At 41.1% G+C, this 288,358-nt stretch overlaps 1 protein-coding gene across 4 annotated transcripts; it reads left to right on the top strand.

The window, feature by feature from the left end:
- Window positions 1-98,181: 98,181 nt before the first annotated feature.
- Window positions 98,182-215,173, top strand: LOC311588048 (neuronal acetylcholine receptor subunit alpha-7). Of its 4 annotated transcripts, XM_084765486.1 has the most exons (10): window positions 98,182-98,292; window positions 98,448-98,587; window positions 152,185-152,229; window positions 162,264-162,373; window positions 203,801-203,880; window positions 206,594-206,761; window positions 207,963-208,157; window positions 209,051-209,137; window positions 210,222-210,331; window positions 214,239-215,173. In XM_084765486.1, exons 1-10 carry the CDS (start codon window positions 98,238-98,240, stop codon window positions 214,755-214,757), a joined length of 1,509 nt encoding a protein of 502 aa, XP_084621612.1. In that variant the 5' UTR covers window positions 98,182-98,237; the 3' UTR covers window positions 214,758-215,173. The 4 variants fall into 4 exon arrangements, with proteins under 4 accessions (XP_084621612.1, XP_084621613.1, XP_084621614.1 ...); XM_084765488.1 differs by lacking the exons at window positions 98,182-98,292; window positions 98,448-98,587; window positions 152,185-152,229; window positions 162,264-162,373 and adding exons at window positions 193,661-193,728; window positions 202,781-203,017; XM_084765489.1 differs by lacking the exons at window positions 98,182-98,292; window positions 98,448-98,587; window positions 152,185-152,229; window positions 162,264-162,373 and adding exons at window positions 202,574-202,679; window positions 202,781-203,017.
- The last annotated feature ends 73,185 nt before the right edge of the window (window positions 215,174-288,358 follow it).

The following is a 288,358-nucleotide window of genomic DNA, read 5'->3' as shown; positions in this document are numbered from 1 at the left end:
TTGACTTAGAACAAAGCCACATGCCTTGACTATGTGGCCAACACAGGCCGTGTCTTCAGAGCCTTTGAGGCTGGCCCTGGGCCTTGGCAGAGCAGGTCTTCCTCCCTCCTGTCATGCTTTCCTCTGAGGAGACTAACTTTTTTCTCACAGCCTACACATTGCCCTATGACGTGGTCCTTCTTCCAGCTGGAGGGCGCTGAGGAAGTCCTGTCAGAACCTGGAGGATACATTCTACTTCCCCTCAACCCTCTGTCACATCTTGTCTCCACCCTTCTCCTTTTTTGACTGGGTCTCCCTTGTACAAGGACTCACAAAAGTCCTGGGAACCAAGGGGCATTTTTCTTTCTGGCAAAAAGTCTGACATCTATATAAAATGAATCTAGAAGTAATTATGTGAAGTGAAAATTTACACCACACACACACACACACACACACACACACACACACACACACACACACACCACATTTAAATACCTCATGTTCTGTCTCATAAGAGGAAGATTTAAGAAAAGGTTTATCTCAACCTTTTCCCTGGTGGGGTGGTGTTTAGGGTTTGGTGCTCTCAAAATACAAGAGAGTGGAATAGTCTAGAAGGGATGAAGGGCAGTAGAGGGCAGTTGGAGGATGCAGGCAGCATAAGCTCCTCTGCTCTTCAGTTAGGTGGTGGTGACTGTTCACAAGAACCCAGTTTATGCTCTCTATGAAGAACAAAGACTTTGAAGGAGGAAATGATAAGAAGAAAATGCTAACCCAACATAATTCCGAGCTTATTCAGTGAAATATCACAGTGTGTTGGACATATGCACAATTATATGGTAATAGGAAAGGGGAAATTAGAAAAATAAAAGATATAACTTCAATTCCCCATTCTGTATATCAAGCTGGGGGTCAGAGTGCTGACATAGAAGCCAGGGTTGTTCTGATCCCATGAAGCTGAGAATATGCTGGAGATATCCTCTCCTACCTTCAAAACAGCCTCTGGGTTCAACTTTCTGGCTCTGATTTTTGCAGTACCAGATCGAACCACCAGGTGGCAGAGCTGCCCTCTGTTTTGGGACACTGGCCCTTAATAACTTTCTGGAAGGAAGAGTACCTGGCATGGGAACAGATCCCTTCAGTAAGGACGGGAGGTATAACCAAGGAGTGTTATGAAAAGCAGAGTTTAAAAGCACAAACCAGTGATTCAAACAGTCACTCTAAAAACTCCGGTTTCCTCGACATTGAGGCCATTAGAGAACAAAATATTTAAATTGGGTGACTGAATGTTTTAATCTGCAATGCCCCTCATTAGCTCTGTTTCCCCTATGACCTCCTCTTACCCCCTGACCTGTACTCTGCCCCTGGTTACTTGGGCAAGGATGTGGAGGTGCAGGGCCAGCTGTGACCTCTGGAGTTCTCTGTGTGGAAGGAGGAAACAGCCCCCACACTTCCAATGGGTCTTGATGATATTTCTGTCCAGGAGGCACACTGAACACTTGCATTCTCTGCTTATTCCTGCTGTCTAGGCTGTTGTGTGGTCTTGGGTCCCCTTTGCATTGTGAAGGTTTGCTTGTTTGTTTGTTTGCTTAATCACTGTAACACTGCACTGTTCTTCTATTGAAGTTATGGATGTGTTTTCTTCTCCTTTATACTGACTTAAAAATCACAGGTTGGGGACCTTGGTTTCCTCGACTCCTGCAAGCATGCCATACCATCTTTAGAATCCTCTTCCTGCAAGGAGGTATTCCTGTCTTCTAAGCAGATCTGAAATCCATGTAAAAGGCATCAGCAGCCACACTGGTAGCCCTTGACTTTGAGGTGACTATGCAATTCCTTTTCCAAAAGCTGTTAGGAGCAGATCATGTCCCTAGGTGGTACCAGCCTGGGCAAGCTTATAAAATCCAAGGAGGTATTGCTTTGAGGGTCAACATTTTCACTTTCACATTTTCTAATTTTGCTGAAAACAATGAAATTCATAGAAGTCACAGATATTGGATGGGCATGGAGCTGTATTCTCTAGTTTCATGGGGAATGAATTCTTGTACCCTCGGATGGACTAGAGAGTTTAATGTGCCACTGTATGTTGGCATTTAGAAGGCAGAGTGACAGGAGACCACACAGGGTGGTATTTATGCGTGCAGATTCCAGAAGAGGATAATAGTAAGGTATGAAGCGGAGAATAAAGACATTCAGGACAGAGACAAGAGCACAGCATCAAGAATTCGGTCCCTGCCTCTGTGAGCTCTTGGGTCTCTTTCACTGTTTCCTTGGGCTGAGTCTGTGCATGTGTAACCTGGGCCCTTTCACACCTGTTCTGCACATATTGTGAAGGTACCCTCTATGTGATCTGTACGGAAGGTGTCCTTGTGAGGATAGGGCAGAGTGGGTATGCAGTTTGTTTGTTTGATTGATTGTTTGTTTGTTTTGAGATTGCCCTGGCATGGGGAAAGTGTAAGCTCTTAGATAGATCTTTCTTTATCTATTTGTACACAAGAATGTTTAGTTGCCGTTCCCACCCAAGCTGAGGGCCGCCTTTCAATCTCATTTGCTTTTCCTGTAAACTGGTTCATAGTTTAGTGAAATTTCAGTGACGGAGTGTCTCAGGCACAGCTTTATTGCTGTGAGAAGACAGCATGACTAAGGCAGCTCCTATATAGAAAGCATTTAAACACGGGGGCCTTGCTTTTAGTTTTAGAGGTTATCATCACGGTGGGGAGCATGGCGGCAGGCAAGTGTGGTCCCAGAGAAGTAGCCAGAGTTACACCTATATCCACAGGTGGAGAGACAGACTCTGGGCATGGCATGGGCTTTTGAAACCTCAAATCTTACTCCCAGTGACACACTTTCTCCTACAAGGCCACACCTCCTAATCCTTTTAATCCGTTCAAATCGTGCCACTTCCTGGTGACTAAGCACCCAAATATCCAAGCCTATGGGGCCATTTTTATATAAACCACCACATGAATCTGTGGTAAGTGACCAGTCCAGCTGGTCAGTTATTGGGGGGCCGAGGAGGGTCGCAACCTGTGGATAAAAAATGGGCGAGAGAGAGGCAGGGCTCAGGGAAACTGTAGCTTGTCAAAAGCCGTTTATTGAAGGTGAGGGCAGGCTTTTTAAAACCTGCTTTAGGGAGGGCGGGGGTAAGCGAGGAGGGTAATGGAAAAGTACAGAATCTTCTGGGGTTGAACACCGAGAACATCTGCAGGGAGAGGGGTTTTCCTAGTTGGGGCAAAGCAGGATGTCTCTGTGGTTATCTCAGGATCGGATTGCTCTCTTCTCAGGGCTAAGCCGGATGCCTTGCGTGCCTAGTGAGTGGCCAAGCAGGATATTTGCTGCAGGTGATGAATGGGTGGGGGTCGGCCACGGGCTGTTTGGTTCCTGGCAGGTAAGGAGAACTTTTTGTCTTGGTCTTTTGTCCTTGGTACATACTGATTGTTCTGTTAGTAATGTTTTTGGTTCCTTTGTGCTGTTGCTTTGCAAACTACATCCAACCCCCCCCCCCATGATGGATGGTAGCCTATTCTAGGGTGTGTCAGGTCATTTCACAGTTGAAGGAGGAAAGTGAGTAGGAAAAAACAGTATGGTGTCTTTCCTGGGTGTTCTGGACCTCAGAGACAGGGATGATTGTACTGTCTTGGCAACAACAGACAGATATACTGTAGGCCTGCAAGCAGCTGTGGATTTCAGGGACTGACTTGAATTTTCATGATTATTAGTTTAGGGACTGGATATGGTTAGGTGTTGAGAAGAGTAGTTAGAGTCAGGTCTTAAAGGGCTGGTGGAATTCAGATCATAGACGAATCACAGCACTTTGGGGAATATAGCTAAAATTTAAATCTTACGGATTCTATGGATTCTTTCGAAGAAAGTAGGTAGGGGTAACTGCTAAAGAAACGGAGAGCCAGAGCACTGACAGACCCACAGCACAATGAAACAGTTCTGTTCATCTCATTGGTCCTGGCTGGAGGTGGGATGGGGATGGGCAGGAGTGAAGCAGGGGTATAGAACGGAAATTAGGTACTTCCTTCTTGATATGAGAGAGAGACAGACAGACAGACAGACAGAGAAAGAGAGAGAGAGACAGAGACAGAGACAGAGAGACAAAGAGAGAGAGAGACAGAGACAGAGAGGGAGAGCATGCCAGGATTTCCAACAGGCAGAGGCAAGGTGGAGGCTCAGTAGGGCAGGGTAGAGCTCAGGGGTCCAGCTGCCTCTTGGATCTATTGTTGAACTTGGAGTTCTATGTTTGGTCCCAGGCCTTCTTGCCTGAGAAATCTTTTGCCCATAGGGGAAGGGCAAGAGTACCTTTCCACAACTGAATAACAGTAATGGCAGTAATAACTTTTAATAGCTTCTCCCAGTCTGTCCTTAAGATGCAGTGTGCCAGCCTGAGGCTCGTAATCTCATTAACTTGGAGAGAGTAGGTGTGGGCAGAGAGCTCCATGTAGCCAGTTACACAGCTTTATGATATGACGTTAATAGATTCATTTGACATACATTTACTTAGCATCCTGGCCAGGTCAGATCACCCAGGGCTGGTGGGTCCAGAAAGCACAGCCTGATGCAGAGACATATTGGATGCTGACCTCATTGTTTACTAATTTCTTCCAGAAGGAAACAGATTCAGAAGTAAGCCTCCCCCTCCCCCAGGAAGAGGTGGAGCACAGACTTTCTCTAGGCTGGTTCCTTAGAGTCCTTCTCAAACTCTCTTCTTGACAGTAGAATGCTTATCTCAGAGAAACACTGGACACCCAGAGGAACCTTGACAGTATTTCATAACCAGACAAGAAATGCTGACAACATCCTGACTGGAAATTCACACTGGCAATCTTGGCCAGCCGTTCCTTTCAGTGACCCACAGAGCAGTGCAGACAGAGTCATTAGGAAATTACAGGCTGAGGATTAGCTGAGAAAAGGCAGGAAATTGAACCAAGTCCGTGTAAGGGCAGCAGGAGGCATTTTTCAAGTTGTCTTCCCAGATAGACCATTGTAGTGTAGCCAATGAGTGTATATTAGATAAAAGAAACCTTGTGTATATCACAGGCAAACAACTGAGGAAGAGGGCACTTTCTAGATGTGGCCCCTTCCCAGCTTCATCTCTACTGACTCTTTATGATGGGCTCGGAGTCCAGGAACATGGATCTAACCACTTTGCAGTACACAAAAAAATTATCCACTAGATTATTTAGATAATTGCAGGCCCCAGTATACCCCTAGCATGTATCACTTGTCACTTGCCACAGGGCACATGCCTGGTCTTGCCTGGCCTCTCCTGTCCAGGAAATTGGAGTCACTCTTTTCACCTCTGACAGAGACAAATATGTTCCTTGGGAACCAAGGAGTATACGAAGATGAGATTAAACAGCTCTGAGCACTTGCTTCCTAGGCCATGTCCAGGGCCTTCCTTAATATCTCTGTCCAACAGAAGAGATTCCTGCCCCAGGGGTCTGAGCATCCTTGATCTCAGTTTGCTATTCTTTATGGTCAATGCTCTGTCCTCTGTGTCCATGCACTGGTCTCTTCTATTTACCACAGTCACTTCTCTCTTAAGATGTGTCAAACCTCCAGCCCCATAGTGTCTACATGAGTCAAATGGGTGCCCCTTCAGTTTCCATGGGTGTGTAAAGCCCCAGACAGTTTTGAAGCCCTGTGTCGGGGAAGGTACACCAGGAACTACTATCCCATTTTAGCTTCCTTCTTGAAGGAGGTTTGAAAATGTTCAGCCTGTCAATCACTCTAGCAAGCAATTCTCTGGGGCGGGGGAGAAGGCATCTTTATAGAGGAGTAATTTCATCCTTGTGAAATTTCGGTGGGTCGTATGTGTCTATAATATTTTCCATTTCTTCTAGTTTCCCCAGTTTTTAGATTATAAAATTTCCAACTATTCCATACCGATCTTTTAGATTCCACTGGCATATTTTGTTGGTGTCCTCCTCATCACCTGTGCATTTTTATCTAGGATCTTTTTTCTTTCTTGGGGGTTTAACATGGGCAAGGGGAGTGAGTGAGAGAAGCCTAAAGGGTTCATTTGTATTTCCCTTATACTGTACCACCCATGACATTTTTAAAGGATACCCTTTAAAAATTGCCATCGCAGCAATGAGGTCCCAGAGGTAGGGAGATCAGGAGTTCAAGCAGTTTAAATTGGTTAATTGGGCTAGGGGTGTATCAATTTTGTTTACTTTTTCAAAGAGCCAATTCTCTGTTTCATTGGTTATTTTCATTATGCTTTTCTTGCCTCTGTTTCCTTCATTTGTGCCCTGATCTTTATGGTTTACTTCTGTCTCCTGCTTTCAGGTTTGGGTTGCTCTCATTTTTTTTTATAAGACTCTGAGGTGAGTTACTATTATTTGAGATCTCCCTGATCCTTTTAAAGACATGGTCTGGTGTATTTGAAAATGCCCCTGAATTTACTATGCAGACAGATTTAAGCCACTTGAACTCCTGATCTTTCTGCCTCTGTGTCCTCGTTGCTGGGATGGCGGGAGTCTCAACATACTCTTTAAAAATGTCATGGGTGGTACAACGTAAAGGAAATAAAAATGAACCCTGTAGGCTTCTCTCACTCCCCTTGCCCTTAGCTCACCTCCAAGCATGGCCTTTACACATTTGTTGGTACAGTTCCCAGACCCTATCTCTGGGCAGGCATATTTGGAATTGGGTTCTCCTGTGCCCTCTAATGACTAGAGAATAAAGTCTCTTGTATAAAAAGGAGAAGCAATAGAAGACACTTTGGGCTAAACTTGATAGCTAAGAAACTGTGTCATGCTGCTTAGAAAGAGGCTTTGTGATCACACATATGTGCACGTGTGTGTGAGCAAGTGTGAATGTGTGCATGTTCGTGTATGTGCGTATAAGGGTGTGTGCATGCACATGTGTGAAAGAATGTGTTATCTGTCTGCTTCAATCAGGCTGAAAGGAAAAAAAGAAGACTGAGACAAAGGGTACTTGGATTTTCTGATTACTTACTAAGAGTGAGTTAGAAGACAGAACCTCTAGAACATACATGCACAAGATATTTATTGTAGGGATTTGGACAATGAGCCAGGAAGACCAGAAAGCCCCTCCTGATTTCTATAAGCTATCTATGAGCTGCAGAACCAAGAAAGTCAGTGATATAGTTCATAGTCCAAAGCGTGGGCCCTGGGAGAAGCCATGCAACCAGGCAGAAGATAGTGTCAGCTCATCTTGAATGGAAAAACAGGCACTTCTCTTCAAATTTTGGTCCATTCTGGTCCTCAGTGGACTGAGTGATGTCCACACATACTGGGGAAAGCATCTTGTTTATTTGATTGATCATTAAGATTCCCCTCTCTTCTGGACACACACACACACACACACACACACACACACACACACACACACACACACACACACACACCTAGAAATAATAGGTTGTCAGTTATCTGGGCATTCCACAGCTCTGTCAGCATCCACCATATAGGATGACATTAGAATCAGGAGATTAGGGAAGGTCAGAGGAAGGGTCCTCAAGCTCATGATACTGACTTTATCCAGGAAGCCAGAGGGGGTCTGGAAGTCTATCAGAGCATAGATGTGATGACATAAGCGTGATTTGGACTGGAGTCTGCCTCCTGAGCCCTGAAGTTCTGAGTTGCTGCTGAGTTGCAGGCATACAGCAGCCACAGCAGCCTCCCTCACTCTGCTGAGGTTGCGATTCCTTTGCTGCTCTCTGCCTAGATGAATTCTGCATGGGCTGCTGAGCGGTGTGATAGGGGTTGCACTGATATGCACATTCCTTCCAGCCTGCCAATGTGAGCTGAACAGATTCCAATTCTGTTAAGGAAACTGGAGATAATTTGGAGTTCTATGGAATTGAGTCCTTTTCAGAAGTGAGGAACATTTAAGTAGATTACGATTTGATATTCTTGGCCATTTGCTGTCGGATGGTGGTGGAAGGGCTGGAGGTACTGAGTAGCTGAGTCGATTCATAGCATGGAAAATGGCTTGTTTCCGGCTCATCTGAGGTTCCCTTTTGTAAGATGATTAAGCGAGGCATCAATGAGCCACTGGCACATGTTCAGGGCAACAGCACCACTGTGTGAATGTATTACACCTCAGGAAGTGGGCTGTGCTCTCAGGATATAAAGCAGCAGGAGGCAAGAACAGCAGGATGCTCCTCATCTTCTCCATCATTACGTTGAGCAAGACACCTGGTACTGTGGCAACACTGAACAGAGGCAATCAGTACTTGGAGAAGGTGCTTGGTTTTAAGAAATGCTGTCTAAAGGTCATGAGTTCAATTCCTAGCAACCACATGATAGCTCACAAACATCTATAAGGAGATCTGACGCTCTTCTGGTATGCAAGCAGAATCTTGTATACATAATAAATAAATAAATATTTTCTTTTTTTAAAAAAGAAAGAAATGCTGTAGGAGAGGTTGTCTTTGACCAAAACTTGAGGCAAACCAGGTAGGGCATGCGACAGAGGAGCTAGTGCTGGACATGAAAGAGGGCAGATAGGGAGCCTCTAGGAGAGCACTCTAATTCACAGGGGCGGGAGATGGAACGAGGTAGGATGTGTTTCGTGTTTTAGAATGACACTGATAATAGCTGGAGGTGGGAGGGCATAGGTTGCTCTCGTTGCATGAGGCTCAGCAATTTTGCAGGCAGTGCCAGACTAAGCCTGCTATGCAGGTAAAGGAAAGATGCAATGGAATGTTCTGAGATAACCTGGTGGGGGAAAAGTGAGGGAAGAAGGCGTGGTACCAGAGACTCAGCATCTCTCACAGAAATGGGAGAGAGAGAGAGAGAGAGAGAGAGAGAGAGAGAGAGAGAGAGAGAGAGAGAGAGAGAGATGAGGGTCTGGGGAGAAAACTAACGCATTTGTTTCAAAGAGAACTTTACATTTTAGGGTAGTTAGATTTCCAGGAAACATTGCAAAACAGAACTGAAAGCCAGAAACTTGACCTGACTTATGGAACTGGTTGTTAACATCTAACAAAGCTAAGGAAAGAGCATTTTACATTGTATAAACTCAGATTTTATTCCAGTCACCCCACCAAGGTCTCAGCGCTGAGACTTCTGGGTTGACGGGTTAACAGTAGCAGCTGTTGCTCAGGCTCGCAGCATCCAGAAGAACACCTCTGTTGATCTTCTCACCAGTGCTCTGCACTTTGCCTTGTCTGTCTTTTCTTTTTAAAAAATATTTTATTAATTTATTCATATGACATCTCAATTGTTAGTCTATCCCTTTATCCTCACATTCCTCCCTTCCTCCCCTATGTCTGTGACTGAGGGGGACCTCCTACCCCTGTATATGCTCATAGAGTATCAAGTCTCTTCTTGGTAACCTGCTATCCTTCCTCTGAGTGCCACCAGGCCTCCCCATCCAGGGGACGTGGTCAAATAGGGGGACCAGAGTACATGTGAAAGTCAGACCCCATTCTCCACTCAACGGTGGAGAATGTCCTGTCCATTGGCTAGATCTGGGTAGAGGTTGGAAGTTTACTGCATGTATTGTCCTTGGCTGGTGCCATAGTTTAAGCAGGACCCCTGGGCCCAGATCTGTGCATCATAATGTTCTTCTTGTAGTTTTCTAGGGCCTTCTTTTCTTGGTGGATATTCTTTCCCATCTCCTTCAATGCTACTTTGTTTAAGTTATTTTCTCTGTACATTTTCTGCCGCTAATAATGTAATAATACAGATTGGGATTTGGTGACTTATAAAGAGAAAGGGGCTGAAAGCCCATATCTTGTGATGGCAGGATCCCAGAACCACATAAAGACTCTGCCAGAGATCCCTATCAGGCTTCTAAAGCAGATCTATTCTTTAGATGACTCATTAACCTCTTAACTGCATGGATGAAGCTGGATGCCCATCTACTCATGAGGGAAAGCTCTAACTATCATTTAAAGGTCCTGTCTCTTAATACCACACAGTGAGGGTGAAATTACAGCATGAGTTTCTGAGAGGAGAGACTATATTCAAACTGTAGCAGGAATCATGCACACTGCTTGAAGTCAGCATACGTAATCCTAACTCAACCCTGCCTGGGCCTCTGTCTTTCTTTTTCTATATTAAACATAAGCCCTTAGTCTTGCTCCTAATGGCTGTTGCCATCTTGGGTTGTGCTCTGCTTTGGTCCCCCTGACTGTTTCCGGTGTTTTCCTTATATATTATATATATATTCCTTATATATATTATATATATTAATATCTTAAGCTTTTTTCCCCTCTTGTGGCTTAAGACCGAAGTTCTCTCTATTTTTTTTTCCAGAACAAAGGCTGCTTTTATTATGTATTACATTGTAAATACATTGACAGTATTTACACACACTTAGTTTATGGAAAAAATATCAGTAGCTGCTGACCATATTTGTTTTGTGATCATTCCAAACTGACATAGCCTATTGTAATATAGTGACATGCAATACTAACAACATAAGGTCACATTATGAAATACATGGTGAGATCTTCATCTCCCCAGGGGGAGACATAAAACAAGCAGTGCTGTGTTACTCTTTTGCTAAAATTCAGCACCATGTGTGAATGTGGTTTTTTTTTTTTCCTCTCAAGGGTCTCTGGGTTGTAGATCGTATTCAGTCATTTGACTCTGCGGAATGTCATGGAGGCAGAATGATTCAAATAGAAAAGTGACTACCGGGAAACAACCTGCCCCAGACAGGCTTTCTTGGTGAAGAATGAGCTCGCTCAGTGGCGGAACGGAGGGAATAACAGAAATGCAGAGCTACCTAGAACATTGGTGGGAGCAGATAGCGGCATCAAATAGCCTGTACTCATAGTAGACGCCTTTGAGCCAATGAAGCCACCTGCTGGTTCCCACCCACTGAGTCTCATTCCCATAGGCTCAGCCTCATGGCAGCTTTGAGGATTGTGAACCAATCACATCTCTCTTCCCCCAGCTTATACTTTGCGCAAGATCACAGTCATACTTGTCCCCCTCGAGAGCTCCTGGTTCTATTCCACTCTCCATGAGTTTGTGTTTTGCTTTCAGCCCGAAGAATAAGCCCACCCCGCCCCTTGTGGTGACCCATTTGACTTCTGTGGTTATAATTTCCATTCCCAACCTGGGGTTGAAACAACAATTTCCCTTCTGTGGGAGAACATGCCACTGGGGACCTCTGAACAGACTGAGAGTGCAGCCTTGTCCTTCCTCGGTGCTCCCACCCATACCCCATGCTACTTTTTCTTCGTTATAACCCCAAACCAAGCATCAACAAGTTTTGACATTTCTAACCAAACACGATTTACTTCTCCCTGCTTTACCTGTACCCACTGACAGTCCTTTCTAATTGCAAAAGCCTCCACGATCTCCTCCACCTGCCACGCACCCTGCCCTTAGAGGCTGTGTAGTCAGGCTTTTTGCCACTGTAAGTTAAATGATGTCATTTCTTTGCTTAAGGCAATAGGCACTTCATCCATTGCTGGTGGGAGTGCAAAAGGGTACACAACATGATTCAGGGCAAGTGGGAACATCTATCAAAATGAAAAATGCACCTGCCCCTTGACTCAGCAGTGCCTTCCAGGAATTTGTCTTCTGCATGCATTTGCACACACTCAAAATGATATATGTGCAAACTTAGTCTCAGTGGCATTGAAACAACCCAAAACCCCACCAAGAGAAAGCTAGATAAATATGCTGTGGTATAATAACAAAATAGAATACTGTGAGCTAATAAACAAAACAAAACAAAAAATAAAATCAAGCAAGAAGCTCTTTATATGTTACTGGAAAAAATATATGTAGAATATATATGGCCATGAGAAAAGAAAGTGGAAAATAGCATTTTGTACTCTGATATAGTTTATAGGAAAGAAAATAAGTGCACTTGCTTGAGGGTGTGGGTGGCCTCAGCAGACAAAAGCAGGGAAATGAGACTCGGTACTGTATAACAGAGTTCATCTTTAACACACTGACATGGAAACTAGGTGAACAGATTAGGTGAGTAAATGCCTTGTTTTTCTTCTGTTCCACTGGGGCCATGTTATAGAATCTTAATTACTGTAGGTGTTCAGAAACCTAAATATTCAGTTGAATGTTGCCTCCCACTTGATTTTAAGAGGTTTTAGGCTGGGAGGTGGTGGCGTATGCCTTTAATTCCAGCACTCTGGGAGGCAGAGGCAGGAAGATCTCTGTGAGTTTGAGGCCAGCCTGGTCTACACAGTGAGTTCCAGGACAGCCAAGGCTACGCAGAGAAATCCAATCTCAAAAAAAAAAAAAAAAAAAAAAAAAACAAGCAAAAAAGGTTTTAAAAATAAAATTTAAATTTTGTAGTTTCATGTACAAATTTTTGGATAAACTTGTCTATGTTTACCAAAAAAAGAGAGAATACATGAAGTTGAGGTGGTGGTGGGATTAAGGAGGAATGTGGGGGGAAGAGGTATCAGATGACCTATAGCCAAACACATTTATGCATGTGTGAATATTGAGAAAAATATTCAACAGGTTCTTTTCAGGGATTTTTTTTTTTTTTTGGTTTTTTGAGACAGGGTCTCTCTCTGTGTCCTAGACTCAATTTGTAGACCAGGCTGGCCTCGAACTCATAGCAATCCACCAGCCTCTGCCTCCTGAGTGCTGGGATTAAAGGCGTGCACCACCATGCCCGGCCCTCTTTTCAGGGATTTAAAAAGAATTTCTTTGAACCTATAAATCGATTTTGATAAAACTGTCATTTTACTCTTTCAGTTTTCTACTCAATTTGCATGATAATTTTTTTTTCTGTTTACTTGTATATTCTTTGAGGCTATCACTAGCATTTTGTAACTTTTAAGTACATGTATCTCACGTAGTTTTCACTTTCTTGTTTCCTTTTTTTTTTCTTTCTACACTGGGTTTAAATTCATCTCTAAGATTTCATTGGGAAAGGGTATGCTTGCAAGTTCTATTGTAGAGCCAGGCTGTGGGCCCAGACTTGTCATCCTAGCATTAGGAAGCTAATACGGGAGGACCACAGTTCAAGGCCAGCCTGGGAAACATGCTAAGAACCTAGATCACAACAAAACCCTTTTAAGCTCCTGCATATCCATTGTTAATCTGCAGAAACGTGGTCCCTTCTTTGCACTGACCTTGTGTGTTAGTCAGAGGAACAGAAATGCTAGAACAAATGCATACTGCCAAAAAGAGACTTATCAGATGGCCTTATGTGGTATGGGCTGAGGGGTTCAACAATGGTTATTGGTTATCTCTATGCTGGAGAAGGTAAGAAACTGGCAGCCGCTCAATTCACTGAACTGCATGCCTCAGTTCACTTAATCCTTACAGTAACTACTCTCACCGACTCACCCAGGGCCATATCTTAAGTGATCCAACATATAAATCTAGTTTTCAACCAAGCCAACCCTTGTCAACATGGCACCTAATCATATGTCCTTGTGTTGTACTTAATTTCCCAATGAAGACAACAACAAGGTTATAACTCTACACAAACATGGTATACATGTTGTACAGCCACAGATGCATGATTCTTTCCTCAAAATATGTGGTAAAGTCCTTTGAGGAATGCTCGGTCTTTTGTTACCCCACAATTTATATATGACAATGCAGCTTTGTGACACTTTACTACTAGTATTAACTCAATTGACACTACAACATAAGACAAAAAAATGGAGGAAAGAAAAGATGGATATTTGGCCAATGTATGTGTTTTACGTGCGTAAACATGTTATTAACAAAGTAGGACAGAAAAACTTCTGGCTGTTACAATTTTCATTATACAACTTGTCACATGACAAGTTAACTGGTATTTTAGCTATTACTTTTTTTCTACTACTGATTTCATGTTTCTTCCACCCTCAACAAACACCTCAGTAGGTCCAGGATCTTCATCTGGAGGGCTGACACACACACACCTTCATTCCTGAAAGGGTCTAGGCCATTTTTCATCCTGTCTGCATTGTGTTGTTGTAGTTTCCCATTGACTTTAATCACACATCCCTCCCACACTCCAGACATACTCCTTGCTTCCACTATAGAATTTTTTTTTCAAATTTCCAGAGGATTCACCAGATATATTCTTTTATTTATTTGGTTCTTCTTTGAAACCATCATCAATAGTTAGTCATTTTCAGCATGTAAATCTTCAGTGAGCTTTATTTTCTTGTTTCTTTTCTGTTCTATGCTTTAAAAAATATAAATTCATCTCTAAAATTTCACCGAGGAGGAAGTACTTGTAAGAAGCAGTTTGCTTCTCCCTGTATTCTAGAACAACCAAGCCTGCTATGTCTTTCTTAGCATGGTTGATTAAAAGACATTGGGAGCCCAAAGTAGCCAGGAGGATATCTTAGCTCCTAGCTTAAGGGAATATTTGTTGTACCTCTTGGAAGAAGCACTTTCCCATCTAGAGCAAAGACTTCTAGGCTAGCAGAGCATGACTCTACAAGATTATAAAGCAAAGAATTGCTCGTGGGTCACTAGAAATCATGGTGGATAGGAGGTACCATTTCCATTTCCACCCTATTATCCTGGACCTACAAATTTTGGCTCTATATGTAATAGTACCATAAATCTGCCACTGGTTAAAAACATACACAGCTTTCCTTAGAACCATGCCCCAGCACTCCAAACTCCTAGTTGGGGCTTAACTGTGTTTAAAAGGCCACTCTATTCAGCTGTTCCATGAAACCAGCTGGCTCAGGAGCATGGAGAATATCATAAGACCAATCGATTGCATAAGGCCACTGCTGCTGTGAAGGGTGTTTCTTGGTCAGAAGCAATGCTATGAAAACTACCATAAGGCACTCTCTAAGTCCACAGTTTTAAAGGGTTCACTAGATGCAGAAAAAGCAAGTACATAACTGGAATAAGTAGCTGTTCAAGTGAGGACAAAATGTTGCCATTTCCACAAAAGAAGTGGTCCAAGGTACTCAACCAGTCACCAGGTCATTGGTGGACATCCCAAGAATTGGTATCTTATTGGGGGTTCAATGTTGGTCTCTAGTGAGGACAGATTTGGCATTCAGTAGTAGCCAGAGCCAGCTCACTCTCAGTGATTAGAAGTCCCTTTTGTTGAATCCATGCATTACCTCCACCCCATCTATCAAGGTAACCTTTTAAATCAATCTATATGGTAATGGCAGAAATGGCCAGCAAAAGAGGCTGATCATCCCCCAGACTGGCCATCCCATCTGCTGGAATGTTAAACTTTTCCTCTGCTGAAGTCATCATTTGAGGAACAGTTACACAGGACACAAGCATCTTTAAGTCCTTTGCCCATTTGAAGAGATCTAGCTCATATTCTTTTCATGAATATCTTTCTTATCATTTTTCCAATCATGATCCTTTCAAGTCCACAACCATCTAGTGAAACCATTGGTTGCAGTCCATGAATCAGTATGTAATCGTACAGCTGGCAATTTATCCTTCTAAGCAAAATGTACAAATATGCACTGCTCAAACTTTTGTCCACTCTGAAGATTTCTCTTCACCACTCAATTTCAGGGTTGTTCTAGAAAAGGTTTGTAATGCCTCGGCCTGTTGTGGGCGATGCCTGTACGGTATGTAGTGGTATTTGCAAAGTAAACTGTAGTCTTCCTTCCTAAGTCTCAACCAACGATAGCATATACCTATGAGACCATAGATGCATGTTCAGGAACAGAAGGCATAGTAGCAGGAGTAGGTCTTAGAGATAATTTGGGAATTTTATGTAACTTATCCATGCCTTTTGGAACTTCTGAGGCTTGATAATATATGGACATGTTCTGTTGATAATAGATCGTTGGTGTGCATGTCTATCTTTATGGCCTGGTCAGCCAGACAACATCCATCTCATGGTGCTTCCACCAAGGGCTCACTAGAGGTCAAAGAGTTATCTTCCAAAAGAAGAATAGCCGTATGAAGATGATTGCAGAGTCTAACTTCAAAAGCCCAGGGTCCTGCATTATGACTGTCCCAAACAGCATCTATATCTGTCACTCAAACTCCAAGTACCACAGGTTCTGCTGGATAATACGGTCCAAACAGCAGAGCATCCTAGTATCCTGGAACTACTGAAGTGTCTGTGTCTGTTTTGTGCCCCATTCAAAGGTAACAGTTTTCTGGGTATTTAGTATACAGGCTAGAATAACAACTAATAATAGTAATCCAAATAGCCTGGCTAAGCATTGTGATTCCTTCCTGGCGGTGGGAAAGGTCAAGTACAATAGCTTATCATTCATCTTAGAAGGTTATTTCTGCCTGTCTTCCCCCACAGGCCACCTGGAAATTTTTACTGAGGTATAAAGTACTTGAAATTTTGTTGGATTAGTTCCCACTGTCTAGTATTCATAGCCTGGTGAATTAATCCCGGTCTTGGCAACGGAAAGGAAATTGCTTCTAGTGATCCTTTCTGACACAGACAGAGAAGAAACATTTTTACGATTAATAGCTGCGTACTAGGTATGAGAAGAGATGTTAATCTACTGAAGTAAGGAAACCACAACAGCAGGGTAGCTGCGATTAGAGTAACTACTTGATTACATTTGAGATAATCAACTGTCACTCGCCATGACCTGTCCATTTCTATAAAGCCAAATAGGACATTTAAACATAAATGTGGTGTGAGCCACCATCCTTGCATCTTTCAAGTCCTTGAAGGTGCCACTTTTCTCCATAATGCCTCAGGGATGGGTTACTGGGATTGTTGTCTATTTTCCCTGGTAGAAGCAGCTTTAATGGTGTCCATTTGGCCTTTACAATTATACTAGCTTTCACTACACAGGTCAGTGAACCCAGTATGGGGAGATTTTGCCAAGTTCTTCATGTATGTGTCCCAGTTATTCATTCTGAGTTGGTGGAAATAACCACAGGATGGGTTCGGTGACCCAACGGCCCCATTGGAATTGGAGTTTAGCTAAAATTCCATTGAGCATTTGTCTCTTATAATCTTCTAGTTGTCTAGGTTAACTAGAGGGTCACAATGTTGTTCTCCTGGAATCAATAGCAATTCAAAGCCAGTTTCTTGTAGTTCTTGAAAGATCTAATGATTTCCTTTTGTCCAGTGTACAATTATCTTGCAAAAGGTTCTTTCAGAGAAGTATGAAAGAATAATAGTAAACCTTTCTGATATTGTGCCAAAATTCCCTTCTGAAGGACATAGCCATCCTATCATTTGAGAGGTTCTGGATCTATAAAATTACTCAAGTCTTGAAATTTCTTGAAAGGACATGTTTCTCTACTTCTATGATTCAAGGTAGCCTTTCAGTGATTTGTCTTGGAATTTCATTGTTATATAGAACTGTGTTTCTCTACCTGTAGGTTGTGACTTCTTTGTGGGTCAACCAACCCTTTTACAGGGGTCGCCTAAGATCATCAGAAAACACAGAATGACTCTCTAGCTCAGTCACAGCCAACCATCTTTTTACCTACACTTGAACCAACCAAACTGTTGGCACCTTTTTGACTATGGGAATTACAGCATCAAATCTCAAATCTCTTTTCAATGGGTGCATATCCATAAACTCAGCTTGGTATAGTTTTATGTTCCTTTATTACTTTAAAAATGCTAGAAGCAACCAACCAATGACTTATATTCCTTACTTTTTGACAAATGTTCAAAGTTTTAAATAGAGAGTCACTAAATTCATTGTTCTTTACAAGTGGTGAATCAGTTTTAAATGCATTTATTTTGTGTGGTTCTTTTTTTTTCTCCTTTATTAATTTATTCTTGTTACATCTCAATGGTTATCCCATCCCTTGTATCCTCCCATTCTTCCCTCCCTCCCATTTTCCCCTTATTCCCCTCCCCTATGACTGTTCCTGAGGGGGATTACCTCCCCCTGTATATGTTCATAGGGTATCAAGGTCCTTCCTCTGAATGCCACCAGGTCTCCCCCTCCAGGGGACATGGTCAAAGGTGAGGCACCAGAGTATGTGAGAAAGTAATATCCCACTCTCCACTCTACTGTGGAGAGTGTTCTGTCCATTGTCCAAAGCCTTCACTTACCAGGAAACTGAGACAGAGGGGAGGACATTCTAGTGGGACTCTAGATGAGAGAATCATGGGAGAATGGCAAAGTAGAAGGATCCAGAGGGTCCTAGAAGCCTACAAGTAGAACATTATGATAGGCAGATTTGGGCACAGGGGTCCCGCTCAAACTAAGGCACCAGCCAAGGACAATACAGGCGGTAAACCTTAAACCCCTACCCAGATCTAGACAATATTTTGTGTGGTTCTTTATGTAGTTCACACCATCAGTGTTCTCCATGCACTACATGGGGAATCCTTAGCAATTCCAGCTTGGATAGAGATGGAAAGTCAGCTTCAGATACTACTAAACCTACTATAGAACCCACTATGTAGAACCATTCCTGATTACCACAATCTATATTAGGCAGAGTTCTTTAGAGGGGCAGAACTAATAAAATAAGTACATACTGGAATGAGATTTTATTAGACTTGATCACAAAATATAGGCCAGATGGTCCAAGGATGGCTGTGTGTATGCCAGATAGACTAAGAGCCTAGTAAGATGCCTGGTCCACACAGCCTGATGACACATCATTCTCTGAAGGGTAGGAGATTCCTAGTGAATTGATGGTCTTTAGTCTATATCAGAAGGCCAAGAAATACGGGTTGGAATGTCAGTGAAGGATGCAACAGCAGAAGCAGCAATGAGGTAGATACATGTATCAGCAATGATAAAAGGTGGACATGTGAAACTCTGCATGGATTTCTCCTCAGACTTCTTTATATCTGGGCATCTGACAGAAAACGATGTACGCTGAATGGGAAGGTTATCTCCCAGGAAGTTCTTGCTTGACAATTCTTGTCTTTCAGAGCTCCAGAAGCCAGGACATCTTTCTGGCCTTTGTGATTTGGTTTCTGATGAGAATTTGTTGGCATTCAATCTATGTTTCCCTACAGTTAACGTATTATTTATCTTTAGCTACTTTCAAGATTCTCCTTGGTAGCTTTAAAAACCTTGCAAACCTCCACCCCTGGGAACAGGCCTTTTAATTGACGCTAGATTCAACCAAGTTGATAACAAAGATTAACAACTATCATGCTTTGTAGCCCAGTATCGTGCTTGACTTGCCTGTACAAGTGACTTTGAAACTGTGAATGTGTGTGTTTTGTACTAAGGTGGGTCCTGCCTTGATGGAATCTCCAAGTCCTCTCTGTTCTACGCCACGTTCTGCTCGTGTCAGTTGTCTTATCTGTCAATTGTGCTGCTCAGACTACCTGTGTCTTACTTGGTGTTTGTTCAGTAGCCATCTCAGTCATGCAGCAGTGGTGCTGAGCTCCTCAGCAGCCACTATGAGACATTTAGGTGCATTGCATGTGCCTGGGGTGCAGATTTTTATTCTTATGTTAAGTCCCTTTCTTTGTGCATTTTATTTCGATTTAACTGACTCAATTAGATGCCATAACATCACTTTTAATTTCTCAGTTTTTTACTAAGAAGATTGATATGTAATACACACACACACACACACACACACACACACACACACACACACACACACACATATTCTTATTTTCTTACATCCATAGTACTTGTCTTCTGATTTTGAACTGTGTTTCTCTCATGGTATTTATAGTTGGGCTTTGGTTTAAAATCCACTCTGTGAACCTTGAGCCTTTGATCAATGTGTGTGGCTTTCTTCCTCAGAAAGTAATTACTGACAGTTGAGAGCATGCTGACTCATTTTCCATCCTTAGTCTCTTTCCTCTGTTTTCTGCTCTTCTTTCCTTTTTCTTGGCTCCATGTGTCTTATGGGATGTTTTAAACATTATCTCACAGCTTGTTGTAGAGCGGTTGAGCACACCCTTTGGTGTGCATTGCTTGGGCCTTTATGGTAGGTATCTGCATGAGATGCGGTACTGTTTCATTCTATCACCACTTCCTGCTCTGTGTTAAGCTTGGGAACAAGTGTTTTAAAGCCTCATTGTCATCTTCACTTTCTCACATGTCATTGTTTGGAGTTTTAAAATTTCTATTGTAATCATTAATTTGTAAAATTCTTGAAGACTGGAAGGGCTAATATACTTGCTTATATTTTGCCTTTCCCAATGTTCCATTTTCTTTTCTATTACCCAAAACTTCCTCTAATAGCTGTCACTTATGTTCTGTTTGACTACTTTCCATAGACAGTCATTAGAATAGGCTAAGTCAGACCAAAATTCTCAGAGTCTCCATTTTCTAAATGTTTCTATTTCTCTTCCCACCTGAAGAACAAATTCACCAGATCTAGGTTTCTTCCTTGAAAATTCTTTCTTTTTGTAGGGCTTCAAAATGTCTACTATGTCTTTCTGGCCTTCATTATATATCTCCGTGTGTGTGTGTGTGTGTGTGTGTGTGTGTGTGAACACAATATATTTTGATATGCAACCTCTTTCTTTTAAAAATAGTGTTGACTTAGAGGCTGTCATCTTCAGTCTCCATGGACCCTTCTGCTAGGAGTCTCAGCTAGAGTCCCTCTCATATCTTCCCAGAGTCCTATTCTGACTTAGGTCTCTAGATTGTGACAGAGATAACCCCACTCACAGTATCTCTTGTCTCCTAGTGGAGGAATGAGAACACTAGCCCACCCACAAAAACTTTAATCCCAAACTTACCCTGCCTACAATATCTGCAGGGACAAAAATAAAACAGACAGAGCAGAAATTGAGGGAATGTTTAACTAACGCCTGGCCTAACCCAAGACACGCCCCATGGGAGAGAGCCAAACACTCACGCTATTAACAATACTCTGCTATGCTTATAGGCAGGAGCCTAGAGGAGTTGTCCTCTGAGAGGCTTTACCCAGCAGTGGTTCAAAACAGATGCTGAGACTTACAGCCAAACATTGGGGAAAACATAATGAGTCTAGTAGGAAAGTGGGGGAAGGATAAAAAGGACCTTGAGGTGACAAGAGCTTCACAAGAAGACCAAGAGAGCCAACTAACCAGGGTCCAGAGAGGCTGGTGGAGTCTAAAGCACCAACCAAGGACCATTCATGGACTGGACCTAGGTCCTCTACATAGATGTAGCTGATGGGCAGCTCAGGCTACATGTAGGTCCACTAGTAAGGGGAATGAGGGCTGTTTCTGATATGGACTCTGTGGCCTGCTTTTCAATCACTTACCTCTGTCAGGACTGCCCTGCCAGGCCTCAGGGAAGAGGATGAACTCAGTCCTGATGTGACTTGATGAGCAGGGATGGGTGGGGGTCCCTTCTCCAAGATTAGGGGAGGGAGAGGGAGGAGAAAAGGTGGAACTTGGAAGAAAGGAGGGAGAGGGCTACAACCAGTATGTAAAGTGAATAAATCAATTAAAAAAAAGTCCCTAAAAAAATAAAATAACCCATTGACTCCAATTTGTGCTGCCCATAAAATCATGAGTATGAGTGTGGGGCCACCCATTGGAACATGACACATTCTAGGGGGCTAAATCCTTAAAGAAAACAGATTCTTCTCCCTAGAAGCTATCAATGGGCAGTAACTTCTCAGACACTTTCCTCTCCGTGCTGGACTTTTGACGGTCGGTCTTGATCTTATGTAGACTACCATAACTATTTTGAGTTCATGAGATCCTGTTATAACCAGATGGTGTTATTTGATCAGTAATCACCAGTCTCTGGCTCTGGATCTATCTTTTTGCCCCTTACTCCATGATTGTCTCTGAGCCTTGGTGGGAGGAGTATGAAGCAGACATCCTATCTGTGCCTCAGTACTCTATGGATGCTTATTCTTTGCACTTTGGCCCCCTGTAAGTTTCTGCATTTTTCCACTGCACAAAGGAAGTTCTCCAATAAGGTCTGAGAGCTTTACTAATCTATGGGTGCAGAGACATAAATTTAGAGTAAAAATTGATGCTATGTCAATTTAGCTAGTGGCTTCACCCAGGGGGCCTATAAGCCATCCAACTATGTGTTCTTAGCCAAACTTAAACTATCAGGATTATGTTTTTTTATGTGGAGCTTGCCCTAAATCCAATCAGAAGGTAATCAGCTATCACCATAACATTCATGCTACTATGTACCCATGGATATATCTTGCTATTCTGGTCATTATTGTAGTATTCAAGGTTTAGAACTGAGTAACACTGTTGGTAACTAAATACCCTTCATTCAGTCCAGCAGCCTCCATAGCAGCTTCCTGTACTATGAAAAGTAGCCAGTAAGGAGGAAACATTTTGTTTAGAATAAGTTCCATTTGTCTATGTTCTATAGCCAGAATATGGTCTCTTCAATAATAGGGTCTTACTACCAGGTTCTGGTAGACAACCAAGAGCAATGGCAATGCCTGTATTGTTTTAGAGGTCTCTGGGACAACTTGAGAAAGGTATCCCAACCCCTGGCACTGAGATTTATTTTGTAAACATGTTTATTAAATATTCATAAATATTTAATTTATTATTTGCTACCAATTATGGTTTAATACATGTGCATACATTCACTGGTACATTCTTTTATTTTGGAAATATATTTTTTTCATACAATATATTTTGATTATGGTTCTTCTCCTCTGACTCCTCCCAAATCCTCTCCTCCTCCCTACCCACATAATCCACACCCTTTCTTTATTTCTCTCTTAATAGAAAACAGACAGGCATCTAAAAATTATAATAAAGTACAATTAGATAGAACAAAACCAAACAAGGTAGAATAGGACATAACAAACAAACAGAAGAAAAAGAGCCAAAGAAGAAGCTCAAGAAACACAAATGGATGCAGTTATAGATATTTGCACACACAGAAATCCCGTAAAACACAAAACAAGAGAATGTGGTTAAGATTTTATTTAAAAAAGGCCCTGACAAAACATTATGAGACAAAGAACCTTTAAATAATGCCATTGAGTTCATTTAGTGTTGGTCATCTAGTGCTGGGCGTGGGGACTGACTTTAACAGTGGTTTGTGTATCAAGTGAGACTCTACTGGATAAAACTAATTTTTCATTTGTGAATGGTTATGAGTCAGAAATAATTTCTAGGTTAGAGGTGGGGTCTTGTGTCCACTTTCACTCTCAATGCTGGGACACCATCTGGCCCAGATTGGTGTAGGCTCGTGCATGTTCATATATGCATTAATCCTACTGTGTTTAGATGGCCTTCAATCACCACTGACTCTGTTCTGCCTTCTCTTCCATAGAGGTTGATGGAAATACTGAGTTCTCAATGGTCTATCATCCTCTGCACATTTTCAGCTATGGGTCTCTGTTCCCATTTGCTGCAAGGGGATGCTTCTCTGATGATGGCTGAGGAAGGCACAGATCTGTGAGTATAGCAGAGTGCTATGTAACTTTAGCAGAATAGTTGTATTTGGTTTTCCCCTAGGTCCATAACTTATCTGGTCTCAGGTTCTTGTTTATCTGAGAAGTGTCAGATAGAGGTTATGGCTCATGGAGTGGGTATTTTTTATTTTCTTAGCAAATATATTTTATTACGAACTTATTAACCGAGAGCACCTCACTTATAACCCGACTAACCTAAACAGTAGGAAAAGAAGATTAAAGAATGCAAGAATGAAACTGTAAAGATATTAGTTCCAAGGAAGGATTTTGCTGGTGTAATCAGCAGAGTTTCTTCTGCTGGAACCTGGAGCAAACAGAACCTGGAACCTCAGCCTGAGCCTGGAGCCCCAAAGCCTTCCCCTGAGCAGTTCACTCTAGGAGCATCTTGAAGTGGAGCAATGAATAGCCAAAACTATCCCCAGTCCCAATCAAATATTGGTTAGTTACTTCCACAAGCTTTGCGCCATTATTTCACCTTGTAGGCAGGTTAATGAATGATTATAGTTGAGTTGATGTTTACCTTTCTCCTTTGGTAGTGTTTACAGGCAGGAGACAGAGACAGACAGACAGACAGACAGATAGATAGATACAAAGAGAGACAGAGGGAGATAAAGACTTTATACCTAGTGACATACCTCAACAAGGCCATACCTCCAAATCCTTCCTGAACAGTCTATCAGTAGGGACCAAACATTTAAATATTGAGCCTATGGGGACCATTTTTGTTTAATGCACTACAATCAGTGACCCATATTTTCATTCCTAAAGGGTCTGGCACCTAGTCATCCAGACTGGCCTGGGTGGTTGTAGTGCTCTATTGACTTTAATCACAGGACACAATAGCACCAAAAACAACCTAAAGAAAGGATCTTCTGTGCTCCGGACATAATGCTCCTTATCTTCACTGTGGACAATAATTCCAACCCCCTACCCTAACCCTTATAGTCTGGATCAATTCCTATTCCTAACACTGTAATTCCCTTTCTTAATCTGTTGTCTTGAGGCTGTCAGAAGTCCAAAGTGGCAAGGAGGAAGTGTGAACTTCCAACTCAATGAATTTTTTATGTGTGCCCTAGCAGGAGTCAAAACTTGTGGGCCAGCAAAACTTAGTGCTGTAGGAAAGGGAAGTACAATGGGTCCATAACTATGATTCTCTATTGATACTATCCAATGCAGCATTTTTTCATTTGTTCAAGAATTTTTCTGCTCATAAAGAAGGAACAAAACATAGTGGGGTTATCTATTCCATTCCTGGAAACGATGTAGTTGATTCCGCGGTACCAAATGCCCATATCTGTCATGCCACCACAAAGATCACATTTCCTGTACTTCCATTCTCTATGATCCATTTTCATGGGCCAAACAGGAGAATTAAATGAGGATTTGGAAGGAGGGAGCCACCAATTCTGCATCTTTCGAGTCCTTGATGATGGCACTAATTTCTGTAAATCCTTGGAGGACCAGGAATTTAATCTTGTTTTCGGTTCTGTGTTTTCCCTGATAGAGAGAACTCCAACAGCTTTTATTTGGCCCCTTCAACCATGATAGCCTTCAACCCATAGGTCACAGAGCCATTGTGGAAATCCTTCCTACTTTTATTATGAACATCTATTTAGACTATGTGCTCTGGAACTGCAGAAACAATCATAGGATGAGTTGCGGGATCCAGTAGATCCACTGTAAGTCAGACTTTAGCCAAAATGCCATTGATCATGTGATTTTCATAGGCTTTTACTTTAACTGGAGATCCACAGTGCTTTGTGGGTCTCCAGAGTCAGAATTAGTTCAGACCTACTTTCCTATTGACTGTAGGGCCTCTGATTCTTTTCTTTCCACCAGTGTAGCTTCCCTTGTAAAAAGCCATAGTTCTCTCTGGGAAAGGATGGAAGAAAGGCTAACAGTAAGACAGGTATTTGGTAAGGTCCTTCCTCAGGGGAACTTGGCCTTCCTTTCATTCAAGAGGTTCTGGGTCCATAAACTGGCTGAAGTCTGGAAATTGGCATATGGAACAAGATTTCCTATTACTATGTTTCAATGTAGAATTTCTTTTAGTAGTTCAAGATTTTTTTTCCTGCTTATAGAGATGAAGCCAACGTGTAGTAGGCTTCTTATCTATCTCATTTCTGGAAACAACAAGATTGATTGGCCAATGCCAAAGGTCTGTACAAGTCATGTCACCATAAAGATCACCTTGCCTGTATTGCTTATTACAGGTCAGGCCATTATGGAAATTGCTTTGCCTGTGCTCCCCATTGTGATAACTATGCTTACCCTGCCCTTGATGATTCAATACTGACACCTGGCTCCCGATTCTCTGGGTACTAATTAAATCCACTGCATTTAATTTATTCAATTGAACAGCACTGACTCCAACCCTAGGGTCTGTCACAAGGAGGTCAACCACAAAGCTCTTCAAATGTTCTGGTGTCCTTGCTACCGTTTTATATCTTACAGCATTAGTGGGTGTGCATCCTGGGCCTTCTCACGGTGTAGGGTTAGGATTCACATAGTGCTCCCATTCTTGTATTACACTTTCCTGAAGCCTTAAAATCCCTTCATCAACACTAAGCCAAAGGATATGAGGCATCTCCAATTCCTTTTCCATAGTCCATCTTTTGGGAGATGCTTCAGCCAACTTATTAAACTTTTGACACTCTATCACACTGTGTGAGTTTCTACATAAAACTTAGGATCTACACTCAGTAGGCCCATATAGATAAACTTAGCCTGATCTAGTTTTATTATCCTTCTACCATTGTCTCATATAATTAAAATCCATCCCCATCTCAGACTTCAGTTTTAATGGATTAGCAAACTCATTAGTCTCTTCAGTGATGTAGTGCACCTCCTCATGGAATACCCTTTCTTTCTATCTTCCCTCTGGGAGTCGGCTTAGCCTTGAGTTTGGTTATAGGTCTAGAGGCAATTATTTGTAGACACTGGAGGAAAACAGTATTGTCTTGCCTGTCATCTCCTTCAAGGAAAGTCAGTGCAAGTTTGGCAGACAGTTAAGGATTAATTTCTTCAGCCAAAGACAGAGAGAGGGATGCTGTAGGATGTCGGTGAGATTGCAGGACCTTCTGCTAAGGTTGGAGAGACTTCTTTATCAAGTGAGATAAAACCATGAGTATGTGAGGGTTCAAACTTCTCAGTTTCATTAGTGCCCTCCCACACATCTCCATCTCACATTACAGGATTCTGTCCTTACATATAGTGTTGTTACTTTAGCCACGGACACTCTCTAAGGCTAGCACTTAAATTTTGCTGTATATTTGTCATTCTACAGTATAATGAGGGCTTGGGTTTGAGTTTTTGCAACTTGAGCTCTATGGCTACTAAAGAGAAGATTCTCCGTAGAAAACTAGATTTTTATATGAATTTGGAGACAGTTATTTTTATTTTCATTGAGTTCATGCTTTTCCATTGTGAGTTTGCTTAGAGTTCACAGGAGAACCTGCCAACATTGTGTTTCTCCTTTTTTATTCACATACTGTCAGAAATTTTATATACAGAGTTAGTAAATTGATTGTTACCTAGAGTAGGCCCCTCACATATTTCTAACCATAGGCTTTTGGTGTTCTCTATGCTAAAAGGGCACTTTTCAGTAGCTGTAGGTGTAAGAAAATTGTAAAACATGTTCCAAATACTTTTTAAAGATTATACTTACAATTCTCTTTCCCAAGAACCACTTCTAGCACTACAATCTGTATTAGTTATGGCTCTCCAAAGAAATAGAATAGATAAAATGTATGTATCTGTATTAGTCATGGCTCTCTAAAGTAATAGAATTGATAAAATGTATGTGTTATAAATATTATATATCACATATTATATATATTAAAAAGAGATTGAGATTTATTATTTGTCTGAATAGTCTCACTGTGACTGTCTCCCAACTGAAAATCCAAGGGTTTGGTAGTTGTTCAATCCACAAGGCTGGATGTCTCATCAGTCCTAATGTGATGCTGGAGTCCTAGGGAAGTGCTAGAGAGCATCTGGTCTTTAGTCTATGTTGGAATCCGGAAGAATTAGTCTCTAGTATCAATGACTGAATACCTCAACAATAGGTTAGATGAACTTGCGATCAAGAGTAAGAACAAGTAGGTTCCCCTCCCCCATCCCTTTGTTTCCTTTTATGTGGGCGTCTCCCACAAAGTGTTGTTAATATTTAGAATGGGTCTTCTGACCTCACATTATATATGTGCCTAGCTCTTGGATCTTAGTTGACTCTGGGTGTTGTCACTCTTATGGTGTCAGAGCAGAATTCTGCCAGAATCACAAATAATTAATGTAAATACTACCAAAATTATTTTGTAATGTACAAAAGAAGGAACACTTTAAACTGTTTTTATGAAGTCAACGTTACCCTGATGCCAAAATCCATGTAAAGACACAACAACTGAAAGAAAATTATAGGCATTCCCTAGTGAGTCTACATCAGGAGAATTAACATAGTAAAAATGGCCATCTTACCAAAAGCAATTTACATATTCAATTCAATCCATATCAAAATACCTACACATTGAAAGATCAATTATCAACTTCATATGGAAAAACAAAAAAAATCAGAGTAGCTGAAACAATCCTGTACAATAAAAGATCCCTGGAGGAATCTCCATGTCTGGTCTAAAGCTGTGCTGACATAGAAACAGGCTGGTTGATCAGTGGAATCCAATTGAAGACCCAGCAATAAATCCACACACCTATAGAAGCCAGATGTATACAATGGAAAAAAGATAGCATCTTCAGCAAATGAAGCTGGCCTAATTACATGGCAACATGAAATTGCAAATGGATCCATATTTATGGCCATTCACAAAACTCAAGTCCAAGTAGATTAAAGACCCCAACATAAAACCAGAGACACTAAATCAGTTAAAAGAAAAAGTGAGGAAGAGCCTGGAACACATTGGCACAGGAGACAACTTCCTGAACAGAATACCAACAGCCCAGGCCTTAAAGTCAACAATTAATAAATGGGACCTCATAAGGCTGAGAAGCTTCTGTTAGGCAGAGGACATTATCAACAGAACAAAGTGACAGCCTAAAGACTGGGAAAATATCTTTACCAACCCTATATCAGACAAAGGGCTAATATCCAAAATATGTAAAGAACTCAAGAAATTAAACACCACCAAACAAATTACCCAATTACAAAATGAGGTTCAGTTAGGTGAGAGAAACATGGGAGAATGGGGGAAATAGAAGGATCCAGAGGATCCTAGAAACCTATAAGAACATTATTACAGGTGGATCTGGGCCCAGGGGTCCTGCTCAAACTATGGCACCAGCCAAGGACAATATGGGCAGTAAAGTTCGAACCCCTACCCAGATCTAGCCAATGGACAGGACATTCTCTACAGTTGAGTGGAGAGTAGGGACTGACTTTCACATGAACTCATATTTGACCATGTCCCATGGAAGGAGAGGCCTGGTGGCACTCAGAGGAAGGATAGCAGGTTACCAAGAAGAGACTTGATACCTTATGAGCATACACCGGGGGAGGAGGTCCCCCTCAGTCACAGTCATAGAGGAGGGAAGTAGGGGGAAAATAGGAGGGAGGGAGGAATGGGAGGATACAAGGGGAATGGGACAACAATTTAGATGTAATATGAATAAATTAATAAAATATTTTAAAAAACAAAATGGGGTTCAGGGCTAAACAGAGAATTCTCAAGAGAGGAATATTGAATGGCTGAGAAACACTTTAAAAAATGTTCAATGTCCTTAGTCATCAGAGAAATGCAAATTAAAATGAGTCTGAAATTTCATCTTACACCCATCAGAATGGTTATGATCAAAAACTCAAGTGACAGCATATGCTGATGAGGATGTGGAGAAAGGGGAACACTTCTCCACTGCTGGTGGGAGTGCAAACTTGTATAACCACTTTGGAAATCATTCTGGCCCTTTCTCAGACAATTGAGAATAGAGGCACCTCAAGACCCAACTATACCACTCCTTGGCATATACCCGAATGATACTATGCCCCACAACAAGAACATTTGCTCAACTCTGGTTACCTTATTAATAATAGCCAGAATCTGGAAACAAACTAGATGTCCCTCAACCAAAGAATGGATAAGAAACCTGTGGTACATTTACACTATGGAATACTATTCAGCTATGAAAAACAAGGAAATACCGAAATTTGCAGGCAAATGGATGGAACTAGAAATGATCATTCTGAGTGAGGTAACCCAGACTCAGAAAGACACACATGGTATATATTCACTTTTATAAGGTAATATTATCTCAACATGGATGTTCTTCTGGGAGGTTATTCAGGGGACTCCAGCTCAGACTTCTAGTAACAGGGTACATATAGACTGAAGAGGACACCCTCTAAATAGACAAGGCTCCTATTGGGGGGAAGGAAACACCAGCCCACCCATAAAAACTTTGAACCCCAAATTATCCTGCCTATAAGAGGTACAGGAACAAAGATAGAGCAGATAGAGCAGACACTCTCAGCCCAGTGTCCAGCATTAAGTTCCAACATCTGTCCTGATCCACTGCTGGGTAGTGGACATCTCTGTTGGGCTAATATCCACTTATAAGTGAGTATATACCATGCAAGTCTTTCTGGGTCTGGGTTACCTCGCTCTTTGCTCAGGATGATTGAACAGAAAGGCTAAGATAAAAAATTCATGTGTCAGCACATGCTGGCAAAGATGTGGAGAAAGTGGAACACTCCTTCATTGCTGGTAGGAGTGCAAACTTTTACAACCACTTTGGAAACCAATCTGGTGCTTTCTCAGAAAATTGAGAAGAGTGCTACCTCAAGACCCGGCTATACCATTCCTGAGGGTACACCTGAAAAGTGATCCACCATACAACAAGGACATTTCCTCAACTATTTCATAGCAGCTTTAATCATAATAGCCAGAATCTTGAAACAACCTAGATGTCCCTCAATCAAAAAATGGATAAAGAAACTGTGGTACATTTACACTATGGAATACTACTAAGCTATTAAAAACAAGGAAATAAATAGGCTGTGGTGTTAGTGTGACTTGCCTCTGACATCAACTCTGGTGTCCCTAATTTGATCACTTGCATTGGTGGGGAGACCCTGTGGGCACACAGAGGAAGGGGAAGCAGGCAATCAGGATGAGACCTGATAGGCTGTGGTCATTTGGTGGAGGAGGAGTCCCCTTCTGCCAGAGGTCTAGGGGAGGAGAATAGGGTGAAAGAGGGAGGGAAGGTGGGAACTGGAAGATACAAGTAAGGAGATAACAATTGGGTTGTTATTATAATTGAATAAGTTATAATAAGTCAAAATAAATAAATGTTTCAGCAAATGGGGTATAGAGCTAAACAGAATTCTCAAAAAACAAACAAACAAACAAAAAAAACCCAACAACAACATTGAGTGGCTAAGAAACACCTAAAGACATGCTCAATGTCCTTAGTTATCAAGGTAATACAAATAAAAAGGACTCCAAGATTCCATTTTGTCTGCATTTTAATCACTTCCACCTGGAGGGACTGCCTTGCCAGACCTCAGGTGAAAAGGACATGCTCAGTCCTTATGGAACTTGATGAGCAGCTGTGAGTGGGTGTGTTGCTTGAGCTTAGGCCTGTGGATCCTTGGGGGTTGGGCATGAGCTAGCACAGGGTCAATGACACAGACTCCAGGAGTCAGGCAGGTGGTAAAAGTAGACAGGTTTATTTCAGGAATGGGATGCTCCTTTATACCCCTACCCACTGTCCCATCGGCTCCCAGACCACAAGCTGCTGCTTTGGTTCTTCCTCTTTGACTTGTGTCTCATCACCAGTTACATGGGTGTGGGCTCCCCTTTTCTGAGGAACAGGGGAGGGGGTTGGGGAAAAGGAAGGGACTAAGGGAGAGGAGGGAGGGGCTAAGACCAGGATGTAAATAAATAAATAAATATTTTAAAAAGTGTTGCTGTGTCCATAGTATCTCTTCACAGCAATAGAAACTAACTAAGACAGGGTTATATAGAAAATATATAGAAAATATAGTTATATAGAAAAATAAATCTTACTTCTTATTTCTCCCTTGCATACAAATTCTAAATGGATGAAGGATATCACTGTTACATCTGAAACTCTAAAACTTCTAGAAGAAAGGATACAAAGTTGCCTCTCTACTATGGAGCTTTTGAATAGTACTCAGGTCACCCAGGAAATGCATTCAATAGTCAACAAGGTAGACTCTGTGAAATTAAGAACTTCTGTAGTAAAGATGAAACTTACTTGTGCTGTATAAAAGAAAGAGAAAATTTTGCCAGCTATTTATCTGACACAGGGTTAGTGCCTAGAATATTTTAGGAACTCAAAAAACTAAACTCAAACAAAACAAACAACTCGATTAGAGTGTGCTATGTAACTTAACAGAGAGTTCTAAGAAGAAACACAAATTGCTAAGAAATATTTTTAAAATCTTAACCATCCTTAGCTACTAGGGAAATGTGAATTAAAAGCATTTTGAGATTTATCTAATCATGACCAAAATGTCTAGAATTAAAACAAATACTAGCTAGGATGTAGAGTATAGAGAGTTTTTATGTGCTGTTGTCAAGTATAAAAATCGGTGTAGAATTTATGGAAATCAGAGTGGAAGTTCCTCAGAACATTAGAAATAGATCTACTCTATAACCCAACTATACTGTTCTTAAGCATATTTCCAAAGGACCCCATGTCATGCCACAAAAGCATGCGCTCATCCAAGTTTATTGAACTAAGATGAAGTAAATTATTTAAGCAGACACATAACTTTCAGTGAGATAGAAGTAGCAATAAAAGATCTTCCTAACTCAAAAAATATTTCAGGCTCAGGAGATTTCAGTAGAGAATTCGACTACTAGGCCTTCCAAGAACAACTAACACCAGTATTCTTTAAATATGTGGAACAGGAAAAAAAATTATGTTTTTTTATGAGGCAAGTATTGTCCTGATTGTAAAACCAAAGACTCAAGAACAATAAATCATAAACATAAATACAATAATTCTCAACAAAATACTTAGAAACAAATTCAAGAACTCATTATAAGTATTATTCCCCATGATCAAGTTAGCTTCATCCTATAGATACAGGCATATTTCAACATACATAAATCAACAAATGCAACCCACTGTATAAATAGACTCAGGAATAGAAATCACATGATCAACTCATTAGTTGCAGAAAGTCTTTTGACAAAAGTAACAAAACTCAAACAAAAACAAAAACAATAAAACTCCAAAAGAGTATCATCAACAACAATAACAACAATAACAACAACAACAACTACTACTACTACAAAAAAATCATTTATTCATGATAAAAATCTTGAAGAGACTAGGGATACAAAGAATATATTTCAATATAAGAAAAGCAATTTACAGCAAGACTACAGACAACATCACTGCAAACTGAGAAAAACTCAAAGCATTTTCACTAAAATTGGGACTAGGATAAGGGTGTCTGCCCTCTCCATTCCTATTTAGTGTAGTATTTGAAGTCTTAGCTAGATCAAAAGTCAAGCATAAGAGATTAAAAGGATACTAATAAGAAAGAAAAAAGTCAGCAGACACAGTGATGCATGCCTGTAATCCAGCACTCAGGGAGGCAGAGGTTCAAGGCCAGTCTGGTTTACAAAGAGAATTCAGTACAGCTAAGGCTAACACAGAGAAACCCTGTCTTGAAAAGAGAAGAAAGGAAGGAAGGAAGGAAGGAAGGAAGGAAGGAAGGAAGGAAGGAATCAAGGATTCAATGTATCCACATTTACAGATAATATAATTGTATACATAAAAAACCCAAGAAACCCCACTGGGAAACTTCTACATGTGATAAATATATTTATCAAGGTAGAATACAAATTTGACACAAAAATCATTATTTCTATATACAAACAATAAGCATACTGAGAATGCAGTAAGAGAATATTTCAAAAATTATCTTTAAAATTAAAAACTGAAGTAAATAAGTAAAAGGCATGTATAATAAAAACTTACAGATGTTGAAGAAAGAAAGTGACAAAGATACTGGAGATTGAAGATCTCTTATATCCATGGAATAGTAGGATTAAAATTGTGAAAATAACCATTCTATCAAAAGAAATCTATAAATTCAACAAAGTCACCACCAAAAAAAAAAAAGTCCTCACAGAAATTGAAAATAATCTTTTTATGGAAACACATGTGCACACACCAAAACAAAAATGAATAGTCATAACAATCCTGAATAATAATAAAACTGGAGATATCGTGATTTCAGATTGAAAATAGTTCTACAGACTATAGTAATAAAAACAGTTTTGATGTTAAAAAAAACAAAATAAAAACCAGATTGTTTGATAGAATACAATTTAACAAATAAATCCATGTTTCTATAATCTGATTTTTGACCAAAAAGGCAAAACTACACATAGGATAAAATAATACAGCATCTTCAAGCAGAGGTGTGCTCTCCCTGAGCTCCATCTTCAGGGCCATGGCTTTGCTTGCCTTCGCAAGGGGGCCTGCTGGACTCTAGAAACATCCAGGTTAGACATTTTCCCACCAGTCCCCTGCCTGCCTGTTCCTCCTGGAGCAAAGACATCATTGTGAGCTGTGTTCTTTCTTCTGAACTCCACTGTCAGGCATAGGGTCTGCCTGCCTTCCTGAGGAGGACTGCATGGCCCCAGGAACATTCAAGTCAACCTGCAGCATGGGCAGCAGAGGGGAACAGCATGCTTTTCCATGAGCTCCATTGTCAGATCCACAACCTGCTTGCCTCTATGAGGAGTCTTGCGGACATTAGAAACATCAAGTCAACACCAGGGACAAGCAGATTGCTAAAGGCCAGCATAGGAACACAATCAAGAAGAGACAGCGTCATATGCCCCATGAGAGCCAGATATCTTACTACAAAAAGCTCTGGATATTCTAACACAACTGAAGGACAAGAACATGAACTTAAATCTAATCTTATAAAGATGATGGAGGCATTTAAAAAAGAAATAAATAAACCCCTTAAAGAAATACAGGAAAATATAGCCAAACAGGGGAAGGAAATACATAAAATAGTTCAAGACCTGAACATGGAAATAGAAGCAATAAAGGAAACATAAAGTGAGGGAGTCCTAGAAATGGAAAATCATAGGGAAGAGAAAGGAAACTACAGATGCAAGCATCACCAACAGAATACAGGAGCTGGAAGAGAGAACCTCAGACAGAGACAATGTGATTGAAGAAATTGATACATTGGTCAAAGAAAATGTTAAATATAAAAATTTCCTGATACAAAGCATCCAAGAAATCTGAGGCAGCATGAAAAGACCAAACACAAGAATGATAGGAATAGAAGAAGGAGAAGACTCTCAACTCCCACGCCCAGAAAATATTTTCAGCAAAATCATAGAAAAAAATCCCAACCTAAAAAACAAAGAGATGCCTCTAAATGTACAAGAAGGTTACAGAACACCAAATAGATTGGACCAAAAAAGAAGATCTTTTCACCACACTAAATATACAGAACAAAGAAATAATAATAAAAGCTACAAAGGAAAAATGCCATGTAACATATAAAGGCAAATCTATGGGAATTATACATGACTTCTTAACAGAGACTCTAAACGCTAGAAAGGGACTGGACAGATGTCTTACAGATTCTAAGAGACCATAGAGTTCAGCCATGACTATACTCAGCAAAACTTTCAATAATCAAAGATGGAAAAAACAATATTTCATGACAAAACAAAATTTACAAAATATCTACCAACAAATCCAGCCCTACAGAAGATATTAGAAGGAAAACTCCAACCCAAAGAGGTAAACTGAACCCAAGAAAACACAGGAAATAACTCAACTGCAGCAAAACCAAAAGAAGAGAAGCACACACACACATGCACACGCGCACGCGCACGCGCGCGCACACACACACACACACACACACACACACACACACATCATAATCATCATCATCATCACCACCACCATCAACACCAAATAACTGGAATTAATAATCATGGTCATTACTAGTTCTCAACATCAATAGATGCAATTCCCCAACATAAAGACACAGGTTAACAAAGGATTTGCAACAAGATTCATTAGTCTGTTGCATACAAGAAATACTCCTCAACAACAAAGATAGACATTGCTTCAGAATAAAGAACTGGAAAAAGATTTCCAACAAAATCAACCCCCAAAACAAGCCAGAATAGCCATTTTAATATCTAATAAAATAGATTTTCAACCAAAATTTGTCAAAAGAAATAGGGAAGACATCTTATACTCATCAAAGAAAAAATCGACTGAGATGATATCTCAATTTTGAACATCCATGCCCCAAATGAAAGGGCACAAACATTAGTAAAAGATACATTGCTAAAGCTTAAACCTCACATTGAACCCCACACATTAATACTGCGAGGCATCAACACCCTGCTCTCACCAATGGATAAGTCTTCAAGATGGAAACTTAACAGAGAGATAATGAAACTAACAGATGGTATGAATCAAATGGACTTAATATAGCTACAGAAAATTTCATCCAAACACAAAAGAATATACCCTCTTCTCAGGATGCCAGGAATTGTTCTCCAAAATTGACCCTGTAGTCATGAGAAAATTGAAATAACACCTTGTATCTTATCAGACCACTATGGATTAAAATTGGATTTCAAAAACAACAGAAAGCCTGGAAACTCACAGAAACCAAAAAACTCTCTACTCAATGACCACTGAGTCAGGGAAGAAATAAAGAAAGAAGTTAAAGATTTTCTAGAATTAAATGAAAATGAAAGCACAGTATACCCAGTCTTATGGGACACAATGAAAGCAGTGCTAAGAGGAAAGTTCATAGCATTAAGTGCCTTCATAAAGAACTTGGAGAGATATCATAATAGCAATTTAAAAGTATATCTAAAAGCTCTAGAGAGAAAAAGAAACAAGCACACTCAAGAGGCATAGACAGCAGGAAGTAATCAAACTCAAGGCTGAAATCAGTAAATTAGAAACAAAAAGAGCACTACAAAGAATCAACAAAACCAAGAGAAAATTAACAATATAGTCAAACCCTTAACCAAACTAACTAAAAGACAGAGAGACAATATCAAAATTAACAAAATCAGAAATGAAAAGTGGGACATATCAACAGACACTGAGGAAATCCAAAGAATCATTAAATCTTACTTTAAAAGCTTGTACTCCACAAACTTGGAAAAATCTAAACTAAATGTATGATTTTCTTGATAGATACTACTTATGAATGTTGAATTAAGATCAGGTAAACAATTTAAATAGTCCTATAACTCTTAAGGAAGTAGAAGCAGTAATTAAAAATCTACAAACCAAATCCTCCCAGGTACAGATGGTTTTAGTGTAGAATTCTACCAGACTTTCAAAGAAAAGCTAGCACCAATATTCCTGAAACTCTTCCATAAAATAGGAACAGAAAAATATTGCCAAAATCATTCTATGAGGCCACAGTCACTCACCCTGATCTCCAAGCCACAGAAGACTCAACAAACAAAGAGAATTTCAGACCAATTTTTCTTATGAACATTGATGCAAAAATACTCAACCAGATGCAGTAACACATCAAAAATATCCTCCATCATGATTCTGTAGGATTCATTCCAGGGATGCTGGAATAGTTCAATATAATCCATCATATAATATAATCTACCATATAAACAAAGGATAGAAAAAACCACATGTTCTCATTAAATGCTGGAAAAACCTTTGACAAAATCCAATACCCCTTCATTTTAAAAGCCTTGGAGAGATCAGGCTACATGACCCATACATAAATATAATACAAGCAATATACAGCAATTCAATAGCCAACATCAAATTAAATGGAGAGAAATGTAAAATGATTGCATTAAAATCAGGGACAAGGCAAGGCTGCCCACGATCTCCATTATCTAGTCAATATAGTACTTGAAGTTCTAGCTAGAGCAATAAGACAACTAAAGGAGATCAAGGGGATAAAAATTAGAAAGTAAGAAATCTCTCTATCAAAGTATCTCTATTAAGAGATGATATGATAGTATACATAAATAGTGTCAAAATTCTACCAAAAAACTCCTACAGCTGATTAATACCTTCAGCAAAATCACTGGATACAAAATTACCTCAAAAATTAGTAGGCCTTCTTTATATAAAGAATAAAGATGCTCAGAAATAAATTAGGGAGACAATACTCTTCACAATAGCCACAAGTAATATAAAATATATTGGTGTAACTTGAACCAAGCAAGTCAAAGACCTGTATGACAAGAACATCAAGTCTCTAAAGATAGAAACTGAAGGAGATGTCAGAAGATGCAAAGCTCTCCCATGCTTGTGAATTGGTAGCATTAACATAATAAAAATGGCCACCTTGGCAGTGTGAGTTGGTACCTCTTGAGGGTCTCCTCTTCTATGAGAAGAAGGAGGTGGGAGAATGGACATTGTGGCATGAGGATGAGACTGGACTGAGAAGGAGGTGTGTCCGGAGCCAACCCAGGGTCGTTCAAGGCCAAAACAGTCTATTGGCAAAATACTGATGCCCTGTTCCAAAGCTAAACTTCCTCATTTCAGCCTCTGCATAACCTCCTCCTTTCAACCTCTGGGGATGTTATTTAGCAGGTTAGCCAACTTCCTCCTTTCACCCCCTGCAGATGTTGTTTAGCAGGTTAGCTCAGGACTTTCCAAGAGATAGTTAGCTAAGATAAGATAGGAATTGTTCCGAGATGAACCACAGGCTGTTCCCCTGCTGAGATCACCTGGAGGCATTCTCAGACCCCTCCCCTACTGCTTGGCTCTTGCCTCCACCCTATATAAGCTTTTGCTTTCGATTCAATAAACAGACCTTGATAGGAGTTCTACTTGGTCTCAGCTCTCTCTTTTCAGTCCCATCTCACAGGTATGGCTCCCCTTGCGACCCCGTGATTACTGGTCCTGCTGGACGGGACAGAGGAGAGAGCTGGGATCTAGGTGTAAAGTGATTAAACAAACAAACAAACAAACAAACAAACGGCCACCTTGCCAAAAGCAGTCTACAGATTCAATGCAATTCCCACTAACATTTCAACACCATTCTCTACAGATCTGGAAATAGCAATTCTCAACTTCATATGGAAAAATTTAAAAAATCAAGGATAACTAAAACAGTTCTGTACAATAACAAGAATTTCTAGAATCATCACCATCCCTGATTTCAAGCTCTACTATAGAGTAATAGTAATAAAAACCTCATGGTTTTTATTGATTGGGTAAGATGATTGATTGACAGATTGATCAATAGAAACAAATCAAAGGACCAGAAATAGACCCACAAGCCCATGGACACTTGATTTTTTATGAAGAAACCAAAACCATACAACGGGGGATGGGGTGGGGGGGGGAGCATCTTCAACAAGAGATGCTGGGCTAACTGGATGCAGAAAAATATCTTTCACCTCAAACAAACTTTAAGTCCTAATGAATGGAAGACCTTAACATAAAACTTGATATCCTAATTATGATAGGGGAGAATGTGCTTGAAATTACAGGTACAGGGAAGGACTTCCTGAACTCCAATACCACTTCATGAGATGCAAATAGATTCATATTCATCACCTTGCACAAAACTCAAATCCAAGTGGATCAAAGACTTGAACTTAAAACTAAATACACTAAATTAATAGAAGATAAAGCAGGGAATATCCTTGAACGTTTTGGAATAGGAGACAACTTTCTAAGCAGAACACCAACAGATCAGGCACTAAGATCAGCAATTAATAAATGGGACTTCAAGAAACTGAAAATCTTCTGTAAGGCAAAGGACACTGTCAGTAGGACAAAACAGCAGCCTACAGAATGGTAAAACATCTTCACCCACCCTACATTTGACAAAGGGCTAATATTCAAAATATATGAAGAACTCAAGAAAGCAGACATCAGCAAACCAAATAACTCAATTAAAAATGAGGTACAAAGCTAAACAGGGAATTATTGACAGAAGAATCTCCAAAGGCCAAGAAGCACAGTGGGGAAGGAGGTCCCACTCAGTCACAGACCTAGGAGAGAGGAATAGGGTGAAAGTGGGAAGGAGGGAGGAATGGGAAGATACAAGTAAGGGGATAGCAATTGAAATGTTATTTGAATACATTAAATAAAAAAAGAAAAGATAAAAGAGAAATACTCAAAGTCCATAGTCATCAGGAAAATGCAAGTCAAAATGACTCTGGGATTCCATCGTACACTTGTCAGAATGGCTAAGATAAAAAACTCAAGTGATAGCAAATGCTGGTGAGGATAAGGAGCAAGGAGAACACTCCTCCGTTGCTGGTGAGAATGAAAATTTGTACAGCCACATTTGACAAAAAGAGGAAAAAAATACAATACCTTCGGCAAATGATGCTGTCAAACTGTATAACTACCGGCAGGAAAGAATGAAACTAGATCCATACCTTTTACCCAAAACAAACCTCACATCTTAATGAATGGAGGATCTTAACGTAAAGCTTGATACCCTAAGTATGATAGGGGAAAAAGTAGAAAATGTGCTGGAAGTTATAGGCACAGGGAAGAGCTTTCTGAACTCCAATACCACAAGCAGTAAGGTCAGATTTTGACAAATGGATTCACATGCAACTAAAAAGTTTCTATGCAGCAACACAGATGATTATTTAAGTAAACAAGCAGAATGCAGAATGGGGAAATGTTTGCCAGCTATTCAGGAGGGTTATTAACTAGAGCATATAAATAACTTTAAAAATCTAAGCATCAAGAAAACTAATAACCCAATTAATAAATGTGCACAAAAATAGAGAGTTCTCAGAAGACAAAACATGCGTGGTTGAAGAAATTTTTTTTTAAAGTTTTCAGAATTCCTATGTCTCAGGGAAATTCAAACTAAAACTACTTGGACATTTCATCTTACCCAAGTCAGAATAGCTAAAATCAAAATAAAAAAAACCAAACAATGCAAACAAAACAAACAAATGCACAGCAGACGGCAACAATGCAACTAGAAATGGGAATGTTTATTTATTTCTGGTGGACATAAAAACTGCAACAGCAACTATGGAAGTCAGTGTGGAGGTTCCTCAGAAAGCTGGAAATAGATCTACTGCAAGATCCTGTTACACTACCCTTTGGCATGTATTCAAGGAACTCTATACTTCTTAGCACAGAAATTATCTGCTTATCCATATTCAGTGTCACTATAATCACAATGGTGAGAAACGGAAACAGCCTGGATGCCCACCAGTTGATGAATAGATAATGAAAATGTGGTGCATATATACAATGAAATATAATTCATCGGTTAAGAAAAATAAAATTTGCAGTTAAGTAAATGTAACTGGAAACAATCATTCTGAGTGAGGTATCCCGATATGATAAACATCTCATGTCAGATATTAGATTTTAAACTTTAGATAGATATATACATTTCATCTGCAATATCCAAAAGGGTTACATAGCTAGTAAGGGACGGTGCTATATGAACGGATCTTCCAAGGATCAAGAGGTAAAATACAGAGTTCTAAAAGCTGAAATGGGGAAAATGGAATAAGAAGTGTTACATGAGGTGGAGGATGGGAAGGTGGGATAGAGGAGGGAACTTTAAAGTCCTTTGTAAAAGCGAGGTGGAAACCTATCCTGTAACAGCTTCCTAAAATATATACACATATAACGAAGAGCTAAGTTGAGTTACCATATTTAGCAGGATAATACCCCAACCTGACACCATTAATGAAATAATAAGTCAGGACCAGGGATTGGTTACCTCTTTTGGAATTGTTGCCAAATGGAGTTGCAAGCACTACAGCTTCTTTACAATGCTGTTGGTTACTACCCAGAACTTTACAATAAGGATCTATTGCTGAAGACACTACATACTTGAGTCACAGATCTGTTACAAGAATATAACATCAAAACAGCTCCTAATTACTATTATTATGCTCATAGAGCAGTGAATGACTCAGTACTCTTCAGAGTAGCTTCTTCTTTCAGTAGCTGCTGATTAACACAGACCCAACTCATTGGCATACAGAGGATAAGAGACTTTGGAATGCTCACCTCCAAATGGGATGTCTATATCCCATTGCTCCCCTCAAGCTTAGGGATATATCAGAAAAAAGAGTGTGAAACGATTATAAAATCCAGAGGTGGTAAATGACTTAAAGGAAATGATGTTTTCTAAATACAGCATGGCAGATGACCATATGATCTCATAAAGATTGTGATAACAATGCCCAAGACATGTGTAAGCTCAAGACATACAAAATTACAGAAAGTGGGTATAAAGTCCCACTCTTAACTGAGAAGCTGTTGTCATCTAACTTATGTTGGGAGTGGTGTAATACATGGTATAAACATCATATTCCAGGCAGGCAAAATGCCTACAAGAAGGTGGCCAATACAAATGGACTTGATGCTCCACTTCAAGGAGAGGACGAGAAGGAGGAGGATAGGGAAGGAGAGCAAGAGAATGAGGGAGGGAGAGAAAATAATGTTGGGTGGGTAGGGAGTTAGGGTGGATCTTGGAGGAGTTAGGGAAGGGGATGGATATTTTCATAATACGTTGTCTAAAATTCTCCAAGAATTTATATATGCATTATTAAAACATTTTTAAAAATAAACAAGATGGATTAGCAATATTACATTCAGACAATGCCAACCTTAGAACAAGGATAATAATCAGCTGTAAAAAGAATGATGTATCATACAAAGGGTCTAATTTACCAAGAGAGCATCCCAATTTTTAACTACATGGTGCTTGCAACACTGCCAAAACATGAAATGAAAGTTGACTGAATCCCAAGGAGAAAAGGATGAGTCTACTATTCCAGCGGGAGACTATAATATTGTGTTAGTAATGGGCTGATCCAGCAGAGACAAGATCAGCAAGGACAGAAATGAATTAAATGCCACCATCAATCAACTGTATCTAATTGACATTTATAGAATACTTCATTCAAGACCAGCGGAATACACAATTTTCCAACTTTACATACTTACATTCACCAAAATAGATCATATTCTGGAGCCATAAAACATATTTAACACATTTAAGATAATAAAACAAAATTGTAACATGTCTATATTGGCTTTTTGCAATGTTCAATTGAGTAATGTTGAGTATCATTAGTGAATTTAGAAAAAGAGAAAGACAATAATCTTTACAATCTCTACAATCTCTACAATCATTATGAAAGGCTAAACCACAATTTGCAGTGCTGTCAGATGGATTTAATCCTAGGCCGACAGAGCCTCTACATCCGGTTGTTCTTTTGCAGAGTGTAGACAAGACAAGAAATTGTATTGAGCTCCACAATGCATTTGTAACCTACACAGGAGAAAATTCTACAGGCAGAGAAGTTGAGATTCTGTAATAGATCAATTATGAGAAAGAGGAGAAGCAGCTACCCTAGACTAAAAGTTAACTAAATAACAGCAATTTGGCAGAATAAGTATAGTACGGTCTGAGGGTGTGTACTTGGATGGCAAAGCCAGGAAGAAATGCAAAGAAGCCCTGGTTACAAAAATCAGCATAGTTGGTTATTCATTTAGAGGAAAGGACTAGCTGTTCTTTGGAAGGACTTTTAATGGGTTGCTTCAGAGTATTATTTCCCAGATGGCTGCTGTGGCAACTGAATTTGCAGTCATAGTAAACTTATCTGAACATTTGCTATGGTCTGGTTTTCTGTTTCATTTAGAAAAAAAATCAATTAATGCATGCAGAAATCTAAGAAGTATATAGTCAGGATTATGTCCAGAAGCTTGAATGGAAGAAAGTGCGTTAAGTGTGGAAATCGGAGTTCCCTTATGTTCTCTCTTGGCCATAAGCAAGTGTAGCACCAAGGTTTGCCACAACTGTCACATCTGGGAAGATAAAAGAAGGAATCTGAGACAGGCTAGTGAGCCAATGAAGTGTTCCTTCCCAGGCTAGGTGCGCAGAAGGAAGCCAAACAGGGACTGGAGGAAGGCTGGGTTCACCTCCTCCCACTCTTGTGTGTTCCTGGGAGAAGATGGTGGGCACTACATTCATCTCTAGAGTGCTCTCCTTTTTTGTCGAGTATTTTTTAGTTTATTGCCTTGCAGGGTAGCCTGGCATTCTCTTCATATTGTTCAGTGAATTTCTGAGGTTCTGTGTATTATTGCTTATGCATTAAAATTTGCCGAGTTATGTGATATCAAAACAGTCTTTTCATTAAATTCAAAGGTCCCTGAGTTAATCAGAAAACACTGTCTTTATCCATTATTACTGTCCAAAGTTTAACTATAGAAGTTATTACCTAACAGGATCCAGTCTGTTTAAAAAGGTTAAATAATGCCAGCTGTCCTGGTGGTGGCTATTTCTTCAGTGAGATGACATTTCTGAAGTAAAGCCTTGGAAAGTGCCTTTTGTACTGTCTTGCATGACAGATACAGCCTTGACTGCTCATGGTCAAACACATCAACACTGCTTCTAGGTATAGATTTGACAGTGAATATCCATTGTTTATATAGTGGGCATAGGTATTAAAGGGTCATAGCATTAGAAATATTGATGCTTTCTGTGTACCAGTCATCACAGTAGAATGGAGAGTGGGATATTACTTTCTCACATACTCTGGTGTCCCATATTTGACCATGTCCCCTGGAGGGGGAGACCTGGCGGCACTCAGAGGAAGGATAGCAGGTTACCAAGAAGAGACTTGATACCCTATGAACATATACAGGGGGAGGTAATCCCCCTCAGGAACAGTCATAGGGGAGGGGAATAAGGGGAAAATGGGAGGGAGGGAAGAATGGGAGGATACAAGGGGTGGGATAACCATTGAGATGTAACAAGAATAAATTAATAAAGGAAAAAAATAAAAAAATAAAACCAAAATGCAACATTATTATCATACTACCCAGAACTTCCAAGCTATGGGATTTAAATATCTGTTAGGCCTGGAAAGTGGACTCTGCAGAGTCATGATAGCTAAACATTGTGTTTGCACACAAATCTGGCTTTGCATCTACAGAATATTTAAACCACATCTATTCTCTTTGGAAATACTGGCTTTGAGCCAAACTTTCTGTGAGGACAAACTCTTAAGTTCTAAGATTTAAGAGACACAGCCATAATATCTTAAATATGTAGCTGGTGATGTTGGTGCACTCTGCTCCTGCAAGCTGAGGCTGAGAAGACCAAGGGCATGTATGGATATGGTTGGAATATCCTCTTATTTCAGGAAGTCCTTTTAGGACCAATACATTCAAAGGGCTGAGATGGAAGAAGCTATTAACAACACCTTTGTTATTAGCCACATATAATTTGTTTTTTATATGTTATCAACCATATGTGTTACCACTCTCATCTTACTCATTAGGACAGCACACCTGAGAGTAATTTTCTATCAAAAATCAACTGATAGATTTCACAGCCAGACTAACTGCACATCTGTGTGTCCATATAAATATATATATGACTCATAGTAATTGTACATTTTATAGGGTAGAGTGTGATATTTCAATACCTGTATACAGTGTGTAATGAGCAGATTTGGGTAATTAGCATATATGTAACTTTATATTTCTTTGCTTGGAACATTCAAAAAGTTGTTAGCCCTTTTGAGGTATTTATGTAAGTGCTGATAATCATAGCTATCTTGCAGTAATAAAGTTAAAAAGTTATTTCTTCTATCCAACAGTACCCTGTACCTGCCTGTTACCCATCCTTTTTCCCTTATTCATCTGTACCCTTCTAAAGGTCTGGTCACCATTGTTCTATCCTCTACATTTATACCAGTTTATGAGATGCCTTGAAGATAACAGTAGGGACAGCAGCAAGGTTAAGGAGGATCCAGAGGCCTGTTTTTGCGTGGGTCCCATCTCAGTGACTTACAAAGTCTTATCACTAGAACTTCTGCAGTCTAGACAGCATAATACAATCGGGCTTCATGTAAAAAATTTTTTTGAAACAGTATTCTGCTGACTTATCTAGCATGTAAGCACCCATTTAATATCACACTTACCCTTCCAAGTCCCAGGGGCACTCTGGGAGAATGTCTCTACATATTAGAATCACCTGCTATTCATGAACTACTTAGACCAATGGTTCTCAACATATTGGTCATGCTCCTTGTGTGGGTTCACATATCTAATAATCTGAATATCAAATATTTACCTTATAATGTATAACAGTAGCAAAATTACAGTTATGAAATAGGGATGAAATGATTTTATGTTTGGAGGTTATCACAACATGAGGAGCTGCATTAAAGAGTTGCAGCATTAGAAATGGTGAGAACCACTGATTTAGACCATAGAAACACCAGCATGTCCATTTTTTGAGTGCTTATCACTGTCCTGTAAAGGAAGATAGGGGAGTTATGAGTTTATTTTCTTTCTTCATGGGAAGCAATGGCTTTGCATAGCACTTAATTAAAGAAGGTAGAAAGCTACCTAACTCAAATATAGAGCAGTGATATGATTATGTCTGGGAAAAGGCTGCCTTGACTGTTTCCCCAAACCTTATCACACTGAGAAAGAGAAGAGAAGGCCTTGGAACTTCAAGGCAGGAAATCCCTGAGCTGCACATCACTTTTTGGATCTTGTGGATTGGGCCTTAAGTCTTTTCTCATGATAGTTTGATCTTGTGAGCCAACAAGGTTTCTTGTTTCTTTTACAAGTTCTACGATTGGCCAAACACCCAGCTTGTCTGAGATTCTCCCACATTTAGCTATGAGAGGCATATATATCAGGGAAGATTATGGGGAGACTAAGATGGCTGATCACTGTAAATACAGTAGAAGAATTTGGGCTATTTGTTTCCTCTTTGAAATTCCTGGTATGTCTTTTCATCTTTTCAGATGGGTCTTTTAAATGAAATACATGGTGATGTGCCAAACCACATGAGATTCTGAGGACATTCCCCACATGTGCTCTGGAACTCCACCTTGGCCTCCACTAGACACCATTCTCACAACATTTCTCTCTGTTTCACTTGTCTTCTTTGACTAATGCAACTCAGCATCCTACCTCTGTCACCTCATGTGACAATGACACCACCAGCTTTTTCATCACAAGTAAGGTTAAGAGCACATGGCTTCTTAAATACTGCATGGATCCTTGCTATAGATATCAGGAGTGTTAATCAACTCTCTATTTTCTTGTTTTTACTTTTGAGTTGGTCTTCTTACCAGAAGCTAAAGATTCTTTGGGTCTTTCCTTTCCCCTTCCTTCCTTCCTTTCTTCTTTTCTTCCTTTCTTCCTTTACTCCCTCCTCCTCCCCTCCTCATCCCTCCCTCCCTCCCTCCTTTCTTCCTCTTTCTTTCTTTCTTTCTTTCTTTCTTTTTCTTTCTTTCTGTTTTGGTTTTTAGAGACAATGTTTCTATGTGTAGCCTTGGCTGTCCTGGACTCATTTTGTATACCAGGCTGGCTTTGAACTCATAGAGATCTAATCTGTCTGCCTCTGCCTCCTAGAGTACTGGGATTACAGACTTGCACTAGTGCCCTCAGCTTGGGCTTTTTTTTTTCCAAGACAGGGTTTCTCTGTGTAATAGCTCAAGTTGTCCTGGAACTCTCTCTCTGTAGACCAGGCTGACCTCGAACTCACAAAGATTCTCCTGCCTCTGCCTCCCAAGTGTCACCACTGCCTGGCTGGGCTCTTTTTTTTATATACATATATAACAGATTTCCTCATGGTACCTCAGATAAGAATCTTCTGCACAGGAATCTTAGCCCCACCTAACTTATTCTGGATGTGAATGTTAAGTATGGGGCTTCCTATGAACCTCTTATCCAAGTTCTGCTGCAATCACTTAACTAGATATGACTTGGCAAACAGAATTTTTTCTGCTAGGCTGCAATTTGCCTTTGCTAACCAAGGAACTCTTGTTTTTGTTTGTTTTTCCAGAGAGAGAGAGAGAGAGAGAGAGAGAGAGAGAGAGAGAGAGAGAGAGAGACTACCTCACTTACTTAACATTCATAATACCTGCTGAAGATAATCTTCTATTCTAGAGCAAACATTAGGCCCCTAGGTGTTGAAATGGTTACCTAGAGGTCATTGGTAAGCTTTAGTTTGTCATCTGCAGTCTAGGAGGGATCATGACATAGATACTTGTGCTGCCTCCTGAGAAAATGTAGCAGGCACAGAAGTTTATCTCAGAGGTGATGGGAAAAAACCGCAACATTGAAATATCTAATAAAATGATAAAAATCTCAGAATTGTATGGATTCATGTAGATAGTAAGATGCATTTCTATCAGTTTATAAATGCATGTAATATATTATATATTGAAAATATATCAGAAGTTGGGTTTGGAGTTGAGATTGTTTTTACCAGTTAACCTTGTGAAATGTGCACCATGTTTCTTGTCTGTAAAATGTAGTATAAGAAAACTTGACTTTTGAGATTGTCATGAAGAATAATCTCTTTAGTCATCACAAACACCTGGGAAACAATAGGGTCTTCATAACTACTGGTTTCTACCATGGACTTAGGCACCTTGTTCTTCTGCCTCCTTGTCCTCAGCTGTCACAAGCCCATGATACAGCATGAGATGGGCTTTTCAATCAATTATCAGTTCTGCTTTGGATGGCATACAAGCTGCTTGGATTTGGGTCCCCAGCAGCCTTTCATCAATCTCAAGCCTCTTATGTAACACAAACACATGATCAGAAATCTTTATACCTTAAACCTGAATCATCAATCTCACCACTAATGGGATATAGAAAAAACGCTTTCCCCTGGAAGATCACTAAAAGGTCACAGTCTTGTTTTTCCCGGATAGATTTCCTGTCATATTAAATACTAATGTTCTGCTGGGAGGAGAGATTACTGTCCTTCTGAGAATAATAGGCATCTCTGTAGCTGTGCTACCCAGCTCTTCAGCTGGACTGTCAGATCCAAAGGTTTGATGGCTCCTGTCCTTCAGAGCCACAGAAGAACAAAAGTACAGAGCCCCCAGTTTGTGGCAAAGTCACTCTCTCATTTTGTATTATTTTGTCTATCCATCCATCCTTAATGTTATTTATCAATTTTGTCTTTTATCCGTCATCTTGTTTTCCATGCTACTAGCCACTCCAACATTTAAAACGTGCACAAGTTACATCCAAAGAAAGCCTTTCAAAGTATTTTTCTACATTCGTTAATATATGCATGAGGAGAGACTTTTGTATGTATATTTGATATATACAATAGTGTTTTATTTAATTCTGTACTTTGGGTGCTGAGATCCCTACTGTAGAACATTCACATATCGTTGTTTGTTTCAGTCAGAAAGGTTGCCCGGGTTAACTCCAGATCTCTGATATCTTAAGTCTGTCTGTAGCTCACTGTGACTTTGTTCATGAGATATGTCTTTGAGACATCCCAGAGCAGAAGGAACACACACACACACACACACACACACACACACACACACACACACGTGTGCTGGTGCGCACACACACGTGGAGATTCCATATATATATATGCGTGTATATTCCTAAATATAGGCTGTTTGGTCCATATATGTATTGTATTATGTTTTCAGGGCACTCCCAGCTGTCTTCAGTCCCCTATAGTTGCTGTGTAGGGTTAAGCCTCCTTAGCATTTCTCTGCCCAGTTAAGTATTTCCATTGGCGTCATCCTTGCTCAGCTCACAATTGAACGGTCATATTGGTGAGACATTGTGGATATAGCTTCTGATGTTGCAGCAAACTTTGTGATCCTCTGGCTCTTTCAGTCCTTTCCACCCTCTGTTTTTCAATGTTTCCTGAGCCTTTGGATGTTTTGGGATGAGCAGGGATGTTTTGTAGATTTATCCACTGAAACTTGGCTTCAAAACTCAGCCTTTGATTGGTTGTGGTTTTCTACAGTGGTCTCACTGTTGCAAAGATAAGGAACGAACACTACACTTCGCTGTGGGTCTAATGACAAGTGTTTATAGATTGTAACTAGGGACTCTGATGGCTTAGTAAATTAGAGGTTGTGGCTTCTCCTCCAGTAACCATGACTGGTGATTAGCTAGGTTTGCAGCACCAGGAATGATTTCACTCCCATTGATAAATTTGATCTTACACCAAATTAGAAAGCTATCTGTTGCCACCCTAAGGGTTATCATATTGTTCTGGTTCATACGTATCAGAAGTGGATAGGGCTGTTGGTTGCTTCCCTCTGAAAGTTGGTATCTAATCCTCACTGAGAAGCATTTAAGTTAGTTTTAGCTCAGGGGTCTCTGAACCCTATTTTTTTTTAAAGTGAATGGTGTCTTTAGCCATAGGGACTTACCTACCGCTGTTTTGGGAGTAACCAAGGGCAACAGCAGTAGGCTGTATGATTTGGGAGTCTGATGGATAGAGCTGACCAACAACTCAAAAGGTGGCTACTCATTTATGGCATTGGAGTTTTTTTGTTAGGTGGTCTTTGGCTCTTGGAGGGAACAACATTATTCCATATGAGAAAAGTCCACTAAAACTATATATGCATATTTTACATGGAATTATGCACATTGTAGTTGTAACCTAGGTAAACAGTGAAAGTGTGTGTGATTCCTGGAGAGATTTTCAGATATCCCAGGTGTTATTTTACATGTCTCCCTCCTTTCTCCTCCTTATATTAAGAGTCCCCCTTTTGCCATTTCCTCTCTGTGATCGCTTGTGTTCTAGTATTCTCCATTATCTTCCTCACACCTTCTATATTTACTAATCCGCCTCCCTAAAGAGCCCCCTCTTTCCCATTTCCCTGATCAGATCACTTGTACCTTGCTATTCACATTTAAATTGTTACCCAACTCTCCAGCCCTGATATGTACCCATGTTACTTTGTTGGTTTCTGTAGTTACTGTGTACTAACCTCTGAAGATTTCAAGATAGGTGCCTCCAATAAAAGAGAATAGCTGATGTTTGACTTTCTGGGTTTAGATCACTCAGTAGAATCTTTCTCTAGTTCCATCTATTTACCTGTAAAGTTCATTATTTTTTTCTTTACAGCTGAATAGTATTCCATAGTGTATATGTACTACATTTTCACTCTCAACTCATTGGTTGTAGGACATTTAGGTTGCTTCCTTTCCTAACTATTATGAATAGAGCAGCAATGAACATGACTGAGCAATTATCTCAGTCATAAGATTTAAGTCCTTTGGGCATATTACAGGAAGTAGTATAGCAGGGTCATATAGTACATATAGTTTTTAGCTTTTTGAGAATTTTCATACTGATTACCATATTTACTGTACCACTTTGCAATTCCAAAAAACAGCTAATGACTTCCCAACATTCCCTCAAGTTTTTTTTTATAGGTTGTTCCATTAATATTTGCCATTCAGACAATGGAAAGATGAAATCTTAAAGTTGTTTTGATTTGCATTTCTCTACTTACTAGTAATGATGTATATTTTTTCTCCATTTGAGAACTCTTTATTCAGGTCCCAGACCCATTTTTTAAAATGGGTTATTTACTTTTTGACTCTGGTTTTTAGTTCTTTGTATATTCAACACGTTAATCCTGTATTAGATGTACAGCTGGCAAAACTCCTCTCCCATTCTGTGGGCTTCCTCTTCACCCAGTTGATTGCTTCTTTAGGTGTGCAGAAGCCTTTTAGTTTTCTGAAGTCCCACTTGTTAACTGTTGGCATTAGTTCTTGGGCAAATGGAGTCTTATTCAGAAAGTCATTTCTTACCACTGTGTTATACAAGGCACTGCCTATGGTTTCTTTTGGCAGTTGTAGAGTTTCAGGCTTAGGTCTCTAACCCATTTGTAGTTAGTTCTTGTGTAAAGTGATAGATATGGATCTAATTTAATTCATCTATATGTGAACATCCAGTTTCCCAGCACCATTTTTTGAAGATGTTTTCTTTTCTCCAACTTCTGTATTTTGGCATCTGTCAAATATTAAGTGGCTCAGGTTATTCATGTTTGTGTCTTCTCTGTTTAATAGTAAGTGGCTGAAGTACTCATGTTTGTGTCTTCAATTTTCTTCTATTGGTCTACATGTCTGTTTTATGCTGGTGCCATATTACATTTATTACTACGGCTTTATGAAATATCTTAATATATGAAATAGTAACTAATCCAATATGGTACTGTCCCCCTTCTCAGGATTTATTATTTATTTATTTATTTATTGCTCTCTGGTGTATTTGTGATCTCACTAGGCAATTTTCTTTCTATTATTTTGTGAAGAATGGGTTGGAGATTTTGATTGGGGTTGTATTTAATCATAAATAGCTTTTTGGTGAAATGGTAATTTTTACATTGTTAATTCTATCATTCCATTATCATGCAATGTCTTTCTCATATCTTTTTCTAGAATTTTCCTCTATCTTTTATCAGAGGTTTAAAATTTTCATTGTAGAGGTCCTGCACTTAATTGGTTAAGTTCGTTCCTAGTTATTACACTTACTTTAAGACTATTGTGAATGGAAGTGTAATCATAATATTCTCCTCTGTATGTTTGTTGGGTGTGTAGATATTGAATTATGCAAGCTGATTCTGGATGCTGTCACTTGGCTGAAATTTATTGTTTCTAGAAGTTTTCTGGCAGAAGTCTTGGGATCTCTAATGTATAGTATTGTATCATCTACAAATAGGGATAGAAACTTCTTTCTCTATTTGTATGCCTTTGATTTCCTTTTCTTGCCACAAATTACTAAGAGCACAATATTAAAAGGGTGGCTATCCCAGTCTCATTCCTGACTTCAAGGGGATTGCTTCAAACTTTTCTTCATTTAGCATGATGCTGACCATAGGTTTCTTGTATGTAGCTTTTATTCCTTTGAATATGCCTGCATTGTCTATTACTTTTATCATAAAGGCATGTTGAATTTTTTCAAAGGCTTTTTCTGAAATTTTTAAGATGATATATAATTTTTGTCTTTAAGTCCTTTTCTGTGGTTTATTAAATTGAATATGTTGAGCTATTCTGTATTTCAGGAATAACGCCAACTTAGAATGGATAATCATTTTGATGTATGTACATATTCTGTTTGCATTTTTGAATATTTTTAGTCTGTGTTCATTAGGGATGTTGACCTGTAGTTTTCTTTCTTTCTTTCTTTCTTTTTTTTTTTGTTGTTGTTGCTGTGTCTTTATCTTCTTTAGGTATTAAAGTGACACTGACTTCATAGATGAAATTTAGGAGTGTTCCTTGTGTTTCTCTCTCTCTCCTCTCTCCTTTTAAATTAATTTAAAAAGGACCTTCTTTGAATATCTGATAGAATTCTGTGAATCTATCTGGTCTTGAACATTTTTACCTGGAAAGCTTTTTTCTTTCTTTCTTTCATTCATTCATTCATTCATTCATTCATTCATTTTACATCCCGATCACAGACCTCTCCTTCCTTTCCACCTGATCCCACTCCCACCTGCTTCCTCCTTGCCCCTGCCCCTTCTTCTCAGAAAAAGAGAGGCCCCCCAATACAAACCCACCCTTGCATGTCAAGTCGAAGCAGTATTAAGCACATCCTCTTCCACTGAAGCCAGACAAGGCAGCCAGTTAGGGGAAAGGAATCCAAAAGTAAGCAACAGAGTCCAAGTTGAGATAACTACCTGCTGCAATTGCTAGGGAACCCACATGAAGACCAAGCTGTCAGTCAGTGTGTAGGGTGCCTAGATCCAGTTCATGAATGCTTTTTGGCTGGTGCTTCAGTTTCTATAAGCCCCCATAGGCCTAGGTTAGTTGACTCTGTTGGTCTTCTTGGTCTTTGTATTTCCAACTTTACTCCTGGACCTTCTATCCTTTCCCTACTCTTCCACAAGACTCCCTCAAATTCCACCTAGTGTTTGTCTGTGGGTCTCAGAATCTGTTTCAATATGCTGCTGGGTAGAGTCTCTCAGAATACAGTTATGCTAGGCTCCTGTCTGCAAGCATAGCAAAGTATCATTAATAGTTTCAATGGTTGGCTCTTTCCAATGTGGCAGGTCTCAGCTTGGGCCAATCATTGATTGGCCATTCCTTCAATCTCTGCTCCATCTTTATCCCTGCACATCTTGTAGGCAGGTAAAGTTTGGGGCAAAGGCTTTGTGGGTGGGTTTGTGTTCCTCTTCCTCCACTGGAAGTGCTGTCTGCCTAGGAGATGCCCTCTTCAGTCTCCATGTGCATAGTTAGATGTCTCAGCTAGAGTCACAGCTGTATCCTCTTAGGAGCCTACCCAGTCATGGATCTCCAATTTGTCTCAAGTTTCCCTCCTTCCACTATTTCTCTCCTCTCTCCCAGATCTCTGGTCTTTCACCATCTATCTGCCTACATCTAATGCCCACGGTCATTCCCTTCCCTATAACCTCTCCCTACTGTTCTCTCTATTCATCCACTTCTGATGTCCATTCTCTTTCCCTTTCTGAGTAGGATTTAATCATCTTCCCTTGGGCTCTCCTTGTTACTTAGGTTCTTTGGATCTGTGGATTGTAGTATGGTTATCCTGTACTGTATGGCTTATATCCTTATATTCTAGGTCTGGGTTACCTCACTCAGGATCATCTTTTCTAGTTCCATGCTATTGCTTGCAAATTGCATGATGCTTGTTTTTAATAGCTGAGAAGTACTCCGTTGTGTAAATGTACCCCATTTTCTTTATCCATTCTTCTGTTGAGGGAAACCTGGGTTGTTTCTCATTTATGGCTATTACAAATAGAGCTCCTATGAACATAGTTGAGCAACTGTCCTCGTGGTATGGTAACGCATCTCCTGGGTATAGGCACATAAGTGGTATATCTGGGTCTTGAGGTAAATCTATTTGCAATTTTCTGACAAAGTGCCTGGTTGGTTTCCACAGTGGTTGTATAAGTTTGCACTCTCATCTGCAATAGAGGAGTGTTTCCCTTGCTTCATGACCTTGTTAGCATGTGCTGTCACTTGAGTTTTTGATCTTTGCTATTCTAATGGGTGTAAGATGGAATCTCAGAGTTCTTTTGATTTGCATTTCCCTGATGACCAAGGACATTGAGCATTTCTTTAAGTGCTTCTTAGCCATTAGATATTCTTCTGTTGAGGATTCTCAGTTTAGCTCCATACCTAACTTTTTAATTGGATTATTTGCTTTGCTGGTGTTTAATTTCTTGAGTTCTTTATATATTTTGGATATTAGCACTCTTCAGGATGTCCCAATCTGTAGGTTGCTGCTGTGTTCTATTGACAGTATCGTTTGTCTTACAGAAGCTTTTCAGTTTCATGAGATCCCATCTATTAACTGTTGCTCTTAGAGCCTGAGCTGTTGGTGTTCTGTTTAGGAAGTTGTCTCTTGTACCAATGAGTTCAAAGCTGTTACCCCATTTATCTTCTATTAGATTTAGCGTATCAGACAAGTACAGTGGCACATGCCTGTAATCCCAGCACTCAGGAAGCAGAGATAGGCAGATCTTTGTGAGTTCAAGGCCAGTCTGGTCTACAAAGTGAGTCTAGGACAACTAAGGCAACACAGAGAAACCCTGTTTCAAAACCCCCCTCTCCGACAAAAAGATTTAGTGTATATGGTTTTATGTTGAGATCTTTATCTACTTTGTCTTGAGTTTTCTGCAGGGTAATAAATATATATGCATTTGCATTCTTCTACATGCAGACATCCAGTTAGATCAGCACCATTTGTTGAAGATGTTTTCTTTTTTCCATCGTATGGTTTTGGCTTCTTTGTCAAAAATCAAGTGTCCTTAGGTGTGTGGGTTTATTTCTGGGTCTTTGATTTGATTCCATTGATCAGCCAGTCTGTTTCTATGCCAATACCATGCGGTTTTTATTCCTATTGCTCTATAGTACAGCTGAAAATAGGGATAGTGATACCTCCAGAAGTTCTTTTATTGTACATGATTGTTTTAGGTGTTCTGAGGGGTTTTTTTTGTTTTTGTTTTTTTTATATGAAGTTGAGAATTGTTCTTTGAAATTTTGTAAAGAATTGTATTGATATTTTGATGGGAATGTCACTGAATCTATAGATTTCTTTTAGTCAAATGGTCATTTTTACTATGTAAATCCTGCTGATCCATGAGCATGGGAGATCTTTGCATCTTCTGATATCTTCTTCAATTTCTTTCTTCAGAGGCTTGAAGTTCTTGTCATACAGGTTTTTGACTTGCTTGGTTAGATTTACACCAAGATAATTTATATTGTTTCTGGCTATTGTGAAGGGTGCAGTTTATCTAACTTTTTTCTCAGTCCCTTTATCTTTTGTAAACAGAAAGCCTACTGATTTTTTTCTAGTCAATTTTGAATACAGCCACTTTGCTATTGTGTTTTTTAGTTGTAGGAGTTCTCTGGCATATTTTTGGGGGTCATTGATGTATACTATCATATCATCTGAAAATAATGATATCTTGATTTCTTTGTTTCCAATTTGCATCCCCTCGACCTGCTTTAGTCATCTCATTATTCTAGCTAGGACTTCAAGTACAATATTGAAAAGATTATGGAGAGAATGGGAAGCTGTGTCTTGTACCTGATTTCTCTAGGATTGCTTTAAGTTTCTCTCCATTTAATTTGATGTTGGCTATAGGCTTCTTGAATCATGCCTTTATTGGGTTGAGGTATATGCCTTGTATCCTAATATCTCCAAGACTTTGAGCATGAAAGGGTGTTGGATTTTGTCAAATGAATTTTCAGCATACAATGTGATTATCATGTGATTTTTTTTCCTTCAGTTTGTTTATATGATGGATTACAGTGATTGATTTTTATATATTCAACCATCCCTGGGGTAAAGACCACTCGACCATGGTGGATGATGTTTTTGATGTGTTCTTGGATTTGGTTTGCAAGCATTTTATTGATCAGTATTTTTGCATCAATATTCATAAGGGAAATTAGTCTGAAATTTTCTTTGTTGGGTCTTCCTGTGGCTTAGGTATCAGGGTGACTTTGGCTTCATGGAATAAGTTTGACAATCTCCCTTCCATCTCTGTTTTGGGGGATAATTTGAGGAATATTGGTATTACCTCTTCTTTGAAGATGCAGTAGGATTCTGTACTGAACCTGTCTGGCTCTGGGGTTTTTTTGAGGGATGGGTGGGGTGGGAGATTTTTAATGACTGTTTATATTTTCTTAGGGGTTAGAGGTCTATTTAAATAGTTTAATGGATCTTGAGTTAATGTTCTAAGTGGTATGTATCAAGAAAATCATCCATTTAGTTTAGATTTTCCCAACTTTGTGAAGTACAGGTTTTTGAAGTAAGACCTAATGATTCTTTGTATTTCCCCAGTGTCTATTGTTATGTCCCCTATCTCACTTCTGATCTTAATTTGGATCCTGTCTTTCTGCCTTTTGGTTAGTTTGGCTATGGGTTTTTCTATCTTGTTGATTTTCCTAAAGAAGCAGCTTTAGGTTTTTTTTTTTTAATTCTTTGTATTGTTCTCTTTGTTTCTAATTTATTAATTTCGGCCCTGAGTTTGATTATTTCCTGCTACCTTCTTCTCTTAGATGTGTTTGCTTCTTTTTGATCTAGAGTTTTCAGGGGTGCTGTTAAGTTGCTAGGATGAGATCTCTCTAATTTATTTATCAAGGCAGCTAGTGCCATGAACTTTGCTCTTAGCATTTCTTACATTGTGTTCCATAAATTTGGTTATGTTGTACCTTTATTTTCATTGAATTTTAGGAAGTCTTTAATTTCTTTCTTATTTCTTCTCTGACCCAGTGGTCATTGAGTAGAGTGTTGTTCAGTTTCCATGAGTGTGTAGTCTTTCTGTTGCTGTTGAAGTCCAGCTTAAATTCATGGTTATCATCTCTACTTATCTATTTCTTTCCTACTTTCTCTGTCTCTCCTCTCTTTTTCTGGGATACCTCTTACCCCTTTCCTTCTCCCTCACACTCATCTAATAAACTCTGTATAACATAATAAAATTCATGGCTATCTGATAAAACAGAAGAGGTTATTTCAATTTTCTTGTATCTCTTGAGGATTGCTTTGTGACTGACTATATAGTCAATTTTGGAGAACATTCTGTGAGTTGCTGGGAAGAAGGTATACTTCTTTGTGTTTGGGTGAAATGTTCTGTAGATATCTGTTAGGTCAATTTGATTCATGACACCTGTTTCATTATTTCTCTATTTAGTTTCTGTATCAATGACCTGCCCATTGGTGAAAGTGGTGTTGATGTCTCTCACTATTAATTTCTGGGATTGATGTTTGATTTAAGCCTTAGTAATGTTCGTTTTACAAATGTGAGTGCCCTTATATTTAGAACATAGATGTTGAGAATTCAGATATAATATTCATGGATTTTCCTTTGATGAGTATGAAGTGTTCTTCTCCATCTCTTGATTAATTTTTGTTGAAAGTCTGTTTTGTTTGATATTGGAATGGCTACTCCAGCTTGCTTTTGGTGTCTCTTTGCTTGCAAAACCTTTTTCTAGTCCTTTACTGCAGGTAATGTCTATTTTTATTGCTGAGGTGTGTTTCTTGTATTCAGCAAAAAGATGGATTCTGTTTTTGCAATCCATTCTGATAGCCTATGTCTTTTCATTGGGTGTTTGAACCATTGATGTTGATAGATATTTATGACCAATGATTGTTTGTTCCAGTTATTTTGATGTTGGTGGAGGTAGTGTGTGTGTGTGTGTTTCTCTTATTTTGGTTTTGCAGAAGTTGAGTTATGTATTTCCTATATTTTCTTGGGTGTAGTTAGCCTCTTTGTGTTAGAGTTTTCCTTCTCTGTAGGTCTGGATTTGTGCATAGATATTGTTTAAATTTGGTTTTTATCATGGAATACCTTGTTTTCTCCATCTATGGTGACTGAAAATTTTGTTGAGGATAGTAGTCTGGGCTAACATCTGTGTTCTCTTAGGTCCTGTAAGATATCTGCCCAGGCTCTTCTGGCTTTTAGAGTCTCTGATGAGAAGTCAAGCATAATTCTTATAGGTCTGCCTTCATATGTTACTTGGCCTTTTCCCCTTGCAGCCTTTAATAGTGTTTATTTTTCATTATATTTAGTGTTTTGATTATTATGTGGCAGTAATATTTTCTTTTATGGTCTGATCTATTTGCTGTTTGGTAAACCTCTTATATGTTCATAGGCATCTTTTTCTTTGGGTTGGGGGGAATTTTTCTTTGATTTTCTTGAAAATATTTTCTGGTCCTTGGAGCTGGGAATCTCTGCCTCCTTCTATTCCTATTATTTTAAGATTTTTCTGAATGGTTTATTTCAGGAATATTTTAGACTTAACATTTTCTTTGACAGATGTATTTATTTCTTCAGTTGAATCTCCTACACCTGAGATTCTTTCCTCCACCTCTTGTATTCTGTTGGTTATGTTTACCTTTGCATTCCATCTTCTCTTCCCTAAGTTTTCCATCCCCAGGATTCCCTCAGTTTGTGTTTCCTTTATTGTTTCTATTTTCAGTTTTAGTTTGCGGACTGTTTTATTCATTTCATAACTAGCTTTTAGATTGCCTAGGTTTTTTTTGTTGTTGTTGTTGTTTTGTTTTGTTTTTGTATGACTTTCTATGTTTTTATTTTCTGCTCTAAGAGAGCTTGGCTTGTTCTTGTTTTCCAAGGTTTTTGAGTTATATCATTAAGCCATTTATTTGTGTTCTTTCTCTTTTTCTTTTTGGTTTGGTTCAGTTTTGGTTTTTAAAGGCAGGGATTCCCTGTGTAGCCTTGGCTGTCCTAGACTTGCTTTGCAGAGAAGCCTGGCCTTGAACTCACAGAGATCTGCCTGGCTCTGCCTCCCAGAGTGTTGGGATTACAGCGAGCAACACTGTGTCCGGTTCTTTCTGATTTTTAATGTATGAATTTAGAGCTATAAATTATCCTCAAAAGACTGCTTTCAACATGGCCTATGTGTTTTGCTTTATTTTATTTTCATTTATTTCCAAGAGGTTTTAAATTTTTTTTATTTATTCTTTGACCCATTCATCATGCTGTAATGAGTTACTTTACTTCCATGAGTTTGCATATTTACTAGAAGTCTTATTTTTTAACATCAATTTTAAGTTGATTGTATTCTGGTAAGGTAAAGGACTTATTTCAATCATTCTGAGATTGTAAAGAATTGCGTTGTGTCTCAGGATCTGGTCTCCTTTTGCATCTGAGTAGAATGTGCATTCTTTAGTGTGTGGATAAAATATTCTGTGATATCTGTTAAGATACATCCATTTGATATATGATGTCAATTAATTCTAATATTACTCTGGTTATTACTATTTTTCTATATGACCTGTTTATTGGAGAAAGTAGAGTTTAGAAATCACCTGTTTTTAATAGACTAATTTTCACGTGTGTCTGTCTGTAAATCCAGCAGTAGATTTTTAAAAAATGAAATCATGAAATGTATTTTTTGTTTACCTGTTTCTTTGATTAGAATGAAGTGTGCTTCTTTATCTCTTCTGATTAGTTTTACTTTGAAATTTATTTTTGTCAGATATTAGGACAGTAACATCTTCTTTTTTCTGGGTACCATTTGTTTGGAGTTTTGCCCATCCATTTACTCTAATGGAGTATCTATCTTTAAAGCTAAAATGTGTTTCTTATAGGCTACAGATAGATTTTTTATCTTGAACCATTTATTGAGTTTGTACCTTTGACTGGAGAGTTGAGGCCATTAGTATTTCAAATTATTATTGAAATGTGCTTATTAATTGTAGCCATTATACTGTTGACTTTTAGTTGCTTGTGTTCTCAGTGGTATTTTGTCTTTAATATGTATGGCATAATATTTCTCTGCACAATCTTTCTGCTGTGAGTATTCCTCACTTCAGCCTGAAGTATCTTTTCATGCATTTTCTTTAGGTTTGGTGTGTTGGGTATAATTTATTTGAGGCTGGTTTTGTCATGAAAAGTTTTTCTTTTTCTTTTAAACACGGCAGATAGTTTTGCTTGGTATATTATTTCAGGCTGGCTATCATAGTCTTTTTGTACTTAGAATGCATTGCTCCAGGCTCTTCTGGCTTTCAAAGTTTCCACCGAGAAATCAGTTATTCTGCTGGTTTGCCTTTGTATGTGACTTTCCCCACCTCTCTTGCATGTTTCAATACACATTCTTTTCCATCTATACTTTGCATTTTAACTGCTAACTGCCAGGAGTATTTTCTTTTCCAGTTGTGTCTACTTAGTATTTCTTGTATGGATAATGTCTTAGTTTGGGAAACTTTTTTTTTAACTATAGTCACATTGAATATTGGGTCTACCATATTGATTTCAGATTTATCTCTTCCTATAATTCAAAGGTTTGTTTATTTTCATGGTATTCCACCATTCCTGAATGCTCCTATCCTGCTTTTTCCATGTTCTTTGCTTATTTGATATAGACCTTTTATTTTATCTTGAGCTGACATTCTATCTTCTCTTTTAGTGATTCTACTTAAAAGGCTTTCATTTTAGTTTAGTTTAGTTGGGCTGTTAAGTATTTCCTTTCCATCTTTTCCAGCTTGAATCCTCCTCCATGCTTCTATCTCCTGATCAAATTTTGTTTTCACTTCTTGCATTGTGTTCATCATTCTCACTATCTTTATGTTTATTTTTTTCTTGAGCAGCTCTCAGGTATGTGTTCTTCAGTTCTCACTCATTGTTTTTATTGATCTCTTTCTCTGTGTCTTCTTTAAACTCCCTGAATTCTTTGATGAAGTTTATTATTGTTCTTTTAAATTCTGTGTCCTGCCATTCATCTAGGTAGCTCTTATTGGCATGCATTTCTATAGGACTGGTAGGGTTTGGAGAGAAGATACTGGCTTGCTCTTTCTTACTGTTGTCATTGTGACAAGTCCTGTGCATGTGGACTATCTTTGTTAGTTCTAAGTTTGTATTGGATAGAGGAGGATGGGCAGGAAGAGAAGATGTGGGCGCAGTTTGGGTCTAGAGGTTGGAAATGGCTTGGGTGCAATGAAGTCAGGTGGGTTACAAAGGACTTGGCTAGTATACAAGATATGCTTCCTTGTTCCATGCTGGGATTATGGGGGTAGATAGTTCTGAGTTGTAAGGTTGGATATGATGTGGGAAAGTCCTGTGATTTAGGTGGTAGATATAGAGCATTCTGGCACAAGTCTAGACCTCCTTTGCAGTGAAAGATGGGGGAAGGCCAGACTAGGTTGGGGCACTGGCTTTGAGGCTCAGTCTAGATTTAGCAGGTTGTAAAAAAACAAACAAACAAATAAATAAATAGGGCTGGGGTAGTCAGGAATATTTATGACCACACTAGACATTGGAAACGGACATGGGAAGTCTGGGTATGTGCTGGGATGGTGTATATAGTTCAAAGGGACATGTGGGTAAATGCAGCCATAGTTTCAGAGTAGGCCAGGACATTGCCTATGGGGCCCAGGATAGGTGTGACAGGTTGTAGAAAAATAGGGATGGGTTGTTGAGATATATTCACCAGCGAAGACCCTGGAAGAATATGTGGGAAGTCTGGATATGTAGTACGGTGGTGGCAGCCACCTTGATTTGTCTTTGAAAACCAGAAATCACCAGTTCTGAATGAGTCAAACTATGCACTCTTCCTCTTAGTGTATATGTTTTGGTTCTTAATTAAGAAAGATTTCTATGCTTGACTTTATAAGAACATTCTGCCTCTTTTCCTATTAAGTAAGGTTTATTTTCCTTATGAAACTTTATTTTTTTTCTCCTTTATTAATTTATTTTTGTTACATCTCAATGGTTATCTCATCCCTTGTATCCGCCCATTCTTCTCTCCCTCCCATTTCCCCTTATTCCCCTCCCCTATGACTGTTCCTGAGGGGAATTACCTCCCCCTGTATATGCTCATAGGGTATCAAGCCTGCTGTCCTTCCTCTGAGTGCCACCAGGTCTCCCCCTCCAGGGGACATAGTCAAAGGTGAGGCACCAGAGTATGTGAGAAAGTAATATCCCACTCTCCACTCTAATGTGGAGAGTGTTCTGTCCATTGGCTAGATCTGGGTAGGGGTTTAAGGTTTACCACCTGTATTGTGCTTGGCTCGTGCCTTAGTTTGAGCGGGACCCCTGTGCCCAAATCTGCCTATCATAATGTTCTACTTGTAGACTTCTAGGACCCTCTGGATCCTTCTACTTTGCCATTCTCCCATGCGTCTCTCATCTAGAGTCCCACTAGAATGTCCTCCTCTCTGTCTCAGTTTCCTGGTAAGTGAAGGTTTTCGTGGGACATGCCCATTGGGCTAATATGCAGGTATAAGTGAGTATATACCATTTGAGTCTTTCTGCTTCTGGGTTAACTCACTCATTATGATCATTTCTAGCTCAATCCATTTATCCACAAATTTTGGGAATTCCTTGTTTTTAATAGCTGAATAGTATTCCATAGTGTATATGTACCACAGTTTCTTTATCCATTCTTCTATTGAGGGACACTTAGGCTGTTTCCATGTTCTGGCTATTATGAATAAGGCTACTATGAACATGGTTGAGCATATTTTCTTGTTGTGTGCTGGAGCATCTTCTGGGTATATTCCAAGGAGTGGAATAGCTGGGTCTTGAGGAAGCCCTATTCCCATTTTTCTGAGATAGCACCAGATAGATTTCCAAAGTGGTTGTACTAGTTTGCATTCCCACCAGCAATGAAGTCTATCTGATACCTTAGTTTTTGCACTTTTAAGGAAGAAACCAGCTTCATTTGTCTTTATGTTTATACAGTATGTTTGCCTAATACTGTTTACCAAGTATATCCTCTACAGTATAATATAACCACTGTTACAACCTACGTCCTGAGCATATGTGTGGGTCTTTGGGGGTGCTCCGAACTATGTCATAGATCTTATTTTCGTTCAAATAGTTATGGACATTTTTTGAAACAGGAGATCACTATATATTCCAGGCTGTCCTGGAACCTTACCATACAGCTCAGGTTGGCCTTAAACTCATCACTCCTCTACTTCAGCTCTGAGTACTGACATTACCATTTACCATTTACTTCAGTCCTGAGTGCTGGCCTTGCACTACCATTTCTGGACGTGTATGTGTTACCTTAAAGTAATCTAACTACTCCATCTCCATCCTAAATTGGGTTGACACCAAGAGTTTTTTTGCACAAGCTGATGACTTATGCCAAACAAGTTTATAAAGAGCTATAGCATCGTATACGCTATTTGCATGGGGAAAATGGCCAAAGTTAGCAGAGAGCTAAGCCAGATAATGTTAGCAAAGAGAATAAGAGATACCTCAGACACAGGCGCCTAAGACCTGATAATCATAGCCAAGGCGGTGGGTGGGTGGGGGGGGGAGTGGGGTCTCCAGAAGTGGCAACATTGACTCCAACAAAGGCATTAGCTTAAATGTTAGACAGGCCTTGCCAAGTCCATTGCTGGAGAAGGACACAGAACTAAAGTTCCTTTTTTTTTTTTTTTCATGAGAAAGTCTTAGGTATGTCTGGCTTCCCATGGCATACAATGTAATTTGATCAAATTCTGTCCCCACTACGCCCCCTAAATTTCTCCAGATCCTCCTCCTACCTCTTTCCAACTTTATATCATTTTTAATAGCCCAATCATTCCTATTTACACTAATGATATACTTATGTAGATGGGTCTATATATTGCAGTGTGGTTGATCTTCCATTAGGTATGTCTTTAAAGACAATTGGCTCTCCTTCCTTAAATAGCCAGGTCTCCAGATAGGCTTTGAACTTCAGATTTTAGATGGCTTTTATCCTCTAGAACCCCAGATGAATAAAAGGTAACATATACCACATTTCGTGGCACAGTCACTTTCAGTCAATACTAATTTGTGTGTACCAATAACTTCTCAACTAGGGGCAGCAGCTCATGAGAAACATCTGCCTCCATAGTGGAACATAGGCTAGCTTGATCTTGTACAGGCAGCCATAGCTGCTTTGAGTTTTTGAGTGTAGCAGCCCTAAAGGTCCAGAAGATTTTTTTTTTTTGGTCTGGTCTTTCCTAACCTCTGGCTTTTCTGATTATTCAGCCTCACATTCTAAATGTTCCCTTGTTTAGAAAATTATGACTCCTGTTTATTAGCAAGAAACTGAATATATAGACTAATAGGCAGCAAAACAATCCCAAAACTTAAAAAGAAACACAAATATGTTAAAATGTCCTTTAAACAAATTAAGTTGAATGTATAAGTTCAATTCCTCTGAAATCAGAAAAAAATGAGATAAACTAATTGTCTATTCAAAAAAAAATGAAGCAAGATTGCTGATGCCCGCTAAGATATATTCAAACATTCAAAAAGTGTGAGAATACAGGATGCAATAGTTCATAGTCCTCAGAATGCTAAGCAGACATGGGCAATGATATTAAAGAATAAAAATGAAAGCTATTGCAGCTGCAGAATAAACAAAGGATGCTTTTTAAACTCATTGAAAAACAGACATTCTTAGAAATAAAAATGTGGTGAAAAATAAATGTTTGATAATAGTGGCAGAAGGTAAAGAGTTAATATTCTGATAAAAAGGTGTCAAAAGGGCAAACAAATGAATTATAGAGAGAAAATGATCAATTTGCAATTTGAGAGGGCCAATATCTAAATAACCAGAGTTATTTCTGGTTCTAAAATATGAGAACAGAATAAAAAGGAGTAATAATAATAATTAATGTATTAGAAATATAGTTGTTATAGAACACTTGCTTACCAAAGCCTTGGGTTCAATGTTGAAACACAAGCACCTGCGTGCGCGCGCGCACACACACACACACACAGAGTACCTACAACCAGACATTAAATAAGACAATAAAGATTGTTAGCTATTTTTATCATGAGTCTTAAGATTAAAAGTTCCTTATTTCACACCTGACACAATATAAGAAAGGGAATTAACTAAAATTATCCACTGTGGTATTTTAGAACACTGCAGGAAAAGGCCATAATATGTTCAAAAAATGATGATTCAAAAGGTGAGTCATTAAAAATGTCCCCAGACAAAAGACAATTTCTAAAGAAAAAATATTTCTAATTTAGATGTCTAAATAACTCATTCAATCAAACTAAAATATATTTAGATATTGAAGCTCTGAAAATTATGTTTGCTCCTTGCAGTGTGGTACATTCTTTCTAAGAATTATTTTTCTACTAATATGTGAGAATAATATGAGAATAATAATAATAATTATAGCAAGAGTTACACAGAAATTTGTATGAGACCTAACATTAATACAAGAAGCAAGAAGAATTTCTAGGTCAATGATAAGAGTAAACTGCAGAGTGGTGGTTAGAAATCAAGACCAGAGCTGGTTATAGGCACCAGGGGAAGAGTCCTGAGGAAAGTGCTAATGGCTTAGAAACATTCAGAGCTTACCTTTCTCTGTAACAGAGTTTAGACCCTGAATCTGGGGTGTTTCCCAAAGGCCACTTGTTGAAGGCTTGATTTCCAGCTTGTGGTTATTTTGTTTTTCAAGTAGTGGCATAAAGAGATTTAAAAAAAAAAAAAGATTCATTTTTATTCTTTTTACTTGTGTGTATGCATCTTTTCTCTCACTTTGCTTCACAGCTCCTTTTAAAAAATTAATTTATTATAATTCATACAGATTACATCTCAGTTGTTATCCTCCCCCTTGTATCTTCCCGGTTCCCACCCTCCCTCCCTCTTCTATCCTATTCCCCTCCCCTAGACCTCTGACAGAAGGGGACCTCCTCCCTTGCCATGTGACCACAGCCTGTCAGGTCTCATCCAGATAGTCTGCTTCCCTTGCTTCTGTGTGCCTGCAGGGTCTCCCCACCCAGAGGAAGTGCCCAGTGGGGGATCAGGACCTATGCTGGACTAGGGGTGGAGCACTGAAAGTGGAAAGGTAGAAGGAGGGGACGGAAGAATTCAGAGGGTTCAGGAGCTCCACAGGGAGACCTTCAAGGCCAGCGGATCTGGACCAGGGGGCCCTGTACAAACTGTTGCACCAACCAAGGACAACACTTTGCAGTACACCTAGACCCCGTGCTCAGATATAGTCAATGGACTGCTCACTCTCCACAGCTGAGGGGAGAGAAGGACTGCCTCTGACATGATCTCTGGCGCCCCCCACCCCCGATTTGTGAGAAGGTCTCTTTCACCATGTGAACCCCACTGCACTGTGCTGCCAAGGACCCAAAGCAAGGGGGCAAAGTGACCACAACAAAACCCTCTGGCACTCAGCCACAAAGCAAGTCTCTCTTCCTTTTTCTGGTGATTTTGTCATTGGGATTTGTTTTTTTTTTTTTTTTTTTTGTTATTTTGTCTTTCTTTTCTCTTCTTTTCTTTTCTTTTCTTTCCTTCTTTTGTCATAACAATAGAAAGCTAAGACAAAAATATTTATTTGCTAAACTTACAAAGAAGTTTGTTTAATATTCATTGATAATTGAAACTCACAATCAACCACAGTAAACTTCAGTCTAAAATACTAGATAATATGGGGAGTTGTATGAGAAAACTTAGACTATCAAATTTCATACAAGAAAGAAAAAAGACCAACAATACAAGTAATTAAAAACAATGGTCAAATTCTCCTTTCATCCAATATGCTTCAGACCCAGACAGTGCCACGTTAGAAAATCCTATTGCATTCACAAGGAATTTGTAGCTATGAGTTGGCACAATATGTTACAGAAAAATGGAACTTGAAAATAAGCTCCCAAACTCATTTTATGAGTTAATAACCCTGGTGCCAAAACAGAAGAAATAAATTACAAGCAAAGAAAATGACAAACTGATTTCATGGGTGAACATCCACTTAGAAACCAGAGATGTGATGTTAGCTAATTAAGACCAGTAGTGTAATTTAAAATTAATGAAACAGAATGATTATATAGGGTTTATCCCAGGAAACAAGAATAGCATCAGGGAAGACTCTCCATCATCTTCTTTCCATATCAGAAAACATCCCAGTACAATCTACAACCGAATACACAGAAGAAATGGACTTACTTTTTTCAGTATGTTCATAAAAATTCCATTAAAAGGTCAGTATTTATATGAACTTACAGCTCATGAAAAAATAATCTATGGAACAAATTAGATAATCTAGCAAAATTACCAAATAGTCAAAGAAGTCGTAAGAATAAATTGCATTCCTCTAAGCCAGTAAGAGCTATTAAGAAAATATAATTGCAGATTCGGTTTATAGTAGAAATTAAATTTGTAAATATTTAGTATAATTAACCAAAAATCATTCACATGATCTGCATATAGAAAAAAGTCTCTGTAGTAGAGTTTTAAATTAATTTATTTGAAGAACTTGTGGATTAACATGAAACTGTAAAAATAAACATTTCTGCACATTCTTTGACATTTCTGCACATTCTTTGACAGTCCCCATAACCATATTTCCATGTGTTCAGAAGAGAGACATTTAGGGAGAGCCCACTCACTTGATTTGATTTCACTGTTTCATGTCTACATACATGTACCCCTTTGTGTGCTTGTGTGAATCTGTGTGTGCTCTTCTACAGCCTGGACATATGTGCCAGCTTATGTCTCCACTTCAGCAACAAAGGCACAGCGCACACCCACAAAGGCGTCAAGTTTTCCTTTTGTAGCCTTCCCACCTCCTGTCTATGGCTCCTGCATCCCTAACCACTGGCAACCACTGGTTTGTCTACTTTCTTACGATTATGTCATTTAAAGGATAAGATACAAGGGAGGGTACTGAAGATTTCATCTGTAGAGGCCGGGCTTTTGTGTACTCAACATAATCCCTTTGGGATCTGTCCAAATCGTTGTGTATTGATCAAAAGACTTTTTAAAAAATGTTTATGACCTGAATCTGTAGGACAGATGTGTCACATTTCATTTTACAATGTCCCTACTGAAGGATATTTGGTTTGTTTCCAGTATAGTGTTTTAAAAATAGTTCATGTTCGGGTATTATGGGAGCATGATATTTCATTTATTAGAAATAAATGTGTGCTAGTTGGTTTTTGTCAACCTGACCCAGAGATAGACTCATTGGAGAAGAGAGAACCTCAGTTGAGAAAACGCCTCTGCAAGATTGGCTCATAGGTAAGCAAGCCTGTTAGACAGTTTTTTTGGTGGTTTTTTTTTTTTTTTTTTTTGGATTGATGGTTGGTATGGAAGGGAGCAGTGCCACTGCTGGGCAGGTGGTCCTGGATGATACACAAAAGCAGGCTAAGCAACCTACAAACAAACAAACAAACACACAATAATAAAGAACATGCCTCCATGGTTTTTGCTTAAGTACATGCACTGACTTCCCTACATGATGGAGTGTGACCTGAGAATTATAAGATGAAATAAACCCTTTGTTCTCCAAGTTGCTTTTGGTCATGGTGTTTTATCACAGCAGCAGCAACTCTAATTTAAAAAAATGTCTTTGAGAGCAATTGCTGGTAATTACATATATCTCCTTGTGATGCTAGAGATGAAAGCCAGGGCAGAGGTGCATGCTGGACAAGCACTTTACTAGTAAGTGATGTCCCAGCTGCCATTTGCTTTTCTCTGCAGGAAAGAAACTGCAGAATAGTCCCGGGGTAATAGCAACTTTTCATATTCTCATCAACAATAAAGACGACTTAAAAATGTAGACACAATTAAGGGTATGTTAACAAAACTACAAGCTCAGCCAGGTGTAGTGGTATATAGCTTTAATCACATCACTCCAGAGGCAGATCAGGCATATCTCTGTGAGTTCAAGGCACACAGTAAAACCCTGTCTCAAAAACAAACAAATGGAAACTAACAAATCAATGGGAAAGGTACAAATGTAATCCTGGTAAACGGCGATTAAACATAGAATTTAATGTGTAGTCACAACGGCTTTCATAGACTCTGGGAAGACTGTGAAAACTTCAATAACATCCTTGAGGCTCGACTCCCCGTAGATACACAAAGCTGTGATTCCACAAGGTCAACTGTAAGATCTGACAATGTGGAATTCCTGAGGTCTCAGAACATGAGGAATCACTGGCTCCCCTCCCCCACCAAAGCATGTGTCGCTTCCATACAGGAAATTGGTGTCTAGAGGTCTGAGGAGATTGTGAGTAGTCTTGGAGTACAGGATGGTCCTCTAGGGGTATCACCAAGTTTCTTTTGTAGGACTAAGAAGGAATTCCACATCCGGGAAAGACCCGAGATCGAGATGCAAAAGAAAGTAAAGGCTACTCCTTGGTGTATACACAAAAGATGCTCCACCACACAACAAGGACACATGCTCAAACATGTTCATAGCAGCCTTATTCATCATAGCCAGAATCTGAAAACAACCTAGATGTCCCTCAGTCGAAGAATGGATAAGGAAACCATGGTACATTTCCACTATGGAATACTACTCAGCTATTAAAAACAAGGAAATCTTGAAATTTGCAGGCAAATGGATGCAACTAGAAATGATTATCCTGAGTGAGGTAACCCAGACCCAGAAATATGCAAATGGTATATACTCAATTATAATTGGACAATAGCCCTGCAGGGTTGTCCCCTGAAAGTCTTCACTTAGCAGGAGATTGAAAGAGATGCTGGGACTCCAGGTGAGGCAGACATGGGAGAATGGGGGAAATAAAAGGATCCAGAGGGTCCTAGAAACCTACAAGAAGACCATCAAGGCTGGCAGATCTGGACCCAGGGGGCTCAGCTCAAACTACTGTACCAACGAAGGACAATACATGCAGTAAACTTAGAACCCCTATTCAGATCTAGCCAATGGAAAACACATTCTCCACAGTTGTGTTGACAGCAGAGACTGACTCTGATATGAAGTCTGGTACCCTCTATTTGACCACTTCCCCTTGGTGGGGAGGCCTGGGAGCACTCAGAGGAAGGGTAAGCAGGCTACCAGGATGAGACCTGGATAGGCTGTGATTGTATGGTGGGGGAGGAGATCCCCTTCTGTCATAGACCTAGGGGAGGGGTTTAGGGTGAAAGGAGGAGGGAGGGTGGAACAGGAAGATACAAGTGAGGGGTGGCAATTGAGATGTAATCTGAATAAATTGCTTAAATAAAAATAAAATAAAATAGAAAGTAAAAGCAACATATTTGGGAGACAGTGAAAGACAGAAGCAGAAGAATAGCAATTGACAGACACAAAGGAGGCAAAAATGGACAAACTCTATGACAGCAAGAAAACAACTCCTACCGGGATGGGAAGGGGCCTGTATCTGGGAGTTTACAGGGTGGGCTTAGGGCTGGAAGTTTATTAGTACCCAGAGGTCCTTTTCTTTCCTGACTCCTCCTCTTTCCTGCTTGTCTCATCCGGGTATCCTCCCTTGTCAGGCTCTCCCTTCCTACTGGTGGGCTTTTTCTTTTTGCTGTATACAACTGCAAAGTCTTCTAGAAACAAGAAGTGGTTACCAGTAGCTCCTGCCCCCTGTAGGTCTTGCACTGTTCTTGGGCAGTAGTCCACATGGATACTAATGCTGTGGCTTCTTTTGTGGGGTCAGCATCTGCTGTCTAGTTGGTGTGGGGAGCCAAGACCATAAATGGCAAGCCTCTCAGACCTTGGCATAATACATTGAGTGGACCTGGGGCAGACTGCCTTATGACCTCTTTCCCTCCTTGCCTCAGGGTACATTCCAGAAGGCTCCCTTGTGACCTCTTTCCCTCCCTCAAGGTACTCTCCAGCTGTTCTCAGTATTCCCGGAATTACAGAGGCCTTCAGAGGAGGAAGGAAACAAAGTCTATAGATAACACCTGTGGTTCCAGATGTGTAACAATTCCACCCAGCCCCAGAACCACAGGGGCCCTCGCCCTGCCAAACTTCCTGACTTCCTGATATCTTGTAAAAACACCCCACCTGGGTCACCCCACTCAGCCTCCTGCTTCAATGGTGTATAATTGCCTGTGAAAAAATAAAAATTTGTCAGCTTGATCAGACCCCTTGACTTGCTGTCTGTTCTTCGCGTCTCTTGTCCCCCATTCTCTCCCTAGGGGTCCAAGGGTCCCAGTTGATTGTCCGGCGGGTCCGGACAAGTTGGGGGCCATGCTGCCCGCCAGCAAGCATCCAGCTGCTCACTTACCTGACACTGGGACTTGAGGTCACTGGGGACTGGGGATGCAGTCTCATGCCTCTTCTATCTCTACTCAAAGTTGTCCCCAGCTTTTATTTCTGAGGCTTTGCCCGAACCACCAAATACACAGGCTTATATGCCGTGGGCTGCTAAGGCCATGAACCCACCGGTTAAATACTCAACTGGGGTTCTCCATTGTCACCTTGGGTTTACAGTATATGTATGCCAGGCCTTGCTTAGTCCCTCCTCTCAGAGATGGACACTAGATGCCTTTGAGAATGGGATGATACTATGACTGCTTAATGCTGAGAGGGGGTGATGTCTTAGGATATTGACCTAAAAGTTTGGACCCTCAGGCGATGGGCCCCTAGGGCTAATCTACAAGCCAGTGATAGAACTCAAATGGCAGAGGCGATCCAGAGCATAGGATAATCATGTGATGATAGCATGTTAAGTGTGTAATAAGATCTGTAGCATCCAGGAAGTGATTGTTAGAATAACTACAGTCCCCATTGACACCACAATTTAAAAGCCAGCTGTGAGGCCTTGCCCCTGTTCGATGAGGAGAAAAGGCAAGAAAAACATCCACTAACCACAAAAACCCTCTTCAGGACTCACCACAGGTGGCAGCAGCAGCAGCAGCAGCAGCAAGGCTGATGAGTTCCTTGCCACCTTTGTCCCTTGAGAGGTGTACACCTTGGAGAAGGCCACTGTTTTGCCTGAAATGCTTGTGCAGCATCTTATGGGTCAACATAAGTTCAGCCACTGTCCCTCTTCTGTCACAACCTCATGAAGAACACTGGGGGCAAGGTTGATAAATATAATTCGCAGCGTCGTAGTCGATATACGTCTTGTTCAGAAAGATGAACTGTAACCGTGTAACAGGATGAACTGAACACCAGAGCCCAACTGTAGTGCCTAATGGGAGTGGACACAAGGGACCAAGCCTGGGGGAATTGGCGGGCCCAGTCTCATTAGGGGAAAAACCAGCTGTCACCTTCCAACTTAGAGTCTAGGACACAAATACAATCTCATTGGCTTATGTTTTGTAGAAATACCCACAGGCATAAAACAGGTGCATTTGTACTTTAGATGGGCCTTTTCCCTCGGCTGCAGGTGGGTTCTCAATGTTTAATTGTGCCAAGGGCATGGTGTCCTATATCTGGGCGGTATTTTTCTTATCAAGCAGAAAATCATTAATGAGAAATAGTCGTCTCAATAACAACTTCATAATGTCTGGGGAGTCTGATGCTTTTGACTGCTAAGAAAACATATAAATTACTTTTAGTCCTTGGTTATACTTTTCTGATAGATGCTTAATACCTCTCCTGTGGCCAGAAAGAATTATATTTTACTGTCAAAGACCAAGTATTTGGCCATGAGGGGTTTCTCCAGCTTGGGAGGAACAGCTGGCTCATCTAACTCTCTTCTTTAAATTTCTTCAATCCAAGTGAGAATAAGTCAAATTCATTGATTGACCATGATAAATGACATTTTAAGTGATTCCCCTATAGTCCCTTGTGATCTAGTTGGCCTTGATGTTCAGAAGACAAAATTCTGTCCCTTTTAATCTCTTTGTCCACATTAGTATAACCTTCAAATGTGCATATTCAACACCCAGATGATCAATTGTACCAGTTATTACCTTTTTTTTTTCTTTTGAGACAGGATTCACTGTGATCTTTTAACTGCTGTGTAAAGTTTAGATGAAGCTTGGGCCAAAACCCAATACTTTCAAATAAACTTTGATTAGCTGTTCAGGTTGTTCTTGTGTGTATATGCCAGCTCTTGTACTACTTAAGAAAAGAAGACCAGTGACTCCATTGATTTAAGCTACACATTAATGTGTTGAATGTATTTATATTTTGAGAGCTATTTATTTTATTTTTTACACAGGTCTTAGGGTTTCTACTGCTGTGAAGAGACACTATGGCCATGGCAACTCTGATAAAGGAAAGCATTTAGTTGATTCTGGCTTACAGTTCAGAGGTTTAGTTCATTATGGTCATGGCAGGGGATGGGGGAAGCACGGTGGTGTGCGGACAGTGCTGGAGAAAGAGCTGAGAGTTCTTCCTGCTGCCTGCTGATATAGATGTAGAACTCTCGGCTCCTTCTCCAGCACCATGTCTGCCAGGGTGTGGCCATGCTTCCTACCATGCTGATAATGGACTAAACCTTTGATCCTGTAAGCTAGCTCCAATTAAACATTTTCCTTATGAGAGTTGTCAAAGTCATGCTGTCTCATTACAGCAATAGAAGCCCTAACTAAGACAAATGTCCTTTGGAAGAATGGTAGTGCTCTTAGCCACTGAGCCATCTCTCTAACTCCAGTGTATTGAACATTGACCATACAGATATCAATATCATATTCACCATCACCAAGTCTCATCTTTTATATGACTTTTACATACTTGCTCATAATTTAATAACCTGTACAAGCTGTCCAGTTCTCCTTTCTATTCTTGAAACGTCCATCTTAATCCTTACCCACAAATCCTTCTTAGTAAAAATATTTTAAAAGCACTGCTTGCACTGCCTATTTGCCAAGCATGACTTTACTTGCTACCTGGATAAAAATGACCCAGACAAATAGATTAACCAACAGGAAATTGCCTTTAATAACCTGCTGACTGCTGTGTACTCTTCTGTAAAATCTTCACATGTTTGTCTCATCTTGTAGCTTTAGAATATATAATGGGATTCTTCACAGTTGAGTGGAGAGTGGGGACTGACTTTCACACGAACTCTGGTGCCCCATATTTGACCATGTCTCCTGGATGAGGAGGCCTGGCGGCACTCAGAGGAAGGATAGCAGGTTACCAAGAAGAGACTTGATACCCTATGAGCATATACAGGGGGAGGAGATCCCCCTCAGTCACAGTCATAGGGGAGGGGAGTAAGGGGAAAATGGGAGGGAGGGAAGAATGGGAGGATACAAGGGATGGGATAACCATTGAGATGTAATATGAATAAATTAATAAAATATATTATTTTAAAAAAAAGAATATACAATGAGAATTCAAATTTGACCCAATACCAAGGCCTTTAAGGAACAAACCTGGCTTCAATTCACTGGTGACACCTTTCTTCCACTTTCATTGGATGTTAAGAGCATTTATTCCAAAAAGAGTGTTGAAACACAGTCAAGAGAATAATCCACGCAGGGTATGCACTCCAGTCTGGTGGGAGCATTTTCTCTGTTGAGTTTCTTTCTTTCAAAATGATTCTAAGCTTCTGTTAAGCTGACATAAAACGAATCAGCACAATTTATCCCTTGTCAACATGACACATAAACACATCAGTTATTCCACTATCACGACTCCATTCCCATTTGTCCTCAAGCTGGCATGTTAATATTACACAATACAAAACATTCCAACTTTTAAATGTTTTAAAAATTCAAACACTTCAAACGTTCAGTGTCTTTAAAATATTCAGAGTCTTTCCAAAGTCTCTCTAAAATTTCCAGTTTCATTAAAAGTACCAAAGTCTCATAACTGTGGGTTCTTGCGAAACCAAACTATATTAAGCACTTTCTTAATTTAAGAGGGATGAACAAGGGCATAGTCACAGTCAAATCAAAACAAAACCAACTTTGACAGTGTAAAATAAGTGTCAGAGTCCTGGGACCGACTCAGGATTCTATGGGATACAAAGGGTTTCATGTGTCCGGCTCCGCCATTTGCAACTCACAATAGCTTGTCTCATAGGCTGGCTCCACTCCACAGCTGCTGCTATACTTGGCCATCAGACCATGGTACTGGAACACCCTGGAAACTGGGATGAACTTTCATCAATAGCCTCTCCTTGGTTCTTTTTGTGACACCTGTCACTGCCACATGTTGCCAAACTTCGGTTTCTATCTATAACTGAGGAATCCTGGGCTTCTACCTCAACGAAGGCTGCACCTCCACCAGTGACCTCCGCTGGCCTTTCCTAGTGCCAAGCCTCGGCAGCTTTCCAAGAACCTTTCATGTCTTCAAAACCAGGGGCACAGAGGAGAATTTTACATATTACCAAGTTTGGCTGCCAGCATGAGGTACAGGTTGGCCAACCGTCTGGACCTCAGGTTCTACGTGCTGATTCTGAGAAAACACTTTTCAGAATATTTCATCTCCATGATGTTGGTCTCCCTTTAAGCACTGCTAATTTCTCAGCTCCAGTTAAGCAGTAATGATTGTACCAGTAAAACAAAGATTTATTTCAGCAGAGCTGCTCTCTTGTTAATCATAGCTAACTCTTCGGCTCCAGCTGTCAAGGCACTATGAGAAGGACAGGGTTTTTTCCTCTACCTTTATTGATAGTTTTTAGTATATCATCCATAGATGTCAGGGCAGGAACTCAAGCAGGGGAGGAACCTGAAGGCAGGAACTGAAGCAGAAGCCAGAGAGAAATGCTGCTTACTGGATTTCTCCTTATAGACCATTTATCCTACTTTCTTATAGCACAGTCCCCAGAGTGGTGCCACCTACAGTGAGACATACCTTCCCCCATCAGCCATCACTCAAGAAAATATTCCACAGGCTTGCCTATGGACCAATCCAGTGCGGGCATTTTCTCAACCAAGGTTCTTTGCAGCAAGTTGGCATAAAACTAGCTAACATTCTAATCTTCCCTGGCCTATATACTTTTAACATCTACCCATTACAATTAGGGAAGAATTTAATATAACCAGATAGAAGGAGTGACTGGGTACTTAGGTGATAATCCTGCATGCCCCTCATTTCTATGAAAGAACATCAACAGTCAAGAAGCCCAGTTGTGATCATCTTTGGAAACTAATGTAGGTGGCATCTACTTGCCTCAAAAGACAGTGCCATGTAACACCTCTTGGATAAAATACAGTTGGATCTAAACTATGTACATAGGATAATGTAACAGTTTGGATTACCTGTACCTATATATTTTAGCTGCCACATCTTAGGAAAATCTTTCTGTGTAGACTTGATTTCTTATCTTTTCTGTGGCCTCCCCTAAACCTGAGAATTACCTTTTTAGCTCAAAATTTCACATTGTAGTCACAGCCTGGGAGCATTATCAAAAGGACCATGGTGTGATGGAATACTCCCTGCAAAGTAAAGGTAGAAGATGAAGTCAGCATTGACTGTAGTTTCAGACAATAAAAGACACCCATCCCATTTGTCTTTGGAAGAGAGGAAAACACAGCTCCACAACCAGGAAAGTCATTTTCTCTCCCTACAATCTAGTAAATGTTCCGGGTGGAACCCAATAAAAAGGAGACCCTGACTTTTCTAATCCTCATGAAAGATGATGGGGGGTATTACTTTTATTTATTTATTTATTTATTTATTTATTTACTTATTTATTCATTCATTCATTTATTGAGACAGGATTTTTCTGTGCAGCCCTGACTGTCCTGGAACTCACTGTGTAGAGATAGGCTGGCCTTCAACTCACAGAAATCTGCCTGTCTCTGCCTCCAGAGTGTTGGGTTAAAGGTGTGTGCCACCACTGCCCATGAGGGGTCTTACTTTTTGCCCTTTGTTTTGGAGCTTGTACAGTCTAGAAAACCATCTATCATAGCCCCATGCTTTGGGCTTTGAGTCAGTATAAGTAGCCTGACCCAGGACAGGGTCTTTGGAGGACACATAGAATAAAATGATTTGGGGTCTGAAGTGTAAGGGTCAAATCCTGGCTCTAGAGCCAGCTTCCCAGTGAGCTTAAACAGTCGTGACAATTAACTAACACGATTGACCTTAAAGGCATCTGTTTCTGTATAAACCTGAGCCAAGTTGTAGACACTAGATATCAAACTTGCCATTGAGTCTAGACCAAAGCACCTATCTTTTCAACCTGCATAGAGTTGTCCAAATTATTCTTATCTGCTAGGCCTGACAGAGACTGACAAAAGAGAGAAAACATTTTATTCTCTTTTACAATACTCTAAAAGATTGAACATGGTGTTTTAAAAGGCCAGCCTCTGATTTCTTTTAACTGCCAGGGGTGACAGTGAGCAGCCATGATCAAACAGGACCAGTATCTGCTTTGATACCTTCCACGGTTAGACTTGGAGTGACCATCTGCTTGAAAGCCTTATAGCCAAAGTCAGTTTGCCTGTCCCTACAGATGGAAGTAGGTGATAGGGGGGAAAAAGTCTTGATAAGTGCCCTCCCTAGTATAAGAGATCAAGTTTGATAAGAGGTTTATTTTCTCTGAGGAAAGTGATTGATTTGGTATCTGAGGGGCTAATTTTTCTCGGTGTTTGAAAAGGCAGCTGTATAGGAAATTCAGGAGAATTTTGGAAGTAGTTTAAGATTAGGAGTAAACAGAGAATATATAGAGAAGTCTTAGGTAGAGTTGGCCTCATCTTACCCACATTTCTTAGCCCATTTGGAGGGGCAGCTGAAGCCTTTGACAAGGAACACCTAGTGTGGTCTAGTCTGTCCTGGGGAAAGTTCAGTCTGATGGCCTGCCTCTCATGGTGTCCTGATTTCCTCCCCTTTGTTTTTCCTATGGTACAGAACAGTTAGTGTGGCTTAGTCTATACCAGGGAGAATATGGATTGAGCAATGGGATTTCTGGTTACTGAGGTTCTGCTTCTACCATGTCCTGATAACTTTTGATTGGTTTCACCTGTGAGATTCCTGGTCTCAGAAGTCTGGTACCTGGTCCATGACAGTTCCTCTTACAGGCCAAGAGTCTTTAGTAACACCATGCCTCAAAACAAAAGATTTGCCTTCTGATATCTCTGGATATTCATGAGTTAAGGAAAACTTAAAGTGTTCTTATACACTGTTTAGGTTGTTCTAGTTATCCAGAAGGCAAACCAATGGGGACCTCAAGAAAATCTTGAATACTTCTGCCCTCGTCTGTAAAGCAAAGTAAGATTGAAAGACACTTGTGGAGGGTTCACTAATCCTTCATGATTCTCTCATTTCAACACCAGGAGATGCCATTTCTAGCAAATGGAGGGGAAGGATGCCCATGGAATTGGTTTGCAGTGTGAGACTAGTTTACCCTTACTTAAGCCTACGATCCAGGATCCTGACAATTTTATTCATCTCCCAGTTATTTTTGATGCCTCCATTTCAGGAAAGTACACTAACTTCCCTCCAATATTATCTGAGAAAGGGCAGATCAAAGTTGAGAAGCCCCTGCAGTCTTAGAGACAAAACTTTTTTCTTTTTCTCCAAGCTATATGATGGCTTAAGATTGTTTTATTTTGATGATGTAAATGAAAGTGCTCCCTCATTTTATGGAGAGCTGAGTAGGGTACCAGAGCAGCTCAATAACAACCTGAACTAGTGATAACTAATGAGAGACTACTTGACTCTTGACCTGGGCTTAGCCGACGGGGATAGAGAAGGCACATGTTGCTCCAGCAGAAATATAAAGGGTAGAAACCACTCTCCATTGGAGTATTCATGTTCATATGCCCATTCTCTTAATCTGTAAATTCATGTTACATTTTTGTCCAATTAGGAAGCAAGTGGTATTAGCTCTCATGGTGACTGTTTCATTTAAAGAAATATATATACACACATATATCCTTTCTATATATATACTTTCTCTGTGTAGCCTTGGCCCTGAACTGCCTCTGTAAACCAGGCTGGCCTTGAATTCACAGTGATTGGCCTGCCTCTACCTCACTGAGTGCTAAAATGAAAGGAACCCACCACCAAGCCCAGCTTCAGCTTGTTTTCTTATACAACCCAGGACCACTGGGCTGCCCACAGTGGTATTGTCCCCAGTGGATTGTGCAATCCCACACTGATCATTAAGCAATAAAATGTGCCACAGACTTGTCTATAGGCTAATTGATGGAGATATTTTCTCAATTGAGGTTTCTTCTTCTCAAGTAACTGAAGTTTATGTCAAGTTGATAGAAAACTAAGCAGCACAGATACCTTCATTTTTATTGACATAAATAGAACAGACAAGAAGTGTGGAACAATGGGATCTTGATGGGGAAAGATTACCTATCTCAGAGAAAAACAGAAAGAGAAGTGTTAGAATCAAAGGAAACTTGGGGAAATCTGTAAGATCAAGAAACTTGGGAATTCCAGAAGGGATAATCAGGATGTCTGATCCCTATGTCAGGAGGCAGTCCACCCCACAGGGAATTTTAATGAATCTTGCCCAGTCATTCATAAGGAAAGTCACCCAAGGGTCATAGAGGCAAAGAGATTGCCTAGGTATTTGCACTGGGATGAAAGCTTCCACACCTAGGAGGAACAGTGCCAGCTCATGAGTGATAATATAAATGAGAGGCCTGCCCATCCCTCATTACAGGATGGAAATGTGTTTGGCTATATGAGATCTGACTACCCCATTCCCTACAGAATTTGGTCACTTACATTCTTAACATCCCCAAAGAAAGTAAACATTGACTAACTGGGAGGATTTGGCCATGCTAGTTATGGATGGGGGGCACTCACTTCATGAGACTACTTGGGTCCTGGATGGTCATGGTAACTTCCAAGTTTTCCAATCCCAGACAAGCCCCTATAGTTACTGTGGGAGGTACTTGGGTGGTCATCTAGGGCACTATAGAGTTTGTTCCATGGATTGAACACAGAGTTATGTATCCAGGAAAGGCTGAAGACTGGTGTGGAGAATGGATAAGCTGCAGAATGGTGTGGAGAAAGCATATGTCACAGACATAGAGAGGGTGAAAGCATTAGAGGTAGAGAAAGCAGAAATGACAGTTGTGGGGGAGGAAAGAGCTGCAGTTTCAGAGGAAATAAAAATATCAACCTAATAAAAATAGCAAAAAGAGCTCCCATTTGGATAGGAGGACATCCAGAGTTGGGAGTCCACAGAGTGGATTTGAGGCTGGATGTCCCAATTCCTAACTTCCTCCTTTCTATTTGATTGGTTCCTCCTTTCTATTTGATTGGTTCCCCTTGGTTATCTTCCCTTGAACAGGCATATATATATATATATATATATATATATATATATATATATATATATATATATATATTTCTTCCTGTCATTTGAAGTTTCAAGGTTCTCTTAGAACAAGACAGTAGTCCTCCAGGCCTGCTCTGGAACTGGGCTCCCACCCCTCCTCCGGTCCCTCACGACTCTGCGGCAGTGGCCTCAGTGTTGTGCTTCCCAAGGGGCTGGGACCATGCTGTGCCTTTGTGGCTTCCATGGCTCTGACATTTTGTCAGGGCTTCCATATTGTGAGCTTTGATGCGGTGGGCAACATGGGAACCTGGGAAGCTGGCAGCTGAGGGCACAGCTGAGCTTCTCCATTGCCTCCTGACTACATGCACGATGGGTACTCACTGACTGTGTACTCAGTTACTCAGTGAGCCCTGCATCTCAAGGCTTTTAGGGAAGGTAGAAAGTGCTGGATAGAGGTGTGCCTCAGTGTCAGAACACATGTGAGGCTGTAGGTTGGACTCCTTGTACTTGAAAGGGTAGGTGAATTGAGTTGAAACACCCATCCGTAGAGGGAGGAGGGAAGCTCATGAAGCTCAAGAAGTAGGTAAAACCCTCAAGCCCTGGAACAAAGAAATACAAGACTCACAAGGAAAACGACTCGGGGGAGAAGAGACGACTCTCTGGCCTCTTAGGCTGGTGCTGTTTGCAGATTGTGTAGGGATGCACATTTTTTAAAAGTCAGAATTGGGGTGGGGTGGTTAGATGATGCAGCTGTCTTTGAGTCCCCCACGTTTCTGTAAGTAACCCTTCAGTCAATCTTCCCTATGTAGCCTCAAGCTCGATTTTAGAGTGCAATTATTTCTTTAATCTACCATTAGTTCCCCATATTGGGTAAGTAGGTGTTGTTCATATCTTCCCAGGAAACCCATCCCACAACTGTAGGTGATGTCACTGAGAGGGAGATCTTTCTTTTGGATCATGTTCTGCAGTTGCTGTCCAGATTTAGCTTTCGTATTCTTCTCTCTCTCTCTCTCTCTCTCTCTCTCTCTCTCTCTCTCTCTCTCTCTCTCTCTTTTCAGTGCTAGAGATTGAACATAGGGCCCTGTGCAAGTACTCTACTACTGTGAAACTTCCACATGCTGGAATTTAGTCTCAGTATTTTATCTTTGAATTTGTCTAGTGACTGGATGTCACTGGCATAGTCTTCTGTTGGTTGTTTTGCTCTATCCTGTGCCCCCATGCCTACTTCGCATCTGCATAACAAACCACAGCCACCCAGAGAGAAGGACCTGGTACCAGGACACCTGGGGTGGGACATACACAGTCGAGTAGATGGGGAGTGTGGATTGGGATTTTAAGCATCTCTTTCCCTGAAAAAGTATAATGTTGAGCAGCAGAAAATCCACCAAGGCATGTTGAGAGAGACCAGAGCAGGGATGAAAAAGCTCTCATTTTATGTTTTTCTTTTCTGAACAATAATCCTGTCTTTCCATTTTGTATTTGGCTTTACAAATCGCGTGGCTAGCATGATGATGGTAACATTGTGGTAATTTCAGCAGTCCGAGAAAATGAAACATGGGGTGGTAAATATGGCCAATGCACAATGACATACAAGTATAAAAATGTCACGATGAAACCCACTATTCTGTATGTTAACTAAAATGAATACTAAAAGAATATCGCAATAAGCCACAATTAGAAACAAATCAGAATGAGGTGAGGGTAGGAGGAGCTCAGTTAGGTTGTGCTGGACCAGAACGAACAAGGTCCTCTCAAGTCTCGTAACAATAGTCAAGCTCCCTCCCAGGACAAAGTCCACTGAGGGGAAACTGTTATGAAGACCATTAAACTGAGGGGAACAGGGACAACAGGGATGGGCAGAAAGACTGGATGTTGGTCTTGGCAGTGGTATGGTATGAAAAAGGTTTGCCTCCTCCAGAACTCATGGTGTTCAATGGCCTGTGTGCAGGATGAGGAAAGCTGGAGAAAAGGTTGAGTGGGTAAGAGTGATTGGGGATTAAATGAGAAGACTTGAGTTGGAATTCCCAGCACCCTTGTAAGATACTGAGCATGGCTGTGACTTTGTGTGACTTCAGTGCTTTGTGGGGACAGAGGCAGGAGTATCACTTAGGCTGCTGACCCCGTCTCAAAGCAGTAAGGAAGAGAGTGATAAACCATGACATCTCACACTCTACTCTGGCCATATACATGGGCAGTGCCTGGCTCAACATATGTGAGAAAAGCACACACACACAGACACACACACACACAGACACACACACACACACACGAGAAAAAGAGAGAGAGAGACAGACAGAGACATAGATAGAGAGACAGAGAGAGAGAGAGACAGACAGACAGAGGTAGACAGAGAGGAGAGGGAATAGGAGTGGGGAAGGAAGAGGAAAAAACAGATATATAGAGAAATTAGTCTGGTGGTGGTGCTAATGGTGAGGTCTCCGTAAGGTGAATAGGATTTGATGGCAGTAGAGCACCATAACTGACTGCTAGTGACTTTTTAAGAAGAAGGAGAGCAGAGGGCATATGAGTGGGCAAGTGTGTACGCATTCCCTGGCTCCACCTCTGAACTCTGTGAGCAAGCTAGAAAAGCTCAGTTGTAGAAGAGTGACCTTGGGCCTCCAGAAATGTGAGCCACAGTAAACACCTCTTCTTTATAAATTCCACAGTTTATAATTGTCTATAAGTTAGTTATATTAGCAAGAAAGAGTGACCTAAGAAAGGCAGGAAGAGAGTCTGAATCTTTCAGAAATCCAAATGCCAAATTTTCTATCTTGTCTCAAAAACAACAGCTGTCAGTATTCCAATCAAGAGAAGAATGCTTGATGAGCATGTGTGTGTGTGTGTGTGTGTGTGTGTGTGTGTGTGTGTGTGTGTGTGTTCCTGGATCTGGCTGGAAGCTTCTGATAGGATGTTGACTCTGCATTGGATGGGCATAGAATAGAAGTCAGTTAGGAGAGTAAACTGCATAGTCAGCAAGAATGAGTTAGAACAATCTGGAATTCAGTAGTTTGTACGTGCATGGAGATCTCTGTTGGATTTTGACCTTTATAATATTGGTGTCATGCAGAGTTAAATATATGCATAGCCACTGAACACGCTGAAGGGATGTTGGGAAAAGCAGAGCATGGCTCCTGCTTGACATGAAGACCTGTAAGCGTTAGGTTATTGTTTTCCTCACCCCTCCCAAGCAGTCCTCACTCTAATCAAAAGCTCCTGTGAGAGGGTTCTGAGGACCACAGGTCACCCATGTTGGTTAGAGTCTATGAAACCCCATCACTGCACTCTGGAACTCATAACCACATTTCCACCATGAAGGTCTGAAAGAATCTATTCCAGGTAAAGCCAGTGAGAGGAAAGTATTGAAGCCATACAAAAATATTTTCTTGTAGAGAAAAAAAATACAGAAAAAGGTATTTTTAAAGGGGAAATGAAATTAAAGATTTGCATATTAAAGAAAGAATTAACATGCATCAACTGGTGAGATCTATATCCTAATACTTTAGAACTGTCTATTAAGGAAGTGGGTACAAAAGACGAGATAATAAATTAGGAGCCAGGACTCAAGGATGAGACATTTGAAAAGGACATAACTTTATAAATAGCCACAGGACAAATCCAAACGCAGAAGAGAAAGACATTTAAAAGAAGTTGTATGAAGGAGTCAAGAAGAAGTTGATGATGTGAAAGACGCCTTCCCCCACCAGCTAAACACAAGATAGATGAAAATAAAAGCATACGGATCAAAAGAGAAACCCGAAACAAAGGAATTTAAAAAATATTACTGAATACACATAAGCAAGCCCAGCCTTGAAACCCTAGGAAGCAGATTTCCGTAGTCCTTGGAAATTCAACCCAGAGCAGTTCGACTTAAAAGTAAAAGAAAAATGCTCTTTGAATATCCAGATTTTTTTTTTAAAAAAGGAATATAAAATAGAAAAGAAGGAAGGGGATTATACTACTATCAGACCTTTCAAGAGCCGTACTCCATGCCAGAAGAAAAGAAATATATTTTAATCTACTAGGTTTTTAAGTAAATGAGCCTAAGATTTTCTGTCTGGGCAAAGTGACTTTCAAGTAGAGAGGGTGCAATCTGTCAGCAGTGTGCAGGAACTTAGGGAACATTTTTCATGGAACACTATCATATGGATGGATGGCGAATGAGCCTTAGATAATATTACCAGAGAAACAGGGCTCAAATACAGCAGGAGAGCACTAAATGGACCTTCCTCCCTGCAGAAGCTCAGGAGGCAGAGAGCAGGCAGAGAGGGTACCACACAATAGCTGGATGCTTTGACAGTGCACAGTAAAAGGATTTCTTTGTTTGCCTGTTTTATTTTTCAACAAAAGCCAAGAACTAGTTTTATTGGGAAATGCGTGTCTTAAAGGCTCACCAGACTATCAATTCTGTCACGAAGTTGAAAAAGGCTGCAGTAAAATGTGCGAAGGGTACTTTCACCCCCAAACAAAATTTAAATTGAACTCAAATATATGTTCTTCCATTTCTATAATCTTGCTGATGTTAGGGTTTGGCATAAAGACCCTTCTATTGCAGAGGTTCTTCAACTTCCCAATGCTGCCACCTCATGTTGCAGTGATCCCCAACCACAAAATTATTTTTGTTGCCAATTAATAACCATAATTTTGCTACTGTTATGAACTGTAATGTGAATATATGTGTTTTCTGATGGTCTTAGGTAACTCCTATGAAAAGGTAATCTGTGGTCTCAACCTACAAGTTGAGAACTGTCTTTCTCTGTCTGTCTGTCTCTGTGTGTTTGTGTAAAATGCATGCCCCGCCCCCCCCCCCCCGTGTGTGGGTATGCATGCATGGCTGGATGAGAGCAGCATGTAAGTTGTTGGAGTTAGTTGTTTTCTTGCATCCTGTGAATCCCAGGATGGAAGTTATATTGCCACGTGGAACAAGGCAGCATGCGTTGCCTTCTGAGCCATTTCAACTAGTTTCACGTCTTGTCTCCTTTTTCATTGTTTAAAAATATTTTACACATTATAATATTTTGATCATATTTCTCTCTATTCTCTCCTCTATACCTGCCAAACTTCATGTTCTTTCTTTCTAAAAAAAAAAAACCCACCAAAGAAACAAAAATGAAAATGAAACAAGCATAAACTAGTTAGCTAAAGATACCAAAACAAAAGCAACACACACACACACACACACACACACACACACACACACACACACACACACACCACACCCCAGCACACTACACAAAACCAACCAACCAACCAAACCAAACCCAATATGGAGTCTGTTTTGTGCTGGCCAACCACGCTTGGACATGGAGCCTGCCTTGCAGTGTGATTGACATACCTAGTGACACTCAATTGGAGAAAACTGATTTTTACTTTTCCAACAGGTATTGATTGCAAATAGATTCTTCTGCAGACGTGGGACTTTGTTCCCACTTCTCTTCTCCTTATTGGGATTTTGTCTAGTTTGAACTTGTGTGGGTTCTGAGTACCCTACTACAGTCTCTGTGAGTTCATGTATGCATCATCCCTGCTGTGTCTGGAAGACACTGTTACCTTTGAGTCATCCATTACCTCTGTATCTTATAATCTTTGTGCTTTCTTTTCTATCAAGGTCTTAGGTCTTTAAGGGGAGGAGTGTGATAAGATCATCCCATTTAGGGCCAAGTGCTCCAAAGTTTCTCTCTCTCTGCACATTGTGCATCAGTTAAATGTTTTTGAAACAAAAAGAGAGAATGGAAAGTGATATTAAAAGGCAAATTTAATGTGCTACTTATATATCACGGAATAGTATTTAGCTATAAAAAAAATGAAATAATTAATGTTTCAAGTAAATTGATGGAACAAGAAAAAAGGCATATCAAATGAGGTAACTCAGACCTAGAAAGACCAACATTACATGTTTTTTATTATCAGAAGCTGCATGTTCCAAATCTTCAGGTGTGAGTACGAAACCTGGAGTAATTGGAGAAACTGAAAAAATACAGGGGACCATTACTGGGATATGAGGTAAGGGACCAATAGAGAGGGTTCTCCAGAGTACAAGTGATATAAAGAGGAAAATGGAAAAAATAGGGGTCCTTAATTAGGGAAGAGGAGACAATTACAGAGTAAGAAGAGAGGAAAGCAAAATTATAGTAAGGATGTTTGAAAAAGTCATAAAGAAACATTAACACATGTGCACTTAAAATACCTATAATACATGTAAGTATGTGTATAATACATACATATTTCAAATAAAAATTTCCCATCTGGGATGAAAATTCTTCTTCCAAAAGCAAGACTATCTAATTCTCTTTTGAAAGTTCGTCACTGTTGCCCAAGAGACTCCTAAGACATTACAAGCTATTATTATTTCCCTTGGTTGCCCAACCTCCACAGGGAGAAGGTAAGTCTCTATTGCTGTAGACACCAGGTACTTCACATGAAGGGCCAATAGGCCCTTGAGCTGGAACTGTTCTGAAAGCCTCCTCCCTGAGAGCTAGCTTTCATGGAACCCTAAGCATCATGCACACTTCCAAAGGAGAGAAGCCACCAACACCCTTACCCAGCTGTGATGCTTGTGATCCACAACAATGGCTAGTGTGGCATGATAACTCCAAGTGTGCAGTAGTGGCACACATACCTTGGTGGTAACCAACGGCTCTTTAATTGGAGTTAAGACCCACTCAACAAGAAGGAAATCATGTCTGGTACTGGAAACCTAGGGCTAGTGAAGTAATAGACCTTGGAGAAAAACATACAATCACTACTTTACTAACCTGACATAATCCCTATCTACATTCTAAATATTAATCTTTGTACACTCTCCTTTTGTAGTGTAGTATTCACTCCTTTTGAATGAAAATTATCTTTGCAGCAGACATAGACCTTTACAGAAAACCACAGCCAATCAAGGTGCAGAGTTGTGGAGCGAGTCTCAACCGATACATCTACAAAACAAATCCCGCACCTATGGCTCAGAGATCACTGCTGAAGAGGGGACAGAAACACTGTAAGAGCAAGAGGACCAAGGAGTTTGTGATGAGACTGTCTCCTAGAGATGTCAGAACCTACACCCATAAAGTCTCACTAACGTGACAACAATAGATATGCTAAAGTGGCTGGGAGAAAGCCCAGGAAGCCTTAACACTACCTAAAGAACTACAGATAACTAAGAAAGGCCAAAAGCAGGAGAAATAGTCTTCCTGTAGCAAAGAGTACATCTATTGGTCATTCAATACCAAATTGTCAGCCACAAAAATATACATGCCAATAACATTTACAGACAAGCAGGTCACATGTATGTATTCATATATTCATATATATATATATTCATATATATATATATATAAAATGAAAAAAGATAGCAAGGAGGTTTTGGAAGGAGGAAGGGGAAACAGGAAATGTTTTGATTATTTTATAATCTGAAAAAAAAATTAAACAAATATTTTAGAGTACATTCAAAGCATGTATCAGCTGTTGCTCTGGCAGTGCCATTGCTGTTGTTACTCTGTGCCCTGCTTGGAGTGGGACATAAAGTCAATGAGCAATGTGTATTGCTGCAATTGATTACCCTACACCCTTTGTAAGCCAGGAATTGCAGGAGCTGCAAATTTAAGATTGAACAGTTTAAGTAGAAAGTCTTTGGCTCTGGTTTTGATCTCATGAGGTATTTCACTACTGTAAGATGGATATGTGGATAGCTGAGGTGATAGACGGGGAGATAGGTAACCTTCAAACTATTCATGAAAGAGGTCTAAAAATAGCATTTACAGCCAGCTAAGGGAAACTAGAGTTTAAGAGAAATGGCTGAAATGGCTGATTCTTGGTCTAGGGCCAGAAACACACAAGATAAACAGATGAGCTCAGAATATCATCTTGGAGCAAAGAATAAGGGCATGGACCAAAAGAGCCCTTTTAAAAAGGACTTTAGATCCCACCAGAAGGGTCACTCACTCACCAGATACCAGGCAATCTGAAGAGCAGTGAAGATAATAACTATAATCAAACAGACCACATAGGCACAAAACATGAGCTCATATTGATATTTGTGCTACTGTAGATCTGCCAAGGCAGAATTAAATGTGCATATGGTTGAAAAAAATGACTATGTGTGAGAAAATAGAGAGAAAGCCACAGAGGTCTGGGGGTGCTCCCAGACTGCAGTGTATGCCTGCATGTAAAGGAAAAGTCACCACGACAGGGCCTTAGCCTAGTATGGAGAAAGGTTCAGACACACAGGGAGCCCTTGAGCCAAAACTGGCTTCAAAAGACTCAATATCTCCCAGAAACACAAAGCAAGATGGCAGACTTGCTGCCTCAACTTAAACAGGGAGATGCCTTTCATCAGTTGATATCTGAAATTCTTGTTCAGTTGTTACCTGAAATTGGAGATATAACTGGCCATGGAAAGAAAAACAGGACTTGAGCACATGGACACACACACACACACACACACACACACACACACACACACACACACACACACCCCGGCCTTATATGACATTAACAAGTAAGTTACTCGTTCTGAAGTTGTGAATGAAAGGAACATCTCATTTTGATGAGATTCTAAATGGAGGGGATATATTTAAAAGGAGGAATTATGGAATTGAAGCATTCTTATTACTTTAGTATCTACAAAATAAGTATCTAATTACCACCAACTCAAACCTGTGCTGCTGGTCACAAGAAGACAGATAAGTAGACCTGTGCCTCCTGACAATGACCTTAACAGCAGCCATGAAGCAATCATTTTCTCTGAGGGAAATTTGAGTCAGATCAAGTTTATAGATTCAGCTCCTTATTTTAATCAAACCTAGAGGCCAGATAGAAATGGCAAACTGTACCAAAGGAACACAGTCAGCAAAATCTTCACTCCACAGATATTTTCAAGAGAAAATGTGAAAGTTATAAAAGATATGACGAGGTAGGAGAAGGATGTAACAGCCACACTAAGCTGTAGCATAGTGTTTGGGACCCTTCAGCTAAGTAACAAAGTACTAATGAAAAGGAATTAAGAGAACTCTCATAAAAAGCTGGAGTAGAAGTCACTTTTGTGAGGGCAGCTTGAACCACCTGGGGCTGCTGCCACATCCTATATCATTTGGGTTTAGGATTAAAAGGACATGTACATTATCATATCTCTTTAAATGGGACATTTGATGTGAATGAATTTGCATCATGAATGGAAAATAGACATCCACAGATATATAACAAAGATGAATTCACCTTAGAAAAACACTCAATAATGCTAATAATGTTTGTTCACAGAAGGAGTAAGCAAGGAAAGAAGAGTGTAACTCCAGCTTCAGGAAATCCAATATCTTCTGGCCTCTGTGGGCACAGGCAGTCATGTGCACATACTTGTGCGTGCGCACACACACACACACACACACACACACACACACACACACACCACAAATTAAAAATGAAGTAAATCTTCTAAAAATACTTTCCTCAGAGCTGCCTGGAGACTGTAGACTGTAGCAGGTATATGATGAATGGCCATCCCAGGTGTTGTTCAGACCTGATTTATCTGTAATGACTACAGAAAGCTGATTGGCAGCTTATGTGTTGCAGGTCTGTGTAGCTGAAGAGAAGTTAGTGACAAAGGTAGTATGTGTGATCTGGCTTGCTGCATATAATATCTGAGTGACAATAGAACACAGCTGCTTTCCTGTGCTAACTTGTCCCCATGCACTTATCACTCATCACTTGGAAAGCAGAAATCATCGTGAAGGGGAAGATGGGGACTTGGGAGCAGATTCTGGACAGAGAAGGGCTCCTGGAAGCTGGTTGGGCATTGGCATTGTTCTTCTCTACAGCCATCACTAATCAACAGAAAACTTCATATGAATGGGTGAAAAGAGAAAAGTGGAGCTAGAGAGATAGTTCTGTTGGGTCTTAAGAGCACTTGGTGCTTTTGCAGAGGAACCGGGTTCAGTTTCATGCGCTCACATGATGACTCACAACTATTTGCAACTCTAGTTCCAGTGAATCTGATGTCCCTTCTGGCTTCCAGTGGTACCAAGTGTGTATGTAGTACATATACAGGAAAGACTCTTGTAAATAGAAAAATAGTTCTTTGTTTTAAAACAAAGATATAACCAATATTATTCTAAAACATGATTTTTAATATTATAGTCTATCATAATTTTTAAAAATGTGAAAATATTCTATCTGAAATAGAAGAGAAAAGGTTTTTTTTTAAATTAAAAACAGTTTGTGGTATCTGTACATATGTCAGTGTGTGCGTGCGTATGTGTGTGTGTATTTGATGTCAGGTAATTTTCTTGGTTACTCTCCACCTTATTTTTTTGATACAGGATTATACTGAAGCTGGAGCTCATTAATTTGGTTAGGCTGGCTGGCCAATGAGGTCCAAAGACCCACCAGTCTGTGCATCTCCCACCCCAGGACTGCGGTGACAAACATATGCCATTGTTCCTGAGTTTTATGTGGATGCTGTAGACCCAAATGCAGATCTTTAAGAATGCATAACAGACTCTTGACTGACGGAACCATCTAACAAGTCCAAGGCCAAGAAGGGCTTGTTGTAAAAATGATTATTTGAGAGAAAAAAGAAGATGAAACCAACGCAGAACAACAGAAGACTATAGCTACTATTTTCCGGTTTTGTTGTTGGGGTTGAAGGCCTAACTTCTGTGATGCTGAATGTCATCTTATTTGGAAGATGAGTCTTTGAAAATGTCATCAAATTAAGAGAAAGTCATCACTTAATGGGTTCTAGTACAACAAGGTCTGTATTAGAGTCAGAGACTGGATAATACACCCGCAAGTCAATGGACACCAAGGACTGCTGGGAACAGGAGGGATGCCAGCCAGTGTCTCACAGGGAAGAGGCTGATGCTATGATTTTATTTTTTAAGAATCCACAATGATGAGAGATTTAGGTTTCAGGTTTTACACGGCCATATTTTTGCTAGTCTACTACAGAAGACTGAAGAAGTGAGGATGGTGAGTTAGTGAAGGCCTTCTGCCGGAGATGAGGAAGACACGATGTACCGTGCTACCATGTCTACTCAACTGAATGTGATAGTCCTAGGTAGTGTCAGAGTCAACAAAAGAGACCAAGAAATAGAGTGGAAGAACAGGAATAATCTATCTTAGAGAAAGAATCTATCAAAATCAACCAAGAAATTTAGAGTCTCAAGGATATATGACTAATATGCAATATCAAATACACTTCTGTAATTCAGCATTTATAAATGAAAAGTTAAGTAATGTCACGATAGTGTCATTGAAAGACAGTAACTATTGATGAATAATTCTTATGAAAGCTTTCTAAAACATCTATACTGAAAAGTATAGCAAATTCTTGAGAAAAAATAGAGATGAGCTATATGACTGGAAGGAAACATCATGTTTATGGATTACAGGATTCACTGTTTCAAAGAGATCAATCATGCATCAGTTGGTCCAAATATTCAATAGAACCCCAGGGAAAGTATTGAGAAATGAATCATATGATAATAATATTAATCTAAAGGAATGTCTATGGAAATGTTGAAGAAATATGGAAAACTCATACCACCAGATATGAGATTTTATTATGAGTGCTGAGTCCTCATTATAGAGTGAGCCCAGAATGTCATCTGATACACAAAAGTGACATGGCAGTGACGAGAAAAATATTATTTTTCATTAAATGAACTGGATCAGCAGAATATCAATTGAAAACAACAAATCCTATTCCTATTCCTAACAATAGTTTATAGAATGCATAAAGTTAACTATAGATAAGTGAGAAATTTCAGTGTGAAAAGTAAAACCATGAAGTTCCCAGAAGAAAATACAGAGTGATCTCTTCGTGACCTTGGGGTAGGAAAACAGATTAGAAAACAGAGAGAAAGGTGCAGAGGTGTTGGGAAGTGCTGATAAATTGGTCTACACCAAGAATATCTATTTCTCAAAAGATACCATTCATGTTAAATTGCAAAGATATGTCTGTAGGGTCAGGCACATAAGACGGAAATACTGCTCTTAGAAAATATGAAGAACTCCACATTCAGTTAATATGAATAAGCATAAACTTGTATCTCATTTTATTAGCTTTATTTTTAACATTCACATCTACGGCTTAAAGAAAAAGTGCCAATATTCCACTGTGCAGTTTACCAAAATGTAGTTTTAAGATACATGATGATATTTGGATATTATAAGTGTTCAGGAAGTTCAGTAGTAGCCATACTAGATGACAAAAGGTGTGACATGTGTAACCACCTAGAAAACACTATAAAAATGAGATGCTGAAAACCAAATAAAAAAGCACATATTACAATTTTAAATCAATTTGTATTATACTCGGGTGTGTGTGTGTGTGTGTGTGTGTGTGTGTGTGTGTGTGTGTGTGACAGCACCTGTATGAAGTCAAAGCTAAAGTTGTGTTAGTTCTCTCCTTCTACCATATTGATCCTTGGATCTTCAGACATGATGACAAGTGCTCCTGCCAGCTGAGCCATCTTACTGACCCAAGTATATAAAATTTTGATTGCTAGCATTGACAAAAGATAGTACAGTAGGAACAGAGGTACAAAAAAGATTGAACAAGTAGAGAATAGTTATCAAAATGATAAATTTATGGAGAACAATGATACATTGAATGTGAGTGGCCTGAGCAGTAGATAATATTGAAATAGTCAGACCAGAAGAAAGCAGCTGTATATGATCTCCCAGACATACTTCATATATGAAGTCATAAGTTTCAAATAGAAGTAAATTAAATAAGATGTGCTATGCAAACAGCAGCCATGAGACAGGTGATGTGGATTTACCAATATCAAAGAGAATACAAGCCTGGGAATAATATCAAAATTAAAGAGGACTGTTCTATAAATAAAATGGGACAGTTCACTAGTACAACAGCCATTACCAAACACAAAACAAATTAAAGATCTCTGAAACAAAACTGACAGAATTAAATGCAGAGTTAGAAGCATTATTAAATATAGTTCCTTGAAATTTAAACCCCGGTGAAGAACAGAATATGAAGTGAGCCCTATGGGCCTAACTGACATTTATAGAGCACCCAACTTGAACAAATTAAGAACACATATTCCTTTCAAGTGCATATGGTATTTTTTCTAAGACTGAACACTTATCAGATCCAAAAAGCAAAACTATATAGTTAGGGGGTTGAAATAAAAGAGAATGTATTATTGGCCACAAAGATTTAAGTTAGAAATATACAAGAATCATACATATGGAAAAGAATAGCTTATTTGGAAACAAAATATCATAAGAAAATTAGAAAATGCTTTGATTTGAGGTAATAAATATAGAACATCAAAATTAGTTGGAGGCTTTGAGGCAATACTCAGATGTAAATTTGTATCTTTCATCACATTTCAAAGGAAACCTAAGCTCAATGATCTCAGTGTATTCATTACAAGTTGTGTGAGAAAACCAAATTAAATGAGGGTAATGATGAAAACTAATAAAAGAAAAAAGTGAGCAAATTAACAAAGAAAATATTGTCATCTGGAAGATTAATAAGGCTGATAAACCCTAACAAGTGTAATTAAGAATAAAAACGAGGAAACAAATTACTAGAAACAGGAATGAAAAGGAGTTATTATTCCATGGCTTGCAGATGGAATGAAGGCAACAAAGAGGCATTACAATGTTGACCCAATTACCTTATTACTTAAATGTAACTGTTGAAATTCTCAAAATACTGCAGGTAGTAAAACCTTTCCAGGATGAAATGGAAACGCTGAAACTGTTCTGTTAAACTTTGTTCTTAACTTAAAAATCCCCACAAATGTAGCGTCACTGAGAGACCTTAAGGGATGCACAAGCCTGGTGGTCTGATGACGGGGGAAGGTGGGAACTGGCTTCACTAAGTTGTCCTCAGACCAATATACATGCAGCTTGCCTTGTGTGATATGAATATATCATATGCCACTAAAAATAACTTCCAAAGTTATGTAAAGAAAATCAAGGCACACAACTTTATTTTTCAATCGTATTAATATTTAAAGGAGAAGTAATATCTTATACAATTAATACCAGAATATGGAGGAGTTGAGGCTATTTACCAATTTATTTCATGAGACTATCACCATTTTTGACCAGAATTATTTTAATGAAATTTTAAGAAGTAAAAATTATACAGCATTTTTTTTCTTTCAGATAGAAATAGACCGAAAAACTTCTTTAAAATTCAGCAAGAAAATCAGCAGGAGTCAACTTTTTTATGATCAAGGGGGCCTGTGATTTGATGTTTCTTGTCAACATTGGGAAGTTCACAGAATTTGCTGTTGGACATTTCTTTTGATTATATTGTCTCTCTGCTTAATGATGATCCTGCATCCCTAAATAACCCAGAAAAGATTGTATCCCTTCATAAAGTCATTCCAATTCTTTCACTACGATGTAGGTAAGAAATATATCCTGATAGTGTTAGACCAAAGGGGACATCAACATTGTCCACCATGATCAATATTTCAGCATTTTACACATCCTAATTTTGCAGGCTTTTTGCAAATTGTTGGACTTCTGTCTTGGTGTTTCTATGGCAGTGAAAAGACACCAAGACTGCAGCAACTCTTTTTTTATTTTAATTTTATTTTATTAATTTATTCATATTACATCTCAATGGTTATCCTATCCCTTGTATCCTCCCATTCCTCCCTCCCTCCCATTTTCCCCTTACTCCCCTCCCCTATGACTGTGACTGAGGGGGACCTCCTCCCCCTGTATATGCTCATAGGGTATCAAGTCTCTTCTTGGTAACCTGCTATCCTTCCACTGAGTGCCACCAGGTCTCCCCATCCAGGGGACGTGGTCAAATATGAGGCACCAGAGTTCATGTGAAAGTCAGACCCCACTCTCCACTCAACTGTGGAGAATGTCCTGTCCATTGGCTAGATCTGGGTAGGGGTTTGAAGTTTACTGCATGTATTGTCCTTGGCTGGTGCCATAGTTTGAGCGGGACCCCTAGGCCCAAATCTGCCTATCATAATGTTCTTCTTGTGGGTTGCTAGGACCCTCTGGATCCTTCTACTTTGCCATTTTCCCATGCTTCTCTCATCTAGAGTCCCAATAGGATGTCCTCTCCTCTGTCTCAGTTTCCTGGTAAGTGAAGGCTTTCGTGGGACATGCCCCTTGGGCTAGTATGCAGATATAAGTGAGTATATACCATTTGAGTCTTTCTGTTTCTGGGTTAACTCACTCATTATGATCATTTTTTTTTTTTAGCAACTCTTACATAAGAAAGCATTTTACTGGAGACTTGCTTATAGTCCAGAGGTTTAGTCCATTGTCATGAAGGCAGGAAGTACGGTGGCGTGTAGGCAGACATGATGCTAGAGAGGTAGCTCTAAGTCCTAGATTTCTATTGTTGCTAAGAGACACCATGACTGTGGCAACAACTCTTCTGAAGGAAAGCATTTGCTTGGGGCTGGCTTACAGGCCAGAGGTTAAGTCCATTGTCGTTAGGGCAGGAAGCATGGCGGCATGCAGGCAGGCATGGTGCTAGAAAGGTAGTTGAGAGTTCTACATCTGGGTTGTCAGGCGGCAGGAAGAGAGAGAGACCCTGGGCGAGCCTTGAACTCCTGAAACCTCAAAGCCCGCCTCCAGGGACACACTTCCTCCAACGAGGCCACATCGACTCCGCCAAGACCCCAATTTCTAATAGTCCACTCCCTAAGAGTCTGTGGGACCTATTTTCATTCAAACCACCTTGACATCTTTCCTGATTACTTTCTTGTACAGTTGGCTTTAATGTCAATTGTGGCCCCTCTTGTGTATTGTCTGTTCACTTGGATTCTTCTTTTTCTTTTTTTGACATATACATTTTTATTAATTTATTCATATTATATCTCAACTGCTATCCCATCCCTTGTATCCTCCCATTCCTCCCTCCCTCCCATTTTCCTCTTACTTCCTTCCATTTTTATTTTTTAAATTATCTTATTATTTCGCATGTATGTTTGGTTTGTCTATATACCTGTGCACCACATGTGAGCCTGGTTCCTGAAGAAGCCAGACAAAGGCATCAGATCTCCTGCATCTAGAGTTACTGACAGTTGTGAAGTTTCTTGTGAGTGCTGGAAGTTGAAAATGGGTTCCCTGGAACCGCAGCCAATGCTCTTAACTGCTGAGCCATCTCTCCATCTTTGCTTTTCATCTTGTAATTTGAACTCAGTGTGATTTTCTTTTGGAGTCCTGTGTGGGAAGCTATAAATCACACACCTCCCTTCCTCCCTCCCCCACAACCCACTAGCACACACTAGAGGAGGAATTCTTGACATCTGGATCTTGCCTTAGTCTGAAGATGCACTGTGGATACAGGATTAATTCTCCCTTTCCAGAGTCCAAGCAGAAAATACACTTCTTCTCTTCCCTTTGACATGGTAGAGGTTTTCTAGTCTCTTACATGGAAGGGCACTGTGTGTGAGTCTGTGGATTTACAAAGATCTGTTCATTCCAGCTTCCTATCTCTCATAGGCCCAACGTCCACTTTTCCTGGAGGGACTGCATTAAAAGTCTAGACTTCCATCCTGGAGTCTGCCCTTGCTCTTCTTCCTTAAGTCTATGGCAGCAACATCAGTTTGTGGAGTGTATGATGAGGTTTGTTTGCAGTTCTTGTCTTTATAAACTTGGATACATTGTTTTTCTGTTTTGTCCATTCACCATTTTCTTTAATGCTGAGGATGAGATTAAGAAGTGAGCCTGCATATCCCAGTAGGTTCTACTCTCAGATTGTTTTACACCTTACAGATGAAAACAAGTGGGTCTTGCCGAGAACATGAGGGATAGCTGGATGCACAGTCCTACTTATTGGCATTCGAGATACTAATACCTCAGAGCTGAGGAGCAACCCAGTTAACAGACTGTTTGCAGATCCTCCAGGTGTCTGGCAAAGCACAGGGCAAAAGCAGGAATTGGCCAGTCATCCCACCCAAAGATGAGTATTTTCTAGGTTTCTGATCTTACAGGGTACAGTATTAGTGTTATATTTTGGGCTCTTAAATATGAATCCCCAAATCAGTGAGGATGTAATTGTGGTTCCTCTTATGTGGTACCAGTTGGTTACTGGTGAAGTGATGTTTTCCAGGCTCATCCGTCTGTAGTGCTCTAGCCAGGGCCTCTTAGGCACTTGCAGAGTGAGAGTAGGAGAGCCAACCCTGCAATCCTACCGCTGGTGCAGATGGTTTTTCAGGGAGAAGCTTCGAGATGATGTTGTGTGCTTCTTCTCTGGTGTTTTTTTTTTCCCTTCCTTCCCCTTTTCCAAGCAGTGAATACTTTACAACTCATTCCTTCACCAAGTGCCTATTTTTGTGATGTTCTTGCTGATGGAAAAGGGATGGGGAGTACCCAGGAGCCAGATGTACACCCATCCAGATGTTTCTGCCTGCTGTCCCCTCCCCATGTAGAATACAGGTTCTGCTTTGTGGGGAGCCCTGGTCAATTGTCCTCTTTATTTTTTTTTTATGAACTGTCTCCAAAGCCAGTCACTTTCCTTTGTTTGCTCTTACACTGCAGCTGTCAAACCTTATAAGAACTCTATACTTGTATCACTAAAAAACATGGGTGTGCCTCAAGATACCAATTTCAAAGGAACTGCATGTCACTGCTCCTGCAGGTCAAGTGGCTGGACTCACCACCCCATTCCCACGACTCAGGCACCTTTCAGTTAGTCACTTTTTGATAACCCTGTTCCTCATTCTTAGTGCCATACTGTCTAATCCACAGGAGTGACACTCAGATGGCTCAGATGCTACGGAGTCTGTGGGAGGAAAAAGAACAGAACCCCCTAAGGAATTCAGGGTAATCCTCAAGATGGGCTTTCTGTACTGTGTTTCTGAGGACAGCTGGGGCACAGCCTAACTCACTTCTGATGGTTCTCCTCAGTACCTTCCTTCCCTCCCAGAACGGCAACTAAGACCGCTCCTCTGGGCCAGGGTCAAGGTGGCTGGTCTCCCTCAGCCTCTCTTAGTTCATTTACCATGCTTTGAATCAAACAGGCCTCCAGAATCAAGTTTTGGCTTGTCAGTTCAGTAAGGGATTGGAGTTAAGGCTTCTGTTTTCCGAATCTGTTTTAAAAGACAACGAGACTAGATCAGGCAGGCTGTGTGGTAAGACTATCACACCATACTTAGAAAGCCTCAGGAAGGAGCCCAAATACAGCTGGTTTCTGAATATACCGGGTTTGGCAGGGAAGACTCAGGGTTACTCTTGCCTAGCCTACCTTATCTGTTTGGAGAAACTTCCGAAGCCAGTGACTCAGATGCTAGCAGCAGAGGGAGTCTTGGAGGACTGGGTTGGAAACTGTTCTTGGTGGGTACAGTACACAGCTAATAGCAGGAGCAAGTAGCACGGGGGTCAGAGGCCATCGACTAGATAGATGCTCAGGGATGCAGTTCCCTGGGCGGCCACCGAGCAGCGCGGTCCTGCGAGCGCTCTCGAGGCTGGGGGCGCGCTGTCACGTGTGGGGGCGCGCAGCGGCGGGCGCGCGCAGCGCTTTAAAGGCGCGGAGGCGGCAGGAGCGGCATCTCGGCCCCGGCGGACGGCGGGACGCGGCAGCGGCTCCGGCGACATGTGCAGCGGGCGAGGAGGCATCTGGCTGGCTCTGGCCGCCGCTCTGCTGCATGGTAACCTCAGCGGGGCTTTGGCCGTCCTTTCCTCGGGAGTGGATGCGGGCGGGCGGGCGGGTGGTCCCGGGTTGCGGCGGGGCGGCGGGGCTGGGCTGCTCCGGGGCGGGGTGGCGGCCGCGCGCTGAGGCCCTCTGGGCGCTCTGTTTCCCAAGTGTCCCTGCAAGGCGAGTTCCAGAGGAGGCTGTACAAGGAGCTGGTCAAGAACTACAACCCGCTGGAGAGGCCGGTGGCCAACGACTCGCAGCCGCTCACCGTGTACTTCTCCCTGAGCCTCCTGCAGATCATGGATGTGGTGAGTCTGACGCGGCGCTCGGGCCGCACGCCCTCCTGTCCCGGACGAGACCACGCGTCGGGCAGGACCCCAGGCCACCTGTGCATAGATAGGTACTTGGGTCGCGCCTTTCTCTCAGCTAGAAACTCCAAGCCAAAGCGTCCCGAGCTAGGAGTCAGTAGCTGGAACAGGCTTCGTTGGTCACTTTCAGTCTCCCTTTGAGAGAAAACTAGTGCAGTTCTCCGCCCAGAATAGTTTAGCCACTTACAGGCTTTTCTTCCTGCGCAGTGCCTTGGGGGGGGGGGGGGGGTTGGCTTTTGCGCTGCCAAGCTGTCTGGGTAGAAAGCTAACTGTAGGTGTTTACCCCTCCCATGAGGGTGGTGAACAGTGTTTTTAGGAGAGCACAGGTGCTGGAGATCCTACTTGGAGGATTCTAGGCAGTTGATAGCAGCCCTCCCTGGATGCTTTGCAGCAAGCAACTGCTTTTAGGTGACACACCCCTGCAGGATCTATGTCAGCTTGATTTTTCTTCTGCTAGCTGGGATACTTTTATGATTTTTCATAGGTAGAGCCAATACTTAGAAAGTATTCCACTGTCTGTTCTATTCAAGGCTTGTGGTCGGTAAGGGTGGAGAGCCACCAAAGGAACTTAGGTAAAGTGTCAGGGCAGGTGATACTTCCTTCTCTTAACTTCACTCCTATGCTGTTCCTTTTAATCTAGTCAGTTTTCCTGATGAATGGCTCCTGTTCTCACACTACACCCGTTAAATCTGCATTTCCTCCCATGAGAGGATCCTGCCTTATTAAGTGTTTATGCGCACTGTGGGGGATTTATCATGACAGAAGTAGAAGACAGTTGCCGTCACACGGTCAATTGTTTCCTAAGTTTACAGAGCACAGACTACAGGAAAGGGAGAGTGACAGACAGTGGGATTCTGTCATGGAGCAGAACATAGATCAGAGAGCAGTGGAGGTGGAAGGCTGTGAGGTAAAGGACGTGCAGTGCTCCTGGGCACTTGGGGGTGGGGAAGAACGACAGGATGGTTCACTTAGGTAGCAGAAAAGTTGTTCTGGCTTTTCAGGTCTCTGGATGGTTGACTTTGGGAGCTTCATGAACATCTTGAGCTTTGGCTTCCCTGCTAACAGCTTGGACACTCAGGTGCTTCCCTGGGCATTGGGATGAGCTAAAGAAATTAGAAATGACATCAAGAGTCCTCAAAGCCAGATGCACAATCAGTTATTTTCGTGTGAAAAAGTAAGCAAGGAAGGGTCAGGTAGCTAGGCTCACATGTCTCTACTATTGCCCAGGGTCTGCTTTGGCCAGGCTGTCTCATTGTGTGCTTCACAGCAGCCTCTGGCTGGGTGGTAAGCTTTATGTTATAGGGGGCAGCTCAGCTGCAGAGCTTGTGTGAAGAAAGAGAGCAGGCCTTCTAAGGCTATTGAAAACCACTCTTCAGAAGTCTGGTTAGTATGCTAATAAGGCTTGCTGGCTCTTAGGAGAAGTTAAGGGATAATCTAAGATTAATGATGTGGAAAAATTATTAGTGTCAGAAAACAATAAAAAAAATCAAAAATAACAACTCATAAGCCTTTATGCCATTGCCGTATCAGTTAGAAAAACCCAGGTGAAGAGGGTCAAGGGAAGGGGAAGGTGTGGGAAAGTCTTGGTGTCACCTTCACCTCAGATCTAGCTTTGAACACACTGAGCTCCCCACTGGACAGTACTGCTTGTTTGTGGAGTGGCCTTGGGAAAGCCACTTAACTTTGCTCAGCCTTGCTTTCTCATGTGTAAAATGAGAACACTCACATCCACTTCACGGGTCTTGAGAGGATTAAAATCAGAGAGGCTCTTGCCACACGCTGATAATTTGCTGAAGGCTCGCTCCATCTTAATTATGTAGTGAGTCCCCTCAGAGGTCAGGAAGTCCATTCCTAGAGAGGTGTGGTCACCTGCCCAAGGATGCCCAAAGATTATAGCCAGTCTGCTAAGGAAAACCCACGAGGAGTGAGATTCCATGCCCTTTTGCCTATCATAAGCTGCTACTTTTTGACTTGGTGACTTATTTTTGCAGAACAGAGTCAGCTTAATCTACTTAAACTCGATGAACTGTAGCTGATTGAGTGTGGCTGTCCTAAGCTCCTGGGTGAGAACGAGATTTCTACAGCAGGCGTAAGGAAATATGCAAACATTTGTATTCCAATCCTGCTTGGCTCTGCCTGGTTTTGAAACAGAGCCAGGTCTTTCTTGCTGAAATCTCAGCACTCTGGACAGAGACACCAGCTTTCATGAGGTTATGAGTTGCAGTCTTGGCTAGTGCAATCTCTTTACAAATTCAGCTTTTTTGGGGGGGGTCGTTTTGCTCATTCCACCTGCTGTTCCATAGACCAGAGTTGATTGTCCACAACTTATTGTCCCCCCCACCCCCGCACCTTTTTTTCAGCATAGATGTCCTGCCTTCCAGGATGCAGAGGTGGCGTATGGTGCCATGTATATGTTTTATTCATGCAAGATTGCTTTCACCATCAACTTATTCCACCTATGTGAATAGGGCTCCCAGGGTAGACCTTGCTCGGTCCTGAAGTTTTGTCTTTAGTTTCCCAGGGTCTGCTTTGGCCAGCCTGTGTCATTGCGTGTTCCACAGCAGCCTCTGGACCTCTAGATTTCCACCTTTAGATGGTACATGAGCTGGCTGGCTCTAAGACTAAGAAGACAATCTAAGATTTCCACATGTGGTGGACTGCAACGTAGGTTGCAAATAGAGTGCTGCCGATGTGCGTCAGGAACATTTTATTCCTGGGGTCGCTGGCTGGGGTGGTTCCAAAGAGCAAGAGGTTGGGTTTCTAATAGGAGTTTCCCAGGTTGAGAAACTAGGAGGATTTCCCCAAGTGATGGACACAAGGAGAGGAGATTGTAAGTGAAAGGGAGGAAACACCTTCAGCAGGGTGTTTCCATTAAACCTTGGCTCCTACCTTCAGCAGGGTGTTTCCATAAGCTCCTGGGTCCCTCTCTTCAAGTAGGTGTTTCCATGGAATCCTGCCTCAGTTGATATTCGCTTTAGGTTTGGTTGAAAGACTTCTTAGGAAATTTATGCTTGTTCTTATAAAAGTTCAAAAATACTGATCAAACCATAAGTAGTTTTATCAACCCCCTTTTCTAGTCTGTATTCTTTTAAAAATGCGATTTTTCGCTGGTAGAAAGGGCAAGTGTGTAAAATATCTTTAATATGCTACAGAGTTTGTGGTGCTGGCCTGTGTTCTACCTGAGTGTCACGGACTCTGTGGGTGAGGAGGTGTCATGCCAGGATTTTGTAAACCTAGAAGAATAGTTTGTAGAACCCATTTCCCTAGAAGTAGGAGCATGAAGGAAGGCCGTTAGCTGCACGAGTCCAGGCAAATGACCAAATAGTAGCAGAGGAGAAAAATGATAAAAAACAGTGGCAACTCAGAACCCTGAGTCTTACTAAGTTTTTTAAGTTTTATTAAGATTTTTTTTAGTAAATCCAATAAGTATGAATTATAGATTAGAATGAAAAACTGTGCACATGTTTTAAAGATAAAACCTGGGTCCTTAGAAGATTCGTGGTATCTGCTGTGGCCTGTTCTGGTTGTTTGGCTATCCCCTTGGTGAGGCACTCAGTAGAGAGTGGGAAGACATGGTGCATTTCTGAGCAGGGGCGGAAAGTTTCGGCATCTATATTTAGAAGATACGAAAGCCTAGAATGTGGGGCAGACCAGGGAGAACTTGGGCAAGGATGCAGAGATCCTTCCTAGTTTATTTTCTGTTGCTCTAACAAAATAGCTGAGACCGGAATTTGTAAAGAAAGAGGTTTATTTTGGTTCCCGGTTCTAGAAACTGCGAAGCCCAGGATCGCAGTCATGGTGTCCTCTCAGGTCCTGGAGAGGGTTTCCATGTTGGCTGAACTCATAGAAGAAAGCAAATGGGCGAGGGAGTTCATGCAGATGGGGCTGGACACAGGGCACAGGGGCAGCCTTGAGGTGTAAGTGTTCCTGGAGGTAGTTAATCAAGCCTCTGAAGAATTAACCAAGTCCCCTGAGAAAGACAGTAATTCTAGAGAGTATTGTCCCTGGGACCCATACAACACTCATTAAAGCTCACCCAACATCCCTGTGTTAATGAATTAAAATTTTTGTACATGGACCGTTGGGGACACATTTAAAACCAAAACAGGGTCAAACACAGCATGGCCTCTATGGCAACGTGGAGAAGGAGAAACATTCAAGAGATCCTTTTGGATATATCGTCCACGGTACATCATAGTATGCAAGCATCATGTGCATGCACAGATCAGTTAAGTGAAAAGTGCTCCCTTATTCCTAATGCGTACTTGGTTTTATAGTGCTTCTTAATTTACTTCTTGGGCCTTTCACTGGGCTGAGAATGAGGTAATGCATAGGAAATCATTCTGAAGACTTGCAGACGGAGGGTTCTGAGTTGCCACGTGGTTTTTATAATATTTCTCTTCTGCTGCTATCTGGTCACTTACCTGGACCCGTGCATCTGAAGGCTATCCTTAATGTTCGCTTGCATAAAATAAATATGCAGTTATAAAAACATATCCAGAAGGTATTATGTTTAAAACGAACAATATGGATCAATATGTAATTATACACAAACACAAAACATATAATTATGCATGAGTGAATTTTAGAATTGTATAGATTTTGGATTACAGAGCTTTCTGGAAGCTTTCCTCACAAGGCAGTGGGACTGGTGGTGTATTTCAGGCTTGTTCCTGTAGAGGGCAGGCATGGTGTGGAGCCCAGTTTCCTGAGAGCTTGGGGCTTATTTGCAGTCCCGTTAGTGTCTTCCTGCTTATGTTCTGTAGGTAGATTTTGTGCTTTTTATTTACTAGATATATTTAAAGTGCTGCGACTCTAAATAAAAACCCTACTCATGTGGCATGTTTAATCAGAAATGACCAAGGTGAAAAGTCAGATGGTTACCACAATTTATTTTAACATGTTCCTTTTTTTTTTTTTAAGACAGGGTTTCTCTTGTAGTCCTGGCTGTCCTAGACTCACTTTGCAGACCAGCCTGGCCTCGAACTCACAGCGATCCCCCTGCCTCTGCCTCCCAAGTGCTGGGATTAAAGGCGTGCGCCACCACCGCCCGGCTAACGTGTTCCTTTTTTAAAGAGCACTTTTACGTCCAGGACAATTACAGAGCGTGGTTCCCTCCCCCAGGCTCCTCTCATCAGCGTTCCATGTCCAGTGGTGTATTTGCGAAGCCTGGTGAGTCTGCATTCCCATGTCAGCATCACTCTCAGGACATACTTCACATTTTCACTGGTAGTGGTGTGGCCTTGCACAAATGTATTGTAATACGCTTGTGCCCACCGTTTGAGCACATACGGAGATGAGACATTACTTTAAAAATCCTGACTGATATTCCTTTTTTTTCCCTCATCACCCTTGCAGCCACTGCTCTTTTTACTATTTGTACAATTTTCCTTTCCAGGGACTGGGAAATTAGTTCAGCTGGTAAAATCCTATCAATGCAATCATGAGACACATAAGAAGGTGGGCCTGTCACCTATAATCCCAGGAGTTGGGGTGTAGGGAATGAGATAGTCAGCTCTCTGATGCTTGTCAGCTGGCTAGCTTAGCAGAACATATGGGCTTCAGGTTAGGCAAGAGACCCTGTTATGATATAATAAAGGAAGAGCTCATTAAAGGAATGACACTCGAGGCTTACCTGTAGATTCCTCATGCACATGCACACACCTATAGTAACAAAAACGTACACTACACACATTACACGAACATACCACACACTACACCCCTCAAATAAAGACTTCTCCAGAATGTGATATAGGCAGAATCATCTCTCTGTGGTATTTTCTTCCTTCACTTAGTGACAGGCATTTAAAACCCTATTTTTTTTCCCATGACTTCTTAGCTCTTTTCTGTTGAATAGTAAGGCATTGTGATTATATCAGCTTATTTGTCATTTTGTTTATTATAGCACATCTTATTTGCACCTAAATTTTGGCAAGTATGAATAAAACAGCTATGATGCCTGTATTCATGTTCTTGTGAAGACTCAAGCCTTTAATTCACTTTGGAAAATACCAGTAAGGGCACTTTGGAGACTAAATGGTCAGCGCTTGTTCCATTTTGTAAGGAACACACAGGCAGATCTTGAGGTTAGCAGTCAGTGAGCATTCCTGTTACTCCATATCCATAGCAGCATCTGGCATTGCTGGACTCTCAGATTTCGTTCATTACAACCCTTGTGTAGTGGTACCTTACTGTCGCCTTTGTAGTTCCCTGATACTTGATGTGGAACGTCTTTTCTTGGGATTCCTTGCCATCTGTTTTTCTCTCATGTCTGTTAGAATCTTTGACGCCCTTTTGTAGTAAGATCTTTTTCTTATTATTGAATATATTTGAAAGCAGTCATTTATCAGACGTGTCATTTGGAATGCATACAATCATTGGTTTGTCTTTTTGTTTAGACGACTTTTTTTTTTTTTTTTTTTACACAGCACAAAAATTTAATTTTGGTGAAATCTGTCCTACAAATGTATCTTTAATGAATTCTGGCTTTCATGTTTCTTTTTCTTTGCCAGTCTAGGATATATACAGTCTCAAGTTGATTTAGATCTGATCCATTTTGATTTATTTTTGTGAAGGGTGTAGAGTCTATATACTTTTTGGTACACAGATAGCCAATTTTTGGGGGGTATAATTTATTAAAAAATATCTGTTACAGTTTTGTTTTGGGGCTCACTGGTCTGTTTGACTGACTCGTGTGTCTTTTCACCAGTACCACCTTCCCTTGATCAGGAGTATAATAGTCTTGAAGCTGGGAAGCGTCTCCCCACAACCTTGTTTGTCCTGGCTATTGTGTCAGCTGTTCTGGATCTTTTATGTATGAACTTCAGAATTAATTTTCCAATATCCACAAAAAAGTTTTCTTGTGCCTTTCTTTTTTTTTCTTTTTTTTTAGTGATTCTTTTGGATTTTATTGACTGACAGCTATGTTGTCTGCAGGCACAAACTACCTTACTTTTCCTTTCCTGGTGCATGTGTCTTTGTTGCTTCCATCTTGTGCCTTATGCTGTTGAAAAGGAGCAATGGAGGGACATTTTGGCCTTGGCCCTAGCCTTGAAAGAGAAGCTTTGAGTTTGTCACCATTAGTTATGAGCTTAGCTGTAAATTCTTTTGTCAGCATTCATTATCTAATTGGGAAAGATCTCCTGTATTTCTAATTTATTGGTTTTTTTTTGTATCATGAATGAATATAGAACATTTTTCAAAGGCGTATTTGTACCTGTTGGTACACTATTGCTATTCTTCAGCTGGACGGTGTGATGGATTACACTAATTGATATCCGAGTGCTGAACGTCCTCACATATTTGGGGTAAATCTTATGCTAGTAGGACATAATTCTATTTTTACGTAGTTTAGATTCAGTTTGCTCATATTTTGTTATTTTTACATTGATTTGCTTATTTATTTTGTGTGTGTGTGTGTGTGCATGTGTGTGTGTGTGTATGCCTATGCATCTTTCTCAGTGAGCATGCACTATAGTGCTCACATGGCAGTCAGAGGATGGCTTGCACTGGAAGGGTCTTGGGACACAGCACAGGCCGTCAGACGTGGTGTCAAGCACTTCCACTGCCTGAGCCTTCTTGAAGGTCCCATTGTTGGGAACTTGTATATCTGTATTTAGGAGCCATCTGCCTTCATAGAATTATGCAGGAAATATTCCTTCATTGCCCTCTCAAAGACATAATAGAGAATTGGTGTATTTTCTTAATGAATGAGCCTGGTAGGTTTTTTTGTCTTTTTGTTCCTGAAAAAAAAATTAGTGATTCATTCAATTTCTTTAATAAATTTCAACTTCTTAGACCCTCTCTTTCCCCATTGTTGTATGTACATGTATAATTTGACAAATTATTTCTTTAGGAGAATGGTCCAGTTTGTTTAGGCTATCAAATTTTTGAGCACATGCTTATTTATATTTTATTTACATCATTTTAATGCCATAGTGTTAGGATGGTGACTTTTTTTCATTTCTGATATTAGCATTTTATATAATCTTTGTTTTCCTACTCCAGCTAGAGGTTTATCAATTCCATTGATCTTTTCAAAAAAGCAGTTTTTAATGCTCATTTTGCCTATTGATTTCCCATTTTCAAATTTATTTATTTCTGTTATAATTAGTGCTTGGATTTATTAATTATTTTCTTCTCCAAAAGGTAGAAACATATTGATTTTAGGTATTTCTTTTTTTAAAATGTTCTTTGGTGCTGTACAATTCCTTCCAAGCACAGATTTGTATTACAATTTGGAAAAGTTATGTTTGCTTTATTTAGTTAACAATTTTTTTGAGATTTATTTTTCAATCATATGTGCAGGACATGGTCTTTAAATCTCTGTGGGTCTGGGTTTCTACTTTAATCCCCCTGTAGACTGAGAGCGCAGGCTGTTCCTTTAATTGTGATTCAGGGTGCTATAGTCTGTTGCAGTTAGAAATCCCTTCATCTGGTCGAATGTTCCATGTCCTCTTAAGAATATGCACTCTTGATGACGAATTTTCCCACAGAGGTTAAGTGTATCCAGATGATTGGAAATCTCAAATCCAACTACGTCCTTAACTGATTTTGTACCTGTAGCACAAGTGCATTTATTCCTTTTTTTTCTTAAATGTTTCATAAATATCTTTCTATCTATCTATCTATCTATCTATCTATCATCTCTCTCTCTATCCGTCCATCCATCCATCCATCCATCCACCCATCCATCCACCCATCCATCCACCGGTCTTGCTGTGTTGCTTTGTAGCCCAGATTGGCCTCAGTGCTAACATTATGAGGGTATGGCACCACGAGCAGCACACCTGTGTGTTTTCTAACAAAGGCACTTAACTGTGGCTAAAGGTGGATTAAACCTTACCTGCTTGTAGTTTCCCAACCTTTCCTCTCCTGCAGTGATGTGCCTCTGTTAGGCACACAGCAACGGACTGTGTGTCTTCTTGGGGAACTGACCCCTTTTTCATTATGCTGCTAAAGCCTACCCTGACAACATTGCTTTTTTTGAGTTCCTGTCTTAATATACTTTTCTTATATTTACCATTAGCACAGTATATTTTTCTTCTTTCTACTTTTAATCTCTTTGTGTTTTTGTATTTAATAAAGTTTCTTGTAGACAATACAGAGTGGGATTTTTGCTTTTTCATCATCTATTTCTTTTAGTTGGTACATTTAGGCAATCAAACTAAAGTGGTTCTCTATATCTTTGGATTAATACACACAAATTTAATTTCTGTAATTCACATGTTATACTTCTAGTTTACCTACAGTACTTTTTCTGTCCTTTTTTTATTGTTTCAGTATTTTTTCAAAGTGTGTCTGGCTGGAGTCTGACAGCCAGAAACTCTTCCATGTTACCTCTGTGGAAAGCACTGCTCACTTTTCTTACTAGGTTTTAGCCTTTAGCATATCTTCTGGTTCTCCCCTAGAATTTTCCTTTGTGTTTGTCACCATCTGTTTTTGCACGGGGTCTGCTCTGTCTACCAGAGCGTCCATATTAGCAGCAGTTGTCAGATTCTGGTTTTGAAAAATGTCAGTGACAGCAGCAGCCTTGCCGTGCCTGCCTTTTCTGAAATCTTCAAGTTGCATCCTCTGCCTTTTAGTGTGTTTTCTGATATTTTCTTTCACCAGATATGATGGACTGGGTGGATGAGTCCCAGTCAATTAGCCTTTGCTGAAATGGTACAGTGTGGGAAGAGAGCAAGACTGTGATCAAGTGGCAGGCTTTGCTGAGCCTGTGCCCCTAAACTGTGAACCAACCGGCTCAGTCACTTTCTTTCTCATTAGATGGAACAGACTGGCTGAGGCTGGCTGGAACTGCTATCCTTCTGCTGTAGGGTTGACGCTGTTCAGGAGAAGAATTTCTGGTGTACTTGCAAAGTGCCCCTGCCTCTGCAAGCCAGAGGGAGAGATTCTCTATCTTTGCTGGGGATGCTGGGTCAGGCTTCTGGCAGTAATCCCCCAGTGTTATGGGGTTCCTATGGCTGAGTTCCTCTGGAATTCTTAACTGTTGGAGCTATCTGGCTGAGGTTTTTTTTTTTTTTTTTTTTAACAATTCACTGATAGCTTGGTTTTCCTGTCCTGGTCTCCTTTGCTCTGAGTCTGCTCTGGTTAGCTGTGACTCCTTGTCTCTCCGACCTTGAGGACAGTTGTGTGTCCTAGGCTCTCCCCTCTCCTACAAAGTAGGCAAGAACGGGTTCATTTTCAGTCTGTTCAGCTCTTTACTTCTTGTTAGGACACAATGGTGGATTCCAAGCTCATTACATGCAGCACTGGAAAGCTGACCTAATAATGTTTCTATAAGTGACATTTCTTAAAATTACAAAAGAAAGATATGCTTTGTACAGCAAGCCAAATCAAATTTAAAAAAAAAAAAAAAAAGACTGAGTTGAGGGGGAGGACTCACCCAAATCACTATTGCTTAAGGCATTCCGGTGCAGCTTATTCTGTCTTTTCTTCATTTTTATAGGTCGCGAGAGAAATACTTTAAAAAATTAAAGTAGTAAGACACCACTTATGGTGCTTTGATCAACATTAAGCAGCATTAATTTTAAAGGGATGCAAGTAGGCCAAGCAGTAAAATAAACACCGTCGTTTGGCCACAGTTATGTAACTCTGGAACCACCGCATACTTAGCCCTCTTCCTTTTTGTAAGTTCAGAAATAATGTAAAAATAGTTTTATTTAAATGATCACGGTGTCCCTGTTATGAAATGCGTGGTGGGGTTGGGAGGTGTTCAGCTGCCAAACCTTGTCTTGTTCTTCGCTGGCATGCGGGCGGTCAGGTCGAAGTCAGTGTTGCAGTGTTTGCCGTGGTTCTTCTGTGTTCACTTTCTCTTTCCTTTCTCGTTTTTTCACCCCCCCCCCCACGTTATTAGTCGTACATCTCTCTTTCTTCCTTTGACCTACAGACTGCAGCAGGAATCCCTGACTAATGAAAGCCTAATGAAGGTCATAGATCTTTCTGTGCAGCGCGCAGACGTTAGTGAGCCCATTCTCCCACGTAGACTTCAGTTTCTCATTCCCAGCCTATGTGCTCTAACTGTCATATAGTTTGTTTCTCACTGTATTTTTAAGCTCAAGACGATCCTCTTCTACACTGGCATGACCTTTTAATAATGTTTTAATCGAAATAGGATTATGTGACTTCCTCTACTCCCTCCCTTCCTTCCTTCCTTCAGCCTTTCTCACCTACCGTCCCTTGAGCCCTTCCCATGTTACCAAGACCCATTCCCTTCTCTTTAATGTGTCTTTGGGTGGCTCTCGATGTGGCAAAAATCTCCTATGAGTTCTTTGTCTCTAAATATATTGCTGATGCTTTCATTTTCAAATGCTAGTTCAAATTCCGGGCTGGTGATTTATTTATCACATTTCTTTAAAAAAAATTTTTTTTTTACGATTATTTATTGCTTGTGTGCATGGACACATGTGTAGGTGTGTGTGTGTGGCTGCGGACATGCTGAAGTTAGGACAAGTTGCTCGAGTTGGGTCTCACCTTCTATCGAGTGGGTCCTAGGGTTGTCAGGCTTGGTGGCAAGTGCACTTACCCACTGAACCATCTTACCTGCCCTTTTCCCATTTTTAAATGGCTTCTTCCACATTCTTTCTGACGTTCACTGCTTTTCCTAAGGTCAGCTGAATGCCATGTTAACCTTTTGAGGTGCTTTGTTCTTAACTTTCCTCTGGGTGCTTTTTAAAGTTGTTCTTGTTTTGTTTTTGTTTGATTTAAACATGTAAGTGTATGAGTGTATGTGCAGATTTGTGCTTGTTTTGTTAGAAATCATTAACTCATGATTCTGATACTAATTTTTTCTTTTTGAAATTTTAGTTTACACCATTTCTTCACTCCCGTTCTTCTCTTCAAATTCTTCATACACTCCTTGTTCTCTTTCAAACTCATGGCCTCTTTTTTCATTAATTGTTCCCTCTCCCCTCCTCCCCCCATCTCTCCTCTGTCTCTCTTTGTCTCTAAGTATAAACTGCTCAATCTGTGTAATGTTTCTTGTATGTATGCTGTCAGGGCTGACTCTTTGGCATTGAATAAACTATCGCTCTGCTTTTCCCTGGGGAAGACCATTTCACCTACCCTCAGCACTTCTTAGTTGCCTGGAGTTCTTTGTGTAGGTTGAGGCCTCCTGGGCTTGCCCCATCCATGTTGACATCTCTATTGGTGTTGTCCTTGGTTAGCTTACGTTTGGGCAGTCAGGTTGGTGAGACTTAACGGGTGTAGCTTCTGGCATTCCTAGGAGATACAGCAAACCCAGCGATGCTCTGGCTCTGTTCTCCCTCTCCTGTGCAATGTGCCCCTAGTCTTTGGTGTGGGACTTGTTTTCTGATGTAGCCGTTGGGACTGGGATCCACACTCTACAGTTTGACTGGTTTTGGTTTTCTGGAGTGTCTCCATCTGTTGCAAAGAGAAGTTTCCTTGATGAGGGGTGAGAACTGTATTTAGAGTGTAGTTAGTGATTTTTCTGGTTTAGTAAAGTGGTGGTTGTAGGTTCTCTACGATCTATGACTTTACCAGCCCTGGGTCACTGGCTAGGTTTTCCGTACCAGGCGTGATTTCTCTCTTATTGAGTGGGTCTTAAGTCCAACTAAAGAGCTACTGGTTGCTTCCAAGAAGTTTATGCCACTGCTGCACCCTTAGGGTCATCAGGCCGTATTTTTTTTAATTTGGTTTATTGGTGTCTTAGCTGGGTAGGATTATTGGTTGCTTCCTTCTTTTGGATCCTTGAACGATACCTTCTGGTACCATGAAACTAGATCTCAGGGATGAAATATTCAGCTTAAATTCCAGCTCCGGGATCTCTGGGCCCTGGTATCTTCAGCAGTAGGAAAACCTTCCACTCTGGGGGAACAACCAAGGGCAGTAGCAATAGTTGTATGCTTTGGGAGCCTCCTAGAAAACTCTGATCAATAACTCCAACTAAGGCAATGCTTCTGTTATGTGGTTTTTTTTTTTTTACCATAAAAATTGGGAAGCCTTTACCAAGTGTGGTCCTGCCCTACTTATCTTCCTTATTCCTTTTGGGATTGCAGTTGTGTGTTTGAAACACTGTTGTTGATACCGGTGCATCCTTCCTGGGAGCAGTTTTGTCCCATAGGAGAGATCTAGTTATGTCTGGAAGCATTTTTAGTTGTCATAGGGTTCTGCTGACATTTACTAGGAAGGGACCAAGGATGCTATTAAATATTCTCATGTGTGGAGAATTATCTGGGTGCAGCAAGGATGTCCCTATGCCAAGGTGTCAGAAACGCTGAGATCGAATAACTCTTCTGTACTCCCAACTCTGTATTTTCCCTGTATTATGCACTACTCTGTTTCTCCAGGCTTCCTTACAGCTGCTTGCTGGTGATTCATGTTTAGTCACAGGTCCTGTTCCTGTGTGATTGCTTTTCCCATCTATTCATTTCACTTTCAAAATTTTCTTTTTTGTTTTTCTTACATTTTTGTCCATTGCATGTTGCTCCTAAGACCCATGATACATTAGTAAGAGTCATTCTCAGGGCCTGGAGTCGTTAAGGGGCTCAGTAGTTAAAGGTCTTCTGGGGGGACCAGAGTTCAATTCCCAGAACCTACAGAGTGGCTCAAAGCAATATATAATTCTAATTTCAGGGGACCCACTGCCCTCTTTTAGCCTCCATGGGCATAAGGCACACATATGGCACACAGAAAAAAATCTACAGGCAAAACACCCATATACAGAAAAAAAGAAAAATAAAACCAAAGACTCATTCCCAGCCTGAAGTCAAGGCTGGTGTGTTAGAGGCACGCTGCGCCTCTGCGTCTACTGCTGGTTTTCTTTGGGCTTTTCAGTGACATGATGTACATACAGCCTTCTCTGGTAAGCCAGGTAGTTTTCTTGTTTGTTCTAGAAAAAAAATATATATGAAAGATTGTAGGTATTATCTGAAGGGCCTGTGAGCACATTTCCACTTCTGGCTTGCACTTTCCTCTGATTAGCTGCCAGTGTATGGGCACCAGCAGCCAACATTATCTCCATCCACTTAGAGGCTGTGGAAAGAAAAAGCTCATCTTTACCCCTGGAAGTGCCCTTGGCACATACTTTCTGGACTAGGGCTCCAAAGAATTTACCAGGATATTCCTTCTCTTCAGAGAGCTTGAACGCCTGTCCTGTCCTGTTATTCTCAGTCGCTCTTTTTAAGGTGTTCTCAAATGTTTAGTCTTATTTGCATTCTTTTAAGGACAGGGTGTGATCCTGGAAAAGTATCCAAGGTCCCATTGTTCCCTAGGGTCCCCCACCCTGTCTCAGAGTGTCTGTGATTCCTCACTGCTCTGACAGTTCCCTGGTGCCTTGAAACATGTGATTGTATTTTTTCCAGCTTTTCCAATTTTTTTTTTTTTTTTTGCTCAGTATCTGGTGACCATCTAGCTGATAACTGTTTATTGTTAAACCCTGCTTACAATGATCATTTTATAAGCAATTGAAATTTACTACAGTAGAGTTTTTTTTTTAACCTCTCAAACACGTTTATGGTTCTAGGAATATGAATTTTCCAAAATTCTTTCATCATAGCTGAGGATTATGGGCACTTATACTGCAGGAGTCTTTCTTATAAATGATAACTTTCAAGGCCACTCTGAGAACATTCCCCAGAGCTTGGGCTCTCAGAGGAGGTCCTGTTTCATCCCTGACATGCTGTTAAAGAAAGAAAAATAGCTCTGTCATGGCCAAACAGTGATAACAATCTCTTCTCTACTGCTTATTTATCTTAAAGATCCCGATTAGGTAGTGTTTACAGATAAGATAAAAGTCCTTTTGTGTCTATGCTGTTGAAGGTGCTGGGGATTAAAGCCAAGGCCACACTGAGAAACGCTCTAGCATCATTTGGTGTTTTTTCAACAGCCGTTCTCATGCTGGTCATTTTAGTGATTTCTTTGGTCACACTCAACATGCACTATTTTAGCAAATATAACACTTGAAGTATTGTAAAATGGTGTGTGTATATGTGGCGTGTGTGTGTGTGTGTGTGTGTGTGTGTGTGTGTGTGTGTGTGTGTGTGTTTTCCTTACTTTCGCCCTTGGCATGTATTGATGCGTTGAAGTTAAAACAGAAACCTGGGATCACACAGCTCCTGACAGGCAAAAATAGTTAATTAAAACTAAATTAAACACAAGATTATATAAAAATCCATGATAGTGGGTTGAGAATTAAACAGGGACGATTGGGCTGGGGGCAAGGCTTTGGAGGGAACTGACCACAGGTTCTGTCAGTCTGTATAGTAGCTATGGCTGCTGATCTCTCTTAGCTGCAGGTGGCAGCTGAGGGGTGGGGGGAGGCGAACTTGCAGTTGTCATGGCTAAGGAAGGCCACCTGTGAGAAATGCTAGGCATGGGGCATTGACTTTTGGATCACTGAAAGCAAATTGTCTGTAAACGTCCTTCCTTGAGTAAAAGCGTTGGTGCCTCCGCTTCACAGGGAGGGTGAGCGAAGGAAGAACTGGCTTTGGTTTTAGAGAGAAGGCAAGCCTAGGGCAGCTGTCCAGTTAGTTTCAGGTTTTAGAAGTATATAAGAAGATTCCAGAGTGGTGCATCTACTCTAAGAACACATCAGATAAACTATGGTGATTTTGATTCAACAGATTAAACCAAGGCTGCTCACGGATCGTTAGAGTATATTTGATTAACTCTGCCTTGATAAAATTTGCAGTTTCAGAAAACACAGTTTGCTATTCTATGATGACATTTTGCTGCTATTTGGAGTAACTTCCCCGCCCAGCTAGTTCGCAGAGGCATAGATTTCACTCTGGAAGTTAGCCCTTAATCCTATTGGAACACTTCGCATTGCATTGTGATCGGCAGGCACTGGTGTGTGGCGGTCTCAGAATCCAGTCAATGAATTGCCACAGATGACTCACCTAAGGCCCCACCCCTTCAGCCCAGCCATCCCATCTTCCAGGACAAACACACCTGCTAGCCTTATTTCAAATACTAGGTTTTAATCTTTTCTTGCCTGTGGAACTTTTTTTTTTCTTCAGTGCCAGGGCTTAAAGCCAGTGCGTTACTGTCTATCACCTAATCCCTCTCTGTGGAGCTTTAACAGCTTCTGTTCCTTCATATATGGCTGCTTTTGTTCAATTTATTTTTGTGAGTCACCAAAGCTGTTGCCTATAACTTTACTCATTTTTATTGTACAGCCATAATAAGATTTCTTATTATATTGATAGATACCTAGAGTGTCTGTAGATTTTCTGTTATCAAGAAGACTGCCATGGATATTCTTTCAGCTGTTTCGTTGAGATTTACATCTGCATCCACACAATGCTTCCGTTGTCCCTCTTTGGTGAGAATGACACTCAGTATTTAAAGGTTTCCCAATGCAGATTTAATTCTCCATTTTTCTCCACAGCTCTCTGCCACACACGGCCATCACACTCCCTCTTCTCCTCCCACATTTCCCCCAAGAAATTACATAATCAATTTTGCTTAAATTATTGTTCTGTATTTATTTTAAAATTTATGAAGTCCCTGCCCATTTCTGATTCACGGAGTAGACATTTATATTTATTTCCCTTAGACTTAGTGCTGCTGTCATTTCTGTGTTGCGGATGCTATTTCATCTCTGTCTCTCCAGTGGTATAACTTCCCCCCTATGTGTAGATGCATGTGGAGTTCTAGCTTTTTATATTTAAAAATTAAGGCAGTAAGATATGAGGTAATAAGGTATAAGAAAGTTACCAGATGCCAGATATTATGTTGTAGAGGAGTTTATTAGATGAGCATGGGGGAATAAGGAAAAAGGGGGAGGGGTACCCCAGAGAGAAAGAGGAAGAGAGAGAGAGAGGAGAGAGAGAGAGAGAGAGAGAGAGAAGAAAAGAGAGAGGGTAGAGAGAGAAGTAAGAGGGAGGGGCGAGGTAGGACTGTCCTTTTATATAGCCCTGGGCAGGGCCACGCCCCCGTGGCAGGTAAGCAATGACATCATAGGTAGACAGACTGATGAACTCTAATGTAGCTTGTGTGTTCTTATAGCCATATTTTGATGATTTCTGACCTCTTATTTGAAAGCAAATTGATTGTTCTTTGGGCTTCTCCTGCACCTGTTTCATGGAGACTCTTCACTCTTGCCTCTGTGGTTGTGTGATGGCTCAGCTTTGATACTATTTCTAGGTTAACATCAGATCACACAGCCAAAGAGCTGATTTTTGTTTTGTTTTTTGTTTTTGAGACAGGGTTTCTCTGTGTAGCCTTGGCTGTCCTAGACTCACTTTGTAGAGCAGGCTGGCCCCAAACCCACAGTGATCAGCCTGCCTCTATCTCCTCCGGAGTGCTGAGATTTAAAGGCGTGCGCCACCACTCCTGACCCACAGGGCTTGATCTCAACATTGCCCATTGTGTACATTGCTTTGGTTTCTGTCTGGTCAGCTCATGGAAGTAGGTTTGCTTTGCTGGAGTGTGGCAAGTCTCTATGCCAGACACTTCCTGACATTGTAGGAGAGCTATGCAGCTGTTGTGCTCATACACACTTGGTGTTTTCAGTCTTTTCGACAGAACATTCTGGGACTAGGGATATAGGACTTGGGATGATAAAGCCGTTACTTGGCATGCTTAAGGCCCTGCATCCAGTCTTCAGTATTAAAAATAAATAAATTTGCCATTCTGGTGAGTGTGGAATAATATTTCCTTGTGGTTTTAATTAGCAGTACCTTGATTATTAATTAGACCATTTAATTAAATTTTTTTTTGTTCAGACCTATTCTTTTATAATGCATCTATTCATATCTTGATATTTTCTTCCATTGCTTTGTTTAAGTCTCACTTGTATGAAATTTTATTCTATGAAGGAGAGATGAACGTTTTTTTATTTAGATCCCAAGTGTGGGACGAGGAACAGACTTGTGAGAGAGCAGGTGATGTTTATCCCCTTAGAAATCAAACCACTTTGTGGGGGAGCTTGGCTGTTACCAGCTGAAAAACATCCTTGAACAAATTCTAAGAGGAGATATAAATGTGAGCCAAAAACAGGAGGCGGGGGTCCTTGGAGACTTGGGATTGAGTGGTTGTTCATCGCTGGCTTTCGAGATGCTCCTCAATAGAACCACTCCAGTGAGGGCTTTGGGGCTCTGGGCTTCGGCTGCTGCTCTGGGCTCTGGCTGGGGTTCGGGTTCCAGTTGCTCCAGGTTCCAGCAGAAGAAATCCTGCTGACGGCGCCAGGAGAGTCGTTCCTGGGAACTGATACCCATAAGGTTTCATTTTTGTGTTCTTTAATATTTTTTTCCTCAGGCTTATGCTAGTCGGCTTATAAGGGAGGTACACTCATTTGATAAGTTTATAATAAAATATAATTGTTAAGAAAATTGAGCCTACTTTACTGTCTTTATTTTGTGCTGCCAGGACAGAATACTTAAATGTAGTAGAAACAGATTTCTTACCTTTTTGGAGGCTGGACAGTGTCCTGTTTTATGCATGTGACATAGTAGAGGGCCTTCCGTGGCCTAAAACTAGGAGAGAAAGAAAGAGCAAGAGAGTGGACTGAAGATGAACACACTCCTGCAGTTAAGACATTAGCTTATTAATGGAAGGGTGGATCCTTCATGTGTGCGTGTTCATGGGTGTGTGGGTGCATGTGCACCTGTGCTCATGGAGGCCAAATAATAACCTCAGCATCTTCCTTGGAACCTCACCGCTTTTTATTTCCTGGAGACATGGTATCTCATTAGCTTGGGACTCATCAAGTTCACAAGGCTGCCTGGTAGCCAGTGACCTCAGGGATACACCTATTCCTGCCTCCCCAACATTGCTAATACAAATTTGCATGTTTATAAATACACACACACACATACACACACACACATACACACATTTATATATTCTTTCCTTTCCCTTCTTTCTTTCTTTCTTTCTTTCTTTCTTTCTTTCTTTCTTTCTTTCTTTCTTTCTCTGTCTTTTGTTTGAGTTCTGCAGCACTGTGCCGGCTGAGCTCTGTCCCCAGCCTTCAAAGGCAATTTCCACATGATGTGTGGCGAGGATATTCAAACAGTAGCCATTAGTTATGCTCTTGTGTCCCTTCAAATGCTGGATATGGTTTTACTTTCTATAATGTTCTTTCTGTAGATTTTGAATAGCAGAATCTTTTGATAAACAGCAATTTCTAAATATAGCGTATTCCTAACAATAAGTCCTTCTCCTCTGCTCAGGCATATTGTACCTTGTTTTTGGCCTCCCCCTGTCAAGTTCATGGAGTTTTTTTTCTTTTTGTCACAGAAGATTTAAGCCTGGGATTCCTATGCAAAGGACAGGTCCTTTTCATGACTTCCACCTATAGCCAGTTTGATGTTTTCTCTAGAAAATGTCTTAAATTTTTTTCTTGTGTTTGGAAACTACATTAAAGTAGATTTCTGTATAGTTTATATCACTTTTAAATAGCTTTATGGAGATCTTGACTCATGAATAGTTTACTTTGTATTTTCAAGAGTAATTAAGGGTAGTGTGGGGTCTGATTATGGGAGTCACACTTGGGCACCATATTTCATGATGACTGTGCTCAAGTGGACATTTCAATTATTGAAGAGTGTATACTATGGAGAAAAAGCTTTGGCTTTGAAACCTTTTAATACTCAAAGACATTGAAATGGCACCCATTATTTTGAGAGCTAACAGGAAAGAAGGACTTATGAGAGGGCTTGGCTCCCGTCCTAAGATGTTTAGTTGCTGTCCATTTCCATCAGGCAGCTAATGGAAAACAGCCTCTATTTCCCATTGCTATATCTGTTTCTCTAGTTGGCTCATATGTAGACTTTTTTGTTTTTTAAAAATTACATTTATTTTTATTTATTTGTGTGTGTGTGTGTGTGTGTGTGTGTGTGTGTGTGTGTGTATGTGTGATTTAGAATAGTAAAATAACCTGCAAGTAGCACCGTGGTGAAGGTTTGGGGCTCATGAATAAGATGGAAATGGATTTTATTATGTGTGTTTGTGGTTAAAAACTGATCCGGAAGGAAGTCAAAAGAATTTTTATAGTGTCTTGGCCGTGAGAACTTTTATAAACTCTTAACTAATTGAAAGGTTGTAAGGTCATTCTTTGTTATATGAAGCTATGGTGTGTTTAACTTGAAAAGCTTTGTGTTGATGTTCATAGCCTCTCTGTTGAAATGTTTTATGGACATTGGAAATCACTTGGTAAAAAAGCAGGGGGTGCAAGTCAGTTGTGTGGAATGCATGCCTCTCATGCCTGGCCCCTGTATTTGATTAATCTTACTGCAGTGAAAATCATTTGGTCAAGAGATATTACAAACAAACAAACAAACAAACAAACAAAAAAAAAACAACCTGCTTTCTTAGGACATTTAAACCCTTTTAAAGATTCTTTCTAGGGGCTGGACAGATGGGTCAGTGCTTAAGAGAACTGACTGCTTGTTCTTCCAGAGGTCCTGAGTTCAATCCCCAGAAACCACATGGTGGCTCCTATATTGTGATCTGATGCCCTCTTCTGGCCTGCAGGTGTACATGCAAGCAGAGCACTGTATACATAACAATAAATAAATACATCTTTTAAAAAAGATTCTTTTTAATGAGAAGTAGATTTCTTTAAAAATTTTCATCAAATGTTGTAGTTGCTCAGCAAATTTATGCCTATGTTATTTAGATATTTTACATTTATATGAGATCAGAGATTTTAGGTTATAGATCAATAATATTCTTGTTGGAAAATTGAAAACATTAGCAGGTATGTTGATTACAAATCTATAAATTTAACGGAATCCCAACATTTGTGAATAGCCAGGAATTTATGCGGCTATGATAAGTATTTGTTATGCTCCTGTCTCACTTGGGTTTTCTGTTTGCTGTGATGAAATGCCATGACCAAAGTGACTCGGGAGGAGAGGGTTTATTTTAGCTTACATGTCCTGAACACACTCACTCCATCACTGAGCGAAGTCAGACAGGAACCTGGAAGCAGGAACTGAGGAAGAGGCAATGAGGGGTGTTGCTTACTGGCTTGTATCTTATGATGTACTCTGCATGCTCTCTTATCACACAGAGGACCACCAGGCTGGCGATGGCACTGCCAGGTGGGACATTTCTCAACAGTCGAGGTCATCTCTTCCGAAGTGATTCTAGTTTGTATCAAGTGGAAATAAAGCTATCAAGGACAGTCTCCAAGGCATGCTTGGTGAGGACTTGCTCACCATGCTGGGCAGTGTTGGGAGACGGTCGAGCCTCTAATGCCGTGGTGCCTAGGGAAGGACGTTGGTTATTGGGACTATGCCCTACATAGTGGTGTGGGGGAAGCGTGCATCTTCTTCTAGGCACTCTGCTGTGCCTTTCATTGTCTCTGACAGTGGAAATTACGGGCAGCGGATTAAAGTGTAAACTGTAAAGGAATATTCATGGCACGAAGTGTTCCCATTTGGTAGTGTTTTGCATAGGCGAGAAGTAGCTGGGTTTAGAGCTGTGCTGACACTGGTGGCCTAAAACAACAGTGCCAGGCAGCTACATTCTGATACCTCTCTCTGTCCTTTAAATTGATTATTTGTGGCTGGCACGATGACTCTGTGGGGAAACCTGCTTGCCCTCAATCCCGGCCGTCTGCGTTCCATCTTGGGACCCACCCACTCGGTGGAAAGAGAAGAGAACTGGCTCCTTCATGTTGTTCTCTGAGCCCCATGCACATGCTGTGGGTGGTGGCACTGGCATCTCTCCCCCTCTCTTTCACTCTTGCGCGCGCACGCACACACACACACACACACACACACACACACACACACACACACACACGAAATGTTTAAAAACCTCAAGGGTTGGGCATAGAGTGCAGTGAAGATGGCTTGCCTAGCATGAGTCAAGGTGCTGTGCTTGAACCCCAGCCAGACCTGTAAATTGATAATTTCATGTATTTTATTACGCCAATGGAAACTGACTATCACAATGGTCATTTTCTGGTGGGAATAGCCTGAAGACAGTTGGAAATCAAGATACACACACACACACACACATACACACACACACCCTCTAGCTACATTGCAGTCAGTCTGGGATATTTCAAGCAGAAAGGTCTCTGTGCATCTGATGCCAAGACTTCCCTAGTTTTCATATTATGGTGTGTGTTTAGAACTCCCGCTGAGTAGAGCCTGCCTCAGAGTCTTCCCTCACAGGCTGAACATCTCACAGCCGAAGAGGACACAGCTGTGGGAATTCCTCCTCTCCGCCTCTCCCCTGAGCAGGACAGGATGATTTGAACTCTCCAGCTTGTTTTGTGCGCGGAACAATTATGCAACGACAGTGACCCGGGACAGTCCTTTGACAATAACCATCAGGAATACATTAAACCAGCAGTGTGCAGATGGCACCTTCATTGTTTCTGACAGGAAAAATTATGGGCAGTGGATTAAAGTATAAAATGGGAAGGAATATTTATGATGTGGACTGTTCCCATCCGGTAGTGTTTTGCATAGGCGAGATGCTGCTGGCCATTGACAAAGGCTTTCTTGGTTTCTTGAGTTTTTACGGATATCATTAAAACAAAACAAAAAAAACTATAGAGTTGGGATGAAATCCCTTAAAGTGCCTGGAACTTATACCCAAAGAAGAAATGAGGAGTAGGGTAGGAAACATTGTGTGGCTTCAGGTCTTAAAAAATTGCACGCTTTTCAGAAATGTCACTTGGAGAAAATGAGAAATGCCTTTGATTTGATCACTAATTCGGCTGGAAAATCTAGAAAGGTCTGTGAATGAAACAAGGTGGGCTTCAATTTAGGCCTGTGCCTGATGTGGGGGTAGCTTTGGCCGTGTGACTTTGGGTGTATATTTTACTGCCCACATTTGAAAAGAAACATGCAATAACATCATCTGTGAGTCTAACCTGAAATTTGCAAAGCACTCTCACTTGTTTTTGTCCTTTCGATGGTCATGTGAGGTGACATTAGTTTGGCTGTCCTGTTTTTACAGAGGACATTTGGGGACTCGCATCCAAGCCTCATTGTCTTCCTTTTGTCCGAGGGATCTCTTTTTCTGTTCATTTGGTATATTTATTCCGCTGCCTGTTTTATTCTTTGTGGTGCTCACTCTACCATGGAAATGGCTTCTGAGTCTATCATGGCCATCATGATCTGTAGTGGCAGCTCTGTCTTGGACATAAAACACTCAGTGAATTATCTCCAGGCTCACCATTTCACCTTGTATCCAGGTATTAGGACTTCCTGTCCTGGAGGAGAGCATGAGCGAGAAGTCATGTTGGTAAACAGTGATTAAGAACAGTGATCAATCAACATTATGTTGATTGAAAAATATGACTATGGGGGGGTCTTTTCCCCTTTCTGGAGTTGAAGACGTGAATCCTTAGATGTAGAAGATCCCATGGGTCCTTTACTTCCACTATACCAGGTAGAAGAAAAACCCTCAGACTTACCTGAGAGTTGAGGAAGGCCTTTCTCTAAAGGGACACATGCAGATGGCACCCTCCTCCTCAAGGGGGCCCAGGAGTAAAGCCAAGCAGGGCTAGAATGCCAAAACTCAAATTTCCACTCTGAAAATCTCTGCACAACCAAATAGAAAGTCAGAAAACCTGTAAAATATGCATGGAAGCAGAGTTTATCACTCACAAATTATCCGAAGGAAATGTGGAGTAATACATTCTTCTAATTCAAAAACAAATCTAAAAAGGTAAGTGTGGCATGGGAAGCACAAGTTTTCCCAGTCCATACAATTTTCTAATAAGCCTGTTTGTCATTCTGGAATGCCTACAATTTGACCTGGTCAACTTACGGTACAAATTTCACAACTTTTCACTGAAGAAAAAGCCAGCAAACAAACAATCAAACCAGTGTCCCCTCCCCAGCCAGCAGTCTGTGAGGTATGGGTTTAGGGCATTTGGGGGTTAGGAAGAACAGGGAAGAAATGCGTTCTAAGAGATCTCTCTTATGTTTCTCCATATATGCATCTATCTTTAAAAAATTTTTTTTGAGACACAGTTTCTTTGTGTAGCCCTGGCTATTCTGGAACCTGCTCTGTAGAGTAGGCTGGTGTCAAACTCGGAGATCTGCCTGCTTCTGTGCCTTGAGTGCTGACATTAAAGGTGTACACCACCACTACTAATCTATGACTCTATAACTATATTTCCTCTTCTCTTTCTCTTTCATATACATATAAATATACATGTGTGTATGTGTGTGTGTGTGTGTGTGTGTGTGTGTGTGTGTTTCTGATGAGGGAATGAGTTTATGTGCACTAGAACATGTATTTATGTGGTATATACTGTATTTGTAGACATGTTATAGAGAATATAAGTAAATTATATGTTTTCTAAAATTGTCAATAACTTGTATAAGTCTAAAGATAAGATAAATTTGCAAGACTTGAAGGAGAATAATAGAACAATAACAACAACAACAACAACAACAACAACAACAACAACAACAAAACCCGATCAACCCACAAAAGTCCAATAATGATATTGGACCATGGCAAATATTTACTTTCTACCAATTGGGACATGTCCTGTCTTATATTCCCAGGTTCACTTAGGCAGTAGCAATTCTAGCTTTATGCCGCTTTATTACGTTAGGCTTAGCTCACACATGCTCAGACCAAAATAAATACCTAGATAAGTCATCAGTTAGATGGGAAATGCTAGACCAGACATTCCTGTACCTTGATTTAATGCGAGGCCTAGAGGGACGCTCTGCAGCTGCTCTAGCAGGACAAGACCTTCAGTGGTTGTCTCAGAAAGCTAGCATCAGTCAGGTAGTAGTAGGACGGCCATTTACAGCAAGGAGTGAAGCACTGTGACCATATAAGATCCTAACTGTGTGCTGATACTATGAACACAAGGCTGGGCCCCGCTAGAACATGCTCTCTCCTGGTGTGCTTCAGCCTACCTGTTGGCTGTACAGTTGTGGGTCTCCTTATGCTTGCTGATTGGATACTAGAGCCCATGTGCATATGCTTATTGTAGTGGAGCCACCGTACACAGCAGCATGAAAGCCAGCTTCCAACAGTACATCCGGTTGTGACATCCTGCACCTAGGCAGGCCCTGGGAGGAAGCCAGTAGTGGCAACCAGGAGGAGAGAGGGAAGAAGTCAAGGTTCTTGCCTCGCTTGAGGAAGACAGCTGGAGATTGTCCAAAGCCTTGATCAAAAGATGCTATCTTGTCAGAATCAACTGTGATATTAAAACATTATTGTAGGTGCTTCTGCAGGGATGATTCAGAGAAAGAGAAAAGATTGGGAATACGCAGAATATTGTTTAAAAATGAGGTGAGATTAAGGCAGGCATAGTGACACACTCCTTTAATCTCAACAAATGAGAGGCAGAGGCAGGAAGATCTCTGTGAATTTGAGGCTGGCTTGGTCCATGAGAGATGTTCCAGGCCAGTTAGGGCTACATGGCGAGAGGTTGGCTTGATTTTTTAAAATTAAAAATGCTCTGAGACCTTTGCAATTGTGCAGGCTCTGACACGGCAGCAAAACCCTCATGCTCTATTCTGCCTCTGATGATAGCACAGCATGGTTGGTGACACTTTTGGGGGGGACCTTGTTTTTGTTAAATAATACTTGTTCACAGTTTAAAAACTGAAAGACAAATCTAAGGTTTTCCGTGTCTCTGTCTCCATTCATATTTCTCGCAGATAGCTGGCCTCAGGTTTTTTAGTGGTTTCTCTGAGATTTACATCCATAACTGAAAATGAACCGCTTGTATCACCACTGTTTGCTTTAGAGTTATGTTCAGCATCTGTAGCCTTCAAATAATGAAGGTGAGGAGGATCTAATTCAGTGCCTAGAAGAGATGAGAGATTTCTGCTCTCCATACACTCCTCTTCTTGCTGTACATAAATGATCACACTTGCCTCTTCCTATAGTTTGCCAGAGAAAGGTTTTGAATGGTCTACAATATGTGTATTAAAATCTATGAGATAGCTATTCACCCCGAGCCTTGGAGTAGACAACAATTATGTTCATTTTCTTTAGAGTTACACTGTTGTTTCTCCCTTGGTTGTAGATTTTCTATGTAATCACCATTCCCTGCCTAAACTCCAGTTGGAGTGTAATTTTGTCCCTCTATGTCTAGATGGGTGTGGAGTTCCATCTTATGTATTGTTAGAGCCATCTTGCGATGCTTTTTTTCCTCCGCTTAAAAGCAAATTGTTTGATTCCTGAGCATGGCCTGCAACTGTCACCCCCTGTCAGCAGTTCTGACAACAACTGGGTGAGGTTCAGTCAGCTCAGCTCTGACACTACCCAGAGGTAGCATCAGATCCAAAGGCAGAGCCTACACCTAGACCGCCCTGAGTTTAGACACGAGCCATAGTGGGGCCTGACCAAATATACTTTGGGGGGCTTTCCATGACTCCTCAGTTTTGATAATTCACTTAAAAGCTTCTGAGATTCAGAGATGTAGCATTTGTATTATCCTTGTACCATAAATGAAGCCAGTGAGCACCCAGATGAACAACAACTTGAGAAAGCGTAGAATTCCTGCTCAGATCTGTGTCGATGCAGTCTGGTACTCTGGGATTCCCACCCAGGAGGCTCCCTAGGCCTCATCTAGAAAATGTATTGGAGTTTCATTCTGTGGTCATGGTTAATTAAATTGATTGAACGCAATTTCCAGGACTCATCTTTTCCCCAAGCCTGAAGTGAGAGTCCAGCTCTATAATCATTTGGTCCTTTTATTATTTTTTTTAAACAGCCAATTTCTGGCCTGGACCTCTTCAGAGGTGTGTGTATCAATCTTATAGATCCATGGTTGCCAGCTGGGGTGGGGCAGGGTGGGGACAGAGCTGAGCTAAGGGATTCCAGGGAACTTTCAGGACAATAAAGCACCTCTTTAAACACTGAGAGTGAGGATGTGTTGCCACACATACATCACCCCTTAGAGAATGCTAATGCTAACTATGGAGTCCAGGTAACAGTTCCATGTCCTGATGCCTTCAGTTCCTGTGAAAACCACACTACTCTGGGTAATGTTGGGATTACATGGGCTATCTACGTGTAAGGACAAAGGATGTGTAGGAGCTCTCTGTACCTTTCACTCAGCTTTCCCCTGAAACAAAAAATACTCTAAAAATAAAGTCTGCTAAAATGAAGCAATGACCCAATTATAAAATATGTAACTATATAAAATAGAGCAATAAAGGCAAGGGAAAAATAAAATGATAGGAAAAAGTACAGCATGCAAACCTTAACCAGAAGAGACCAGATATGGCTCCATTGAACTAAAGTAGCCTTCATACAATTACATTGCCTGAGTCAAAGGGAGGCGGTGTGGGGTTATGAATGTGTCAGGCCACCAAGAACACCCAGCAACCCTAAACTTGTGTGAACCAAACAATAGGATGCAAAACACATGGAGGAAAATGGACAAAAAAAAAAAAAAACATCCCCAGTGATAGCTGCAAATGCTTTTGTCCTACAGAAAACCAGCAAGGATGCAGTCAAGGTAACCACCTTCAAGCAACAGGATGTAACCAACACTTACATGAGCCAACACTCAAGACCAACAGAATCCATTTCTTCTTAAAAGAAATGGGAAATGCACCAGGATATACCATGACTTGCGCTATAAACTCAACACATTTATAATAAATAAACTCTTGCAAAGCTGCTTCTACAGGCATGATGGACTCAAACTAGAAATACATAACAGAAGGATAATGGAAAAGAATGTGTAATTAAGGCAGCTTTGTGTTATGAGAACAGAGTACCTAACACAGCCTAGCTGTGAAGTAGGCAGAGATGTAATTTTGTCTCATGGTTTTGGAGACTTAGGGCCTTAATCTGCTTAGGCCAAGGGTGGTACAACAGGGTGTAATAATCTGTTTATAAGTAGAGAGAAACTGAAAGGTGGGAGACTATAAATGAGGGTATTCTCCATGATCTAAGGAAGAAGGAGAGATGATTATCTCTCATGAAAATTGACTACAACAGCGTTAAGAAAATACTAGTCAAGAGAGTTCAGTAATATCGTATTTTTCAGACCATAAGACACACCCCTCAAAAAAAGTGGGGCTAGGAATGATTAGTGTGTGCCTTATGGTCTGATTGCTATTTTTACTGTTTTTCTTGTTTTACTGATCTAAAAACTAGTTGCGTCTTATGTTCAAGTGTGTCTTATAGTCTGAAAAATAAGGTATATTTTAAGAAATTACCTGTCACGGCTAGGGAGGTTTATCCTAGAGGTTCAAGGTACTTTAATATTTGAAAACAAATGAATATGTACTAATCACACAGTTGTAATTGCTGCTAAAATTTGACAAAATTTAAATCTCATAAAAACCTTGATAAATGCAAAGAGTATACTTTCTCAGTTATTTAAAAAAATTTATAAAAATCTAAATGTAATGTTATGTTTAATACTTAGACAGTTTTCTCCTAAACTAAGAAATGAGGCAGTTATTGCTTCTCATGGCTACAGTTCAGCATTATGCCAGGAGACACAGTTCTGTGCTGCTCAGGGCCTGGAGGAGGAGAGGAGACGGGGCACATGAAGAGGAAAGGAAGAAGTAAAACCATGGCTGCTTACAGAGGGCAGGATTATTGGCATAAGAATTCCACCAAAGTTTACCAAATGTCTGCTAGAGTATGTTCTCCTTTAATAAACCAAATATGCTGCTATCCCTTCAATTGATGTAGTTTACATAAAAAGCCTTGTAAGATATGCAATATTCAAATTTATATTAAAAATAAGAAAGAAGAACTAAGGCCTTTTGAAAAAAGAGTGTGATGGCTGATTTCAGCAGCTTTGAAGATATGTGGCACTTTAGATGGGATAAGCACATGGATTTATGATAAGCATGCATGTTAGCATGTGGTTACTATTTAGGATCTAGAAGACCAGTGAAAGGATAACCAGGTGATTTGACAAAGGTACAAAGCAAAGCTCATAAAGAGAGGATTACATTTCAAATGATCCATTTCTGCAAGTAGATAGCATTCTACAAACTGAAAAAAAAATGAATTTTAACATAAGCCTTATATTTAATACAAAAATTAACTCAAAATGGATTATAAACTTTAATGAAAAAAAATGTGAAACTATAAACCCTTTGTAGAAAACTGCAGACAATCTTCAGGGGTTTGCTTAGTTAAAAGTTCCCAAACAAGGTATAAAGGTCATAATCTACAACGCCCCCCCGCCAACACACACAACCACTTGATAATCAAAAGTAGACTTTATAAAGATTTATGTAAGTACTTTTGGGAGAAAGAGTCTCCTTAGAGGAATAAAAGCAATCCTACAAATAAGGAAAGGCTATTTGCAATTAACTTACTTGACAAAGGGCTCATGGTCTAGAATATATGAAGAAATCTAAAACATCAACATTGAAATTCTGGTCAGTTCATGAACAAAGGAACCAGTAGGAACAGATTAATGATTGTCTGGAGGCTGAGGAAGAATGGGATGAGGGAGGCATCACAGTGGGCAAGAACGTCTGTTGTGGATAGAGGTTGTCTTTTCTCCGGGGATAGAGGGAAATGTCTGGGCTATCAAGACAAGTGGAAGGATCCCTCTTAGATCCTCTGAGTTTATTGGGGTTCTTTTCAAAGGTGGTACAGTACATGGCATACAGGCCAGTTCCTTTTGCTTAATCTCTGAGAGGTGAGGGTCTCCTCAGAAGCTCTGGAAGTCTCTTGAGCGTCCTGTGACTTTCCTTTTCCTCCAGGAGGCACTATTAATGGTCCCTATGCTGGGAGAGTAATCCCCGAGTCATCACAGCTGTGTCGCATTGTAACATTTATGGTCTGGTCCAGCCTGAAGGCAATATCTACCCTGATGGACATCTTGATTCTAGAGGGTGGAGACAGTTTCCTGAGTGTACACAGTTGCCTATTCTTAACCCATACATTTAAAATATACAGTTTTATAAATCAGAGTTCATTAGAGCTGTTTTTAAAAGCACTTATTTCAAATAAGCAACTGTTAACCCACATTGAATTGATGAGTACTTTAATTGAGATAGCTAAGTAAATGAGAAACACTGTTATCCTCTTGTATAGTTTGCATTTTACTATGCTGCTACAATTGTCCTTCATGACCATGCTACAGAGTAGCTGGGGTCATTTTACTATGCTGCTACAATTGTCCTTCATGACCATGCTACAGAGTAGCTGGGGTCATTTTACTATGCTGCTACAATTGTCCTTCATGACCATGCTACAGAGTAGCTGGGGTCATTTTGCTTTATGCAAATACAGACCGCCACTCTCAGGTCATTGACTCTTCAAGGCCTTGGGGCTAGATTGGCCGACCTCTTGTGACTCATAGCTAGCTTTAAGCCCAGAGTGTAAGCATCTTACTGTTCCAGGCTTTGGGAGCTAGACTACAGTCAGGTTGGAGGCATATGATCCTAGATTTTAACCAGAAGGAACTTGGTAATCCTCAGCTTCTAGCTTCCAAGAGCATCAGCTATAGGAAGTGCCTGGTAGTGTCACAGCGCCCTAGGGAGGATGCCTAATTCTCATTCAGAAGGGCAAATAGAATAGACACCAGAAGTGGTTGAAGGGAAGGAACAGGGTGAGAGCCTATCACAAAGGTGCTCTGAAGTACTCCACCTATGGGAAAACAATGCAGATGCTGAGGCTCACACCAAACGAGTGCCAGGAATCTTATGGAAGAGTTGGGGGTAGGGGGTGGGGATAGAAGGATCCAGAGGTGACAAAAGTTTCACAAGGAGACCAACAGAGCCAACAAATCTGGGCCCAGGAGTCCTGCAAAGACTGATGCACCAATCAAGATCCATGCATAGAGAGGACCTAGACTCCCTGCTCAAATGTAGTCAATAGGTAACTCAGTCTCCACGTGGGTCCCTAATATGGGGAGCAGGGGCTGTCTCTGAGATAGACTCTGTTGCCCACTTGTTGACCACTTCCCCCTGGTGTGGCAGCGTTGCCAGGCTACGGAGGAAGAGAATGAAGGCAGTCCTGATGAGACTTGATAGACTGGGGTCAGATGGTAGGGGATGAGAGCACCCCTTTTCTGAGGACTGGGGAAGGGGTGGGGGGGAAGAGGGAGGAAGGGTGAGACAGCGAGGGTACATAGACCAAAAAAAAAAATTCAGTTTATATGTCAGGGAAGATATTAAGAGAAAGTTCGTCATTGAAAACTCAGATCACCTTTAAGGCCTCTATCATTTTTACTAATCACCAGGTTTTTCCAGTTCCTTCATTCTGTGAAATGTTTGATACTAAATAAGTTCTCACCTCTTTTTTTTAATCCACACAAATTATCTGCTGATGTCCCTATGCTAATGAGATGCAATGAATAGGACTTGGGTTTAGTCTCCTTCCCCTTATTCCAGCTCTTAGAACAATTTGGAATACAAAATATAATAATCACAAGGTCAGACTTACCCATGTGGACTTAACCATTTGTCACATTAGTTTTGCCTGGGTTCCATCTCTCTGGTACATCTGGCCATGAACTGCCTTCAGCCTCTTAGCATTCCTTGGAGTAGAGACCCTGTATCCTTCTGCAGGTCCCATGCAGTAATTACTGAAGTAATTCAGTAAATTACTGAAGTAATTTCCCCCAGGAAACTTAAGCTGGATGGATCTTGCCCAGCCTTTTGTCACCCCCAGAATCTGGCCTGTTAAAATACCTACTCTAAAGCTCCTAGTTATAAAACCTCTCCATCATAGTCCTCTCTTGTTATGTAAATATGAATAAAGCAAACAAACACAGACAAGAAAGCACAGAAACAAACATAATGCCCATATGTACAAAAGTATTTGTGTGTGTGTGTGTGTGTGTGTGTGTGTGTGTGTGTGTGTGTGTGTGTGTGTTACGTAACTTTTCAAATCATCCTCCCTTCTGGCTACTACTCAGTTCTCTATCATGTATAGTTAATATCCAGCAGTGTGATGTATTAATGATAACATGGACTCCGTGTGTCATTTTCTCATTCTTTACAAACTATGGACATTTCATTCCCCCTGCTGCATTGTTTTCTATCTGCTCTGTACTAGTGTCTACTGTGGATACTTTCCTAGTCTCAGTGCAACCAGTTATTAACTACTACAATGTAGCAAAGCAAAGTCAGCATTTCTCTTTTGTTCCAATAAAGAAGCCTTAGGATTCAAGAAGGAGGAGGAGGAGGAGGAGAAGGAGGAAACAACGAGAAGAAACAACAAAAAGAAACAGAATAAGAAACAAGAAGAAAAAGGAGGAGGAGGAGAAGAAACAAGAAGAAACAACAAAAAGAAACAACAAGAAGAAACAAGAAGGAGGAGGAGGAGGAGAAGGAGGAGGAGGAAAACTCAGATCACATCCCCTATTATTACAGACGATGGGGATGGAATACAAGGACTGCAGGATGCCAAGGGGCCTTTAAGCCGTCAGGCACCACAGACTTATTTTTATGTGATGCTTAACACACTCTTCATTTTATTCTTCATATTATGAGCTCCTTCTGAAAGTAAGTTAACTGTTATATAACAATCCACAACGTGGCTCTAGAACATTCCTTAATGTCACTATCATTATGTATAACATCATAGTCAGGGTTTTTAGTTTCCAACTTCATTTTAGTATCTTAAAACTTAGTTTAAATTTTTTTTAGATGTGGAATTACTGGTCTCAAAGTTAATGGGTTTTTTTTTATGTTGTTTGTTTTCTAAACTCTTTACATGAAGATAATCTAACTAGATTTCGCTGTGGGAACTATGTGGTAGTTTTTATACAGTGAGTCAGTGTGGGAAGTTCAGTTTCACCCTCATCACCCCTCAGTCTTATTATAAATACTGTTTTGAATGGTAAGTTGATTATTTGCATATTCTCATCTATATATAACTACAGATGTAAAGAAATGCCCACAATTAGACAGGCCAATCATTCTTTTATTTTCTCAGTGTTATTTCCTACTATGCATAAGAACAACAGCAGCAGTAGAGGCAACTGTGAACTTGTACCCAGCCGAAGGAGGAAACTGGGTATGTGGAGATACATTTGACATTTGTATCCATTATTTATAAATTTGATACTAGAACGGAGCCAGTGAGAGGAGAGAGGCTAAAGATGCTGAATGACAGCTATTTTCATCTCATTTGCATTTTTCAGGAAATCTTACTGCACCTCTTTCTTCCTCCCTGAAGCAGCTACAGGCTCCCACAGCCTTGGAATTACTGATTCCTCTCTCTCTATTGGTGGCGGCCTTGGTTGTGGTTTTCTTTTCTGCTCCTCTTATGTCTGCATTGTGAGCATATAGGAGACAGTTGGTCTCCTGCTGTCTTATCTTCCTTTCCTGTTTCATCTGCCTTTCACATGGAGCTTCAGTGTTGGGGACATTGGGGTCCACAATGACACAAACTTGAAACAGAACAAATTTAGTCAGTGGCTTAGGAAGCCCCTCCCGAGAGACCAGTGAGTGCTGTATTGGCACCAAATGGAAGGTAGGGCCTTTGGAACAAAAGGCAGGGCCATTGGAACAATGCTTGGTAGGTCACGAAAGGTTAAAATAACCTGGTAATGGCAGTTAAACGAGAGATCTTAGACTAGGTTATTAAATGCCAGGCACTCTCTCTTCTCTGGGAATCTATTCTCATTTCCCAACTTGATCATCTGTAATGACCCGAATATAAAATCTGTTAGAAGATGCATTGCTTGGTCAAACCGAAAAGAAACAGATGAATTTTCTAGGTTACAATGAATATAGAATAGATGCAAATTTGTTTTAGCTGCCATGTGGCTGGATGGGGTGAGTGTGCAGGGATCTGGGCTAGAAACTGAGCAGGGACTATTCTTTAGCTTTAAGTGTGGCCTCCTCTGCACTCAGCTTCTTCCCAACTACCTCACAATTTACACTGACTGGAAAATACTTTCCTGGCATAGCAAGAAACTAATATATCCCAAAAGGTCATTTAAAAAGTATTTTTTCAGTATGGAAATGTATGCAAATTGCTTAATCACCTAAGTTATGAAGAAGTGCTAAAGTCCCTGATTCTGTCCCTGATTGTGTGACAGGAACATTTTTTCCTGGTAATTGGTGTACATGCTTCCTGCCATGACACGTCATTGTTAGACTCAGAAGGAAAGAGGGAGGGCTGTGAACAGCTGCATTTGCTTTTCCCAGTGCCTCCTTGTTCCATGTGCAGAGGACACCTCGATATACTCCAGGTTGGAAGGGAAATAGAATTTGGGTTGGCTGCACAAAGAGGTGTGTGGCCTCTCCTGGTGACAAAACTGTGCCGTGATTAGTTAAAACGAATCACCAGGATATTTCCGGACATGGAAATTTATTAGCTTTCTGCAAGTCTATAAGAAAGACAGCAGCCCAAATGTCTGTAGAGAAGGCATTAGTTATAGATTTTCAGGGTTAAAAGGAATTATACACACATAAGGAAGCTGCGAGTGTAGTTATATTTTCTGGGGTTTAGGTAACTACACATGCTAACAGTGTGGGTGAAGAGTAGTTGAGGCGGGCTTCCATTGCTTTCTCACAGCTATCAGTGCCCATGGCAGGGGCTGTGCCTTTGTCACGGTGACCCTAGCCTAGCTTCACAAGGGCAGGGTGGCTCTTCTGCTGAGTTACTTTGGAGATGAGTGCTGGGGGCTGCCTGCGTTTCAAATGCATGAGAGCACAATCCCCTGGAGCATGCCCTTGAGGCTAGATCAGAACTGGATCTGTGTTGTAGTGACTCCAAGGTTGGGGCTATAATCCCACCTTTCTGCCAGGTACCTGACTTTACAGACTTTACAGTTTCTTAAGAGATGTGGGTCACCAGTGTGAGCACTGTTCCCTCAGTGGCCTGGAAGACGTGTTGGGCCAACTGCTCTGGTGAGCTCCATTGGGTACTTTGAATTCAGTGCCGTTGATGGCAGCAGCTGCTTGGTTCACACCCATGCCAACTGTCAGCTGTGACTTCTCTGTCCTCTAAGCAGCCAATAATGATACTTTGCTCAAGGCTTCTACAGTGGCTCCACTGCCCAGCCCTTCCTGGATGTATTATGGGAGTCGGGGATCAAACTGAGAGCCCGCATTATGCTAAGCAAGCACTTTAGCATGGAGCTGCCATGTAGTCCAGCCTCTATGGCTTTGATTCTTTTTAATATTGATCTTTACCTTTCTGGGTTTTTTTTTCTTTTTTGAACTATTTGGGAGAGGGTAATGTTTCTATTTTTGCTCTTCATATTGATTGAGAAATCCAGAATACCGCAAAGCCAGCCTACTTCCTGAGCGTAGGCCTTCCTATTACCAAGATGAAACCTACTTTCACTTTCACTCCTAGCTGTTAACTTAAATCAAACCAACCAACCAAACAAACAAACCCATTCTTATATGTTAGTGTCAGGAGCTATGTCTGTGTAGGTGTTAGAGGTATTTGAAAAGTAGACATTTTCTACCTTTAACATCATTTGTAAAAATACACTGTTGGCTGTGGTAGAAAGCTCACATTTTATGTTCTTTACCCCATGGGATGCTCTTCAGTCTCTATAGTCCATACTCTGAGATGAATTATTAGAAGTCCTGAGATTTCATGTATTTTTTTTTAGCTTTTGTTGCCTGTACAAAGAAGCTTAACGCTGTATTCCACCCATTCAAAAATATGTTTTTTTTGCCTTTCCACTTGAAAACTAATTATACATATCTTGAAGTTGAATAGCATCTTAATTTTCCTTATTCTTTTTTAATTTTCAAGTATTTTGAGATTAATATATCATTTCTCCTTTTTTTTCTCCTAACAAACTTTCCTAAATACTCCTCCTTACTCTCCTTCAAATTCATGGCTTATTTTATTAATTGTTAATATATGCATAATGCATGTGTGTGTTCCTAAATATATAAATACTACAACCTGCTCAGTCTGTATAGTGTTTATTGAGATATTATATATATATTTCATATACATTTGGTATTGCATAGCCAATTGTGCTTTTTCCTGTACACAAAATTTCACCAACATGACTGCCTAAACATTTTAATTTTGATGGGACATTTATTTAGAGGTTAATCAGTATAATTGAGGTTATCCATCCATCCATCCATCCATCCATCCATCCATACATACATACATACATAAAATCAATAGGAAAGAGTTTCTCTTTAAAATCCTGTTCAGAGTTTTTATTATAAAGAATCAGAGTTTTTCTTTTAATCCCCGCCCCACCACCCCCTTTTAAATTCTGCTTCTTCCTGAAATAAAGCCCTTAGGTGAGGTGGTGTCAGTTAAGAAAAACTTTCTTATTTATGTGAAATGGCCTTTATTTTGACTTGGATATCCATTTAGCTGGGCATGGATTTCACAGTTACTTGCCATAGTTTGAAAGTGTCCCTTCCTTGACTGAGGGGTGCTGTTAACTTTTACCATCTGTTCTCTGGTCAGTTATCACACTGTACTCCCTTGAGGATAAACCATGACTTCATGCTTTTAGGATAGTGCATTTTTGTATGTTATAGCTTTGCTGCAGCGTGGTTTATTTATTTTTGTGGTTGTTTTTTCTTTCTCCTTTTGAAGAAAGGGATTATTTTGACTTACAGTTCCAGAGAGACCATGCCCATCATGGTGGGGAGGGGTTAATAACAGAAGCAGGAGGCTGGCTTAGTTCACACACAGGAAGCAGAGAGAGAGAGAGAGAGATGGTGTTGGTGCTGGTGATGTGTGTATGTGTATATAAGCACATGGCCTGGGTTGTTGTTTGCTTTTCAGGGTTGCTTTCCACCCCTGTCCCTTATTTTAAAGATTGAGCTGTTCTCCCTCTCTCTCTCTCTCTCTCTCTCTCTCTCTCTCTCTCTCTCTCTCTCTCTCTCTTTCTTTCTCTCTCTCTCTCTGTGCTCTGGAACTCAGCAAGTGTGATGGTCTATCTAGCCATTGGGTCCCAGTTATCTACCTGTTTCCACCTCATCAGTTCTGGGAGTGCATGTTGCTAACCCTGCTGTTTGTTTGTTTGTTTTGTTGTTGTTGTTGTTATTGTTGTTAAATATGGACAAGATTGTATTTATAGAAAACTTTTGAGGATGCTCGTTGTAGCTGTGATTATTTCCCATTATCATCGTATATTTTATTACAATTAGTGAGTATTAATAGGTTATTTTAAACTAATTTCCATACTTTATTTTTGTTTTTTTAGGTCTTCCTTTTTGCATTTAATACATTTGAAGCCCCTTTCTTCCCTGAACATACCCAGACACCCCATTATTCTCAGTTATCTTGGATTTATAGGCGCCTTTTCATTTTTCATAATTCTTAGGCTTACTTTCAGTGATCTTGACATGTTTGAGGAATGCTGGGAGGGCATTTTGCAGTGTCGTTCCATTGGGAATTGCTGGGCCTTTTGATCAAGGAGAGACTAGAATTCTGTGATTGAATACGACAAGGCGTAAAGGAAAAGTGTCATCATTGTGTCCTTAAAGGACGCATCCATGGGATGAACAAGGACAACAGTAGAAATGCTCATGTGGTGGGGGTGGGGTAATGGAGGGGGTCCAAGAGGCTTCAACCCTAAACAAAGAACTAAAGGCAACTAGGGAATTCTGGGAGCAGCAGAGTCTTCCTTGGGGGAGCACATATTAATTGGTTATCCAATACCAAACAGCCAACCCAGAAAACATACATGTACAAGTAACATTATACATACTGAGAAGGTTGTATTTATGTATTTAGGACTACATATTATATATTATACATAATATATACATATTATATATATATATATATATGTAACATCAAATAATGAAAAAAGACACAATGAATTTGAAAGAAAGCAAGGATCTGTATATGGGAGGGTTTAGAAGGAGGAAAGGGAAGAAGGAAATGATGTGATTATATTATAATATAAAAAATAAAGAAATAAAATGTAAAACTATCTAAAAAGACAAAAGGGCCATGCTATCCATAGGACCTACTGAATACCACCGATCATGTGGCTAACATCGCACTTTCAGGCTTCTCCAATCCAAATGTACTCTTTCCCTTTTTTTCCCAGACTGTACTCTGTGGAAGAAAGTCACTTTACAAGACCACCCTCAGTTTGTGAGGAAGTGTCCCACCACATTATTGGCAGAGTAGCTATGTAATTATCTGGGCTTTGTTCTCACAGGTGAATTATTTATTGCATTCCATGTAGTCATTTATTAAATCACTTATTTAAGTCACTGCAGACTTAATGATATTACTTTTATAGGCTTGATTGCAATCCAATATTTATTTTGTTCAAATTGTATTTTATGCCACTGGGTACAGGTGCTTCTGTGCTCTGTCCGCAAACTACTATTATTGTGCTGTCACTTAGGCTTTCTGCTTATTTCTCTCTCTTTCTGGCTTTGCACAATGCTCCAGGTTCATCATAGGTAATTCCTGTCAATTATTCAAATTGACTCTCTGAGGGACCCCTGAATATTTCTTTTGGAGAATGCTTAAAAACCAAAATCAAATCTTGGAGATCCGGTGCTACTGAGATTTCATTTTTAGATTTTCTAAGCTGACAGAGAAAAGATACCTATGTGTTTAACTCACATATATTTATATTTGCACACATCTGTGAGTCCCTCTGTGTATAGCCCACATGAATTTATATATGCACATAACAATGATCCGGTTCTGTAGGTAACATCTGTGCCATGATTACACCAAATGTGCATTCATGTTTCCCTTTTAGTTTATTACAACATAGATTGTCCTGATTTCCTCTTACTCCAGCATTATGATATCAGACTTCCATCATGGCCCCCATAAAAATGTGTGGTGGTTTCAGAAATAATTTTTAGACCATTTCCTGTCTGGGAACAGCTTCAACCGTGTTTGTAGAATCTTTTTAGACTCTTGAGGTTTAGGAGTCAAAGTTCTCCTAACTTTGCCATGTGAAATCTCTGCTCATATTTTTTCACTCTGTACTGGACCGCCTCACTTCTCAGTCATTTCTACATAACCTGTATACAGTTGGGTTATTTTTTACTGTAAATATCTATGAGTTTTGACAGATATTTTTTATGTCTCGTACTCACTATTATACCCCCACTCTTTTGGTTGCGAGCTTAGCCTTTTTGGTGCGTTTTTTTGTTTGTTTCGTTTTTTTGTTTGTTTGTTGAGACAGGGTTTCTCTTTGTAGCCTTGGCTGTCCTGGAACTTGTAGACTAGGCTGGCCTCTAACTCACAGTGATCTGCCTGCCTCTGCCTCCTTGAGTGTGATCAAAGGTGTGTGCTACCATGCCTGGCTGTGAGCCTAGCCTTTAAGGGCTAAGGCACCTCCAGGCCAGAGGGAAGACCCCCATATCCTACCTGTTCATTCCTTTCCCCACTCTTGATACCCACAGTTTACCACTTATAGCCTTTGCCTTTTTCAGACTTTCTTGTAACTGGAACTATGCACTGTAGCTTTTTCTTAGCTGGCTTCTTTCCCTTAGCAAAGTGGAGTTTTGTTTCTTCTATATCTTTCGTGGCTTGATGCCTCGTTCATTTTAATCCTAAATAATCCATTGTATATCAGAATTTGCTTGTGTCTATTCATCTGTTACATAACTCCTCGGTTACATCCCAATTTTGGTAATTATAAAACTTCCACAGACATTCGTATATAGGTTTTTGTGTAGGTAAATGTTTTTGAGTAAATGCTTAAGAATTCAAGTGGTAGGGCACTAGGATAGATTCCTAAGAGAATGCTCAACTGCCTTTCCAAGTGGCTGTAGCGTATGAGATAAATGAGGGGTCCTGTTGCTATGCATCCTCTCAGCCTTTCCTATGTGTCATCACTGTCCTCTCCCTTTTGTTGTTGCTGTTGTTTGGTTTTTGTTTATTTTTTGTTTTTTTGGAAAAATCTCAGGTAGCCCTGGGTAGCCTTGAACTCAAGCTCAACTATGTATTAGATGACCATGCCTATCTGGTTTTCTTGTGTCTACCTCCCAACTGCTCCAGGACCACGGGATGGTCATGCCACATCTGTATTATACCATGTTAGAGCTCCAGCTCTGGATTTGGTGTATGTTAGGCAAGGTGTCTCCCACCCCAGTTACACCACACACACACTTTAAGCCCTGCCTGAGAGAACCTGGAACTTCTCCTTGCTATAACCTACCATGGTTACTGTTGATGCTGGAGCTAGGGTAGGGTATGGTGATATTGCATGGGTGAGGGAAAGTGTCCTAGGTTAAATGTCAGCCTTTTTCTGGGCTCTCTTCTCTGAGTTGTGACCTTCATAGGCATCTCTTCGGTGTAGTCTTCCTCCTGTGGTGGAAGATCTGCTGTGGTGTTATGGAGGGGAGGAGTGGCAGACAAGGCTTTGTCAGGAACATAGGCTTTTCCTTTTCTTTCTTTCTTTCTTTTTTCTTTTTTTTACTTTATTAATTTATTCTTGTTACATCCCAATGGTTATCCCATCCCTTGTATCCTCCCATTCTTCCCTCCCTCCCATTTTCCCCTTATTCCCCTCCCCTATGACTGTTCCTGAGGGGGATTACCTCCCCCTGTATATGCTCATAGGGTATCAAGTCTCTTCTTGGTAACCTGCTGTCCTTCCTCTGAGTGCCACCAGGTCTCCCCCTCCAGGGGACATGGTCAAAGGTGGGGCACCAGAGTATGTGAGAAAGTAATATCCCACTCTCTACTCTACTGTGGAGAATGTTCTGTCCATTGGCTAGATCTGGGTAGGGGTTTAAGGTTTACCGCCTGTATTGTCCTTGGCTGGTGCCTTAGTTTGAGCGGGACCCCTGTGCCCAAATCTGCCTATCATAATGTTCTACTTGTAGGTTTCTAGGACCCTCTGGATCCTTCTACTTTGCCATTCTCCCATGCTTCTCTCATCTAGAGTCCCACTAGAATGTCCTCCCCTCTGTCTCGGTTTCCTGGTAGCTCTGGCGTCTGTTGCCAGAATTGCTTTTCACTTGCTTTTAGCAGCCATACGGGAGTCTTGCTCATCTACCAAGGGAATATGGTGCAGTTCCTAGAGATAAAAGCTGTGAAGTTGTAGGGTATCCAGTGTCTATGGTCAACAAGTCCTTATTTTTTTTGTTCAGCTTTACAGTAATTATCAAATTCCTATTTAAGCTTTGCTACAAGTTTAGGACTCTAGACGATGCTTTCGTATTTGCTGACATGCAGATTTCTGTGTCGCACTTTACCCTGCAACCTTGTGCATGCCATTGATTTTTTTAAGTCTGTTTTGTATTTTTCTTCTTAGTATAGGAGTGATTGATGTTAAACTTGTATGCCGGGACAGGAAAAAATGTACTTTATTAGATTTTAATTGATTCATTTCCTTTTGAGGATATTGTACTACCTCCATCTGAGGATTAATTGGCAACTCTCAGCTCCACTTTTTTGATGTTTCTTCCACTGTGTGTGTGTGTGTGTGTGTGTGTGTGTGTGTGTGTGTGTGTGTGTATCACATTGAATCTTTCCAGGCTCTCTGTTTAGCATGTTTATCATATTATTATTTACAGCAAGTCATTATATTGCATTGTCTTGCAATTACTGGTGATCATTTCTGCTTTTCCTAATCTGTTGTCAATTTTCTCTATTAAGGTTTTCTATTGGTGTGATAAAATACCACGAGACCAGAAACAACATGAGGAGGGAAAGGTTTAACTCAGCTCATAGTTCTCAGGTTCCATCACGGATGGGAGTCAGGGCCAGAGCTCACTGCAGAAACTGAAGCAGAGACTGGCTCCCTTCTTCCTTAGAGCACCCAGGACCATTTGCCCAGCAGTAACACAGTGACCTACGCTACAGGCTTGCCTACAGGCGTATCCTGTGGAGGCATTTTCTCAGTTGAATTTCCCTCTACCCAAATGAGTCTTGCTTGTTTCAAGTTAACATAAAAATGACTAGCACATCCATTGGGTTTTTACTTCAGCTACTAAATTTCTCATGTTGAAAAATGTTTTTTTCCAAGTATTCACTTTCCTTTACATATCTTATTCTCTTATATTTTTGTATCTTAAAGCATTTAGTTGTATTATGATTATTCAGTGGTACTCTTACCTGCTCCTCTAGTCTGAATTTGGGGAGGTGTGCTTTATTGATTTTGCAGTCTCTCCTGAAGAACATTTCCTATCATCCTGATATGCTTTTCTGAGTTTTTTGGAATTCTTCCTTCCTGACTGGATTCTTTTTATTTTTATTTTTTTAATCTCTTGGTCAAATCCCGCAGACCAGCTTTGAGAAGAAAGAAGAGAAAGTCTTGGTGGTTCCTCGGTAGGGAGAGTTGAGCAGGAGGTGAACAGCTGGCCAAAGCAGCGAGCTATATTGGTAAACAACTAACTGTAGGAACTAGGTGTTGAGGAGAGATTGAAGAATGGAGGAGAAAGGAAATACTGAGACCCAGGCATACATTGTGGTGCAAAATGAAAGGCTTCTATCTCAGGAGAACTTTGTTTTTCTTCTGTTGCTTTCTACTCTGTGGGCCAACCCCAGTACTTTATTTAAATCGAAATTCAGTTTTTTTCTTTACAGGTTCCATCATGATTATCTCATTTTTACAATAAATAGAGCCTTTAAAGATCAACAGAGCAAGAAAACAATCTAACAAAGAAATGCAAACAGCTCTGTATAATCTACAAGAAAGCACACAGCAAAAGTCAATGAATATCCAAGCAATGATCAGCATGACCTGATTATTATTTCTTAAAGAATACTCCGGGAAAGTTTGCTCATAATTTCCCCTGGCTAAAGCCTGTATTTACATGATTGTCATAGCAGCATTGCTTGAAACTAAATGTCCTAACACAGAAAAAACTTGTCTTACTTCCGGTCCCAAACCCAACAGGTGTCCCATCCAAACCTAGGCTAACTGCCAAGGGGCCCTCTATTGTAAAATATCTGTAAAGCATGATGTTCTAAGCCCACCTTCTATTACTTCCAAAGCAGACTCTAAAGAAACACGTTGTACTTTTCCCCATCTAACAATATCTAACCAAGTACTATCATGTCAAAGTTCTAACTTTCTTTCAAGCAGTTTCTCCTCGGGTGCTCACTGTCAGAGCCAAGACTCTCTCCTTGACTCGAGGTTTTGGCTAGATGCCTTCTTCCAACATCCTCTGTGGGAAAACGTTTTCCAGGGTGAATTTCATTAGGGCTAAGAAATAGAGAGAAAGGCAGTTTTAGGGGGAAAAAAGTGATTTCAATGTAGTTTTAAGGCAAAATTACACCTGGACCATTTAAGGTGTATTTAAGGGCCGTGGTGATCAGCCGGAGATCTTTGTAGTTTTGTCAAGCAAAGCCTCAACAGCTGTTCTGGATGTCTAGAGATCATGCTGGACAGTTGGAGGTCTTTGGAACTTTGTCAAGAAAAGCCCCTTTGACTTGTCCTCATGTCTGTGACAATCAAAACAAATATATATATACACACACACATATATCTTCAATAGATTATATTTATATTTCTAGGCATAGTTGCCTTTCATTTATTCTTCTATTCTTCTGTTTCGTAATTTGTTGATTCTGTTGGTGTTTCATAGGTTTAGTAATCTAGAGCTACTGGCATGCTCCTTCCATGCCTTGCAGAGTTCTTGGGTACTAAGGACTGTTTGAACTCTCCAGCAGAAGGGAAACCATATTATTAGAAGGATGAGAGTCCGTCCTGTTCCTTGCTTTGTGCGCAGGCTGAAATTGATGAGCTTTGTATTTGTTCTCCCAGTGGGTTCCTCAGGGCTGTGGCTCCCTGAGGATGCACGTGGAGTGGAGGTTTGGTGAAGAGGCTTGTCTTTTCTTTCACAGGGGCACCTCCAAGTTGCCCCTGGCTTTGCCTGGCCTGTGGCTCCTCTGCTTCCTCAGTCCACCACCATTGTGTCAGTTCACAAGTTCACACACCTGCAAAACTCTTTATAACACTTTTCTTAAGTTGATTGTTGAGATTTCTGTTTTCTTTCTTTCTAATGAGCTTAGATTTGCTTTCAAGTAGTCATTTGATTTTTATCTCCTTGGTAGATGCTGTGGAGCAGGGCTGTTGGTGTTTAGCTTATGGAGCCTGCTGTTTTGCTGGACTCTGAGCAGATGCTCTGTTTACCATCTTGGACCATTCCACTCCCCTCCAGGTGCTGTGCTTTCTGAGCCAACCCAGAGTGGCTTCTTGGTTTCACTTCTGTCTCAGGCTTCTTGCCTAATTCTCTTAGTCTCTGTCCTCCATCTACACAAACTGTGATTACCTCATGCCAGTAACTCAATTTTTAGCTGTCTGTTTTGTCCCTTTCTGTTTCTTACTTATTAACCATGTAATAGTATTATTTGGGCTCTCCAATTATTTATTTAGGTCTGCAGATTTCCCTCTCAATTCTCTCCATTATCTTGTTACCATGACTTTTAAAACATGTTTAATGTAATCCATGACATTATTGAGTTTTATAATAAGAACTGAGAAGCATGCTATTGGGCCTTTTCTAGATTGTTTATTTTCCAGGCTTTTTTTTTTTTTTAGCTGTAACTGACTGTTTGCCTTCCTTTTCATATTGAGGCTATAAGAAGAATATATAATAATATGCAAATTTTTATTAACATATTTATATAAACACATAGTTATAGTTAATATATAAATATATAATTACGTTAATAATAGTAAAATAATATAATATGTTTATATAAACACTATATAATAATATACAATGATTCACTTTCCAAGGGTCATTTATTATCACTTCACTTCTTCAATAATAATCATGCTATGTTCATGAAAGTATTGCTTATTCTCATTTTTAATTTTTAAAATTGTTTTCTCTCATGCTTTATGTCTGTTTCATAATAATAAATATTATATAATAGTAAAATAACTTTATTTTTAATACTATTATAGCCATAACTTCTTTTTCTTGTCATTCTTTTTTTAATTTGTGCCTTGATTCATGTTTACTTGGTTTATTAAACCAATGAATATGTATTATTGTAGAAATTAAATATCAAATATTAAAAGGCAAGAGAAGTTGCTGCTTTTAAATCTTCTTAGAGGAAGGGGACTGGGCTGGGGCTGGGCAGTGGACACTGAGGTGGAGTGAGAGGGAGTAAGAGCTGATGTGGCATTGTGCACTAGGCTGACTTTAGATAGAGTACTGTGTATGGCAGAAAGGTACAAGTAAGGCATTTATAGGTTTTCACTGAGAAGAAATCATAAAAGCTTGAAGGTATCTTTAATGTGCCTTAAACATTACATGATATATGTATACCTAATAGAGTAAAACATCATGATCATCCCATAAGTATGTGTGATTTTTATGTTTTTCTAATGTTATCAATTAAAAATAAATTTAATCCTGGTCTCATAATTTTTGTCTAATAATCCTTGTTTTCTCATTATAATGTGGCAAGATTATAAGTTCAAGACCTGTCTGGGCTAAGGAGTAGGGGCTCAAGTTAGTGAGACTTGGTCTCAACATAAGTTTTAAACAAGAGGACTGATGACAGAACTAGGAGTTAGAACATCTGTTGACATGAGGGAGACCCTGAGTTCAACCCCAGTCTGCTTAGTAAATAGGTATCAAGTTTGAAAAATACTGAAGAAATGGATAAATAAATTCTGTTCCTAACTTCCATGCAGACACTTCATTGTTTTCCCATTTATCTTATTTTATTTTTTGTCTGTCAGGATTTCTTCCTTTCAGATGTCAGATCTTGGATGGATCACATGACAATGAGCTTCTTAGAAAAGCTTGCCTCATAGGGATGCTGTCCAAATCTCTGTTTTTAAGGCCTCTGGTATGGGTGCAAGGACTGTCTGACCCACTTACAGATCTTTGCTTTCCACTTGTTATGTGTCTGTCTTTGTTATGAGCAGTGCAGAGATGCCCAGTGCTGGTTGGGAAAGGATGACTCTGTAAGCATTGAAATATACAAATCCTTGCTCCCCCTTTGAGCTGCCTGAGATGAATTTCTCTTTCTACCTCTCTCTCTCTCTCTCTCTCTCTCTCTCTCTCTCTCTCTCTCCTGTCTTCCATCCCCACTGCCCTCAGCTTTGCTAAGTCCAAGGCTGTTCTCCTTTCTGTTAGGTACAGCTCCCACAGTCTGCCTGCCAGGCTTCATTCCTTGTGGGAGAAAGGAAATGCCTTTGCTTAAGGGAAGGGGCCTGCGCAAGCATTTGGAAATGCATCCTTGGGTTCAGCTGACTTCTGAGAAGGGCATCTTTGGGGATTCCGACAGTAAAGTGGCAGCAATTTCTTTGGTTCTGTGTCTTGTTCCCTTTCAGTATGGTGAGTGAGACTCACAGTTGGAGGAAATGACAGTCCGTTGTCATTGCCTGGATCAAGGGCTGAAACTCAGGAGACACCTGCCTCTGTGTATTTGCAATTATCCAGGCAGAAAGAGTCAGCCAGATTGGCCAGGTTTCCAGTTTGCTTTCCTGTGGTTTCTCTGGGGGAGGAGGGAAGGGGGATGGGATGATGTCAGCAAGGAATTGAACACTGATCACTAGGGAAAGGCCAAAAAAAAAAAATCTCTGTTATAGTCTGCTTTGATTTTTAAAAATCCCTTAAGCCTTTTCTTCTGCATCACTCCTAAAAAAACAGTACTTCTAAGTGATTCTCAATTGGCTCTGGTAGTTAAAAATAGAATCAAAGAATTCAGAGTTACTCCAGAAACTTACTGCAGTAGCTTCTCAGTGGCTGCCTCTGCCTCAGTGGAGACTGTGTTGGCTTTTGAGCGTCCATATCTCCTGGTTCCAGGTTAAAGACTCCAGGGTAATTACCCTTTTTTACCTCTCAGGAAGCATGTGCACATCTGCAGGGTTTCCACTGGGGAAGAGCCTTGGCGAAACTCCACCGTGGTGAACACTTGTGTATAAAGAGCCCCTCTTTGTCACCAACCTGTGGAGAACCCTTTTGTTCTAGATACTTTGGGTGATTTTACTGACTTCTTGTCATTGCTAGGTTTACAAGTAAGGAAACAGTCATGAAAAAGTCCACCGGCCACCTGAGTCCTCACAGGCACTGTGTGGAAGAGCCTAGGCCTGTCTGTGGTATTCAAACTTTTCACTTTATTCCCGAGACAGGGACCTTGCACACAGTCTCAAACTGAGAGTGGGGACGGAGCCTCCTCTGTACAGAGTAGGGCCTGGCCTCTAGGGTGAGAAGCAGCGGTGTGGGGAGTGCCAGGCCTGTTGCGGTGGACTTCAGTCTCTGATGCACAGGGCTTCTTTACTCTCTTAAAGGTTCTGAGGGTCCCCAGGTTTTAAGTGTGTGTCTGACAGCCTTGAGTATTTACCAGGTTTTAAATATATGCAAAAAAAGTCATGTAAAATCTATAATGATACCCCTATTGGGTTAAATATTATTTCCTGGGAAATGACTGTACTTTCCCTGAAACATTATACTTTGAGTGAGAAGAGCTACTATTTTATAGTTTTTGCCAGCCTTTCCTTAGCAGTTTGTTTAGTAGGTGCCTCTCAGCATGAGTCTACATTCAGCCTCAGACCAATCAGTCTGCTGTGGTGTGTCACTTCCATAGAACTGTCCGTTACTTACAATCAGAGGAAGGGGGAAGAGAGAAGTAACATGTCGTGGTTATAAAGAGTTTTTAACCTAACCGAGCCTCTAAAGCAGTGGTTCTCAACCTGTGGGTCACATTTCAGATCGCCTGCATATCGGATATGTATATTACGGTTCAGAACAGCAGCAAAATGACAGTTATGAAGTGGCAGCCAAATACGTTTTATCATTGGGCTTACCACAACCTGAGGAGCGGTATGAAGGGGTTGCAGCATTGGGAAGTTTGAGAACCACTGCTCTGAAGGCATTGCAGATTGCTCCCTGAGGCCTTCTGGCTGGAACGGTTAGCAAGTGTCAACTAAGAGCATTTCTTTGTTATTTATAATCATTGTGTTCACTATGACAACATGCAGTCAGGAAGGCATTTTAGTTCAGAACACACATATGTAGTAGAACAGATACAAGAGCTGGATCTCAGCTTTTATGATTCTTTAAAGAGGGTCTTAAATCTGTGGGCCAAGGTGCTTTCAAACTCTTGGTCATTTTGTGTGGATTTACAGAGTGTGGGATTATCAGTGTGTGCAGCTCATCTTCTGCCTTTAACTGTGTGACCCAAGGCCAGAGGTTTGCTTAAATTTGTTTCCCAGTTTACACACGTACACATAACCTTCTCTTGATCATAAGGTAGTATGTGCTCCTATGAAAGCATCCAAACCAAATAGACATAGAAAGTGTAATTTGGAGGCCCACCTACACATTATGGATTACTCAAAATAATAATTAGCTTTGTTGCCTTGTCGCAGGTAAAACACAGTTGAAAATAGATAAAAATAAGCCATGTTTGTTACAAACTATAAAAGTACTCACCAAATGTGAACTTGTATCTTTTTTGCAAACAAGACTTTAGACAGGGTTGACATATGGCTTTTCCCAGAATCTTGTGAAATACTGTTGAGTACATCTCCCCATAACTCTGGAAAGAGTAATGTCTATAGAAATGTGACACTGCACAGTGGGCCCCATCAGAACAGTTACACTGCACTTAGATGCACCATAATTTCGAAACATTGATTTTCAAAATATGTCACACAAATCAAAGGGTGCACTTTACTGATGTGCTCAGGTTAAAGCACAATGATGGAAGTGGGGACTCATCCTGCCGAGGAGCTCATGCTGGCCTGTAACCTGCCTCCAATGTCTTGCGGGAGGGCTTGATCAGGTGACAGCTATGCTGTGACAACAGCTAGCACTGAGTGACATCTCACAGCCTCAGTGGCACTGACTCTCACTGGCTTTAGGTGGCCTCTGTAGCAGTTGTTACTGTTATTTCCTGGAAGAGAATCCAGAAACCCTGAGTGGTGGACCTAGGTGGGAGGCTGAGATAGACTTCACCCCTCTGTGTTGCCCGGCCTCTCATGGCAGTAAGAGCCAGGTGGTAGCTCAAAGAAAAGCATCCATGAATCTGAAGTGTCACCAGATCCACTTCTCCAGTATATTGACCTCAGACATCCAACCTCCAAACTGAGAAACAAATACTTGTTGCCTTTGTGGCTTATGATGTTTTTGAAATCCATATTTCAGTTTTTAGCAGTATTTGTGCTTCTTAATTTTTGTTTTATTATATTTTGCTTTATTTTTGAGATGGGGTCTTGTGTAAATCGGGCCGGCTTCAAAATTGCTACATAATTATCATCTTGAACTCTTGAATCTCCTGCTTCTGCCTGCTAAGTTCTGGGGTTACAATTACGTACCACGTCGGCTGGCTTATAGTGTGTGTTCTCATAGACCTAGACCCAGAGCTAGTGTTGCTTATGAGGTACCTGTGGCATGCTGTTTTCAGAGTAATGCACACACCCTTAACCAGGTATGAAATAGCATCCTTCTCTTCTGAAAGAATCCCAGCGTGTGGCCAGGCTGGCGTCCAGGCTGTGAGGGAATAAAATTGGATACTGCGTCCACTGATAACATGAGTCTTTGAATAAACTCATATGCTCCGTGGAAGGCTGGCAGGTTGGTGTCTGTGGAGGATGCTTACAGGGAGGAGAAGGCGTGAGGAACCGGCTCTCATCCCCATGTACATCCTGGCACTGTGAATGGCATCTGTGAAGGTCTTGCCCTGCCTGAACATCCTTTTGCTGGAGGCCAGAGGAACATGGAATGCCATCTGCAGAGTCTCAAAACACAGAAGCCTAGTCCCTTCCTCTTCCCTCTGGCAACCATGGAAATGTGCAACCTTGAGGCAAGGAAGTGAATTCAGGATTGGTGGCACACCTGGGGCCTGCTGTGCACACTCTGAGTCAAGAAGCAGGGTAGGTGGGCTAGGCTTGAGCGAACCTGGGGAACAGTGGCCAGGCTAAAGACACTACTTTGGTCCTGCTTTTTAAGTAATGCTTTTCAGGGAGAGGATATGGGTTTACCTGTAGGCAGTTCATGGCCTTGCAGAAGACATATTTCTACAGACTTACTTATGCTGCCTTCCTACAAGAACCCTTTGACGTTGGGGTTGAGGTGAGCTCAGAACACCATTTTACAGGAGGCTGAGGTCTGCTTACGTTATACCTCGTGTGGTCAGGTGAGGAAGACTTGCACACAGGGTCACCTGTATGATGCGGTGGCAGGCAAGACCTACAGCTACCTGACACCTGATCTCTGGAAAGAAACTGTGTTCACCAAGTCTCCTTATCAGGAATTCACTGATCATGTGAAAACCCACACCACCAGAGTGTCTGTTCAGAGGACCCCGGCTCCAGCTGTGGCTACCACATAAAGGTTTTTACAAGAAAAATAAAGTTAGTTAATGAGAGAGAGAGAGAGAGAGAGAGAGAGAGAGAGAGAGAGAGAGAGAGAGAGAGAGAGAGAGAGAGAGACAGAGAGACAGAGAGAGAAATATGAGGCTGGATAAAATCCATCTTGCACTAACTTCTCTAAAGGCCCTGTTTTTTTTTTTCTTGTAGTGAGTCATTATGCACAGGTGTGTCAGTATTACACAGGAGACCCAAATCCCACCTCATCTTATGTTCCAGGAACTCAGGAGCAACAATAACTGACCGCTGTGCGTTCACTTCACTGTGATGACTGTAGTGGGAGCACTCCACGAATATTTGCTAAAAGGATGCAAACTTGGCTGGACCACAACTTGTAGAAAAGACTTGTGGGGTGCACTATGTACTTGTGGGTTGATTCTCTGTGCAGTGCACTGGGCATCTTTGTAGGCAGAAAGCCCCTGTGGAAGCAAACTGGCAGACTGTATGTGTATGGGTGTGCACATATGTGCCTGTGTGGGCAAGAGGCTGCATACAGTGATGGGAAAGTAAGGGGGACCTTGCCACCTGACCAATGATGACAGGAAAAGAGGAGATCCAAGTGGAGAGTGGCAGCACCCGGCCTGGTCCTGGGATTCCTTTGTAGCCTGGCATGGACCTCTCTGTCTGGCATTGCTGTGCTACCAGGTGGTGGCTGGCTGCTGCTTCTTGATTACAGTTTGAAGCACTGTGCTGTGGTCCCATGCTGCTACACAGCAAGGAAATCCAGTGTCACTCTAATGAGGTTTCTGTCCAGACTCTGGAAAGAAGAAAGGCTTTTAATTAGATTGGTAGTAATTGAGCTCCCAAACCACAGAAGCCTCTCTTGGGAGAGGCAGGCACAAATGCAATTAAAAGAAGGAAAAGCACCTGAATGGAACGCTCCCTAACTCTACGTCCATTAGTAACAACAGCTGCCTAATAACTTGCGGCAACAGATAAACATCCTGAAGAACATAGCACTGCTTCCCAATAGTGTTGAGGATTGATCAGGAATGCTAGGATCATCGCTGCGACTGAAGTGCATTTAGCTCTATCAGGCACATTTACTCAGCCTAAAGCATGGGGCATGTTGACCTGCAATGGTTTACCACTGAGCACTGTGGCACATCTTAGTTTAGAAAAGTAGATGTATTTCTTTTTTGTTAATTTTTTCCTTTATTAATTTATTCTTGTTACATCTCAATGGTTATCCCATCCCTTGTATCCTCCCATTGTTCCCTCCCTCCTCTTTTCCCCTTATTCCCCTCCCCTATGACTGTTCCTGAGGGGGATTACCTCCCCCTGTATATGCTCATAGGGTATCAAGTCTCTTCTTGGTAACCTGCTGTCCTTCCTCTGAGTGTCACCAGAGAAGCATGGGAGAATAGCAAAGTAGAAGGATCCAGAGGGTCCTAGAAACCTACAAGTAGAACATTATGATAGGCAGATTTGGGCCCAGGGGTCCTGCTCAAACTAAGGCACCAGCCAAGGACAATACAGGCGGTAAACCTTAAACCTCTACCCAGATCTAGCTAATGGACAGAACATTCTCCACAGTAGAGTGGAGAGTGGGATATTACTTTCTCACATACTCTGGAGCCTCACCTTTGACCATGTCCCCAGTAGATGTATTTCTTGCTTTGCTCAAACTTCTGTGTCTTTTGGACTGCAGCCCTGGCGTGGGATACCCTGGTGCTTCGTCCCATGTCCGTCCACAGACAGCCCAGTCTTCTGGTGACTCAGACTTACCCATCACAGACACTTTCATAGGTATCCACTGGATAAGGATCTGCACACAGGGGCATCGATGTATCAAACTCTTGCTGCTAATTCCTTACTAGCTGCTACATTGTAACTTCCGTAAGGGTTAGTGTGCATTCCTAGCCACCCAGTGCACTCTGGAAGTTGCCCTGTGCTTTTATGCCAGGGATCAGTTTTTGGGTGTGTGTTTGTCCGTGAACCAAGCTAGGCAGTTCCTGATACAAGAATTAAAAGTGTGCACTTCTGGGCAGAGCTTCATGAAAACTTTCCCCGGAGGGTATTGGTTGCTAGTTTTTAGGTTCCTTTACATTGGGATTGACTGCCAGCATTCTCAGTATAACTTGTCTCCTTACGTAGTTTTAATTGAAATCTTTTTCTTATGTGTTAATGGTGTTTTTTTTTCATGTGCGTATGTGTACCACTTGTGTGCCAGGTAGCCAGGGAGGGCAGAAGTTGGATTCCATGCAACTGGAGTTACAGGTGGTTGTAAGCTGCCTTATGGGTCCTGGGAATGGAACCTGAGTCTTTCAGAAGAGCAGCCAGTGCTCTTAACCACCAAACGAACTTCTCAGTGGTGGGACTTGCACTTGTGTTTTGCTGACCCAGCTGGGTGTGGCCAGCTAATAAAAGAGAGCCATTGGCATGCCGGTTGGAAATACCTCTTTTGAAGAGACTCCTTTAGATGTTATGCTAGTCAGCTTTCTGGCACTAGAATAAACACCTTGGATAATTTACATATGAAGAGAGAAGGGTTAGCTCGCTGTTTTTGAGGTCCCAGTCTGTAAGTGGTTGCTACCATTGCTTTTGGCTTGTGGTAAGGCAGCACATCATGGTGGAAACCTATGGCAGAGGAAAACTGCTCATTCATGGCCAGGAAAGGAAAGGAAAGAGGAAGAAGGGGCTGGCATCTTAATGCATCTAGAAAGTGCGTGCTCCACTTCATCCAAGAACCTCCCAGTTAACTCATCTTGTACTACCATCTCCCAGTAATGCCAAGATAGTGCCTTTAGCATGTGGGCTTTCAAGGAAGACTTAAGACACAAGACCCAAATCTATGAGATGCCCAGTGTCTGAACCAAGCCATGGTAGTTGTACTCTCCCACACACTGGGGCGGAATGAGGACTCGGTTCTTGGCTGGATCCAACTTTGGAAATAAAGAAAAGATAGAAGCGTGTTGAGCCCATTCGTAAGGTTGCCTTACCTTCCTTGTACTTTGTTTATTCACCTTGCTCGTATTTACATTAGAGACATCAGGGGTCTGGCATGTTGCCACCTGGATAGACAAAGAGGGAAGAGCCCAGACCCATGTAAGGATAAAGCAATACAATGGCCCACTGAGACCCTTAATATGGGTTGGGAGCTCCATACAATCATCATCCTTCTTCCTGGGGTGGGGTGGGGGGGCGTATAAAAAGATAAATTGCTGAGGTCTTAGCTGGCATCATTTCTGATGGAAGGCTGGCCTGATTTTAATTTTCTTCTTTATATTTTGCTGTCCTTTGTAAGTGCTCTGTAATAAATGTGTATTACTTCAGAATAAATAGAAAAGCTTGACTCTGGGGGAAATGCTGCTGGCATAGATTTGGAAGTGCCTGGTGCTTTCTAATTTCCACACGCAACACGGATCCCCAAAGTCAGATTTGTATGTGAATAATTGTATCATGACCTCTTTTGTGAAGCATGTAAGCCATATTTATGTTGCCCCTTTTTCTTTTTGTTTTTAAGGACGAGAAGAACCAAGTTTTAACCACTAACATTTGGCTGCAAATGGTAAGTTCAGATAGACCTCACCTGCCTGTTCTTGCCCCTTGTGCATGAGTTCAGACTGCATGGAAAAAGGTTCCTGGGAGAGCTGAGGCTGGTGCCCTGACCCAACAGTGGCCAACTGAGAGCCCTGGAGGACTCCATTCAGACTGTCATGTCGACAGGATTTGAACCAACGGTGTATGTAAGAGTGATAGCAGCAGGACTCTACGCTTGTTGTATTTTATTGCTGGATGATTTCAGGGCATTTCAAAACATTACTAACCAGAAAAATAGTCAGATGCAGGGCCACATCTAGAGGTCGATGGCTTGTGTTGCAGCTGCTCCTGAGCTTACAAGTACCACTTGTCTTGTCTGTGTGCCTCAGAGCTGCATGTTTGAAGGAGCCTGAGGGATCCTTACCCAGGCTGTCCACACTCCGTTCTAGACTTGACAGGAGGCAGAGGTTGAGCACCTGTGATTTGAAAGTCCACAATCAGAAAATCCTCCGAAGCACAAAACATTTTGAGGTCTTGGGGACTGGGGATTTTCAGATTGGGGATGTTCATCTGGCTAAATCTATGCAAACCATTCCAAAATCCCCAGTCCTCTGAATCCCAAAACACTTTGGCTGCTAGCATTTTGGAAAAAAATATTTACTTTGTATTTTATCCATGAATTTATAATCTAACATGCAGATTTCTAATCTAGATTATTTAATTGCAAAATATATCAGTTCCATCAAATTGTAAATATTAGAATCTGACTCTATTTTAGCTGGAGTCTTTATGCTACTCTAATTCTGTGCACATACAATTTTATAAACACAGCTTCAGTTGTCTCTCATATTTTACATGGGCTCGTTCCTCCCTATGAATTCATTTCTTGCTTTTTTCCTCTCTCTTTCTTTTCCTCTCTTCTTCTTTTAGTTTCTTTCTTTTTACTGCCCCCCCTCCTTTTCTTTCTTTTTAAGACAGGGTCTTGCTATGTGGTCCATGTTGGCTTTGAACTTCCACTCCTCCTGTGCCATCATCCTACGCTCTGTGAGTACAAACAAGCATTGCCCTGTGTAGTTGTGCACTTGCATTTCTAGTGCATTTTTTTAAAATTAGGATTCTATCCTCTTGCAAAAAAATGTATATTTGAGATTCCTTCATTAATTATTCTACTTGGATTTCTCTCAAATGTAAATATTTATATAGCATCTATCCTTTAGGCCGTAGTACATTAAAAAAAAACTTCTGAACCGATTTAAGGACGTATAATTGGTATATAATTTGGTGTATAATTCACCGAAGTTTAAGAAGAACAGGTGCTGGAGGCACTTAGCTACAGAGGAGCCCTCTCACTGAGCTGTCTGTAACGACAGCGTAGAGCTTTGGAGCTACTCCCATGCAAGATTAAAACAACACAGCCTACCTGCTCATGCTTGCTCCTCTCCTGGCCTGCTTTGTTTATGCCCAAATGTATGATGTCTGGGAAGGCCGGCTACATCCTTGAGGGCACCCATTCTACCTCTCCCGTTCTTGCCTCCTTCACAGTCATCTTAATCTGGCTAAATGGCATCCGGTCTGCTCAGACCAGGAATCTCAGTGTCCCCCTGGGCTTCTGCCTTTCATAGTGAACCCTTTAGTAGATTCTGGTAGCTCAGCTTTCAAAACCAGATCATTGTTCACCAGCCCATGGCTTTTCCCTGGTCTAGCTCTGCCTTTCTCACCTCCATCAGTATAGTTATACGGCCATCCATCCTGTTCTGCCCTTTTCCATCCCTCTTTGTGTCTGTTCTCATAGCAGCCAGAGTGACCTAAGTGAAAAGGAATGCCTCTAGGCTCAGGTCCCTCCCCTTCTCAGGGCCCTGGTCTCCCTAGATAATCTAAAAGCTGAAGCCAGTGAGGTTCTGGTCCCTGCTTATCTTTTCTCTCTTACATTCCCTCTGTATTCTTTTTCCTTGCTCTGCTCCCTGCTGTCTTGCTGGTATCCACACATGTTGCTCAAGATTGACTTGGGATTTTGCATGGGCTGCTCCCCCTACCTGGAACACCACTTCATGGGTTCCCTTGCTTTCCAAGACACTACCTCTTCAGTTGCCTCTTCTCAAGCCTTCCCATGCTATATTTAGCCTGTTTGTTGTTTCTCACCTATTTCTTTTCACTGTTGGGAACAGAAAAACATGCTAGACAAACGTTCTACTACTAAGCTCCATTCCAGCCCCTAACTTATTCTCTTTACTGCTCTTTTGTCCCAAGGAACTTCTTACCATTTTACACACCTAGCGTCCACTTGTCTATGTGCTTTTTGCCTTCAGGTCTCTCTCCTTTTGGCTATAAACTATTATGTGTTGGGGTTGAGCCCCAACTGGAACAGGCAGTGCAATAGGCACTGAATAACTTTTGTTGAAGGAATGAACAAATCCCAATGTCTACATCAACCTGAGGCAGAGGGAATAAATATGATCCAAAATGAAGCCTCCTCCTACACAGTGGGATACTCGGAATAGTTAAAGTTCTGGGAACTCTGGGATGTGATAATGACTGTTTTCCGGGACCTGTAAGAAGAAAAAAAGGAAAGAAAAACAACAACAACAACCCAACAAAGCAAAACAGCTACATGGTTGGCCAGATGCTTGCTGTGTAGTTTAGGGTGGCATTGAACTTGAGGTGATTTGTTGGAGGGTGGTCTGGTGTATTTTAATGCTAATTACTGCTTGCTGTCTCAGACCCACCTTTTGACCAATAAAAGGCCATCACCTGGGTTCTGCAAATCGGTAGGTGTGGTTAAGGTTCCCGGGCTTGAGGAGACAGAGAGAATCTTGAGACGAGATGAGAAGAAGTTTGGGCCATCATAGGTTAGATGGAGAAGTGTATGGCTGGTGTGAATGGAAAATTTGGCCCAGATGAAAAACATTAGCAAGTATTTGGGATTATGGGTAGGAGGTAGCTTGATAGAAATTATTAAAACCAGATGGCATGAGATACCTGTCCCACTATGGGAAGTACTTTAGGATATTAATATCTGCCCTGCCCCAGGTTAGCTAAGGCTATTTAAAATATAACAGGTGTCTGTCTTGACTGATTGCTAGCGGGTTAGAAAAATACTGCTATAATAATAAACATTATTAGGCCTATAGCGATAATTTAACAACAGTGATTCTCCTGCTTTACATCCCGAGTACTGGAATTTTACCCCACCATGCCAGTCTATATAGAGAAACTTGTGCCGTTGACAGATGGACAGACATCTGTCTGTGTGACCTCCTTCCTGGCCCTCAAAAATTCATTGTTCTACAACACTATCTGAGACACAGCAAGTGATTTTAAAGGGAGATGGTTTCCAGGAAAATTATGACAGGACTATTACTGTGCTGAGTTCAGACATTCCATGAGTGAACACCTGTTTTCTGAAGGGTATCATTCTTTGAAGCAAGCTTTAGTTCTAATTACGAGTTGCATTTGCAACTCTAGAGTTTCACTTTTAAAATCTCATTGAACTCACCATTGGGAGTGCCTGCTTTGTGGAAGGCATTGACCATAGCCATGGGGGGGGCACTTAGAAATATGTTAGCCACATTTCCTCTTTCAGCCTTTTACAATCAGGCCATGCAATTAACTCATTTAAAGAAAGGTTAAGCACTGAGAGATGATGAATGTTGGAGGAGATAGGATGCTAATTACCCTGATTTGATCATTATATATTATATACATGTACTATATTAGCATTCTGTGCTTTATAAATATGTGCAATTCTGTGTCAATTGCTTTTTAGCTAATCACAAAAATAAGAATGATCACCATAGCAAATCCAAGTGTTTCTCTGGGATATTATAAGAATGGATGGGTATACAGTGGAGGTCATAGGTGGGAACAGTCCTGCTTTATCAAAATGGAAAACAAAGAGAGACCTGATTCTTCTAAAGGGAAGATGTTCAATGCTGGCACTACTGTGTGTCCCTGCATCACTGCAGCCTACCCAGGTTAGTCTTTTACTATGCAGAGTGTGCCCTTAAAGACCCAGTGATGACACTGAACTGGAAAGTGATACCCAAGGTGGTGGAGGGCTGTAATGCTGCCTTCCTACAGCATTTTCAAAGACTCCCAAGAATCTTGGGCTTAAAATAAATTTAAACAGTTAAGAATGAAAACCCGTGTCACTGTGCCCTTGCCTCACCCTTACTCATTACTTTGAGTAAGTCCTAGTCACAGGATGGACACTGGGCCTTGTCTGTCAACAAGGGCAGGCATGGGAGCTTCCTTGGGACAATTGATAAACAGCCATCCATTGATTCTTATTTGTGTATTCCCTGGCTACTCACTTGCCTGGCCTGACCTAGCCTTGATATTGGACATGGACAAGATGAAGCTCGGTGTTGAAGGTAGCAAGGCCAGAGGTCCCAGGGAACATCAGCAAGGGCAGGAGACAGGTGGATTGCCAGGGAATGTTTTTAGCATTAGGTTTCAGCTCCTGCAGCTTCATTTCACTAAGTTCTGTTCTGAAATCTGATCCACATAATCTTTTCTCCAGGGTGTTTCAGCTCTGAAGTCAATTTTCTGCAAATTATAGATTTTTCAATCCAGTCAAAATGGCAGAGTCACAAAAGTTTTTTAAAAATTAAATTCTCCTTGACCTACCCCTTGTGGATTTTGTTATCCCTTTTCCCAGCTGTCTTTCATTTCACATGATTGAGATTATTCCAGCAGCCTGAAGGATCCTGAGTTGCTGATCTCTGAGAGTCTCATCCTACCCTGGGAGGAAGCTGGTGGGAGATTCATTCTGCAAAGGTTTTTTTTTTTTAATCATTTTTGGGAGACTGCTAGACATCTTTGATCTAATGTGTGGGAAGATATGACAGAGGGCATTTTGGCTTCTACAAAAACACTGGAACCTTCCAGATGCATGCATTTGCTTTTTAAAATCTGTTTTCCCCCTTTAGAATATCAGCCATTATGACTTCAAATTTCCTCATCTTTCTGTACTTACTCTCTATTTTTAGAGTTCTAATTCTAATTATAGTAATAATAGCACTCACATCACAGAATATTAGATTGTAAACCATAATTAGTTCTAAACTGCTTCCTTTTTAATTTTCTGCATTCATTATCTGTGGAGCAGAAATACCACACATTGTGTTTACGCATTTTGCCATCAGTAGGCTGCTGGGGGCTGGACTGCAGCTGGGACAAGGTGGGTGACACTGGCATCACAGAGACAGAAAAATGTCGACAGGAAAGGACTCACATTCTTCCTTTGAGTCAAAAATACTTGATCAGAAGAATTTTTCCCCAAATTGAGTGATGTTTCTTGACACCAATTATGTGGTCTCATTTTTAATACCAACAGCAAATCTCTAACCTGGCTGGATTTCAATTTTGATATTATCCACCTTGAGTTAATATCTGAATCCACAAGCTCAAGGACTGTGTCCCTTGAGGCTGTTCCTACTTCATAAACATGTTGTAAATGTGCTGCCCTGGATACCCATACCCATCACACTGACTCTAACCCAAGGGTTCTGCAGCCTTGGCTTCATTACTTTCCTAAGATGACCAAGTCTTTCAGGCACACATTTACATGTATTTGTCCTAAAGGATGCACCTTAGAAACAGGTGTGTAAGAGGTACTAGGGCACAGGTTGAGTGAGGAGTTACCCTGCTTCTTAGGACAGCCACACTTCTGTGTACCCCCATGAACACACTTGCCTGGAACTTCACTGTGGTTTGTTCAGAAGTTATCTTCTTCAGTCCCCAGTGTACCTCCTAATTCTGAATTTGAGGGTGAGATGGGGTTTAGCATCCTCAGTCTCTGATGAGGTACTTTGTCTTTATGGAGTTAGGCTTTCTTCATCAAACTGTGGGGAGGTCCAACGCCAAAGTTGCTACGTTAGCTTAAAGTCAGATGTGGTCCAAAGGATGGTTTTAGTAAAAGATATTCCTGCCACTCAGTAAGTCACATTAGTTTAAGGAACTCTATATGTAGAAAACCAAAAATTTCTTATTACATTGCAATACATTTTGAAAGAAAACACTCTTTTCTTTCTAAATAATTATTTTTAGAATTTCATACATTCATATTGTATATTTATATAATTTCCAACCTTCCCTCCTCCAACTTCTGTGTCTTCACCCACTCTTCATTAAATTATGGTCCTCTTATACTTTAATTATTACAAATACAGAGGGGGGGAGGAAACACAAATGTACCTTACTGGATCCATTTATTGTTGCTTATATATATATGTGTGTGTGTGTGTGTGTGTGTGTGTGTGTATGTGTGTGTGTGTGTGTGTGTGTGTGTGTGTGTGTGTGTGTGTGTGTGTTTAGGGCTGACCACTGGATATTTGATAACCTATCAGGGTGCTGGTCCCTGGAGAAGACTAATTTTCTCTCTCTCAGCAGAATGGAGCTTTGTGATATTTTCTCTGTCCATATTGGCATGGCAGTGAATGGTGTTAAACGTCTCTGCTCCATTTTCTGTGATGTTCTCTGAGCCTTAGGTATAGGGATTGTTTTGTAGGTGCCTCAGATGGGGGTTAGGAACTCCACCACCAGTTGTTTTCTGCATTACAGCTAGTTGTGGGTCTCTGTGATGGTCTCTGCCTGCTTCATAAAGATGCTTATTTGATGAGGGTTGAGAGCTACACACTTATCACTTATCTGTGTGTATAATGAAAGTCTTTATAATGCAATTAGAAAGTATACCAGTTTAGACAAGTGGCAGTCACAGGTTCTTCTTTAGGGCCCATGACTTCACTAGCTGTTAGATAGCTGGCTAGGTTTACATTACTCGGCATGAATTTCCTCCTATTGAAGGGACCCCTAGTCTAATTATAGAGCTCTTAGTTACTCCCAATATATGAGTACCACTGTCTTACCATTGAGGCTGTCTTGCCTTGCTGGTTATTTTTGTGGTTCCAAGGCTGGATAGGTCTACAGATGGTTTCCCTTCCTTGGCAGCGTGCATAGCCCCATCACTTACTGTGGGAGCTAGTCATCGAAGAGGAGGCTTCCAGGTTGGTTCTAGCTTGATTCCTCAAAGTCCCGTGTCCAACCAAAGTGTGTAGTATCTTCAGAAATGTATTTTACCTTCAAGTTCTGGGAGGCAACCAAGAGCATCATCAATAATCTTTATTGTTTTGGGCATTTCTTGGACTCCCTTGACCAAGAACTGGAAGAGAGAGTTATTTCGTCTGCCTGACTCTGTCCAGCCCTGTTTTCATGCCCTGTGTAGACACACATTTAAATAAAAGTTCCCCCGTGAAGTCAAGACATGTTCATAGAGGTCACAGGTGTCAGAACCGTATAACGGTCTGCACAGTGGTACATTCTGCACTGCCACCCCCTCTTTCCCTCTGTCACCCCACAACCTGTACACTCTTCATTCTAGGGCTGCCTTGCTGTCTGGTTCATTCACGTGGTTCCTCAAGGGCTGCCGTGTTGGAAGGTTGCCAGGTGCCATCCACGGAGAGATATGCCTTAGGCTGCCATCCCCACAGACCCATGGTCCAAGTGACAGAAAATGCTTTGAGAGCACGCATCCATTCCTTCTAAAACCTGACTACAAGGACCTGATTTCACATTCTTTTCTTAGGAAGTCGCCAATAGGCTCCCATGCTGTGTTAGCACCTCCTGTTGCCTCCCCCATGCTTTTCACATCATTGTTTGTATCTCAGATGTTGGGGATACAGTAGTCCCATGCCATGTAGTGCTATGTAAAGTGAAAAGCATTGTTTTCTACGGGCACCATTTGTTGCTTGCCTACAAGGATCACATGGTTTTTGCCCTGCTGCTGCAGACATGGTCTCTTTTTACCCATATTTCATCCTAAGGGCATGTGTACACACAGGAAATTGTAGCTCCAAAAAGATAATTCAGCCTCCTGCATTCTCACAGCAAATCTCTTACAGGCCAGGTCTGTCTGGTTCCAAAGATTCTTGCAGCCGATCCTCCCCACTGCTTGGTAGGTCAGGATGGTTATGACATCAGAGACTGCGTCCATTCTGTTTTGTTATGCCTGAAGGCTTGTAGTACAGAGAAATTGCTTTTCAAGAACCATCCCTGAGACAACCTAGAGGTTCAATTGACTTGATGCCTGATGATACAATTGAGTCTTGACTTGGTGAGCAGTGTAAATATGGAGCTGTCAAGCTTCCTTCTCTGTCATCACATGGACAAGCTTGGATTGTCGTGAGCTGGGAGACAACACATACAGTGTTGAACAGGCAAAATAGCAGTGATGGAGTGATGGAGAACGCATAGCCATGCTCTCAGAAGCCAGGGGATGTTGGGAAAGAAGGGAGGAGTGAGGAAGTTCTGACTTGGTACCACTAAATGGTCTTAAGTTTGAACAACTAGGAGGTTGCATTCTCTGACTTCCCCACTCCTCTGGCTGTCATGCCATCAGGATTAGGAGATAGGTCTTGTCTGTTGTGCTAGCATACTTTCAATGGTCATTCATGGACCCTTAGCCCCTATGGGCACAAAATGACCACTGTGACTAATTCCGAGCAGCATCTCAGGGTTAAGTAAAAGAGGAAAGAGTTTTGATAACAAAGCAGAGGAGAGAAATGAAAGGGAAAATAGAGCCAAGTACATCCAGATGGAGTAGGCTGTTACAAACATGGTTTGGCTGGTACCTGGGAGCTGCCAGCAAACCACTTGAATGAGCCAGAACATCTCGGTGTCCGACTCCCTATAGATCTCATCACCTGTGAACCCTGTGGGACAGGTGTTAGTGTTCCAGTGATGATGCTGGGTGCTGAGCTAATTTAACATCGTTGTTTGCTGAGGTCCCTAGTTGTGAATAGTCCCTGGTCTCTGACTTTAGCTTACTCTGGTTCTGAAGTTGACTTAGAACACCGTGGGTCCTCCAGAGGACCTTGAGACCTAGCCATGTATCTTCAATGCCAGAACCAGTAGTTCTAGACCCACAACACTCATCCGTATATTCCAAGTCCAATAGCTCTGACAATTCAGTTTCTTCCCCTTGAATATTGTTTTATAACTTCAGACCGAACACATATGGTTTCAAATCAAATGAAGATTTCTATACAACTGAAGTTGTATATGTTTATATGTATATGTATACTGAAGTTTATATGTATTTTTAGCATAAGTATGTGGATGAGTTTCAAGGAATGAGAATGAGAATATATTTGAGTATGAGAGGGGCACTCTGGTTCTAGATGGAGGTAGAGCACCCCAAACCTTCCTAAATCCTTGAAAGTCTGAACCTTGCCACACAAACGTCGTCAGCGGGGACACATTAGAGTTGGGGGGCCCTTTGCTGCCAGCCCTGAGATCGAATGGGGAAAGGCTTGTTGACTGTCAGTAAGAGATCTACTTTCTGGTGATATCTCTGCAGTTTGGGCCCTGGGAATGGCTGGAGGTACCTGGCTGTTGAAGGAAGAAGGGCTGTAGACCTTCCTGGGGATGGAGATCACTCTGGAGGACCTGACCCTGAGTTGCTCTACTCATGAGTGCTCCTGAGTCCTCATCCCTATGTCTGTGTTCTCTCAGGGTTTGAGACATCAGTTTGTTGAATCGAAAGCACTGTCCATAAGACAAAGTCAGAAATCATACTTAAGTGTGCCCCCAGAAGTTCTGAGGGCTTCTGCTTTATGGAAACAAATGGCTGGCATTTCTATAGTTTGTTTGTTTTTTTTTTAAATCCAGTTGCAATAAATGAATGTATTTACTTTTTTTTTCAAAATGCCCTTTCAGGAAAAAGTTGGAAAGCAGAATCATTATTCATTTGACTAGAAGTAACTAGTCCATTGAGGGAGGAGATGCCTAAGGCTAGGGCTGTGCAAGTGAGTTGGAATTGGCTTTAATGCCATCATGCGAATGTGGTCACGGTGACAGCAGGTCCCCAAATGTGATTTTTTATGCTATTCTGGATCGTTTTAGAAGGGATTATTTAATTCCCAATTTCCTTACACTTTAGAAGTAGCAATTCAGTTATAGAATAATGTCTGAATTCTTTCTGGCTTCGAACATCCCTAATACTTTCTTACGAGAAATAGAAGCAGGCTAGGGAAGGAAATGCTGCTAATAGTCTGTCTTTGTCAGTCTTGGACAGATCACTATTTGCAGTGGAACATGTCCGAGTACCCCGGAGTAAAGAGTGTTCGCTTCCCAGATGGGCAGATTTGGAAACCAGACATTCTCCTCTATAACAGGTAAGCACACCTGACAGATGGAAAATGATCTTCCCTTGCATGCATGTAGCGATAAAGCATATTTGAGTATTTTACAATGAAAGCTGTCGGTGTTATCTTTAACTTGGAGCCATTGCTTCCTGGTAGCCTTTCCAAATGGGCAGGTGTGTGGGAGGCTGCTCTGTCCCTCTGCTGGTATTTCTGTATTTGCATGTAAGTTCAGGTTGTCCCACCTGCTGCCAAGAGGTGGCCTTCCCAAGGGGCTGCACTACAGCTACATAAGACTATTTTGCATTTATACGAACATAAAACATTCTTAAGGCAGTACCTTTGCTGCCTCTGAATGGTGGCCATTATAGTCTACAGCAGAAGGTGCCATAGGGCATGTGTCCTGAGGACTACAGTTTAGGCCTAGGTTCTCATCTGACCTGTTCTCCATTGTGCACTGGGTATTTATTGCATCTTGACTGAGTTCCTATAGAACATCCTTCTCTCAGAAGAGAAGAGAGAGGAAAGGAAAGCTACTTAATGGGCAATGCAGGGGTGAGGGGGTGGGGTGGGATGTGCAGTTTTACCAGGACAGTAATAGAGAGACAGTTTGGAGAGAAAGAGAGAGAGAACTCAGGTGAAAACTGAAGGAGCCAGAGAATGAGAAGGAGCTAAGAGATTAGAGAAAATTGCTAGAGTTAGTTGGAGGCCAAGCAGAACAACTCAAGGGCTGAGAGAGAAGCCAGACTGTGTAAGTCAGCTGGGAGAAGAGTTTGAGCCAGAACAGCTGAGTTGAACCAGCTGGCCCAGAGCTCAGAAAGAACAAGAAAGGGTGAGCTTATTAAGCAGCAAGTCTCAGAGGCTGAAAACATTCTAGGCCTAGCTTAGATTGTATGGCAGTGAGAAACTTCCAGGACTAGGCCTAGGTTAGCAGAAGGTGGCAGTAAACCTCTGAGACAACCATTGTAACAGGCGGGGGGAAAAAAAAGTTACTGTTACAGCCACTATTCAGTGGCCATTGTGTGCTTATAGATGAGAGGAGGACCATGCCATCTACCATTAAAACTGTGTTTCATAGTTCCTGATGAGTTTTATCTGAAAGTATGAAGATGTTTGTAATGTAGTAGAATTTCAATAATGAGGCAATGAGAGATGGTTTTATGGCTGTGTGTAAGACTGCTAACTCTGAAACATGAAGTGTTTGATGATCCCAAACTTCGGGCTAATAGAGAGTTAGTAATTAGCCCATATAATTAATTGCAAGGATCATAGATAGAGCAGCTTCCACCAGACGTATGGCACCAGGCTCTAGGAATGTGTCCCCTGCAGAGCAGAAACCATAATCAAGGCTCCTGCCTGTCTGATACACTTCAGCAGCTTCCCTGTTATTTTCTCTTTATGTAGGTTGATCATATCATCAGAGTGTCCCTCATGGAGCTCGGGGGGGGGGGGGGCACCTCAATTATTGTTTTAGTTTTGCTAAGCAATTAATGTTCATGTTTGAATCTGACATGTCTAACACCGGCTCCTATTTTGAAAGCTTCAGCTACAGCTGGTGGTGCTGTTATGGGAACTTCTGGAAACTGGAGGGTTGGCCTAGATGGAAGAAATATGTCACTGGTTGGGGGTGGGGTGGTCCTTCGGGGTATAGTGTCTCTTGTCACTTCCTACTCACTGTCTTTGCTTACTGGTCCCCTGAAAACATGAAAAGCTGTGCTCTTCCAGAAGCTCCTGAAGCCATGATGTTTTGTACACAGTCTCTTGGGCCCAAACAGCCATGAACTGAACCTTCTGGGACAGTGAGCCAAAAGAAAGAGCTCCTTCCTCAAGTTGCTTCAGATCCTTTGTCAGATTCCAACACAAAGATAGCTAATTCAGTGGGACATGCAAGTTCTGTGATGCACATCAGCTGCTAGCTCTTTGGCTTTCACACACACACACACACAAACAGAACGTAAAGTGCACGGGCCACACAGACTTGTATTAAAGCCAGTTATAGACTTGGGTCATTTTTCTATTGCTGTAAGCAAACTACCTCTAACTGAGTGGCTTTAGCATCTCAGACTCTTACTCTATTCTTCTTTTGGATGTTTTGGCCTGACCAGACCTGCCTGCTTGGAAGTCTGCTCCATGTGGCATTGGTATACTGCAGTTACTGGGGATGAGAGACACACACTAACTAGCTTGGGCAGCTGGCAAGGGATGACAGCTGTGGCTCAGGGCTAAGTGTGGGATGAGGATCACACCACCTTGGTTTTATTCCTCTGTCCTCTTTCACGGGTCTAGGTGCCCCCAGGTTGGTGGCTGGGAGTGCTCTTAGAAGAAGTCCTGCCGTGCATCTAAGATTGAACCAAGAAGTTCCGTAATAGCCATTCGCTCCACTCAGAGCCTCTGCCTATTCTGATTACTTGCCCCCAGATATTAAAAAAAAAACAAAACAAATCAAGAAACAAAAACAAACAAACAAAAACCCCTGCAGAGTTTTATCCATTTTCCTTTTTTGGTGTGTGGGAGCTATTCTCTTGAGTTCACCATCTGCCTTCTCCTCCTGCGTGTTCAAGAGAAGTGGACTGATTTCACTTCCCTTGACTGTTCTCCATGAATTGTCCCTTTTAGCTTCACGTGTGTAGTGTGGCACGTGTGCTACCCTCAATACATGCATACATATGCGCGCTATAAAAAAGAAGAGCAAAAGATAAATAAAATAAACGAAAGATGTCACATTAGCAACCGAGAAATAAATGAAAGAGTTGAAAACTCAACACCAGAGATAGCAAACACAGGTGTGTATTCGGCAAAACGTTGGCCTTTTGGTATTCTATACTGGGGGATTTTGAGAGGTGTAAATTTGATACTTTTGTTTTCAGAATACTGCATTCTGCCCATAGACATACTGTGGTCCATTCACGCATGGATGAAGGTGTAGGGGCTGTTCCCAAAGAGAGAGGCTAAGATGCCATCATTCTTGGAACTAACGTTGGGGCACCTGGAGATATTTTGCAACCATAAGAAACTTCTTGTTCCAGTGTGGTGCCTGAGTCCATGTGTGTAACACTATGGTTTTGAATTCTAACACATGTCTCCATCCTTAAGGGGGCTGGGTCACTGCAAAAGAGCTGTCTCTGCACCACTTCTACAATGGGCTGATGCTTTTTTTTTTTTTTTGATGAATGGGGAACCAGTGATGTGTTGCCAGCCTGCTGGACTGCTGCAAGGAGAGGATGGGCATCAGTAAGAGCTCTCGGCCTGATGCTGATTCCAGTAGTTTCTCCATCACTTTATTGTGCTTCCCTTGGAGCTGTCAGCTCAAGGATTTTTCTGAGTAGTCTAGCTCAAAATCAGTAGCAATTACAGATGGCTTGTCACAGTTCCCCCTTTTTGGATGGAGTTAAATGCTTTTCTGGTGTCAGTAGTCACCTCACACAAAAGAATTCTGTATTGTGGTGTAGAGGTGGCCCTTGCCCCATGCACCACAAACAACTCTCAGCCTTCCTAGGAATCGTTTTCTAAAAATTTACCTATTAAGAGAAAATTTTAATAATGGGAAACTTTTTTCTAATTATTTTTTATTTTTTTATTAATTCATTCATATTACATCTCAGTAGTTATCCCATCCCTTGTATCCTCCCAATCCTCCCTCCCTCCCGCTTTCCCCCTACTCTCCTCCCCTATGACTGTGACTGAGGGGGACTTTCCTCCCCTGTATATGCTCATAGGGTATCAAGTCTCTTCTTGGTAGCCTGCTATCCTTCCTCTGAGTGCCACCAGGCCTCCCCATCCAGGGGACGTGGTCAAATATAGGGCACCAGAGTTTGTATGAAAATCAGTCCCCACTCTCCACTCAACTGTGGAGAATGTCCTGTCCATTGGCTGGAAGTAATGGGAAACTTTTAATGAATGAATTTAAAGATGTGTTTGATAGCTCTGAATTTGAGAGCAGCCCTGGTGCTTTGACATCTCTTTCAGAGACTTTACAGAGCTATGTTTTCACATCTGTAGGCAAGTATCCTTCTGCCCGTCCCCTGGGACCTCTTGGTTGATGGAAAGCTTATGGAGATGCCTGTGTGCTCCAACCAGTTATAGCTTCTTATAGTGCTGATGAGTGGCACATTATTGGAACAGATCCTTTCCCCCTGTCAAGAGTCTTAGGTCCTTCTAGAATGAACTCAAGATTGCAACGTCAGTGCATGTGGTTTATTTGGGAAGTGATGCCAAGGAGCACTGGGTAGGAGAACAAGTGTGAAGGGAAAGGGTGGTGAAAAGCCAACAGCCCTGCGGCAGCTGGGCCATGCCCACTAGAAAGTGCCGTGAGGCCATCTCACCTTGTTCTGGGAAAACTAGGGCTAAGATTCGTACAAAGCTGCTAGTGCCCTGGACCAAAAAGCCTCTGGAGAGGCAGCTGTCATGACCTTGGACATAGAAAATGTAATTGTCAATGTTGCTTTCCAAACTCTACCCTCAAGGTCCAGTCCCCCCTCGCGCTCCCCCAGGGTAGTTATGGACTCAAACTTGGCTTCCAGTGGGGAGCACAGCTGCCGAGTGAAACATTGTGAGTGGGAAGGAGGCTTCTCAGGATGTGCGAAGGCTAGGCGTTCTCAGGTAGGCAAAGCAGAAGGGAGGTAGCAGAGAACTGGAAGGCCAGGTCTGTATCTCAGTAGGAGGCGCCTGTTCTACCATGGGCTGGAGAGTATTCACAGAGGTTCCACATGGGCTCATAAGTGAAATGGGATCTCAAGGAAGGACCACGTAATGTTATGAGAGTTAACACCTCTTCAGTCATGGTATCTGGAACCACAACTGAGATTGGCCCCAACAGTTAACAAAACCCTGCCCTCAAGCCTGGGCCCTGGGAGGCGCAAGGGTATGTCTCAGCAACTACCAGGAGAGTTCTAGGATGTAGCAGAAATCTCCTGGAGAGGAGTCATAAACACCTGTGGTATTTGGAGTATCTGCATTGTCAAATATTTCCATCTAATGGAAGGTGATCTTTCTAAGATGTGTGGGTGGGGAGCAGTGGCATGTTTTTTACAGAAATGAGAGGAGCTAGCCTATCTATGTTTGCACTTCCAGGCTCATCTTCCAAAAGGCCCATCCCGGCTTCCCCCGGATGCTGGTACTGTTTGTTTTTCATTTGTTGACTCATTCAGCCAATATTGAATGAAGGCCCCACACTCCCATTACACATTGTATGATGTACTGAGGATGCAGCCTTGTCAAACAAGATCAAGGTCCTGTCTCATAGAGCAAAGTGGAGAGCATGTGACAGACTGTAGCTACTCCCAGAAAAAAAAAAAAACAGCAGGGAAGGGAACAGTGGGACTGAAGTCAGAGGCAGGGGGAGACTTTCACAGAGTAACATGTCCTGCAGTGTCAAGGAAAGCGGAAAGAGAGCAGCAGGGCAAAGGCCTGTCCGTCGTGCTTGTGAGAGATGAGGTGGACAATGGAGGCTGAGATACCCAGGGTCCACTGACAGCTCAGCTTGGCATGCTCCCTGCAACAGCTGGCTGTCTGCTCCTGCGGTGGACTGCCTGTTGCTGCCTGAATAGTGTCAACTCTGGAGATTCTGGAAAACCTGATAGCAAAGCAAGCGAGTGTAGTCCATGGGAAAGCATATGCATTGTGTCTGGTGGGTAGGTGGGTGAGTTCCTCTCTTCGCAGGTCATGTGAGCCTTGCGGGTTGGCTGCGCATGTGTCTCCTTTTTGGATGCATCTCAGAATTTTTTTTTCTATGCCTTTCCTTTCTATTTCCTTGTCAATGAATGACTTAAATGTCATCTTTGACAAATGTCCCATTTATATTTGTGCAGGTATCATCATTTTTTTAAAAAAAAGCATCTATTTTTATGACCCTGAGACAAGAACATGTCCCTGGATCTATTATAGGAATAGAAGAGACCTGTGTGGCTAAAAGAACTGGGTGCTAGCATAGTATCAGTGACAGGAGAGGGTTAAGGATGGGATGGAGAATGAGGACCCAGGGTCCGGGGCCTGACTATGTGAGTGGAATGGAAGAGGATGATCTTTTTATGAAATTTCTGTTCCATTTCTCTCTTGCTCTGAATAATTCACAAGTGATTTTTCATAGTTCCTTCCTATCTTGCTCCCAGCTCGTAGCCATCAGGTGACCTTGCCCAGAAGTTACTCTGTCTTCTTCTGCACTGTGCACATGCCATGCCCTGCTCATGGCCCTGAGCCTGTGTAACTTCTGTTGTTTTCTCTAGCCTCTTAGCAACTTGGAGAAAAGGAAGGTGGCGTGTTAGTGGCATTGCCCCGTGCCTCTCTGAGCCCAGCCAGACTGCCTGGAAGCTACTGTGAACACCAGAGTAGCTGTCACCAGCTGGCTTTTAGGTGCACTGCCTTCCCCAGTTTGTACCTTCTGAAAAAGTTCCTGTGGTGTCAGCTAAGCTCAATTCCTGTCTTGACCTCTTACCTAAACACATTGGAACCAAGTCCTGTCTACTAGGCATTTGCCTGGTGCCAGGGCTTTTTTCATTCCTAGACTATGTGGTTGGCATGTTCATCCACAGTTCTTAAGGGCAGAAAGTGGTATGTGGAGATGCTTGGCCCCTTGCCTCAGGTCAGACAGCTAACTACTTTTCATGCCTCCAGTCCTATCTGTAAAGTGCATGTTTTAATGCATGTAAGGTTTTAGAACTCCTGGGTTTTAACTTGTATAAGTTAAGTTGCATAATAGGGTGAGTATTGATTATAATAATATATCTGTTTATTGTTTTGCCATTGTAACATATTGCTGAGTTACTTTTCTATTGCTGCGATAAGTCACCATGAACAAGGCAACCTACAGAAGACAAATGTTTATCTGTCTCACAATTGCAGAGGGTCAGAGTTCACGCTTCATGTGCGGGAAGCATGGCAACAGGCCATCAGGCATGGTGTTGAGCAATCTCTGAGAATTCACATTTTGAGACATAACCACAAGGCAGAAAAAAAGAACAAACTGGGAATGGCTTTTTTTTTAATATGAAACTTCAAACATACCTTCTCTAACAAGGCCATCGTACCTCTTAATCCTTCTCAGACAGACCCACCAACCAGGGATTCAAATATATGAGCTGATGGGAGCCATTCTCATTCAAACCACCACGAATATATCCACACAACGTTTAAAAAAGGACAGGTTTATTTGGGCTCACGGAGTTCTTGGTTTCGGTCCATGGCCTCATTGCATTGGGCCTATGGCAGCACACATCATGGTGATACCATGGTGAGGAACACAGACGTGCTGGGCTCTCACAGTTCTCCATAAGAGCAGGACACAGAACCACTACCCTTGTACTAGGACCTACCTCTTTAAAATGTCCACCTCCTTCCAGTAATACCACAAAGACTTTACCTAATGGAATTGGGGAGCTGGGTATTGATATTCAAACTATAGCGGGGGGGGGGGGGGGGGGGCGTGGCTGCACATTTCAGGAAAGGTGTAAGAAAGTATGACAGTTTTTTTTTACCCCACAAGTTTAAGAATGTTGAGATGATAACAATGCTTACTCTGATTTTAAAATATAATGCATATAAGTATAATCATATTATATGGTTGCCCATAAATGTGCATGGCTTTGATGCATTAAGTCAAAATTGAAAGTAAAAGGGGAATGTGCACTCTTTCCTCCCTCTGAGCTGTCAGTACTAGCACACCTTCCTACAGTTCTGCCTGCCTCAGCCTTCCCCTCATTCTAGCAGAGGAATGATTCTCTCTTCCTGAGCTGCTGTGAAACGTCCACGCTGCCGCCACCGCCTGCCTCAGCATTCTTCTCTGTCTAGGGAAGGGGATCTTGTCTGCTCCTCAGCTGCCATGGGATTTCCACAACTGCCACTTCATGGTGACTCTTGCTCAGTATCGGATGCCCACCTTGTTTTTGACCCAATTCCTAGTGAACTACTGCAGGGGCATTCCTGTGATAGAACTTGGGGTGAAACTTTCCTGTTACCTTGTGAGAGTTTGAGCAGAATTTCCAGCAGAGAGGAAACCACTGCTGGTGTTTTCTCGAGATTCCTTTGCACCCTTGATGACCAAGAGGAGGCTGTCTTGGGTGTGGTGTCAGGCCAGTACATGGAATCCTCTCTATGCCGCTGTACCCCAGAGGACACAAATAGTCTTGCCCAACTGGGCAGCTTTTGCAGGTGAGCTTTGGACACAGAAGTGGGGTTGTGAAGTCTGTATGATAAACGTTAGAAAGGAATCCAATGGGAAATCTTATTAATATCATAAGCTGCCCGAGAAGCGAGGGCTGAGTAGCCTAGGAAAGGCCAAGATCAGCAGACATTTGCCTGTGGGAGTTTATACACATTTCCACTTCTCCTTGTGGCTGTCTCGTGTTCTGGGCGTTGTTGGCTACTAGTCCCAGGGACAAAGGAGTGGAAGGATGAACTGGGGATTTAGTGACCCGTGAACACTAACAGAAAAGGTGACTTACGGGATCGCCCTCTGGGGAGGCAGATCAGTTTTATTCTGAGCGAATGCGGGTTACCTAGAACTTTGGGGAGGGGCTAGGGATTTCTAGGGTGGGTAAAGATCACTGGCTGCAGGGCTAAGGTACTGAGATGCCTCATTTCCGTGCAGAGGCACTCCAGGAGTCGCCGGTGCTTGCTGAGTGGGTTCTTATCAAGAGAAAGGGAGTTGGGCCTGTAATTTCCCTATGACTGTTTTGTTTTCCCTTTCCTACACCTATGTCACGTAGGATACTGTCTATGTTTTCTTCTAGCAGTTTCCACATTTCCGGTTTCACACTGAGGTCTTTGATGTTTTTGTTGTTTTTGTGTAGGGTGACAGGTATGTGTCTAATTTCATTCTTCTACATGTAGATACCTAGTTTTTCCGGCACAGCTTGTTGAAGATGTGTTTTTGTCATCTCTGTCAAATACCAGATGCCTAAAGTTAGGTGTACTCATACTTAGGGCTTCTATTTTGTTTTATTGGTCTGCAAGTCTGTTTCTGCACCAGTACCGTACTGTTTGGATGTCAATAGCTCTGAAATATTACTTGAAATCTGGCATGGCTAACCTCTCATCATTTTTTTTCTGCTCAGGATTGCTTTGGTTTTCCCAGGTTCCTTGTGTTTCCTTATGAATTTTAGGATGGCTTCATGATAAAAGTCACAGAGCATGTAAGACTGCAAAGAACGTGTCTCAATCTAATAAAGGCTTCATATGAATATATGTATTTTAGTGTATTTTTAATCCCTGTGATGAATGTCATTGGGAATTTCATTGACTCTATAAAAATATTTTTCAGAATGGTCATTTTTACAAAGTTAAGTCTACTCGTATATAAGCAAGGGATATCTTTCCACCTTCTACTTTCTCCTTCATTCTCCTTTTTCAAAGGTTTGGCTTTTATTGTAAAGATTTATTTTTATTTTATTTTCCCTCTTTTAGACTTTTCTCGTGCACACACACGTCTGTGTGTGTGTGTGTGTGTGTGTGTGTGTGTGTGTATGTGCGTGTCTATTGTGAATGGGAGGGTTTTTACAGTCTCCTTCTTAGCATGCTTATTATTCATATTTAGAAAGGATACTGGTTTTTTGCCCTACTAATTTGCTTTAAGTGTTGATCTTCTCTAAGTGCTGTTTTTATTGAAAATATTTTTTTTCTTGCATATGTGCTGATTACAATTTTAAAAGTTATTTTAATATTACTTTTTGGCATTTTAAATAGAATATCACATTTTACACCAACAAGGATAGTTTAACTTCCTCTTTTCCTATAGGTATCCCTTCAGTATTCTTGTCTTTTTGTCTTACAAATCTAGCTAGGGTTTCAGTCATGATATTGTATAGGAGTGAGTATAGTGGACAACCCTGTCTTATTTCTTATTTCGCTGGGATTGCTTCATTTTTCCTGTTAGGATGATTTTGGCTGTGGGTTTTTCAAAAGTAGCTTTTATTACATTGAGATGTTTCCCCCCAGTTCTAATGGGTTTACACATTTTTCTTCAGTTTCTTCTTCAGTTTCACCTTCTTCTTCTTCTTCTTCCTCTTCCTCCTTCTCCTTCTTCTTCTCCTCCTCCTTCTCTTCTTCCTCCTCTCCTCCTCCTCCTTCTTTTCTTTCTTCTCTTCTTAATTCCTTTTTTGGGTAGTAATTCAAGAACTACTGATTGTAGACTTTGTTAGGAATTCTGGCAGGATTCTGCTGTAAATCCATCTGGGCCTGGATTTGTTTGTTTGTTTTAATTTTAGGGTTTTTCTTTTTGTCAGAAAATGTTATTACTGTTTCAGTCTCCTTATCTGTTACATTTCTGTTTATGTTGGTGATCTCCTCTTCATTAACTTTGGTAGTTCAGATGAATTTATAAATGTATCCATTTATTAGTTTTTTAAAACTTAATGCAATATAGGTTTTTAATCTATTACCTGATAGTGTTCTGAATATATATGGTGTCTGTTGTGTGTTTCCCTGATTCTCTTAATTTGAGTCATCATTGTTGTTGTTAACTGTGCTAAAGGTCTATTGATCTTGCTTATCTTTTCAAAGACCAACCTTTTGGTTTTTTTTTTTTATTATTACTGTTTTCTTTGTTTCTGCTTCACTGATTTTTGTTCCTGTCTTTCATTTCTTCCGTTCTAGCTGGTTTGGGTTTTGTGGTGGTTTGAATAGAAATGGCTCTCATAGGCTCATGTGTTTGAATGCTTGGCCCATAGGGAGTGGCACAATTAGGAGATGTGGAGTTGTTGGAATAGGTGTGGCCTTGGTGGAGGAAGTGTGTCACTGTGGGGGTAAGCTGTGAGGGCTCCTATGCTCAAGCTATGCCTAGTGTAGCAGTCTCTTGTTGTTGCCTGCAGATCAAGGTGTAGAACTCTTAGCTCTGTCTCTAGCACCATGTCTTCGTGGATGCTGCCACGCTCCCCACCATGATGATAATGGATTAAACCTCTGAAACTGTAAGCCAGCCCCAATTAAATGTTTTCCTTTATAAGAATTGCTGTGGTCATGGTGTCTCTTCACAGCAATAAAACCCTAACCAAGACAGGTTTGTTTTGGTTTTGTTTCTCCAAATTTTTGTGTCATATAATTAAGTCATTATTTTATTCTATCTACATTTTTTAAATGTAAATGCTTAAATCTATAACTTTTCCTATTGGGACTGCTTTTAATGTATCCCATAGGGGGTCCTCTGTGTGTGTGTGTGTGTGTGTGTGTGTGTGTGTGTGTGTGTGTATGTGTGTGTGTGTGTGTATGTATGTTTCATTTAGTTCCAGCATTTAAAAAAATTCTCAATTTCTCTTTTGACTCATGATTCAGTAATGTATTGTTCTTCATTAGTTCATGTTGTTCCTAGAGAATCTTCTGCGGTTGGTTCTATGCTTTCTTGCATTGTTCTAAGATAGGGTGCACATAGTTACATTTTCATTATTATTGTTGTTGAGATTTGTGTCCCGGATGTGATGTGTTCTGGAGACACTTCTATAAGCTGCTAAGTAGAATGTGTTATCAATATGGAAGTAACAGTGGAAGTTTACAGATGGGCTTCTCTGGTTTGGGTCTGATAGAAAGGTCCTAGCTGGATGTACAAGTGAGAAATGTACAGATTGATATCTGTGCTGAGTGCTGGAGAAGCAGAAGCAGTGTTGTCCTCTTCAGACCATTAGATATTAAAGAAAGAACAACAACAATGCAAGAAGAGAAAAATGAACAGTGTAGATATAGCAATTTACTTGGGCCTCAGAAGTAAGCAAAGGAGATTTTGTTGTTGTTGTTGTTGTTGTTGTTGTTTTGAATAGTGCTGGTGATGGAGCCCAGGGCCTTCCTCAGTTTGGGCAAGCGCTCTACCACTGAGCTTTGCCCCGACCCTGAAGATGATTTTGAGCTAAAGCTATCTGACATTCCATAGGTACAGAAAGAAGCCTTTGCAGGGCCTCCTCTGGGGCTGAAAGCACACGCCTTTGGGAACAGGCTTCCTAGATCTCTTTTCAGTGATGTTTTAGTGTCTACAAAGAAGACAGAGAAGGTCACTTGGAGCTGCACAAACAAACATCACCAGCTCTGTCACCTCTTCTCCTCTGTAAACTCACTTGTCTTCCATGGAGGCATTTTCTTTCCATTGCAGCTTGCTGAATCACCCCTCACCTTGGGTTATTTGGAAAGTCATATTTTGCTGTGTGCTCATGCATCCATGAATAAAAATATGCTTGCTCTTGCTAATATGTGTTTGTAACGTTAGTCCTCAGGCTTCCAATTCTGAACTTTAAGGGGCAATGGAAAAGTTTTCTTTCTCCCAACATTAGAACTAGTGTGGCAAAAGGACAAATAACAGGGAAGCAGCGGTCAGTTAAAAGTCACTAACCACAAAACATAAATAGATTTAAATAACTTTTCCTTAGGCAAAAAACGGGCTATAAAACCAACCAAAATCAAACTACCAGATATAAACCTAAGGTAGATTTTAATAAAGGGGATCCTATGCTTGAAAACAGAGACATTTGAAAGTCATGTCTGCAAAATATAAAAGAGAACTGGATTTAATATTTTTATTTGACAAAGATAGGTTTAAGACAAAGTGCATGGGATGATGTGGTAGACATTTCATATTTCTTTTTCTTTTTTCTGTCAGTTTGTTCACCTTACATCCCGATAGTAGCCCCTTCCTTTGTCTCCTCCTGTTCCCACCCTCCCTCCCTCTTCCTCCATCCCTGTTCCCTAATCTTCAGAAAGGGGGAGTCCTCTTTCTATACCAACTGATCCCAGGCTATGAGGTCTCTTCAGGAATGCCTGCATCCTCCTCCCCTGTGGCCTGGCAAGGCCGCCTCACAGGGGGAAGTGATTGAAGAGCAGGCAACAGAGTCCATGGCAGAGACAGCCCCCGGTCCCCTTACTAGGTGACCTACATGGAGACTGAGCTGCCTATCGGCTACATGATTTCTTAAAAGGAATTCTCTTGAGAAAACATAGTAACACAGTCATATGGCTTCCAAGGCCAAGCAGTCGATACTAATTCATCACCAAGGTGAAACTAGTTAAAACCAGTCTCAGGAAAGGCGAGTTGTTAGATAAGACAGATTAAAATATATAGAGAGGAATCTGTACCCAAAGGATAAGAGTTATTTTAAGCACACTTGAAACACTTAAAAGGATGGATTTAACCTTCAAATTACACTTAAGGACAGCACTCAACATTGGCTAAGTACTGTCCAGAAGAACATAGCAAACACAGCCAACACTTAATGTCAGGTGGGTCCACATCTTAGACAGGGGTGAAATGTTCTAACTGTATATCTGTGTTCCCAACTCAGTCATGGGTTGAAATTCCAAGCTCCAAGATAGGGTGATATCAGGGGCTCAGAGTTAGGAACACAATGAGGTCATGGGATAGAGCCCCCATAATAAATGGAAGTAGGGCCTTTATGAGAAGAGCTGCAAGGTTGTATTTCCTCTTCTTTCTATCAGATGTAGTAAGAAGAAGATGTGTCCCTGCAAACCAGAGAGTGGGTTCTTCTGATACAGGCTCTGCTAGTTCCTTCATCTTTTATTCTCAGCTTTCAGAACTGCAGGAGACAAACCTTTGTTTTTTAAGTCTCAGCTCCTTACCCTGTGTGTCATGAGCCCCATCAGGTTGGATAACTGAATACAGACATTATGAAAAATTGGCAACAGATAAAAGGTTTCTAAACAACTAAAAATTAATCGAGACATCACACTCGCACAGTGAATTTGTGATGTTTCTCTGTGTTAGCCTGTGTTGCATGTCACAGCTTCTCTGCAGCTGGTTCAGAACACAGCACACACAGACACTATATATGCTGTCACATCAGCTGGTGCTGATGAAGGCATGCCAGAAACACCTCAGTCAGATTCTAGGCCATTGTGTGTTGTCACCTGTGGAGTTTTAAAACTACATAACTTTTCTGCTCTTATGGAAACGGCAGCTTAGCTATCCAAATCAGACTTTCATGTTTTCCTACTATCACCCTAGCATTTATCAAATTACTATAACTCTGAGTTGTGTTAAAATGTTGATTTTTAAAATTGCCGTTAGAGTTCCTGACTTGTGGTTCATTAAAAAAAACAGCTGTTAAATCAATTTTGGCTAGGGAATTTCCAAGAATTTCCGATGTGACCCTAGATATAACATCTGCCAGTGTTGTACCATTTTTTGTGAGGTGACATTCTCAACATTTATGATTATGAAATCAAAATATCAATCAGCTGAAAAATACTGAAAATTCTCTGTGACCTGTAGTAGTAGTAGTACTGAATGTTCTGCCAAGATTTAATAATTAAATGTTTTAATTAAATAATTAAAAATGAGCAAGCATATCTCTTCCGTTAGTATGCCAATATACTTTTATCTCCAATGAGTAGTAAACTGTAATTATTTGACAATACATTTTTACAATCCCATCACCTGGGCTGGGGAGTCAGGGGTTTCAGGAGTTCAAGGCCATTCTCAGCAAGATAGTGAGTTCAAGGCTGACTTGGGCTACATGAGACCCTATCAGAAAACATAAAATTCTCTTTGATTTTTAAGCCATTAAATGTTTGGCTCATGAACATAATTTATATGCCTATCTAGCCAGGGTTGTGTAAAACTGTTGTGTGGAAAAGAGTCGCAAATGGGAAATGGTTAAGAAGCTGTGCTTTGAGCCAACCAGAATATGGCTTTCTGCATAGCAAGTCCAAACTGACTTTAGTAATATAATGATCAATTTCACATGTGTACCCGCTGGGTTGAGAAGTGGCGAGGTGGGCGAGGTTCAGAGACAGTGGGAAGGCGGACCGGGAAATGGAGGGGAAGGTTTGCTCCGCATGTGAGTGGCACCGGATGGGCTGTGGTTGGATGGGATGGAGAGCTGCAGAACAGAAGCTGCCATAGTTGCGTGGGATGAGTGATGCAGCTGCCATTCTCTGGAGCATCAGGCTGCAGACTCATTAGCCTTCAAATCTAGGCTTGCTGGAGACACCCGAGGGGGCTTGCAGGCCTTAGCCTCAGACTGAGGCCACATCATTAGTACCTGTTACTCTCAGATCTCAGCTTTGATGGAACATCTGTTGGTTTTCCCCTACCCCACAGGACTGTCCACCCTCTGAACATGGAAATCAGCCTTTCAAGTCTCTGTATTCATGTTAATTCTTTCGGTTGTGTCTGCTGGAGGTCTCTGAATAGCGTAGCTCTCTGTGCTTATCTCTGTGATGGGGGCCCAAGCCAGAGCACCGGAATGAGAAAGTTAAAAATAAGAGATTTCAATATTATGAGAAGGAAGCGATGATGTTATTACTTCTAGATGATTACTCAGCTGATGAGCTTGGGCTGATAGGAGGTGCAAAGCATGGATGAGTTAACAGCTGAGTCGGCTGTCCAAGAATGCTCGGTGAGTTGAGATGGAGCATGCCTCAATTTCATTAGAGCTGGTGACCATAAAATATGGAGGGGAAGAATCTGGTGTAAACTCTGCAGATCATTTTAGGAGGCTGCAAGCTGGAGACTCAACAGTGAAAACAGCTCAGGAACAGATGTGTGTTCCTCCCCACACCCCATTCCTGGCGCCAGTGTGTGCTGGGGAACAACCTGCGCTGAAGGAGGACTGCCAAATGAGGGTCTGAGGGTCAAGGTTCTAAAAGTGCTACATTACTGTGGTACCACTCGCCAAGGTCCATCTGCAGTCCGTGTCCACCAAGTGATGGGTAAGAGATCTCAGAGTGGCCTTGACAACCACAGTGTGCTCCAGAATTCTTGTTTGGTCCTTTGAACCTCATCCCTCTGTTCTGAGAGGCTGCAGCTCACTGTGACTTCTGCTTCCTGTTCTGATATTTCTGGGAAGCTTCTGGAGATTGCTCTGTGTCATACAGGCTCTGATATGGCAGGTGTGGGATGTGAAACTAAGACCACCTGCAGTGGTCTCCTTGGATCCAATTGTGAGAGACTCTGCCCTGCTGAGCACGGAGATCAGCTTGCATTCCTTTAACTAGGTGGAAGCTAGGAAGAACCAGGGTGGCTGGAAGCTGTGAATTCCAGCCCATGCACTAACCTCAATTGCAATCTCCTCTCCCTCCTGCTGTCCCTAGAAAACCAAGGGCATGATGAATAGTGCTCTCACCACAGGGCTGGTGGGGAAGTAGGAGCTGGACCTCAAATTTAACCATCTTAATGCTTCTGTTTTGCACTGGCTGTGCTGCTCATTTCTCCCATGGATGCATCGATACTCGACTTTAATGAGCCATTGCAGGATTCCACACACTTTTGTAGTCGATAGGAGAGGTGTGTTGTGCCTCTAACACTTATTGTGGTGCTCTCTGTAGGCAGAACACAGTGTAGACTCCACTTGCAGCTGACACTTCTTACGTTGTTATGAACCAGTCCTATGCTTTCTGTCCACTGTCTGTTGGCCTACTGGACACCTGTGCTTTCTGATTTGCCCATTGGATGTTGTCATTATTTTTGTGGTGGCTTTGTTGGCCTCATTTGTCAGTGAATTTCAGAATTAGGGTAAAACAAAAAATAAAACAAAACAAAAAGAATCAGATTTTAGAAGATAAGAGCTATAGTCATGGATAATACAAGTAGTTTAATTTCTGAGCCTATGTATGTAAAAATTTTTTCATTTTGTATATCATCCTTCAGTCCATCCACCTATGTGGTGGTGATAAAAGCATTTCTCAGTCCTCAGAAATGCTTTTCATATTTTCAGATTCTCCTCTTAATGGTTACATTAAACATAAACATTAATATTCCATTGTGTTGTATACTAGATTATAAGAAATTGAGGAAAAAAAAGAGCAAGGAGGCACATCTGCTAATTTTCCTTAATAATAACATTATTTTAAAGATTTATATTTTTTCTTTTAATTATGCACATGCATGTCTGTCTGTGTGAGTTTATGAATATGGCCATGGAGTCCAGAAGCGGATGTTGGGTCCCCTGGAACTGGAGTTTCAGGTGGCTGTGAGTTATCCACAAGTGATGCTAGCAACTGAATTTGGGTCTTCTTCAAGAACAATATGCACTCTTTATCTCTGGGCCATCTTTCCAGCCCCTCCGTAATAACATTTACTTAACTCAAATATTATATCAAACCCAAGAAATTGACACAGTTAAAACCCACAGAGCTAATCAGATTTCCTGTGTTTGTATAGATACATTGCTTTCATTTTTGTTGTTTTGAGACAGAGTCTTGCTATATAACCCCAGCTAGTCTGGAACTTACTACACATCCACACATCCGTCCTCAAACTTGCATCAGTCCTCCTGCCTCTGTGCTGGATTGTATGCGTTTGCCACCTTGCCTTGATTACATGCATTTGTCTGTGTACAATTCTAGGCATTGCCATCCAATACGTGGAGTCACGTAACTGTCGTTGCAATTAAGAATTCTCTGATCCCTGCAAAGATACGTCATCCTTCCCTTATAATTACATCCCCCAGAGCCTGCCTTAGCCCTGTAAATCACTAATCAGCTCTTCCCTGTGACTGATATTTCAGGGATATTGTATACATGGACCCAGGCAGTTCTCCATCTTCTGAGATTGGCTGAATAAAGGTTCACAGTGAATGAATGCATCACAGTTTGCTTAAACATTTAGCTGGGAGATATAAAGTTTCTAACTATTACTGATGTGGCTACTATGAACATTCTTACACAAACTGTGTGTGTGTGTGTGTGTGTGTGTGTGTGTGTGTGTGTGTTTTTCTTTTTTAAAAATAAAGTCTATTATATCAAACTTTATTGGACTACGTTTTTAGTTTCATGCATTAAGACTCTTTGCCGAGCTTTAAATCCCAAAGATTCAGCCCTAACTTTATTCCTCCCTCCAAACCTCTTTATAGTTAGAAGTTTTGCATTTAAGCCCATTGACCATAATGCTAGCTATTGTCAGTTATTACAGAATAAGTGTAGTTTACAGCAGTGTTTATCTTTTTATCTATGGGTTTCCATCAGCTCCATTAAAAAAGAAAAAAGGAAAAAGGAAAAAAAAACTAAATATCTTCTCTAAAGTGCTTCACACTCTTGCAGAAATCAGCTGACCATGTTTGCTGGCTCCATTCCTGGATTTTCAGTCCAGCTTTCTCTGTCAGTGCCTCTGTAGTTTCTGTCATTGACGTTACATTGTTGTTTTTGCTTTAGTTCTTAGAAACATGTGATGGCTTTTCTTGAGTGTCTACTTGATCACACCTGGAATTAACCAAAAAACGCAAATGACTGGGCACACCTGTGAGGGATAATTTCTTAGTTAAATCATTTAAAGTGGAATGACCCACTTCTAGTGTTGATCTTTAAGGTTGGAAGATCCACCTTTAGTCTGGACCAAACCATCTGCTGGTAGCCAGTGTAAAGGATGGACATGGAAAAAAGGAATCTCTGTCTCTCTGTCTCTGTCTCTGTCTCTGTCTCTGTCTCTTTGTCTATGTCTGTGTCTCTGTCTCTGCCTCTCTCTCTCTCTCTGTCTTTCTCTCTGTCTCTGTCTCTGTCTCTGTCTCTGTCTCTCTCTCTCTCTCTCTCTCTCTCTCTCTCTCTCTCTCTCTCTCTCTCTCTCTCTGTCTCTCTCTCTCTCTTGCCCTCACTGTCTCTCACAAGTCTTTTCCACCACTGTCATTAGAGCCTACTTCTTTGGGATTCCAGCATGTACTGAAGACTGGCTAAGGTACCCAGCCTCATGGACTAAACAACTACTGGATTCTTGGACTTTCCATTCATAGGCAGCTGTTGCTGGGGTAGCTGGACCAAAGCCTATAAGCCATTTTAATAAAGTGTATGTGTACACACACAAACACACACACACACACACACACACACACACACACACACACAGAGAGAGAGAGAGAGAGAGAGAGAGAGAGAGAGAGAGAGAGAGAGAGAAAGAGAGAAAGACAGAGAGAGAGAGAATCAGAGTCATTCTGTAAATTATTTCTTGAGAATCCAGACTAATATGTACCAGTAGAATGTCTATCATAATTTCATTTTACTTTTGATTTTTTTTCAGATATTTTAGTTCTCTGACCATCCTATATAAATTCCCCCAAAGTCTCTAAAAACAAATCCAAGCTGAGATTTTGGTAGAAAATCTGTAAAAATTTACATATCATTTTTGAGGGGCAGAGTTGTCTTCTCATGCGTGATCAAGGCCTGTTTTCTTTCACCAGTGTCTTGTGTCCAGGCTTTCTCCATTGTGTCAGCTTTCTTTACTAAAGCTTCATTGGGGCACAGCCACACTGGCTCTATTTTCTCTCTCTACAGTGATTGCTTGCGCATATGCACACATTTTTGCATGCCGGCAGGCAGTGTATCTTCTGATCTTAATGCTTTCACCGATTCTCAGAGTGGTTTACTTTTATTTTTTGGATGGAAATTCCCAGGGGTTTTCATGTCACCAAGTAATAGGGTCAGTTCTGTTTCTTCCTGATATCCATGCTCTTATTTTCTTTACTTACCTGTCTAATACATTCAGTATTATGCCCAAAAAGTGCCAACACCCTTTTGTTCCAGATCTTAGGAGAATATGTTCAGTCTTTTGCCATTAAGTATAATGCTAGCTGTAGCATTTTGCTCTGTATTAAGCTGAGAAAGCTCCTTCTAGTTTAGCTTCCTGAACATGTATATTAAAGATGGACGTTAAAAGCTGTCACTTGTATTCACTGCATGAATTGATATGACCATGTGCTTTCTCTTTGTTAGCTTGTCAATATGGCAGCTTTTATTGATAAAAATTACAAACTTGAGATGTTTCTTTTTATTTACACATGGAACAAACCATACCTGTTGTGTGTGTGTGTTTTTTCATGGTTACCACTGAATTATTGTTTGTGCTGGTCTGTTAGAATTTTTATCCGATTGCATGAGGGAAGGTGGATGCATTAGTTTGGGGATTTTGTCTTATTTTCTTTTTTCTGTCAGTTATTGAGTGCTTTAGATGGCAGAATAGTAAATACACTGACATGGTGACTGTTAGCTCCTCTTCTGTTTTCTGGGAGACAGTAGAATTTCTATCAACTCTACTTTAAGTAATTGAAAAAATTCTGGGCAACCACCAGAATCTAAATATTTGGTTTGGGAAAAATTTTTAAAGGATCAGCTGAGATTTTGTTGGATTGTTTTATGGCTCATCAGCTTACCATTATCCATTGGCTGAGTTTGGGAGATCTATGGATTTGAAGGAATAAATGCATTTCATGTAAATTGTTAATGTGTCAGGTTTGCATTCCTCCCATGCTATCCCTTTGATAGCTTCTCTTTGGGTCAGTAAGTCCACCCAGAATCATTTCTTAGTTTGTTGAATTGTTAGGAATTGTTAGGAATCCAGGAAGCTGGTTTTCACTATTGTTCCTATTTGTCTCTTTTATATGGATTTGTGCTCATCACTTCTTCCTTTCCACCTGTTACCTGGCTTCTCTCTTTTCTCTTAGAATGCTGATGTGTGAGGGGAGGTAGCTTTCACACCGCCTCATTCCCAATGGAAACATTGACTACTGTAATATTCTTCTTACCACTTTGCCAGAAGATCACATGCAGCGATTATCTTTTGCTCTGTGTGTGTTCACAGGTGCATGTTCATGTGTGTGGGAGCTGAGGACAAACTGGGGTGTCATTCTTTAGATGCTCCTGGCCAACACACCTCAGGGATATCTTGCTGGCCACTGTCTCCCCAGCACTGGGATTTTAAGCTTGTGGACGCCATGCCCAGCCCTTTTCTTTTTCTTATCTTTTTAAAACACAAGTCCTATCGATCAAACTTGAGTCCGAATGCCTGAATAGCAAGCACTTCACCAACCGAGCTCTCTCTGTACGTCTACTGTGACATCTCAGTTTCGTTCAGTTCTTTGTGTTCTTTGTTTCCTTGTTGCTTTCTCTTTGGGTCAAGGATTAGAAATCGGCCTTTCATTTATACAGGTGTGATGCTTTTTCTGTTGTCGTCCTATAATTCAACATTTGGTTTGAGTCCCCTATGGACAGATAACACACTTGGATGCTTCACTTCTTTTAAATTTACTGAGGTCTGTACTATGGCTTAGGATATGCACACCTGCTCAGTGTACAAAGGTGCTGGCAAAAAAACCCAAAAAACAAAAAAACAAAACAACAACAACAACAAAAACCCCAAAAACAAACAAACAACAACAAAAAAACCCAGGCAATATTTTTCCTGTTGGTGGTAGCGACTTTTGTAAATTCAAATTAAATCCAGTTGTCAGATAGTTGGTAAGGTCCCTGTGCACTCTCCACTGCCTGTCTGGCTTGTCTGGACAGCTCTTACTAAGATAAGTGTTGAAGCCTGCAAATATATTGTTGATTTTACAGCTTCTTTGTTTGGAAACACATTTTTGATTGCTGCATCTTCTTGGTGGATTGAGCTTTTATCACTATGTAAATTTGCATCTGTCTTTCACACCTTGCTCTGCCCTAAGGTCTACTTTATCTGATGGTCATATAGTCATTTTTACTTATATATATATTTCATTCCCCTGTTCCATCTTCTCTACCTTCCTTCTGATGGGTTAGCCTAACACATTTTAGGGAGGAAATGGGAATTTGCTTATACAATGTATTGAAAGTGTCTCTTTGTTTATCTGCTCTGGGGTGTTTTGGGATGTTTCATGTTACTTATCGATCAAGTTTTGTGGTATAGTGGTATTAATATTTCCATTTGGTTCAAATATAAAAACATTATCGTCTTTCTTATTTTCTCTTTTCAAGAACTTCCTTGGGGCATCTTTCCCCTGAAGTGATTTTCCTAATTATCAGCTCACTTAGTTTTATTTCATCCAAAAAAGTCTCCACATTTTTTCCTAACCCTGAGAAGTGTCTCCAGGGGCAGAGTCCTGTGCTGACAGCCGCTCACTCCACGCCTGAGGCACAGTCCCGCACCTGCTTCTGGCCTCTGAGAAAGTCTCATGTCTCCGCCCCTTGTTTTCCCTCCCCTTCTGTGTGCCCACTGCTGCTGCCCTAGGATTCTTCTTTCAATCAGATTTCAGGTGCTTGACCATGATGAGTGTTGGCCTCATATGTCTGGGTTGATCTTATGCTTTACTCAGCCTCTTTAACTCTATAGAGTCATACATTTTGCTAAATTTGAGAGCTTTTAGCCGTTGCTTCTTCAACTGATTTTTCCACTCTGTTTTTTCACATCCTGTTTCTGAGACTTTCTCAACATAAATACGACTAGATCTTTCACTATCATCTTAAGTTCATCCAAATCTTTATTCTCATTTTTAAAGATATTTTTCTCTTTGGCCTTATTGCTCAGACTGGATAATTTCCATTCCACTTTCAAAACAACCATTCTTTCTGTGGCTTTCTCTGCTCTGCTATTGAGCCCTGCCTGTGTATGTCTAACCCCAGTTATTCTGTATTTTCCGTTGCAATTTTCCATGTCGCTTCTCTTTTATCTGCTATTTATTGCTGAGAACTTTGTTGTCTTTTGTTTCCGGGACATTCCTCATTTCTCTGGGACACATGGTTTCCAGAGTGATTTTAAAAGCTGTGTCAGAGAATTCCAGAATTCTAGGATGTACCACCTCAGTCTCAACATCTACCACATTTTTTTCTTCTTAAAGTTAAGACTGTCTTAGGTATTTCTTTCTCTCCCTCTCCCTCTCCCCCTCCCTCCCTCCCTCCCTCTCTCTCTCTCTCTCTCTCTCTCTCTCTCTCTCTCTCTCTCTCTCTCTCTGTATATCTACTGAGTTTATTTTTAATGCAATAAGACAGAGTTTATTCTGAGCCAAGCATGAGCTACCATGGCTCAGAAGAATCTTGGATAGATTTTTCCCCCTGAATGACATGTTCCACTCTAGAAGTAGTTACGTGAGCTTTTTATAGTCAGAAAATGAAAGTCGTAAATGAAGGCATTTAACATTGGTGGCGACATCAGATAGAGTTACAGTAAAGTAGGGAAATCTCTCTGCTTTAGGTTCCAGATCCTGTGTGATGACAGCCTTAACATTTGAGACTGTAGACAACTTGCAGAATTCAATTTGTTTCAAAGATTTTATCTAATAGACAAAAGGGATGTTATATCCTGGACACTTTGGGCATTACTTTGTGAGACAGTAAGTGGAAGAAAGAGGTATCAGCTTTTCTTGCGAGGTAGAGGTCATGCCTTGGCTTCTTATGCAGCTTCCACTAATACCTTAAAGACAAGAGCTCCAGATTGTGGGTATTATGAATAAAGCTGCTATGAACATAGTTGAGCAAATGTCCTTGTTATATGGTGGAGCATCTTTTGGGTATATGCACAGGAGTGGTATAGCTGGCTCTTGAGGTAGAACTATTCCCAATTTTCTGAGAAAGTGCCAGGTTGATTTCCAAAGTGGTTGTACAAGTTTGCACTCCCACTAGCAATGGAAGAGTGTTCCCCTTTTTCCATATCCTTGTCAACGTGTTCTGTCACTTGAGTTTTATTTATCTTAGCCATTCTGATAAGTATAGGATGGAATCTCAGAGCCATTTTGATTTGCATTTCCCTGATGACTAGGGACTTGAGCATTCCTTTAAGTGTTTCTCAGCCATTCAATATTCCTCTGTTGAGATTTCTCTTGTTTAGTTCTGTACCCCATTCTTAAATTGGATTATTGGGTTTGGTGTTGTTTAATTTCTTGAGTTCTTTATACATTTTGGATATTAGTCCTCTGTCAGATGTAGGGTTGGTGAAGATCATTTCCCTGTCTGTAGGCTGTCATTTATTTTTGTTCTGTTGACATTGTCCTTTGCCTTACAGAAGCGTTTCAGTTTCATGAGACCCCAATAATTAATTGTTGATCTTAGAGCCTGAGCTATTGGTGTTCTGTTCAGAAAGTTGTCTCCTGTGCCAATGACTTCAAGGCTCTTCCCCACATTTTCTTCTAGCAGATTTAGTGTGTCTGGTTTTATGTTGAGATCTTTAATCCACTTGGACTTCCCAAGAATGGATTTAAAAAATCTGTGGTACATTTACACAATGGAATAGTACACAGCTATTAAAAGCAAGGAAATACGAAATTTGCAGGCAAATTGATGGAACTAGAAAAGGTCATCCTGAGTGAGGTAACCCAGACCAAAAAGAAAGGCATGGTATATACTCACTCATAAGCAGATATTAGCCAAATAATGCAGGATTACCACACTATAATACACAGACCTAAAGAAACTGAATAATAAGGTGACAAATAGAATAGAGACTGGCAGCAGTTGAAGGGAAGGAACAGGAAGGGAGCCTACCACAGAGGTCCTCTCAAAGACTCCTCCCAGCAGGGGATCCAAGCAGATGCTGAGACTTAGAGCCAAACTCAGGGGTGGGTGGAACACAGTCAGTCTTATGGAAGACTTCAGGAATAGAGGGACCTCGTGGGGGAACAAGAGCTCTAAAAGGATATCAATGGTGCCAACAAATCCAAGTGGAGGAGGGGGATGCTGCAGTGACTGATGCACCAACCAAGGACCATGCATGGTATAGACCTAGACTCTTTACTCAGATATAGTAGATAGGCAGCACAGTCTCCTTGTGGGTCCCATAATATGGGGAGTCTGGACTACTTCTGACGTGGACTCTGGCCTCACACATTGATCACGTACCCCTGGTGGGGCGGCCTCGCCACGCCACAGAGGAAGAGGGTACAGGTAGTCCAGATGAGACTTGATAGGCTGAGGTCAGATGCTAGGGGAGGAGGGCTCCCCTTTCTGAAGGCTTGGGGTGGGGGATGGGGGGGGAAGGGAGGGTAGGATCCAGAGGCAACTAGGGAAACTCCTACAATCAGGATGTAAACAAGTTTTTTAAAAAAGGCCTTTTGTGGCTGCCGCAGGGTCAGTGAAGTCCCAGTTTTCTGAGTGTCCTTCACTGATACTACAGATGGAAACTTGTTACTACTAGGTGAAGACCAAGTCCTGCACCCTCATTTGGCCCTTTTCTAGCATCATTTTAACCACGTACAGGAAAGAGGTTCTCCTTTTTATCTGAAGAAAAAAAGTCAAAGGTCACATTTGGCTGGGTCTGGAATGATGGGGCTTGGTTTCTGCAGTTCTCTGGGGGCAGGCTACTGACTCTGTTATTTTTCTAGAGATAATGGGAGTTCTGGGGAGTTGTTTTGGCTTCACCTGTATTTGTGGTATAGTCCTCTTTGGAACATGCTTTAGAATATGCGAGACAACTAGAGAAAAGATATGTGAGACAAACAGAAAAGCCTGGGTCACTAGCCTTGTGTCATTCTTCATGGCACAGGCTGTTGTCTGTCACCCTTTGGCTTTTCTGTACCTTTTACAGTCACCATGCTTTTATGTACTGTGTGCAGTTATTTGTTCACCTTAAAAGGACTAAAAGACAACTTGGGATGCCACAGAAGACACCATAGCTTTTGTGTCTTTAAACAGACTTTATTTTTCCTTAATAGTCCTGTAGGGCTCGGGGAATTCCCAGATCAAGTTTGTAACGAGCTTGGTTGCAAGTGAGAGCCTTCTCTGCTATACTGGCAGCCGCTTTCTCACAGGCCCCATAAAGGAGGAGTGGAGAAGGAAAAGGAGAGGTGGGAATGCTTGCACATACCTGTGCGCCTACAAAGGAACAGGTAGGGACTTGGGCTGGAGCCAGCTTTGTTCTTTCCTCGCTTTTCATCTGGCTGTCATCTACCAGTTAGATGACTTCATCATCACCACTTAAACCTTAAAGCTAACTTAGATTTTGTCATTTGTGTTGTCATGGTGCTGATATTTTTATGACATCATTTACTTAGTTTATTTGGAATTAACTCAGATTAACATTGGTCAGTTTCTTAAAAATAAATATACTGGGCCAGGTGTGGTGGCTCAAGGCTCAAATCCATAACAAGACCATGTCTCAAAACTACAGCAAATTAGACTAGTTACTCAGCCACTAGCAAATCATAGCAAGAGCGTTATGCCTCAAATTGTTCAGGAAGCTCTTAGTTTGCATAGGTACTAGGTCAACCTCATTGCTGGGTGGCCCAGGGAAACAGGGATGCATGCAGATAGATTTACACAGTAGTGTGTAGCCTTAGCATACCTAACAATGTTAGTCAGAATATTTTCTTTTCAGCTGGACAGTTTTCTTTTCTCCTCTTTTTCCATGGGCTTAAAGCCTGGTAGAGCACATTGGATCACATACTTTGGGAACTGAAATGATTTTTTTATTTTTATCTCATGGAGTTCTATGGGATAAGTGTTAGAAGGAATGTGAAAGCTGTGAGCCAGCTCTTCCTCCCATACTGTATCCTGGCTAATTCACTCAACAATTGTAAGTCACGAAACTAATTATACACCAAGGCAGGAGGATAACCTGTGCATCTTCTCTCACAGTTTATGAGGTGGGTGGAACTGAGGAGGCGAAGGTCACCCAAAGGCTGCTCAGGAGACGTGGGGATGGGGCAATCCTAATCCACAGCGAAGGAAGATAGAAAGACATCTTGATTAGGCGGTGGTGGAATTCAGCTCTCTGCTGTGAGTTTGTCGTGGAGATGGGTGCTCTCTGCTGCATCTCGGTGGGGTTTAAATTTTAATACTAACATCATACCAGAAAGCCTCAATCCACTCGCATAGGCATGAGAAGCCAGGGGATCTGAGGGACTCTGAAGAACCTGGAGAACAGTCCATTTAGCCGGTCACAGGGGACCTCCTACAGAATGGCAGCAAACCATTCTAATCTTACAGAAATTCAGTATTAATTCCAGTGTGCCAGCCAGTAAGCTTCACATGTCCTGTACCAATGTGGGGTAGTGAGACAGCACTTGAGCCATGAGCTATTCAAACTAACACATGGCTCGTGCGTGCTATGGTGCCTGTGCTGAGAAGCTGCGAAGAAGCCTCAGACTCCATTCATTTCTCTCCTTTGATGCTTACCTCCACCAGGACTATGTCTGTGTCACTGCAACTTAACCTTCTCATATTTATTACATTTTTAACTTGTTTGTGTGTGGGTGCACATGCACACATTCGTGAGCAAACATGTACCACAGCACACATGTGCCGATCTTAGGACAAGTTGATGTTTCTTCCTTCTATTGTGTGGGTCTTGAGGATCAAACTCAGGTTTCCATGTTTGGTGGAAAGTACCTTTACCCTCTGAGCCATCTTGATGGCTCCATAACTGCTTTGTATGTTACAAAAAAATTAAAATAAAAAGTTACACAGAAATGCATTGGAAATTAAGACAATTTTAAAAACAAACTCTTTTAAGTTATAATTACAAAATAAAGAACCACTTTGAGTAATCATGTACCAATGCAGTAAAAGGCACATAATTAAACGCAATTAAGAGTTGAAAACACAAGGAAAGTGCTAGAAACAAGTAAAATTAGTAGAAATGAGAAATAGTCATCACATTAGAAAACTCAGTGCAGGCCTAGGATGCCAGGTGAGATGCACTTGATGGAGCAGAAGCAATTTCCTGCCTGACTCAGAGGGGAGTGAGGAAGAATAGTAACAGCAATTGCAGCGATGTGACACCAGCACTCCGTGGTGTCTCTGCTCCAGCTCTTCCAGGATGCTTCCTGTTAGTGAGTAGCCCTTGAGAGAAGGTACCATTTGTTTTAGATTAGGTAAGTTGTTGATTTCAAAGGTACACAGTATGTCCAAGGTCACCCATAAAACAGGTCTGGAGGGCTGAATTCTTATCGAGAGAGACTGGTCTCCTAACTTTGCCTAATCAGCAGGTGTTCCACATACCTTGGCTGGCACTGTGGAAAGCAGCAATAGAAAGAACGAAGGAAAAGCATTAAAAATTGTCTTTAGAGAACTGCTAAAGGTTCAACTTGCATAAAAATAGAAAAGGGAACATGTTTCAGAATGTACTAAGTCACATGAGGAAAGGCAGATGTTCTGGCCAGATCAGTGGAAAAGCCAAACCAGAACAGATTTACATGACATAAACAGATTTGGAAATGAATACTAAAATTGTTTATCTACAGTGGGCAGGGAGTCAAAGCTCTACCAATTAAACCATTCCCAGAAAGCTCAGTTTCTACATCTGTCAATTGCCTGCAATCTACAAACAGCTGCAAAATAGCTCAGGCAGTCGACAGGGTGGAGCAGCTAAGCCCAGTGTGTGCCGTGGGGGAAGGAGAGCTTTCCACCGAAACAGTGCTGTCTGCTCAGAAGACATGATCCGCAAGAATTGCTGAGAATTTAATAATATCAGTATAAAGCATAAATCCTCAGGCTCAGGGTATGTGAGTCTGAGGAGAGATGTGTAATAAGAAAGGAGCCAAAGAGATGCTGAGCAAATAAAGGTGAAGAATGCCGAAGCCAAAAGATGTTCTGTAAAAAGATAGAAGGAAAAAGATAACCAAATGAGGGAGGGGTGGCAATTAGACAGACTCAGAGCTTTTAAAGGCAACTATGGGAGCCCTGAACTATATAATACTTTTAAACATTAAAAGAGATTAATTGCCAACCTAGAATTCTGTCCCAACCTAAACCATGTTTTTATACTGAGGGTGAAATCAAGACATCTCCAGGGAAACCAAGAGCAAATAAATTTACCATGTAGGATGCACACTGACATAAAAGAAATGATTAGAAGATAAATTTAGGAGTAAGATAGGCGAAGAGTGGACCAAGTAAGTAGTTTTTTTAAAAAATCAGGTAAATGGGTGGAGGTAGCTTATTATAAACAAGTTTGAATGTATGTGATAATAAAGGGTAAATTCAATATTAAAAGCAAAGGGTGAAAGAGTAGCTCAGAGATACAATGTCTACTTAATATGTACAAGCCTGTGGGTTTGAAGCCACCAGCAGCCAAAAAGGCAGAGGTGGAATTAAAATACTGGGAAAAAAGGTGCTGTCAGAGGCAGTGTTTATGCAGTGCATGGAGTAAAATACTCATCCAGATCCCAGAAAGACCACAGGGACACCAGCTTTAGTAAATCAACTTAAAAATGATTGAAGACAACCAATAGAAACATGGGTTGTATATTTATCCTCCGGATGGGTAGTGAGAGGGGCCAGAGCAAGGAAAGTGCAAGAGACAAGAGAAAGGAGCAAATACGGAGTGAGTGGAGAACATTGGATGGTAGAAACAGACCATCGCAGCTAACCAGTTTAAACTATATGAATTAGTCACAGGGTTAAAACAAAACAAACAGACAGACAGACAAATAAACAGAAATCTCTCACCAACAACTAAAGAAGAATCTGTACGCTGTTTAGTGAAAACCTTATATGCACAGAAGGTGAAAGCAAAAGCAGAAAAGATGTACTATGAAAAGCAAATATCCAAAGAAGTAAATTCCCAAATAGACACTGTAAATCCTTAACAAGTTTGTTTCCCATGCAAAAATGTAGAAATATTTATCTTTCAAAACTTCACATTACAAATGATTTAAAGAGAAAATGTGTGACTTAAATATCAATTTCACAAAGGTATCAATAGCATTTAGAGAAAAAGAGGGAATAAAAAGACTAGAAATTCATTAAATAAGAAAAATAGAATACACATCTATAATATTGGCATTTGAGAAGAACTAATAGATATACTCTGGGAAATAATTTCAAAAATAAAGATGTTGCATGTGGTCGCTAGTGTATGAGTTTGTTACTACAGACAGACATTTAAAATACACTGACAGCATTGTAATTACATTTGTACCAATAGATTTAGAAAATTCAAAGAATATGAACTAAATAGAAATATGGAACAAAATATGTTGAGTTAAGTAGATATACATAATTAATTATTTTATGCTGCTTTGGGTTCATCATGCAGAATTCAGATGTTAGGCAGACACTACCACTGAGCTGTATCCCCAGTGATATGTTTTATTTTTAAGAAAATTTTACAATTGTAGATGTCTTGACCCACACCCATCTCATATCATCCACCCACCAGTGTAATCCCATTGTTATAATTGATGGACCCACATTGACATTTCATTATCATCCAGAGTCCGTAGTGTACATTACTGTTCACTCTTGGAGCTGTACATTCTCTGCATCCAAAGAAATAGCCAATGGCACGTGTATCCCATTATCCTACAGAGTACATTTAAGACAGAGGAGAGTGTGGAACCCACCATTCACTGGGGTACTAGGCAAGCGTAAGGTATTGTAAAGCACTGTTGGAATCTCTTCAAACCAGTGCTAGTGTTGATATGCTATAGTGTAATACGTCCTGATGTTCATTTTCCTGTAATTGAGGGGAAGAGGAGAGGGATGTTGAGAACAAAGGCAATTTGACACTCTTAAGAAGCACCTGTCTGACTTTACCATCTGTCTTGAGTAAAAATACTGAACTGTGTGTTTAACAGTCTACTAGGCTAGCCTTATGCCATCATCAGCTGTTTCAGTGAACCCCACTATTTAACTGTGTAAAGCCAGTGGCTAATTACCCTGGTTCTTAGGTACAGGTGTAATGGAGGCCATTGGAAATGGTTTGTTCTAGACTTTTTTGCTGGCATAAACTTTGATGAGCTCTAGATGAATCTACGACCATTCATTGCACTTTGGCCAGAGAGGACAAAAGGACGAGTACAGTCCCTGCACCAGCATCGTCTGGTGTGATCGGTACTAATCGAGGTTGTGATTAAGTGTCACTTAAGTGTGCTAAGAAGCAAAACTATGATTGGTTCCCCAAAGTGGCTTTCTTTGATTTGCCCAAATACCTTCTTGGGGTACCTAAGCAGGCTTCTCGGGCTCTGGGAATTCTCACCGCAGATGCTCATCTGTGCTGGCTGTGGTGGTGATGTAGATTTCAGTCCAATAAAAGGCTTCCTTTGAGTTGCCTTCTCGCTAGTGCAGTCTCGGCTGGCAATCTGAAGTAAACAGCAGCAGGACAGACAGGGTGGCCAGGACTGTGTGACAACTGAAGCTGCAGTAGACAGGGTTGGCCTGGCTACAGCTGATCCGCACTGAAACATGGCCTTGTAGGGCAGTGGTTTGTCTAGCAATCTGTCCTGCCTGGGCATCGCAAGGCAGGCCTTCGTCATCCAGACTGTCCCTGGGGCTTGAGCAGCCCTCACGGTGCCCTGGCTCCTGAGCATTGGCAGGTACCTCATCCCTCACCCTGGCTTCCAAGAGCAGTCTCAGAGGAGGGACTTTTCTTAACAGCCACCACTGAGGTGTAAAAGGTTTCTGACAGCGGAAGAGACAGCAGAACAGTTCAGGTGTGTCCCACACAGGAAGAAGAAGGGGACCCAGAGTGGATGCAGAGAGATGAGACTAAAGGAGAAAAGGCTCTAAGGAGCCAGAGAAGAATCTATAAATGCTGGGAATCAAAAGAGTTCTAGAACATTACTGAAGCTTCTGGCCCTGGTCTCAGAGCCCAGGCTGAGAACTCTAACACTGGCTAAATTCTAAGGGCCCTGATATGCCAGCCCCACACAGAGACTCTACTGTTTGAACCCTCAGCCAGCTGACTGGCAGCATATTCAGTGGACAAGAATGCCTTCTGTGTCTGATCTCTTCCTCTTCCTCTTCCTTTTCCCTTGACCCTTTCTAGAAAGTCAGAATTGAAATCGTATGGTATGGTATGCAAACTTTTCACATTGGCTTTTTCCCCTTTAGTAGCATGTATCTTTGATATATCCACGTCTTCTCATGGCTTGGTATTTTATTTTGGCATTGAATAACGTTTAATATTCTGGATTTTCCACAGTTTATGCGCTTGCCTTCTGAAGAGCATATCCATTCTTTCCAAACTTTGGCAACTTAGTAAAGCTAATCTCAAAGTTGCATAGTTTTATAGATGGCAAGTTCTCCATTTGTTGGGTAGATTTATTGATAAGAGTATGTTTTTTTGGGTAAGAAACTGCCAAACTCTTCCTCCAAAGCAACCCACTACTCTGTATTCCTACCGGCAAAGAATGGGGGGAGGGAGGTCTCTTCTATACCTCCACATCCTTGCCAACGTTTGCTGTTGTCAACCTTCTGGGTGTTGGCTATTCTGAAGATATGTAGTGGTGTCTCATTGTTCAATTTGCACTTCCCAGATTATACTGTAGGGAACATCTTTCATATGCTTGTTGCTATTTTTCTCTTTGGTGATATGTCTGTTAAACTGTCTGGCTCATCTTTTCGGTGGAGCTGTTTGCACATCGTTGAATTTTAAGTGTTCTTTGTGTGGCTTGGTAACTTGTTTTTATCCAATTAAATCTTTGCAGATATTGTCTCTCAAACTAATATGCATCCTCATAATTTTAATCAATCTGCTTTAAAAAACTACAGAGCTGGGCACAATGGCACACACCTGTAATCCCAACACTCAGGGAGCCAGAGGCAGACGTCTCTCTGTGAGTTCGAGGCCAGCCTAGTCTACAAAGTGAGTCCAGGACAACCAAAGCTACACAGAGAAACCCTGTTTCAGAAAACCAATAAATAAAATAATAATTACAGGAAATTCTCCCTTGGATAAAATAACACTTAAAACATAAATGCTTAATGTTTAATTAAAATGTTTCCCTCGCTAAATATAATTATACTTTTAAAGGTAAGATCATGTTGATTGTCCAGAAATTCATGATATTTTTGTTTTAGCTTCCAAATGCTGTGATTACCAGCATGTATCATGCCTAAATATTTTAGATATTGGTAATCTTGAGTATGCATATATCACATAGTAGCCGGTATCATTGGCTGTTTCTGGCATCCACTGGAAGGTTATGAAAATGTACCTTGAGTGGTTAATGACTATGGTATATGGAACAGAATAAAACTGTTACTTGCCACCATGCAAAAATTCCTAGAAACCATGTAATTTTAAATAAGAAAAGTGAATGCATAAAAGTCTAGAAGAAAATAAGATATCATTGTTCATTGAGTATTTTTTCCAGAGACTCTATCTACACAATCTATATTAGATAGTGAAAAATAATAACAGTATGGAATATAGTTTTATTCTCTTACAACAGACACTTAGAAAACGTAACATGACAGTTTCCATGGCCAGCATCTGTAGATGTTAAACATTGTCAATGTACACTGAAAAAGGCCTTTTTAAATGTCTAGTTACATCACTGTGTGCCTGGAAAACACAATGCCATGAAGACAGCAAATTTTCTCAAACAGAATTTAATGTTATTACAACTAACGTCCCAACAGGATTTTTATGTGATTGCACAGATAGATCCTGAAATTTACAATGTGGAACAAAAGCCCAAATACTTAAGAGGATATTAAAGAGAAAGAACCAATTTGTGGGGCATGTGCTACTATGAGTAAATACTTTCTCTTGCTAATGATGTTCAGCTGGACTCAGACGGAAACATGCAGATGCATTGTTGATGCTAGGTTGCAGCATCCTGTGTTATTTAGAGCATTTTTAGAGCCTATATAATGTTAAATCAAGTTGTAATTATCACAGAAACATTCATTGTATTATATTGAATTTAATATGTAATTGAAAAAGTGATTACTGGAATATTAGGGAAGATAAAAATGTAACCAGATTGCTGGTGTGAAACAAATTGTGTGCCCATCATCTTCCATAGCCAGTTCATCCCATTTGCTGGGGGGAGGGGTCAGCTAGCTACATTTAAAGGGGATCCCCAAACAGTATAACTTTTATTATCTTTAAACTTCATGTTTTATATTAAGTTATTTCCCCTGCATAGCTGTTATTTTGTATCTTCTGATCCATCCCCCACCCATTTCCTTCCCTTCTGAAACCCCCCTGCCCTTTGCAGATAACATTTGTATTCTATTCTCTTTCCTGAGTGTATTATTCTGGAAGTTTGTTCCCTGTTTTTCAGGCATATGTCCCAAGGCATTGGTTTTCAACCTGTGGGTCATGACACCTTTGGGATTGAATGACCTTTCGGCATGGGTCACCTAAGACCATCAGAAACCAGAGATATTTGAATTATGATCCCTAACAGTAGCAAAATTACTGTTATGGAGTAGAAACAAAAGAATTTTATGGTTGAGTGGAGACCACAACATGAGGAACTGTATTAAACCGCCATAGCCTTAGGAAGGTTGAGAACCACTGTCCTAAGATCTCCGGTTGGTAGGAATGACCGTGAAAATTTGGTTTTCAAGTGTGATAGGCTGCATGGGTAGCTGGTTGCAGATCCTTCACATGCAGAATTAAAAAAAAAAAAAGAGAGAGAGAGAGAACTAAAACACAATATCTATGCAAGATATATAGGATTGGCACAGATATGCAAAATTCATCTAATGCCATTTATCTGTTTTATAGAGTTGTGAATCTGGACCTGTTTTATGTTATAAAAGATTAACATGTTATTGGCAACTACTTTTTGCCTTTCTTTAGAAATTTGAAATAAATGGTGCCTTAAACTCACAGTGTTCTATGACAGATGGATTGCCTCCTTCCCTGATGTTTCTGTTGTGGTTGTTGTTGTTTTAGATAAATCACACTTTCATCATCTTCTTCTTCTTTTTTTTTTTTTTTTGACTCAGAGCTCAGAGGGAATGGACTGATTTCTCAAGAGATCTCATTTATCAAGAGTCATTCCTAACCCACATGATGGATTTTACATATCAGTATCTATACATCATGTATATAGCAGTATAATGCACCTGGATGACATTTAAAATTCTTCATTAGTTCTTAGATACAGTTGCATTTTGGTGAACATTGCCTCCATGGTTTTTGTCTTTTGAGCCTCCGAGAGATTGGCTACTGCATTGTTTTTCTCAGGCCAAGTGACTCGTCCTCTGTGAATGGCATGGTTACTTTTCACCCTCCTGGCATAGGACAGGTCTCTCATCCTCTGTGTAGATGTCAGTGCTATAGAGAGAGCTGAAGTGGCTGGGACAAGAGTGTCTTTGATGCAGGCACTCTGTTGGAGCTGAGGGGGTGCTCAGAGGAGAGAGATCGTAGTAAGTCCCATCCTGTATTATCTAGCTGAGTGCTGAAGATTCTCCTTTATTATGCTTTTACTGGCTCTGAAAGCAGAATGTGGAATCCCGTGGGCACCTTCAGTTTGCTTCCAAGACTCTTTTCACACATAACTGCTTGGGGCTAGACTTACTGCAGGGTCCAGCTTCCCAAAGCCTCCAGGTTCCAATTTGCCCTGGGTGTATGATGCAATTATGTCCTCTGCCAGGGACACAGATACCTTTGCTTTCGCCTGTAGAGCTCTGCCCAGCTCACCTGACCATCCCATGATAGAGAACCCGCAATCTGAATTTTTGAGCTAAATTTCCCTCATTGTCCTTTCAGTGGTAGCGGTGAGTATGGAGCTCAGTGCTCTCCTAATGCTATGTGCAGGCTCATGTTCTCCTTGGTTGATAGAAATTGATAGCTGGGCGTGGTGGCGCACGCCTTTAATCCCAGCACTCTGCAGACCAGAGGCAGTCGGATTGTTGTGAGTTTGAGGCCAGCCTGGTCTACAACATGAGTCCAGGACAGCCAAGGCTACAGAGAGACCCTGTCTTGAAAAAAACAAAAAAACCCAACCAACCAAACAAACAAAACAAAACAAAAACAAAAAACAAAAAACAAAAAAAAGTTGAGGTAGCCTGAAAAGACAGCTCTTGATGGGACTATGGGGCCATATCTGATGCCCTCAAGAACTAAGCACATGCATTACATCTTCCAGTCATTGAGGGGGAAAAAGGGTAGACTGTATATTTTTCAAACTAACACAGAAATTTCATATACACACAAAAGCAGAGAAAAGAAGTGAAGTGGAATCCTCTAGACCAGCAGTTCTCAATCTGTGGGTCGCACCCCCTTTGGTAAACCCCCATCTCCAAAAATGTTTATGTCACTATTCTTCCTAACAGTAGCAAAATTACAGTTACTAAGTATCAATGAAAATGATTTTGTGGTGGGGGGGGGGGCTCACCACAACATGAGGAACTGTATTAAAAGATCACAGCATTAGGAAGGTTGAGAAGCACTGTTCTGGACTGTCCTGCCCTGACCTCCAGATTATCAGTATTCACAGTGTTGAGGCTGGCACAGTAGCTGCTGTGTTCTGGTATCTGTGGGGGCAGCTCTAGGGGTACAAGGCTGGGCCATGTGGTCACCTGTACAAATTGAGAGCCACTGGGTCCAGGACTGGCTTTGGATACTTGCATTGCCAAGGGAAAGCTATTTTTTAACTCAGTGCTTTGCAATAGGCCCCTTTTCTTTTTTAAACCTGTCTTTTATCTAGCCCGACTGTTCAGAACAGATAAAGTAATATTAGCACAAATCCCTTGCACAATTTTACTTCTGTATCATTTATTGATGAAATCAATTTGCCTGTGGGACAGAATCGTGAAACTGCTACCTTGAGCACAGGGGTCTGTTTAGATAGCAGCTCCTGTGTTACAGGCCAGTCCATCTCAGTGCTGTTTGTGTGAACAACATTCAGAAGTCATGGACTCACCCAGCTTCGCTGTTGCTAATGGCAACAGTGTTTTATCTTGTAACCCATTTCTAATACTCCATTTCTCTTGTGGTCTTGAGAACTCTTCAATTAAATTGATCTAACTGTTTGAAGGAAAAGCTTTTAGGAACTGCTTTCTCTCATAATTGAATTATGGATCTAACAGATGCCCAGGATGGTATTTGTTATAAATATAAACATCAGTCAGAAGAAAAACCCCAAACTTAAAATATACAAAAACTCTGGGCTTTAGTACACCCCTGACACTTTGTGTTGGTGTTGTGGTTGATCAGCCTTGGTAGGAACACAGGCTCACCGTGAGAGGTTGTAGGCACAAGTGTGAACTTCTTAAAGGGCAATGCCAAGCTGATGTCTTCTGTGACGACTCATGTGTTAAGAGGAATGTGGGTATTCAGGGGAAGAGAAAATCCTGTTACATTTCTCACCCAGAAAGGAGGAAAATCATCCTTATGAACACACTGGTTGTCTTTGAAGAGCTAAAATTTCAGATCCAGCCATTTGAGTGGGGGTTGAATTTTTTATATCCATTTTCATATGCAACAACAACAACAAAAAACTTTTTTTTTCTGAGATTCTGAACTGCCTCTGCAGAATTTCAGGGTCCCAGAGAACCAGCTGGAAAGTCACAATACTCTCCTGGGTCAGTGTGGAAATTGTGATGTCAGCTAGTCCCTTACAGTCACTACAATGTAGCCCACTGACAGTGACATTCGGATGTAGCCAAGCATGTTTCCACCCTGTGAAGTGTAGTATGAGGAGATGGGTGTGTTTGTTATGTTACTGTTGCAATCCACCCATAATGAATTGCTTCCCTCCTTCCCTTTAAACATCATCGGATTTTTGTTTCATATTCAAGCCTTGACAGTCTTGTACATTTCCCCCTTTGAATTTATTTTCTCCTTGATATAGTATTTAAAAAGCAGAATGAGAAGTTCATTTAGCAGTGGGTGTGGCAATAACAGAGGCGGCCTCTTAGGAGGCTTAAAATCAGATCGAGCCAGGCTGGTGGTGCTGCACGCCTTTAATCCCAGCACTCAGGAGGCAGAGGCAGGCAGATCGCTGTGAGTTCGAGGCGAGCCTGGTCTACAAAGTGAGTCCAGGACAGGCAGGGATACACAGAGAAACCCTGTCTCAAAAACAAACAAACAAACAAAAACAAAACAAAACAAAACAAATCAGATCCATGGTGTTGGTCGGGTGTGGTAGTGCATAGCTGCAGTCTTAGTACTTGGGAGACCGAGGCGGGAGGATTCAGAGTTCTTGGCTAGTCTAGACTACACAGCAAAACACTACCAGAGTTCCAAAACACACTTTTTTCCCTGTCTGACTCCCATCTCCTGCCAACCCAGAATGTGTCCCTCTAGTGTGGCTTCAGCCTTCCTAGCTGTCTGCAATAGGACATCCCAATGACCCTGTTCTCCCCAGTTGAGTATAACCACCCTCTCCCTCCCCCTACCTATCTTTCTTTCTCCCACCCTCCCTTTCTTTCTCTTTTTCTCACTTTTTCCCCCTCTTTTTTTCTAAAGCTCCCCAAGGACAGGTGGGTGGGACTCTAGCTCTCTGTGGCCTTCACGTAAAAACCTCTCTGCCTTCACGCTTGAATGGTTTCTTTCTGCTTAGAAAATTCCTTTGTGTGGTTTCTTCTTTGGTTGTTCCCTCCCTCCCACTCTGGCTGTTGTCTTCCAATGGAGCTCCTGTCAATGACAATGACGTGGGCTCTGCTGGCCCTGTCCTTGGTGGCATGATTCATTGTGGGCCTACGTGTCATCCGGGATGCTTACCAGCAGAACCTCCCACCATGTATTGAAAATTACTTCATCAACCACAGCTTTAATTTCTATGTTGCTCCTTGTTTTTCCAATTGTAATATATTCTTGAATTTGGGGAGAATGTTACTTTCTTCTTTTTTTTTTTTTTAAAGAAGTAATTTTTCATTCTTTTCACCCAGTTATCCTTTTTGGATTTCTTTTATTTTTAAGTGTTTGAAAATATTTGCTGGTGATTGTGTGGCTCCCAGTGATGATGGATCACTTCACTGGTGCCTTGTGGCTCTGAATTATCCACTGAGGGACCTCAGGCACAGAACAGGCTGCCTGCGGTGATGTCCATGTGGGCAGCCACAGCCAGGGCCCTTGGTTGTCAAAGAGTTGGGGGGAGGTTCTTATTGTGAGTAGCCAGCACCCTGGATGTCTGGGTTTTCTATTTATTTATCTAGAGATGGTGTAGGTCAGATAGGACATCTAGTTCTTCCTCAATCACTATGCACCTTCTTGCCCCATGACAGTTCTCTCAGTGAGCTGGAAGATCACTGCTTTGCCTAGGCTGCCTTTGGGGATCCACCTGACTCTGCCCACCAATGCTTAGTCACCAGTGTGTAAAGCCATGCCTGACCTTTGTAAGGGTGCTAAGGTCTTCTTGACCCCAGTGAGCTAGTTCCCCCATTCCTGCTAGTGTTTCTTGAGGCAATTTATTTTTATTTACATAAAGGGTGGAATTTTTGTTTATTTGGTTGGTTGGTTGGTTGGTTGGTTTTGGTTTTCTGAGACAGGGTTTCTCTGTGGAGCCCTGGCTGTTCTGGACTCACTTTGTAAACCAGGCTGGCCTCGAACTAATGGTTATCTGCCTGCCTCTGCGTCCTGAGTACTGGGATTAAAGGTGGTGTACCACCACACCCCGGCTAATGGTGGAGTTTTAAGGATACTAGAATGGACTTTAATCTGGTATGGGAACTAGAAAATGACTGTCACCAAGCAAGATTTGTTTTGTTTTGCTCAAAAAGCTCCAAATGCTGCTGGGAGGGCCAAGGGCCAAGCTCTGGGTTGGATGTGAGGCAGAAGGCACGGAAGAGGGAGAAAGTTGGCAGTGGTCTTTCCCTTGATTTCCCATGGGTAGATCAGTCATAAAGGGTATTGACTATCATAAATAATGTAGGCGTGCCTGTAAGGCATTTTGTTAATTAGTGATTGATGGGGAGGGGAGCCAAACCTATTGGCTGGGGCACCCCTGGGCTGGTGAGCAAGCCTAAGCAGCACTCTTTCTCCAGCTCTGCATCAGCTCCGGACTCCAGGTTCCTGCCCTCACTGCTTTTGATGATGAGCTACTGTATGGAAATATTGGTGTAATCAACCTTTTTTTTCCCAAGTTGCTTTTGGTCATGGTGTTTCACCACAGCAACGGTAACCCTGACTAAGACACTGCTCTTGGGCAGGTGGTTGTATACGAAAACAAGCTGAGCTAGCCATGGGGAGTAAGCCAGTGTTGCTCTTTGGTCTCTGCTTTAATTTTGCCTCCAGATTCCTGCTATAAGTTCCAGCTTTGGATTCCGTTGATAGTAAACTGTGACCTACAAACCAAATAAACCTTTTCCTCTCTAAGTTGCTGTTGGTCGTGGTGTTTACCGTAGCAACAGTAAACAAACCAGGATGCTCTTGGTCACTTTCTCAAGGAGCTGCCTGATCAAAGACTCTGCATGGTCACTGAGGTCTCAGATCTCAAACGTCAGAGTATAGGAAACGTAAGAGATAATTAGCACAAACTGTTAGTTTTAGCAGTTGTTTTATCTTTCTGGTGTTCATGTGCTTCCTTTATTCCAATCATAACTCCTCTGTTAGGAAATTTAAACATAGGAGAGGAAGCTGGAGTGTGTTCATGTAAAACACTTAATTGGCCACCCACCCATCACTGTTGTCTTGAATCTCTGGGGCCAGGCTGGTACCCAGCTCCTGCACCTGTGATTTTAGTCATTCAAAAAGAAAACAAAACAAAAGCCGTCTGTTAACACCAGTCAAGTGTGAGCCCCATTCAGAAGATGGGAACTGGAGTTTTGGTCCTGTAAGTGTGACACACTTCTCATCTCTTGCATTTAGGTTTCGTGTTGGTTAGCAGCATTATATTGTATGCGTGATGGGAATTATCCATGCTGGTTAGTTGGCTGTCATCTTGGTACAACTTAGTCTCAACTGAGAAGCAAATCTTAATGAGGAATTGCGTGGAACACGTTGGCCTGTGGCCATTTTTGTGGGTGGGTGGGAGTGTCTTGATTGCTAATTTATTCATGAAGATCCACCCCATTGTGGGCAGGCAGCACATTGTATAGAACGGATGCTATCCCATAGGTAAGAATTATATAGCAATTTCATGTGAAATAAAACCTTTTGTCTTAAGAGGGACGCTCATTGAGACAAGATGTTCTGATCCACAACATTCCATCTTTCAGGAAAGGTGTTGAGCTCAGGACATAAGATTCAAAGGCAACAGCAAATCCTTAAAACTGACTAGATATACTAGTCCATTCCCCCATCAAGTACATATAAGCTATAAGGACTGCCAAGAGCCACTCTAAGACAAGCCAGGCTGCCCGGAAGAAGCTCAGACCAGCTGAAGTGCCTGGAAGAGTCAGGTATCAGCCAAGCTCCCTGGAAGAAGCAGAGACCAGCTGAGCTACCTGGAAGAGGTAAAGACCAGCCAGGAGCCTGGAACAGTCTGAGACCAAGTGAGCCAGCTGGAAAAGACACTCTCCAAACTATTCAGCTTCCTGCAGATTATGCAATGTGCCCCATGTTTCCAGGTTTTCTGAGCTGTCACTCATTCTGGGAGTAGACTTTAACAATACAAATATCTTGAGTCATTTCTGCTCTTCTAAGTAACCCCTCATCCATATTGCTGTAGATAACTCCCAATAAGACTTACTAATTAATCAAGTTGGATTTGGTGGTTTCCTTACTTTGGTCTGTCCTTGGTCCCTTATCTAAGATGAGCAGATATTTGTTCATGTCTCCTCAGGAATAGTATTATACAATGGCAGAGAGTCCTGAACTGACTAAGAGAGAAGAAAGCTAGCTGACACAGTGAATAGGGGTGTGTGTGTTCATCTGTTATTGACTGTGCATGTGATGCTTTGCGTTCTTGCCTGAACTTTCCTATAACCTAAGATTGTGATCCCGATACACCATTATTCTCCAAGTTGCTTCTCGTCAGGATATTTTAATCATAGCAGCAGAGAGGAAACTACGACGTCACTACTCATATGAAATGGGAGAGGACATTGGCTTCTCCCTGGGAAGACCTTCCAGGTGGGCCGCATTGGCTCTCCCAGGCAGGTATGAGGTTGTCCAGCTACAAGAAGGGACCCTTCAAGATGTTGCTACTCTCCTGACCCTTAGCACAACAACTCCAAGGACACTGAGAAACCCACTGCCTGGAGGTGCTGGCTCACGAATGCTTTTCCTATTTCTAGTGCCGACGAACGGTTTGATGCCACGTTCCACACCAACGTCTTGGTGAATGCATCTGGCCATTGCCAGTATCTTCCTCCAGGTAAGGTCTACTCCCTTGGCCTCCTTCCAGTGAGAAGATTTATGCAAGTTCATGTGTCAGTCCCAAGGACTGTCCACCTGAGGGGAGCACTGGTTCCATGTTGTCTTCCCGCCCTCCCCATCAGAACTTTCGCAAGTCTCTTCAGCTCACTCTGCGTGCCATCTCTGTTTGATATTGAAGTTGTATTTCACAGGGTCTTTGCCATATGTTTTATTAGTGTTAACCCACAGTCTAGGCTTTTTTTGTTGTTGTTGTTGCTAACTTCTAACTCTCCCTTCTGCCCAGAAACATGAGGGGGCACACCCTTTCTCCTTCATCTCTCCCCAGTTGGCACAGTAACTTGACAGGTACCCGAGTCCTGGGAAGACGGTGGACAATTTGGGTTCACATCTTGGGTTCACGCACTCAAGATTTCTCACAAGTTAGATGCAAGACCTGGTGCTCTCAAGGGAGCATTCGCTGGTGACTTGTTTGTCACCTGGTTCTTTCCTTCTCCTTAACCTGCTGCTGGTTGAATTGTCTCCCAGCCTGTCATTACTGTGGGACTCACAGGACGCCAGGCTGCACAGGGAATGGTCCACAGCCTGGGAAGTTGCTTCTTCAAGCCCCTTCAGACACATTCAAGGTGTTGTTTGGCACATGGGTATTAATTTTTTTCATTTTGTCATTTAGGTGTGCTACCATATTTTCAAGAATTGTCTCCTTGTTGTAAGTGCTAATAAAAAAAATCTGTAACCCACTGCCCCACTGTTGTCACTACACTCATAACACACTAACACACTCCCAACACATGCAATCCTTGAGTATACAACTTCTCATAGTTACACAGTATGCCTACCACACCCTTTTCTAGCACTCAGCTCCTCCTCTATCGCAAAGCACACAGAAATGCCTCTTATTTACAATGCTCTCCCTGTTAGCAGATGACAAGAATTCTATAGACAGAATCTGTGTTTGCTCACCTTACAATCCATCACTCCTTGACTGCAGGTGGCTGTGTGTCAATAAATGAATGACTATGTGATTGAATCTAGCAGCAGAAGATCCCTCTCACTGATGTTTATATTGATTAAAGAAGCGGTGCTTCTCAGGCTTTCTGTCTTAAATCATCTGCTTACCTACTCCAGCCCTTCCTCTGCACTGCAAGCACCTTGAAGACTGGGCTGTGTGATGCCTTCCCGCACACTCTACATGGAGTAACTGGTGGTTGAGAGCCACCATGTGAGTGCTGGGAATTGAACCTGGGTCCTCTAGAAAAGCAGCCTATGTTCTTAACCACTGACCCGTCTCTTAAGCCCCCTTCATGTGTTTATTTTTAACAGGTAGATGGGGGTTAAATTTATATATTATTCATTTGAGGTGAGAGGGATCACTATGATCCAGTTTTGGAATGCGCCATCATCCCTTACCTGCTCACAGTTAATTGATCTTGCTGCAAGCCTCAGACAACCACCTTTGAATCCTTTCCGTACCCTTCTTGGGTCTTTTCATAAAAATGGAATCGAATACAGTTTTCTAACTATTATTTAGATTAGGGGAAATTCAGCAGCCCACTAATGGTAAGGAAATGCCAGTGGTGACTTTCAGGCTCCTGTGAGCATCTGAAGTAATTCTGCAAGTCATATGTATGTGATACATATATCAGATTGAATTTTGAGCTTCCTACATACTAAGTAGGCAGGCTGGTGCTGAGCTATATCCCTAACCTTTGTACCTTTTATTTTGCGATAGGGCATCACTGAGTTGCCTGGGATGGTTTTGAACTTGTCATCCTCCTGTCTCATCTCCCCCAGGTGTCTGGGATTCTAAATCATATTTAAAGTACCTCCGAGGGTCAGTTTACTATGTTTTCTCAGCATGAGTGTGTAGTGGAGTTTATATGTGTAAAGCCTTTTAGTTCCTTTCTTCATTTGGTCTCTTAATTCAGTGGAAGAAATGTGAAATGTGTTGTCCTTACCCCACTAGAAATGGGATACTTCAGGCATTTGTGACTTCTAGGACAATCCAGTCAACTGTGGGCAGACAAGAGCACATGCCACAGAGATCTGGACTGTCTTTGTTATGTCTCCTCATTATGACTTTCTGGGAAACCTACTCCTCAGAATTCTGGCTTCTTTTAGTGGAAATTTCCTTACTATCTCCTCTCTCTCTCTCTCTCTCTCTCTCTCTCTCTCTCTCTCTCTCTCATTTCACACCTCTGCCATCTCTATTGTGGAAACCAAACAGGTTAGAATTTTACTGTATGTATGTGTTCAGATAACCAAATGTTTCTCAATTTGCTACTTAAAAGCAACAGCCACTTCCCCCACCTCTTTCCAATCCTCTTTCCAAGTTCTTCATCATGTATGTCAACTTCTCTGAGATTTATTACGTCGTTTCTCCTTCACATATTGCTTAGAGTCTGAATGTGCCCATTGCAAATAAAGTTTATAATTAATTATTTGCACAACTTCATGAAAAAAAAAAGCCTCCTCTAACAGAGGCTATCACTGTGCTTTAATTTGAAAAGGCAATAAAGCTTTGGCTGAGCTACTCTAGAGGTTTTTGCAAAAGAAAAAATGGGGTAGTGGGGGGGGGGAAGCACCTCGGTTTGTTCTAAATAGGTCTAGCAAGAGTTCGGGTGAGGGCACAGACTGTAGGAACTGCTACGTATTTCGAGCCTGTTACAGTTGGCTCCCTTTCAATCTTCTGACCATTTCCCAACCTTACACAGGCATATTCAAGAGCTCCTGCTACATTGATGTGCGCTGGTTCCCTTTCGATGTGCAGCAGTGCAAACTGAAGTTTGGGTCCTGGTCCTATGGAGGGTGGTCCTTGGACCTGCAGATGCAGGAGGCAGATATCAGCAGCTATATCCCCAATGGAGAATGGGATCTCATGGGTAAGGCTAGCAGACCCAAAAACCTTGTATCCCAAAAGAAAGGTGTCCCCTGTCCTGTCCGTGGGGGCTGGAAAACTTGGGGATTTTTTCACCGTTCTTTTCATGTCCCGAGAGCCCCAGAATGAGAAGCAAGAAACAGGTAGCAAGTTCAGCAAACAGTCATGGCGGGTCTGTTAAGCCAGTGGTGCTAGTGCAGACTTTGTGTGCTCGTGGGCTCCATGCTCGTCCTGTAGTGTGGTTGGACTGCACATTGTTGTTGATGTTGATGATGATGTAAATGAGGAAAATCACAAGTGGGGGAAAAATCACAACCAGAAGTACACACAGCAATTTTCCGGACACAGACTAAAAGTCACGTTGAGAAAAACAAGTTCAGCTAGACATCAAACTAGTACTCTGCTGGGAGGGGATGGGCTCTGGATTTTAAAGTAAAAGGTGCATGTGGCTTAAAGTAACAGCTTAGCATGGGGTGTGAGGATACACGGAGTTAAGTAGTTTGAAAATGGAGTAGATCGGGGTAGTTGTAAATTTCCTGAGTCCACTGGCTTGTCTAGGAGGCAAACTGATCACTCTAGCATTCTCAGTCTGATTCTGAGAAATTGTTTCTTCTAGCAGATACACTTCCTGACATGATGCCTGCATGACAATTTACCACCTGTTGGCAAATCTCTAAGTCTTAGAAAAATAGTGGATTTAAAAAAATTTTTTTTATCAGTAGGAACCTATATTGCGTTACTTTACACTCAAACCAATATTATTAATGAGTCACTTACCATCAGGTATACACTCTGAAAAGTGTCATTATGCAGCTTTATTGTGTGAGCATCACAGAATGTACTTACGCTACCCAAAATAAGTGCTGCAGAATCAATAAGTGATACCATGTTATCTGCTCGCCCTTGTAAATTTCTTCCATCTTTGACAGAAACACCATTATGTGGCACCTGCTTGTAATTGCATTTGTAATGCTGTAAACTTGACATTGTGTAAATGCTTCTAATGCATCAAAGGACTATCTACCAGTCTGCTGGTATCACTGAGATACATTTAAACATCTGTAGCATCCCAGTAAGGGTTGTTCTGACACCCAACCTCCATGTTTTTAGGGCTGTGATCCTGTGTAGCACCCACTGGGCAAGAAAAGGGCAATTGTGTCTTCTGATGACCATGACCTGCTTCCTTTCTCTGTCACCCCACGCAGGAGTCCCTGGCAAGAGAAATGAGAAGTTCTATGAATGCTGCAAAGAGCCGTACCCAGATGTCACCTATACAGTAACCATGCGCCGCAGGACGCTCTATTATGGCCTCAACCTGCTCATCCCCTGCGTGCTCATCTCGGCCCTGGCTCTGCTGGTATTCTTGCTCCCTGCAGACTCTGGGGAGAAAATATCCCTTGGTAAGTGTCCAGGTTCTTCTCTGAGGCTGGATTTGCAGGACACTGTAGACCACCCAGGAGTTCCTTGTGACCTACCATACATGGACCTCTGCGCGAGGACCAGCCTTAGAACATCAGAAACTCCTAGTTCTGGCTCTCTGGGAGATAGATGGATTCTTGAGAATTGGTAAGGTCCAGAGATTCCATGATCTTGTGAAGAAGACAGGATACAGTGAGGGACCAGATCAGTTCTACCCTGATGTTTCTCCCTCACTGCCACCAATTTTGCTCTCAGTGGCAACTGACCAGCCTCCCCCATCATGGATGGGAGACACATTAACTTAATACATCAGGTTGCATTTGGTGTACACCTTACAACAGGAATGCAATTCCTTGTAATTATTTCCCTGTGAAGATATGAAAAGTGGGGTTTTGAATGGTAAAATGAGCTGCTTATATGAAAACATTACTAAAGAAATACATATTTAGTGTAATGAGGAAAGCTTTCACAAGCCCTGTATCTTCTTAGCGTGAGGCTTAGAATGTTAAATATCTTACCCAAGGTCAAACAGCTAATTAAGCTGCAGAGTCAAGACCTGAATGAAACTGAGTCATTTGGCCACATGGCTTCCTGATCCTGCTGTGTAAAACTGCTTCTTAGTGTTAATGCGGTAAAGTCCTTAAGAAGTAATTACACCGGTTGATTCTCTCGATGTTGTGGTTTCTAAAATTGTCTCCGTTAGAGAATCCTTTGGGCTCTGGGAGATGACAGGAACCATACCCAGAAAAATGCATATGCCCATTTGTACTGAAACCAGTAGACCTATGGTGTTACGCCGGCAACCCACCTAGGAGATGGAATGTTGACGTTGCCTTCTTTTCTGCCTAAGGAACTCCTCACATTTTTGTTTCAGGAATAACTGTCTTGCTTTCTTTGACTGTCTTCATGCTTCTTGTGGCTGAGATCATGCCTGCAACATCTGATTCCGTGCCCTTGATAGGTAAGGCTCAAGTGTGCCGAGGATTTCCCAGCAGGTGCATGGAGGAGGAACATGTCCTTGAAGGCCCTGCAGGGTTATTCTGCCCGTCTGTCCTCTGCTGTGGTGATAAGACTTGCTATTGCAACTATTGCAAAACACCATTGCTCATCCCTAGGCCTATGCAGGAAGGAAAGGAAAGAGGTCCAAATCTGCAGCTTGCCTTTAGACTGAAGAAATGGCCATGAGTGGTGGTGTGTGCCTGTAGTCTCAGCATTTGCGATGCTGAGGCAGCAGAGTTTTAGGACTCAGGGGTTGAAGATGAGCCAGAGAAACATAGCATGAGCCATCTCAAAAAATAAGAGAGGGCTGTGTGTGTGTGTGTGTGTGTGTGTGTGTGTGTGTGTGTGTGTGTGTGTATGTGTGTATGTGTGTGTGTATGTGTGTGTGTATGTGTGTGTGTATGTGTGTGTGTATGTGTGTGTGTGTTGGATGCTCCTTCCTACTGTATTTATTCCACTCATACTTTCCTCTCTAGAGGAAATTAGAGATTCATTATTTTACCTAGATATTGTTTACTAATCTTTTATTAAAATTGCAACAGAGCACATATTTTAATTCTCAGCTGCTGTCTCCCGAGTTCACTCAGTAGCTACTTCTTAAATAAGTGTTTAGAGAAATGGGAGTAGAACAAATACGTTTTACCTAGGATAGGCCATGGAAGAGGAACAGAAACAGGAAGACTTCATATCTGTACAGTTTTCTAGATGGACACAAGGGTGATTGTGTAAAGGATGCTGTCTCCAGGTTAGTTTTCAGTTCTCAGTGCTGCAGCCAGGGTGTAGTTCCTAGTCCAGGGGATCATAGGAATGGGAACTGTATGCTGTCAGGGACTTTTAAGCTTCAATGGGAGAGTTGTCACTTCTCTTTTGTGCTGGAGAGCCGAGTCTTTGAGGTCCAGGCTGTTCCTTTCCCACCAGAAGTGTGGGCATTATGCTACCACCTATTTTTTGGGGTGTAGCCACACAGGAAGCCCTAAGAGGAGAGCATCATCCCAGCAGGTACTTCCGGGGCCCCAGGGTTCACACTGCCTCTGTTCTCTCTACAGCTCAGTACTTCGCCAGCACCATGATCATCGTGGGCCTTTCTGTGGTGGTGACAGTGATTGTGCTGCGATATCATCACCATGACCCTGACGGTGGCAAGATGCCCAAGTGGGTATGTCCTGTGCCCCGGTAGAGTTACCGCTCTCCCATAAAGAGAAACTTCTTGCCGGTTTCCATTGTCTAGTGTCCCTCAACAGACTGCACCCCTCTTTATATCTTTGAGGATGGTGCAGTGGAGTTGGCCGCGTTTCACCCACTGTCATTCCAGATCCGGAGTCCACGCTGGCTGCTTATGTATCCTGCTGGTGTTGCACTTTAAATGCTCCCTCTCCACACGCCCATTGAGGAGAACTGGGTAGCAGTTGGAAGATCTAGGAAGAGTGGCCATGAAGCAGCATCAGACTGAGGAGTGAAAGAATAAGGACCAGAATGAGTGTTTCTCAGTATCTACAGGGCACTGGTTTCAGAACTCTTGGCAATAGAGAAGTCTGAAAGTGCGCATGCTCCTTGTAGAAATGACGCATCACTTGCACCGAACCTGTCCACATCCTCTAGTGTACTGCAGAGCATCTCCAGATGACTTATAGTGTACTGACGTGTAAATGCCCTGCCAGGAGTTCTTGTGCTATATTGTTTAGGGAATGATAGAAGAAAAATATCTGTACATGTTCAGTACACATTAAGGTTTTGGTTTTTCCTGAAGTTTTTTTCAGTGTTTGTTTCCTAGAATTAATTAGGGCAGAAACCCGTGCTGCAGAGGGTCAAGTTTCTATGCAAACCCATGACATAAGATGAATAGTTCCCAGTGGGTAGCGGACAGAGAAGAAGAGGAAATCGATGAGATCCCAGCCCAGGGAACTTCCCTGTGCTTGCAAGCATCACTATTCGCTGCTGATGTTTATTCACCAAGGCATTTCAGCACTTGTGTCTGAAGATCAGCACTTGGCTGATGCACAGAGACCTGCACCAGAGCGTAGTCTGAGCCCAGACATTCCCCTTGCCAGAATGAAACCCAAAGTTGAAGAGGACTACCTAACCCTCCCACCATTGGTGAGCCCTGCAGGTATCCATTGACTTCCTGTCTAAGAAGAGCAGCCAGCCCTCTCCATCCCAGAAGGGGCCTGTCTGAAGACCCATTCAATACCGCTCAAGCCCAGAAAGAAGTCTAGGAGTCACCTGCGTGCTAAACATAGCACATGGCAAAAGATGCATTTGGATCCCCAGGAGAAAAAAAGGGGCATGCAACTTTCTGAATACAGCTATTGTGTGTGCCTTGAATACCTTACATGGCCTAATCATGAATGCCTTGCAGTGCCCTACTTTAGGAAAGGGCCCTTTTTATTTTCCAGTGGCCTTGTGAAAGCACTAGTTCTTCTCAGATTCTACTTGCCTTATATGCATAATAAAATCCCACAGAGAGTTCACAGTACCAGCTGGAGCGTGTGCTCAGCTTCAGTGGCTATTTGTCAGGTGTCATTGCTGCAGTCCATGAAGCTTGTTTTAGAGGTCACCAGTCCAGTTACAAAGCTGACATACACTTACCCCTATTTTCCCCTTTCTTAGCATCGTGACACACTAGGGAAAACTAAGCTAGGTGTGACTTATGTGTCTTCCTGTCTGTCCATCCAACTGCAGCAGATTACACACTACCTGTTTCAAAAGCAAGAGTAAAATCAACAGAGTACGTGAAGGTGCTTGCCTCCCATTTTACTCCCACCTTGTGTAACCACCAGTATTGATAACCATTTTAATCAGTTCCTTATTTTTTCCTCTGGTGATTATGCTAACACAAAAAAATATACTCACACTTATTTCCTTAATATCTTGGCTGGTGTAAAGATAAAACAACTGACACACAGAGGCACAAAACCATTGTTAAATGAACTGTTACCACTTTATTCTCCCAGAATCTTAATTAAGAGCATTTGTCTATCACAAGCCTCCCAGAATAAAAGCTTGTTAAAACCAATTGGCTGCAAGTAAAATATAAGTATATAGTTCTCATTTTATAAAGCATGCAACATTTTTCATTCACTCCATGTGTCTTTGAAACATAAACAGTCTCCAAGGGACTCTTATTGTGATCTGTTGCTATTAAGCAGAAGATGCTGCTGGGTGCAGTGGCATTATGTGACATTTGCACAAGTAACAACAAAACCGTAGGCTAACAGAAGAGGTCATGGGCACGGTTTCATAAGTACCGAGTGGATAATTCCATCTTTGATGATGTGCTGTCCTTGAAAGCTAATAATTCAGGCCGTGGAATTCAAAACAGACTTGGTAACATAGGCCAGACTTTTTGCAGATGCGTCCAAGATAGCACACAGACCCCCCACTGTGGCACGGGGGGGGGGGTGGTGCCCAACCCTACTCAGCTCTTGTGGTCAGTCATAGGAGTTCTGAAGAGAACCCTGGCGTGCCTTTGGTAGATGACGTTTGTAGCACTCTAGATGCAGTAAGGGGCTGGCCTTGAGCCAATTCAGTATCTTCTTTGAGCCTCGGTTATCTGTAAAATGGGGGACTTATTCTCATTTCATGTCTCCTAAAGGACCGGGCTGGATGTCCAGCCTCATGAGAAGGTAGCTGTATGCCTCTCCTGTGCAGGCTTCCCAGCTGCAGGGAACTGAAGCTGCACCTTCCCTGTGCTGCTCACTCCCAACCTTCAGACCTGATCCCTGCCGTTTTTTGATAAGATGCCATAAAAATGGCTGCCAAGAAAGCAAAGCCCGCAGATGAGAACTTCACAACTTGCATCTTCCCCTATAGGTGGGAGGCTCAGGAAATTTTCCTGTGATCATAAGTCAAGGTGAACATGAAGTGTGTATCTAGGTGTGTATTAGGAAAAGGCCCGCCGTTTATGCACTGGGACTGTCTTCAAGAATCTCCTTTGTCCAGGCTGAGGTTTCAGATGCCTCAAAACAAAAAAAATCTATAAACTCTCAGGGTAACTTCGCACTGCTTTCTGTATGCATCAGACATGGCACACCTGTAAGACAATAAGGGTCAGGTTGATAAACTATGATTCCAATAACTAACTACATCCTTCAGCTTAAAAAAAAAAATAATTTATATAAGCTTTATTTGTAGGCAGCCCTCATACCCATACAGTCATGGGCTCAGTATGTGTTCACCAGCAGGGGGCAGTGTTGTCAGGGGCATTCATGGAAGCGTGCTAACACCTGCTTTTTGGTGTTAGCCTTTTGGGCTACTGTTCCAAACTTGCTCATCATCATAGCCTGATAAGTTGGCTTAGAAGCACCTAAACTTGCTTCCATATTGATGTCTCCTTTGTTTTTTCCTTAGGGCTCTGTGGCTCACCAGCCTATTTACATAGGTTAAAAAAGATTATTTCATGCCTTTGCCTTAACAGCCTGGCGTCCGGGGAGCACACACAGCATGTCCTCTCAACTCCTGGGAAGAGATTAGAGACAATCGCCCTCATTTTCTCTTTCTCATTGGTTCCTCTGGTAATTCTGGCACAACTTTTAAAACCAACTTTGCAATGAGTGAGAGTTACTCACAAGAGGTGCGGTTATCCGAAGGTTGCCTGAAGTTGCTCCAAGCCGGGAGTCTACTTTGTGTCTGACATATTGCAGAGCCTCTCTTGACTTCTAGTGAGTGACCTTCAAGGGCACCTTGCAGTCTTCATGGGAGCCAGGGGATTAGATCCACAGGTCCCTAGAAGTAAAACAGGAAGAAGGTTCAGGAAAGAAAATGACTTCCTGCATGCACTCCTCAGGCGTTCTTACCAAGCTAGCTTCCTCCTTCTCTCATAGAGGATGCAGTGTATCTACCCTCAGGGAACTTCAGTCTGTCCCACAGTGATAAGCCTACATAGGTGATACTCTCAGCTCACGTTTCGCTCCGTTCTTGGAAGGTTTCCTGTTTGCTGTGTAAAATCACTGAGAAGATGGGGGAAGTCTGTAAAGCAGGACTTCCGCTGTGGGGTCACATTGCTGTGGGGGCTCCGCTTAAATTCAACCCTGAGCTGCTCTTGACCCTCCTCTTTGTCTTTGCAGACCAGGATCATTCTCCTGAACTGGTGTGCGTGGTTCCTGCGCATGAAGAGGCCCGGAGAGGACAAGGTGCGGCCAGCTTGTCAGCACAAGCCTCGCCGCTGCAGCCTGGCCAGTGTGGAGCTGAGCGCAGGCGCTGGGCCACCCACCAGCAATGGCAACCTGCTCTACATTGGCTTCCGAGGCCTGGAGGGCATGCACTGTGCCCCAACTCCAGACTCTGGGGTTGTGTGTGGCCGTTTGGCCTGCTCCCCAACACACGATGAGCACCTCATGCATGGTTCGCACCCCTCTGACGGGGACTCCGACCTGGCCAAGATCCTGGAGGAGGTCCGCTACATCGCCAACCGCTTCCGCTGCCAGGATGAGAGTGAAGTGGTCTGCAGCGAGTGGAAGTTTGCGGCCTGCGTGGTGGACCGCTTGTGCCTCATGGCCTTTTCGGTCTTTACCATCATCTGCACCATCGGCATCCTCATGTCAGCCCCAAACTTCGTGGAAGCTGTGTCCAAAGACTTCGCTTAATACGATCATGTAGAAAGTGCACAGAGGAGGAGAGTATATGGGGGATGAGAATCGGGGTCCTGGCCCCAAATTGCGTTAAATGGAACGGCTCTGAAGTATCCCTGTAGCTGCCAGGCTTGAGACTTAGTTTCCTGGTTACTTTAACAAAAAAGATCCCAGCACCCTTGTGTTTACTCTTCTTGCGCTTACCATCGGCATATCTTGTCCTCAGCAGGGGCACTGTCCAGTTGGTGTGGCATACTTGCGTGCCCTTGTAATCGGCTCATACGAGAATTTACTGTCTGCCGGTGCCGTGCACAGACCCAGGCTGAAACCAATGCTGAGCGGTCCTCACTGGGTCCATTTCAACAACTGCCTTGCAAAAGAAAGGCAGACACTAATTCAAACTACACATTTCTCTGCTTGTTTTTCTGTGTTTGGAATTATTATTATTATTATTATATTATTATTATTATTATTATTATTATTATTATTATTATTATTATTATTATTATTATTATTATTATTATTATTATTTTGTCTTTACTAAAGACAGCTTTATACCAGGGAGAAAAATGGGCCTTCCAAATGATGTTTTAAGCAAGCTAATTTCTGTAGATCTGAACTGTCAATGAAATCAGCACATAGGTTGTGTGGTTCTAAACTAGGTCTTGCCCGGGCATTTGGAAGCTGTCGCCCTGGTACATCCTAAGTGACTTTCTGGCTTCATGCTACCCCCGTATCCTGAAGCATTAGGGGAGTTTGTTTGATTGTGCAAAACCTGAAAGGCAAATCGAGTTCTGAGTGTTAACCAAGGAGTAGCTGATGCTTACCTAAACTGTTTGTGTGTGTGTGTGTGTGTGTGTGTGTGTGTGTGTATGTGTGTGTTTTGAAAATAAAAGCATGTTAGTGGCTGCTCATGTCTGACTTCACTAGTCTTAGAAGATTGGGTGTGCATCTGTCCTGCTGCATACTACCAAGTGAACATACCCTGTGGCTTCCCCCAGGTGGGGGCTGGAGGGAAGCACTTGAGACCCCTCTGGGCTCTTGTAGAACAGGAGCTGGCAAGAGGTGGTGTTGCTAATGACTCATCAGGATTTGGCTTCTGGGGATCTGCCTTCCGAAGGCTCCACATGCCTTGGGGTCAGTGCATGGATTCAGCGGAGATGAGAGGCGTGTTGTATGTATGTTTTTTCTTCCGGGTTAGGGTCTCACTGTATACTAGTCTGTTTGCACTTTATATCCTTATTTATTAATGAGGTAAGAGAATACTTCGCCAAGGAAAGCTTTTCCTGTTCAATTATGTTGTTGAACTTCTTGAAGCTTAAAACTACACCAAGCTGCTGAGATCCCAGAAATTTTAATCTTTTGACTCAAGATGGAATCACTAGGGAAGATTAGATTTCTCAGCCCAACAACAACAACAAATCCATATTTTCCCAGCCATTAATTTCACTACAGGAAGATGAAGGCTTGGTGGTACCCTGTGTGTATGTGGGCATGTGCATGTATGTACTGTGTGTGTGTGTGTGTGTGTGTGTGTGTGTGTGTGTGAGTTTATTTTTAACTGAAGAGAGGAGCTGGTGTAGAGTGACATGGATAAATCTGGAGACTGTTGATTTTGGCACCTTCCATCTAGAGAAGTGTCATTCCCAGCATGCATCTGTTATATACAGTATCAAAAATGATGCACAATATTTTTTGCTGATGTTATGCTTTTTGATTAAAGTAACTAGAAACAAATAGGTGTATTTTGATACCTAAAGACCAGGCTTTATGTCTTACTGTTAGTTAAAAATTGAGCCCTAGCTCCTGCTCTGACTATCTGAGTAATTATTGTTATTATAAAAATAATGATAAAGAATAGCTGTGCTCATAGATAGAAAATGTATATGGTTCAAAACAGTCTTCCCTTGCTCCCACTTCTTCCTAAGGACAGTTTTAGAGAGGAAGAAAGGAAAGAAAGGGACAGAGAGAGAGAGAGAGGAGATACTTTGCTGTTGCTATCCTAGAACTCATTCTTGTAAGATGCTAGGCACCAGTGTTTTGTCCTAGAGAGTGTTCCATAATGACATCTAAAGGTCTACCTCATTCCTCTTAATAGCTGCTTAGAGTTCCACTCCATTGGTGGCTTATAATTTGTTGGGTTAGCCTTTTAGTGATAAACACATAGCTACAATATTTCCAGGTTTTATTTTTATACACAAGTGTGTAGTTAACATTTTGGTGCATACCTTGCTATAATTTTTGTGTATAAATTCCAGTTTAGAAATGGAACTAGTGGGTCTAAAACAATATGCATCTAGACTTTTGGTAAATATTTCCAGCTGGTCCTCTGAGAGCTGGTTAGTAAATACCCCTATCAAGAGGGTAGTTAATGGGCCAGACTCTCAGCTTTCTGCTGTTAAGTATTTTCAGAATTAATTTTTCCCTTCCCAATCTGATTGGTAAAAATTATGAGGCTAAAACATTATGATTTTTTTTTCATTTTACCATGAGCAAGGTTGAATTTTTCAGATATATTTTGGTAATTTCAATTTATAATATTTATATCTTTTATACAAATTTCAGTTATTTATTCTTTTAATTTGTAATTAAAATTTGTTTTTTAGGGTATTTATTGATTGCATATTTATTGACATATGGAAAATTTAAAACTATGTTGTTAGTTATACATGTTTTCTTTTGTAGAAACATAAGATTGTCCTCTAGGTTTTAAGAGGCCTCCCCATGTTGAAATTACATATAAATTACTCATATTTTCTTTCTAAAACTTAACATTTCCACTTGTTTACCTTCATCTTTTGATTTTTTAAAGATTAATTATACCAAATGTAAAGATCTAGTTGTTTATCTCCAAGGGTGGTCACTGATACATAAGACATATAATGAAGCATTTCTGTAATGCAATGAGACTCCACACTGTTCAGATGGTTACATTCTGTGTTAACTATGTTTCTTGAAGTGCTTTTCTGTTCCGTTGATTAATTTGCCTCAAGACTGTTGATTTCCAACGCTTTATTCTTATTATTAACAATATTTTCAAGTGGATACTCTCTTTTGCTCCCTCCCTCTTATTCTCTGTGTCATGAGCAACTAATTGGCGTCACAATGGATTTTCGAAGTGGGTCTTCCTATTGGGGAATGGCACCATAATTGTGATACTTTGTTTCTAAGTTTTTCCTTTAACTCATCCTTTCCAATATCTTCATTTCCTTTTCTATCCAATTACACTTGAGAACAATAATTGGCTTGTTGGCATACATGTCTTGTTCTTAGTGTTGATGGATGTTTTAATGACTCACAGTTTTATTTGTATGAAGATATGCATTTTCTTCATCATAATAAAGATCATACATGTATCCTCTCAACTTCTATACTGCTCTCTGGGAAAAATTGGTATGGAATCTTTCTGTGAAAGCCTTCCCAGCGTCCATAGAAAGGACCAGAAACTGCAGTTTTCTCCAGCAGAAGGTTTAAGGGGGGATCATTAATATATACTCCTGAAATGATGCCTACATTGTCTTGTGATTTTTGCTATTGATGTTCATAAATAAGATTAATTAATTTATAGCTTGTTTTGTGTACCAATGGATTCAATCAACTATGGATGAAAAATATTCAAAATTCACATCTCTACTGAGCACATGCAGCTTTTTTTCTTGGTGTTATTTCATTGCTAGTGCAGTATAACAAGTACCTGTCATTTACATTGCAAATAACCCACAGATAGTGTAATATAAAGGAGAGTGTATATGTGAGTTATAGCTAAACACCACACACTGTATAGGAGGCTTGAGCAGTCTCATACTTTTGTATGCATGGTAGGTCCTGAAACCAGGCCCAAGGACCCTGAGGGACAATTCTGATTTGTTTTAAAGTCAATTTTTACTTAAGTTGGCAAAAACTGCCCGAGAGCTGTCCTTGTTTCTTCTGATTTTCTCCCATTGAACAGATTACATCTTCTAAAACTTTTGGTCTGTGTGTGTGTTTTTTAGATAGGAGCTCGCTCTGTATCCCTGTGTGTGTCTGTATGTGAGGCTGTGTTTGTGTATCTGTGCTTTCTAGACAAGAGCTATTTCTGTATCCCAGGCTGCTCTGGAACTTCTGCTTCAGCTTTCTGTGCTGCCTTATAGGTATGCAACACCATAGCCAGTTTTAGTTACATATTTTATTTTAAAATTAATCACATCAATTTTTGAACAGAGTGGCATAATTTTCAACGTAATTAGAATTCTGACTTTGTTGGTGTTTGTGGTAATTTGTTTCACTTTTAATTGTGTGTATTTTCTTTCATCTATGCTTAAGGATTTGACTGTTGCACAAACACACAAACTCTGACACAAATCCTTAGACATCACTATAGCAGCCCACCTGGCTGCTTGGTCCTCTCTGCCCCTGAATTGACCCAGCTCTTGCTAAGTTATAACAGACACAGGTGTCCTAGTTTGGTTTCTATGCTGTCATAAGCACCAAGATGCAAAGCAACTTAGGGAGCAAAGTGTTTATTTGGTTTGCATTTCTATACCCCAGTCTTCCAGTGAGGGAAGTTGGTGTAGGGTACTCAGGGAGGCTCTGACGGTGACTCTTTGAAGGAATGCTTCTTCATGGCTTGCTACCATGGCTTGCTCATCCTGTTCCAACCCCAACACCTAGATGAGGTTTCTCTTTGTAGCCTTGGCTGTCCTGAAACTCAATTTGTAGATCAGGCTGGCCTCAAACTCAAGAAGAGCTATCTGCCTCTGCCTCTCAAGTGCTGGGATTAAAGATGTGTGCCAACCACCTCGTGGCTCAGCCTGAAGTTTTATACCACACAGCACCATCTGCCTGGGGGTGGTACCACCCACAGTAAATTTGGCTATCCCACATCAGACATTTATCAAGATAATGCCACACAGAATTACCTAGAGGCCAATCTGATTTGATGGAAGCATTCCTCATTGAGGTCCCTCATCCCAGATGACACTAGGTTGTGTCAAGTTGACAAGAACAACAAGAAAGCAACAACAGGACAACAGAGGAGTGCAAGTCGCACAACTGCTAGAGGTGCAGCCTTCTCCATCCCTGTTCAAGGGTCCAAGACATGAAATCCTGCCATCTCTGAATGCTGGAAGCCAATGAGACAAATCAGTATAACAGCAGCAATGTGCCAGATGCTCATCCCACCACAAGAGCAGCTAGAGGAAAGACATCCAGACACCTTTGCTGTACCATTCTTGGGCTACACATCTCAAGACTGGAGACTGGCTGCGTTTATTTGCATGGTGTCTTTGGGACTCATTCTTGTCAGAGATTCTTCGCAACTTTATGGTGGGTTTCTATGTCATTCAGTGGGCAATATGGGGATTCCCTTGTTTTTTAGTTATTACTTTGATACAGAACATTGCTACATAGTCCATACTGGCCTTGAACTCATGATCCTCCCACCTCAGCCTCCTGAGTGCTGGTCCTATTGCCTTACTCACCATTTCTGGCTCTGTATGTTCTTGTTTACCATAAGAAGACTTGAACTTTATCATCATCAACATTTTAACGCCCGGCTGTATGTTTTGATACATAGTACTTTTCTTTGTGTCCTATTTAAAGCGTTTATCTTAAATTCACATGAGATTATTTTTAAAACCTAGCCCACACTCCTTTTTCTTAGTGGATGCCTGGCAAGTCCTTACCTGCTGTGTGCAAACAGCAAACTGCTTCTTCTTCATACTCTCATTGACATTTCTCAGGGCTTTCTCACAACTACTGATTTCCCAGCATCTGCTGGGTGGCCTATTATTAATGACACTGACTTCCCTAAGGTGGGCAGACTGCACAGGGCTCAGACTCACAGATATATCCCTTCCCCTGGAGGGGAAAAAGTGGTCATTCCAACCCACCAGGAACTCTGTCAGATTTTACTACAAAACTCGAGGTTCCTGTAAACCCCTTTCTAAGGTCTGATCATTATCTAGGAAAACTGCAGGACATATGTTAGCTGTCTTTGCCTCTTATTAAAAGGCATCCATATAATGAAGGAAGGGTGAAATGCTGGAATACAGTGATGGAGATACTCCATGCAGCTCAGAGTACCACCCGCCTATCACATCTTTGTGCTTAGCAACCCAGAACTGATGATCGGCGATGCAGGAAAGTTTGTGGGAGGTTTTGTTACTAGCTTCTCTCCTTCCCAGGCAGATGGGCTGATAGTCCGCAGTGTTTGATCATGGCTTGGCCATTCTGGCATCTTGTCCCTAACCAGGAGACCACTAAATGCCATTTTGCTAGGGAAAAAAAAAAGCAGTCACACCTCTTTCCTAGCACATCAAATGATTAGGGTCTCTGTGGCAGGAGCTTGGCTAATGACCAAATTAGAGCAAATGCTACTCCTCTCTCACTCATCTGTCAGGAAATGACAAAGCCAAGGGTTCAGTAGCCCTATGTGAGGACTTGGGGTCACATTTATTATATTCATTTCTACTCCATATCAATTTTATTTCTATTATTCTAAGGCACTTAGTTTTAGGTTTATCTGGAATACATACTGGCATTTTAATATAAGTTATATATATAGTATCCTTTTGATTTCTGAAATCATCATCTTTTGGATCCTGTTTTGGAGTTTCTCTGGTTTTTTGTTTGTTTGTTTGTTTGTTTTTGGTTTTTTTGGGGGGGTTTTTTTTGTCACATGTATTATCCTCTTGGTAAAAATGTAATGTTTGTTTTTTTGTGTTACAGAGGTTGCCTTGATAATTTTACGTGGAATCAAATCTATCCATACAATATCGTGATTATAGTCTCTCATACTTTTTACTTTTCATCTCAAACCCTTGTGTATTATTAGCTGTTTCATTTCTTTTCATCCTTTCTATAGTTTCTTGCATAACTTTACATTATATACTTCAATATGTCTCAATTCACAACAGAATTTCATGGCTTTCATATAGGGAAAATTGAAAGATGTTGAGGAGAAGGTGGAAATTAATTCATTTTGCATGTAATCTCTTTTTGCCAATTGTGATAATGTAATTATCTTTGTTGCTTTTACAATTTCAAATGTTATATTTACCTTCTGAAAAAAATCCATTTCCTTTCATCACATAAACTATGTAAATGTATGCAAAAAGTATTTCCATCTTTTTCCTCATTTGGTCCTGTGTATAATTATGTCTTCTTCGTGTCTATCACCTTGGAAATCTGAACATTTCCCTCTATGCTGCCTAGTTGTTTTCTTGGCAACTCCATTCCCCTCAGTTTCAGGTTTTCAGACTTTCACTTATCAAGTCTATTTTGAGATGGTGGTAACTGTGGCTCTCCATTTGTTTCCAGATTTCTATAGTTTCTTTCATTGTATCCCTGCGATTTATCTTTTATTTATTTATTTTTGTCCAAATAAGTTTCTCATTACATTATCAGGCACCATGTTGAAGAATTTCCCTCTGTTTGTTCAGCTATATTTGCAAAGGGAGTGAGTCTTTTCTTTCCCCATGTTCTGTCTTACTCTTTATCCTCAGGTCTCCAGATGCTCCCTAGCATGGCTGCCTTGTTACTTAGTATGATGTAGCTTTTGTTTCTCCTGGACAGCTCTACAGGGTCCTTCTGTTTCTTCTGGTCTTCCTGAGTTCTCTAACTATTCTTCCACTTAGGCTCTAATTGGCTCACAAGCACCCTCTTTTATTGCCCCTTTGTGAGGTTTTGAGAGGATGGTCAGCTCACAGTTCACAGGTCCTGGGCTTTTCTGTTCCAGGCTACAGCTGTTGGTGGTCTCTTTGGGGCCTGTGATATCTTAGTTATCACCCTAGGAAGAGTCTTGCATTGTTGGCCATTCCTCAGATTGAGCATGGAACTCTACTGTCTTCATCTGGTAGGGTTGGTTTTTCAGCTCTCTAATTTTAAGCTGTCTTTCCAAAAGTATTTTCCAACCCTTGTCCTTAAATTCATCTACAGTCAGAGTAAAATTATAGTATATCCATTTCATTTGGCTGTTAAGAATTGCAGTTGTTGGTGGTAGGTCTCTTATATGTGTGTCGGTTGTTCCCAGAGGCAATGCCCATGAGATAAAGAGCTCTGAGTGCTTTCTACTATCTGATGGATTCTCCAGAGTCATGAAGGTTCTTTAAACCATTGACTTTCTTCACTCCTTGCCCCAAGTCACAATGTTTTAATCAGCCTGACTTCAAATTGGAAGTGTAAGTTGGACAATAGGATTTGAGTGTGGCTGTTCCTCAAGGTGTGATGGATGAAGTGACAACTCCATCAGCAAGCTGCAAGCTGAAAATACTCTTAAGTGTCTAAACACTGAATATACTTAACCTAGCGACACCAGATTAGTGATACAGTCCACTGAAGGACATTGCCTGGCTAATAGTTGCCCATGACTACTGAGCACCAGAGAAGGCATTGCTGGGTGAATCACTAGTCTGGGATTCAAACAAAACTTAAAATTCTAAGTAGGTATTTTGCTGACTGTGTAATTTCGTTTGTACTATCACAAAGTTTTCAAGAGGTTGAGGCCCTTCTGCATTTGGTTTGAAGGCATATGTAAGGTGGGATAGGGTCACACTGAGGAAGAGGCTGTGAGCTTTCGGCCCATACCTTTTACCTGTCTTTCTTGGCTGCAGTATTTTGATCGTATAGCTTGAGGCTTTGTCCCTTGCAGCCGTGACCCTCTTCTCCATTCCTCCTTCATAAGGGCCTTGATTATATATTCAGAAAAGTATATAGTGATCGTTAAGTACTTTCTGATAAAAGCAACAATCAAGATGTACCCACACTCCTTCCTTCCTTACTTTGTTTCTTTGTTTATTTTTTTTGTTCATCTTTCTTTCCTACTTTCCCATGGAAAGAGGCAGTTCAATCTTTTGAAGCAGACTCAAGAGTTTGCGAAGTATACAGAAACCATTGGAGTTCAATGATAGCATCTTATTCCAAACTTTAAGAAAAAATTCACTGAGGATAAAAGCTTAAAATATCTTCCACAGAGTTGAGACCTGGGTTCTTAGGGTTTGACCTTAAAGAGAACTAATGAGAGAACCATTTAAAAAATTATGAGTATTCAGGCACCAAACCACAAAGCTTTGCACTCAAGAGGCAATGGACTATTGAAGGAGAAAGTAGAAGTTTTCTTCCCACATCCATTTGGGGACAGAGGAGGAGCATGTAACTTCCAGGATGTGCTGCTGGTATGATAGTGGGAAGCAGGATGCTTCAAGGTTCTTCTGTGTGTCTAGAAATACATGGGCAGGGAAAGTCAAGAGCAGTATGCTGAAAATCAACCCACAGCTCAAATGTAGAAGTCCCACAGTTCTGTACCTTATTGGAAACACAGATAGAGCTCCTGATACTCACATGTTGGACCTTGTGATAAGCTGAATCATTTCCCCCACACACTCATATGCTGATGTTCCACACCCAACTCCTCTGTGTTCTGTCTCACTCTTTATCCTCAGGTCTTCAGATGCTCCCTAGCATGGCTGCCTTGTTACTTAGTCTCATGTAGCATTTGTTTCACCTGGACAGCTCTGCAGAGTCCTTCTGTTCCTTCTGATAAGGCAGGCCTGTGGTCTTCTTCCTGACTTCTCTAGCTGTTCTTCCACTTATTCAAAGATAGGGACTTTAAAGGATTGATCAAGTTAAAATTGAGCAGCAGTAGTTAGTCTAATTCATTATGCCTGGTGTTCTTAATAGAAGAGGTAAGCACGTATACATTGATAGAAAAGATTACACATGAGGTCACTGTTGGCATATTTTAAAAATCTTTTTTTTTTTTTGGTTTCTTATATCTCTTTCTACTCCTCTCCAATCCCTTCCAATACTCCAAAACCAGGTAGGAGAGAAAGGTTAGTGGGGAGAGGGAGCTAGTTTTGTTTATCTTCCTGCTGTTCAGGGTTGTCTGGGTCCTTGGGGCAAGTCCAATGATCCTTTCAGAATATTTCCAACTTCTCTTCAAACTTCATCAACAGCAACCAACAGCAGCAGTGGGGAACAATAGCAGCCGTTTTTTTTCTCAGAGCCCCCAGCCTCTCTTTGGGACTGGCATTTTTTTTCCAACTGGCAAAGACCACGCTCCCACACAAGGTAGGTAGTTCCTTGCTGACAAAGATCAGGAGCCTGCTCTTGAGGCAGTTATCAGCTGTGGACAGTCTGGAGCAGCCTCCGTATCCCACACATGGGATTAAAACAAAAACATGTTGACAGATCATCAACCAAAACTTCCACAACAGGTCACAGAGAGTCCACAAAGGAAAGAGTTCTCAGAAGAGGCCATCTTTGAAAGCTTGCTGGTCTTAGACTCCACATAGAACTATGGAAAAATAAACAACTGTTGTTGAAACCATCCAGTCTTGGTACACTTCCTTATACAATTTGTAGGAAGCTAGAACAAAAGCACCTGCTGCATCTTCTGTCAAACACACAGCCATGAGAAAGTGTCCCTCAGCTAAAGCAACTAGAACGAGCTCTTTCTGGGGCAGAAAGGACACAACATGGATGCCAGCACTGGGCAGTTACAGATTTCTGTCAGCGGCTCTTCCAAAACCAGACAAGTTTTGAGACCAGGCCATTGTAGTTTCACACAACAGTTGTGTGTGAGCTTATACAATAAATGTCCACAAATATTTGCCCTAATTTGTTTGGAAATAGCAGGGAATGGTGAGTGATACCCTGACTTTGGCCCTGTGGGATGGAAGGAAATGTAGACATTATCTGCTTGGCTTAGCTGTGGTCTTGACATCATTTTAGTCACTAATTGATATAATCTGGAGTAGAAGAAATTGAAAAATTTTTTTATCATTTTGCTCTAAGACTTTACTTTTTGATGCCATAGCTTTGGGATACTGTTGTGGGCACAGGCAAACAAGCAAAGGGATCATATGAGGATGGCTTTGCAATCCTAACTTCTGGTGAATGGGTTTTTTGTTTATTTGTTTTGTTTTTGTTTTTGTTTTTTCAAGACAGGGTTTCTCTGTGTAACAGGCCTGGATGTCCTGGACTCACTCCGTAGATTAGGCTGGCCTCAAACTCACAGAGATCTTCCTGCCTCTGCTTCCCTCGGTACTGGGATTAAAAGCATGCACCAACACACCCACACCAGCCCTGGGGAGTTTTAGGACTGTGTTAAGGCTCCACACCAAGGTGGAGCACAGTGAGGACACTTCTCTGGCTTGCAAGCTTTGCTCCTTTGTATACCCACAGTACCTGTACTGCAGTGGTTACAAATGACCACTGTGGGGAGTTGGGTTCTCCCTACCTAGTACTGCTCACACTAACTGACCACTAGTACTTATCCAAACCTGTTTTGTCATCCTGCAATAGCAAATGATGGAGCACACCTGTGAGACTCCAGAGCCTAGCCTAGAATGAAACAAAGTACACAAGAAAGGTAAGCTACCTTGGGACACGATCTAACCCCATCACTCCTACAGTGGAGACATAAATGTCTTGTTTTTAAAGCCTTCACAGAACACAGGCTTCCTCTCTCTAGTATACCAAACTCCACTTGCTATGATAATGACATCATGCGGCCCATTCTTGAGTGAAAAGGGGAAAGTTTAGAGAGATGCTGTCGGTTGCCTCTTCCTTGGTGATATTTTTCAGAATGCAAATGCTGAAAAAGTATGCATAAAAAGTACCGGAGTTCTGGCAGTGACTTTGAGGAAGCTGGCAGGGTCATTATCTATCTCCGATGCACAGCAGCAGAAACAATTCACAGAGTGAGTGAGTATGTTTGAATGCCTGTGATAAGAAGTAAGAAAGAGGGAGAGATACACCACGTAGAGCTAAAGGTTGGGAGTAAAGTTCAGTGAACTAGTGACAAGAAATGCTGACAAGTGAGAAGAAATGAGTGTGACAAGGTGGCCTGGAGCAGAGGAGCAGATGCCGTCATCAAAGTCCTTGGGAGGCAGCCACAGCTACCATACAGTCTCATCAGCTACCCAGAGAGGAGTGGGCTACCTTCTGGAGGAGGAGCTAGAGTGTCCTTGTACTTCCCTGCTGCCTCTCTAAGAGCAGCAGGGAGCCTCTGAAAGCACTAAGCAGGGCAGAAGTGTAACTCAATTTCTCTTTAGAGTATTGACAAAAGTGGGATTCAGTTACAGCCTCTCCACACTAGAAAGTATTTGCTAAGCACCATGCTGGAAACCTGAACAAATGTGGTATCAGAAGAGCTCATCCTTAATTTGTGTGTGTGTGTGTGTGTGTGTGTGTGTGTGTGTGTGTGTGTGTGTTGCATGCACCTGAATGTGTTGGTGCCTGTGCTTGCCTGTGTACTTGCAAAAGGCAGATGAGGCTATCAAGTGTTTTTCTCTGTTGCTTTTTGACTTCCTTAATCTCTTGAGACAGAGCTGCCTAGACTGGTTGGCAAGCAAGCTCCCAGGATCTGCCATCTTGGACCCCCCAATGTTGGCATACAGATATACACAGACATTACTGATCTTAATACGGCTGCTGGGGATTTGAGGACCTTAGTGCTCAAGCTTGAACAGCAGATATTCTTGCCCACTGAACTATCTCTCCAACCTCAATTCTCCTTGAATTTAAAGGTCAGATAGGGTCTAAGATTTGGAGGTCAGGTTTGGGATAGGGAATTATAACCAACAAGACTTGGGTGGTGAAGAATCAACTTCCAGGAAGCTCAAGACAGAGAGACCCTTGAAGAAAAATGTCAAGATGATATTTATAGGGAACAGTTACGAAGCTACTTTCCTTTATTTTCCCAAATAAATGCTATGAATTCCAATTCACCCTTATTGTGTGGAGAGACATCAGGAACGCTTCAGTAATGTGAACACTAGGGCTTTCCTACAGGAACATTTGAATAAGCAGAAGGCAGCCACGCACAGCAAGGTGTGAAAGAGCTCTCAGCTACAAGAAAGAGCTGCTGGTCTCAGAAGGGAGCAAAAAGCCCAAATCTCTAGAACTTATTTAGCTCAAAAAAGTCTTAATTGTGGAAGTTATTTTTAAAACTACTTTGAAGTCTTCTCAAGAAAATTCTACATGTGACTCATCTGTGTTGACTGCAGCTTGTTACCTTTTTCCTTCAAGTTGTGTTTTTTCTGCTTTCTGGCACTGGGAGGTAATTTCAGTTATGGCTTAGATATTGTGCCAGTCACGTCAGGAGACTCTGGGCCCCATTAAAGTCTTTTACTTTGGCAGCAGTCAATGGCTTAGCTTTGGTCCTGCCTGCTACACAGTCCTGTTTCAATAAGAGTGTGATTTCCAGTCTCTTCTGGGATGTTTTCTCCTGTTCAATTTATCTTGTGGCCCAGAGGCTCCTGCAGTTTCTTTCATTGTGTTTCCTCACCTATCTTGGCCCTGGAAGTCTCTCCTTGGGGTGCAGAGGCTTAGGCTGCCTGTGGAAGAGGTTTCCCTGGTTATATAAGAGGGTTAGGAGCCCTAGCCAAAGGGAGTTTTTTGACATAAAGGGAAAAGACTCTGCCCTTAAGGAAGGAATGCATGGGGCTCTATATGCATCCTTCTCTAAGTGGCTCAGACTGCTCTGGCATTACTGTGGGGGTTGCTATACCAGTTAGCTGTTGTTGTCAGAGTCCACAGGGGGTGTAATTCACCAAGGTTGAGTGCATGATGGTAGGAATGTGAACTAGCCGCTCACATCCTACCCAGGGTCAGTAACACAGAGATACAAAGGCTGGTGCTCAGCTAATTTTGTCTTCTCTCCCCCTACCCCCCCCCCCATTTTTTATCTAATGTTGGACTCTAGACCATAACATGGCAACAACCCTCTCCACTTTCAGGATAGACATCTCCTCTACTGTTGAATCTCTCTGGAAACTCTCTCACAGACATACCCTGAGGTGTGCCTCCTAAGTGATTCCAAATTCACTCATATTGACAATGAACATTAACCATCATGGTCACTGTTCCATCACTGGGGGCAAATCCATCTGGCCACCTTCAGGGGCAGGGCCCGGATCCCTTCTCCTGGGTCATGGGCATACAGCACTGGGTAGCTCCGTCCTTCCTAGGGTCCCCAGCCAGTCCTCCTTTCCCTGACCACTTTCCAGGGCTCTGCTCTGGTTTCTCCTCACAGTATTCCTGCTTCTTATTATACTGAGACCAGCAGAGAGGGATATGTTCATCTTACCTGGGCCAGTATAAAGAAAGGCATTGTGTCTTTTTTATGACTCTGTCCTGGAGCTGGGAAGAAGCATTGTGAGAGAGAGCTGGGGCTTTCTATAGGATGAAAGTAGACTTGAAATGTTGGACAGATACCACAGTGGCTTGGGGACAGAAGACCAGCCCAGCTAAAGGTTCAGAGGGAGACTTATTCTGAGGAAGAGACTGTCATGGAAGTTGGTACGTCCAATGCACAGTTGACTGCTGCAAAATTTAATGCCTTTAGCACAAACTCTGCTTTTTACATATTCTTTATTCATCCTTTGATTTGAAATACCACCTTCCAAAATAATTTCCCTGTATTTCTAAAGAAAAGACTGTGGTGAAACATTATTCAACAAGCATCCTTGTTAAATAATAACCACAGCACCGAATTTTGTTAAGAAACAGAGAAAAAGCATCCTTTGGCATGCTGAAGTCAGTTTCTGCTCCCAGATGGCCTTCATTTCTTTCCTGATGGACATAAACAATTTCCCAGAAACTGAATGTCAGAAATGCCATTGGGTATCTGGGATGGATCAAAACAAGAACTATGCCATCAGCCTAAATTCAGAGAACGAAGAATATTATCCAAGCCACAAAACAACCCATCCCTTCCCATCTTGCAGGCATACTTGAGTGCTTCTTCTTCATTACTGAGATCTTGCTGTCTCTGTCTGCTCTGCCTTTTTTTCTAGAAGAGAGAAATTGAAGTACTTAACAAAGCACAGCATTCCCTGTTTCTGAAAGTATCTAATCTAGAGCAAAGCTTTACTTCCCTGTACCTCACAATATTCAGAACTAACAACACTCCCAGAGTTGAAACACTACCATAACAGTCCACAAGGGGCGCTAGATGGGGGCGTGTACCATCTGTCATGGGACTGTCTACATGGTGGACAGTCTAATGCCTAAGTGCCTCGCTAGCTGGAGTCCCTCTCCCAGAAAATGATTTTCCTTCCAGGCATTTTGTGGCTCTTACCAGAACTTAAGTTATCCTGCCTGACCAATGCTGTATTACTGGGAGCCCTACCTAGTTCTCTGCCTGCACTTCTGAGAAAATCCAGTCAGCACAATAGCAAACGGGCTCAAGATTTTCACTTATAGATCCTAGGCAGGGAGGTCACCAGGTTCCAGGAAGATAGTCCTCAGCCCTTCAGTCATTTGAGGTATGAATGAAGAGTTGGGGTAAGGCACACAGATATGCTTAGAAATTACATTGCTATGTGACTAGACTAATAGGTCACTTTAAGTTCATGGTCAAAGACCTAAGTGAGCCATTTACATAAAATTGCAGTCATGAAGGAAGCCTGATGTATCAGTCAGGAAATACGTGTCTAGACTTCTACCTCTAGATATTGGCTTGAACTTTCCAGATAGATAAGTTACTTCTAATGCTCTAAAACGCTAATATGCTGTCTCCATTACATATCACCAGACACAAGCCCAAGACCATAGTGAACTTTAGTGCATTACTGAAATAGCACGTGGTTTCCCCTGTGTACCCTGAGTAAAGTTTTTTTGTGTTCTAACTTATTCAACTGTAAGCACCTTCATGCTATGCCTAGCAGGAGAGCATCCTCAGTTGCAACATACTCATATGCTACAATAGGCTAAGTTCTTGAGTAGTATGGAAAAATGCTTGCATAGTGCATCTTTATCTGCGCACCTACTCAATGACAGCATAGCCTGAGGACAGAACCCTGACACTTGAAACCTGGGAATAACCTTATGAGAGTTAACACCCTCCTTTTATTTATTCATCTGCTGATTCTACCAGTGATAAGTAAGAGTTACCCAGTTTTTAAACTCCTCACTCTGGCACCCTCTGATTTTCAATTATTCTTACCTGCACGCAAAGAACATTTCTTAGAATACAAAAGAAAATAACTTCCACCACCGTTCTATTTATAGAATTCCAAAAAAAAAATTGCTAACACATGTTAACATAAAGAACAAACAATAAATAAAACTGATATCAGTGTTCTGGTTACTGAAACTTTAAAATGATGCCAAGAAGGAATTCAAAATCAGGGAACTTTCGCATATCTGTTGGAGCCTTTGAGCTATAGTCTATGTGATACTGTATCTGTGATTGATGGTGGAGCTTTGGGAAGCTTCAGGAGACACACTCAGGTCTGCATAGCCCTCCCTCCCCTTTCCAGGGTGTGAGCATAAAGGAAACGCAGCCAAATATGGAACACTTGTTCTTGTTATTTTGATGGCTAACAAAGCTCTTGTTTCGTGCTAGGCTTCTCTGACTTCTGTCCCTGGAGATAAGTTCCAAGCAACCCTGACTCTGTTATCCCACCCAGAAACGTACAGCCGTAATCATGTGCTTGTTATATTATGATTAGCTGCTTTTTATGGCTTCTGTAACCTGCTTATTCAGGCATTCAGGTCATCATGACTACCTAATCTTGGCACAGCAAAACAGCTTTTGGCTTGCTTGTGCAGATACCCAAGGTTTTCCTGTGGTTTCCACCTTTAAAAATCCTTTCCCCTTCTCACAGCAATCTCAAGTTTAGCTCAGAGGGGCCATGAATTCTTTAACATTATCACTGGCCAATTTTATTTTTCAAGAATTTCCCAACTAGGCACATCCTGTAAATAGTCCCTACTTCATCTGACTTCATGCACCTGGAAACAACCTTTTCTAGTTTTGGTGTGTGGGAAGAAGGGAAATAAAGGGCCAGGGGCTGTAATATAGCACAAATATTGAGCATGTGTGACATATTAGCGCTATAAAGGACAAATACAGTTGTCCATATAAATTTGCATTTCTCTGGGTAGCTTGTGTCATTTGCTCATAGTAGGATGATCATCAGCAAAAAAGAAATAAAACTAAGCAGATGGACGAGATGTTCCAAATTGAAGAAGGCTTGGTTTCCTTTCTGCATGCCACTTTTTGACGTTATACATGTGGTAGGAGGTAGGGAAGGTTAGGCACCCTGCTTGTAGAATAAGAATTTTATGGATGGCTGAAAGAGAATTTAATAACAGTATATATGACAAGGGATCCCCTTCTTGTGGGTTCCAGGAACTTACTGATTTCTTAGCTGCAGTTCCCAGCAGTTGCCTGGAATGGTAGCTCTGTATGCTGGCCTGTATACTGGTGAGTCAAACCCAGTTGCTTCTACCTACAGTTGTAGGTGGATGGTCTGCTGTTGAGGCTGTCCAGTGATGCCAGTGAGTGCTTAACCTAGGAGACGCTGGTGGAGTGAATATGTATTAGCTCAAATGAACATTTGAATTTCAAATATGTACCCTCAGTCAAGTCAAACAAGCTATCTATTCTTTCCTTCCTTTTTTTTATCTGGCCAGAGGTGGGAAGAACTTGGTTGTGCTTTGTAAGATACAGTCTCATATAGCCCATGAATGGCCTTGAATTCACTATGTAGATGAGTCTGGCTTCGAACTCCTTCTTTTCCTCTCTCCATCTTCCATCAATTTAATAGAAGTGTATTCTATAACAAAAATAACAGAAATGTGTTTCCCGATACCTATGGTGGTCAGTATCTGAAGTGAATCTTAAGTAAAGAAACACCATGTTGACAGTTCTGGTTCCTTCTGGAGCCTGTAGCAGAGAATCTGCTTTGCATCCCTTTTCATCTACTGGAAGCCACCTGCATTACTTGGTTCATGGCTTGTTCTGAGGTCTCATCACCTTATCTTGCCCATCTCTTTCCTGATGTAGCCCTCACCTTAAAAGCCAGGGGTTTGTTCCACGATGGCCAGTGAGTAGCTGGAATCTCAGATAGTATGCAGCTCCACGTACGCGTGCTACAATACTGTGACAACTCTTAGTGACGAGTCAGCAGACAGCATACAAAGCATAGATGTGCTGGATGGAGGAATCACACAGATCCCATGTGTGATGGGGGAGGGGTGTTAGATTTCATCATGATATTCAGCTTATGTATGGCTAGAAAAATCATGAGTAAAGAAACTTTCCATTTAATATTTACAGATGGAAGTTGACTGCAGCTAACTGAAGTGTTGAAAAGCAAAACTGAGGCCAGTGAGGGACTGGTGTATAGTCCTTCTCTCTCGCTCAGAAATCTAATCATGCTTTCTTTCCTATAGGGTGTTGTTAGCTATTTCCTCAAAATTAAAACATTATCTCCCTAAGGAGAAAGGAAGTTCATAAGCCTGAAAAAGTTAATTAAACCTAAAAGGCCCATGAAGTTTATGAAACTTCTAAGACTCAGGAGTCCCCTCCATACAACGATTGTGGTGAATAATTGATGGAGGAAAAGAGTGGTTTGGTGAAGCTGCCTGTAAATTAGGGAGGGAATTCCATGGAAGCAACCTTCATCAATCGTCTGTGGTGGGGTAAGCTTTTCAGTGACGGAGCTGACTTAGAGTCACATCTGGTTCTGTAAGTAACCCTCCACTTATGCTTCTCTAAGTAGCACCAGTCACCAAACTAGACTTAGGTTGAATTTTTTCTTTGGTCTATCATTTGTGCCTCATCTGAAGTGAATAGGTGTTTTCTTACATTTTCCAGTGAAAAGACATCCAATCCAATTGGTTCCTAGACAAAGACCAATTAAACCAAAAACCTGTTGAAGAGGATCAGTTGCACAGCCATTGTAATGAGTGATGAAAAATGTACTCAAAGCTAAGCTATCTCAGAGTGGAGCATCAAGCGAGTAGCTACCTCTTCCCATGTGGTATGGGGTGGTTTTCTCCCTTTGCATGATCCCTGATAGATATGCAATGAAGGCTGAGCTACCTGCAGCTGGAGGGTATTTGGGGAGGATTTCTAGAGTGGCCATGTTTTTTTATATGGTATAAGGTGTTATATCTCATTGATGAATAAAATCTAATCTACCTTATGTATGTAGGAATTCCCTCAAAATGGCTCATGGACTAGAGAATATATTACAGTCTGAAAGTAGCACATATGGGACAAGATTGTAAGCAGTTGTTTGGCCTTAGCTGTAGGTGAAAAGATGTGTTAAAGACAATGAAATATATGTCCAAAAATAACTTGTCCTTGTAAGGGAAGAGTTAGGCCAAGAAGAAAATATGCAGGTGTTACCCTTCGTATTAGTCTTTGGTTTGACAGAAAATGTATAAAAAGGAGAAGATATGGAGATGTTGGTTTGCTAATTTAAAAAAATATATATAGCAGGATAAAAGATGGAAAAATACATATTACATACAAAAAACTTGGAACCTATGTCAATAATTAGACAGTGAAGAGGGACAGAGTAAATAGAAGTGATAACTCTGCCCTCTAATACAGAGGAAGGTAAAAATTCATGCTTCATCATGCCAATGGGAGTCTTCAAAAGAAAAGCATTACTGGAATAGGGAAAGATTTTTAAATGAGTAGTGAAAAAGCTTTTGACAACCTGGTTCATTGTGGGACATGAGAGAAGACTTGATTTCAGAGCCAGAGGACTAGAGAATCTGGATATTGTGACTGTTCATCCCCAAATCCCTTGAGACGACTGTTGTATAATCTGAATTAAGAGGAGGGAAACCAATCCCTGACTTTCTGGCTGACATAATCTTGCAATCGTATGTGGTCAATGCTAGCTGAGTTTCCCTTGGTTATCAGTGCCTGGAAGACAGTAGATAAAGGGAAGGCATTGTTGAGATAATTGGACATATGAGAGATGGTGTTTGATGCCCAAATCACTTGGTCTGGTAAGACTGATTTGACAGGACAAAAATTTAACTCAGTGGTGATCTGGGAGCTGGTATGGGCCTTTAATCACTTTGGAGATTAAAGAGTAAGAGATTTGGAGTAAGAGAGGCTCTGGAAGATCTGAATGATTTAGACTTAAACATAAATTGGTTTTGTGAGCTGCTCAAGCACTCAAGAGGGGATTAGAAGAAAAGGGTAAATTGGTCAGAGAGGTCTACCCAGGTCACTGCAAAACAAATGAAAAGATTTGTGTGGTACTGAAGTTCCTAAGGTAAAACTGACAGGAAGTCAAATCTTGTGCTAGTGAGCCTTTAGAAGGTGTTAAAGCCTATGTAACAGTTCACAAAAGACATAAACGATGAAACAGTGCAGGCAACACAATTGTTTTGTCCTATGAGTGGACAGCTTTTTACCTCAAATGATGTGTGTACATTTCTACCTTGTAAGAAAATATACTGAGGGTGGAGACTGTTCACCCAGCTCAAGATCCTGTTACCTGACAGGCATGAACAATGGAGAGGTAGAAGTTGTGATGTAACCTTGAAGCCTAACAGACCCCAGGAGTTAGCTCCAGATGCAGGCATGGGAGGCAAAACCATGACGTTGCTCCTATATCGCCTTTAACTTACAGCACAAAGCCAGTTGAGGTTAAAAAAGATGTATGGTGGTCTAATCACAGAATCAGTGTAAGGACGTAGGATGACACATGGCAGAGTATTTTAGAGTAAGAACCAAATAAGGTAGTAGCATCCATCCATATGATTGTACTAGCTTTGCTATTTTGGAGAAACCATTGGTAGAAGTAAGAGGACACTTTCATGTCATATTGTATCTTATTTTTAGATGGATTTAGCTGCCAACTCCACAAATGTTTGTCACTTATTTGGAAAAATAGTAGTAGGCATTCAAAGATTCTGCCTTTGGGGGGTGTCACGGGGGAAGGTTTCATTATGTAATACACACATTTATTATGTCTTCTTATGTAATGCTAACCCTTGGGTGTCTTATTGGCTTTGAAAAGCAGCTGGAAGATTAAAAAAAAAAGTAGCTGAGGGGTTTTGTCTTGTTTTAAGGACATCTTGCATGGATTGAAAAGACAATCCAAGAATAATCCCAGGGCTGAAGGGTGAGTAACTTCCTTATGGGATTTTGACTAGAGAGGCTCTCAAGGCCCTGCAAACCAGTGGCAGGTGAAGATATTATTGTTGAAGACACTGTACGCTTTGCCTAAAGGACATGAAAAATCAGGCTGGGTCTGACTTGGGAGCTTCCTCCCTGTTTGCTGGCTTTTATAATGCTAGAGGCACTAGATGGGTTGCTAGAGTCATAATTGTAATTGACAGTTCTGTTTGGAATGGACCTTGAATACTACATTATGAACATGCCAAGTGAGATGTATCTCCTGGTATAACAGTAGTATGACTGTTATAGGTGCAACCAATCTCTTTCCTATTAGATTTAAGGCCACTCCACAGAAGGGAACTCATATCTGATAATGTAAGCTGTGGTAAAAGTGGGGAGGGCACTCTTACTGTTTTATTAAATGCATCTAACATGTATATATGGATTATTGTGGCTATTAGCATTGATTGCCAACAGAAATCTCTCTCTCTCTCTCTCTCTCTCTCTCTCTCTCTCTCTCTCTCTCTCTCTCTCTCTCTCTCCCTCCCTCCCTCCCTCCCTCCCTTCCTCCCTCCCTCTCTCTCTCTCCAAAGATTCATAAATAGTCAAGCCACTGAGAATAAGTAAGTGGCTGTTATTGTTACATGGTATCCTAATGTTCAGCCATAAACAGAAGAAAGTTGTCAGACATCTAGGTTAGCCCTTATGAAGCCCAGAGAACACAGAAAGGGCACAGCTAAATGCTGGAGCGAGAGGGAGTGTGTTATGTAAATCTTTCCACTGAAACAACACATCCCCTCCTCCAAGGAAGGAGAGGCTCTTGTAAGACTCAGGAAGTTCAAAAGTTGAAAGAAACAAACAAATACACAAGACCTTTTGCCTTGAAGCTTTGAACAATTGTTGGAGAACCAGAGACTCTTTGGGGGCTGGAGAGATGGCACTGACTGCTCCTCCAGAGGTCCTGAGTTCAATTCCTAGCACCAGATCTGGTGCCCTCTTCCTGTGTGCAGGTATCCATGCAGGGAGAACACTGTATACATAATGAATAAGTAAATCTCAGAGAGAGAGAGGAGAGAGAGAGAGAGAGAGAGAGAGAGAGAGAGAGAGAGAGAGAGAGAGAGAGAGAGAGAGAAACTCTTTGGTGGGGCTGTATGGAAGTTGAGAAAGGAGCTGCAGGAGTGTTATTTCACGAGTTCTCACTCACGGTAGAGTGGGCTCCTCTGAGGAGTAGCTGTCTGTGGGCCACTCACAGTCTTATGTACTATCCCTCACTCATATTCCTGAAATAGAATCATTTCATGGTCTATTGTCAGTGTCCCATCTGAGGTGAATAAACATTTGCATACACTTCTCGAGAAAACAACACAGTAACACAAGGTTTGGGGATCACTGCCTCATCTTGAAGTGAATATCTTAATTGCATTTGCAAAGAGCCTTAAGTCCCTATTCTTAGATTGATGGAATGAGTGGCCTTCCTGTGCCTCTTCCAAGGCCCATGCACCTCGCAGTGTGTCTATACGCAATCTCTCCTCTCCACCCCCACTTATTATGATCCCCACAACAACCCACAACCCAGAAGTAACCACCATAGCATTTTACACATAGAGAACTGGGAGATTATCTAAATGTTAAGAGGATATCACGAGGCACAAACTCCTGGAGAATCATTGCTTTACTTGATCTTCCTGCAATCTAGGAAGCAACTGTTTTATTCTGACTTTGAAGATAATTTTTAGTCTCCTGTGAGGATGGCAGCAGTTGCAAGTGGCCTTCCTGAGGTTACTCTGGGATGTGCACTAACAATATTCTTTGGGTGCTTCTTGGATCTCAGGAAAACAGGGCAGAGAGAGAGAGAGAGAGAGAGAGAGAGAGAGAGAGAGAGAGAGAGAGAGAGAGAGAGAGCGCATTAGATAAAATCTACCCTAAGTGGTTCTCAAACTGTACTGTGCACAGAACCATCTGGAAGCTTATAAAAGTAAAAATCCCTAAGCCTCATTTTCCAAAATTGTAATTGTGTGTATCTGAGATGAAGCACAGTGACCAGCTTCTCAACATGCCCCAAAGCTTATTCTGATATAGTTGGTCAAAAAAGATGAGTATCATCACGAGAAGGCTAATAAAGCTTCCCTAGAAAGTACATGAGGTTTTCTTTCCGGGGACAATTTGAGTCCTGTGGTGGCTAATCATGGTGGGTCATGTCGTCAGAAAATGACACATAATGCCTAACATCTTCTGCCAAATCAGTCGGGCAAAAAGAAAAAAAAATTAGCAGTTTGAGCTATGACTAGTGAAAGAACAAGTCAAAGTTAGACCACACGTTGTGGAAAGAGCAAACCGTTTGGAGTTCCTAGAGTCCAACTTGTGCATCATTTGGAAAGAGTCAATGAGTATTCAGAAGAATGTAGTGCAAGGGACCCCACATTCCAGGACATAGCACTACAAGACTGTGGAAGGGTACCCTAAAAGGGGGATTCATGGACCCAGCAACCAGATCTGGTGCCCTCTTTTAGTGTGCAGGTGTCCATGCAGGCAGAACACTGTATACATAATGAATAAGTAAATCTCTGAGAGCGAGAGCGAGAGAGAGAGCGAGAGAGAGAGAGAGAGAGAGAGAGAGAGAGAGAGAGAGAGAGAGAGAGAGAGAGAGAGCCGCACATTAGCTACAGATATTACTTCAGGCATGCAGTAGTTATTGCTTAGAAAATCAGAAATGAGATATTGGACCTTGGCAGTTGACTTGATTAGATGTAGTCACCAAGGTGCTTGATACTCCGGGCAGCATTTCCTAACCCACCTCCATGGCAACAACGTAAGGTGATTGCTTGAGCGGCATCTTTCCTAATGTAGAAACAAGATGCCTGAACAATGATTCATGACGTATCATGAATAATAATGATAATATGACCATTATTGGATCTGGCTTAGCATTTAATTTGGCATCATTACAAGCAGATTTCATAAAAGAGCTCAGAATCCCTGCCCAGGATGTCATTATTGGAAGACTGTGCTCTGAATGGAAGAAACATTTTTTTCTCTCTCTCCACAGATCAGTTCTCAAGTAAATTCAGAGTTTTAACCAGTGTTCAGCGCCTCCCATTAAAACCCCAACTCTTCATTTTCCTAAGTTAAAGGACCTAGCCAGGGTTTCAGGAGACAGTAATTTTTGATGGCAGGGTCAGGAAATTGTGCTAAGTGTGTGTCTTGTGATCTCCACAAAAGGGGATCATTGAATTTTCTGTCCACTTAACAGTGCCGTTTGTTAATGATGGGCAAGTGGCTTACATTATTTATGGAGCACTTTGATAACTCAGCAGTTTATTGGAGATATATGAAGAAAAGGAACACTTTATAATCTCATAAAATGCTACATAATAGCTTTAGCACTAAATCTTCCTAAGAAGGAATTTTGAATTTTCTTATGGTGGAAGTTTTGCTGGCATTTCACATTTAAACTAGCCACACCATTATCATGGCTGTGTGCTGTCTGCTGGTATAGTAGAATATTACTTCGAAAGCCAAGAGATTTATTTCATCTATTATAAATTCCTCCCAAAGCAAATAGCCATCTTATTAAAATGCTGTAAGTTCATCCATGTGGAATTTGGGTGAAGGTAATTTTGGACAAGGCACTGTGTACTGGTAATGAAAACAGAAATGAATTGAACCTTCTAATGGGAAAGTGACAAGCAAATAAATTAATCTGTGGGTTACCCAATTTTAGAAAATGATCTAAGACAAAGCACAACTCAAAGTTGAAAAGAAACATTAGGAGACTCCAGGATTTCTTATAGAGGATCTCTAATTAAAAGTTGTGCAGCAGCTATGTCATTGAGTGGGAGAAATGGTCTTTCCTAGGGTAGAGCCACTCAGCTGCTTGTTCAGACCCAGGTGGTCAGCCATAAAATCATATTCATACAATTAACATGATGTGGACTAAGCAGTCAGGTTGTATTTCTAAATTTAAGAACATATATATTGGCAATTAAAGAAAAAGAGGATATAAATGTAAGAGAAAGCAAGGGTGTACATGGTAGGGGTTGGAGGAAAGAGAAAGGACCGAATTATAATTATATTTCCACTTCAAAAAATAAATACATATTATTTTAAATATGAATAAAATAAAAAATATATTTTAAAAAAACTTGGAAAGCAACATCCTGGACAACTCTGAATATGTTTTGTATGAAACATGACACTGCCTCACCTGTTTATGGCCCTCATTCTCAATTTTCTCACAAGTATGGGTAAAACTGGTGTTTGAATGTTCCCAGCATGCTGTGCCGTACTGTGCTGGCTGACAGGCCAGGGGGCCTCGCTTTTGTCATGAGGTGATCACCTCTGCCTAATTACAGGGAAAAGAAAAGCTGTGTGGAAAACCTCACAGAAGTATGCATAGTGAATTATTTCTCCATGTTTAGGAAATCGGATGGGCTGGGGGCAGATTTAGAGACTGGGTAAGAATTAGGTCTCCTTCGCTGTGACGACATGTTGCTGCTCAGCCCTAAGACTGTGACCCATCTATGCTATCCGCCATAGTTTAGAGGTTAAGTGGCCTCAAAGACCCAAGTGCTAAAGACTTCATGCCCAGTGTGGCACTAATGAAGAGTGGCAGTTCCTTTAAGAGGTGGGGACTGGTAGGAAGATTTTAGCCTTCTAGGGTATGCACTTGCAGGGGATAAGGGCATCCTAGCTTTTTGTGGTCTACTCTTTGGCCTTCACCACACATCCGGCCTTGAAACATTATCCTTCTACAGGGGTCTGATCTTACGGAGGTGTTTTTCTCAATCAAGGTTTCATCCTCTTAGATGACTAGAGTATGTGTCAAGTTGACTTAAAAATAGCCAGAGCAGTAAATAAGTACAATGTGTCAGAGTTAAAAAACAAAACAAAACAACAACAACAAAACACACACACACAAAGCAAAGCTAGGACACACAGATAAGATTGGCTTGGAGAAAACCGAAAAATATCTTACAAAGAAGGAAAAGAGATTCAGAACTCCTAAAGCACTAACTCAGCAACGAGAGGTACTCAAAGGCAAGCACAGAGCGATATCGTGGAAAGCTGGCCTAAGAAGCAAGGGATGGCCAGTGTACCTCAGTGGCTGCCGCTCTGGCAGATTGCAGGGGCAGTAACCAAGTCAGCGAATTAGACAGCAGCCCAGCCCTGAGGCAGGCACGCAGATCACGGAGGACACAGAGAGATGGGGACTAAGAATGATAACAGGGATCTGAAAATAGAATGTAATCATATGGGAGTTTGGAGATGAAGATGATGCAGAGAAGGAAGTATCTGTAGGGAACATCTAAAAACTTTGCATAACTGAAAGGCTTACTGAAAGAAAATTAAAAAAAAAGAACATAAGGAGAAAAAAAATAAGGAGATAAAAATTTTAATAGAAAATGATTCGCCAGCTAACATTCATTCTTATCTGTTAAAGAAAAGCACATAGTAAGTAAAACATTTGTTATATGACATAAATATGAACATGGTTACAGAAAGAAAGCTAGTATAATTGTTTATGGAGGATATTTAAGGTATAAAAGGCTATCTGAAAGTATACCAACATATTTGAAGTATAGATAAAGTAGAAAAAAATTAAGAAAAATATAAATTTCAAGTTTCAACATAAGGTAGAATTCAAATGGTTAAATTATGAGTCTTTCAAAGTTGAAAAGATATTAAAATGGAAAAATTCATAAGAATTACATTGCGTCAGGGAGTTACTTGTATAAATTTTGGTGGTCTTACCTTGTAGATTGATTGTCCTTTTATAATATCAGCTACAGTAGCTGGGAAACAGCGTACCTTATCCTATCAGAGTTGTTATAAAACTCAAACTTGGCAAGAAATTAAAAATATTGACCAATTGCTCTAACACAAAGGGCTGAAAAATTAAACACTACATCCCCACCCCTAGGCAAATTTTCATAGCGATGGTTCTTAGCCTTTATGTGTATTGAAAGCCTAGTCTTTCTACTTTTATTGGAAATGGATTCGTTTAAATGATAATATATTCTGATTATAGTTTCCCTCCCCTCCTTCACTTCTCTCAAATCCTCTCTACCTCCACTCCCATCTGGATCTACCCCCTTTCTGTCTCTCATTTGAAAACAAACAGACTTCTAAGGGGGTAATGATAATATAAAATAAAATATAAAATAAGATAAAACAAAAACTATTACATTGAAGTTGGACAAGATAAACAAAGAAAAGTAAAAGAGCCCGAAAGATGGCACCAGAATCACAGATCCACTCATTTTCCCGCTCAGGAGGAAGTGGTGCAGACCCATGCAGGCCCTGTGCGCGCGCTGCTTCAAGCTCTGTGCATTCACGTGAGACTTGACTTGATCATGCTGACCCTGAGGGCGCTGTATCCTTCATCCCCTCTGGCTCTTACATTCTTTTGTCTCTTCTTCTCCAGGGTTCTCTGATCCCTGAGGGGAGGGATTTGATGGCGACATCCCATTTAAGGCTGATTGTTCCAAGGTCTCTCATTCTCTGCGTACTGTCTCGCTGTGGGTCCCTATTAGCTGTTCCTATTAGCTGTAGGAGGAACCTTCTCTGATGACGGCTAAGCAAGGCACTGATCTATGAAGACAGCAGAATATCATTATCAGTCATTTTATTGCTATTTTGCTGTTTGTTTGTTTTAAGAACAATAGTAATTGGTTTTATTCTAGGTCCCTGGATTATCTAGTCTCAGGTTCTTAGTCACCCGATCAGTATAGGATGAGTTCCATCTCCTGGAGTGGGCCTTGCGTAAAATCGGATATTGGTGTGTAGGAACCAGGACCGACTGGGCTGAGTGCCTGTCTTGCTGTTTCATGTCCTGTTTCTAGCAGCTTCCATGTCTGTGTTTATCTTGGTTAGCTAGTCATGTTTACTGCTCTGAGAACTCACCCCTCCCATCCTCGAGACTTTTCCTCCTGTGTGCAATCACCTCTTGAGGGATTTCACCTGGGAGGAGGATTCCTGTTTTGCTGCCTATAAGAAGGCTCTTTGGAACTCTGGGGGAAAGAATAAACCACTGCCAAGGCTGCTGCTGTGGCTTCTGCTCTCTTAGCACAAAGGCCCCGCTGTGTTAGTGTGTGTGTGTGTGTGTGTGTGTGTGTGTGTGTGTGTGTGTGTGTGTGTGCATGAGTTAAATCCGCAGGCCCTTGCCCTCGACTCGGTACCGCGGTGGCGTGGGCGCCACATTGGTGGGTTATTTCCACAAGCCTGCACCATTAGCGTACTATGCAGGCAGGACACCATGGTAGATCAGATTGTTTGTGGCTAGGTTGGTGTTTACATTTCGCTTTTGGTAGGCTGCTGAGTACCCTACAGTGCCGAAGAGACTAGAATATTGATGTGAAGGCTCTATTGTACCTAGAAAAAAAATTAAATGAATTAATGTAAAATTCAAAAATTTGAAAAGGCACAAAGAAAATAGTAAAAGTTAGACATTAAACTTTCTTAACTTGCTAATAGACCTCTGAACAACAGAAGCAAACATAATAGCTCATGAAATACCAGAATTTTTAGTCATACTAAAATCATTCAATGGAAAAAGAGATGTGCCACTCCTGCTACTGAAGTAAGCCCAAAGAAATCCTTCAGCTTCACATTGCCCACACAGCTGGGCAATGGGGTTCCCAGGAGATTTGCTGTGGATGACAGCTGACCTAAGCCATCAAAGGGCTCAGCACTGTTCTGCATAAGTCTGCCCTCTCTGAGGAAAGCTGAGTTTCCCCAAGGCCTCTGAGGGAAAGTTTATTTTTGCTGTTTCCTGTGGTCCCTGAGAAAGAGGCCCCTTGCATGCTAATAACTCAGTAGGGCATCAAGAGCTTTGCTGGAGAGAAGGAACTGAAAAGACACACTGCATCTTGACTGCTCTTTTTCAGTGCTGGGAAACTAACACAGGGCCTTGCATGTGTGAGAAGAGTGCCCTGCCACCGAGCTACGTCGCCTAAGGCTAGAATCATAGATTTTTTTTTCTAATTACCAATCTTACGTTCCATCTTAAAAAATGCAGAATGCCGGGGGTGGTATAAGTTCTAGCAGCTTGTTAATCAGAAAAGTAGACAAGCCAGAATATGTAGCTGCCTGGAATCCACCTGTGTGACAGCTTCCTAAAGAACCCCCTTTCCCCCCTTCCCGCCCCCCCCCCCACCTATTCATTGTCTCTGCAGCCCCTGGGAACAGGAGCTTTGTTGGCAATACTGTTTATCTTGGATTTCCTAGCTTTTCAAAGTACTACATTATTGCAATGGGAATATGCATTTATATAACACTGTGATGGTGTTGACATTTCTGATTCAACACTAACTAGAGTGGGCATGTGACCACAAATCCATGTTCTTTGTGGGGCTCTTGAAAACACAAGTGAATGGACAGCAAGCTCTTGGGGTGATAAGGAAAGATGTTTGATGTATTCATTGTTTTTTTGTTTTGTTTTGTTTTGTTTTTTTGAGACAGGGTTTCTCTGTGTAGCCTTGGCTGTCCTGGACTCACTATGTGAACCAGGCTGGCTTCAAACTCACAGCGGGTCACCTGCCAGGTGTGGTGGCACACACGTTTAATCCCAGCACTTGGGAGGCAGAAGCAGGTGAATGTGTTCATTGTTGATTGCCATCAATTTTATAAAAATGTATCCACGTATATTCTAGGTTTCCTCATAAGCACTTCTTCATTTGTACCACTTAGATTTTGTCTTACTATGTTTTAATTTTTCAGTTATCTTTTTTTTGATGTTGGCATGTTAATTATGTAATATCAAATTTCATTATGATATTTTGGTGTGCAATACGCTTTTTTAAAAAAACATGTCCATGTCAATTATCCTCTCTTGTTCTCTTCCTGCTCTCACTTGTCCCTTCTTCCCAGCTATAATCCCTACTATTTTCATAATTTTTCTTCCTTTATTCATGTGTGACCCCTGCATTTTTTCAGTGTTTCTTTTAATATTCTGAGCAAGAACATAGGGACCCCTTACCAGCAGTTATACTATGAAGAAAATAGTTTTCTTTTCCTCTGTGACCATTAATTTTAAAGTATTTTTTCAAAAACTTTTGTATATGCATGTGTGGATGCAGGCACATACCTGCTTATGGAAGCAACAGGGCACATTCAGGTGTTATTTCCTTCCTCCTAACTTGCTTGTAACGGGTTTCTTTTTGTTGTTCCTCTGTGTATACCAGAGTAGCTAGCACACCAGCTTCAGGGATTTGGCTGTCTGCCACATTCATGTCTCTGTGGGACCACTGGTATTGATGCTCAAGCTGCCTCTCCAGATTTTATATGGATTTTCAGATCCAAACTGGGACTTGATTGAGAGTTATCCCAAGAACCTTAATATATTTCTCAATTTCCTGTAACTAAGTAGTTTAGCCATTATTTGTGACTATGTTGATTTCCACTCTATAGCTTTTTATAGTTTTATAAAAACTCTATAGCTTTTATAGTTTTACTATTACTGAATTCATGCTTCATTTTCTTGTAATAGGGGAATGTGTGGCATGTATTCTATATTGTAAACACTTTAAAAATGTATTTAGAATTGTTTTCTGACATAATTTTTGGCCTCTCCATACTCTATGCACTTAAGTTTCCAGGTCTTTTTGTGCTTGGGGGTGTTCTGCAAAAAAGTGGGTAATCAGCTTGGATTGTAGATTTTGCACATCCTCTGTTTCCTTGATGGTCTTTTGTCTTGCTATTTTATCTTTATTGATGCTTCATGTTTCTGTGCCTCAGACCGAATAATTTCAGTTTACCCAGTTAATGTATTATGTTTTCTGCTTCCAGGAAATTTGTTAGCAGTTATTGAATTTTTCCATCCCATTTTTATTTCATGGATTATTTTGTTATCCTAAAATAATATTCTATTTATTTGAGTAGGCTTCTCACAGCTCCTTTTTATTCTTTATAGGTGATTTCTTTTAATTGGAAGAACATAGTTGATTATAGTTGTTCTTGAGGTCTGAGGCTTTTGTGGGGATAGGTTCTATTGACCGCACATCCTCGGGTGGGGTTGGGTTCCTAGCACTGGAAGTCTTAGCAACAATAAAAGAATGAAAATTAAATAAGAGACAAAATTTCAATTTAAAAAATGATGCTGAATAATCTATGTCCAAGTTCTCAAGAAATAGTTGACTATATGGTGATCTGGTGCATAATGGACATTTAAGAAGTTCTTAACCCCAAATAACTAGTTAGAAAGTACAGTGGGAAGAAACTGATGCAGAAGACCCCACAGCTCCTTTGTCTGATGGAGCTATGATTTTTACACAGTTGGAAATGTTAATTTATCTTCCTTGCCGTAAAACCCTATATGCAGCCTTTTCTGCACACATGGCCTTCATTCAAGATGTTTTCTAAAGGATGAGCCAAAATTGTTCTGGGAAAAAGTCCTGCTGCTTACCTCATTTCAAGCTAAGGGGTAGGTATCTGCACTTAAAAAATTCAACTAGAAAAGATTGGGCACTCCTGTTTCAAAGTTCATCTAATTGAGAAGCAAAGTGTGTGTGTGTGTGTGTGTGTGTGTGTGTGTGTGTGTGTGTGTGTGTGTTTGTGCTGTGGATCCTCATACTTGTAACAGAAGCATTTTACTGCTGATTCATTTACCCAGCCTCTGATTTAGGTTTCATTTATGTTTTTTCTTAATGTAACATCTGATGGTGTTCCCAGAATGGCTTGCATCTTCCCACAGCTGGTAGACCAGATGATACACATTTCATCCTTATCATCTGGTTGTGATAGGCTTTTCTGCAAATCTTAGAAACAAAGATGACTATTTCTTGAGAATGTTCCTGTCACTGTTAATTTATGTGATACAAATGGTCAGGCATGTGGTGGGGCTGGGCATGGGTAACTGTCTCAGGCCTCACTGCTGATTTCCAAATGCCCTAACATCCTTAGTATACTATTTCAAAGTATAACAAGGTACCCTTTCTTCTCCATTTGACTGAACCTGGATCCCCATTACCAAGCTTAAATTCCATGCCATGACATGGCCCCTTCTGAAGGAGCTGAACTGTAGGCTATGCTAGGAAGCTCAGTGTTCATGCCTTTCATAGCAGTTGCCTGACTCAATTGGATAATATAGTGAATATTCATCAGCATTTCCTTTATCCTCATTTCTTAGTGGTCTTTGGCTCTTCTTTCAATACTCATGTTTTTAGTATTGTGCCTGGGCTACAAGGCAAACAAGATAGGCCATTCTCAATAGGCCAATTAAAGATCCAAGTAATAGAGCAAAGTAGAGAAAGGAGGTTAATTCAGCGTAGAGATAAATTCAGAGGGAAGAGTAGAGGAGGAGTCCAGTGACCCCCCCTCCACCTTCAGTGTCTTGACAGGAAATCCAGTGATAAAGTTTTGCATCTGTATGTGCATGTACTGCACATGTGTGTATGTGTGCTTACATGTATACATGTGTACATGTGAGTATGTGGGACCAAGGTTGACATTGGGAAGTCTTCCTCTACTGATCTTATCTCTATCTACTATGGCATGGTGTCTTGCTGAGGTCAGAGCTTGGAGTCTGATTAGACTAATCAGACTAATCTATTTGGTCATTTTGTTCTGAGAATCCTCTGTTTCTGCCTTCTGAAAATTTGCATTACAGGCAGCCTGCCATACCCATGGCAGGACATCCCGGCTCCGGTCCTCACGTTTGTCCAGCAAGTACTGTGCTCACTGAGCCATTTCCCCAGACAAAGATTTGGGTTTAAATAATATGGCAAGAGGGTATTGTAACTAAGCTGTCTTGGCCAAGTGTGGCCTTAGCTCTCATTGTCTCTGCTCCAGTGTCTGCTCCAGTCTCTCCTACAAGCTGGTCTGAGAAGTTGTCAGAGCTGGCTCCCATTTCCTTTCATGGCTACATTTGAAGAGGGCACTAAAGTCCATGCTGTCTTTTAAGGGTGGTAAATGTATAGAATTTGTATTACTTCTTAAAATTATTTTTTAAAAATTCCACACAATGTATTTTGATTTCACTCTGCCAAGTTGTCCTAAATTTTCCCTACCACCCTACCAACTGACCGCTCCCTCAAAAATCCAACAAAACAAACAAAGCCAAAACCAAAAAGACAAAATCCACCAAACCAAAAAGCATACCCCTGCAAAGCCATGGACTCCATTCTCTGTTGGCCAGTAGGAGACCTGAACGTATTTGAAACACCTAGTGTCACTCCATTGGAGATAACTGATTGTGCCTACAGTTTTTAATACCAGTTATCCAGATGGTACCAATTTAGGGCTCATTGTGCAGTTTCAGATTTTCTTAGGTATAAGGTTTCTTTGGTAACATAATCCCTCACACCAAACCTTGTATGATTTAAACACATTGTATAACAATCAATCTCACATATCATAAACCATTTTCTAATGTAGTCACTGTTTAAGTGAAACTTTAATCTAACTGACCTATTGGTGTGTTGTTGTTTGTTTGCTTGCTTTGCTTACTATTTTTTATTTGTTTGTTTGGTTGGTTGGTAAATCTCTACAGCCCAAAGTTGTCATGTTGGGTCTGGCTAAACAAAGGTCTCGGTGAATATCTGTATGCACCCAATGGTTAGGCTTTATGTTGAAATTTAAGTCTCTAATGTGATGGCTTGAGGAAGTGTGAATTTGGAGAAGAGATTAGATAATTAAAGAGGAGGCCTTATTATGGAATTAGTGCCTTTAGAAGAGACCCAAGAGATTTCTCTTTTTTTCTTACTCTTATTCTTATTCTTTATTCAGATTAAATCCAGACTGTTATCCCCTAACTTGTATCTTCCTGTTCCCACCCTTCCTCTTTTGCCCTATTCCTTTCCCCTAGACCTCTGACAGCAGGGGACCTCCTCCCCCACCATATGACTACAGCCTATCAGATCTCATCCGGATAGCCTGCTTCTCCTACTTGTGTGTAAGTGCTGGGCCTTCCCACCAAGAGGAAGTGATTAAATTGGGGGCACCAGAATTCATGTCATGGGCAGGCAGTCCTCGTTCTCCCCACAACCATGGAGAATGAACTGTCTGTTGGCTATATCTGAGTAGGGGGTTTAGGTTTACTACATGCATTGTTCTTGGTTGGTGCAACAGTTTGTGCCCTCCTGGGTTCAGATCTGCCAGCCTTGATGGTCTCCTTGTGGGGCTCCTGAACCCCCTGGGCCCTTCCATCCCCCACCCCATTCTTCCATACCACTCTTACCTGGAGTTCATCAGCGAGTCCCAGCATCTGTCTTGATCCCCTTTTGAGTAGAGACTCTCAGAGGACATCTATATTGCACTAATATATCCACTTATAAGTGAGTACATACTATGCCTGCCTTTCTGGGCCTGGGTTATGTCACTCAGGATGATCATTTCTAGTTCCATCCATTTGCCTGCAAATTTCAAGATTTCCTTGTGTTTAATAGCTGAGTAGTATTCCATAGTGTAAATGGACCACAGTTTCTTTATCCATCCTTTCATTGAGGACATCCAGGTTGTTCCCAGATTCTAGCTATTACAAATAAGGCTGCTATCTACATAGTTGAGCAAATGTCCTTGTCGTATGCTGGAGCATCCTTTGGGTATATTCCCAGGAGTGGTATAGCTGGGTCTCTCTCCTTCCTTCCTTCCTTTCTTCCTTCCTTCTTTCCTTCCTTCCTTCCTTCTTTCCTTCCTTCATTCCTTTTTTTAAAAAATAGTTTTATATGCCATTGGTGGAACACAGATTTGGAACCCACCAATACATAGGGCCAATTGTAGACAAATGAGATAACTATCCATAAATATCTATATATGTATTTATGTATTTTCACCTAAAATGGCTCAGACATAACGTTTCTAATTCCCCAGAAAAATATTGCTATGTAGCCCAGGTTAGCATTAAACTAGGAATCCTCCTGTCTGGGCCCCTGATGCTGGGATTACAGGTATGTACCACCACTCCTGGTTATCTGTTTCTTATGTTTTTGATTATCAGAGAAGTAGAGTGAGGTAGGGAAAGAGGAGTCCTCCTAGAAGACAAAGTATTTACCCACTGGACTTAAACAGTTGTGCATTTCAGCTAATTCCTATAGTTACCATTGATGCTGCAGGTGGGAAAACCTGTTAAATCATGGAACCTTTAATCGCCTCCATGCTACAAGCCTTCCTAAAAATATTAAAGTTGATCTTCAGAGTGAAGAAGTAAGCTCTCTGGCTTTGCCCTTTCAGTCCTCACATTCAGCCAGCACATTCAGCCAATGCCTGTCTCTGGAGTTTCAGCTGCAGATAGGCTCTTAACACAGTCACAAGCCAGCAGCTGATGAAGCTTCAGGGCATCTGCGACACTTCCTGGACAAAAATGCCATGTCCCACCAAGCGTCATTTGCTAATTCAAGCATGAAACAAAAAGGTACTGGTAAAATGCATAATAGTGAGTTTGCATCTTTGCATAGTTACTAGTTACTGTCAAGAAATTTGCGATGAGTAAAACAGACCCTTATTTTTATCCTGACAGTAGTGCTTAGACATCTGTCTTTTTCAAGTTGAAAAACAAGTATGGATTGTAATAGCATTTGAACTCACTCCTCAGAGCTGTCCCCTCACACCTCTCTACAGAATGAAAAATATGCATGAAAGGCAGACCACGTGACTGCTATTACATCCGATGTGAGGATTTAGACTTGATTTGGTATGCCCTTCACTTAGAATGCAATGCTGAGTGAAAAATGGGATTTCAAAAACTCAGAGGAGTGGTATTATGATTCAATTATCATCCGTGGTTTCTGGGGAAGAAACGCCAACACTGATAGGATTAGAGCCTCCGGGGTCCCTCTGACATTTTCTGTGACACTGGCTACAAGGCTGAAAGGATGAGGGATGTGGTAGTCATGTGCAACACCTAGAAGATCAGCCCCGGGACATGACATATTCCCAGTAAATCCAGCTCATGTGACTGCAGTGCCACCAGACTCAACTGTTTTCATGCAGCAGCGAGGTAGATTGGGCTTCGTTCAGTAAGCCAGGCCTGTAATGTACCTTCGTAGCTTGCATGATTCCAGTGTAAGTTAGACTCTGAGCATTGCCAAGAAAATTGAAGTTATGTTAAGCCGTAACTGTAGTTTAAATGAAAATGGGAAATTTCGAACCACAGTTTTCTTTGAGACTTTGGTATTAAAGTCAACCCACCTACCCTGTCTAAGATCTTTTCTATGCTCACATGGGCAGTTCCCTCCAAGATGGTGCATATGGCCCTCAAGTGCCATCCTGTCACCAATTATAGCCTTTGGATGCCTAATTAGGGTTATAGGCATCAAGTATATACCAAGGTGACAAATGCAAAGTTTGGTTAATGGGGTGACACATACACTATTGAATGTTCAGATTTATTTTTCTTTCAATGAAACACACTGTCTCAAAATGCCTAAGAGAAGAGAGAAAAATATTCAAACCTCAATGTACTTGAACTACTGCTAGGAAAGGAAAGGGACTTTTTGTGGCAGCTGGAGGAAGACGAAACTTGCAAGCCTGCTGCTGACTAACTATTCCATTTCTTGGGGGGGGCAGTGGTCTCAACCTTCTTGACGCTGCACCCCTTTAATCAGTTCCTCATGTTACTGGTGAGCCCCAACCATAAAACTATTTTCATTGTAACTTCGTAACCGTATCGTTGCCACTGTTATGAATCATAATGTAAACATGTGTTATGCAGTATATCTGATGATGTGGACCCTGTGGGTGGGGACCCACAGGTCTGCTGAGAACCGCTGCTCTAGGGCAATGGGAGCTGCTTTGTGATTTTGCTAACAAGTACCCTAAACTCCTGAAAGCACGTGGCTCTTCCCTTGAATGTAGCCTGTGAGGTAGTACCATCAAATGCCTGTAATCAGCTCTACCTGCTGGGAAGAACAACGGGTGGGTAGACAGGCCTTTCCTCCAGCCTCAAGGAAAAAAAGAAACTTGATTTCTTTTAAGAAGATTTCTATCAAAGCCTCACACACTTTAAAAATGTTTAGAATGTCTAAAGGAAATCGTATTCCTCCCTGTGTCTGAAAAGAACTTTTTGCGCAAAGTATGCTCAACCTCTATCTCAGGAAAAAATATTATTTGCTTTACTAAAATGCTTTACTACTATTTTTATAAATCACATTCGTGGACTAATAATTCTTTTAAGCACCACATGCATACTGGCTTTGCTCACTTCTGACAGTCTCAAGGAGCTCCCGGGACTAGACAAAGCTTCTATGTTCCCCTTCACTATCTAGGCTACTAGTAAGTCACTGTAATGCTGAACCCTTTTAGCCATCATATTCTATAGCATTCCTACCCCCAGTGAGCCTTATGAACTGGCTTCTTGGAGACCTCATTCCTAGTAGCATGAATAACTAAAATTGTACTCAACATAATAAAAGACTAGAAGGCGTTATTGATGTAGATAACACTTTTCTGATGCTTACAATGACATAACCCAGTCTTTTGTTTCCATTCTTTACCAACATCCGTGTGCAGAGGGTAGCCTGTCCTCATCTCACAGGCCAGTGGATGAAAAATTAAAATAAAAAGGAAAGGAACATGTCCTGGCTTCCAGCACAGATGAATAGGGGGAGAAAAGAAAGGAAAAGGAAACCAAATATGATTGTTTCTAGGTAATGGTGGAGGAGAAAATTGAATATTGATGTGTGGAAGAACATAATGAGAGGAAGGACATCTGGGAAAATCCAGAGTAGACATGACCACACTGAGCTTTGAGAGGGAGAAGAGAGAGAGGGGTACCAGGTACCTGGAAGCCCAAATGTACAAAGAGGGCAGGTAGCCAAAATAGTTGGATTATATGAGGAAGAACAACCTAGCCCCTGGGCTGGAGAAGTTCAGGGTAGGGCATGGAGTATACCAGGCAGGAGGGTGCTGTAACAGGGAGGGACTGGACTGGTGGATGCAGAAAGGACTGGTGGCCAGGTTCACTTTGATATGTTAGATAGGCACCTCATCCATTTTTCCCAAGTTTGAACCCTAACACTGAGCAAGTAATCCCTTAGAAGTCAAAGTATAGTTTCCAGGACAGCCAAGGATACACAGATAAACCCTGTCTCAAAACAAAAATGAAAACAAACAAACAAAGCCAAAGAATTCCAAAGCTGTCATCTAAAGCAGAAAGGCTTAGCATCTAACATAAACGTATTTGTTTGTAAAGCACGATGCCACCAGTCCTTAGCCCCATCCCCCAAACACACATAGTAGAATTCTGATACATCTCTGCTGACTGCTGGAGCAGAGAAGCTAGCATAGAGACAGACAACATGCAGATTTTCAGGAGTTCCCACCTGCCTGCAATGCATGAACTGCCCTGGAACCCTTCCTTTCCTTGCTGCCAAGATGCAGATAGTTGCCAAGGTGCTCACAGGCTCCGCTCCATGGTCAGGCCGCTTTCCCTAAAACAACCTTCTGGTTCCACGAGCAGTCGCTCCAAGGATGCTGTTGGCTGTACTGTGCTTTTGTTTCTGATCTCTCCAGTTATCTTCCTCTTTCTGGAAGAGAGCCCTAGAAGAGCTACTGATTAAAGACCAATTCTTCTTGTTGGACAATTTTCGTATGTTTGTCTGAGATGCCATTGTTGTAGGAATTCCAGGATGGAGCCAGATTCAGTTATGAACGTGCATCTTCCGAACTAATCCTTGGCAGATGCGGTCAGCAGGAAGACTGTGTGGTTTAGCCTGTTCAAAGATTCCCCAGTTCTGCTCTTGAACCCTCTGGTGGAGGTGAATAAGGACAAAAGTGATCTTCAGGGGAAAGGCTTATCTAATTTCCTCCTGGGACTTGGAAGCAGAGTGGAAATGAGCTAGCATTTGGAGACAGGGCACAATTGCAATTCCCTGAGAACCAGCCTTGAATCCCTACCGTGTGTGAGCTGAAAAACGGTGCAACCAGAAGGGCCATTAAGGACCTTGGTATTCAGGCTGGCTAAGCCCTCAGAAAGAATGCTGAATGTGGCAGAACTTCCTTGGAATAGTGTTGAATCAGGGAATTTCAATGAAATAGCCCTCAGAGGCATAATATTTTGTGATTTTGGCCTGCATTATTTATTGACTGTGGACAATTTGGGGGGAGTTTAACATTTTATTAGTATGGCACTGGGTCATCTGAGAAACTGCACCCACTGAGAAAGCTCCCTGAAGCAATTTTTAGATTATCCACAGTGTACTTGGATGACTAAGCAAAGCCTATGTGTCTGGGGACAAAGAAAATGCTGTGCCCTTTACAAGTATACTCCCAGGAATGAAGACAATTCATACTGCCTTCTTTTCTGTGAAGATCTAGAGGTTCCTCAATCTACACTTGCAAGCTCATGGAAGGGGAAAGCTTACTCTCTACAAAGCAGATTGGGGCCCTTAACTGGGCCATTTCTATGATTATTTAGTGACAAACATCAAATGTATATTTACATATAAGCTTGTAGAATAAAGAAAAAACGATCCACATCCCACGGGATTTGGAATGGGAGTAAGGCTATACAACAAGGCATAAGAAGATAACATAGCCGATTTCAAAACCAAAAGAAGGCTTGATAGAATTTTTCATGCAGTTTAAAGAAAGTGACAGACAGAAGAAACAAAACAAAACACTTGCTATCAGTTGTGTTCCTTGAATAGTTTTCCAGAGATTTCCATTAGAAACTGCTTTAATTCCAATTTTCAATATTTTCATGAATTTATGTTAGATTATATGTCAGTATAATAGCATTTTATGTGACATATTAAACAAAAGCAAAGTTTCCTAGAATTACTTTCTGTGAGTAGTTGGACATTGCACACACACACACACACACACACACACACACACACACACACACACTGAGACTGAGTTCTTAGTTCAATGTAATACCTGTGATCAGGTGACTAAAGCCAGATGTTCAGTTCCGTTCTCATTCACAGAGCTGTGTGTTCCATCCCAGGCTAGTTTACCTTCCTATGTCCAGCCTAAGTTTCTTTATTTTAAACAGGAATGCTACTACTACTAAGTATTACTAAGTACCTACTTCACATGTCTGTCTTAGCCAGCTCAGTACATTCCCAGCTCCACACTATGCCCCAGACCAGGTCCCAGTTTAGTGAAGCAGGGATTTGTTAAAATGTATATACCAGAGTAAAATATGTAAGCTTCTTTGCATTTATACCTGCAATTACATAAACGTGATTTTACTATATATTCCATTCTACTTGTTAGTTTATCTCTTGGGTATATGTGTTACCTTAATTATTAAGTTGAATTGTGTACCAAAATATAGAGTCCTAACAATGATCTAGACATTTGTTCTTATAGATAGGGGGAATCTACACTGTTTTGAGGAAACTTCTCCTTGCAACAGACAAGAAAACCATAACTAATCAAAAATGCAGAGTTGTGGAGCCCAGTAGCAATGGATGCGCTTATAAAATGCTACCACCAAAAGACACCCCTGTGCCTAAGGCTCAGGGAATATTGCAGAAGAAGGGGAAGAAAGACCATAGGAGCCAAGAGGATCAGGGAGTTTGCTGTGAGATTGTGTCTCCTAGTAATGTCAGAGGCTGTACTCATTAACATCTTACCAACATGAGCTGAATAAGGATGACACCAACAGACGTGCCAAAGTAGACAGAGGAAAACACATGAGACCCTATAGAAAGAATGATAAAAACCCTATTCAAAGGTAATTACAAAATTCTGAGAGTGGGAAAAATAGTCTTCTCCAGGGAATAATACCTCAATTGGTTATCCAGTCACAAATGGTCTGCCCTGGAAATGAATAATATACAGACAAAGCAGGCTATATTTAGGAATATATATATATATATATATATATATATATATATATATATTCATGTGATCTTTCTTAACTCTTAAAGTATAAATTGTCTGAGGCTTTGCATAAAGGTGGCTACTGAATGAAACTTTAGTTTGCCTCACTTATCAGCTCCTTTCTCCCAGATCCCATTGCTTTTAGAATGGCGACAGGTATCTTTTCACATCTATTGCTCCTTAAAAAGATACCTGTCTTTGGGTCACATATAACTTTCATTTCATCACATATGCAAAATCTCTTTTTTCAAATCTTGAATTGTTTTATATATATATATATATATATATATATATATATATATATATAAATGAAAAGTAAAGAAGAGGTTATGGATTTGGAACAGAGCAAGAGAGGTTATATGAGATGGTTTGGAGGAAGGAAATGGAAGGGAGGCATGATGTAATTGTATTATAATCTCAAAACTAAAAGAAAAAAGATATATTTAAAAGAGAAATCCATATTTTCTACACAGCTACTTGAGTACATACAGCAAGCCTCATCATGAAAGCATAAGCAGTCCTTTGAGCTGCTGAAGAACTAGGGAGTAGAAGATTCTTGGCTGCACATATAAAACCACAATATTTCCTCATTGGAATGCATCTTTACTCTTTCATTAAATATTCTGGTTTCTGTGTTTGATTAAAATGTACACTTCAAGATCAATGTCTGCATCTGTGTAATGACTAATATTGATGCAGTTTGCTAGTCTCGCCACATTACCACACTTTTAATCATTTTAAACAAAAGGCAATAGAAATGAATAGGGGAAACATAAAATTCATTGATTCACTTATTTGTAATTTATCCAGGATATGACTTCCTAAAGAAAGAACAGTAACAATGAATGCTATCTCAATATATAAGTAATTAAAATATATAAAACAGTACACCAGACAGAATGAATAATTAGTAATGTGTGCATGCATGCAATACACACATCCTGTGCACACACACAAACACACACACACACACACACACACACACACACACACACACACACACACACACACGCCCAAAACAGGAGATGGGACTTTTTGGTCTTAGTATTGTTTGGCTGTTCATCACTCCACTTTGAGATGCTCCTAGAGAGGACTGTTCCAGAGAACACTTTGTGGCTCAGGGTTCAGGCTGCTGTTCCAGGTTCCAGAAGCTACTTTGGTGGAACTGCTGGTCTGCTGAAATCCTGCCAACTAAGCTAGGGGAATCACTCCCAGGAACTGACTTCTTTTTCCCATAAACCTCCTTTTCACCTATCTAGGGTAGGTGAGTTGAAGGGAGGATTAAGCATTAAAGAACCCCAAATAAAGTAGATTTGAAAAAAGCTGAAGCCTACATGTACTTGTGGATATGAACTAATCTTACCTTTCTTGACAAACTGCCTTTGTGTCAGATATGGCCAGAAGTCTAAGGAGGCTCCATTTTTGAAGTTAGTCTTAAGCCACTTGTATTGAATTCTCCTTAGAACAGATATGTATGTATGTATGTATGTATGTATGTATGTATGTATGTGTATGTATGTATGTATGTGTGTATGTATGTATGTATATATGTATGTACATATGCATATATGTATGTATGTGTGTATGCATCTCTCTATCTATCATCTATTCATCATTTATTTATTCTATCTATCTGTCACCTGTATATTTTTTTCTTGTTACTGTGATAAAATATTTTGGCAAAACCACCTTCAGGAAGAAAGGATTTACTTTTGCATCACAAGTTGGTGTTACAGTCCATCATGTTGGGGAAGACTGGGTGGTGGGATCACGAAGCATCTTCACATTGCACCTTCCGTCAGGAGAGTGACAAATGTGTGCTCTGATTACTTTCTATTTTTATTCAGTCCAGGACCCCAGCCCATTGAATGCTTCTGTCCATGGTAAAGGTGAATCTTCTCACCTGAGATAATGTAACCTCGATAATCCCTCACAGGCATGCCAGAGGCTTATCACCTAGGTAGTCCTAGATCCTCTCAAGTTTGGCAATACTGACATCACACTATCGTGTGTCTGTGTGTGTGTGTGTGTGTGTGTGTGTGTGTGTGTGTGTGTAATTTTGTAATATTATTTATAGTCATCAAAAGAAATTGGCACATATAATTATGGGGAATACTGAGTTATTATCTGTAATATGGGTAAATAACAGTGACTCAAGAGAAGTGATGGTGAAGATAGAAGTCCAAAAACAGGCTTGTAGGAGATGTTGAACTTTTTCTTTAGTTTCAGCATTTAGATCAACAGATGAGACCCACCTACATTCTTCCGGGTGATGTGTTTTACTTCATCATTTAAGATCTTTATCTCTTCTCCAAGCATCTTCTCAGAAATACCCAGAATACTTTGACCAAATACCTGAGTGAGGCAATAGCTAGCTTACCATAGTTAATGAGAGAAAAACAAACAAGGTGGAAACTACAACTTAGGCACAAATGTTTCAATGAAAACAGATGCTGGGATTAAAAGGAAGCTTAGGGCTAAAGTAAAAAAGCTGGGTGCACAGAGCTAGGTAAATAAGAGGGGTTGCCCCAGTGAATTATGAGATAGTCAAACTAACCTGATAGGAGGTACATAGCAGCTCTAAGAGGCAAGGCCAGTGTCAGCAGGTCTGTTGGCTGGTTCCCTGAGCATCCCTCTCCCGAACATATGCAAAGCATTATTTCCCTTTCCCATACTCATGCTTTTAATGCAGCTAATTGTAACAAACGAAAATCCCAGGGCTGCTTCTGAGAAGCCTGTATCTATTGCAGCAAAGAGATCCCCAGACATCCCCATGAAAAAGAAATTGAATATAATGTAACCAATAATAGGCCCTTTCTCTTAAGTTCCTGTTGCTTGAGGGCTTCATAACAGCAACAGGAAAATAAACTAGACAGGAATCTCACCTATTCCAGACACACTCTCCCTTCTCTCCATTGTGGAGCAAAATTCTAATTGTTCCTTAGAATTTAGAATTAGGCATATCTAAGGTCACATGCCACTGAGGAAAGCCAAGCCAGGAACTGAGGCAGAGTCCATAAAGAATGGTGCTTACTGGTTTGCGTTTCATATGGTGCTCAGCCTGCCTTCCTCAATCAGGACAGCATGCCATCAGGTGGCACTGCTCATAGTGAGCGAGTTCCTCACACATCATTCCTTACTTGAGAAAATGTCCCACAGACCTGTCTAAAAGCCAGTCTAATGGAAGCATTTTTTCAACTAAGGTTCCCTCTTCTAAGATGATCCATGCTTATGTCAAGTTGGCGAACCAAACAAAACAGCAACAAAGCAATGGGGGAAATTTTTAAAAGGGCACAAAGTTGGATGAAGAGGGAAGGGGGTTGGATCTGCAAAGAGTTGGGAGAGGACAGTGGATATTATTTTAAAAAACACATTGTACAAAACACCCAAATAACTAGTAAAAATACGTTTTAATTTTTATGAGAAGAGACCCTCCACCTATAGGTCCCAGGATGTAAGCCTCACGGACATGAAGAAGCAGTGAAAACCAAAGGCCCATGAGAAGGAGAGAGGAAGGCAGATTGTGCAGGCTTCCAAGGCATGTTAGGAAGCTTATGATCTTCCTAAATGACAACTGAAATGTTCTAAGAGATGCAGTGACATAAGCAACGTGCAGGGAGAGATGTATTTATAACATATATAATGAGGTAGGGGACAGAAAGAGGAAAATAAAAAGATAACCAAATATTTTTAAGGTTTATAAACAACAACAAAACACACATACACACACACACACACACACACACACACACACACACTTCTTTTTGGGAAGATAATGTTCCTTGAAAAGCCATAGTCTGGCAAAATCTGAAATAGCATGAATGAAACCTCCTTTTAAGTTGTTGGTCAGAAGAATCCAAGAAACTTTCCAAACAATACAGGCTATTTCTGTTGCTCCTGGTTGCCTCCCAGAAGTTGAAGGTAAGCCCTTTTGCTGAGAACACTGTGAGCTTGGAACAAAGACCTGAGAGGACTCGAGCAGGATATGATCCAAAAGCCTCTTCCCTGAAGACTAACTTTAACAATACTGGAGGGAGGAAATCAATAACCCTACCCAGCTGTTACTCATATGAGCCACAATGATTGCATGGCAAGCTACCCTTAAAAGTGCCATACGGGCACTGATATCTTGGTAGTAGCAAACGGCTATTTTGATTTAAGGCCTCGTTACTTCATTTCATTTTTAAATAGTTTTTTTCCAGAGTAATTATAGGTTTATTTCTTTTTTTAAATTTATTTGTTCACATTACATCTCAACTGTTAGCCCATCCCTTGTATCCTCCCATTCCTCCCTCCCTCCTGTTTCCCCCCCCTACTCCCTTCCCCTATGACTGTGACTGAGGGGGACCTCCTCCCCCTGTATATGCTCATACGGTATCAAGTCTCTTCTTGGTGACCTGTTATCCTTCTTCTGAGTGCCACCAGGCCTCCTCATCAAGGGGACGTGGTCAGAAATGGGGCCCCAGAGTTTGTATGAAAGTCAGACCTCACTCACTACTCAACGGTGGAGAATGTCTTGTCCGAATTTACTTATTCACTTTACGTCTGGATTGTAGCCCCCTCCCTTCTCTTTTCCTAGTCCCACCTCCCTCTCTCATGCCCCCTCTCCCCTCCCCTACTCATCAGAAAAGGGGAGCCCAATCCACCCACCCAAACTTATCAAGTTGCATGAGGACCGAGCAAGTCTTCTTCCCCTGTGGCCTGGCAAGGCAGTCCACACAGACCCAAAGGAGGATACTTAGCACGTAGGACCCAAAGGTGGATGATTAAATCTCACTCAGAAGGGGAAATAGAATAGACAGTGGAAGTAATTGAAGAGAGAGACCAAGGTAGGAGAGGGGGTGTGGAGAGAAATTAGGGTGGAGATCAGACCTGAGGAGAGCTGAGGCCATAGGACAGAGGACCTGCAGAGAGAAGAGAAACCATGGCCAGAAATGTGTCTGCTTTAATGACTATTTCCAAGCCCTTCTGAGAAGAGTATAAATTCTAATGTTGTTCAATGAACTAGTCTATAAATGTTAAGTAGTTTTAGTTGATTGATAGATCAGTTCAATTCAACATATATCTCCTTGGCTCTTTTAAATCTTTGTGTAGTTCCTTACGCTTGATTCGTTCCCATATTGTGAAATCTGCCTTTTAAATTTATTTTAGGCCGGGCAATAGTGGTGCACGCCTTTAATCCCAGCACTTGAGACACAGAGGCAGGTGGATCTCTGTGAGTTCGAGGCCAGCCTGGTCTACAGAGTGAGTTCTAGGACAGCCACAGCTGTTACACATAAAAACTCTATTTCAACACACACACACACACACACACACACACACACACACACACACACACATATATATTAGGTAGCCCAAATGGCCTCGAATTTTCTAAGTAGCCAAAGATGGGGCCCTAATGTTCTTTCTGCCTCTGACCCTCAAATTCTGAGGTTGTGGGTATTCACCACTCACTATACCCAGCCTGCTTTGTCTTAAAACAACAATCCAGGGAGTATTGTGGAGTATGTGGGTCCTATAAATTGGATATCAAATGCTTTTCATATACCTGAAAGGTAGCACTTTTATATGTCATAATTAGTGTTAAAAGTCAATGCCTATTAGCCCTTAAAATACTCAGTTGCCTCCACACTTACCCTAGTAAAAGCCCACAGGCATATTTGGTGAAGAGCTGGAGAAAAATTAACTGAAAAAAATTTAGCCTTGTCTTCAGGTCCTTCCTAAAGGAGGCCTAGCCTCCCCTTTAAGGCATGACTATTCAATGGTTCAAGTCTTAAGAGTGAGGTTTTTTTGAACTGTACCACCAGGGGAACTGATATGGAACTGGCAAGGTAGAGTGTGTTCAAAGCCCAGAAATCTCAAACTTGAGGTTCGCAGAAGTAAGAACAGCTCCCTCCCTGTTCTGATCCTGCATGCCCTGGTGCATATAAGCTGTGGATATTCAATTCTCAAAGTAGTTACAGGTAGTCATGTAGCCAGCATGAGAGCATCACCAGCATGCAAGCCACAACCGAAGGAATGCATTCACCCCAAAGATCCCTCCTCCCTCCCCAAAGTTCACATAGTACTTGTTCATCATGGAATAAGGAGACATAAACTGCTTCACTAATAAATAGGCACAAAGCTGATTTGCCAAAGATCATCTACGAGTTGCTGTTAGAGATGTAATACTTGAAGGAATCTCTCTCTCTCTCTCTCTCTCTCTCTCTCTCTCTCTCTCTCTCTCTCTCTCTCCATTCACCGCTGGATCCTCAGACCTGGATGCTCAGGCCTTGCTGGAGGGACCCGAGATCCCACCATCGCCGGTCTGGTGTCTGTGCTGCCCCCGCTGCCCCCGCTGCCCCCGCTGCCCCCGCTGCCCACGCAGCACGTCACACTGGCTGCTTGACTGCTCTGCTTGTCCTGTCCCTCTTGGTAATGGGCTAGAAAGAACTGTGACACTCCTTGTAGAAGGCCTTCTCGCACTGTGGTCCCCCAGCTGGGCCTAGATCCTGCAGATCCCAGTCTTTCCAGACTCTTCATTCTTTTGGCAACATGCTGCTGGCGGCCAACACCCCAGGGGACCGAGATGAATGTAGAACCACAAAATGTCATTGGACTTCAGGGTGTCAGATGACGAGTAGATTTTTAACTCAATTCACAGCGGATCCTGAGAATCCCATAAGCTATCCTATGGTTGTGTCCTGTACCAGAATGCATCAGTGTTGAGTAAATCCAGTCAAATACTGGCAGAATTCTTGAGTTAGTCCCATGATCTGTAGAGTGATGGTTCCTATAGTGAAGAGGGCTAAGAAGGCACCATAACTGTGCACCTCAATATCAAACCAAAAGAAGCAATTCATTCCTGGAGGGACTGCAGATGTCTATGCTAACGAAGAACTTGAAAATGAAGAAGTGGTGAAGGTGAACATCCTCATTCTAATTATGCTATTTGGCCTGTGCAGAAGACTGAGAGATTTGGAGGAAAGAAACAAATTATCATAAGCTTAGTCAAGTGTTAATTGTGATTTTAGCTGCCTTGCCAGATGTAGTTTCATTGCTTAGTCAAATAAACTTAGTCCCTGTACTTGGAATGGATCCAATAGCCTGGAAAATGAATTTTTCCTCTTCTGTTAGAACCCCCCCCCCAAAAAAAAAGTTATTTTCTTTCACCAATACATGAACTCCTACTTCTGAAGCATGTTGACACTCTGGCTGAATCATAATTTAATTCCAAGAAATCTTGCCATGTTCTCTTCCACAAGGCATCACACACAGGACATTACTTTGCTGACGCTCCCAGTGTTCACCTAAAGACTGAGAAGTAGACAACACTCTAGACTCACATTTAATACAATAAGCTGCTACAGACTCACAGTTAATACAATAAGCTGCTACAGAGTGCAATACAAATCTCACCAAAGTTTACAGTCTTCTACCTGTTAATACCTTGGAAGCAAAAGCGTCAGCATGTTGAGACATCCCTTCTAAGATAAAGGACAGATGGTTGCACCTGGATTCTATACAACTAATTCCTGTTGGGCCTCATTATTGGAGTTAGGAAGCAAAACATTCTTTGTTTAGGTGTATTACTCTGCCTCAGCTCCTGATGGGCTGGTTTGAATACAGCCCAAGAGAAGAGGATACAATGGATCCAAGCTGTTCTGCAGGCTGTTCGGCTAGTGGGACTTCTGACCCAGCAAACTCAGTGATCTGAGAGATGCTGGAACCAGACAGGATGCTGTTGAGAGCCTTGGTGTCCACTTTAAGTGAGTGAAAAGTGTTGCCTTGTCACTTTGAGTAAAGTCTTTCAATCACTTCTAGATAAATGTTGTCTTTTTGAGAACTAGCTTTTAGCAAGCCAGTGGGCTCTTGTAAAAACTGAAATTTAACCATGGGCCCAAGTGTCTACACAACTTGAGCTAGCCACCATGAAATTCATGTTCCCTTTCCTCTAAGCCGAGTTACCTGTGCAGAGAAGTACTCTACTGTGCAATGACGTAGTAAATACAAGATCAGACTCTAAATGCGAAGCTAAGGTCCACTACGAAGGGGACCAAGAACTCACAGTCCCTAGTCTCGGTGTGCTTCCATCTTTCTTGCAGGCATCACTTCAGCATCACAGAAAGCTCTTTAGAACAGATCAAAGAAGAGAAATCTCACATGTTGCTCATAGTTGGCCCTGGATAATATGTGGCAGTGCCCCAAAGTTGGTCGAGGCACAACTGTCTATAAGCCACTCTGTCAGAAAACCCCAAGTTCAGTTGTAAAAGAATAGCTTCTGAGCTTACAGAAATTCCAGCAGGACACCAGGTTATACACTTAACCTGCAAGGAGAAATGGCTACACTTGTGATTGTATCACAATTCGTGTGCTCAGCCAATGATTGGGTTGGATGGTAAGGAAGTGGAGGGAATACGGCTGCAAGATCTATAGCAAGAAAAAGATGTGGTTAATAGACCCCTCGGAGGGAGAAAATGATGATGAGAGTATTTGTGTCCCATGCCAGTGTCCACCAAAATGTTACCCTGACAGAGGAGCTCTTCAATAATCTAGCTGATAGGATATTTATTATGTAATCAGTTTCTTCAGCTGCTCCTGTGTTACCAGAAGAGTCTCTTCTGTGACACAGATGCAAGTTACATATAGAATCAGCAACATGTATTTCTGGTCAGCAACCTAACCTGATTGTGGCCTCCACTGAGTGCCAGTGACTGAGATTGATATTAAGGCTCAAGATAGCATCATTAGTCAGAATAACTGATCTTCTATAGGATGCGAGTTGGCTACATTAAACTGTTTCGGTCAGGAAAATGACAGCAATCTGTTCTTACAGCGTGGAATAGGTACTCCCTCTGCCTTTGAGTTTTCCTTTGCTGCGTGCAATGCATCTGTCAAAATGTAAATACAGGAGCATACAACATGCCTTACCTACAAGCACAGTGTCTCACACAGCATTGCTTCTGGAAAAGGAGCCCACCTTTACAGCAAACAAAGTTCATCCACAGGTTTAGGCTGAAAGAATTCACTGATCTTACCGTGTTCCTTGCGATCAGGAAGTAGCTGGTAGGTGGAACAATGGAATGGATCTCTGTGAGTGCAGCTAGAGTACTAAGCAGTGCTAGGGCAAAGCTCTAACCAGTGGTTGCATACATTGAGTCAGCTCTGGTCCATAGCACTGTTTCTTCCATAACGAGGACTCACAGGTCCAGAAATAAAGAAATAGAAATGGGAGTTGCATGGCTCACTATAAATGGCCTCTTTTCTGTCCCTTTGGCCTGTGTTCTATTAGTCTATTGCCTTCAGCCAGGAGGCTCTATAGTCATACTTTCAACTGAAAGGTAAGACTACCACTTAGCCATTTTGGGGTCCTCATGCTTCTGAGCTGACTAACATAGGGCTAAATAACCCCTCTTCTCCATAAGACTCACTTTTGGCCATGATCTCTATCACAGGAATAGAAACCTAACAAGGGAAGAAATTGATACCAGATCCATGGGGTATTACTATGGCAGATATGACTATGGTGTTCTGTGGAGGGTTCTGGAGGGTGTTTGGAATTTTGGACTAAAAAAACCATGGAGTATCCTGATCTTAGTGAGCTGCTGTAATAATTTGGAAGTTGATGCAGAGGGTGGAGGTCTGGCTTGTGACGTTTCCAAGGAAACAAGGACTTTACTGGAGCCATTTTGTGATATTTTTATATTAAGCATCTGTGGTATTTGGTCAGTTGGAACCAATGAATTAGTTGTAATTGACCAAAAAAAAACCAAACAAAAAACAAACAAAACAAACAAACAAACAACAAAACAAAACAAAACCCAAAAAACAAAACCCAGAACCACTAAAGTGAAACTTTGCTTTATCGAGAAAACTGATGCTGGTTGCTGGACCTGGAGAATTATTGTGATTAAGAAGAGACTAGCATCATTGAGGTGAGTTCTGGGAGTTTTTTTCTCTCAAGATCAATACACAGAAGCCATCGTCCAGAGATGTCTGAAGCTACATCTCATGCTGTCCGCAGAACTTAATAATGTGTAAGAGTTACCCAGATGGTGCTCGTTTGAAAGTGATGAAGGGGCCGTGGAGAAGTGCTATGAAGAAAATATTCTGTATATGCTGCATGTATAGTATAGTGCATTCATTTAATGCTATGAAGTGAATTAAAAAGGCGAGACTCACAAAACTGCATATAAAACTCTGTCTTTGTCTCCGGTCTCTCTGTCTCTCTCTCCGGTTTGAGTACACATGCATGTAAGTCTGACATTGTGTGGCAGGGTTAGAACCTCACAGGAGAGAAGATTAGAGACCGCTGGTGAAGATGTAGCCTCAGTGGCAGTGGAGACCTCATCATATGTGTAATACTACAAGTTCAGGATGATAAACAAGTACAGTGGCAGGTATGGAGTGGAGCTGGCATGACACGCTGTGTGTTCTGTGTATGACAGATACAGAGAAGCAGAACTGACCCATTCCTCTGGAGCCCAGAAGGTTGTGAGTTGGAGACTTTGGACACTGTGTTATTTATGTATTGGGATTTGGCTTTGATTTGATCTGATCTGGTTGTTACTGTGCCATGGTCCTTCCTTTTTGACATTAAAAAAAAAGTATTTAACTTATTTTGTGTTTCACAGGAGCTGAGATAATATGGGCTTTTTAAAGTAAACTGAACTTTTAAACCTAGGACCCCTATTCCATTCTAGCCAATCTAGCCAATGGACAGCACATTCTCCACAGTTGTGTGGATAATGCGGACTGGCTCTGACATGGACACTGGTGACCACTTCCCTTTGGTGGGGAGGCCAGGTGGCACTCAGAAGAATGGTAAGCAGGCTACCAGGATGAGACCTGATGGGCTATGATCATATGGTGGGGGAAGAGGTCCCCTTTTGTCACAGACCTAAGGGAGAAGAATAGGGTGAAAGAGGGAGGGAGGGAGGAACGGGAATATACAAATGAGGGGATAACAATTGAGATGAAATCTGAATAAACTACTTAAATAAAAAATATTTTTATCTGAATTTATTTCCCCTCACTTTACTCTGCCCACGTTCTCCCCATCCTCCTCTCCCATCTGTGTCTTTTTCACTTCTGTCTCTTTCTGGGAAAGAACAGGCTCCTAGGAGACAACAACATAACAAAGTAAAACATAATAAGATAAAACGAAAACCTTCACACAAAAGATGCACTGGAGAATCCAACAAAAACGTAAAAGAGCCTCAAGAGAATGCACAAAGATTAAAGACCCACTCGTCCACACATTCAGGAGACCCATAAAAGCACTAAACTAAAAAGTTATAGCATATATGCAGAAGACTTGGGTGCAGACCTGTGTAGGCAGGTCCTGTGCATGCTGCTTCAGTCTCTGTGAGTTCATATGAGCTTTGCACAGTTGATTTAGAGGGCTTTTTTTTTTTGGTTAAAAAATTTTTTTCTCCTTTATTAATTTATTCTTGTTACATCTCAATGGTTATCCCATCCCTTGTATCCTCCCATTTCATTCGTGTTTGGAAGCTCCTGATTTAGAGGGCTTTGTTCTCCTGGTGGTCCTCTATCTTTAAGCCTTGTCTTCTGCCAAGGGTTCCATGAGTTCTGAGGTTGTTTCCAGTTTCCAGCTGCTACAAATAGAATGTGTAATGAGTATGGTTGGCAAGTGACCCTGTAGAAGGATGAGGTGTCCTGTGGGAATATGCCCAAGAATGGTATAGCTAGATCTTGAGGTAAATCAATTCCCAATTTACTGAGGAATCACCATACTGATTTCCATAATGGATATACGAGTTTTCACTCCCAGCAGCAATGGAGGACTCATTTCCCTTGCTCTACATACTAGTCAGCAAGAGCTGTCAATTGTATTATTGATCTAACCATTATGACAGGTATAAGATGGAATCTCAAAGTACTTTTGATTTGCATTTCCCTGATGGCTAAGGATATTAAATATTTCTTTATATGTTTTTCAGCCATTTTGAGATTCCTCTACTGATAATTTTCTGTTTATATCTGTATCTCATCATTATTTAAGTTATTTCAAATTATGATATCAAGTTTTTGAATTCTTTATATATTGTGGATGTTAGCTCTCTCTCTCAGTTGCAGAGTTGGTAAAAATGGTTTTTCAGTCTGTAGACTGCTCTTTGTTTGAATGGCAGTGACCTTTGCCTTATAAAAACTGTTCATTTCATGAGATCCCACTGATTGTTGATCATAGTGTCTGTGTTATCAGTGTTCTATTCAAAAGTCTTCTCCTGTGACAGTGTGTTCAAGGCTATTCCCAGTTTCTTTTCTATCAAATTCAGTGTATCTGGTTTTATGTTGAGGTCTTTGATCTTCTTGGACTTGAGTTTTGTGCAAGATGATAGGTACAAATCTATTTGCATCCTACCTGCAGCCATCCTGTTGCACTAGCACCATTTGCTAAAGACACTTTCCCCCCAGTGTGTACTTTTGGGTTATTTATCATGTGTATGTAGGTATGTGGATTTATGTCTGGGTTCTCAATTAGATTATGTTGATCAATGATCTGTTTTTAGGTCAGTACCATGCCTTTTAAAATTATTACTATAGTATTGTAGCATAGTTTGAAATCAGAAGTAGTGATACCTCTAGCTGTTTTTGTTTTTTTTTTTAATTCAGAATAGTTTTAGCTGTCTTGGATGTTTGTTTACATATGAAGCTTAAATTTTCTTTTCAAGATCTGTGAAAAATTGTGTTGGAACTTTGACTGGAATCATATTGAGTCTGTAGATTGACTTGGTGGCATGGTCAGCCATCTTTACTTTGTTAATCCTACTGATCCATGAGCATCAAAGATCTTTCTTATCTTCTGATAGCTTTTTAAATTTTCCTCCTTAAAGACACAATAGTTTTCTTTTATCAAGTCTTTGACTTGCTTGCTTAGTGTATCATGAAGGGTATTATTTCCCAGATTTCTTTCTCATTCCACTTGTCATTTTTGTATAGAAAGAATTTATTTTTGTGAGTTTATTTTGTGTCCAGCAACTTTGCTGAAGCTGTGTATCAGCTATAGTAGTTTGACATGGGAAATTTTGGTGTCACATAGGTATACTATCATGTCACCTACAAATAAAGATGCTTTGACTTCCTTTTTGCCAATTTATATCCCTTTGATCTCCTTTATCATTGCTGTAGTTGAGACTTCAAGTATTACTTTGAATAAATACAGGAAGAGTGGAAAACCTTGTCTTGCTCCTGATTGTGGTGGAATTGCTTTGAGTTTATCTCCATTTAAGTGGATGTTGGCCATTATTATGTTTATGTATGTCTCTTGTATCCCTAATCTCTCCAGGACTTTTACCACGAAGGGGTGTTAGATTTTGTCAAAGGTCTTTACTGCATCTAATGAGATGAATATGTGGTATTTTTCTTTTTTATATTGTTTAAGTGGTAGATGACATTTACTGATATTCATATGTTGAAACATTCTTGCCTGCATCTCTGGGACAAAGCCTAGTTGATCATGACATTTGTTGGGCTTTTGTGTGGTTTGGGTGTTAGAGAAACTGTGTCCCTCATGCCATGAATTGGGCAATTTTTTTTTCTGTTTCTATTTTGTGGAATAATTTGAGGAGTACTGGCATTAACTGTTCTTTAAAAGTCTGATAAAATTATGTGCTAAAACATCTGTTCCTAGGCTTTTTTTTTTATTAGTTGGGAGATTTTTTTAAAACAACATTTTATCTATTCTTTTCTCAGCCAATACATCTCCATCACAGCTTCTCCTTCCTCCACTCCTCCCATTCCTCCACCCCCAATGACAGGTTCACTCCCTCCCCATCTTCCTCCAGGAAAGAGAAGGCAGGCCTGGTTGGGAGGATTTTAGTGACTGCTTCTTCTATTTCATTAGCGGTCTCTTTAAATTGCATATTTGATCTTGATTTAAATTTGGTAAGTGGCATCTATCAAGAAAAACATCCATTTCTCTTAGTTTTTTTTTTTTTTCAAATTGGTTGAGTACATTTTTAGAAGCATGTCTTTATAATTCTCTGGATTTCCTTGGGGTCTATTGTTACATCCCTCCTTTCCTTCTTGATTTGTTAATTTAGATATTCTCTCTGCCTTTTAGTTAATTTTTAACAAGGGTTTGTTGGTCTTATTGATTTTTCTCAAAAACCCAACTCTTTGTTTCATTGATTTGTCTGTATTGATTTGCTTGTTTCTATATTATTGATTTTAGACTTCAGTTTGCTTATTTCTTACTGTCTACTCCTTTTGGGTGTGATTTCTTCTTTTCTTGGTCATTGTAGAGCTTTTAGGTGTGCAATTAAGTTGCTAGTTTGAGATCTCTCTATTTTATTTATTTTTTAAATGTAGGTACTTAGTGCCATCAACTTACCTGTTAGCACTGTGTCCCATAAATTTAAGTATCTGTATATTCATTTTCATTGAATTACAGAAACTCTTTATTTTTGTCTTCACTCTCATGCAATAGAGAGTCGTTCAGTTTCTATACATTTGTAATCTTCCTGTTGTTCCTGTTTTATTGATATCTAGTTTTAATCTGGGGTCTGATAGGATGCAGAAAATTATTTCAATGTTTTTTTGTATCAGTTGAGACTTGCTTTGTGTCTGAGTATGTGGTCAATTTTGGAAAAATTTGAGTGCAGAGAGGAATATATATTCTTTTGTGTTTGGGGAAATATTCTAAAATTTTACATTAGGTCCATTTTTTTATTACATATGTTAGCTTTAGCATTTCTCTGTTTATTTTCTGTCTAGATGATATGTCAATTGGTAAAAGTGTGGTATTAAAGCCTCCCACTATTAGAGTGTGAGGGTCAATATGTGATTTAAGGTGTACTAGCATTTCTTTCACAAACTTGGATGCTTCATGTTTGGAGCATAGATGTTAAGACCTAAAATGTTGTCTTGGTGGATATTTCCCTTTGATGATTATGTGGTATCCTTCCCTAGCGCTTCTCATGATCAGTTTTGGTTTGAAGTCTATTTTGTTAGATATTAAAGGGGCCACACCAGCTTGCTTCTTAGGTCCATTGGCTTGGAAGATCTTTCTCCAACTTTTTACCCTAGGCTAATGTCTGTCATTGATGTTGAGGTGTGTTTTTTTATATTCATTCTGTTAATCTGCATCTTTTTATTTCTGAATTGAGACCATTAATATTGAGAGATATTAATGACCAATGATTATTGAGTCTTGTTATTTTGTAGTTGGTGCTGGTGGAGGTGATGATGATTTGTGTGTGTGTATGTGCATATGTGTGCTCCTGCTTCCCTTCCTTTGATTTTGGTGGTCTGTGATTATTTATAACTGTGTTTTTCTGTTTGTAGCTTATCTCTTTAGGTAGGACTTTTATTTCTAACATCCTCTGTAGGACTGGAATTGTAGCTAAATATTGTTCAAAATTTGTTTTATCATGAAATATTTTAGTTTCTCTGTTTATTGATAAGAATTTTGCTGGGTATAGTAATTTTGCCTGGAATCTATTGTCTCTTAGAGTCTACAGTACATCTATATAGGACCCCCTTGATTTTAGAGTCCCTACTGAGAAGTCAGTTTTAATTCTAATAGTTCTGCCTTTATATGTTTCTTAGTCTTTTTCTTTGCAGCTTTTAATATATTTTTATTTGCTCTGTACACTTATTGTTTTGATTATTACGTGTTGAAGGGACTTTCTTTCCTGCTCAAATCTATGTATTTGGTATTCCGTATGCATCTAGTACTTTTATCGACATCACCTTCTTTAGGTTTGAAAATTTTTGTTCTCTGATTTTGTTGAAAATATTTTCTGGGCCCTTGAGCTGGATTTTTCCTTCTTCCTCTATTCCTATTATTCTTAGATTTGGTCTTTTATAGTATCTTAGATTTCCTGGATGTTTTGTCTGATAAAATTTTTAGATTTAACATTTTATTTCATTGATGTATTCATTTTTTTCTATCATATCTTCAGTGCCTTGTAATCCGTTTTGAAGCTGGCCTTTGTAGTTTCTGTTCAATTTCCCACATTTTTCATTTACTGCTTTACTTTAGTTTTGGTTTTCTCCGTTCATTCTACTTTCATCTTCAGGCCTTGAAAAGTTTTGCTCATTTCCTTGCACTGCTTGTGGTTTCCTGAATTTCTTTATGGCATTTATTAATTTCCTATTTGAGGACCCTCATCATCTTCATATAGGCTGTCTACAGGCTTTTTCCTTTGCCTTTGTCTGTGTTGGACTAATCGGTGAGTGCTGTGATAGGATTGTTGTGGTTCAGTGCGGCCATGCTGCCCTGGTTGTTCTTGATTGCGTTTTCAAACTGATGTCTTGGCATCTGGGAATGGAATGGTTATGGCACTAGACAGTGGTATCTAGTTTTATCTTTGTTGGGTGAATGTTTTGTTCCTTGGTTTCTGCTTTCTTCCTTACTTTAGGAGAGTGTGGTGGCTGCGATGTACCCTGGGACTTAGGAAGTGGTAGTGTTTTGTAGATGTAGCCATTGGGATTGGGCTCTACTAGTGTGAATTCTGATTGGTTGTGTTTTTTCTGTAGTGGTCTCTATCTGTTATAAAGAGAAGTTTTCTTGATGAGGAGTAAAGGCTGTACTTATCAGTGGGTATATGGACAAATGTTTATAGATAATTGTTAGAAATTATTCTGGTTTAGTAAGTTAGTGGTTACAGATCCTCCTCAAATAGCCATGAGTTCACTAGCCCTGAGTAGGTAGCTAGGTTTCCAGTACCAAACATGGTTTTGCTCTTGTTGAGCAAATCTTAAGTCCAATTAGAGAGATATTGGTTACCACCTATGTATGTATGCCGCCGCTGCACTCTTAGGGTTATGGTGCCATGCTGGTCATTGATGTGGTTTGTAGGTGTCATAGTTGAGTGGAACTATTGGTTGTCTTTCACCTTTGGAAGCTTGCATGGAATATTCTGGTACCTTAAAAACTAGTTCATGGGGAGGAGGCATTCAGGTCAGTTTCTCCTTAGGAATTTCTGGGTCTTCTTTCTGAAGTGTGTGGTGTCTTAAACTATAAAGACTTCTTTTAACCTCTGCAGGGCAGAGAGTAACCAGGGGCAACTGCAATAAGTTGTATATTTGGAGAGTCTTGGACAACCCAGGACAACAACTCAAAAGAGGGCTACTCCTGTGTGGTGTTAGGGTTTTTGTTAGGAGGTCTTCAGCTCTTGAAGCTTACCAGCAGCCCAGATGAGAAATGTTCGTTAAAACTATACATCTATATTTGTATTTTCACTGAATATATATTGCTTTTGCATCAATATAAAGCTGAAATTATGAAGTCATGCCACTGTAAGTCAAGGAATGTCTGCATTGCTGTTTTAAACAAGGTTGTAATGAGTAGTAATTGTCTCAGCTGGCTGAATCAGGTGCGAATTTATCAAACATACATATTTTTGTTAGGGTATGTGAATTCAATATTTGTTCAGATAGTCTTTTTGTTCCTTATAGGAGTTTTAAAGACTATACTGCCAGAATCCAGGATCCAGGATCCAGGAACCAGACCTTTAGCTGCTTGTTAAACTTGTTAAGTCAAATCTTATCTTTTCCTGCAGTTGACATCTTTAATAGTGATGAGGCTCAGCTGTTGTTTCCTTTTGTACAACAGTGTTTTTCTTTTGATAATTTTATTTAAACATTTGATTTTGGTCTCATGACTTTAAGGAATTACCCACTGATCTTTTATTGGTCTGTAAAGAACAGATATTTTATATCAGTTTTTCATGTCGTTTCAATTTTATTTGTTCTATATTTTCAGAGAGAATCTATCATATTTATGTAGATGATTTAATCAATCATTTTATTTCTTCATTTTGTACAATAATTTAAGATTCTTTTCTAATTTTATTTCCTGATGCAAATATCCTTGCTTTTCTATTATTTTTGTGTTGCCTTAAAAGATTGGAGAGAGATTGTTTAGGATTTATTTTGTGTGTCATGTAAGCTAAGGGTTCAAATTATTTTTTCTAGCTATATAAAAATTGTCAACACCAAATATTGAGTAATCCATTTTACTGCTTTGAAATGCTGCCATCATCATTGCCTGAGTGCTTACATACATTGTTTGTACTATTTATGGATTTTTCATTCTATTTTGTTGATTTTAAAAAATTTGTGTACTTGCCCCACAATCTTTTAATCAGCAAATACTTAACTACTATATTTTAATGACTGAGGTGCTTTCTACTCTCACTATCCTTCATATTCATCAGTTTCCTCCCTTTATGTTTTCTGTCTTTATAGTATAGATCAGAATTGTCTGTTTTCAAGGGAAAAAGAAAAGGAAAGTCTTATTGGCATTTTAAATTGATCTCAATTACAGGCTAATGATGGAATGATTGGCATATAATTACTTTCTCTTTTAATGTAAAAACACTGAATATGGTTACACACTTACTTAGAATGTCTTTAAAGTCACTTAATACATTTTATCATTTTCACATAAACATCTAACCAATTTGTTATCTTAAAACCGTGTAAGTATTATGTCTTTTATCTGTGGCGTCTGTCTGTCTACCTATCCGACCTATGTCACATGAATGTAGAGGGAAGAAGAAAGGAGAGCAAAGAGGAAGAGCAGAAGAGGGTATTCCGAATGAACACGAGTCAAGTACAATAATACACAGGCATGAAAATTGCACAGTGAAGCCCATTATTGCGTATGCTAATAAAAAAATATCAGGTATTTTCTGTTGTCCTTCCCTATTGTTCTAATTATTTTGAGACCTAGCTTGATGACTTTTACATATTAATTTTCATACATTACCTTTAATGAATTCCCTTATTTGTTCCATATGAGTTGATTCTCTAAGATATAAAAACAAATGATCAACACACACCTGTAGTCTCTCAGCATTTGGGAGGCAGAGGCAGAGGCAGGCAGAACTCTGTGAGTTCAAGGCCAGTAATGTCCACAAAATGAGTCCAAGATATCTAAGGCTACACAGAGAAACTCTTTTTTAAAGCCAAAAAGAAAAAAAAAAACAAGAAGTAAATGATCACACTAGCTGAAAGCAACATTAACACTCCCTCTTCCTTCCCAGTGTCTATATGTCATATATCTCCTAAAATGTTGAGTTAGTGCCACCATGGAAACACCCAGAAATTTGTGTGCTTGTCAATTTCCTTTCTTAAATAGGAATGCTCATTCACCAAGCATGATAATGGATATACATTGTATATATTCTACCACTCAACATTTTGAAAGCATCTATTCCTTTGCAAATCTTAGAATGGATATACAAGGTAATAAAATATATATATTTTGGAAAACTGGGCAACTTGTAGAATTTTATTCTAAATTATATTTAATAAAATGTATCATATGAACATACAACGGATTGATAAATATATTCTGCAGTTTGAGGCCCCTCAGGGTTGCTGTGATAGTGCTGTATGGCCAGTGTCTGCTTCTATCACATTTGAAGCCTGTATTCATGTGCACAGTAGAGACAGAGCTGTACCTGCTGTGGTCGCTTGGTTAGAATCATCACAAACTTTGTTTCATTATGAAGGTGATCTAACTGAAACCGACAAAAATAGGGAAGACAAAACCTCTACTGTCCACCTCTTGTCACGAAATGAACTTTCTAGTCCTGGGATTGCATTACATAGAATTGAGTTGTTAGGCGATGGGTTCCCCCCAGGAATCTGTAAACAATCTAGGCTGTTGCCGAGACTGTAGTTGTTCTCCACAGACTGATAGCACAGGGCCTCATTGCTAAGGACAACATCCACTCCACTCATTGGGCATGGAGAACTTGAATTGGTTCCTCCATAAAGCCATACATTCTAGCATCTTTGGTGGAGGAAGGTACTCTGCATGCTACCAAAAGAGAAATGCAAACAGGAAGCCAACCACAAGTGCTTTGATCTATAATAGTCTCTTACCTGCAAGATATGGTAGGGCCATGGTGGCACAAAGCTTGTGGGAGTAACCAACCATTATCTGATTTGACTTAAGGCCCACTCCATGAGATAGTATCCATACCTGACACGGCAAGGTCAGATTCTGAGACTAGGTAGATATATTGATAGCTGAAGGGCATAGGGTAAAAACCAACCAAATGCCACTGCCCTAAAAGCAAAAACAAAACAAAAATGTAGCAATAAAATGATTTCTAATTACTGTCTGCCGCACTCATAGATCAATACCTTGCTCAGCCACCATCAGAAAAACTTCCTCCTGCAACAGGTGGGAATAAAAACAGAAACCAACAGCCAGATATTATGCAGAAAATGGGAGATTTTAGAATCTTCCACTCTAAGTAGGATGTCCCCATTAAATCCTCCCTCAGATGCTCAAGGAATCCCACATAAAAGGTGGCAAAAAAGAATGGAAGAGCTAGAGGGGTTGTAGAAGAAAACAAGACCTAAATCAACAGAATCAAAGCTCATATGAACTCACAGAGATGGGAACTGCATGCATAGGGCCTAGACAGGTCTGCACCAGGTCCTTGACTATATATACCTTTTAGTTTAGTGTTCCAATGAGATTCCTAAGTGTGCAAACCAGTGGTAGTTTCTGATTCTTGTGCTTTTCCTTGGGTTCTTCCCCTTCTCTTTGTTTGTCTTGTCAAATGTGTTAGATTTTGTTTTCTCATATTATATCACATAATTTAATTTTATATTGTAACCCCTTAGAAGCTGTTTGTTTTCTTCTTTTTAATTTTTGATTTTATTAATTTATTCAGATTACAGCTAAATTGTTATCCCATCACTTGTATCCTCCCATTCCTCCCTCCTTCCTGCTTTCACCCTACTCCCCTCCCCTAGGTCTATGACCGAGGGGGACCTCCTCCCCCACTACATGGTCATAGGCTATCAAGTCTCATCTTGGTAGCCTGCTTATTCTCTCTTTGAGTGCCACCAGGCCTCTCCACCCAGGGGAGGTGGTCAAAAATGGAGCACCAGAGTTCACATCAGAGTCAGTCCCCTCTCTCCACATTACTGTGGAGAATGCCCTATCCATTGCCTAGATCAGATTAGGGGTTCGATGTTTAGAGACAGAATGGTGTAGAACCAGATGAGAGGGAGGCGGGTGGGAACTGGGAAGAGTAAATGGAAGGGGAACCATAATTAGGATCTATCTATCTATCTATCTATCTATCTATCTATCTATCTATCTATCTAATATATATATGGAAAATATATGAAAAACGTCTATTTTTCAATAAAAGGGAGAATGAACAATGCAAAAGGAATAATAGCAAAGAAGAATTGGGTGCCCCTTTGGAACTGCTCTGGAAGCCTAGCAATCATGCCTTTGTGCTGTCATCACAGATTTTTGCTGTGAAGTATGGGAATCTGATGTTACTGACAAATATCTTCTGACACTCCTGTGACAACTGTTTCTGTCTGAATTTTCATCTTATGATCGCTTTGTGTGTTTCCCACGATGACTTCCTAAGAAATAATTCAATTTATTTAGGGGTCTTTGACTCTTTTAACCAAATTGAGTAAATTATTCTTTTTTGTGCTTATTTTGTTTTACTTTTTATTCTTCTCTCATACATTACATCCCAACCACAGATTTCCCTCCACCCACTCCTCCAAGTTCCTCCATCCATCTCTCCTCTCACCTTCTTCAGAAAAGAGCAGGTCTCCCAGGGTTATCAACTGAATATGTCAAGACAAGGTATAATATGACTGGGCACAAACCCTCACATCAAGTCTGGACAAGGCAACCCAGTAAGAGGAAAAGGATTCTAGGCAGAGACAAAAGAGTCAGAGACACACCCCACTGCCATTGTCAGGAGGTCCCATAAGAATACCAAGCTCCACAACCGTACTGTATATGCTGAGAACCCAGCTGAGATCCATACAGGGTCCGTGATTGTCACTCCAGTCTCTGAGTCTTCAGGAGCCCTGCTTAATTGATTCTGTGGGCAATGTCTTCATGGTGTCCTCCACCCCTCTGGCCCCTAATATTTTTATTTTTTTTCTCCTTTATTAATTTATTCTTGTTACATCTCAATGGTTATCTCATTCCTTGTATCCTCCCATTCTTCTCTCCCTCCCATTTTCCCCTTATTCCCCTCCCCTATGACTGTTCCTGAGGGGGATTACCTCCCCCTGTATATGATCATAGGGTATCAAGTCTCTTCTTGGTAACCTGCTGTCCTTCCTCTGAGTGCCACCAGGTCTCCTCCTCCAGGGGACATGATCAAAGGTGAGGCACCAGAGTATGTGAGAAAGTAATATCCCACTCTCCACTCTACTGTGGAGAATGTCCTGTCCATTAGTCTAGATCTGGGTAGGGGTTTAAGGTTTACCGCCTGTATTGTCCTTGGCTGGTGCCTTAGTTTGAGCAGGACCCCTGTGCCCAAATCTGCCTATCATATATTTTTACTTCCCCTCTTCTGTGGGATTTTCCTGTCTCATTTCATTGATTTTACTTTGTCAGTTGTACTTGGTTCCATCCTGGGTTTCTGGACTGTCTTGTCCCTGGTTCTTGGCCATCCAGGCAGCATCAAGTATGAGCTCCCTTTTTTAGGGTCGCTTATGTATACTATCATCTCATCTGCAAATTATTTTTTAAAAATTACTGTTCTTTCCTTTTGCTCTTTTAACACTTCCCTTCTTTAGCCCTTTACTACAGTGATTAATGGCTTACACATTTTATTTCTTAAGAATTTGTTTTAAGAATTATTCTAAAGTTTTGTATTTTTGTGTTGATTCTTACTGTCTTACATTCTCTGGCATTTACTTTCCTGGATTTTGTAGCTTCAGCTTTAGTCATATATATCAGCATTAATTCACTTGAAGTAATTTTGTTTTTTTAAAACCAAATGACTTCTGGTTTCTCATGCTGGTTTTGTAATGGAGCTTACTGTGAGATTGTTTTAGGGGTCTAAGATTAGAAAATGTTTCAATTTTTCTTTTACCTTTTGGAATTTAGTGAAAATTTTCTTTGTCGTTTGATATGTGATTAAAATGTTAAGTATATCCTGGTCTCTGGAAGTAACGATATTCTCTGTAGTCTTCAGGGTAGAATTTGTTGTGTGAGTAGACAGAAAGATCACTGAACTACATATTTGTGTCTATGTGTGCATAAGTATGTGTATGCATGTGGACCCAATTTACCAGAACTTTACACACACACACACACACACACACACACACACACACACACACACACATACACACACATTGCCTATCTATATCTATATCATCTATATCATCTATATCATCTATATCTATATCTATATCTATATCTATATCTATATCTATATCTATATCTATATATTGCCAACCCCAGTATGATTCATCACAGTAATACTCATCTGGTAAATCTGTGGTTCAAGAAGTTTTTGTCTTTTTGGTGGCAACATTGATCTCTGAAGGACAAAGTGCAAAGAACTCAATGCTCACACTACTCTTTCCTGCATCCTCTGTAGTTTTTGCTTTTTTTTTTTTTTTAAATACTTTGGAGCTTTGCCATTAGGTATAGGATTTCATGATTGGTAGCTCTTCATTGTGGATTACAAACCATTTTACTATAGATAGCATTCCTTGAGTTTAATGAAATTGACTGTGTTTTCTCTAGAGCAGGACTATTTTGCCCAGGGCACTGATAGAATATAAATACTGCCTAGTTTTTGAACATGAAACTACTGCACAGAGCTAGTAGAGCAGAAAGTTCTGGGCTGCCCTGGGAAATGCCATCTTGTTCTCTCCTCTGTCATCATTCATGCATGTATTTATGTATTGTAAAGGTGTATGCATGTGTTAATGCCACATGTGTGTGGATGCAGTCAGAGGATTAGTGGGTGGCTGTCTTTCTATGTAAGCCTAGGCTGTTATTCTTGTGTGGCTTCTCTTGAAGAGGGATAGCAAGTAGTTCCAGGGAGCCAGTACCAGGGAAAGGAGGGTTCACTGTAACAGCAAGATGATCAGGGAAGACAGTCTAATGCTTTGACTTGGAGTGCCTCAAAAGTCTTCCAAGGATACCTACTACTTCTTTTTCTAATTCATTCACTCACTTATTCATTCATTCATTCATTTTACATCCCAATCATAGCCCCTCCCTCCTCTCCTCCTGGCCCTACCCTCCCTCCCGATTTTCCTCCCATATTCCTCAGAAAAGGGGCGCCCTACTCAACCATACACCTCACCCACCCACCCTCCCCAGCTCACCAAGTTGAATCAGGACTGAGCACATCCTCTTCCCCCATGGCCTGGCAAGGCAGCACTGTCACTGGGGAGAGAAAAAAAAAAGCAGGCAACTGAGGAGTCCATGTCAGAGAAAGGCTCCTCTACTCTTATTAGGGGACCCACAAGAAGCTGGAGCTGCCACTATTTCTTGTTCTAAGGACTCCTCACTATCCTCCCAGCTCTCCACGTGGCTGCTGTGCACCTGTGTGCCCCTTTCATCATGGAAGCAGCTGCCTGGAGCACAGGAGAACAAGTCAAGGATCCTTCTTTGGAGGAGCAGCCCTTGCTGCCCAGAGATTTCAGGTGAGATGTCATATTACAGCAGAACAACCCTTACTGGGAGACTGAGGCAAGAGGAGCACTTCAGGCCAGAAGCTCAAGGTTAGCATAAGCTATGCAGAGAAAGAAAGACCTTGAATAACAGTAAATAAATACATAAATATTTTCTCCTTTATTTACAATTTTATTGCTATTTTCCTAAAATGCAGATGTGTCTTCTTTTATTCTTTTGATATTGTTTTTGTTAGTGATGGTGCTGGTCATGTATGTGAGAGAGAGAGAGAGAGAGAGAGGAGAGAGAGAGAGAGAGAGGAGAGAGAGGGAGGGAGAGGGAGAGAGGGAGGGAGGGAGGGAGAGAGAGAGAGAAGGGGGGAGAGTATGTGTGTGTGTGTACAGCTGGCTCTTTATTTACCATAGGGCTATGTACCTCAAAATCCATCCTATATAGACATTGCTTAATATTTTTAACTTACCAAGGACCCTGGCTTAGTAGAGCTCAGTTTAAATGTGCCCAGAGCATTCACATTAATCTACCATTGGAAAAATTACCTCACACCAACCCCTCTCTAAGATAAAGTATAGAGCAGCTTGGAATTATGCTGAATATTGTACTTAAAGTAAAATTCAAGGTGGTTGTGTGGCTAAACTTTTACACCATTATAAATTTGAAAAATCATTATGTCAAAATGTAAAGCAGGAGCCTCTATCTGTTTGTGCATGTGGGTGTGTGATTGTATGTATTTTGTTTCTTCCCTCTCTTTTGAGTTTTCCTCATAAGGTATGGAGACAGGTAAGATTAGGATCACAAATACTAACCTAGCCTTTCTATTTTAACATCATCTCCTTTGAGAGAATGCAAGTTATGACAAGAGCCTGGTTCAGCATTCCTTATCTGTACAGAATCTGTGAGACTTCATGAGGAGACCGTCCCAGTCTTTTCTGTGCTCTGCTGTGAGCCTGCCTAATTAGGCAGGAAGATGATAGAGATGAGAGGAAATTGCCATGTTGGGAGAGAAACAAGAATTAGAGCCCTAGAAAGCAGCTTAGTCAGAGCAGAGACAAGAGGATAATCAAATTTGATGTTTTCCCATCAAAAATGAATAATTTAACTGATGAATTATAACGCTTCTTTCCACTTTTTATATAGACACAATGGGGACAGGGAGTATTTCTGAATATTATTATTAATAGAATGACTGTTGCTATCCGAACTTTCATAAGATTTGTTTTCACCAAGCCCTTGCTTACTGCAGCGTGTAGACAAAGTGCTGGGCATATTGTCCTGTCCACCATCTCCAACGTCACATGGATGATAAATTCGTGGGTGATTTGTTGCTGTTCATTTGTTTCCTATAATGAGCACACACTCTCTGCCACATTTAAATAAAAGCCCAATTACAACTACCAATGCTAGTACCTTTTTTTCTCCGGCTATGAAAGTTAACGGGTTTCCTATTGCTTTGCAAAATTTAGAAATAAAAAGCTTCAAATACATGCCATATAATGTGAAGTCCGCTCTGTTTTGCTTGTTTTTAAAAGAGGACCAAGCATTTCAATTATTTTACCTTTTACAGCTTTTCATTTTAGAATATGGCTTGCTTTGCCTTATTTTGCTTGCTTTTTGGGCATAAGTATAACAAAAGAATTAAATATAAGCAACATTGAGGAAGATTGTATCAAAACAGCTAAAAAGAACCAAAGAACATTTTTATGGGCTACGTGTTTCTGCAGGAGATACAGAAGGCCAACAGTCTAATAAAAAATTTAATAGTGTGAACTTACCCATTTACCACAGGCTTTCAAGGTCTCCTGCAAGAAAGAACTTAGGAGGTCTTTGATAATCCTCCCTTGCTGACCACCGACTAATCTCTGCATTGTGTCTGTTCCATATAATGAATATAAATCTGTTTTTGTCTCTCATGCATCACTTGATTTTTAATAATTCAGTTATGCTAAGAAAGAAGTGCTATCTCCAGAAATTTCAATATTTTTAGTGTTTCAAGGGTCACTCTAAAGGCAAATAAGCAGGTTAGTATTTGTTCTTGCAGTGAGTCCTTCGCCTCAGCAAATAGAAAACTGTAGCCTAGAGCCAATGCCACTTGACCACAAATAGCCAAGTAGCTTTCTTGAGCACACCTGGGAGGATGAGACAGATTCGAGCCCCTGGGACATGGAAGAATCAAAGACACATTGTGAACCCTGAGAAGTAAACACCCTTAGCACCATGTATTTCAGGTTCAGTGGTTACTGAGTCTCATGGAAAAATTTGTGCAAAGACAAAGATAAAGGCATTAGCTAGGCTTCCTATGGGATTTATTTTCATAGTTAGATACTGCAAATCAAACTACAACCAACAAATCAACTTCCAGAACTAAGATAAGAGAGGAAATTTCTGTTACTAGGAGAAGGAACATTTCTTCTTCTTCTTCTTCTTCTTCTTCTTCTTCTTCTTCTTCTTCTTCTTCTTCTTCTTCTTCTTCTTCTTCTTCTTCCCATTTATTTATCTTATTTAACATCCTGATTGCAGCCCCACCCTCCTTTCCTCCCAGTTATATAAAAACCACGTTCCTCCACACAAATCTCCTCTCTCCTTCTCCTCAGAGAAGGGGGAGGTCCCCCATAGGTACCAGCCTGCCCAGGTACATTAAGTCACAGCAGGATTAGGTGCATCTTCTCCCACTGAGGCTAGACAAGGCTGTCTAATTACAGGACTGGGATCCAAAGGGAGGCATCAGAGTTAGAGAGGGCCCCCACTTAGTTGTTGGAGGGACCCACATGCATTATTGGCTGCAAATGTGCAGGGGGCCCTAGGACCAGTCTATGCATGCTCTTTGGTTGGTGGTTCAGTCTCTGTGAGCTACCATGGGCCCTGGTTAGTTGGCTCTCTTGGTCTTCTTGTGTAGTCCTTGACCCCTTTGGCTTTCTCAATTGTTCTCCCAACTCTTCCATAGGACTACCTGAGCTCTGTCTAATGTTTGGCTGTGTGTCTCTGCATCTGTTTCCATCAGCTGCTGGGTGAAACCTCTCAGAGGAGTTATGCTAGGCTCCTGTCTAGAAGCATAGCAGAGTGTCATAGTAGGAGTGGCCTACTCCTTCAATTTTTGGTCCATCTATGTCCCTGTTGTTAATAGGGTAAGCTTTGGGTCAAAGGTTTTGTGAGTGGGTTGGTGTCCACTCTCTCCACTGGAAGTCCTGCCTGGGTATAGGAAGTGGCTCCTTTGGGATCTATATCCCCCACTGCTAGGACTCTTAGCTAGAGTGAGCTCTATTGACTTACTGAGGCCTCCCCTTTCCCAAGTCACTAACAAGTCTGAGATGTCCCCCTACCTCTGGCCTCTGTTCTCTCCCCTTGCTCTTTCTCTCCTGCTCTCTCTATTTCTAATCCCTATCCCTGATCCTCTCTCCATTCTCTCTCTTACCCAGTTCCCTCAATCCAAACACCTCTAATGCCTATTTTATTTCCCTTTCTGAGTGAATTTCAAGCACCCTCCCTTTGGTCCTCCTAGCTTCTTTGGGTCTATGGATTGTAGAGTGGTTATCCTCTACTTTCAGGCTAATATTCACTTATAAGGGAGTACATCCCATGCATATCTTTTTGGGTTTGGGTTACATCACTCAGGATTATATTTTCTAGTTCCATGCATTTGTCTGAAAATTTCATGATGTCCTTGTTTTTAATAGCTGTGTAGTATTCCATATGTGCAGATGTACCATAGTTTCTTTTTCCCTATTTGGTTGAGGGACATCTATGTTATTTCTACTTTCTGAGTATTATGAATAAAGCTGCTATGAACATAGTTGAGCAAATGTCCTTGTTGTATGGTGGAGCATCTTTTGAGAGTATGCCTAAGAGTGTTATAGCTGGCTCTTGAGGCAGAACTATTCTCAATTTCCTGAAAAACCTCCAGATTGATTTCCACAGTGGTTGCACAAGTTTGCACTCCCACCAGCGATGAAGGAGTGTTCCTCTTTCTCCACAACCTCTCCAGCATGCCTGTCATTTGAGTTTTTGATCTCAGGCACTCTGAAGGGTGGAAGATGGAATGCCAGAGTCGTTTTGATTTGCATTTCCCTGATGAATAAGCATGTGGAACATTTCTTTCAGTGCTTCTCAGCCATTAGAGATTCCTCTGTTGAGAATTCTTTGTTTAGTTCTCTACCACATTTTAAAGTTGGATTATTTGGTTTGTTGGCATCTAGTTTCTTGAGTTTAAAAAATATTTTTTGGATATTAGCCCTTTGTTGGATGTAGGGCTGTTAAAGATCTTTTCCAATTTTGCCGGCTGCCATTTTGTCCTATTGACAGTGTCCTTTGCTTTCCCAAAGCTTTATGGAGCACCTGAAATCCTCATAGGAAGCTACCACTGCTGAAGGGAGATTTGAACCACAGCAGGAAGTGATCTGGTAGAGAAGCCTGCAGTAATTCTGGAGGCTGGCTGCTGCAGCAACATTTGGGAAGAGTAGGGGCGGGGCTTACAGTCCATGCATCCTGTTGAGATTGTGCCAGGGTGGCAACTAGATGAACTGGCAGGGAGCAGACTCCATGCTTATTTGGGTTTTAGATATTTGCTTCTGGGAATGAGGAAAGTAGGAAGAGTTTTAACATAGGAATAGTGTCATTTGAATGACTTAAAAATATTAACCCCTCCGATGGTTATGTCCTCAAAAGTTTCTGGAAGTGTTAAGTCACCAAGTGGATTTAATATAGAACACATGAGGTGGGAGAGAGTGTAGTGTTATGAGAAGAGTTGGGGGGGGGGGAGTGTGGACAAATTTGCTCAAAATGTGTTATAGGCATGTCAATCAATAACAATACAAAATGGTGAGTTCTAAAATTTTATACACTTAAGCAATGAAAAGGGACTCTGCGTGTTGTACTTACATATCCATGCACATATATAACACACATATATGTTACAGTATTAATCAAAGAAAAAAAAGGCTATTGATTTGAGAGTGGAGGTGACAGGGGAGGAGTTGGAGGGAGGAGATTTGGGAGAGCCTGGAAGGAAGGAAGCAAAGGGAGAGAGTGATAGAATTATATTTTAATTAAAAGCATATTAAAAAGGGAAAGAAAAGTTCCAAAGATACAAGTAGGAGCGATAAACCAGACAAGAATCAGTGAACATCTGTGATTGCATGTGTGAGGGATGAGGCGAGGGGGGGGCATCCTCCTGGGATTGCCTTATTTCTCAGAGCACACTATCTTCAATGTTCATGTAAATTTCAGCCTGTATCAGCAGTTTCTTTATCTTTAAAACTGATTATTATCCCCTTGTATGTATGGTAACATTTTGCTCAACTGTTTATCCATTGATGGGTCCTGGGGTGGTTCCTACTTGGGGCCTTGTGAATAATGCTACTTTGCAACTTAGAGCACATGTTCAATAGGTCTCCTGGCCCTCAACCTGAAGACTTCAGACTTTGGGGTTTGGTTGGTTGGTTATTCACTTTATATCATGATCATAACCCCTCCCTCCTTTCCTACCTCCCTTTCCCCTACCTCCCACCCTTATTTCACAGAAAAGGGGTGGCTTCCCTACCAACTCACCAGAGCACATTAATTCACATCAGGATTGAATGCACCCTCTTCTTTGTGGCCTGGTGAGGCAGCCCTGGCAGGGGGACATGATAAGAAACCAGACAGCAACGGAGTCCATGTCAGACACAGCCCTGCTCTCCTCACTAGGAGACCTGCATAAAGACCCAGCTGCCCATCAGCTGCATCTGTGTAGGGGGTCTAGGTTCAAGTCCATGCTTAGTCCTTGGTTGGTGCTTCAGTCTCTGCAAGCCTCTCTGTGGCCTGGTTAGTTGGCTCTGTTGGCCTTCTTGTAGAGCTCCTATCACCTTTAGGTTCTTTTATCCTTTCCCCCTACTTTCCCAGAAGACTCTGTATGCTTCTCCCAATGTTTTTTTTGTGAGTCTAAGAATCTGTTTCAAGGTGCTGCTGGGTGGAGCTTCTCAGAGGACAGCTATGGTAGGCTTCTGTCTGCGAGCATAATATAGTAACATTACTAGTGTCAGGAGTTGGTTCTCTCCCATGGGGTGGGTCTCAGGTTGGGCCAGGCATTTGTTGGACATTCCTTCAATCTCTGCTGTACTTTTATCCATTCACATTTTGTAGGCTATGGGTTGAAATTCTTGTGGATGGGTTGGTGTTCCCATGCCTACTTTAGATATATCTGACACTTTCTCAGATAATTGGGTATAGCTCTCTCTATCTCAAGAACCCCTCCTATACCACTCATAGGCATGTACCCAAAAGATGTTCCACCATATAAAAAGTACATTTGCTCACCTATGTTCATAGCAGCTTTATTTGTAATAGCCAGAAACTGGAAACAACCCAGATGTCCCTCAACCAAAGAATGAATAAAGAATATGTGATACATTTACTCAATGGAATACTACTCAGCTATTAAAAACAAAGACATCTTGAAATTTGAAGGCAAATAAATATAATAGAAAAGGTCACCTTGAATGAGGTAACCCAAGCCCAAAAAGTCATGCATGGTATGTATTCACTTATAAGCAAATTTTAGCCATATAGTACAGGATAACCATACTACAATTCACAGAAACAAAGAAGATAAGTACCAAAGAGGATCTTAGGGAAGATGCTTGAATGTTACTTACAAGATTTTGTGTTTTAACTTATCCATTCTTCTCACAAGTAGCATTGTGTTTGTTATAAAGGAAAAGGCATACTAGATGTGAACACAAATACAATATTTGTAAATACAAATACTGGGAAAACATTTTATTTCTTTACATCTTAGACTTCTCATCTACAATGTGAAAACACCATTGGACTATGAAGATAAAAGAATAATAATTTCTTTATGGAGAAGAATCCAGCCTCTCATATACTACCTGCCCATAAATCAGAGCTGGCCTTTTATTGCCTGTTGTTAACAACGCAGGGAGAAAGGCAGAGCTCACTCATCTTGACCAAGGAGAATGGTTAGAGCCTTATTTTAGCATAAGAGATACTGAGCACAACCTCACACTTAATGTTTCATCACTAAGGTTCTGGGCATAGCTCCTGGGTAATAGAGGGTCCTAATGAACTTCACTGGCTGATTGTGTAATGTTCAAGAATCCTATCCTGAATAAGAAAGCTAAAAACATGCAAAACACAAGTACATGACAGGATAGGTACTTTGACTCTGCTTCTTCGTAGTCGGTGTGGGTAGTTTATTCATACTTCTCACCTTGACTCAGAATCTGAGGTACTGTGAGGTGAATCATGTCCTCCGATTTATGTAGTGCATCCCCCATCTTCAGTAGAGGTTAAAATGAGATAAGTACCCAATGCTATCTTTTCATGATTTATTTAACATACAGAGTATTAGGTTTCATTATGGTATTTTCAGACATATTTTTTTTTCTTGATCCTCACATCACAACAGCAAGAAAATGGAATCAGGCTTGATGGCTATCAACAGATAAAAAGATAATGGAAAACTGAAACATAGGATGTGATTTTTTTCATTTATTTATTTATTTATTTAACCATTTTACAGTTAGATCTCATGCCCCCTCCCAGCTTCCCTCCTCTCCATCTTCTCAGAGAAGGAGAGGCACCCAAAGGATATCAACCCACTGTAGCCCATCAAGTTGCAGGAGGACTAAAGGTTTCCTCTTCCATGGAGGCCTGACAGAGCAGCTCAGCTAGGGGAAAAGGATCCAAACTCAGGCTGCAGAGTCAGAGACAGCCCATACTACCATTGTTAGGGGGCCCACATGTTGACTGAGCTGCACATCTGCTACATATGTGCAGGGGTTCTAGGTCCAGCCCATGCCTGCTCTTTGGTTGGTGGTTCAGTCTCTGTGAGCTCTCACGGACCCAGATTAGTTTACTCATAGGTCTTCTTGTGCTGTCCTTGACCTCTCTGGCTCCCTCTAGCCTTTCTTGCACTCTTCCAAGAGACTCCTCATGATCAGGCTAGTGTTTGGCTGTGGTTCTTTGTATCTGTTTCTATCAGCTGCTGGATGAAGCCTCTCAGAAGACAGTCATGCTAGGCTCCTGTCTGCAAGCACAGCAGAATATCATTAATAGTGTCAGGGGTTGGTGCTCTCCCATTCCATCGGGCGGATCTCAAGTTGGGCTAGTCATTGGTTTGCCATTCCCTCAATTTTTGTTTCACTTTTTTTCTCCTTTATTAATTTATTCTTGTTACATCTCAATGGTTATCCCATCCCTTGTATCCTCCCATTCTTCCCTCCCTCCCATTTTCCCCTTATTCCCCTCCCCTATGACTGTTCCTGAGGGGGATTACCTCCCCCTGTATATGTTCATAGGGTATCAAGTCTCTTCTTGGTAACCTGCTATCCTTCCTCTGAGTGCCACCAGGTCTCCCCCTCTAGGGGACATGGTCAAAGGTGAGGCACCAGAGTATGTGAGAAAGTAATATCCCACTCTCCACTCTACTGTGGAGAATGTTCTGTCCATTGGCTAGATCTGGGTAGGGGTTTAAGGTTTACCGCCTGTATTGTCCTTGGCTGGTGCCTTAGTTTGAGCGGGACCCCTGTGCCCAAATCTGCCTAACATAATGTTCTACTTGTTTTGTTTCACTTTTATCACCGCACT

This window comes from Acomys minous (assembly GCF_964271855.1).
Source record: "Acomys minous genome assembly, chromosome: 2".
In the NCBI taxonomy this organism is placed as follows: Eukaryota; Metazoa; Chordata; class Mammalia; order Rodentia; family Muridae; genus Acomys; species Acomys minous.
The sequence above is the reverse complement of the archived record's forward strand: the minus strand, read 5'-3'. Positions and strand labels throughout refer to the sequence as shown.

Bases quoted from the DNA above. Each gene is read 5' to 3' on its own strand.
- LOC311588048 (XM_084765486.1), top strand. From the start codon at position 98,238: ATGTGCAGCGGGCGAGGAGGCATCTGGCTGGCTCTGGCCGCCGCTCTG. The intron at 98,588-152,184 runs GTGAGTCTGACG...TTTGTTTTTAAG, and splicing joins TCCTGCAGATCATGGATGTG to GACGAGAAGAACCAAGTTTT. The intron at 203,881-206,593 runs GTAAGGTCTACT...AACCTTACACAG, and splicing joins TTGCCAGTATCTTCCTCCAG to GCATATTCAAGAGCTCCTGC.